The sequence below is a fragment of the Triplophysa dalaica genome, chromosome 10, assembly GCF_015846415.1.
Source record: "Triplophysa dalaica isolate WHDGS20190420 chromosome 10, ASM1584641v1, whole genome shotgun sequence".
Lineage (NCBI taxonomy): Eukaryota > Metazoa > Chordata > Actinopteri > Cypriniformes > Nemacheilidae > Triplophysa > Triplophysa dalaica.
In genome coordinates this window covers 20,781,245-21,064,910 of record NC_079551.1, presented here as the reverse complement: position 1 = coordinate 21,064,910, position 283,666 = coordinate 20,781,245, and the positions used below count along the sequence as shown (strand labels likewise).

Here is a 283,666-nt window from a genome sequence, read left to right as displayed (position 1 = left end):
CGCTCCTGGAGTGATTTGGGCGGTCTCGTAAATCTAATTTTACTCGTTGGATATGGTAAGAGGCGTTTTCAGAGGAGCAGAAGTGCTCAAATCGCACTTTATACAAAGACTCAAAATTATGGCATGCGTTTTTTTATATTTAGGCTAGGCTAAATGTTTCCACCTGATGTCTGTGGCTTTGCTATGCTTGAGAAGGCTTGGGGGCTCAGTCCCCTGAAAATAACCATCAACCACATTTTTTGTAAAAAAAGTTTAAACAAATATGCACTGGAATATGCCATTAAATGGTACAACCTTTTTTATCATTGTATTGCACATCACCTTTTACCTATATATGACCCTGGATCACAAAACCAGTCTTAAGTAGCGCGGGAACATTTTTAGTAAAAGAGAATGGACGCTGTAGTCCATTCAAACCCAAGTGGACAAACTTTTAAACAATCGTGATATGCAACAATTTGTTATGTTATGTTATAAGAGCTCATTTTGGTCAAAAAATGTATAAAACCTTTTCACTCATTTTATTAAGCTTGAGCTAAATTAAGCTCCACCAATACATCTCAATCATCTGGAGCAAAAATTCTGGGTAAAACAGATTATTCCATATAATTGGAGTTTGCTTTGAATCCGTTTGTTCACTTCTCTGTGACTCAATGTCCTATGAGAAACTTCCTGTGCTCACTTTTGCAGTTCTTATATTCGTTTTTTAACTTGAACATTTAATAACAGTATTTTTAAAAATCAGTTTTTGCAATCAATTCAAAACAAACAACATTATTTCAGGAGAAAGAACGTAATAAGAAACATTATAGCCTACTTAATAATACACATAATACAGTGCTATTTATTTATTTCCTATGTATGTTAATTCCATACAGTTTTAACAACCTTGACCGGCATTGCATGAATTTTTACCCACATTCGTTTCTTGCTTCTGCGCACACGGTTTCCAACATGAAATAACAGTGTTAATGTAAATACGACTGATAAACGAAGACACATACAAACGTAATGCAAAATGCTTTTGCTTACCAGATGCTAGAACACAGAGTCCAAACAAAATCTTTTCCATCATTCTAACCGAATCGATTCCTCAACCGAGGACTCACTCCGCGCACTCAGCGCTCACTGCTGAAGAGAAGCTGATAGGACGGTCAGGACTTACCTAACGCTTCTCGCCTAACTGTGTTTTTTTCCACAAACTGCTAGGAGTCTCTTGGGCAACCTCTAGAAGGAAGACGGACTAGTTACGTCACCGTACGTTTCTCTGTGGTGCACTGCCTCCGGAGACAGACTAAGGGGAGGAGACACGGACACTTCCAAAATCGCGCTGTCCAGTCGAGTGGAAACGTCAGCAATTGGAATAGATCGCGTTCGGGTTTTTAATCGTTTTTCTTAGGCCAACTGAGTTTAAAAGTGAGAAATGTTTTTAAAACTAATATAAGACAAACTCTCAACCATGTCAAGTCTGAATGACACAATTTAGATACATGAATATGAGAATATGATGTTTAAACATATTACAACCTCATATTTGAAGTTTCCAGTTTATTCCCGTAAAATCAAAGAAATTAATTTAAAAATGATCTGTCAAATTTATCCTTCTGGAGAGTTCCTATATTGTGTAAATGCTGTAACTAATTTCCAGAAAACACAAAGCATATCTTCTTTCGGGGCATATTCACCTCATTTGTAAGTCGCTTTGCATAAAATATGTAAATGTATTTTTTTCCTTTCAAAGTGCAATCCTTGGTTCAATTAATGAAATATTAGAATTTAAAATGTCGCAAAAAAACATGGAAGATATGAAAAAGGAGGTAAAATGCTTTTTATTAATAACTTACTTTCGTTAGAATTTGATTCCAAATTATTTTTTTAAATCTCCCTGAGTAGGCTATTTAAAACATATTTTGGACAATATTCAAAAACGATGTCAATAGCAAACAATAAAAAGCTGGAATTTCGTTAGAAATATTCGAGAATGTTAATTATATTTCTTGTTTATAAATTATACTTAATGTTATTAATATGGATGGATATCTTTTTTTGAAAAGTTCCAGTAATAAGTCGAGCAGTGTGTATTATTTTGTAATCTACATGTGGAAAAACACACCTAGGACTATGTGAAATATAGTGTCCTTACCACCTTCATGTATAAGCATTGGCAATCAAATTGCATGATTTCATCTGCGCAAAAAGCGCTTTTATCTTTATTAAAGTATAACAAAAAGATAACAAAACAAGATATTATGCAGTTCACATTCAAAATCATACATTTAAGAGGGGCTGAGACAAGATAACAATAGGCTTTATAATTTGGCTTTTATAATAATTTGGCTGTATTATTTGTGTCCATGGACAATTATTCTGTGTTAGCCGAACTATTTCTTCTTTTCAAGAAAACAAAACCTCGTTTGACCCACGGATAGCCTTTTATTTATTTGACCAAAAAAACAACAACACAAATACCACATAAAGTGTTAAATAGCCTTACACGATATCCTTTTAGAGAGTGAGTACATTTTCTTTCATGAGCTGTTAAAAATCCATACACAAATTACATGTAGCAACAATATAATCTTTAATGGAGTCATTCGCCGGAAGTACGTGTTTTTCTTTGTCTTTTGTGTGTTATTAGTTGCTCATGCATGTATAAGACAAGTGAAATTGCAGAAATCTAAGTGTCGGAACAAAATATGGATTTTATCTAGAAGCGAATGCTCTCCCAGACCTGCCTGAAAGAGAATGCTATTGGCCTGAAAACGCCTCGTGTAACCACAACCCCACAACTTGACATCCGCTCCTGGAGTGATTTGACTAAGGGCCAAAATCTAAACGCAAGTAATGTGGGTGGTCTTGTAAATCTCATTGTACAGTCGCAGCGCAGCCTGATGTTCCGAATATTTGAAGAGGCGTTACATTTCCGTGCAGGATTCGACCAATCACTACGCTCTTGTGACCTGGCCATTCAGAGCACACCTCGCTTTTCAGAGTGATGATTTTTTTTATATTTAGGCTATGCTAAATGTTTCCACCTGATGTCAGGGGCTTTGCTATATGCTTTAGAAGGCTGGGGGCTCAGTCCCCTGAAAATCACCATGCAACCACAAAATAACAAAGATACATCGTAAACAGTGAAACGGTATTAATCTTATAAAATAAATGATTCATTTAGCAGACTAGCTGAGCTGTAGTATTATAAGCTGAGTTCTTCCAGTGACTGGATGACGTTTGTTGAAACAGTTTCACCTGCAGGCCGTATCTGGTAGGCAACTCTTGTTTAACAGTGCGACACCGCTTCATATGCAGTGCCGATATAGTTTGTTGCATGGGGCCTCCGTGGCAACTAGGGGGCCCCTGCCGTCCGTGAAAATTTAATTTACTTGTTCGTTGTGTCAGTGTCAATCATCATGTGCGTTAGCTTTAAACTGTGCAAAGATTAAAGAAAAGGCGGCACTGTCAGTCTGGTGCAGAGAAGAGGAAGAAGAGGAAAGAAGATGACAAAAGATAGGATCAAGAAAAGGGTAAGTGTTCAATTAAACATTTAATCAATTTAAACAAGACACTGTATATAAAACATTGTTGAAAATAAGCTCTGTGTACTTCTAAAGGTTCTGTACAAGGACTATCCGCTCAGTAAACATACTAAATGGAGTTTTAAATAAAATATGCTTAATGTGTATTGTGATGGTTAGTGTGGAAGGGGACAGAATAATTTGACCAGTGTGTGTGCGTCGTGTGTTTGTCTCCGTGCGTGCGTGCGTGCGTGCGTGCGTGTGTGTGTGTGTGTGTGTGTGTGTGTGCGTGTGTTTTGCACCTTAGGGGCACTTATGAAGTATTTTCAAAATAATTAACTTACAGCTGGTGAAAATGCAGGTCAGTTAAATAACTTTCTTATAGATCTCACTTAACTGAAATCCAATAAAATAGCCTTTTTATATTAATAATACTACATGTACAAAGGTTTATTAGTAAAACATATTATAAAACATATTAAAATTAACACAAAAATACTAAATTATCATTATGAGCGATCAAATTTACTTCTGTTTTTCCATATATTTTGTGCTGCAGCTGCCTCCGCCTCACATGACAGTCTTTGCCCTGTCTCAGCCTACATCGGCCTTGCTTCCAGCTTATCTGTTGCCTCCACCACATCCTCCAGTGTCCTTAGAATTTTATTTGAAAGATTAATTTACTAATTCACAAATACAGTAAAACTGACTGTAGTGTATGTTATTACTTTTGATGTTCTGCTTGTAACCTCTTTCTTTTGAATAAACTGATTGCAAACTTTAAGCTTTATAAATTATGTTGTGTGTATTTAAAAATCAGAATTTAGATTTATGCATTTGGTAGATGCTTTTTCTAAAGCGACTTACATTAATTGCATTATACTATACATTCTATTTATGTGTAATCCCTGGGATCAAACCCATGATCTCGGAGTTGCTAGAAACATGCTCTAACCAATGAGCTACAAGAAAGCTGTAAAGGGATAATATTGTGTTGTTAATTTGACATTGTCAGATTGTCAGTGTGATATAGTCTGTGTAAATTTAGTATGTTGTGTACATTAGATGATGGGGGGGCCTCATTTTGTAATCAGTTTAGGGCCCCCAAAATGCTAGGGCCGGCCCTGTTCATATGCATGAAAAAATGAAATAATGGCTGCACTCCTTTCGGCTTGAGGAGAAACAAATACTTTGGCCATTTTTATTTTAAACATTTTGCTCTGGCTGAAACGGAGTAACTTTCCTCCAGCAATCCAGCAACAACCATTGGCCTACAGTCCATCCTTTGTTGGAACCAATAATTTTATTCTTTCCTTTTTATTGTATGTTATAGGCCCTTTAATTTGTATTTTAAGCCTACTGTATTTATTAATTTGTTATTAATGTAGTTTATTTATGCGAGTAATTTAAATAAAATCCAGGGAAGAATATATTAAGGAACAAATTCATTTAAAATAGCCTATAAAGTCACGCAATTCTCCTGTTGTCCTGCAGGTGACCTCATAACTCCATTTTCGTACGATTTAAGATTACTCCAGACCATTCGTAAATTAACGACGATTTTCAAGTGCTACATAAATTACGAGGATTTTGGGAAATGCAGCCCCACTCTAGACTGATTTACTGTACGATCACTAGGTCACTCTCAGTCTATTAGTCTTATATCCATGTCATTCTATTCCAAATATTCCTTCTTTATGTGTAAATATTTATGTATTTCAATTTTATTTTTAATCAACTTACAGTTTTTATAATAAAAAAAATTGTGACGATTTGTTATGATGTCTTATATTTCCTGTGACAAGTGTGGTAAGAACAGATACATTGGCTTTTAATCAATACTATAGAACAGTTTTATTTAGATCAACAGATTTTTGAGGCCTTACGATTTACGCACATCTACTTATGGTATGTGTATGTTAGTACAGGCATAGATTAGTTTGCATACACCTACGATGTGAGGTCATAAAAAAACAAGATAGGTCATAAAAACACGTTTTCCACACGAAAAAACACCAACCGGATTGGTGTTCAATGTGTTCAAATAAGATGGATAATATATATTCATATTCAAAAGTTAATTCTTTAGTTCAAGTCTTTGAGGGATACTTCACCCAAAAATTAAAATTCATGGTTTACCCACCTACATTGTCATTGCTCCCCCTCAGGTTTTCCAAATCTGCCCATATATTGCTTTGTTTTGCTGAACGCAAAGGAAGATTTGTGGAAGAATGTCAGTGAGCAAAGAGATCTCATCCTCCATTTACTGCCATAGGGAAAAATACTATGGGAGTCAAGGGGGGATGAGATCTGTTTGGTTACTGACATATTCCAAATATCTTCTTTTGTGTTTAGCAGAACAAAGAAATGTAAACAGGTTTGGAACAATCTGAGGGCGATTAAATGATGACAGAACTATCTCTTTAAGGATAAAAACCATATCTAAACATATAGCCACTGTAGAAGAGCTCAAAGTTAGCTGAATATGCTGGGAGCCCCAAATATTTTTATGAGCTATCAGAAAACCACACATTGGTCAACTTTCGAAGAGTTATTTTGCTTTACACTTTTTGAATAAACAGTATTCATCTATGTGTTGGGTTAAAACTGCTTATTCAGGATAAAACATAGTAAAACAATTAAGCAAGTTTGAGTTAGCTTGTCACCTGTACATCATGGTTTGCGTCTTCACCCCTTCAACAGTCCAGGGAAATATAAAGAATCCATGTAGAGTGGAGTTTTCTATCCATTTGTTCAACTCAATGTTAAAATCACTGCTCTTGCATGGAAAGCTAAACCAAAAGTGTAAGTGAGTCAAATCGGTCACAATTTGCATTCTGAATTGTGGTTCGCATGGGTTATTCAAATGTGACATCAACATTACAATGAATTCACAAAAGACCTCGCCTCGCTTTGTCGCTGAGGGTCTGAACAGGGGCTTAAGGTACTGTTGGAGTAACTAAAATGGTTTAATAACCTGTTATCATGCTATAATTTTGAGTTGGTTTAAGAAAACCAAACCTTGATGTACATTGATGATACAATGAAGCAGGTCATCAAGTTTCTCTGTCAACTCAGGTTGTGATCTTAAAGGGATAATTCTGTCAAAATTGTGTCATCCTTTACTCACCCCCAGATAGTTCCAAACGGAATAGTTTTTTTTGTTCTGCATAACTCAAAAGAAAATAATTGGAAGAATGTCGCTTACCACGTAGCCTACTTCATTTGAAATCATCTTGTGGTATCTTAAATAGATATGCAAATGCTTTCCTGTAGCTCAGTGGATGCTAGAGACTGCCTAGTCAAGTGCATGGGTGCGATCCCAGGGATTGAAACAAGTGTATAGTATGATGCAATGTAAGTAGCTTTGAATAACTTTGTCTGCTCCACTTTAAATATCCATATAAATGTTTGCTTTGGTTTCATGAAGAAAATGTGGTTTTGTGTTGGAAGAGAAAACATAAAAAGAGCAGGGTGAGGAGGGTAAAACAATGTTAAAGCTGTAGAAAAAAAAAATTATGGAGCTTTTTTATAAAAAAAACACCACACCTGTATTATTGCTTTTTTACACTGCACGTGTTCGTGATGTGATTGTGGGAGACGTGATGATCCACTGAAATAACGACAAAATATCCCCATGAAGCCTTTGACAACAGTGATGGGAATCTCTGTGAGCTCCGCTGCTTTACACCTATTAGTAGTCACTCCCAAAAGTCGTTCATCATTTGCATGAAGTTGAGCAAATCTCAACTTTGTCAAGTCGCTAGACCAGGCAACTTCCTGTGGCCAATGGTCACTATCGCTCGTGTCGCTAGGCTACCATTGAAATGAATGACATCGCCTCGCTTTATCGCTGGGGGTCTGAACAGGGGCTTAAGGTACTGTTCAAGTCACTAAAATGGTTTAAGTCTACAAGCTCTTGAGATGAAATGTCGTTTTGACTCTTTGGTAGCTGTTTGAAGATTTACAATTAATGATTTACATTTTGCAGACACTTTTATTCAAAAGTCGTAACCTGCTAAATGCAGGTCTTGTTGTGCATGTTCCCTGGCATTGAATCAACAACGTTTGTAATGAAGAAAGGCATGAATTAAAATTACAATTTTAACCCGAGCTTTTGTTATATAAGAGGGAGTCGTATTCACGCGAACATCATGTCACCAGGCCCAGTGAACGCCAGGTTCTGGAATGCACCTATCTATGACGACATTGATAAGTTGAACACCACCTCCACCTAAAGGAATGGTAAAAACCACGCAAACGTCATAAATAGACCTCATATAATAGTAAAAAACAATAAACAAGCCCTGTTCATCACACCTTTAATATTGAACTACCAACTGAGATTTAAACAGACTATTTGTTTTACATAACAAAGTAAGTCAAACAAATTTAATCAGATGTTTCATATAGGGAGATCTAAAACATGCTGAGAGGAGGAGGCACAAGGACTGTCTGGAATTGAGAAACACTGCTGTTTCAATTCTTACAGGCCTAGTTTTTTTCACAACAACTCATGGGGACAAAAATTGAGGTCCCCACATTTTCTTCGACCTTTATGTTTAACATTGTTATGCCTATGGACTGTCCCGAAAGATATAATAAACCAGACAGCGTGTGATAGAACTCACACGCTGTCCACATTTGAGCTCTTTAAAGATTCAAATCCAATTTTCCAATTTTTTTTACTGTGAATATTTTTTGTTGAACTGCAAAATAGCTTTTACATAAAAATCTGTTGAGGTGGATTTATCTCCTTTCAGGATCTAAAGTCATAAACCAGTATAGCAACAGTAGCCACAGATACCAGAGCAGAGATGACTAACCGGATAACAGCTTCAGTGAAATTACATGAGTGAACGAGATCTGAAGAGAGAAATATAATTTAAACATTGACATTAAACAAATATGAATACATTACAAAACACATTCATACTATATAAATATAACGCCGTGTAAAGACGAATTTCCTCTGTACTCCACAATGTTACAATGTTAGTGCACATTGTCACCTCTTTCCATTATGGTTTCAACATGTACACTACCAATTATAACTCCTTTTATCCAAAACCCCATTGAATTGTTTATTTTTTCACTAAATTAACTATATATGTATTGTCTGAATTAGCTAAAAAGCTTAAATGTTCTTTTTAAACAGAAAAAGAGTAAAACTAACCAGTATGTTGTTGACATTGTTCCTGAAAGTTGAGTTGTGTTGTCAGGTTGTTGACCGGATTAGCAGCCACACAGTAATACGTGTTATTTCTCTCTTTAATCTCCAGTGAGAGTGAGAGAGAGATGTTGAGGTCAGGACTGCTGGTCTGGTTCAATCTCTCATTGTTCTTAAACCATGACAGAGAAACATCTGCTCCATTGTCAGCTGAACACATCACTGCACAAACCTCACAGGGTAAACTTTTATCTGGATCGATACAAGAAGCTGTGGATTTCTGACAGTCTAGTGGAAGAAAACATTCATCAGCAAACAAACATTTAGTAAATGCATTCAGATTGTCATTTTAGTCCCACTACTGGCACCAAGAGAAACTTGTTTCTCCAACAATCCATCAGATTTTATTGGTCTTCGCACTGGAGAAATATTTTTCGGGTAACAGAAGTTTTTGGAGACACTGCAGGACTTAAGAATGATTATTCTTCAGGAATGGGAAAGTAAGTCATAGGTGCAAAGCAGGGTCTAGCCCAGCACAATACCACTGGCACAAATCTAATGTATGTTGACTGGCTGAATGCTTGTCACAAAACAGTTTTTTAAAGTGTCACAAGTCATAATCATACAGCATACAGCTTTCCTGTAGGTAAGTGGTAAGAGCATTGCGTTATCAACACAAGGTTGTGGGTTCGATCCCAGGGGATTGCAAATACCTATGTAAAATGTGTAGGATAAAGCAAAGTAAGTCGCTTTGGATAAAAGCGTCTGCCAAATGCCTAAATGTAAAATACAGCAAGTGACATTTCTTTGTTGCCTATGTGTGTTGTGTTCTTTCTTCCCCTCTATTGTCGTGGGAGGTCTGCCTCTTAGTCCTCCTCTTCTCTTTTTCAAACGCAACTTCTATGTCTACATTATATGTCAGTTATCACAATTTTATATTTATTTTTATCTTGGTCACTTAACTTATATCAGGTCATTATGTCATTTACTAGCATTGGAATGTGTAAACAATATAATTTGTTTTGTTTATTGCTAACAGCAGGGGCCTGTACCATGAAGCTCGTTTAGATGACTAGCCACGTAAGTTTAGGATTAGTTTGCGCAAACCCTGGGTTTAAGGAACCGTGAAATTTACTCTGCTTTAATAAGTGTTCATCGCCATGGTAACTTACACTGCACAGCTAACCTTATCTGGAGCAGGTTATGATCTAGATAAGATATCACACTGAAACTGAACCAATCAGCAGAGAGCAAATGTACACATAAGCGTGTGCAACTAGCTCACAGTGCGTGTAACAATGGCTAGTCATTTTTAATAATGTTTAATAAAATAAAAATACTAATATAAAAACATATATTGCACATATAAAATCAAATAATGGTTACTATATAGGTCAAATCTGATTTTAAAGATAACATTTGCTGGCTTTCCCTTACATTGACAGGTGATGACATATCTTTTAACACTGTGATTTGAATCTTTTTTTTAATCAACTTAGAATTCACCTAAATAATGTATCAAACAAAAACCCTTTCAATGAATTAAATTTGTGACCAATACACAATTTCAAAGTTCAATACAATCTACTCTTCTTTGTTCTATGACAGGACTGTTTGATAGCCTGTTGGTGGGAGACAGTGGTTCCTATGCATGCCAGAGGTTTTTGCTACTCTGACCACAGAACCACTTCAACATGGCCATCTGTCTTTTAAATGAACAACTGACTACTAAGTTCACATACTGGCATTTTTATATTAGCCTTCTTTATTTAGAATTAGCTTCTCTAGTGTATTTTGTTCACATTTCTTCTGTGACCTATGGAGGTAGACACTTCAGTTTCTGGGAGAGTTGTGGAATGTCCTGCACTAACAGACACTAGTAACATAAAATATAAATCCTCACATTCACACGTGTGCCATATTGAATATAAGCCTACGTTGATCACTTCAACACTATCAGCAGACAGATTGTTTCTCATTATCATGTGCTCCATTTTTAATAATAAATGTCAACTAATTGATATCTAATATCAGGGAGGATATTTTCATCCAGTGTGGGGGCACACGCACACATTATACAAATACCATCATATTTTACTCTACAGTGATATTTACCTTACTATAGTATACTACAGTAAATGTGTGTACTAGTCATTTAACTTGCGCATTAACTCAATCAGCAGTGTTTCTGATGCACTTCTCTCTTGCGTAGAAAGCAGAAATAGTATTACTCCGTGGCTAAATACTTTTTGTGTTCCTAATATTTGTGCATAATTATTCCTAAGAAACATATGGAACTCCCTCTATCCATGTTAAACGCGTTGCCGACGTCACTCGTTCATGTGCACACAAACTAATCTTAGCTTCTGGATCAACGCTTGAGTTGACGAAGAAACTCGATGAGCTGCTTCATGGTACCAACAAACCTTGATCACGTTGGTTTAGTTTAGACAACCCAAAACCAATCCTGTAACCCTGAGTTTGTGCCGCAACATTCATGGCACAGGCCCCTGGTTTGGAACGATGCGAGGGTGAATAATGATGTCCAATACAAAATACTCTTTCCTTGTTGTTTACTGTAATGGAATATTCTTCTGTTTATGTTGGGGATTGCCCAAGTGAATGCCAGTTTTGGATGTTATTGACTGCCACAGAACTCCAGTCAGAGAGATCATTACCAGACATCTATCTATCTAAAGCCTAAAACACAAATGTGCACACACACTAAGGTACTATCAATTAGGTAACACTGAATGGCATGTAAACAAAGACACCCAATAAACATAAACATGTACAGTATGTATAGAATTCACATCAGCTAAAGAAGTTAAACTCTGTAGGAAGAGGACAGAGACTTACCAGACGTTTGACACACACTGACCACAGAGCTGCTCTCAATGACCGGTAATGAAACACGTGCTTCATAATAACACAAAAGAAATGTGATGAAAATATTTCTCAGCTAGTGATGATAGCAATTATAATTTTATAACAAAGAGTTTCCTTTTTATGCATCACTAACAATAAAAAAGTCAGGATCTCCCGCCATACGCCAACGGCGCCCCCATTTCAGTCCATTCAATAAACATTTACATTTATGCATTTGGCATATAAAAAACAAAATGTTAATCTAAACATTGGTTTTGGTTTAGATACAATGATAGGATATCCTGTCAAGCGATGCATTTGCATATATTATTGCTCACCCTGTTGTCACGTTCCTGTGTTTTAGAGATGGTGTGGCTTTGGAGACGTTAAGGTTAGGGTTTAGTCTAGATTTATATTTTGTCTCTGGTAAAAGCACCAACCTTCTGACAATTTGGCTATACCTGATAATGTCCATTAACTTTGAATGTGTAATATTTAAGCAAAAATTTAATATTTTGAATTTAATCAAGCAAATGAATAACTAAAATAAATAAAACGGTTGTGTTAAATTTACTCTTCATGTTTGTCTATTTAACCAGTAAAAAGTATTTAAAAGACTATACAGTATTAAATTAAAAAATTTTCTCTCCATTTCCTGAAATGTGGTTTGGGAGGTTTTTGTCTAACAGTGACAGTATTTTTATATAAGGCTAAGTTACTATAAAAGTAAAAAAATAATTTGTCCGAGTAACTCACCATAAACTGTAAGATTGAATCTTCTGTATTTGGTTGTTGTGTTGATAATTTGTACTTTATATAGTCCAGATAGAACGCTGCTGATGTTTCTGATGATGAGAGATCCAGTCTGACTCTCCATCTGTAGTTTACCTTTCATGACACTCGCATGACTGTCAAATATATAGATCTTCAGCTTATAGATTTCAGCAATGAGAGTGTCTGAATTCTCTCTTCCAAACATCCACAGTATCTGAACATCATCTTTCATGACAGACACACCAGCATGTAGAGTCACATCATCTCCTTCTGTCACCACGACTGTCTTCATTACATCTGTCTTCACACCAAACACACCTGAAAAACATGAGACCATTTCTTACCAGACACATCAAAGCACAAACAATTTACATCAGAAAACCAGTAGAATGACTTGCCACACAGAATAAGAAAAACTGAAGTAAACATTTTCTCTGGCACAGTTAGGTAAGGGATGTTCTAACATTATGTGTGTGTCTGTCTGAAAAGCTTTTCACACATACACCACTATATATAGCTTTCTCGTGCACCAGCAGAAACCACATTTCCTTGTGCAGGTTTCGAATGCACTGACCTAACTAAATAAAAACCATTACTTTAGACTGACACTCACTATTTGTAGTAAATGAAAAATCTCGCTGTTTTTCTTAAACCAAGGTTAACTTGGTGAATAGTGCAGCACATGTTGTATTAAACTCTTGCTTAAATACAAATTAATACAAAATGAACAAAGTTAACACTTTAAACCCATTAAGCTAAATCGACAGTCATTAAAATAATTCTCATCTTCTGGGTAGGCCAACATACATACTGTACTTAGCAACCTTAATGGAAACTTTATGGAAACTCTTTTTGAGCACAAAACAATTCACAGTAGCCAGGATGTTTCACGGCTCTCTGAGGTTGATACCAGAAGTGAGAATTGTCATACACAATAAAAATGTTGCGGTAATAAACAACACCTATGTTAAAGGTTAAACCACTAAGCTGTGTGTTTCACTCTTTATCAAGTGACCAATACAGAGAAACACACATGTTTCTTCTTCAAAACCGTTATTTCAAGAGTTCGCCTGCCCATTCAGTCAATTTATGTTAAATAAACTTTGCTGCTGTACTCGAAAGGGGCTCAAACCCGAGGCTCGGGTGCACAGATAAAGAATTGGAGCAAAGTAGGAGGGATGTTTGTGTGTAAAGCGTGTAGAGTAATGGTAAAGCATACATCCTATAGGGGGGCTCTAGTGTTGATAACTAAATTGGATGAAATCTGCCCACCATCTCTCACACACTGCGAGTGTCTGGTTAAGAAGTCCAAAATCAAGTTGAATAGCGAAGCTTTTGTGCTCTTAGTGTTGAAGCAGGGTTTGGAGCTCAATAGAAATGACATCTTCTGTTGACCATTTCCAGTGTGGGTGGTGTGGCGTTTTTCATGGGCTTGATTACTCATCTTTTCAGACATTAAGCCGGTATGGGGGTAAGTGCCATAGGTCTGGTATCAATTAGCCATGTTATCTTGGACATACTTGGGGCTGGAACTTTTGAAAAAATGCTGGAACCCAAGTTGTTGACAGTGAGATGTAGATTGTGATGAAGACCACTGCTAGTTGTACTGGACAGTACCTCGGCACCCTTGCCAGCCCAGGGTATATACAGAAATCACAGAGCTAAATGTAATGCTTTTTAAGACTCTTTCCATCATTTTAAGAGCTCATCCCCACTTCAAGTTTGTATAGTACATTGACGACACTTGAACTTACATTTACTACATACTTATTGTAAGACAGCACAATTTAACAGTCTGAGTTTATGATAACTCCTTATTAATGCAACATAGTTCAAAAGGTTGGGAACGAAGTCCCAGGGAATTAATTGAGTGACTTATCCAATGCAAGGTTTATTAGAAAGAGAAGCAAGACTACAATCATCGCTCTCCGACACACAGAGCAATACGCCTCACGGATATTCCCAGAGACGGCCATGGTTCCAGCTCTTTATCCTCCAACCATTTGCATGACAAACTTGCATTTCTGCATTACTCAACGATGCTGTATGGTAACCGCATGCAAATTGATCTCCCACTATTCAGCTACAAAATGATTCAATTCCAGCAAACTTTAACATATGACCACCTTGGGCAAATATGAAAGATTATACAAAATGTTAAACCTTGGAAAATTGCATTTAAGACGTTTTAATACGTTTTTACGGCCTTAATTTTCTCTAAATTTATTCATCAACACTTAATACTTTTTGAGATCCCAGTGGACACACTGCCAGCCTTCCGACTGAGCTTGCCGCCTTCATGGGGGTGATGTTGTGCAGATAGAGTCTCACCTTGTGTGCACTCAGGATTGGGATGGTCTCACTGCAGGGGATTTGCGGCTGTAGGATGGCCGCAATAGGCCATGTTCTTACTGTCCTGACCATAAGCTTTTTTTTTTTTTGCCTATATTGGGGATGTAACAAGAGTGAGAGATGATCTGTCAGGCCTAGGTGTGGGTCATTTGCTCAACCAGGAGACCATAGCAAACACATATAAAGAATTTCTACAGGAAACTAAAATTAAGCATATATAAGAGACCCATGTCAACAGCTGTTCATTGTGGGGGTTTTATTTGATGATCTAAATATTTAGTCCAAATCTAGTGGAGAGAGTGAGCTAAAGTGATTTGAATCCATTTTGAAAGCCATTAAATCAAAAATGCATTAGGACCAACATGTTTTTGAGAGGTGAATCACCATTTCTCTGATGAAGAGGTAATTTTTCACTAACATAAGTTTCGCTTCTGTAAAGAGTGTATAGACTTCCTTCTGTAAGTTTTTCTTTTACCACTTCCTGTCTGTCCCGCAACACCCACATTGTATCAAGTTTTCATCCCCTATGTCCATGTATCAAGCTTTAGTAAAAATAGCCACAATTCATTGACATATTTAGCACAAAAACAGGACATTTTTGGCTTAGAAGAACAGCAAAACTTGAGTTAGGATGACACAAGGGTGAGTAAATAAATAAATAAATGTCATTTTTTTTGTAAACTATCCATTTAAATTACAGATCAGAGTTCTCTTTCGGGCTTTCTATCACACCATGACAGTGTTCAGCTCCTCAGTATGCATTTCACGTTATTGACACATAATCCCACACATGGCCTCTGTACGTGGTCAATAACTGCAGGCATCTGCTGATCTCCAAAGTGCCACATATGCCACATCACCACCTAGTGGACCATACAAGTATTCCAAAAACAATATGATGATTATATAATTGGACATTTGGGTATTTGTAAAGTTTTACAAATATATACATATTTAAGTATTGAATTATAAGGCAACATAAATTGATGCCTTACCATAGATCAATCTTATCATCATTCAATACAGAAACTATGACATTAACCTTTGTGCTTATTAAATCATAATCATGATATTGTCATATTATGATAAGCAAGTTCTTTACTTTTCAATGTCCATTTTACTTTTTTTAATGGTTACACCTTTTTCCCCAGATTATGACTAAAATTTTGACATTTTGTAGAGAGTTTGTGTTAATTATTGAATTTAGACTTGTCATTTACTATTAGCTAAGCCTAAAACAGTGATGGGAGTGATGTAAAACAACTGGAGTTGCATTTGTTTCATGATGTACCACAATCACATTCACACCCTTTATTAAGTTGTGTGATTTTGCTATAGCATCACATTGTTTAATAATACAAAATTCCTTAAACAAATACAAACAACAGTAATGCCCCACTGATCTTTTATTTATTAGTTTTATGAGTAAAAAACATCTATTTTTAAATAAATAAAATATATATTAACAATACTAACAATATTTTTGAATGCTGAAAAACCCTTTCCTTCATTTACTTAGTTTTTATAGAATGACCTTTCTGTAAAAATATACATCTCTGTGTATACGTTATCCAAGAAATGTTGAAAGTGTTCTGGTATAGTAAAAATAGTGCCATTAGATATTGTCCCACATTTACACAAAATTCCAAAAGTTTACATTAAAAACCAAAGACCCCATGATCACTGTTTAATGTCTGACTAAACATTTCCATCTTTTTATTACATGAGTAATTACAGTCTTAGCACAATAGCACACTGAGTGATGATTGGTCATCAGATCCCAGTATTGAGATCTGAACCTCCTCTGTTCTGTATAAATAAGAGGAATGACATCTTAGATCATGATTGAACTGGATCTTCACGCAGATATGAGATTTCTGGTTTTCCTTGTTCTCATCAGAGCTGCATGTGAGTTAGATAACCAGAGGGTTTTTATCTCACGCTGTATTTATGGATGTAATGTGTCATAACAGCAGGTGATAGGTAACAGATGATATTTGATGTTTGTAGCTGCTGAGCCGTTCCTGATTGTCAATGGATATGAGTGCAAACCGCATTCTCAGCACGCGCAAGTGAAAACTGACAATCACCTATGCGGTGGATCTCTGATCAATGACATCTGGGTTGTGTCCGCTGCCCAGTGCAACAGCTTATAAGTGACCGCTTTACCAGGTTATTTACATTTTAAGAAAAAAACGTTTGATAAAAGGTAACAATGACAATTTGTTTTCTTTGTAATAATGAGGAATCAAGTCCAAATATTTTCTTTTAGCTTGTCTATGATTCAAAACTAATCACAAAATTTCTTTTTAGAGAGTGATGAAGAGCAGTCCATTCGTTCTGAACGTATCATCACTCACCCTCGGTATGATTGGGCTACCCTTGACAATGACATCATGCTCCTCAAACTGAGCTAACCTGCTGTCCTCAATGAGTATGTGAAGCCTGTGAACCTGCCCAAAAGTTGAGTTGCTCCTGGTACCAAGTGCAATGTTTCTGGCTGGGGATACACCATGAACCAATGTAAGTACCCCCTTAATCTGCTTTAATTTTTCAGTCTTTGCCAGCTCTCCACTGCAAAAACGTACATGAAATCCTTTTCCAGATCTCACAAAGCTGACAAAATTATAATGTTTATAATGGTTGTTGTAATCCCATCCCTGACAGCACACATACGTCTGGGAGACCTCTATTTAATGCAGGGTGTCCGCGGGTCCTTAAAAAGTCTTAAAAAGTCTTAAATTCCATAATGTGAAAATAACGCCTTAAATAGCATTAAAATGTCTTAAATCCGCGTTTCAAAGGTCTTAAAAATCCGCGTTTCAAAGGTCTTAAAAATCCAATCATACCTACACCATAAAAAATTGTATTTTCGTTTTAAAATCATGTCATTATTAGGCTACGTCTATTTCTAGAAAAAAATAGGCGGAGCCGCAACTAACACATTAGTTCGCGGGGTTATTTGCTAGGCGCGTGGACTGGATATTAGCAATTTAGCAATCACCAGTCCTATAACGCTAACGATGCTGTCGGGGACATTTTTCGAACTATGTTTCCCGATTCTGAAATCGCTTGTACATTTGCGTGCGGTAAAGACAAAACTGCATAAATTGCCAGATTTGGACTGGCTCCTTACATAACCAAGCTCCTCGTTGCAGATGTTAACAAGGAAATGTTTGTTTTAATGTTTGACGAGAGCCTTAATGAAACGTCCAAATATAAGCAATTGGACTCGCACGTCCGATATTGGGGACAAGATCGCGTCCAGTCAAGATACCTTGGTTCGCAATTCATGGGACATGGGACAGCTCAAGATTTGCTTCACCATTTCAAAGTAAGTACCAACCCATCACTAACCATTTATGCATTCTAGCTTGCAGTAATTATTATTTTCTGATATGAAGTGTGTGTATGTGTATGTAGCTTGTACCGCCGGTGAAAAGTTTAGACGCATTAATATTTGAAATGTTTTAAAAATAAGTTTCTAATGCTCATCAAGGCAAAAAAAAACATGATTAAATTATTATATAGTAGTAATTACTATAGTAGTAAAATTAGTATAGTAGTAGTATAGTCAAAGCTGCAATTTCAGCATCATTACTCTAGTCATAAAAAGTAAAAAAGGAACAGTGTTTATTTAAAATAAAAATCTTTTGTAACAATATTCACTACTTAGTAATAGTCTGTATTATTATTTTTAAAGAGAAATTAATTCCTTATTTAGCAAGGATGTGTTAAATTGATATATTTTTAAAAGGGATAGTACTAATTTATATTGTTTGAAAAGATTTCTATTTTGAAAAAAAAATGCTGTTCTTTTTATTTATCAATGAATCATGAAAAAAGTATCACAGGTTCCAGAAAATATTAAGTACCACAACTGTTTCCAACATTATAACATATTATCAAATCAGCATATTAGAATGATTTCTGAAGGATCGTGATAGACTGGAATAATGATGCTGAAAATTCAGCTTTGCCATCACATAAATAAATTATATTTTAAAGTGTAATAAAATAGAAAAACATAAATTGTAATAATATTTCATAATATTACTGTTTTTTTTCTATTTTTTATCATGCTGCCTTGGAATATTGGCATACCAATATGCCAAACTTTCCTCTCATTCTTTTTTTAAACTTTTGTTTTTAGGAATGTGCACTGCAGCTAGACTTCCAAAAGCTGTTATCTATTTCTATGGATGGACCAAATGTTAATTGGAAGTTCTTAGAGCTGCTCCAATAAGAGCACCGTGAGCAGTTTGGTGGCATACAAATAATTGTGGTGGGGAGCTGTGGCCTCCACACGCTACATAATGCCTGCAAACATGGCTTCTCCATGTGGAAGCTGGAGAAGGTTCTGAGGGCCTTGCACATACTCTTCCACAATACACCAGCTAGGAGGGAGGATTTCACTGCTCTAAACAAATGCACAAAATTCCGTTCTGTGGACACAGGTGGCTCGAAAATCTACCAGTTGTGGAGAGAGCTCTGGAATTCTGGCCATCAGTGACCATGTACATCGATGCAGTCAGGAAAAAGAAGCTACCAAATCCTTTCAATATGTCAATAAACAATGTGTGTTAATGATCGTAATTGGTGGTATTGTTTGCTGTTTACAAATTTGTTGGTATGTGTAATCAGGTAAGATGTTATGGGAAGGAGGCGGGAACCGGCGAACATTCAACAATTAAAAAAAAATAAACAAACCAATACAAAAATGAAAGTATAAGCCAGCAGCCACTCGCGGACGACTGCTGACCTAACAAAACAGAAACAGCGTCATCGCTCCACCTTTTATGCTTCCGCTCCTCTGTGAGCTGAACTGGTCTCGCGCCGTTCTCTCATGTCCCTCGACCTCAGTATGAAATTGGTCTTAAATTTCATTCTGCATGGTATTAAAAAGGTCTTAAAAAGTCTTAAATCTAACTCTCAGAAACCTGCAGATACCCTGTAATGTCTGCATTTACATTATGCAGGACATCCCAGCTAGCACAGGTCCGTATGCAAGACAGCTGCTAAAGCTCTGGAGATCTGGAAAACATCTGGGTGTAAAAACATCTTCTAAGCATCTTAGAAATAGCAGTTTTACATCCGTTTTAAATCAAAAACATCTTATAGACATCTTCTAGATGTCTTTATGACATCATACAGCAGACGTGTGGATTCCACATAAACATCTGCCAGACGTCTATTTGATGTCTGCATTTATATCTGCAAGATATAGTTCGCTCATTTGCAATATGTCTCAGAGATGTCTGCTGACAGATGTCCTTTAGACATATTTCCCATAGACATGTAGATAATGTCTGTAAGATGTTTATTATTTAGAACGCGTAAGGGGCCCTTTCAAAGACGTTAATCAGATGTTTTTACACAGCAGATATTTTCCAGACCTCCAGCAGAAATCTTACAGACCTACTCTATTCATGCTTTTAATATACACACACTTAAGACTACATATTGGGCATGCTCATTTCACACCTACAAGTGAACATTTGCATAGTTAAAAGTACAGCAGCAAAACATTTCTGAAAGCCTGAGAGCCTGATTTCTTCTTCTCCTGTCTTGTCTCACTCAGGGTGACTCTGGTGGTCCACTGGTGTGTAAAGATGAACTGCAAGGTATTGTCTCAGCGGGTAAACGTTGTGCTGCTGAAAATCAGCCTGGTATCCATACAAAAGTAAGATTTATAGTAGAAGTTATTAATAGAAAGTTTTCTGGCTTTACAACATAACACAATCCATTATACACTGTGTTTTCAACACTTGGCTAACTGACACTATGAGTAGATACTAAAACTGATCTGATTTACACTTTAAACAACGTCATACAGTTTAACATCCTATAGAGTAAAAACAGATTATACTGTATGCACGGCCAGTGGATTTTATGTGCACAATAAAATATCAGAAGCATGATGTTGATCATTTTCCTCTTTCGAGGTTCTCAATCTCTCATGCCTGTTTCACACATACTTCATTTTTATCCAAAGCATTCCCACTGCACAAGAATGTTGTGCCGTGGTCATTTTCATCTTTTTTTGCGGGACTGCACACAAATTGAATGGAAGTTCAAGCACAAGTTTTGAGGTAAAATTAGGACTGATATAATAATGTAGTGATTGTAATTTAATTTTACCACTCATGCATGTAAAGTAAAGAGTCACTGTACCTTTCCCAGGATAAAACATAAAAAGCTAAATAAATTTGTACATTTAAAGTCTGAGCAAACCAATATTAAATATGTATTGTAAGTTTGTTACGCCACAGAAAATATGCTATTAACCAACCATCAAATTAAAATGATTAAAAAAATTGCAGCGTAATAGAGGTTTTGGTAATAAAATAATTTTACATGCGGATGCCCTGAATGTGAAAAAGGGCAAAACAGAAAATGCAATTCCAAAATCTGCATCACATTTAAGATATTTACTTTTATCTTCATTTAAACACGTCCATCTCCTGGACTGTCAAATTGACAGATAACAGTTTATTAAAGGCTATTTTAAGACATCCAATGATCTGATTCTCGAATTTAATTGGTCAAACAAAGTGATGATTATAGTTCATCTTGAGAAATGTTATATTAGTATTATATGATCGGTGTATACGATAAAGTTTGAGCAGAAATATATAAATATTTGCATTTAGATATGTTTTACTTGGACATTTTAAACACTTTAGTTCAACTAATTCGATCATAAATAAAAGCAGGAAATAAAAGTTTGCCTCGTTTGTGCCCAATGTAAATACTTTTACTGTGTTTGTGAGTGAACACTGACATCTACTGGATTAATTCAGTTTTGCTCGTCTGTAATATGAGGCGATCAAGCACGAGCAACCAATCACAGTCCTTTGATATCATGACGATAGACGTGATTTCGACATTCCGTGGAGCTGCGCAGACCGAGAATCGTGTAACATCAAAATACCGCGAGAGGATTACAAAGCATACTGAGCAGTCTTTTTTTCGCGGTACTTTGATGTCATACATCTATCAGTGTGCGCAGCCCCGCCCATGAAGTCGTATAAACTATAATATTTGATTCTCCTCATAGTCGTATAAACCGAAACCAGTTTTGATTGGTGCTTGACAAAAGGCGCCATTTAAGACTTTGAATCTAGGTAGAAGGTAAGTCCACTAAAGCCTTTCTCATAACTTTTATCATTTGGATATTGTTGCATAAATGTCACGACATTGTGTCAGAGATGTACATTAATAAAAGTCCACAGAGTTTAATGCCAAGTTTGGGGTCAAGCACAGAAATTACGTTCTTTAAGAATATATTACATTTGAATAAGTAAATGTACACTACAATTGCACAATGTATACAGTTGTGAGAAATATGATTCCGTATGGGTAACGTTATTAAATACTTTTTCTCGACGCTCAAAATCAGCATTCCTAATATTCAGAGACCAAACGTCATCAACAAATGATCAATGGGCCGCTGGATCCTTAAGGGAACTTAACTCTGTTTTGAGAATTTGCGGTGCACCAGTAAAGTTACAGTATGACTTGTCCCTGATAATATTTCTGTACCTCTGTTTCAGTTTTTGTATAATTTATCATGTGTGTGTGAGTCATCAATCGGTTCGCGGTTCAGTCTGAGTCATAGTGGTATATTGAAAGTGACTTTACAGCAGTTTCTCCCACCAGACGTCAATCAAATAACGTTACTAGAAGACAGAGAACAGATCGCCGAATAAAGTGAAACATTAAAACGCAAATATGTATCGCAAAGACGATTACATCAACTTTCCCAGGTTACAGATGTGTGTCTGTAAGCTGCTACAGATCTGGGAAACAGCTGCTGCGTAAAAACATCCGCAAAATATTAATCATAGACATCTTACAGACATCTCCGAAATGTGTAGACGTCTCATAGACATATTGCAGATAAACAAACTAATGTATTGCAGTTGTAAATGCTGACATCATGCTTGTGTGCTATCAGGGTTAACACCTGCAGCCTGCAAATTAATGTGCATATCTATAAAAATCGTGAATGTGAAACATGTTCTTTATTTCACTTAAAAAATCTTGGGTTATTTTCAACCCAGCATTGTGTCAAAATATGGACAATCCCAACTGTTGAGTTAAATTGACCCATGTTTATAAACGTTTATATTTACATTTATCCAAGTGACTTACAAGTTGGGTAAACAACGGAAGCAATTGGGTCACACATTAGGACAACAAAAAGCATAAGAGCAATAAAAACAGAGCATAAGGATCTGGCGGGTACATAAGTCTGCGTAAGTGAATGATATTTGACCCAACAAAGGTTTAAAACAACCCAGCATAGGATAATTTAGAACTGTTAGGGTTTGTCCATTTTTGACCCAATGCTTGGTTGAAATGATGACCCAAAGCAGCCTTTACCAGTGTAAATATAAATAACAAAATGATTGTAGTTTATTAAATTATCAGCTGGAGTGAGAAAGAGATGGCCACATCCCCAGAACCCAGTTGTGTGTCTATGAAGAGTAACAACTCCATGAAGCAGCCGATCCGTTTCAGTGATGGAGGAGTGACCTCTGAACCCAGGTGATCTCTCATTCATGCACACACACACTTTTACTGTCGTGATTCTTTCGTTCTGTTTATTTAGAATATCTTGGTTTTCTTGCTGTTTGTTTGCCTTTAGTTGAACTGGAGTGTTATTGCAATTCATAAAAATAAAAGAAATGTTTTAAATAGCACAAACAGTCATTCTGTGCTGCAGTAAGGTTTTATGATTCTTTTATAATATCGTGTCTACACCGGATGCGACAGGAGACAATAGAACGCATTATAAATCATTAGAATTAAAAATTTTGACGTGGTGCGATGCATTGGTGTAGACACTGTGTACTGTGTAAGTCACAAACAAAACATTTTCACATTTTAGTGAATTTCATTCATTGTCTAATCACATGAGAAACATGTACCTTGTTTATCTTTTTATTTTCTCTCTTTGATTATTTTTTTCAGTGTGGATAACTCCGTTTTGCTCCTGCCTCAGTGTAAATGTAAACTGTGTGAGCTAGTTTTGAAAGATCCAGTCACTATCAACTGTGGACACAGTTTTTGTAGTCAGTGCATCAGCGGCTATTGGGACAAGTCAAGTCAGTCAGAAAACTTCAGCTGTCCTCAGTGCAGAAAGAGATTTAAAACCCGTCCTGTTCCCCAGCCACACACGGTCATGGCAGGACACGGTTCTACTGGATTGGCAGCGAATGATGTCTTGCAGAGAGTCAAGACAACACAAAACCACCATGAAGAACAAGTATGAGAGTCTGTTTGAGGGAATCAAACAACGAGAGAATCAAACCCTCCTGAACAGGATTTACACACAGCTGTACATCATAGAGGGAGAGAGTGATGGAGTGAATGAAGAACATGAGGTTTTACACATGGAGAAGAAAAACAGAACACAGGACACACAGATTTTCTGTAATGACATATTTAAACTGCAACTAGAATGTGAGGAAAACATAAAAGAGAGGACGGATAAAATCAAGAGCGCTCTTACAAAAGGAATCGCTGGAATCGGAAAAACAGTCTCTGTGCAGAAGTTCATTCTGGATTGGGTCGAGGGAACAGCCAATCAGGATGTAGATTTCATGTTCGTTCTTCCGTTTCGAGAGCTGAACTTGATTAAAGATGACCGGTACAGTCTTCACAAACTTCTGCTGGACTTTTATCCTGAACTTCAAGATCTGGACTCAAAGATTTATGACGAGTGTAAAGTTGTGTTCATCTTTGATGGTCTGGATGAAAGCAGAATTGAGCTGAAGTTTGCAGACAGTGAGAAAGTTTTAGATGCGACTGAGACTTCATCATTGAGTGTGTTGATGTCAAATCTGATCAGAGGAGATCTGCTTCCCTCTGCTCTAATCTGGGTCACCTCAAGACCTGCAGCAGTCAATCAGAACCCCTCCGAATACATCACGCGTGTTACAGAAATCCAGGGATTCAATGACGCTCAGAAGGAGGAATATTTTAGGAAGAGAATCAGCGATGAGCATCAAGCCGACAGAATCATCTCGCACGTTAAAAATGCGAGAAGCCTTCACATCATGTGTCACATACCAGTCTTCTGTTGGATCTCATCCACGGTGCTTCAAAACATCCTGAAACAAGATCACAGTGCGGAAATCCCCAAAACTCTGACTGAAATGTACATCCACTTCCTGCTGATTCAGATCAACATTAGGAATCAGAAGTATGAGGATAAAGATGAGAGAGATCCAGATGTTCTACTGATGTCACACAGAGAATTGCTTATGAAACTCTCTGAACTGGCTTTCAAACAGCTGATGAAGGGTAACGTGATGTTTTATGAGGAAGACCTAAAAGAGTGCGGCATAGACCTCACTGAGGCCTCTGTGTATTCTGGGATCTGCACAGAGATCTTTAAGGAGGAATCTGTGATTCATCAGAGGAGTGTTTACTGCTTCGTACATCTGAGCTTTCAGGAGTTCTTCGCTGCTTGCTTTGTGTTTTTATCTTATTTACAAAAAAACTGTGACGTTCTGAAAATGTTTCTCAGAGGAACGCACAAAAGCAGGTGTAAGAACGTTCCTCTGAATGTGTTTCTGAATGGAGCGGTAAATAAAGCTTCCAACTGTAAAAACGGATACTTGGATCTTTTCCTACGTTTCCTCTTGGGCATCTCGCTGGAGTCCAATCAGAGACTTTTACAGGGTTTCTTGAGACGCACGGAAGAAAGCTCAAAGAGTCTTGAGAACGTGATCCAGAACCTTAAACGGGTTCAAAAAAACAACGTCAGCCCGGAGAGATGGATGAATCTCTCGCAATGCTTGCTTGAAATGAAGGACAATTCGGTTTCGGAAGATATTCAGATTTTTTTACAATCTGACAGAAATAAAAACCTGACTCTTACACAGTGTTCAACTTTGGGGAATATGATCCAGTTGTCAGAGAAGGGGCTGGAGGAGTTGGACCTTACAAAGTTTATCATTAAATCAAGGGATGGTCGCGAGAGGCTGGTGCCAGCGGTGTGGAACTGCAAAAAAGCTGTGTGAGTGCTGAATTACAATCATGAAGTTCCTTTTAATTTGACTGATTCTTGATGGACTTCAATACAGATATGAGAGAAATATGTTGTAGTCTGATTCTTCTATCTTTTTAGATGTTCTATAAGTATGCACCAATGTGTAAAATTTGGCCTGTTAAGGATAACTGATAATTCTTTAATATTGGAAGCTGATTATCAATATTTTGGCCGATATACAGTATCTAAATATTAATGTACATTTTTTTAAACCTTAAAAGAGGACAACTGCTTATATTTTAAAATATTGACTACAGAAAACAAGCTAAAACATGTACCCAGGCTAATTTACACTAGTTAAATATTCTTTCTAGTATTAGGTTTATTTAGTTATAGATGTTCTTCCAGTGCAACCCAAAAAAGTGTTCTCAATAACCACAAGTGGTCACAGGACAGAAATAATTCAGACCTTTGGAATTTATCGGCTCTAATATATCTGCTTGATTTTAATATCGGGTTGATAGCGATAACAATAAAAAGAACCGCTAATAGGCTGATACCGATATGGTCGATAGTATATGGTGCATCCCTAATGTTACTGATTTATGCTTTCTTTCATCTCATATTGATGAATTTCTGTCATGAATGTGACTAAAACAGGTGAAATTATTTTCCAAATCACTGTATTAGGATTTTTGTCAATTTGCTAGAAAATGTCATAAGCATGGTGGCACTAATATCTGGGTCTGATTTAAACTTTATTTTGTGTTTTGTTCAGTTTGGCGAGCTGTAACCTCACTTACAAGAGTTGTGAAATGTTGACATCAGCTCTACAATCCTCAAACTCTCCTCTGAGAGAGCTGGACCTGAGTGACAATGATCTGCAGGATTCAGGAGTGAAGCTCATCTCTGATGGACTGAAGAGCTCAAACTGCCAACTAGAGATACTGAGGTATTCATTTCTGTCAATAAACTGATCTTTGTTTATAGAGATTTGATCATATAGAGATGTGTGTTTAAGAAGTATGTTGATGTGGCACTGAACTTGTGTCTGAAATGCACTGCATGACTAGAACACGTGATACACTTGACTTAAATACTACAACTGCCATCTATATGTTAAGAATATAATGCATCTCAAACAAGTTTACTATGATAATGAATGTTAAACTGTACGTGTTTTTGTAGATTATCTGGCTGTATGGTGACAGAGGAAGGCTGTGGTTATTTGGCTTCAGCTCTGACTTCAAACCCGTCCCATCTGAGAGAGTTGGACCTGAGCTACAATCACCCAGGACGCTCTGGAGTTCAGCTGCTGTCTGAGAAACTAACGATCCGAAGTGCAAACTGGACGACCTCAAGTATGAATTCTGAATCACGGCATTTAGTAATAATGTCCTATGTGTTTGTGTACTTCTTATTATGTTCCCTCATCATTATTTTAAAAATTAAATATATATATCAGTGTTTAATGTTTAACATTCATGAAAACACATCGCGGTTTAAGGATGAGACCAAATAACATAATGCTCATTAGGTTTTATATATATATATATACTGTATGTGTTTTATATATTTATCTATACCAAAGATGGTCTACACAACAGTTTGAAAAACTTTTCATGTTTTTTGGTTGTGCATTCAAATTGTAGGGGGTCTAATAATACAAACCTTTTGTAACGGTTTACAAAATACTAGTTTTTTTAATTTAACAGTATCTGTTAACAAAATGGAAATGTATGTAAAAGCCGATGTCATACATATGCATATGTTCAGTCTATAAACATGTGCGATAATATGTACAGTATGGCATGTGATATTTCTTCACAAACTGGCATTGCCAATTACTGACCTGGCTTTTGTTAAACACGTTTTAGTAATTTCTTGGATCTTTGTGAATGATGATTGTTTGGACAGCATTCTTATCTGTATGTTAAGCTTTTCAGAAAAGCAAAGGTGAAACTTATCATTTTGGTGTCGTGTTAACGTAACATACAATTCTCGAAGGGTTTAGGAACAGGGCAATTCAGGACAACGCTTATAATAGAGATAATGGCATTCAAAAAGGGTTAATGCTGTTTTTTACTTTTAATTTTGGGGGAAAAGGGGCATCTCCTGTTAACCTTTGTTAAATCTAATGGATGTCAATCAGCTTTTTGAGCTCTACAGGTGTATGCCATGTAGAATGTGTTCTACTTTGAATTTTTTTCTGTTTTTTTAGTGTGGATCATAGGGGAAAGATCAGGATTACACCAGGACCACAAAAATGTAGGTATATGCAAAAACAAGAGCTGAGTGTTATGTCTCTGTATCGTGTGATGGTCAGAAATTAGATCAAAATGAAAGCTTTTTCCTTTTATTAAAAATATATTAGCTTTAAAGGTTCAGCGTGTAGTTTTTTGGAAGATCTATTGACAGAAATGCAATATAATATACATAACTTCAGAGGTGTATAAAGAGCTTACATAATGAAGTATGTTTTTATTACCTTAGAATGAGCTATTTCTATCTGCATACACTGCGGGTCCCAGTGCATGGAATTCACCATGTTGTTTCTACAGAAGCCCTAAACGGACAAACTACTCTACAGAGCGCATTTTGCAAATATGTTATCTCCTTCAGCAAAAAATTCTCTAAGGAATTAAGTGATATGCCAAAGCGCTGACAAAAATTGCATTTAGAAGATATAAGGATTCAAAATGGACAGTTTTGCACGTGCACGCAAAAAAATCTTGAAATTTTACGACATCATTCTATACTTTAACTTCTCGTAAAAATCTTGTCCAATCAAATGCCCTTTAGAATGTGAAGTGTTCTGCCCCCTTGGAAGTCAACAACAAAGTTATTCATAAAAATAACAGTAAAACTCTCCCTCCATGATTCTATTGTAACTCATTTGAACAGTGTTCACTTACTTTTTCCTACAAATGTATAAACCATTTTTTTTCTTGAAGTTTAAGCAAATATGTTATAACTCACTAGTGTGTTGTAGAGTAATATTTTGGTAATACTACCTACTCCTATAATACAGTTTTATAGTGAATGTTTTCTCTTGTGTTCAGATGTCTGTAAACTCACACTGGATCCAAACACAGCTCACACGCATCTCGTAGTGTCTGAGGACAAAAGATCAGTAAAATATGTGAGAGAGGATCAGCAGTACCCTGATAATCCAGAGAGATTTGATATAAACGCTCAAGTGCTGTGTAGTGAGAGTCTGTCTGGACGCTGTTTCTGGGAGGTTGAGTGGAACGGAGAAGCCGATATATCAGTCACTTACAAGGGGATCCAACGGAAAGGAAAGACTGACAGTGTGTTTGGTGTTGGTGTTTGGTGCAGCCTCGTGGAGTCTAACCTGTTCTTCTGACGGATATACTGTCAATCACAATGAAGAGAGAACAACTGTTCGTTCAGACTCCAGCAACAGAGTAGGAGTGTATCTGAACTGGCCCACTGGTACTCTGTCCTTTTACAGCGTCTCTGACATGCACACACTGAAACACTTACACACATTTAACACAACATTCACTGAACCTCTCTATGCTGGAATTGGTCTTTATTTTCTTACCTCAGCATCACTCTGTTAAACGTTTGTCCTTCCAAATATGTACAGTTACAGATCTAGAGTACAGCAAGTTAAATGGAATTGTTTAAATGTGCGATGAAATGGTGTTGTTTATTGTTTTATACGGTTATATGAGGTCTACTTATGACGCTCATGTGGTTTTTACATCCAAAAACATCAAAATCAATAAGTAATAGGCTATTTTCTACCCAGGTTTTGAGGCCTGCTCAGCAAACTCTAGACTAGAGAAGTCGTATATATTTTTGTATGGAGGTGGTGTTCAACTTATCAATGTCGTCATAGATAAATGCATTCCAGAACCTGCCGTTCTCTGGGCCTGGTGTCAATAACAGATGTAATCTCAGTAACAAGGGCGTTTTCAGTTCTAACAATTAACGTGATGTTCGCGTGAATACGATTCCGTCTTATATAACAAAAGCTCGGGTTTAAATTGTGATTTTACTTCATCGCACCTTTAACACATACTGTATCAACACTTATGTAAATATGTAATTGTTATACAGTTAAAGTGATTTTAAGATAAACAACATGAATTGTTTCACATGCAATCAACCAATCAAATGTATAATTGAATATGATGTATATTTCACACAAACTGTCAGTGGCTGTCTGTTAATTGTTAATAATTAAATACATTGGTACAGTACATCATTGACTGAAACCAATTCTTTCCACGTTCGATTTTTTTTTAATTAAAAATAGCGGAAAACTTTCAGGCGGATGTCAGTTTTCAAATGTAAACAGCGATAAATTAATTTCTTGTGACTAAAAAAATATGCTTTTGTCATTGCCCATGTACAGGTTGTTGTAAATAGCTTAAAGAGAACTTGGGTCACATGACAATAAAAAAAAAACGGACACAGCTCAGGTCTTATTTTACCATCTATTCAACTGGCCTCAGAATGACTTAAAGTATGGCACAATTCCTCCAACATGTCGTCCGCGGGCCCTCAAAATCTTCTCCCATGCGTATGTATAAGTCAGGGGGATTTTTCGCATTTGGAGGATGTTCTTCGTCAACATTCACGGGGTGTTCTGAAATGATACTAGCTGAAAATCCAAAGAACCATCCAAAGAAGCTGCCTGAACAGATCTCTGAAACATCTCCAAATTCTTTCTCCTGATGTTGATGAGCAGGCCTTTGGAAATCCGGAAAGTGGCATCTGGATCATAGTTTGAATTGTCTATGTGCTGAGTTACATAAACTCTTTCAATGTACTCGTCATCGTCCACGCTGATAATGATCCGGTCTGTATTGCTGTCGTCATCGTCGTCATTATAGGGAGAATAGTCTTCTGAGACATATGAAGGAAGTTGATCAGCTCCTGGTGAATTTAGATTGCCAACCACGTAGTATGTGATATCTACATCTGGTAGAAGTCTTTCACCATACTGATCATATCTGTTTTCAAAATGGTGAAAACCAAAATATCCCTCGTCTGGGTCATATTTAGAGCGCATTTCATTATTGTTTTCAAAATAAATGCACTCATTAGCAAACCAGTACAAGAGTTTAAGACCATGTCTGGGCCAAGGTTGACCAAACCCAGAGCGTCTCAGATGTGCAATTTCATTAATTGTTTCCATTATCTTTTTCCTGAGGGGGAGAGATGAAAATCAATATTATAAATAAGGATGCGAGATAGCCTGGTTAACCTGTTTATGTTTTAGACTTTGTGAAAATGTGACCGTATTTATATATCCATGTTGTGTTCTCTGTCTCCAAATGTAACTTAAACTGTAAACACTACAGCCTGCTAGACTGCGTTCATTCAACATCATATAAATAAGATTTCCTCCAGAATGATCTGAATCTATTGAATCTATTGTGAATTGGCTGTTCAGACATGAATCAAATTCTGAATCTCAAACCACTTATGTTAGTAAAGACACAGCCAACAGTAGGAAATAGAGTAAACAAAGAGAAAGCATCTCAATGTCACCGTATTTTGTTATTGGAAAAAGGACTGGGAAACTAAATCACTCAGGTGAAAGTTGTTTTCTGTTTTTAACACTAACTTTACTTTAGATGATAATATTTATTATGGTTCAAACAGTGTTTTCACATCACTGGTTTGCATTAGTTGCTTTGTGTACAATTTGTGTACTCATTCATGTGGCCTCATCTTTTTTGTTAGTGAAATCTTGTTTCTGTTTCGTTTGATTTATTTATCAGTTCACAAATAGATATTTTTAAAGCAAAGTAATTAATGTGATTAGAAAAGGGAGCAAAGGAGATCATACCTTTGTATGGCAGCCATCAAATAAATGTGTGAGTTTCTTGGACGTTGCTCTTCGGTTCTAGCTGTAGACAAGAAAACTTTACGATCAACTTCTGCTGAAACAGAAACTTAACCAGCAAATATTCCGGATGTGAATGGTGTAAGGTTACAAGAGTCAGGGCTAAAAGTTTTCCTGCACCGTGCCAGATCTCCGTCTTGCGGCGCTTGACCTTGAAAAAAAATATTTACTTAAAAAAATATTACATTCAATAAGCTTTTTGAAATCAGTTCACGTTCACAAGTTCGCCTACCAGTGGTATGAGAGCAACACGGCTATCACTCTCATTACCAGCCAATCAGAATTCAAATGGGGCGGGTCTGGGTTGCCGGAGTGGAGAGTACTTTATCAAGCGAACACCGGCAGGATCGAGAGTCAGTTTATAAAGCCGCTTTTAAGTCCATTATGACAAATATGACATGAACAAATTGGAGACTGTGACAAAAAGATCGATAACTTTGTGTTGTTCCGGCAAATCATGTAATAAGACCTGCGCTTCCACTTCTGCGCGTCACACAGATGCGCTCATGCTCATGATGTCAATAGATTAGTGACCGCATCATATTATTCCTGCTATTCTATGTGGTTGATATGACTCAAACAAACGACAAGGGAAGCACTCACTGCTGACTCCGTAACCTTTGTAGCTTTAATAGGAATTGCTATTGTTTTCGTTTCACAGGTTGTAGTGCAAAATTTGCCAGTACGAGTTTAAAAATGGAAAATAAATCTTTCCCTACACTAATCATTATTAAGAATTAACGAGCTAAAATATGTGATCACTTTTGCTTTTTTTTAGGGCTATTTTATGCTATCCTGCTTTGACCAACTGTGATCTCATTACTTTGTGTTGTGGATGTGAATTGTGCCATTTCATCACCGTTAGGTACTAAACCAATGAATCAATTGCTAGAGCACAAAATAGTTTAGTAGAGTGCACAATTATTCATAGATCTGGTCAATTTATTTTGCTCTCAAAATACAACTCAATGCGGACAAAAATGTGAGTCTTATTTGTTTTCTTTTTAAAAAGTAGGATTTTTATTGTGATGAATTTGGTGTTATTTGGTATGTTAAGTTTTGTTTTTATGTACCATAATTACATAAAACTATGGTTTTGTGGGTTATAATTATGGCCCCACTTCTTTTGAGTCATTCTGTGATCCATACACATACCATCAAAGTTTAAGAAAGGTCTGTCTGAGAAGCTTGTCTGTCTGAAAACGGCATGTTACTAGTTCGTTTCAAGGGAAATAATATTCTTTTTAGTTTGACAAATAACCCTTTGTATATGACTACTCTCGCAACCCCGCAAAAAGAAAGGTCAGGCTCATGATTTAATTTTTGCTTTAACCCCTGAAGAGTGCAAAACTAATGTCATCAGGGTAAAGTAAGTCTTTTTGACAGGTCTAGTTTAATGCTACACATAGATTAAATATATGACTTTCAGTTTGTGTGTTTTGGATGATTCTGTGATTTCGCCCTGTTTATTTAATAAAATACTTTTGGAATTCTACCCTTTCGTCGTGCACTTTATATACACGGTCATACAATGACTGTTGGTTATAGAGTAGTAATAAAAAAACATGAAACAGAAAATGTCAAATTAATATAGTCTACCAATTAAAAAAAAGGATTTGAATGGCTGTGTGCTTTACTGTATTTGAACATTAACATGACACGCATACCCAATTGTAGAAGCATGAATTGAACTCTCCATAGAAACACCACACCCACAATGAGATCTGTTTCTGTTTTGTTGGTTAAGTTTGTTCAGGCGGTTTTGTGTTTCTGCAGCTAGAAATAGACATCTCACAAGAACGGTAACTGCAACTTTAACATTGTTGTCAAAAAAAGTTTTTTATTTCCTTTATAATTTGTTGATTCAATGTCTCTTTTTATTGTATTGCAACAGATGGTGAAATTCGTAGATTATATTATACAAATAAGCAAAATTAATATGTTTAAATGAGAGGTTGTGAAATGGATTCAGGAATATTATACACAAAGCAACAAAAAAGTAACTTCCGACAAAAAGTGAAAATAAATCTAAATGAGTAAATCTTTATTATTGAAGCTGTAGTTGTTCTTTATCTTTTGTTTTTATCCCTGTGATTTTATTAGTATTTTTATTGTTGTTTTAATGAAACTACTATGTTTGTTTAGATGTTTTATGTATGTCACTGCACCATGTACTATAGGGACAATTTAACAAGAAATACTGTGCTTTATATATACCTGTGTGCATGTGTGTACTTCGGAGATGTTATGCAAAAATACTTTACATCTACTTTGTTTAAGAGCATTGTAAGGCTGGTGTTGTGTAAGAGGATTTAGTTTCGCTTTACCAGCTTATGTGCTGTCTTTTAATCACAAAAAATAGAAACAGTTGTATATTGTTTATATTTATTAATGTCACACACCTTCACTAAAATACAATTCATTTCTCATAATTATTTTAAAAGTAGATGCTTTATCTATTTTTCTACTGAATTAAATATTTAAAACCCTAAAGGAAGCTGTGTATGACCTTTTTTAAAGATGTAACAACACTGTTTCAATTACAGCAATAAGCCCCAAGAAGCAGGGCTTATTGCTTTTATAAAATATATATTACATATGCGTAGCAAGGTTTCATAAAATAAAGTAAATAAAATGATATTTAGGCTATAATGCAGTCAGCTGTTTATAACTTAGAACTCCTCTGTGTGTTTGACCTCTTAGTAAAATCAAGTTTTGAAAATCAAGTCAGTTTGAAATGAAAAAAGGATCATTGTAATTTTCTTACACGGTCGGAGTATTTGTTATAAATGATTTATCCATGCACATTTTCTAATTCATTTGCACTTGTTATGTTTCACCAAAAACAATAAACTCCCCTTAAAGACATCTCTTCATAATGTATTACTCATGAAAAAAAGTAGAACTATACTGGCGGTCAAATGGCTACAGGTAGTGTATCAGGCCAACTTGCGACGAACCAATCAATAAGGGGAGGGCAAAATGAAGCCCAATTTTTTCTAATTTCAAAAGATAAGCTAATATTTCAACAGCACACACGACACTACATGTTACACATGTTACACATTACATATTACATAATAATACTTCAAGGGGCATTTGGGGAAAGGGTCTGTTTTGCCCACCTGCCTTAATCCTACCCCCCTCAAACTTATGCATTGATTTATATATAGTAAAAATATATATTTTCACAAGGTGTAACAGAGGCTATCTAGTGTCAGAGCTGTGCAGGTAGAGATGCTTAACATAGAGATGATAAAATTTTAAAGCCACGCACACTACATGCTACACATGATTGGATAATATTTCAAGGCGGGGGTAATTTTGAGGCAGGATCTATTTTCCCCACCTTCCTTGATTCTACCCCCCCTCAAACTTATGCATGAATGCACATATGGTCAAAACAATTAGTTTGATGTATGCATAAGCAACACTGTATGTCTCCTTAGGCCATAGACTGTGTAATGATTCATAGGCACAGACACTTCATGACAAAGTAATACTTCAAGGGGATAATAGGGGGTCAGTATCTGATTTGCCCAGGGAAAGCACCCCTCACATCTCCAGCTAGAAACGTATCACATCAATGTAACTCACCAACCTTAACTACAATAGACATAAAACTATTCTCTCAAATTGTGTGACGCTGGACAGACAGAGGCAAATTTAAGAGGGGGTCCTTTTAACAGTTTTCTCAAAATTGTGTAATGCCAAAGACCAACAAAGGAAAAAAATTTGGAGTCAGTGCTTTTTTGGCAACCGGTCTGCCAGGAAAACAACCCCTTCAAATCTCCCACTAGAAATTCACCAGATAGTTCACCCCAAAAATGTAATTATGTCATGAATAACACACTCTCTAGTTGTTCCAAACCTGTATAATTTTATGTTTGGTTAAACAAGGAGAAAGATATTTGGATGAATGATTGTAACAAAACAGTTCTTGGACGCCACTGACCACCATAGTCGGAAAAATTATAAGGTGGTTAAAATTCTTTGGAACAACTCGAAGATGAGTAGATGATGAGGGTAAACTATGCCTTAAACCATTACTAAAATAACTATACTCTCAAAATGATGTGAAGATTGGACAAACAAAGGCAAATTTTGGGCGGGTGTACATTTAATGGCAATCACTTTCTCAAAGGTAACCCCATGTAAACACTGGATATACAGTACACTACACATCCCAAAAAAGACACACACTAATGTTTCTTTGGACCACCTTTAAATGTCACAAAGGTTATTCCCGTCCAGAGTTGCATACATTTTTCGCCAAGATCTTGTTTTGATGATGGTAGAGTTGGACCGCTGCGCAAAGTCTTCTCCAGCACATCCCAAAGATTCTCAATGGGGTTAAGATGCAGACTCTGTGTGTGTGTGAATATTATGTCTCATGCTCCCTGAACCACTCTTTTACCATTTGAGCCTGATGTTTCCTGGCATTGTCATCTTGGAATATGCCGTGCCATCAGGGAAGAAAAAAAACATTCATGGAATAACATGGTCATTCAGTATATTCAGGTGGTCAGCTGACCTCCTTCTTTGGGTACGTAACGTTCCTGAACCTAGACCTCTAGTGAACCCTTGTTGATAGAGTTTAAACACCAAAAAATGTCAGTCTATGAAAAAATAAATATTTGAAAAGAGGGAAATAAACATGCGTTATGGAAGTGACAAAAAAAGGATACAGTTTTTGGGAGACAATAAACTTTGTAGGATTTCTGTTAAATAAAATGTACAATCCTGAAGCAATAACACCCAACGGATGGAGAAGGGATTCCTCTTTATAGAGAATAAAATAGTTAATTTTTATAAATTTTCTTTTAATGGAATTTAGGAATATGTAGCGTTATGGATGTGACAATCCTTAAAATGGCACTTACCTGACTATGAAAAATCATGTACTAAAAATAAAACAAATGCTTTACAAATTTGAAGAGAGATCTCACATGGGTATTTGAACCACCAAATGTTCAAATCTGTGCTGTTACCATAGTAAAAACCGCTGGTAGAAACACATTTTTTCATGATAAGGTTGACATTTTCACGGAATTGCCCAGGTGATTTTTGCCTGAAACAGAAGTTAAATTGACCTGACTGTGTCTATTGAGAGCCTCCTTGGTAGGTCACATGACTACAGATAGCTTATCTAATAACGTCATCTCATAAGTACACTAATGCACAGCACACAGGGATTTAAAGGTCCCACTTTTTTTGTTAAATTGTCCCTATAGTACATGGTGCACTGACAAACTTAAAACATCTGAACAAACATAGTAGTTTCATAAAAAAAAACTATTAATGTTATTATTATTCCAACAACATCAACAATAGTAATAATACTAATAATAAAATCACAAAGCATTAGATAAAGTACAACAACAGCATTGAAAACTAAAGATTTACTCATATAGATTTACTTTAACTTTTTGCCAGAAGTTACTTTATTTTCGCGCTAAAAGGCGGTCACTTCCAAAATACCAACGATACCAATATGGTCGATAATATATGGTGCATCCCTAACGTTACTGATTTATGCTTTCTTTCATCTCATATTGATGAATTTCTGTCATGAATGTGACTAAAACAGGTGAAATTATTTTCCAAATCACTGTATTAGGATTTTTGTCAATTTGCTATAAAATGTCATTAGCATGGTGGCACTAATATCTGGGTCTGATTTAAACTATTTTGTGTTTTGTTCAGTTTGGCGAGCTGTAACCTCACTTACAAGAGTTGTGAAATGTTGACATCAGCTCTACAATCCTCAAACTCTCCTCTGAGAGAGCTGGACCTGAGTGACAATGATCTGCAGGATTCAGGAGTGAAGCTCATCTCTGATGGACTGAAGAGCTCAAACTGCCAACTAGAGATACTGAGGTATTCATTTCTGTCAACAAACTGATCTTTGTTTATAGAGATTTGATCATATAGAGATGTGTGTTTAAGAAGTATGTTGATGTGGCACTGAACTTGTGTATGAAATGCACTGAATGACTAGAACATGTGATGCACTTGACTTAAATACTACAACTGCCATCTATATGTTAAGAATATAATGCATCTCAAACAAGTTTACTGTGAAAATAAATGTTTTACGTGTTTTTGTAGATTATCTGGCTGTATGGTGACAGAGGAAGGCTGTGGTTATTTGGCTTCAGCTCTGACTTCAAACCCGTCCCATCTGAGAGAGTTGGACCTGAGCTACAATCACCCGGGACGCTCTGGAGTTCAGCTGCTGTCTGAGAAACTAAACGATCCGAAGTGCAAACTGGACGACCTCAAGTATGAATTCTGAATCACGGCATTTAGTAATAATGTCCTGTGTGTTTGTGTGCTTCTTATGATATTCCCTCATCATTATTTTGAAAATGAAATATATATCTTTTTTTAGATTTAGATTAGATTAGATTCAACTTTATTGTCATTACACATATACAAGTACAGTGTAACGAAATGTAGTTTAGGTCTAACCAGAAGTGCAATTAGCAAGTGCAGGATATACAGTGTTAATAAATACAGAATACAATATTAGGAAAATACTTTACAATGGGCATGTACTATGAAAATATAACAGTCGGTATGTACTAGAACAATATAAACAGAAGGCTATATACTGTGAACATAATGTACAGGTGGTTATGAACAGATAACAATATAGACTATACAATAGTGCAAGTGACTTGAGTGTGCATTAGTTACAGAGATTAGCTATTAAAGTTACAGTGCAGTAGATGAGTTAATGCACTTATTAAAGTTACAGTGCAGTAGATGAGTTGATGCGGTTATTAAAGGTACGGTGCAGTATATGAGTTAATGCAGTTATTGAAGTAATAGTGCAATACATGAGTAGATACAGTTATACAGTTACAGTGCAGTAGATAAGTTAGTGCTGTTATTGAAGTTACAGTGCAGTAGATGAGTTAGTGCTGTTATTGAAGTTACAGTGCAGTAGATGCGTAATGCGGTTATTAAGGTTACAGTGCAGTAGATGAGTTAGTGCAGTTATTGAAGTTACAGTGCAGTAGATGCGTTAATGCGGTTATTAAGGTTACAGTGCAGTAGATGAGTTAATGCAGTTATTGAAGTTACAGTGCAGTAGATGCGTTAATGCGGTTATTAAGGTTACAGTGCAGTAGATGAGTTAGTGCAGTCATTGAAGTTACAGTGCAGTAGATGCGTTAATGCGGTAATTTAGGTTACAGTGCAGTAGATGCGTTAATGCGGTTATTAAGGTTACAGTGAAGTAGATGAGTTAGTGCAGTTATTGAAGTTACAGTGCAGTAGATGCGTTATGCGGTTTTTAAGGTTACAGTGCAGTAGATGAGTTAATGCAGTTATTGAAGTTACAGTGCAGTAGATGCGGTAATGCGATTATTAAGGTTACAGTGCAGTAGATGAGTTAATGCAGTTATTGAAGTTACAGTGCAGTAGATGCGTTAATGCGGTTATTAAGGTTACAGTGCAGTAGATGAGTTAGTGCAGTCATTGAAGTTACAGTGCAGTAGATGCGGTAATGCGATTATTAAGGTTACAGTGCAGTAGATGAGATAATGCAGTTATTGAAGTTATAGTGCAATAGATGAGTAGATGCAGTTAGTTATGCAATAGATGCTGTAATGCAATAGATGCGTTACAGTGCAGTAGAGAAGTTGGTGCAGTTATTGAAGTTACAGTGCAGTAGATGAGGTAATGCAGTTATGAAAGTTACAGTGCAGTAGATGAGGTAATGCAGTTATGAGATTAGTCCATTAGTGCAAATGAGCATTCAGTGTTATATTCCTGGTGTGCAAGTGAGCAGTATAGAGTGCAAATGATGCTATTTGTGTGTAAACAGTCATGTAGAGCAGATACATGAAGTACTGGTGTGTGAAGTTCAGTCATGCATGGCAGCCCTGTAGTGCAATGTAAACTATGTAATAGCAGCATTACAGTGTAAGTTATGAGGGGTAGTGGAATCAGTAATGTAATGTAAACATTCATGAATACACATCGGGGTGTAAGGATGAGACCAAATAACATAATGCTCATTAGGTTTTATATATATATATATATATATATATATATATACAGTTGAAAGAAAAAGTATGTGAACCCTTTGGGCTTACTTGGATTTCTTCATAAATTGGTCATAAAATCTGTTCTGATCTTCATCTAAGTCACAACAATAAAGAAACACAGTCTGCTTAAACTAATACCGCACAAACATTATACGTTTTCATGTTTTTATTGAACACAACATGTAAACATTCATAGTGCAGGGTGGAAAAAGTTTGTGAAACCCTAGGCTAATGACTTCTCCGAGAGCTAATTGGAGCCAGGAGTCAGCCAACCTGGGGTCCAATCAATGTGATGAGATTGGATGTGTTGATTAAAGCTGGCCTGTCCAATAAAAAACACTCACCAGTTTTGAGTTTGCTGTTCTGAAGAAGCATGGTCTGATGTGAACCATGCCTTGCACAAAAGAGCTCTCAGAAGACCTATGATCAAGAATTGTTGACTTACATAAAGCTGGAAAGGGCTACAAAAGTATATCTAAAAGCCTTGATGTCCATGTGTCCACGGTAAGACAGATTGTCTACAAATGGAGAAAGTTCAGCACTGTTGCTACACTCCCTAGGCGTGGTCGTCCTGTAAAGATGACTGCAAGAGCACAGCGCAGAATGCTCAATGAGGTGAAGAAGAATCCTAGAGTGTCAGCTAAACACTTACAGAAATCTCTGGCACATGCTAACATTTTTGTTGACAAATCTACAATAAGGAAAACATTAAACAAGAATGGACTTCATGGGAGGACACCACGGAGGAAGCCACTGCTGTCCAAAAAAAACATTGCAGCACGTTTGAAGTTTGCAAAAGAGCACCTGGATGTTTCACAGCACTACTGGCAAAACATTCTGTGGACAGATGAAACCAAAATTGAGTTGTTTGGAAAGAACACACAACGCTATGTGTGGAGAACAAAAGGCACAGCACACCAACATCAAAACCTCATCCCAACTGTGAAATATGGTGGAGGGGGCATCATGGTTTGGGGCTGCTTTGCTGCCTCAGGCCCTGGACGGATTACTGTCATCGATGGAAAAATGAATTCCAAAGTTTATCAAGACATTTTGCAGGAAAACTTAAGACCATCTGTCCGCCAACTGAAGCTTACCAGAGGATGGACGATGCAACAGAACAACGACCCAAAGCATAGAAGTAAATCAACAACAGAATGGCTTCAACAGAAGAAAATACGCCTTCTGGAGTGGCCCAGTCAGAGTCCTGACCTCAACCCGATTGAGATGCTGTGGCATGACCTCAAGAGAGCGATTCACACCAGACATCCCAAGAATATTGCTGAACTGAAACACTTTTGTAAAGAGGAATGGTCCAAAATTTCTCCTATAGGAGACTATAGGAAACGTTTGGTTGAGGTTATTGCTGCCAAAGGAGGGTCAACCAGTTATTAAACCCAAAGGTTCACATACTTTTTCCACCCTGCACTATGAATGTTTACATGTTGTGTTCAATAAAAACATGAAAACGTATAATGTTTGTGCGGTATTAGTTTAAGCAGACTGTGTTTCTCTATTGTTGTGACTTAGATGAAGATCAGAACACATTTTATGACCAATTTATGAAGAAATCCAAGTAAGCCCAAAGGGTTCACATACTTTTTCTTTCAACTGTATATATATATATATATATATGCACTGTATGTGTTTTATATAATGCCTGGAGTCCACAGTGTCTTATTTATCTATACTAAGGAATGTCTTTACAACAGTGTATTAAAGCTCATTAAAAGGAAAGAAGGAGATGGGAACCAGCAAACATTTGATAAAGTAGCAACAAAGTAAAAAGACAGCCGGCAGCCCCTCACGGACCACTGCCGGTGAATAACACAAACCACAACTAAAATCCAGGCCTGGTCCTCTCTCATTGACAGTCCGGTCGCTCGTCCTCTTATGCTCCCGATCTCCTCTGTGATATGAGACCGGTGCGCGTACAGCTGACGCTCATTATCACTCACTCACCGGCCTCGACTCACGGTCTCGTTCCGCCTACTTCACTACAATCAGTTTGAAAAACTTCATGTGTTTGGTTGAGCACTCAAATTGTAGCCGCGTTTCAGGGGTCTAATAACAAACCTTTTGTAACGGGTTATAAAATACTAGTTTTTTAATTTAACAGTATCTGGTAACAAAATGGAAATGTATGTATAAGCTGATGTCATACGCATGCATATGTTCAGTCTATAAACATGTGCCATAATATGTACAGTGTGTTTGCTGGCATGTGATGTTTCTTTACAAGGGTTTTCCCTATTTTATGTTGGCTTTATGAAACCAAATCGATTGATTTAACAAAATAAGCCTGGCTTATTTCGTAATCACCCACAGCACATCATTTTACCAGATAAAAAGACGGCCAGGGTCACAGCTAGGTCTTGGTTTGGGGGTGGAGGGGTTTGTGTGGGTAGGAATTCAAGGAGGGGGGCAGAGGATTCCTCCAACATAGCATGAACTTCATTTTCTATTTGACCATTTTACTGCATGCATCACACAGGCAAGTTTTTTTTAAACTTAAAACCTGACTTTAAAATATTATTTTATCGTATTTCATTTTGTATCTATTTTATTTCACATCAGTGCTTCTTGTTTCTTTAACTCATCTAGTATTGCTTCATTCACAGACATTACGGACACAGACCAAGCATTCTGAAACCACATCCTTATTTCTTCTACAAAGAATGGGTGTGTGAAACAACAAGGTCTGAAAATTACACCCAAAAAAACCTGAACAACAACAAGGGGTGTCATAAATGCACAAAGGATGCCACTGATTGCATGCAACACCTTTCAACACAGGCAAGTTATTTTTAAAGCTTAACTAAACCTTACCAAGTCATAAAAACACACCATTATAAACTTTGTTTGGGACATATTGATAAGAAAGACAGACCCCTAGTTTCATGTTGGGTTACGAGACAGACACCCGCTGTAAGTCGTGCAGGATGGGACCAACATTTTGCCAGGTGGTGTGGGGTAAGATAGGCGAGACATCACCCCAGGAACCAGAGCAAGACTTTTATAAACTTTTTAACTTGATCTTAGAAGAAACATCACACGCATTAACATTTAATTTCTCTCTCTCTCTAATAAACTAATCACCCACATCAGATAGACTTCACACAGGGGTTGGGAGACATGTCTGAAAGCATTGTCTTGGTCTGGGGATGGGGATGGGATGTCTTGTGTGTGTGGGAAGGAAGGGGGGACAGAGAATCCTCCAACATAGCTGGAACTTCATTGTTAACAACTGACTGCATGCATCACACTTCAACACAGGCAAGTTATTTTTAAACTTAACACCTGACTTCAAAATGTTTAATCTTATTTCAGTTAAACAATATTTATCTATCATCAGTGCTGCTTAATTCTTTAACTCATTTTGTGTCATTTCATCCATAGAGATTATGGTCAAAGACCAACCATTCTGAAAAAAGTTCATAATGTTTTAAGAAATGTCATTTGATCACTATATATCTATTTTATTAAACATCAGTGCTTCTTAATTTCTTTAACTCATCTTTTATAGCTCTCATTCACAGGAGGTCAGAGACCAAGCATTCTCAAACCAATTCCTTATGTCTTCTGCAAAGAAGGAGGGTGTGAGGCAGCGAGGTCTGGACATTATATATTTTTTTCCTGAACAACAACAAAGGGTTCATAAATGTACACAGGATGTACGGTCAAAGGTCATAATCATAAACCTAGCAGAGGGTCATAAATTATGGGTAATAAATCACGTTTTGACACACTGTGTATCATATTTTCTTCTACCATCAATTCAACTGGCCTCAGAATGACTTAAAGTATGGCACAATTTCTACAACATGTCCCCGGCGGGCCCTCAAAATCTTCTACCATGGGTATGTATGTGTTTGGAGGATGTTCTTTGTCAACATTATCATCGAGTTCTGAAGAGGGATTGGCTGAAAGATCCACAGTAACATTTGAAGTTGTAATGGTCTGAGGTGTGAGACTGCTTGGTGGAGTCAGAGGTTGATTGTAAACATTCACAGGGTGTTCTGGAAAGAGACTAGCTGAAAAATGCAAAGAAACATCCAAAAAATCTGCCTGAAACGTCTTAAAATTCATTTTCCTGATGATCATGAGCAGGCCTCTGGAAATCCGGAATGTGGCATCTGGATCATAGTTTGAAATGTCTTTGTGTTGAGTCACATAAACGTTTTCAATCCAGTCGTCGTCATCCAGACTGATAATAATGCGGTCCGTATTGCTGTCGTTCTTACAGCGAGAATAGTCTTCTGAGACATATGAAGGAAGTTGATCAGCTCCTTGTGAATTTAGATTTCCAACCACATAGTATGTGATATCTACATCTGGTAGAAGTCTTTCACCATACTGATCATATCTGTTTTCAAAATGGTGAAAACCAAAATATCCCTTGTCTGGGTCATATTTAGAGCGCATTTCATTATTGGTATCAAAATTAATGCACTCATTGGCAAACCAGTACAAGAGTTTAAGACCATGTCTGGGCCAAGGTCGACCAAACCCAGAGCGTCTCAGATGTGCAATTTCATTAATTGTTTCCATTATCTTTTTCCTGAGGGGGAGAGATGAAAATCAATATTATAAATAAGGATGCGAGATTACCTGGTTAACCTGTTTATGTTTTAGACTTTATGAAAATGTGACCGTATTTATATATCCATGTTGTGTTCTCTGTGTCCAAATGTAACTTAAACTGTAAACACTACAGCCTGCTAGATAGTGTTCATTTAACATCATATAAATATGATTTCCTCCAGAATGATCTGAATCTATTGAATCTATCTGTGAATTCGCTGTTCAGACTTGGATCAAGTTCGAATCTCAAACCACTTATGTTAGTAAAGACACAGCCAACATTAGGAAAAGCTAATTTACAACACCAACTTTAAGCATGTATCTAGTCTGTTCCTCCCCATTTCCTTGAATGAGTTAAACCAACTACATACAGTTTTAATTTGAAAACAGATAAAAAGATTCTAGTACTAACCTAGAAGTGCTAACACATATACTGTATGTGTTTAAATATACTATTTTAATGTTTCTATATAGAAAATAGAGTTAACAAAGAGAAAGCATCTCAATGTCACCGTATTTTGTAATTGGAAAAAGGACTGGGAAACTAAATCACTCAGGTGAAAGTTGTTTTCTGTTTTTAACACTAACTTTACTTTAGATGATAATATTTATTATGGTTCAAACAGTGTTTTCATATCACAGGTTTTCATCAGTTGCTTTGTGTAAAATTTGTGTACTCATTCATGTGGCCTCATCTTTTTTGTTAGTGAAATCTTGTTTCTGTTCGTTTGATTCATTTATCAGTTCACAAATAGATATTTTTAAAGCAAAGTAATTAATGTGATTAGAAAAGGGAGGAAATGAGATCATACCTTTGTATGGCAGCGGAATAAAAATGTTCTAGCTGTAGACAAGAATACTTTACGATCAACTTCTGCTGGAACAGAAACTTAACCACCAAATATTCTGGATGTGAATGGTCTAAGGTTAGAGTTATAATTCAGCTCCCCTAAGTATATCCACTGGTGTTCCACAAGGATCTATTCTGGGTCCTTTACTTTTTACATTGTACATCAATGATCTTCCATCCGTCTGTCCTAACACTAACATTCAAGTGTATGCAGATGACACTGTCATCTAAATAAACGGAAGTAGTGTGTCACAAGCTGCAAATGAACTAACAGAATCCTTGGTTCATGTTGTAACTTGGCTAGAACAATGCTGCTTACAGTTAAACACCTCTAAAACAGTGTGTTTGTTTTTAGGGTGACCTTTTAACATTCTGTCAAGGGTCAGCAGATGAAAAATAGTATTTTGGGCTAATTCTGGCACGTTTACAATTATGTTTATTTACGTGCATTGCCCCTGTAAATAAAATAAAAAATAAATAGAATTAAGGTTACAAGAGTCAGGGCTAAAAGTTTTCCTGCACCGTGCCAGATCTCAGGCTTGCGGCTCTTGACCTTGAAAAAAAAAAATTACTTATAAAAAATATTACATTTAATAAGCTTTTTGAAATCAGTTCACGTTCACAAGTTCGCCTACCAGTGGTATGACGCCAATCACTCTCAACCAAAAAACATTACCAGCCAATCAGAATTCAAATGGGGCGGGTCTGGGTTGCCGAGTGGAGAGAATGTTATCAAGCGAACAGTCGGCAGGATCGATAAGTTATAAGTTATAGACAAGGGGATCGAACGGAAAGGAAAGACTGACAGTGTGTTTGGTGACAATGCAGAGTCGTGGTGTCTAACCTGTTCTTCTGACGGATATACTGTCAATCACAATGAAGAGAGAACAACTGTTCGTTCAGACTCCAGCAACAGAGTAGGAGTGTATCTGAACTGGCCCACTGGAACTCTGTCCATTTACAGCATCTCTGACATGCACACACTGAGACACTTACACACATTTAACACAACATTCACTGAACCTCTTTATGCTGGAATTGGTCTTTATTTTCTTACATCAGCATCACTCTGTTAAAAGATCTAGAGTACAGCAAGTTAAATGGAATTGTTTAACACATATCAACACTAATGTTAATTTTTTATTGTTATTACAGTTAAAGTGATTTACAAACAAACAATGTTAATTGTTTCACATGCAATTAAATAAATTATATTTATATTGGATATAATGTATATTTCACATATACTGTCAGTGGCAGTCCGTCTATTGTAAATTAAATAAATAGGGACAGCATATCATCGCTATCGGACTGAAACCCCATACCCTCCACATTTCTTTTTTCGAATCTATTTCTATCCTCATTACTATTTAGTCACCCTTATCTGTGGGTTTAAGCCACCGGGGGGTTCAAATTTCTTAGGCTCCCCACATTCAGGATATGTGAGGCATGCTTGATTTTAACCAATAAAAAGCTACAGTTTTTAAGCCCTTAATCATTTTTAGCCTGTAAAACTATCCCTGTTTCCAAAATCACCGACTTTCATACTATATAGCAGGCGAATTTCGAAAGTAATTTGAATAAAAAATAGCGCAAACCTTTCAAGAAAACTAAATGTTGCAGGCAGATTTATGTTTTCAAACGTAAGCACCGATACAGGAATTTCTTTATACTAAATTATGTTTTTATCATTGCCATGTAGAGGTTGTGATTACTACGTCATAGGTCAAATTGGCTCCTGTATGAACTATCGCTTATTGCTCCTAAACTCTTTGTAAGTCGCTTTGGATAAAAGCGTCTGCTAAATGTCTAAATGTAAATGTAAATGTCAATAGAATACGGGTCACATGACAATAAAACGTGGCGGATAGTTAGGTAGTTATTTAAATTCAGTACGTGTTGTCACAGTATGCGATTTTAGACACAGCTTAGGTCTTATGTTAGCATCTATTCAACTAGCCTCAGAATAACTTAAAGTATGGCACAATATCTCCAACATTTCCAAGGCATAGGCAGGTCCTCAAGATCTTCTTCCATCAAGATAATAGTGTCAGGGATTTCTGCAATTGGAGGAGGTTCTTTGTCATCATTTTCAATGAGTTCTGAAGAGAGATTGGATGAAAGATCCACGGCAACATTTGAAATTGGGATGGTCTGAGGTGTTTGACTGCTTGGTGGAGTAGTCAGAGGTTGAAAGTGAACATTAACAGGGTGTTCTGGAAAGATACTAGATGAAAAATCCTCAGCAACACATGAAATAGAGATACATGGAGAAGGAGGTGTGTGATGGCTTATACGTATCGGGGAAGCTGCCTGAACAGATCTCTGAAACATCTCTAAAGTCTTTCTCCTGATGATCATGAGCAGGCCTCTGGAAATCCGGAAAGTGGCATCTGGATCATAGTTTGAATTGTCGATGTGTTTAGTCACAAAAACTCTTTTAATAAACCTGTCATCGTCCACGCTGACAATGATCCGGTCTGTATTGCTCTCGTCATCAGAGGTAGAATAGTCTTCTGAGACATATGAAGGAAGTTCATCAGCTCCTGTTGAATTAAGATTGCCAACCACGTAGTATGGGAATTTTACAGTCGGTAGAATTTTAACACCATTTTCATTGTATCTGTTCTCAAAATGGTGAAAACCAAAATCTCCATCGGCTGGGTCGCATTCAAACTCCATTTTATTCTTTTTGTCAAAAGAAATGAATTCTTTGGCCATCCAGTGCAGGAGTTTAAGACCATGTCTGGGCCAAGGTTGTCCAAACCTAGAGTCTCTCAAATGGGCTATTTCATTTAGTGTTTTCACCCTTTTCATTTTACCTGAGAAGGAGAGATTAATATTGATATTATAAATAAATATTCAAGAAAACTCAATGTCGTAGACTTTGTGAAAATATGACAGTATCTACATATTGTGTTCTTTGTCTCCAAATGTAACTTATACTGTAAAACACTACAGTCTGCGAGACAGTGGTAATTCAACGTCAAATAAATATGATGTCCTGAATGAATTTTGATTTGGCTGTTCAGACATGAATCAAATACAGAATCTCAAACCATTTATGTTAGTAAACACAGTCAACAGTAAGTACGCTAATTTACAACACCAACTTTAAGCACGTGACTAGTCTGTTCCTACCCATTTCCTTGAACAATTAAAAAATGTATTTAAAATTCTAAATAGAAAATAGAGTAGACAAAGAAAGAGTACCTTCATTGTCACTGCAAAGCATTTTGTAATTGGAAAAAAACCTGGGAAACTAAATCACTCACTATAATGTATAACTAAAATTATTTTGGATTAAGTTTTTACCAACATTTTTACCATGTTAACAGCACAGATTTGAACATTGGGTGGTTCAAATACCCATGTGAGATCTCTCTTCAAATTCTTTAAGCATTTGTTTTTAGTTTAAGTGCATGATTTTTGATAGTCAGGTAAGGGCCATTTTCAGGATTGTCACATCCATAACGCTACATATTCTTCATAAATGGACGCATGAAAATTATGTTCTATAAAGAGGCATCCCTCCGTTCATGGGGTATTATTGCTTCAGGATTGTGCATTTTATTTAACAGAAATCCTACAAAGTTTGTCTTCTCCCAAAAACAACTTCCTTTTTTTTGTCACATCCATAATGCATTGTAACACAGTTCAAAGTAGGGAAGGAAGGAGGCGGGAACCGGCGAACATTCAATAAAGTTTAATAAAATAAACGAACAAAAACACACAAGTAAAAGTCCGGCAGCCACCTCACGGTCACCTCATGTGCCGAAAACACACTCCCTGCCAGATAATGCAACCCCTCCCCACCATTGTTGATAGATTCTAAATATCAGAAAAATATTAGTCTATGCACAAGTTTTCTGTTTTAAAAAAGGGAAATAAACCTGCGTTATGGACGTGACAAAAAAGGAGACCGTTTTTGAGGATCAGCATACTTCAAAAGATTTCTGTGAATAAAAATGTACAAAGCAGAAGCTATAATACACAACAAATGAAGAAGGGATTCCTCTTTATAGAACAACACGTCTTCATTCGTGAGGAATGGATTTGATAATCCTCAAAATGGCACTTACCAGACTGGAAAATCATGCAATAAAACAATAGTTCAAAAACCTCAAGAGAGACCACACAAATGTATTTAAATCACCAAATTGTGACATCGGTTCTGTCAGTATAGTAAAAACCTTTGGTAAAAATTCAATTTCCTCATTTTAAGGTTTACATTTGCATGGAATTGCCCTAGTATAAAAGAGAGTAAATGAGATCATACCTTTGGCAACCATCATATGAATGTTGGTGTTTCTTGTAAGTGGCTTTTTTTCTATCTGAAGACAATGAAAATTTGATGATCAACTCACTCCTGAAACAAAAACTTAACCTTGAACCATACACACCCGAAATGTTTTCGTATTATTTGCATACAAAGAAATGAGTGCGTACATTAATGTATGTACTACACAGTGCTCCAAATTATATCACCATGTTGAGTCCTTTTGAGGTGCAGTTTCATTTAACACATAGAATACAAAAGGACTGAAATTGACTTCTATTTAAACCGAAAGCATACAGGTTTTCTCGGAAGGTCTGTATTCCAATGAGATATTTCAAATCAATGTTTAATGTTCAACAATGGGATAAGTAGCCATGTAATAGACGTGATAATATACAGCCAAAAAGGTTGTTATTGTAAAATAAACCTTCACAGTGTGATCAGGACCCAAGGCAAAGCTGACTTTTATCCCTTACTCATTTTAGTGTTAGATTACAAATAGGTTCAAATCCAGGTTGTTTGTCAGCATCTCTTGTTCTTTTGAGTATATATGAGCAGTGTGATGAGATCCATTGAGCTTTCCTCACAGCTGTGTGTGTACCATTAACATAGTGCCCTTAACTGAAATAAGATTAAATACTTTATATCAATTCTAATTCATTCAATATATATAAGAAAACACAGTTCAATGAAACATAAAGCTATAGTGTTGGGAATAGGGTAGTGATCTAATAAGATTAGATCAAATTAATTATAGGCTAGCATTGAAATAAATTGATTTGTATGGCTGTGTGCTTTACTGTTTGAACAAGAACATGACACTCATACCCAATTGTAAAAGCCTAAATTGAAAACTCCATAGAAACACCACACCCACACTGGTGTCTTGTTTTCATATCTTTAAAAGTCTGTTTTGTGACTCTACGGCTACGGATGGTTGTCAAAATAAGGTTTGATCTCCTTTACTATTTTCTGTGATTCAATGTTTCTTTTGTATTGAGACAGATTTTAGTAAAAATGTAGATGAAATCGCTGAAATTAGCAAAATAAATTATACAATTTTGATAAGAGGCTGTGTGAAAGAGTTCAGGAATATTACACACCAAGCAGTTGTTGCAAATTTCTAATGCAAAAAAAGCTGCACATGTACTTAAAGAGTATTATAAGGCTGGTAAGAGTTTCGCTTTTCCACCTAATATGCTGCACTATACTAATCAAAAATAAAAACGATGTTACGTATTTATTCATTAGAGACAAATTCGCAAAAATGATTATAAAAGTAGATGCTATCTCTGTTTCCCTATTTTGCATAATTATTCAAACATTAATGCTACTCATCTCTCCTCCTAAGGTTAAAGACAATGGTGAAAACAATAAATGAAATAGCCCATCTGAGAGATAGGTTTGGTCGACCTTAGCCCAGACAGGGTAGTAAACTCTTGTATTGGATGGCCAATGAATGCATTTCTTTTGATAACAATAATCAAATGCACTCTGAATGCAACCTAACCAAGGAAGATTTCATTTTTCCTCGTTTTAAAAACAGATATGATGAATACGATGATAAACTTCTACTAGATGTGAACCTCCCATACTACATGGTTGGCAATCTTAATTCACCAGGAGCTTTCTTCATATGTCTTAGAAGCTAATTCTAATTATGCTGACAACAGCAATACAGACCGGATCATTGTCAGCATGAAGAATTACAAGTGGATTGAACGTGTTAATGTGACTCTACAGATCGACAATTCAAACTATGATACAAACTCAGGTATCCAGATTTCAAGAAGATTTCTCATTATAATCAGAAGCATGAACTTGGTAGATGTTTTGTGGAAAAGAGGTAATTCTACCAGGCCGCCTGTTTGTGTGAAACCATTCAGCTATCACAGGCCTGTGACTCCAACTTCAAATGCTGCTGTGGTTTCTCCAGCCAGTCCTCCACCATTGCAGCAAGACGCTGAAAAAGAACCGCCTGCTATGGCACAGACTGATGACACCACCATCCAGATTGAGCAAGATATTTACACACTCAAAACACAAGTTTCAAAGAACCCACCCATCAAGGTGAAGGGATTTGAGATACGGGATAAGTGCGTCATACTTTAGGTTTTCTTTCAAAATTCCAATGGTATCATTTATAAAACTTTCCATAGAGTTTTTTCTGTAAAGTGTGCTTAAGTACCAAATGATAATTTTGCATATGCACAAAACCCTTCCGATTTATCCACCAGAACCTGCTTAAAATTGCCCTTCTAAGTCCCAGCAGGAAGAAAACGTGCACACATGTACTTTGTTCACTCAATCTCGTCCCCAATAAAACCATATACTGTAGAAAGCTTAGAATACTTAGTTTTACGATGCATAATGTCATCTGCATATCATTCCCATATGCTTATGGAAAATAATCCATGTGACAGTAAAAACTGGCTGTTGTTCTCCCTAGAAATATTTTCATATATATTTTTATATATATTTTCTCAGAACAAAAGTTTTTAGTTCAAGAAGAATGACTGTTTCATGCACATCACACTCCTGGCTCTCATTAAAAGATTCAAATATTGAAAATTAATAGTTACCTTCATTAGAATGTTTGTTAAAAGTATCATAGAAGGAATGAAATCTTTATTCATTTAATTTCCGAGATATTTAAATACTGAAAATGAATGTATGTTAAAAATATTATTTTTTCTAGGGCAAAAAGGGGGGTTTGTTTTGCATAAAAAAACAGTCCATACATAAATTTATTGAATTTATATCTGGGTTAGGATATATTCTATTCTCTACCCGAACACCTAAACCTAATAATCACACAAACATGTGCAAGACATAAGATTTGAAATGAAACAGTATTTGACCAAATTATGAGCCTTTTTATTTAGTGAGGCCAGTAAAATGTCATCAGAAATCGGTTGTAATGATAATTCACAGTCCTACTGAGGTCATTGGACCCTCAAAAATATATAGCAAAACAAATCACACACACCAAGGTCCCCTCTAGATAGGAAGACACGTACACACACACACACACACACACACACAAAGTGATTTAGTACTTTTTTTAATTCAATTGTGGCTAGTACCATATGAAGATACATTTCATTAAGTGGTAATAATAATAATGATTAACAATAATTCATAATCATAAATATTAATAATTCGCATAAATAGAAATAACAGGGAACAACAACAATAATCATGTAGATGTATCTTCATATACGTATAAATATCTGTATATTTACTTTCACTTTTCTGTCGGAAGTGACTTTTCCCGCTAAAAGGCTGGAACTTCATAAATTAAAGTCTCCGTCTAACTGCAGCGTACAGCTTTAAAGTAGACAAACGGTATAACAGGGACTCTTATTTTGAAAGATTGTTCCTTGGTTGTTTCCTATTCGTAAGATTTGTCATCATCGCTTCTCACTACTACACACGTCCTGCTGTTAGATGCGAAACATTACAGGTAGTTTATGCTCTTTTCAGTCTTATGTTGTTTTCTAACTAAGTCGTGTGCTTGTTTACACCCGACAGTTCATATAAACGTGTTTGTATTGACATATATCACCGTCGGTGTATAAAAAGAGCTTTGCAGTACACTCGAGTTAAATCCATAATGGTTGTGAAATTAGTATTTCACGTTAAATATATTTTATTAGTGAGGTGTAACTACGATGCTACGAATTGTATAAACATGTTTACCAGCTTTTTAAGAATCATATGTGAAATTTAGTGTATTGCAAGAAGAAACAATTTTTAAAAATGGGGACAACCAAATATCATATCATAAGATATTATCATATCAAGTTAGTTTAAAAAGGATTAATATGAAACGTGTTTTCCAGTATTCTTCATCCGATGAACATTTTGAAACTCAAGCTAAAATAATAAAATATTCAAAACATACATTTATGCATATTCAAAAAGGGATTGTGTATGAGTGCAACGATGGTATAGAAATACAATTGAAGTGATTATGAAAATAATGAACTTAATTTCTCTCCAGATATTTATAAACATGTCAAAGACTGTGAAGGAGGAGATCTCAGACGTGTCTCCAGTCTTATTTCTAGACACAAGTGGACAACAGATGCGGTTCTTTTTAAGACCTGGCCCCACCAAAGAACAAATTGCCCCGCTTGTTACCATAGGAGGTGGTAAAATGTGTCGCATTCAAGAGCATAGTGCCATTTTACTAGCCGACCCCAAGGATGCAAGTAGTGCAATGACAAGCACTGGACAAACCTATATCTCCATTCAATACATCAGAGATTGTGTAGAGCAGAACCAGCTGTTAGATATGGGTGGGTACGTCATTGATGGTGGGCCTTCGAAAAAGACAAGGAGTTCTACTCAAAATCAAGGAAACGGACGGTTGAGCTACTCAGCAGAAGATGACGCTGCTATATTGAGGTTTATAGAAAAGCGACAAAGTGAAGCGAAAGGCATCCTGGTTTGGAAAGAAATGCAGAACAAAAAGGTCACCAAACACTCCTGGCAGTCCATGAAAGACCGCTTTAAACGACACATTCAGTTTAAGCTTATAGAAAAAAACTTGGAGAAATGTTCTAGTGTGGCATCTAAAAGAAAAGCCCTTGCTTTCAAAGGCAGTTCGATGAATACAGAGAATGTCTCTCAAACCTCCTCGAGCGATGAATCTTCTCAAAAGTCACCTGAGAAGTCCGTTGTTGTCTCGGACTCCACACAAGTGGTTGGGGAGACCAGCTTGTGTCCAGCCGATGTCTCCAATCCTCAGCCTTCTCCTGATAGAGCTAGTTCACCTCCAGATGTTGCTGAAGCAGCTGAGGAACCTCAACATGGTTTGAGTGATGCTGGTCAGCAGGAGTCTTGCCTCCAGGTCCAAGAACAGGAAACAACAAATGAAGAACAACAAAGTCCACTTCAGCCAAGTCCTGAAACGTCCAAAAGACCAAGACTAGATGGTGATTGTGATGAACATGGTCCAGAAGGTAACATTCCTTTTAAAATGCATTATGATTTCTCTTAAAATAATTACTTTCACCAGTACAAAGTGACTTAAGCTTTTTGTGTGTATACAAGTTATTTTTCAATGTGACTGTCTAGTGCCAATGCCGTAATAATTAAAGACAATATTTAATGTTAAAAGTTTTGATGTTGAAAAACTTTCAAGCACAGTAATGTTTATTTTTTTAATGTTTGTGGTGATGTGGGTTTGTAAATTCAGAGTCATGTGTAAAAAAAAACCTGTACTTTTTTTAGACTTAGTTTGATTCTAATGTTTCTAATGTGTTTACCATATCGTCCCACTGGGAGGTGCTGTTGAACTCACCCAACAAGCTATTTACAGAAGACATTCTCTTTTTTCTTTAATCTGTTTTTTAGAATCAATCGGACATTGCTCATCTCTCACAGAAACCAGACTAACACCCTGCAAAACCTCCTCACAGGCCACCAAGACACTTGGCATTCTTGCAAGAGCAGCTAGAGAGTTTGAAGATTCTGACGGGGTAAGATGAAACAACTCCATGTAGCTGTTGTCTTAAATACATTACTTTTGTTGAAGAATAGCTTTTTATTATCTTAAGTCAAATCCATGCTGATGGAACCAACTATGACTGACAAAATGATAGATCCTAAGGATCCGGGGATAAGTATTTAGAATATCTGTTTTGTCTCATATAATACACAAACACGGGTTGTTTATAAAAAACTAAGATCTTAAGAACCTTTAACACAGTTTCAGCTGAAAACCATTGGTTATCGACCTTTACGTTTATTATGGAAAATGACCATGACATGCCATGACTGGTTCTGGGTGATCATGTGATAACGTTCATAACAGATTCAAACGAGTATTTGCTTTCATTCTGGCAATGCATTTGTGTGTAAAAGACATTTTGAAAGCTTGTGGATTGCTGTGCAATGTGACCTATAGTGATCGACCACAATGTTCTTTTTTACAACTTACTTGGATACTGAGTATTATTAGATGTCTGCAAACAATGTACTGAATTGTCTCTTCAACAAAATAACGAAAATGTTAGACATGAGTTGTGAATACGTCAAGGGTATTGAAACTGTTATTATGACACTTTATTTACGCTATATTTATACAGAGCTAAAAGGTCACACATTTGTGTTTATATTTGTATTAGGCTGTTTCTAAAAATTTTTTTGGGCAAACAGTTAAGAAATTTTTCTGCTGTTTGCTTTGCAACACACGTAATGCGTTGTTCAGTGCTACTCTTTAGAGAAGACAGTAATACCAGAAAGTGGCCAGATTGATTATAGGTCTTGCTATGTATGTTGACCCTCAATGGTTGTATTTCTACAGATAGATGATGAAAGCGAAGAAGAAGAGGGTCCGAGTGAAGCATCTTCAAAAAAGCCCTCTGACAAACATGAAAGTCCTACAGCACCTGCACGAGAACCAGAAAGTCAAGCTCAGAACGACACTGATGCCCGACAGGGTCCATCAGAAGCCATTTGCAATAGGGCACCACCACCCATACCTGATGATGAACGTCCTGGACCCAGTGGCACAGCTGTGACCTCCAAAATCCATGTATTGAACTCTGAATTACAGGAAGAAGACCACAGCCAGCCGACTCCTGTGGAAATGCTGTCAAGTAGCTTGACGGAAATCAAGCAGCACGTCACGAATTTGATGACAGAAACCAAGAAAGATCTGGTTGAGGTGACCAAGGCGCTGTTGAAGGCCAACGGTGACCTGGCCAGAGCTCAGGTTTATCTGCTTGAGGGATATGATCGTGAGACACATGGACCCCTCTGGACCCCTCTGGATGATGAGATACTCCTTCTAGCTGATCCGTTTGAACTTGTGCATCTTCAGTCAAAATATGGAGAGGAAGACGTGACCATGAGGAGAGCATTTCTTAAGGCTGATGTACACTGAGGGGCTTTGTGAACGAAAAAAAACCAATTAACATTACTAACTGTAGAAGATGTGTAATTTTTCATAAAATGTTCATAGCTTTAACTTACGTTTGTATAAAACAATTAAAGTATTTTTTTATATTTGAGTATGAGTCAGTTTGTTAAATGGGTAGACAAATACACTGTTCACGTGTCATATGGTTTGACAGCAAAAAACAAATGAACAAGGATGCTAAATCTCTCCTATGCTGAAATATAAATATTAACAATATCAAATAATATATTTTTAACAGTTAGTTTACAATTTTTTTGCTGTCACTGTATATGACATATGTACTGTATATAGTCGAGTCATTTAAGTAGAAATAACATAAAATTAGTGTAATGGAATGTGAATGGGGACGTGGAATGGGCGGGGCTTACATAGGCTACCTTGTTGTTTAGGTACTGCGTTTCTAAACAACAGAACTACTTTCTCATTTCTAAATAATACTTTATAAGTATATGGCTGTTAAAGTTTCGAAATGTCTTTGTTTAGGTGTTAGTTATTATCCTGGCAGCATTAAAAGTAACACAGTTCGGTATAAGCAATATCTGATGCTTTTTGCAGCGCTGTTTTGGACTGACCAATCACAGGCAGTTACTTGATACGTAAGTTACTTGTATACAATGCGCTGTGTCGATTTTTTATATTTCTTATACAAGGACATTTGAAATTAAAATCCGTTTATATATTACAGCACAGATAAATATACAATAAGACAAAACGTCCTGAGATTTTAATTCTACTTTCGAAGCCATTTAGAGGCCCCTGCAAAGTCAAATACGGACGTTTAGCCAGCAACAATTTGCTATTTAATAGATTAAATTATTCGCCTTAGACAATTTTGTCCCATACGACGTACCGTAGCGGCGAATTGCTCGGGTTAAATGCATTGGAAGAAAAGCGTTTCCTTACTATTAACTTCTCCTGTGACACAGACAATGTCTCCAGCAGGGGGAGCTTGACGGTCCATCATGTCAAACTACCTCATTCACGCCTATAACTTATTAGTGTTATTTGAGAGACTTGTAACTTAAAAGCACAATCGTTTATTACTAATGAATGTAATGAGCGGAAACTGACAAATACGCTTAAAATCGTTCGAGTATTTCTATGAGAAGAATGATCAAAATGTTTTTACACAAACAAATCTGATTGGTCCATTCTGACCAGCGCTGAGATAAGCCGCAGCTATCACGTGTTAACGCAGACGCTCTGCTTTTCAAACAAAGGTTAGAGAAATGATTAATACATAATGGACGGACACCACATACTTCAACACTAATAAATGCACAATATAACGAGTTTTTATAAATATCTTATTTTAACGTCTTGCCTGACCAATCGCAGATAACTTCCGCGCCACCGAGCCCCGCCCATTGGGAGATCACATTCAATGCTATTGTAGATCTACACCTTTATTGTATTTCTATGTTCAGAGGCAGTGACTGTAGACACATTTAAAGAGGAGAGTCCAATAACATAATCTGCTGATCACAAATAAACACAACACACCAAATCAGTGACGACAGCAGGACATTAAAGAAACAACCATCGGTAATGTCGCTTTATTTCCATACAGTGTATTTAAAATATGATCATAACTGTGCTGGCTGTCACATGCATTCAACACGGAGGGGGAAACACATGAAATATTGTTATTGATGCAGATATTTAGGGCACGTTAGAACATCGACATGTGTTATTAATAGAAGTTATACACGTATAAACGATATCATGTGACCATCATTAGTGTTGGCAGAGAAGTGACTGAAGACTGTATGTATTTATTTTGTGAATGTGTTTTTATGTTTGCCTGAACAGCAGCATGTAAACATTGAAACTACAGCTGCTTTGGGGGCTGGATTGTAGTTAAAAAGTGTTGTCAAAATAACCCTGTCTAGAGTCTGTGTTTTTGTTTATCGTAGGTTTGGATAGATGTGTGTTGTGTGTTGGACATTAAAGAGAACTTGAGCTTTGCTTGTTTTAAATAATAAATAACACACTTAAAGGAACACAACATTCTGTAGTATAACTATGAACTGTACTACGTTTTTAATGTTTTATATGGGTCAAAGGCGAAAAGGGGTTCAAGGATAAAAGCAATAAATGTAATACAGCTTTAATTTGTAAGTTTTCTGTGTAATTTCATTTTCATTTTTCTGAGCAAAAAATTTATAATATACCTTTTCCCCTGATTTACAGTCTTATGGGTCAATTTTTGGAAATTTATATTTTTACACAATATGAAAGCTGAATGAATAAGATTTCTATGGATGTATGAGTTGTAAGAATAGGACGATATGCGGCTGAGATACAACCGCTTAAAACTCTAGATTTCAAGAGTGCAATAAAAATGAAAATATTGAGAAAATTGCCTTTGAAGTTGTTAATCAGGGGCAATGTAGCAGGCCATCCACTCACAAAAACACAGTTTTTATATATTTAAGTTAGGAAATTTACAAAATATCTTCATGGAACATGATCTTTACTTAATATCCTTATGATTTTTGGCACAAAAGAAAAATCGATCTTTTTGACCCATAAAATGTATTTTTTTCTTTACCAAAAATGTTCCCATGCTACTTAAGACTGGTTTTGTGATCCAGGGTCACATATATTTTTTTATACGTTTGCATTTTATGTAAGAACTACAGATTTGTTGGGCAGGTAGCCTCATGCCGTTAAAATCTGTGTTTTTCAAAACAAAAAAGAAATTTGATCTTATGTATGATTGAAACTGAAATAGTAGACATTAATGATGATTTGATTTATTTACATAAACCGGCAAAGATAACAATGAATTCATGTCAAGCCAATATTTCTTTTGCTTTAAATACAGGCCTATAGTTTAGGTTCCAATTCTATAAAGCAAAAATTGAATAGACATTTAGATATTTAAAAAGAAGCACTTATTTGTATCTGTTTTGTGATAACTCTTGACAGTGGTGCTTGTGTGTGAAAAGCTCACCACCACCGTTCTGATGTTGCGTTAAGCAGGATAGTTTCAACCTGCTTTTTAACATAACTTTTGTTATGTGACACCTGCTCAGTACAGATGTTCCGTATCTTATATAATTTGTCTGTTTCTGTCAGATTGGTGATCTATCTATTAGCAGTATGAGCTCAAAGGGTGGCACTGCCCTGCCCCGACGCAACTACCGTCTGACATCTGAAACAGACAAACCTAAAGCTGCAGGTATGTTTATGTGCTAAATGTGCTATACACAAGTGACTTCCAAACAATTGTTATTCCATATGCTTAAGAGTTGTGTTTATGTACTGTGTATGTTTTTTCATATTTTTCAGGTATTGTCAATGAGAAGTTGTTGAGTGATTATTTGCATCATGTGTTTCCTGCGTCCGGTAAGATTGGACCAGCGTCAGCAGCGAACAGGTGGGTTCTGAACTTTCCATTAATCTTCCTGAATTCAGTATATCAGAAATTAAATTGAGTATTTCTTTATTGACTGTAAAATACAACACAGTACTATTAATATGTACCCTATATGTGTCATTCCTGAACATTTTGCACTGATATTGGAATACTATGTAGGGAAGTAATGTATCCGAGTTGTGATCGCAATAATTGACTAGCGACAACTTTTTTATTATGGATGGAATACACTACACAAATTTTTCTCAGACAGACAGATTCATATTTGTGAGGTTTAACAATAAGGTCTATTATGCGTCACGTTTCTCTGTTGAATTCAGCGAAATGTTGTAGAGAATTTTGCATCTGCATCATTCAAGCAAATACACTCCACTGCCTTCATTTCTGAAAAATAGGTGACTGGGGGCATCACCAAGATGGATGAATGAGCTGAATGAGCCAGGTCCTTTTGACATTAAACATTCTGCTTCCCGATTGGCTGGGATTCCTTTGCATCAGTGTGAACGGACAAATTATAGTGCAAATTAGTCTGACAGCTGTGAAACAGCCTTAAACGTGCTACAGTATTACAGAATCTCATGTTTGCATTATCACATCCACAGCAGTTAATTTAATGTGTAAGTAACTGTTTGACCAATGGTCATAAATGATGAATTCATGAAGAAATTAAGTTTGATCTGTTAGTGGGTTGTTCACAAGCTGGTTGAAAGTAGGTTGTGGGTGTCTTGTGTCATGATGGAGGGAACCAGTGGCCCCGTCCCGCTCATTCCCAGCCAGTGTCAGATTACTTCTGTGGATCTATACATAGAGCATGGTGTTAGAGGAGAGAAAGCTGACACTCAGCGTGTGAGCGCTTCAGTGTGTTTACATGTCATCGTGTTTGATCGCTGGCGTCCCCTCAGGTGCAAAGATGAGCATCTCTCAGCACATGACGCGGAGCTAAATCACTGCCTTCTGAGTTTGGATCGCTTAGAATATGAAATACAAAATAGAAGAGGTTTTGAATATACAGCCGTGGAAAAAAATTAAGTGACCATTTGAAAATTATTTTCAGTTTTTCAATGTTTCATTCTCTGAACTACTAACAGTATTTCTCCCAAATAAAAAAAAGTTTATATTTTGAAGAAGAGGATAACTGAAATTATGGGTGGAAAAAACTGAAAAGATGCTCATAATCACTTGAAAGCAATACAACATACATCCTTTTTTATGTGATAACCTGGATTTTTTGTTTTCATGCGACGTGTCATGCTGTCAGTCTTTCATGTTGCTGTTGGATGACTTTGTCACTCCTGCTGTTTGATTTTGTTGAAATTCAACAGACACTTGACAGGAATGGCCACAATACATCTAAAAATACTGGTTAAATGAAAATGTGCAAAAGTGCAATTTTTTTTTTCGTTGGCTGTACTGTATATCTCTATATAATTTGGACGAGCCAAATGAACTCATCTCATGTCATCATTGTTCCCTGTAGAAAAACTCTGACGTTCCAGAACCTTGGAGCCCATCTGGAGAAACTGCTGTCTGAGGATAATTCTTCCGAGGACGGCCATGCTCGGCCATCTTCACATACAGGCTCTCCTGCTGAGTGTAGATCAGATGAACAGAGTGCTCAGGTCACAGGTGCACTTGAGTAAAGATGAGAGGCTGTGTTATATTGTAAATGTTAACAAACGATTTTGAAGTAACCAGTCAGCATTCTGGACCACCGCAATCCTTATTATAATGAGATATGAATTACTTTTTATCATTTTAATTCACCCCAAAATGTCTTGATGATTGAATGCTGAATTACTGTGTTAGCAATTACCATTAGCCAAGCAACGGATTGTTTTTTCATTCATTTTCTGGGATTTGTAAAGTTGTGTTTAGTCATGTATTTGTGTTTGGTTCTGCGCAGATCAGGTGGAAGGCTGTCTCGGACCATCGAGTGTTGTTCTGGATCACAGCAGTGGGTTTGAGGGACTGTTATTTGTTGACGACGACCTCTTAGGGGTGAGAATTTGTATGATCATAATGGTTTAATAGCTTCATCAAGTTGTAAATAGACGTTGGTTGCATCCAAAACGTTTACTTTCTGAGTTAAAAAAAAAGGTAACAGAAATGGATTGGATCATAAAAATGCTTACTGTTAAACACTACGCACCTCCCAAAACTTTCCCAGTTCAATAGGAAAGATTGTTATTATTATGGCGAAAGATTACAAAATACTCTTTTGATGATGTACAATAATCAATTGTTCACAATGACACCAGTAACGTGTATGAATGATATTTTGTTATAACTTCTTTTTGTATTCAAGGTGATCGGCCACAGCAACTTCAGCTCCATCAGAGCCACCACATGTGTTTATAAAGGTAACATTTCACTAGCAACGTATAAATGTATTAACATTATGTTACCTGATACCAGAGATTGCAGTGTAAACAGCACAGCTTTTAAATGCACCAACATCATTTACACAGGACACACAAAAACACCTGAAGATGTCATTTTGAATGTGTAATTGTTTATTTTTATGATTTTTATACATTCAATTCAGTTTATTTATGTAACGTTTTATGATTCCAATGCAGCTGAAAAAAACATTTCAGGTTCTTCTTTTATGTCTGTAAGAAAATGATGTGCTAATGTATTTTTCTGTAAACACTCTTTTAGTTTTAATATTATTTCACATTAGCTTTTCTTTTGAGATTATTTGTTTTATTTACATTTTTAGCAGATTTGTTGTCATTTTTTGATAATTTTTTATTTCGCTATATACAATTTTTGTTCAGTTTTGTTTGTTATTGTAAATTTAGTGTCTTAAACTAACTTCAATTTATTTCTGAGGCAACATTTCGATTTTTGTTTAGTTTTTCCAATCATTTTTAGACCAATGTTTTAATTGATTTCAATAAATTAAAACGTTAACAAAGTTTTCATTTTGGAAAACTATAATAATCTTGGTCTGTAGTGTTGAGCATACAGTCATATCATATACCCCTAAAATGTGTAATGCAATGTATTTTTTATTTGTTTATTTGTTTTAGGGAAATGGGTCTATGAAGTCCTCATCTCATCTCAAGGACTTATGCAGATTGGCTGGTGCACATTTAACTGCAGGTTTAACCAGGAGGTAAAAGTGTTCGGTGTTAATAACAAAAAGTGATGTCATGTCAAACTCTGAGGACAGAGTTTTCGGTAAAGAGATGTTTGAATCATGCCATTTTTTAAGATGATTCGCAAAATACAGAAATGACAAAATAATCGGGATTATATTTTGATTATCGACTTTGGGTTCGGGTTTAATAGAAATTGTATGTTGTAGAAGTAGGTTTTATGATAAATTAGGTCTATGAAGACTGCTCTTATTATCTTCAGGAGGGAGTTGGAGACACACCAGACTCGTACGCCTATGATGGAAACAGAGTTCGAAAGTGGAACGTCACAACCACCAACTACGGCAAGGTAAAGACGCTCGGTTTCTCCCTGTGGATAGGTTTCAATCTGAAGTATTTGACGTTTATTTCTTTTGGTTTCTATATAGTCGTGGGCTGCTGGGGATATCGTCAGCTGTATGATAGATTTGGATGAAGGAACGATTACATTTTGTTTGTAGGTATATTTTTAAATGCGTTTTATTCGTTGGTACAATGGTTTACAATGAAATGGTGTTTAAGCTGTTATTAATTGTTTTTTGTTTGTTTATTTTAGAAACGGACAGTCGCTCGGTGTCGCGTTTAGTAACATTAAGACGGGACCCGGCATCGCTTACTTTCCTGCCATCAGTTTGTCATTTAAAGAGTCTGTAGCATTCAACTTTGGCAGCCGTCCTTTCAGATATCCTTATAAGTGTATTGATATAGAAAAATGCAATGTAATTTAATGTTAGTCATTTAAAGAGAGAATTCATCAAAATATGAAAATTCTCTAATAATCGAATGTATTCAATGTGTTTATTTATATTTATATATTATAGATTTTTGATTAATTGGTCATCGGCATTTCTAAGGATAGCTTTAAAGTCCCAGTGAAATAAAAAAATACAATGCCTATTTATTCATGAGATATTAGAGCATTTATAGTAAATAGTTTATCAATGTGGACCATTCTCTTTAAAAAATTCACGTACCCTCATAATCTTCACTTAAAATCTGAAAATGCTGTCCTATCCTGTAATCATCTTATATGACGTATGTTAGACGGTGTGGGCGGAGCATCCGTTAACTCATCCCCTTCAACTTTGTCTGCTGCCATTTCCATTTCAAAATACATCGGCTGTTTTTATATACATCCAATCCAATCGCAAACAAGGAAGAAAGCCAAGCCCACTTTTTCCCTCATTAGAAATTCCATTTCACTTTAAAATGCGTCAAAATATGGAAGTGAAAATGATCGCAACTTCCGGTTCACGGGGACTTTAAAAAAATGTAAAAAAGACGTGAAATATTCAAAACAAAGCTGTTTGTTCCTTAACCCGTCTGTTCTTCACGTACCCTGTGGAGGGTTACCTTCCTCTGCAAAGCCCACCGACCTCTGACCTCAACAAAGCCAATCGACTTCTGGGATACATCAAGACTCTTTTGTCCACCTCTATTGACAAACAGGTATCTGCTGTAAACAAGGCGATATTGTTCTTGAGGGATTATGATGTGTCCTAAAAACACTATTAAGTATGTATCATTTTTAAAAGGAGGAGAAAATTGTTGAGAAAGAAATTGGGGCCTTGCAGCTTCATGGCGATCCAACCATCCTGATGACCCTTGCACATGTATTTAACCATTTTGCACCTCTCATGGTAAACACATCACCTTTTACCTTTTTATAAGAGCGTTCTTATAACATGGGGTTCATAATTCTTCCATTTGCTGCTTTATCGGTGTTTGGTAGTGTAAAGTGTATCTGGTGGAGGACGTGTTGATGAACTTTCTGTTGAGTATACTGGAGGGCGGAGGATCTGTGGATGAACATCCGCTTATACATCAACTGCTGGATCTTTCCTGGCTGCTCATGGAGGTAAAGAGACACGCCACAAATTATAGAGTAGATATTTTGTGATTTTTAAGGTCCTACTTTGGTTTATAGAGTGTCCAACAAGTTTACGTACATACAAGGTGTAAAACACTTTCATTTTCTAATAATTACCTCACTTCTTGACTGACTCTTAAATGATTCATTTGGCGATTCATCTGTCTAATACCCTTCTTTTGGTCAGCCTACTCTGATCTGATTGGTCAGATGGGCTAGCCTGCTGCGATTGGTCTACCGCTTACTTTCTTCGCAAATTAAACGTAGGCGGGCCTTACACGGAGTGACGCAAATCTGACCCGGAACTGAAATTCGAACGACAGACGACTAGTTCGCGTGTTTCATTCACTTCATTACTGGGTCTGCTTTAGTTGCTAAATCATCTGCTGGTCTATAAATGTTAGAATGCGTCTGGGAATTCTGATGTAATTCATCTTCTCTATGATGGATGTTTGTGAAGGCAGTTTTTAATCAAATTTAGTTTGATTTAGTTTAATCAACTTAATAGTTAAAACTGTTTCGAACATCTGCCGTGATTGTCTTCAACATTTTTTCATCTCATGAGTCTACATCACTGACTGATAAAAGCTGTTGGTTCTCGCTTTTAATTCGTTTTTTGAGGGTTTCAACTAGTGTTTCTATCTGTCCGCAGGACTATGAGGTAAACGAGTGTTTAAAACAGCTGATGATGTCACTGCTGAGAGCCTATCGGTTTTCTCCCATCATTCCTGATTTGGGCTTCCAGGTGACAAACATTTCCTTCTTAAGCTTTTACACACACACATTTCTATACTGTTGTCTTTAAAACTGTTAACTGAAAGTCAGTTCTGTTAGGTTAAAATCCCACTAGGGTTGATCAGTCATTTGTTTGTGTTCTTGATCAAGACAGTTAATCCCAGAAGACCGACCCTATTAAATCAGCTGTAAAACCAAAATTAAACGGAGTGTCTATTTACACTGAGTACAAATAGCCCACCTTGTTGGTAGAAACTATTAACACCAACTCTGCCCACCAGTATCTGATTGGAATAAAGAAATTTGAGAACGACAACATTTTAATGAGCGACTTCAGTTTTGTAAAGTGTGTAGTTGTTAATTGCTGGAGAATTGCAAGGTTCGAATCCATATTTTACCGGACTCGCTTTTTAACATATTTCCATCATATATCAGATCACGAAGGCATTTGTTTTCAATAAAATTACGAATTATTTGAATATTGGCTGACAAGTGTTTAATCATAAAGTTTAGGTTTAGGTTAAGGTTGGGGTAGGTGGAGGGCTTTATGATCTTAATAAGTGACTATCCTTTAAATATTTAGATAAATATCATTTCCTGTAGCTCAGTGGTAAGACTTGTGGGTTCGATCCCTGGGGATTGTAAAGGGTGATGCAATGTAAGTCGTTTTGGATAAAAGTGTCTGCCAAATGCATCAATGTAAATGTAAATAATGATTTACAATTTACGCATTGTGTTTAATGCACAACAATACTGAGGTGCAAATAGTGTCTATTTATAAGAACCAATTGCATCTAACTACTATTTACCGTACACTTAATTAAAGAAAACACAGCTATTTTCATTTAGTTTGAATAGCTGTTGCTAAGAAATGCTGCTATGTTCAGCATCTGTCCTTATCCTCACCTAGTGCAAATAATATCTATTGCTATTTATACAAACAGCCGTGCCAAAATTGAATGTAGCTTAACTAAAAGAGCCCGATGCTAACAATGCTAAGGTAATGGGTTCAAAAAAGGGAAGAGTGCGCAAAAAAAAGTAGAGTTTGAATGTACTGTACTGTAACTGTTACTTTGGGTAAAAGCATCTGCCGAAAGTAAATGTAAAAAAAGAAACGAAACAAATAGAGAATTAGTATTGCAGTCGTTTTCTTTATTGATTATTTGAAAAAAAAATTAAGTCTTTAAAGGCAGGATGTGACAGACACATCCCAACCTCCATCTTTCGCTTTCGTCAGCACTCGACTCAGCTAATGTCGTCCTGTGCTCTGTGCACCTTTCTGCTGATTGGCTACAAGGATGTTTTGGTACTTGACCCGACTTTGTCTAAACAAGCTTAATTCGGAAATCGGATACTCCGCCTTTAATAACACTTTCTTAAACTTCTTTTATATGTAAAAATTTGAGACTTCACTGATAAGGTTAGTTGCAATAAAATCCTTGACCTGATGGTTTGAAAAACTCATTTTGTACAAATGTATTTCAGCAACTAAAGCACCACTTTGCACCACAATATGCACGTTGTTGTGATTGTTGTATTAGACCAAAATCAGAATTTTTTGGGAATACTAGGTGAGATGTTCTCTGTTGCATTTCATTTAAGCATCAACGAAAATTACTTAGACAAAAAAAGCAGAAAGAAATGAATTGTTCAAATATATGTAGAGTACGAGGGTGTAAATTGAATGTAGACTGTTGAGGTCATTTGGATCTGGATTGAGGTTCAATTAATTCATATTGAGATCTTTAATAATATTGAATTTTGATTGCAGACTTGACAAATTTGAGTTCAGTTTGTGACATTGTTAAGATCTCTTCTAAAACTTGTTTTCTCCAGTGAAATATGTTTTCGCTCTTTATTCAGGTGAAGCAATTGCGATTAAAAAGTGTTCAGCTGTCATTTTTCGTAGGATTTCATTTGATGGTAGCTCCGCCCACTGCACACTTTCGGGCGTGCCCCTCGTCTTACACTTATAATTCAAGACAACAAGACCTGAACTGGATGTGTTTAATATAAAAAAAACATCCAGGCGTGGAGTGCTTGATGCTGGATACTTGATTATGTATCTGATCAAAAGCAGAGTTGTTGAGGTCCGCTTGAAGTTTATGGGAATTATCGGTGAGGACTTGAGCTGTGCACCTCCCCACTTGTAAACTGTACTACGCATCTTGTGAAAATAAACAGTCTTAAACACTTCGATGAACCACTTAACCACCTTTGAAGGATGCTGTTATACAAATCATGTTTGTTTTTGATGTTTAAAAAGCACAACGACATGAGATCCAAATGAACATCACTGCTGGACATTTTCACTTTAAGGATGCCATTTTTCACATGCACTAAACGCCAAACATTTTGATATTTAGTTGTGTATTGTTAAGACATGTTATCTTTTTATTTGTCTAAAATCTGGTTACTTTTATATCTTGTGCAGATTCATTACCTCCGTCTGACCATAGCCATCCTCCGTCATGAGAAGTCAAGGAAGTACCTGCTCAGCAATGTTTTATATCCTCTTTATTGATTCTACATATACATATTTTCTTATTTTAAAATACTGTTTTTGGGTTATGAAGAAGGTCTCTAACGCTTCTTCTCGTGAAACACAAAGAAGATATTGTGAGAAATGCCTCAGTGGTTTTGTGTTTATTCAATGGAAGGCAATGGGGGTCAGTGTCAGATTATCAACATTCTTTAAGAAATCTTCTTTTGTGTTCTGCAGACATACAGCTTTGAAAAGACATGAGGGCGAATAAATAATGACATATTTTTCATTTCTGGGCAAACTATTACTTTTAAAAGAGTAAATTTTATATCCGGAACTGAACCGTAAATCTAACCATAGGCATAATACGAATGTGTGCATGATCACCTTAAAGTAGATGTGTAAATAATCACAGATTGGAGATTTTCACAAACGTTGGTCCTTAACATTGTCACATTCGATGTTCTGAGGTCTGTAGTCTTCTTTTACATCAAGACTCCTTTAAGGGTGAAGGAAGCGGGGCTGGAGGAACTCATCCCGACCACATGGTGGCCGACACGCTTTGACAAAGAGGTGAGAACGTCTGGGGACAGTAGGGTCTAAATCTTAAACAACTTAAACGCTGTACACAATATAAACTGATTAGATCAGATTTATGTATATAAACATAAAAGGAGTATTACGTTTATGTGTATAAAGCCTTTAAGGAGTATTATTATTATTATTTTAAGGTAGTGTTATGCTAAAAGAACATTAATATAATAATAATATCATTACTATTGTAACTGCAGTATATTTAGAGTTGCTTAGCAAAATAACTCATATTTATACATGCACTAAATGCTTTAATAATCTTGTCACACGAGTGACCTCATGTAAATTACACATGAATAATCCTCCCTTTTTTCTCTCAGGGTAAAGATGAAGAGATACACGTGAAGAGACGGCTGACGAGAGACTGAGACGACGGGCATATGAGAGAGGCTGTCACAGGCTCAAGAAAAGAATTGAGGGTATAACACACACATACATATATAAGATCAAATGTAACACTGTGACACTTAGCTGAACCTGTCTCTGTTTGTGTCTTGTGTTGTGTGCAGTTGTGGAGGAGTTGCAGGTCCAGATTCTCAGACTGATGTTAAACAACCACGACAAGGGAAAGGTATGTGGATTCCACTGTGTTGTCTGATCAAAAGAAAGTGCTTTGAGTGTCATTCTTCATCGTAATGAACGGTGTAAGAGTTTGATTATGTGTCTTATCCCGTTAACATGTTCGACGGAGAGCGTGTCATCCAGCCGATTGCTTTGTTTCAAGATCTTGCATGAATGTTGCACTAGGTTATTTGCTTAAGGTGATCTGATTGGCTCTTCGATGGTGCTTGAAAAGTCATGCTGATGCCCCTTGTGAATGTCGAATGTTGACTACAAAAAATAATTCAGTCATTATTTAAAGGGGTCATATCACACGGCTTAAACAAATATTATTAGGGATACACAGAAAAGAAAATTCTTGGCCGAAGCCGAATAAAAATGAAGCACTTGTCCGAATACCGATCATGCCAATTCGCATTTCATCTATTTATTTAGCCAATATTTTCACTATTGCATAAACTGAAGGGTCAAAATGTGTTTTTTTATATAAAAAAAAGGAAATTCAAAAAAAAAAAAGTCCCCTCTCCCTTCTTGAATAGCTTGAATTAGGACTGTAAATTACTAGTGTACCCCTACAAAAAAACTCAGAATTCAAAAAATACAGGTTAATATACTTTGACAAGTTATTTAGTACAGGGATTTGTGTGCATGGACCACTTATGATATAAAAGGATGTCACGAGTCTAAAGTACACAAGTTACCGACCGGAAAAGAGGCTTTCATTCAGAAATGTCCCTCAGCTCTGCAAGTTCTGTACTAAGCTGCTTTGTCACTTTAAAATGCTCCACACACAGTCGACATGTTTGCTGAATTAATAAAGCGTGTAATGTAACGCCTCTTACCATATTTGAAACATCAGGTTCCAAAGCAATTGGATATACGCCCACCTTACTTGCGTATACATTTGGGGATCTTGTCACAAACTGACGTGGATTTGTGGGGGTGTGGTTACTCAAGGCGTTTCAGGCAGATCAGGGTGAGCATTCCCTTTTAGATAGAATGCATCTTTTGTTCCCACACAATTGCAATTTTTCGTGTCGAATACATGCATGAGCAACCACACCAGAGACACAGAAAAACAAGTATTCGCGCCCATATGACCCCTCTAAAATGAAATCTTTGAAGCTTTAGGCATATCTGTAGAGAGTTCATTACCAGTAAGACTAGTAATGTGATAATACGCATCAATACTAGACATTAATACCAAGGACTACAGTATGTCCAATATAAAAATTTTTTTGGGACGGAGTTCCCCAAAATGTTAAGCTTGACTGTAAAATTGTGTAACTTTTGGTAGCGTCAGAGTTACATTCATCTGTTTGTTTCAGAATATCAGACATTTGGTATGTCAACATTTTGAACACTTTTTCTACGTTTTCTTTGCCATGAAAGTTGCTAATCGTAAAAAAGTTAAAAATAATTTATGCCAGGTATAGACAGTTTCATCGGATGCAAATGCCTGGCCTAACTTCCGGTCTGTGTTTGTTTATAATTTAATTTAATTTATTTTATATTCAGTTTACATTACGTTCATTTATATTAATATTTGATTTTATATTAATGGTATTAAATTAATTTAAGACTACCCAACAACAGTTATTGATACTTTTTGCAGGTCTTTCAGAAGTCTAGTTTGGGCCACTTAACATTAGTATATGCTGTTGCCGCTGAAATAGGCGAGACCTATTTGAGAAAGCAACAAAGTTTGAGCATATTTTCGGTCTTAGATTTGTTTGTGTGCTATCTTGTCTGGCATATTGGTCAGGCTCAAATGGATTTCTCTTTTTGCAGGGTGAAGCTTCCCGATACATTTTTCTGAACAAATTACGCAAGTTTCTACAAGAGAACGCCAGCAACAGAGGGGTATGAAAAGATTACTCATTCGTCAGTCTAGTCAAATCACTTTTAAGCAGCGGATCTTAATATTCTTAACGTCAATCTCCCGCAGGCATACGTCCCCCCTCACTCATAATTTTCAACTAAAATATTCTTGATGTTGGCATAACTAGAAAGATGTGTATTTGTTATAAAAACAACCAAACATTAAGAAATATAGCTTTTTATTGGTTTAGCTTTTTTATTTAATGCTTGTTCTGTCTTGAAAAAAAATCTTCTTGATGTCCCCTCAAACTTTATTGAGGCCCCCCAAGAGGACTCCAACCCACTGGTTGAAAAGAATATTCTGAAGTATCAGTCGAAACAGTCAGGGATTTGCATTTGATCAAGATGTCATGCAAACAGCTAGTAAAAGTTCGAACCGATAAAATTGACATGATTTACAAGGCCATCAAAATATGGTTTAGGCAGTTTCTTGTATCAAATGTATAAAATGTAAATCTATATAAATATTTGTCGTATGAACCAACATTGTTTTTATTATCATTTTTTTTATATTTGCTGGTTTGATATTTGCCTCCCGCTTGTGAATTGACGTCAGTCATGTTTGTGTGTTCGCATTTTCAGAACCCCACAGTTTTATGTCCTCCGGAATACATGGTGTGTTTTTTACATCGTTTGATCACAGCCATCAGGGGCTACTGGGATGAAGGGAGGAGAAAGAGTCCTGGATCCATCAGTAGTGAAGGTACACGTCTTATTACGAAATAGTGTCAATGAAGCAAAGATGCGTTTCATGCCTTCTAGACTTCCAAACTGAGACGTGTTATATCATCCACAAGTGCATTGAAACCGATTTTAACTTCCACTTTTATGTTTTAGCTGATTTATATTGACTGGTGGAATACACCGACCATTAATAAACATGAATAAAACCGCCAGAAAGCTTTTAGGAATGAGGTCACGTTTTCAAATGTTTACTATTTGGCCACAGATGTAGACTCGATTATCTTTGTGCCTATCGAAAGGGCTTTTGTCCTTCATAGTTTGACTTCATACAGTAGATATGGACAACAAATTTTGTAAATGTTCATTTTGTTTCTCCGTCAGATGCATACGTTCCCCCTCAGCTGTTCTACAACGGGAAGGTGGATTACTTTGACCTTCAGCGGCTTGGTGGCCTTCTCTCACATTTGAAGAAAACGCTTAAAGGTTGGTGAAAGAAGAAATAAATCTTTTTGGTTTTCAAAATCATAATGTGCGTTGTTCCGCTGGAGGCCACCAGAGGGAGCAGAAAGTCAATCGGTAAAATGACAACAGCATAAAATATCCAATCAACTTTTATAAACTTTATATATAAAAATAATTGTAAGAAATTATATATAAAAATATTTGATTTTTTTGTTTGTTTTCTATTATTTTGTTAAAATACTACAATTATTTTCAGAAATTATATATGAAACAGGTATTAATAATACATTAACATTAAGTCATTTGGCAGAAAATATACAGTATTTATAAAATATTTGTTTGCATTTTGTTTAGTTTATTATATGTTTGTTGTATTTTGTCTAAAAATATTTTTTTCCAGAACTTTTCTCAGATGTAATGCTTTATGTTTTATAATTTACACTGATATTCTCATATTGATGTGCTCATTATGTTTGTTTTGTTTTGAAACTTCAGTTATTGATTCTAGCAGAGCTGGCAGGCAATGTGTAAAGATTGATCTAAGCTACTTATTAATTTTGAATTGAGACCGAACACGCATTGTGTTTAACCTGCGGGGTGCTTTTTTAGTTGGGAATTTCCTTCCGACTTCGCAAGTAACCTCAAAAACAACCATCGGCCGTTACTTTGATTTGTAGCGTCATTAAAGTTTCTGATATGATGGGATAAGATAGATGCCTGGTACGTTTAGAAAGACTCTGATGCAGATGGCCATTGATTTCCCTCAGGGCAGAGTCACATCCCGTAAATATATTGATGGACGGTGGGGAGGAGAAATAGAGGCTAGGGATTTTTCTTTTTATATTTCTGTATTTTTAAGCGTATTGGCTGGATTACCCAGAATGCACTGAGGCAGGTCATTTCACAATTCATTTACCTCATAATGTCCTGATCAATAAAAGTGTCAAAAAGGAGCTAAAACCATAAAAAGAAATGCACCAGTAATGTCATGCTGTCTGGCCATCTCTGGACATAGGCTACTGTTTTAATGTATTATATGATTTGGGATGCACTCATCCCAACCTGGAATGCTGTATATATTCAAATTACATTTATGCATTTGATGCTTCTATCTAAAGTGGCTTACAGTGTATTCAAGCTATTTTTATCAGTATGTACCCTGGGAATCAAACCCATGCTCTTTGCTTAATCCTGGAACATGATTCTGAATATGCTAACTAAGAAACACGCTTTCTGTTTAATCACAATGTGACATCCAGGGTGTTTTCATTGGAGGTGAGGTACGTCTTGTCACGCGTCACTTTGTTTGAATTGGTTATATACCGTCATTTGTTTCCCCCAACAACAATTTTTTCTGCTTTTTCTTGCTCTGTTTTTTTTATTTGATGAAACACTGATGATTAAATTGTTCGCTTTCTAACGTCTCCTCACTGTTCATAGTTCTTTCAGAAGACTGATTGAACTCTTTCTGATTGTTTCCTCAAAGCCTTGTGGGTAAATATCGCATCGACACATGTGGTAGCTGTGTTTTGTCAACAGTGACCGTTTGTCGTTGGCAGGCATCGGTTTTGACAGTCGTATCTTGAAGAATCTGTGGGCTGAGGCTTATTTGCAATGCCAATTTTGGAGCTTGTCATTCGCACGTATCTCAACGATGTCAATTTATATTTAGCAGCATCAGTGAAAAGCAGTTCGTTCTTGACATTAATTGTGTTTTTACTATTGATTTTGGCATCAAACCGTGCTGTATTTTTTATTTGCTCAGCATGACATGTTTGAAACCACCATCTAGGTTTATTCCTAGATATTTTAAGATTTTGGTCTGTTTAATAAAGTTACTCTGCATGTGTTGAAACATTTTAGGATTTTGGATTAGATCGAACACTTTACCAAAATAATCGCCATATCAAACTTTTTATGCCACAAAGATGAACAGTAAAAAAATCCATTTATATATACATTTTTGGGACACATTTTTATTTATTACTCACATTTGTATTTATTACTCAGTATTGTTGTCTTTGTTTTTCTGTTCAAACATTCCTTTTTTCTAGCTTTTTTGTTGCTTAAAACAAGACAAAATATCTGCCAATGGTAATCTATCTTCTTTTTGAATTATGTTTTATTTTTCTTATCTCACTGGCTGATATTTACTTGTTTTAAGATTAAACTCTCAAGAGTTTAGTATTTAATATGGAGATGGAGGTCTAGTGGGTTAAACCACTGAATTGGTAAATCAAAAGGTTGCTGGTTTGATCCCAGCAGCCACCACCAGTGTGTCCTTGAGCAAGACACTTTACTCCATGTTGCTCCAGGGGGATTGTCCCTGTAATAAGTGCACTGTAAGTCGCTTTGGATAAAAGCGTCTGCCAAATGACTAAATGTAAATGTAAATGTAATGTAATAATGTTTAGATCATTGTAAAACAAGAAACTTACTGTGAGAATAATGGTGAGAAAATAAATATTTTTGCAGTTTTAAACCACCAAGAAGACCCTAACAACCACTTAGCATTGCCCTAGCTACACATTTACAGTAAAACTGCCGCATTAGCTTCCTCTAAATCAGATTCTACAAATCAATTACCATAATCGCATCATGAATCATTTTGAATGGAAACAGTCTAGATGTTTGTTTTGAAACCTCAGTTGTCAATCTTTCCTGAGCACTTTAGCAAACTTCACTACAGCATTTTCAGCATTTACCTTCGATTTCCATTTGAGGCTAAATGGATGGCCTTGGTGCTCTCACCAACCTACTTCCGTACCGAATCCATCTCATGGCTTCATCAAGGTCACGACAGTATGAGGAAAATATCAATATTTTATTTAGCAGTCCTTCGTCTTCAAAAATCTTGGGATGGCCTTATCCTAAACGGTTTATTTTTCCGTCACCTGATATTTTTAGCATGGTGATGAATATCAATAACGTTACAGATACTCTGTCATACTTACGTCATGTTTGAGACATTAGAATGTAAAAAACTAAAAGCATCACTTCTTACCAAACTATAGTTTTGTAAAATTATATCAAAAAAGTGAAACGTGTTAGAGCCGATGGTCCAGTGGTTCGTGCTCCGACATATGGCACCGGTGCGTCCCGGTTGACCATATTTCGAATCCCGGCCCGTGGTCCTTTCCCCGACCCCACCCCCCCTCTCTCATCCACTTTGCTTCCTGTCCTCTCTAAAATAACTGTCTGTCCAATAAAGGCAAAAAAACGTCCACCTGTCGACTCCTCTCGCGTACGTTCCCAGTTGTCAGGGTGTAATAACTGTCAGATTTATGGATGTGCTACTGGTGATGTTTATGGATACTGAAATTCATCAGCGATGATTTACTGATGCGCAGGAGTGACTCCCGCATGTCGAATGAAGCGCTAGATCAGCCTGACGCTAAACGAATGAAACTATATCTCTCAGGTCATCCATCCTGTCCGACTACGTGGTCCTAAATTATGAAACCATTTAAGTCGTATCATGCTTATGATAAATTATAAAACTCAATGTAGATTGTTCAGCATTTTGGATAATTGGACAGACGACTGTACTGTTTGAAGGTTAAATTCAGATCTTATCGTAAATATAATTGAAATATGCTAAAATGTGCATATACAGCACATTTTGCCTACTTAAATGAACTCTCAGTGCCATAAATGTCTTCACTTTGCTGAGGTTAAGCCTTCTTTTCATGTTTCTGAACTAGCTTTTTTTATCGCAAATCCACTTCTGTTGGACAGAAGTTAGATGGCTGGGGATATGTAGATGATTGGAAATGGAGAACATACGTCTTCTAAAGTCCTATGATGACTTGAAGCTGTGACTTTTATTGCTCTGCTGTCCAGAAGTAGAAAAATGGCCATTAATAAATAATGGACCGAAGAGTTCATGAGAAGTTAGGAGCTTGTCATCATTGATTTGCTACGCTTTGAAATTTCAGTCTCGGGGACTGATGGAGAGTTGCTTTTTAATTTGAGTTCCACATTGTTTATAGAAAGTTCTGTAGCTCAGGTAAGGTGGGATGAAGCAATGACGAATGACAACGTCTAGAACTTGGTTTGTGAGGACATTATCAGTCACAAAAGACAAAAATTATCAAACGTACACTTCTGAAGTTTTGGACGTCTTATTTTTTAGTAATTGGTTTATTAAACTGTTGTTTTGAGCTCAGTGTTATGCCATTATCGTGTAATTTCTGTGTACGAGTAATAATACCGAAATGTATGAATGTGTGAAAATATTGATTCGTTTTATTGTGAGTACCATCGATGGTTTTTGGTATTCAGCAGGTTAAACTTAAATAATAAATAAAAACAAATAATAAAACCATAAAAATAAATAAAAACAAATATGTGCACTTCAGATGTATTTTTTTTTTTTATGTTTTTATTTAATATTTTTTAGTGTTAAAAACATTTATTGTGTTTTTTCAGATGATCTGGCCTCAAAGGCCAACATCATCATAGACCCAGCGGAGATACAAGCTGCCTCCATGGATGACCTGGATGAAGATGATGAGACCGGAGCCGCACAGGTAAAAGCTACCAGGGATTTTACTGCATGACTTGGTTGACAAAGAACTTGCAAATTTGTTTTTTGACATCATGAGCCATGTGTCATATTCATGACACTGGTGATTTGCCGGTAATCTCACAACTCCTATTACTGGTAAATTGGGACTACTGATTTATCGGAAAGTTCTGTTCACACACAATCTGTTACTTGCAGTTTCTTGCAATTTCCCAGTAAAGACTGTATGTGTGAAGGGGACTTTACATCTTAGACAATAATGAATGACGTTGTGTGTGTTTGGGATCCACAGAGACCATCTGGTGCTGCTGCTATGGGTGGTGCCATGGCCCGGCCCAGCTGGTTAAGCTCCCCGACGCTGGGCAGAGCCAACCGCTTCCTTAGCACTGCCGCCGTCAGCCTCATGACCCCTCGACGACCTCTCGCCCCGCCCGAAAAGGTCAAAGTCCGGACGCTCGCTGTGGAGCAGAGAACAGAGGAGGACAGTGAGTCAAACCATTTACTTAAATTGACATCTAGGCTAATAGAAATAAAATTGCTGAATTTCTAAACAACATCTGCACTGGAATTAGAAAATAAGATTAATTATATAAAACCATAGAAATATGCTTTTATGAGAAATATAAGCACGAATATTAGAGAGAAATGTTCCATTGGGACGACTTGCCCCAAGTTGTTTAGTCCCATGGACTGCCGATGGTTCAATCCTTGACCATCTGGAAACCAATTTGCTTTTCTATTAGTCTCAAAAATCCTCAAAGGAATATGGCGTTTTAGCTCAAATCTCTCGTCTTTTATTTCTCCCCCTTAACCAATATCTCTCTCACCCCTCTCCCTTCTGCCATGTTCAGTTGAGGGAAGCCATGGTAACGACGGGCTGTTGCTGGGGCGACCGTTAGAAGAGCCCGACCAGCCAATCACGGAGAAGTCCCTTCTGGAGATCCTGGATGGGGTTATGATGATGTATAATCTAAGCGTTCATCAGCAGCTCGGAAAGGTAAGAGATGGAGATACAGATGTTTTTGGGTGTGTGCATACAGGATAAAGAGACTACAGGTGGAACTTTACTTGGCTAGTACAGTGCGACATAGAAACAGCTCAGACTGTACTCAAAGTTTGCTTTAATTTGGTGACCTGCTTCTTTATTACGTGAACTGTAGGAAATTATATTAATGCACAATGAAAGATTTCGTTTTAGAGTGTCATACTGGGACAAAAAGATGATGTATGATGACATATCAATAGATGATATTAGAGATGCACCGGTGCTAAATTTCTCCAGCAATAGCGATAGCCGATTACTCTGCCTTGCCGATACCAATTCTGAAAATTTAATGAATATTTCTTAACTTTCTGAATCTTATAAAATGTTTATTCTCACCCTCAAGGCATGTATATGACTTTGTTCTGTCAGACGAATACAGTCAGAGTTATAATAACATTTATCCTTGCCTTTTCAAGCTTTATAATGGGAGTGAATGGAGTATGAGTGCAACCATCGATAAAAAAACATCTCGACCCCCCATGGGGTTAATAAAGGCCTTCTTAAGCAAATCGATGCGTTTGTTTTAGAGAAATATCCATACAACTTTATAAACTGGATAACTTCCATTGTTTGAAAGTGTGAAAAGTTGCTTTTATCGACCAATGCTGATTACATCTGTGCATCTCTAGATTATATTATCGACACAGCTCTTATTCTGTTAATGAAAAACACAAAAAGTTGTAGACACTTTGTAATGCACATGAATCCTAAAGCTCAGCTCACAATTCGGTTCAATTCGATTCAATACGAATGATACTTGGATCATATGATATGTGGTACTACAATTAAAAAAAAAAGAAACTGAAATTATTTTTTTTTATTTTAAAGCATTGACAATAACGAATATATACTAATACTAGTATTTTTTGTTGAACACACCAATTGTAATAGAACATTTATGGATTCATTAAACTTTCTAATAAAAATTTAATAATGTATCACTGAAAAATAAATCAAAATGATAACATCAAATTTAAATGAAGAAACGTAGGGCTGTTCCACGATTAATTGTTATTAATCGCACCCATAATAAAATTTTGTATTTACATAACACATTTCTGTGCACTGTGTATGTTTATATGGTATTTTTAAACACATACACATATACATGTATATATTTATTAAATATTTGCATGCATTTATTAATATTTATATATAATTTTTATTATTATTTAGCAAAAAAGCCCATTTAAAAAAATAGAAATAGGCAGGTCATGTGTTTGCAGCTCAACCAATAGCCTTAGACAAATCACCATAGCTCTAATACATGTTCTATTATTTTATGATGTACTGTGCTACAATATATCATTACACCACCCCCCCCCCCTGGAAAAATAACATACACATTTTATTGTGCCCTAAGCTTCTTTGCACATTTTTTGGGAGGAAAAAAAGTCCACTCTGATTTACAGTCGGATTCTCATGCCAGCTCATTTTGACCGACCCGCTCCGCTGGTTGACGTGTGGTTTCTTTCAAGAGTGATTCACATCCCTGTCCCTGCCGGTAGCTGTTTGTGTTTTTCAAGTCTTTCAACAACGAGGAGAAAATGGTGCGGCACTCATGGCTGTAAATATGTATCATTCATTCTCTCTGTAAAGTGCTTCGCTCAGCAGTGAGCTTTGACCTCTGTCTCCTCTCTTGTGTCCTTAAACCCGAAGAAGAGGCGTTTCTATCACATAGCGATTGATTTTTTGTTCCCTTTTTACTCTAAATACTAAATACCTGTCCACATCGTTCAGTATTTGAATTTTCTTAGTTTATTCCTAAGAGGATGCTTATAAATATCCAGAAATGGTTCCGGTGTGCGATTGCTCATACAACTGCACAGGAACACTGGGTTCGTCTTACGTCTCTGTTTAACAAAAATGCTATAACTTAAGTGAAGAAGTGTAAAATATTACTAATCCACAATGAGAGTTCTGACGTATATTCTTTTATTGGTTAAACGTCTTTTTTCCATTTATTCCACTTTGATTTCTGATGTGATTGTAGTCAATTGAACGTGTTATTGAAACGGCTGAGAACTGACTGTCAGATTGCGAGCTGTGAGTAATTTATCAAACAAGCTGTCATTCATCAATAGAAACGAGTAGTGTCACTATGGAAACGGTGCAGGCTTTGGGATCTGTACTACATGATCCAGCATTTAGAAAATCCTCTGTTAGAATGAAGGCAGCATAATGATGGCATCTATGAACATTATTTGGGAAGCAACTCATTAGTTTGGAGATCATTCGGCCATCTGGCGAGTCACTTGTGTTTTATGTACTGACCCAAGTCAATTTTTCTCTTGTTTGGCGCTCGGGTGAATGTTCATTCTGAAACTGCTGAGTTGTCATTGAGTGGATAGCATTCATTCAGAGAGATGCTGACAGTACAGGGTCAATCCCTTGGGGAACACCTGAGGTTAGGTCTCATGTTTAAGAGTTCAATAGTGATTGATCATGTTATGTGGGATGTGAACCCACAAGCTTTAGTTTTTTACGCAAGTAATCGTGCCAATCCAACAATTACAGTATTTCCATTGTGACATACAGTATGATTCTCTAAAGCAGGGTTCCCAAACTTTTCAGCCCACGACCCCCAAAATAACAATACCAGTGACTCCAGACCCCCACTTTTCCTCGGAGGTGGTTACAATTTACAAACGTTGCGTGCAACTGCGCACATGCACTTATTAGGTCGATCAAAACATGAGCATAATGACAACACACAAGATCATCATGCGACCCCCCGTCTTTGGGAACCCCTTCTCTGAAGAAATAGTTCGCCTTCACAATGAAAATTCTGTCACCGTTTACTCACCCTGTTATCATTTAACCTGTATTTTTCTTTCTTCTGCAAAACACAAAAGAAGATATTTAGAAAAATGTTGGTGACCAAAACCGTTGGTCCCCATTGACTTCTATTGTATGGACACAAAACCACTGCAAGTCAGTGGGGACCAACAGTTTTCTGGGTAACACTTTAAATTATGGTGCCATTTGTTAACAATTAGTTAATGCATAAGCTAAGATGATCTAACAATGATCAATTAATGAAAAAATTATTAATAAATGCCGAAAAACGAAATTGCTCAATGTTAGTTCATGTTAGCTAATGCATTTACTACTGTTAATAAATAGTAAACACTTATTGTAAAGTGTTACCGTTTTCTGTTACCACTATTTTTCAAAATATCTACTGCAGAAGAAAGAAAGTCATACAGGTAAGTAAATTGTGACATTATTTTCATTTTGACGGTGAACTATCCCTTTAATGACATTTAATGAAGATATTTGTCAATTACAACTACCTATAATGCACTACATATAAAGTTTCTGGAACTACTTGTGCATTAGGCAGTTTTGTTGCACACTTTTGAGCCAATCAGAGCAAGTTATAATTGGAATTGAAATTGAAAGCATCAGCGCTGGTGTCAGGACAAAATGAACCTCTCGAGAAGACTGATTCCTCATTGATACATGCGAGTTAACTTGACTTTGTAAGTTAATTAAAAGTCTCTTGTTTCCTACTGAGATTTCTTCAGAACTCTGTTGATGAGGTTTACACAGGAGCCTGTCAAGCTTAACTGTCTGGTTTGACTAACAGACTTCATAAAAAAAATCTTAATTGGCTTGGCACGGTGCAGTCAGAAGTCTCGCCCTCATTATTGATATACGGCAGAATTCAGGCACACTGTGAAATATCACCATTGTACCTCGTAATTTCATCAAACACTAATGCGTTTTTATTCTGCTGAGATTGAGATGGCCGGCTCGCAATAGTCTCAATAAATAATCCAACAAGGCCTCACATTTTGGGAATGGCCTAAAGCGGTTGCTCAGATGAAAATGAGCTGAACAGTGATGTTTTTTTTAGAGGCATCAACTTTTCCCAAAAGGAAATGTACTTTCACTTGGGAAATGTTAGGGGTAAAACAAAAACATACAAGCAGGTAGACCCAAATGCTGTATTTTGAAATATACAAATGTTTGTGCATTGCATTCTCAAAACTTTCCACAAGGGGCGAAACAATTTTCAAAATGTGAGTTTTGGACAAATGGAAGGAAATGACACCCATTGGTGATTAAATGGTTTTATAAATATGCACATATATGTGTCTTAAGTGTACACATTTGTGTCTTGTCAAGAGAGTTATTTTGATTTCAGCTCTATTAGAAGGGTCTCTGCCTCATCTCTGTCCGCAGGACATGGTTACTAGGATGATAATTGTCCTTTTCCCCCTAAAATTGGTGGCTCTTTTGGACTCCAGCCGAATGGATAGCGATTATAATAGTGCTACTGAAAACAAGGACAATTGTCTGGTCCTCTTTGAGTTTGGATAGCCTAAACACTAATGTTGTTTGTGCCATTTTTTGTGTATGTTTTCTGCAGATGGTGGTCGTGTCCGATGATGTCCACGAATACGCGATTGCGCTAAAGGACACAGAGGAGAAGATCGCCCGATGCCCAAGCATAGTAAGATTATCACATCATCCATGTTACACAAACATAAACGTTATCCAAAAATGACTAAACACTATTAAGCATTTTTACATTCATAAGATGTTAGAACTATAAGTAGTGTTCATTACAGATGCACAGATACAAAATTTATCCAACTATAGCTGATTATTTAGAGTGATATCTGCCGATATCCAACATGATAACCACCCCAAACACACCTCCAAGACGACCACTGCCTCGCTAAAGAAGCTGCGGGTAAAGGTGATGGACTGGCCAAGCATTTCTCCAGACCTTTACCCTGTTGAGCATCTGTGGGACATCCTCAATCGGAAAGTGGAGGACCCGCAAGGTGTCTAATATCCACCAGCTCTGTGATGTTGTCATGGAGGATTGAAAGAGGACTCCAGTGGCAACCAGTAAAGCTCTGGTGAACTCCATGCCCAAGAGGGTTAAGGCAGTGCTGAAGAATAATGGTGGCCACACAAAATATTGACACTTTGGGCCCAATTTGGACATTTTCACTTAGGCGTGTACTCACTTTTGTTGCCAGCGATTTAGACATTAATGGCTGTGTGTTGAGTTATTTTGAGGGGACAGCAAATTGAGACTGTTATACGAGCTGTACACTCACTACATTACATTGTAACAAAGTGTCATTTCTTCAGTGTTGTCACATGAAAAGATATAGTAAGATATTTACTAAAATGTGAGGGGTGTACTCACTTATGTGAGATACTGTATATATATTCTGAAGATGAAATTAATATTTATTAACTTTTTAAATGTTATTCATTCATTTGATGATTATTACAAATTAACTTTTCTAAATTCTGAGCACAAATTCATTACATTTTCATGACCTCTTTAGATTTTTTTATTTGATACCGATTATTGACCGATATATCGGCGCATCTTTACTATTGATATTGCTTGAAATTAGAAAAAAATTAAAATAGTGACTTATATTGATGAAAACACTCAAATCTTATCTAGAGACCAGTACGAAAATCTACTGCATATCAATGCCCTGGCATCACTCCATAACACCCAAGCATCCTGTTTTGCAAGGTTATAAGCACCCCTTATATTTTCCTCAGAAAATTTTCTAATTTAATTATTTATGATGATCTGATTTTGTTTGGCAGAGGCCAGATATTCTAGAAGAGTTGCAAAAGAGCCAGAAAGTGTTTGCTGAAAAGCTGAACCACTTGAGTCGCAGGTTGGCCTGGATCAACGCCACCATCTACTCCAAGGTACGTCTGACGGCGACAAAAAGTTTTCGGATAAATTTGAGGTATTTCTTTGAATTTCAGAGGTTGGGACTGTGTCATGGGATGTAATGGCCCCTGAAACGACTCTTTAAAATGGCATTTAGAATAAAGAAAGAATTGTGTATATCACAGAACTTTCTGCAAGCAGAATGATAGCAATTGAGGTCATATTGGTAGGAAACAGGATTTTCCTTGCACTTTTTAAAGCTGGAATTCATATTATTTGGTTAAAAATAAATACAAATCAATGCTCGAAACTGCTTAGTTTACCTTGATTCACAACAATATACTTGTAGCAGGGACTGTCGGGGAACGATATTACAGTTAATATCATCCACTTTAAATCTACTTGAGTTATGTATTATATCCTGCAATTTATGTTTCAAACAGATGGTGATAGAGTGGCATTGTAGATTCAAAGGGATACTTCACCCAAAAATGAAAACTGTCATGAATTACTCACGTTTGGCACTTGTTGTTCCAATTCTGTGTAAATGTCCTTGTTTGGTTGAACACAGAGAAAGATATTTGGACGATTTCTTGTAACCAAACCCACATTTAGTAGGTAAACAACAGGTTATTTAGTAGGTAAATAACATATTAACATAAACATCTTTGTTCCAATCTTGCTCTGTGTTCATCAAAACAAAGACATTTGTACAGATTTGCAACAACTCGAAGGTGAGTAAATGATGACAGAATTTTTATTTTAAGGGTGAAGTATCCCTTTGAATCTACAATGCCACTCTATCACCATCTGTTTGAAACATAAATTGCAGGATATAACTATCCCTTTAAATAATGTATGAGCTTATCTCTCCATTTATACACTTCTATAGCTTCTGTGAATCTATTTAGTTTTAAAAAATGTGTTTGAATGCAGGAGAAGATGTCGGACGTGTACTGGCTCCTGAGGGTGTGTATCCGCACCATCGAGCACGCGGACAACACCGGCTCCTTGTTTGCATTCATGCCTGAATTCTACCTCAACGTGGCCATGAACAGCTACAGCGCCCTCAAGAACTACTTCAGCCCCTCCAACTGCATGGAAGAACTTCCAGGTCATTATCACTTCATACACTTAAAATTAACTTCAAGCGTACTGTTGTTTACAAACTCGCTTATTGTTATGCAAACTGTTTTTGCAATTTATTGTTTTGGGGAATCAAGATGAATAGTTTCATCATTTTGCATTGTTTTGTTGTGTGACACTCTTGATCATATATGCCTGGGTAATATATGACATGTCATATATGGCTATCATTGCATTTTTTGATTCCTGTTGTTATACATTAACAATAAATGAGGAGCATTTACTGTAACATTTAAACCTTGAGAGCAAAATTGTGCACCTCCTGAAGCAAGAAATTCTTCAAATCCATTTTTTATGACTATATCTTTTTTGTTATGTTGTGTTACTCAACATGTTTGTGTTTACTGTTGCTTGTATATCACCATTAGGTTACGAGGAAACGCTCACACAGCTTGCCACGATTCTCTCCAAGCACTTCGCAGATCCGCGTATCGTCGGGACAGGTGAGAGAAACCACCTTCGTATGGTTCTGAACCATGAACAGTCTAGATATTCCTTATTAGCACGATGTAAATATCTAAAGAGTGTGTTGCCATTGTGACTCAGTGGTTGCTAAGATGTTCAGGGTGGGTACTAGGGCATTACTAGGGTGAATGGGCGTATTGTTCAACACTAGAAAATGGGGGAAAATAACTCATCCACATCACAAAGAACTTGTGGTGAACCATTAGTCATAGCTAGCAACTTCAAATTTATATCGTCTGAGTAACAGTTACGAATTTTGCTATTACATTTCATTGGCCACACGTTTACACAACAAAGGACAAGTTTTTAAAAATGATACTGGTACAGTATATGTGTAAACTGTGACATTATGCGCATGTGTGTTACCTGTTTAATATTCACCAATCTTTAGAAAAATTAATATAGGCCGCTTTAACACGAAGCTGTGGGTGGGCCTGGGTGGACTTGGACCCACCCACTTGTCAGTCAGGCCCATTCAGTCAGTAGCCTCATAAGAGAATTCTCTGGCACTGAACACAAAACTTGACCTATGAAAATAAATTGTGTTGTTTCTTGATTCTTGTTTGCCATATAATCAAATCTATCGATCTATACTGAAATAGATGAGCAAGCTTGGCATGTATTCACGTTATGTTAGGAGCCTAATAAAACCGCAGGTCGAAGCAACCACAGTTCACGTTTTTTTTTTCCCACAAGGCTCTGTTTTAGAGGTTATGCATGCATCTAATAAAAGTTAAATTAATTGGTAATGAAAAGAGGATTTAAGAGAGTCATTTATTATTCTATCTAGTGCTGCACCCAAACTGAAACAAAAAGAGTGTGACGTCGTTTTGCCTCTAAATGCAGATGTTCAGTTGAAATTACTTGAGCATTAGTGGTTGCAATGGTATACGTGCCGTTTTTGTGTGTGTCCCTTTAAATGCAAATGAGCTTCTGCTCCCCTCCCCCTTTGCAAAATAGGAGGTAGAGCGCTTACATTTGTGCTTTGGATGACATCAAGACAAGCAATACGGCGGAAAGCGCAATTACGTTTGTAATGCCATATCCAAGCAAAACCATACCCTAACTGCAATAAAAATCACCTTAATGCCTTGTTTATAAAAACAAAAACATAGATAGAAGAACATATGCTGACCATTTGCTGTATGAACGGTTTGCCATTGATGATTAATCATGTGCATGCGTATCAATAACAGACATAAACATGGATAAATGCAAAAACATTCATTCAGAGTACTTGCATATGACAGACAGGTATGTAAAGATCAGCAACCAGGTGATGAGGAGCAATTTCTGCCTCACCTCATTGTCTTAGAAATGCGAACTCTGTTTCTATCCTGTCTAAGAATTGTCGCATTTAGGACATACGAAAAAACACTGTACTCACAGAGAAAGACACTGCTATAACTTTCTTTCGTTGTAATGAAAAAGCTTTACAGATATGATGTCTGTCACAAGTCTTCTAAACCGATGGGCGCAATGCGTTTTACCACCAACGTAATGACATAACACCTGATTGGACCAATGTAAAGTCTCAGGTTTAGCCGCGAAAAAGTAAACAACAGCCGCTAACATGCTAAACACATTATTTAAGAAAGGTGATCTAAAAACGTTGTGTAAAACTTAGTTCTTCCTGAGATGAAGCTTGATCGCGAACAGCTGGTACTGATCCACTCTTGAGAATATTTTTTTGTGCGAAACCCATACTATACCAGACCCTGGTCTTCGAGCCGAGTTGCAGCACCTCGAGCCATTGGGGCACCGGGTCCCGGAGCTTTGATTTGCCCCAGCGGATACCTTTCCAACGAGTGAAAGGAACAATGTGACATCGGATTGATAGGGGATCCCCAACAGCCAGTTTTGTGTCACTGTTGTGGTTTAAAGGACATTACAAAAAGAAGAATAGATGGATTTATATATTTTCAGGGTGTTTCTTCACACACCCTGGCGACTCAATTTCTGGTAGAAAAATATTTAAAAGTGTATTTTCTGGGATTGCGGCCTTTTAAAACAGGGCTGCAGGCCTATTACTTTACCCCCGCACCACAGAGGAATGCGTTTTGCAATTTCCGCAAAGACCTGACTTTTACTCAAACATTTATTGATTTTACTTGACAAACCTAAAATAGGATCATGTGCCGACTCAAGGGTTTATGTATGTTCCCTACATTATTATGGGCAGTCTGCTTTATTAACGGGTCTTTCGTGAGCTCAAAATGCTTTTTGTACTCACGCATGTACCGCATACTTTCGATTAAAAACTCTGTATATAATGCAAGGTTATTTATTATATTAGTATCACGCAGGCCTAATAGACCCAGCCACCTGATCTTCTCTGTGCCCACCTACATTGTGATTTCTGGCTAGCGACTGTGCTGGACACACCCACGTTGCATACACACGTGTTGTAATGTGAACAGATAAATAATGGACACGGTGTTCAACGAGAGGATTTTCTTCAGATGTGCACCTGCTGTAGATGTGGTGGTTCCTTCCCATGAGGAGCTGAATTGAATCACATTATCTTGTTCCAGACAGAGAAAAGCCCGAGCCATTATGATTTATGACAGAAATATTAAATTAACCATGCTCTGAATTCTCAAACTACAAGACATTTCCTGTGTTAATGCATGGACTCACTCTCTCTCCATCTCTCGGTCTGTCTATCCATTCGTCTCTCTGTCTGTCACACTCTTCTTTTCTGTTAATATATCATTACCTGCAGAATGTCGAACAGCTCAAAATATGTAAGGAATCAGTTTGTCAGCTGTTTTAATGGGAATAATTTAGCTTAATATAGCCAGTGGCATGTACCGTTTATCACTGTGCTCCATTTCTCACATGGAGGTGTAATTAAAAGCTTCCTACTTCAACCCCCAGGCAATGTGAAGTCGAGCTGAATTTTTTTGTTTTATTCTGTTGAAGATTTGGACTTTGAAATACATGCAATTCATGATTCACGAGAAGTGCAGTACTATGCAAATGAACAGATGTTATTAGACACGACCCATTTATTTAAATTGCATTTCATATGCAGGCTTTTTATTATGTCCACACTCCGTTATGCCGATGGAGTCCGTTTTTTTTAATATTTTTATTTTGAAACGTGGGTGTCTTGCACGCAGACAAAATGTCTGTTTTGAATATGACTGCGGTGTGCTCTGAACTACCTTTATAAGAGTAGCGCTCATTTTTTTATTGACCTTCATTCATTTGCAGTCACCAAAGCCTCGATTTTAGTCTTTAACAAAAGGATTTGGAGGTGTTAAATCGTTGACACATTCAAGTACAAGCAAATCTCTCTCTTTGATTTCATTATGGTCTTTAAACATTTTTACTTCTGTCTCCTTCTGTCAGTATGGTAGTTTACTTGTAGTTAGTGATAAAAAACTTTTACCATACACATTTGAAATATTTCAGTTCAATTTCTGGGAAAACTAAAAAAATCTACACTTTCTTACACCTAACACACATGCGGTCAATGTCTTGTTTCAATAGGACACACCGTATGTCAACATAGAATAGAATGTCTGTTTATGAGCCCAAAAAAATCTGCAAACATATTCATTTTCTGCATTCTTTTTTTAACCTTTTTTCCAACTTTAGATATTAAAGATTCTTTGATGCAGGCTTTGGCCAGTTATGTGTGTTACCCACAGTCCCTGCGAGCCGTCGAGAGGATTCCAGAGGAACAGTAAGTGCTTTTTTATTGTATCAAATAAAAATGTCTGGACTGTTTAACCGACTAAAGGTAATGGATCAGTTGATGGTTAACTAGTTTTGTAATGACGGTAGTTGATCCAAAAGAGAAACTGATGGTATACTAGATGCCGCTATAGCTCTAGCGGCAACAGTGAAAGTTGTGTTTTAAAATTCCTTTCGGACAAATTTCCTTTCATTTTTATTTTTGTCAACGATGTGAATCAATAAAGCGTTTATTCTTTTGGAGGCTATAAAACGAGTTTATCAACAGTTTTATCAAAGTTAACTTCCGCTCTGTGTTTGTTTATTGGTCTGGCTAGTGGCTTAAAATGTAACTATTTATACTTGATTTAATACATGTGCGTGAAATTGCAATGAAGCAACGTTCATTATTGTTGTCTAATCTATAGCGACTGGTGAATTGTAAACATGTATGAGATGATGATGAAAAAACAAAAGCCTGTGTTTTTGCGTAAAGCCGCCCAATCAGATTAGATCTTATATTAGAGTAAGAGTTCTCTTTATTCTGCTGCTTAGTGTGTTTCAATGGTTCCTATTGTCTGTCTCTTGTATGTATTTGTGTTTTAATGTTGTTATATATAATAAAGTTTTATATACGGTAATATCTCGCAGGCGGGTGGCTATGATGAGGAACTTACTGGCTCCATATGAGCAGAGACCCTGGGCTCAAACCAACTGGATTCTGGTTCGTCTTTGGAGGGTACGCAGCATATTTTCTGTTCTTCCCTCACTTCTTTCTTTTAACCTTCTCTTTCCCCCAACCTCTTTATAGATTCCAGCTCGGAATAGGTGCAATAAATCAAAGCCATTATGCGGGATATCTCCGCTGCCGTTTCCATTGAACATTTGTTCTGTTCTCCAATCAGTGGCTGCATTGTTCTGTAGCTCTCAGAGAAAGTCTACATGACTAAAATAAACTTTATGGGTGTAATTGAAGTGTCTTTTCATAAAGAAGTGGTGAATGTTAATATTTAAAGGGTCATTGGTTAAAGGCACAATAACAGGCTAAATCTGAGAAACGTTAATATGAAGTCTGATCTTTAATCGTCTTCGTCTTGTCTTTAGGGTTGTGGGTTTGGCTACAGGTACACTCGTCTTCCTCACTTACTGAAGACCAAACCTGAGGATGCCAACCTACCCAGCCTTCAGAGTAAGTCATTCAATTGTATTACTTTATTTACTTTATTTTACTAAAAATATTATTTACTTTCTGTCAGTTTTTTCTCTGTTATTTTTCAGTTATATGCTAATACATTTCTGTTGTCATTTACATGAAGCAATATTCAAAGAAACATTGTGGGAGATGAGTAAAGCATTGAATGTGTGAATTTTTTGTTTGTAATGTAGACTGTTTTATGATTTATTGTTAGCATTTTACAACAAGGTTTAATTCATTAACATTAATTAATTAAATTTAAATTTAATAGGATTGATTTTATTTATTTTGTATATATATATTTAAAAAATTATAACAACACAAAATAAACAAATTAAATTCACAGACTTTGTTTTTATATCTTATATAACAACCAAGTCTGCTATTTGGCCTGTTTTGTTTCACTTGAAGTATTTCATACTCATGCTTTCTCGTGTTTGTCATTTTTGTTTACATTTGTTAGTTTTTCCCCTTTGTTTAGATATATGTGTGTGTGTGTTTGGTCAATGGAACAGTATTTAATTAATGTCTCATGGTTAACAGTCAAAACAAAGCACTAAATCTTCATCACCCAAAGCACACCACATGCAGAGACTCATTTATATTTTCAATATCAAAACAAACAAACAGTCGAGTCATTTATAATCCGAAGCAGCCCCTTTGGACACAATTTCCAAAATATAATTGAACAAAAAGTTACATTTCCGCAAACTCCTCAAACAATGTTAGCATCTTAAAGGGACAGTTTACCCCAAAGTGAAAATTCTGTCATAATTTACTAGCCCTCGGGCTCTTCCAAACTTATATACATTTTGTTGTTCTGTTGGACATAAAGATATTTGGAAGAATGTCTGTAATCAAACAATTCTGGAGCACCATTGACAACCATATAGGAAAATCTACTACTATGGAAATCAGGGTTGCCCCAGAGCTATTTGTTTTCTTACATTCTTTAAAATATCTTCTTTTGTGTTCAATAAAATAAAGACATTTATACAGATTTGGAACAGCTTCAGGGTGTGTAAATGATGACAGAATTTTCATTTTTGGGTGAACTGTCCCTTTAAGAAATGGTTTGGTAGTTGAGTCTGTTATACTGGTTTAAAAAATCAATCAAAATAATTTGTTACTGTTCAAATACTATATTTACTACAGTAAATCTATATTAAAGTAATTGGAAATCTCTTTAAATTTGTTTAAATATTTTATTTGTGTTTATTAGTATAGTAACAACCCCTGCATGTGGTTTTCAGGGATTTGGAAACTGATGCCATCTACATTACACATGTGCATCTTTAAAAAGATAAACACACTCTTTTCTTAAGAAATGTCAAATTTTTCTTTATTTAATATAAGATGTTGTGTGGTCTTCGTCATGTTGAGATGGGGTTGCGGGTGTTCTGTCTGTTACTCCTGGCGTCTTCATCCTCCTCTGACATTTCTAGGATGTCCAGATCGATAATGTTTAACACTCACTACAGATGCTGGGGTTAAAAGGGCAGTTTTGACGTCATACCGTTGTAAAATCTCTCTTGGCATGAAACTCATTTAACTCAAACTCGGCTTACACATACACTGAGCAAGGATATGACAATTCACCTGTTGTCCCTTTTTTTCTTTCAACAGTCTGCCAGATCAATACTTTTAAAGAGACAATCATTTTGGGCAAAGGCTTTATTGCAATATTTATTGCAAAAAATCACTCTTGTTTTACTGCCATTGCTGTTTTTTGAGGTGTCGCTTTCTTGCATATAAATTGCGTATAAATCGTCTAATTCGTTGCCTGGATCTTTTGTAATATGATTCGAATTTCTGGAGGATAAAAGCAGGCAATTTTTACATTTTTAAATGTTGAGCCTGTCGTGACTTTGAGAAAAGTCACTTCTAAATGCAACACCATTTGCGATCCATTCAGCTAAATTGCAAATAAATTACCAATTAATTGGTGGAAAGTGGCTGTTACATAGCCGATTGGAGTTCGTGAAATCAATGGCTAACGTCTGTTTAATTAATTGGTAATGCTATCATTTGACTGCACCTAAAATGGAAAGAGGCTAAAGCTTGCTTCAAAGGTCCATAAATGTCTTCAGATGTCATGTGCTCATTAGCATATTCATTGCATTCTGTCTAGAGTCCATTTTATTTCCTACTCGTTTATCCCACCTCTTGGTTTTACATACAGGCAAATACCCAAATAAAGCATCTTCTTGTACAAATATTATTAGGTTTGGAACGAGTATAGTGAAATGTGCACTACCTTCTCCTAAAAGAAGTTGGGCAGTTGCAGTATAAGACATCGTCTTAAAAAGAAAACAATGTACATTTCTGAAGGAAAACACATGAATTATGAATGTGACAAAAACTAATATGTTTTTGAGAGATTACATACTTTGTAGAGTTTTGTGAATTAATATGTTCAAAGCAGAAGCATCTCAAATCATCTACAAATGAAGAAAGGATGACTGATTAAAAAAACTATGGAAAAAATGCTTTAAAAATAAAAATCTCTAGGTACTTTTGAAGGGGGGGTTGGAATGTGCTAAGGGGGTCTGAAGTCTTAACGTCAAAAATCAGTTTTGCTACACCGGGCGCAATAGTGAAGTACTATTTGTATCCTTAACTGGCGTAAAGGCTGATATTCTAACAACATTTGTTTTAATGTTATTAGTAATTTTTAAATTGAATAATTAACAGAGCAACACTCTCCGCTACACTTTTCATGTGTCTGTTGAGGCTAAGAGCTGTGGGAACTGTCAAATAAATCTCATTCATTTCATTTCATCCTCTGAAACACCACGAATCGAGAGTAACCTTATAGTGCACATTTGTGTGTTTCTCCGTTGTACATGTTTGAAGAGAAAGCTGCTGAGGTTTATTACTTCTCCATGACTTGCTGCTCTGGAAGAAGTCCTCAAACATTGACCCAATCATATATAATGCCAGCTTCCAGATCTCCTTCACCACAATAACAATTGTGACTTTTAATAATGACACTTAAACGAAAATTTCTGAAAATATTTACTTGGCTGTTATTTTTAAGACGAATACAAAGAATCTTAAGATTAGGGGCCGGTTGTATAAACTGCTTAGACTTGTCTTCAAGTTATCAAAATGTTTTCTTCAAGAATGGAAATAACTTCTTCAAGTCAGTTAGATAAAAATATAGATTGGTCTAAATGAAATCTGACCTGTAATAAAAATGTAAATGTCCACACCGGTTAGGGTGTGGCACGAAGCAGCATGACAATCCCATTAGAACAAGCCTAGTCGCGCCGCGTTCGGGGTAGATACGGTCTTAAAGTCCCCCTGTGGTCGATAACTTCATCCCTTAAAACTAATCGTTGACCATCAAAATGACATATTTAAATGTTTTTTTTCCTGTGAAAATATTTTTTAGAGCCCTAAAATAGCTTTAATGTAACTCTACACCTGAGCTTCATTAAGTATACGCAGATGCAATAATATGCAAATTAGCCCCGCATCCATGCATTTGCAACAGGCAGTTCATGACATCATTAACCAGAGCAGTTTTCGAACCGTATTGTTAAACTGCAGTAAACAATAATAATAGTAATAATATTACAATTTACAGGTCTAGTGCTTAACTTCACAATTTATTCTCTTTTTACATAACCAAAAGGACAATCTGGTATTGTCTTTACACTTTATGTGACGCATTAATTCTTTCCTGGTCTGATGAGTCTTGTCTCAACTCTAATGCCATCTCTCTTCACTCTCATTTGCATGATGTCCAGGGGATTTGTCAGTTGCTAGTTTTCAAAGTAAGTTTGGTCTTATTGCTTCTTGTTTTCACCTTCCGTTGATCCTGATCCTCGGTGTAACACTATCCTATGTGTACAGTTTGTTCTGCTGTAACCGTACAGACGGAGCCGCCTGACAGCAGACTGACTCACAGTTAGGATTGTGTTCATTTACCCTTGGACTAGTTTACCCTTCAAGTCTTGAACTAGTTTAGTGCTGACGTGTAGCTTTATGAAGATGTAGCATTTCAATTTTGTCTTGTTTGTTTCCTTAGTTCATTCCAATTGTGTCTCATTCCTGCCTGTAGTTTTGACTTTTCCTTTATAATTGTTCCTCATTACAATGTGATTTATTGTTTGACCTCAGTGTACTGTTGTAAAGTATTAGTCTATTACACAGCACTCAAAACAAAATATTTATTGGAATTTACATTTTAAACATGGCCTAAATAAATGTACTATAATAGCTTTCGTTGTCCTTACAAACATTATCTTGGTAGCATAGGTTTCCAACCAAAGTTAACTCGTAATCAATCCATTTTTTTTCAAATACTGCAAAAAGCATTAGATTGTGACTTATTTTGCTCGGACAAGATTTTCACTTCTTGGAAGTGACAATAAAAGTGAATTGAATTAAAGATGCATGAATTGCTTTAACGTAAAGAAATAGTTTTACTGTAGTATTTACAGTATTTTGACAGAAATTATTGCAATATTTTGACAAAGGATAAAGGAATTAAAATGTTTTAGAAAGTCATTCAAATCACTTAAATTCATTTACTACAAAGATTTTTAAATTATAATTTATTTTTAAAATAATAATGTATCAAATGTTGTACTGTGGTAATGATGGTATTCTGGCAGAAACTATTTTTTTGTAAATGTTAAAGTAATAAAAATAACGAACTTTATTTTTCTAAAGGTTAAAGTAATTGAAATGTTTTAGAAATCATTCAAAATACTAGAATTTATTTATATAATATAATAATAATGAAAATGTATTAGTTATACATAAGTTAAATTGCATCATATATTTCAGTGTATTTTACATTTAAGTAGGAATTGTATAAGCAGTTTTTTGGTTGAATAATGTACTTTACACTTTTTTAAAATATTTTACTTGTTACATTTTTAAATATTATTATGTAAAACCAAAAGCTTAATTGTTCAATTATGAAACAAAACATACTGATACAAATTCAATTTTCTTTATATTGTTTTACTGAAATACTCAAATTAGCATAAAGATGCACACTGCACTTGTGTTTTTTTTTTATATAAACTGTGGGCTGAATTAATGAGGAACTGTGGGAAATTTACCTCGGGATAGCGGCTTATACAAACAAATTTAGTAACCTTATCTGGGTTTTTATTAAAAAATCTCTGTTTGCATATTATTTATTTATTGTGATACAACTGAGAGTTTAAGCAGTTTGTATTCAGCAAGCGACATTCTGCTATCAAGTCGTCTCAAAAATTTACTGATGCATTATGGGATTGCCATCATCTTGCATTCATATGTAGCCAGTTGTAAGTATCCTAGAAAGCAACATCCAGCCCTCCCATCAGGTTAAACATTACCATGATGCCTCACAATATTGCCTACAGGGGCAGCTGGCAAAGTTTCAGAACAGAACAACAGTAAATGTGATTAGTGTCCCGTGTATCTCCTCGTGCTCAGAAATGTCCTATCCCATGCCATAAATGACGCAAACGTCCTCCACAATTACAGCCTTTGTCTATCTCCCATGCCTCGGTCATTGCCACCAAAGACTCTGTGTTTCATACCTTCCACTTAGCAATAAGCAAAGACGGACATTTAATTAAATATAAAGGTTGCGTCCGTATGCGCGAAGCCCGCTTCAGCATCTAATGAATGGCTTTATTTAGAGCTTTATTGCCATTGCTTGCTCTTGCTTTTAACACGGCACTCCCAGGCTCTTAGCGTGTTTGCCATTGCTGCGCTCTTCCAGATAAGCTATTAAATTACCCAGTGTTCTCTTTGTGTACGTGTAATGTGAGAGTGCCCTTCTGTGTTCGCCCTGATGTTGGCAGGTAGCCGTAATAAATGGGACAGGGGTGACGCTTTTCCATCAGCCTTCGGTTTTGTCATTTTCTTTGTTATACAATGTCGTCATTCTGTTTGAATGAGATGCACAGAACTGTCTGTTTCTCTTGTTACTCTGGTATTTGTATTATTTGAAATTATTGTATCATTAATATGCAAAAAGTTAAGATAATTATTTTTTCTTTAAAGATCTAGAGTGGGATTTAGAGCGGCTACTAGTGGTGAGTTTGAGAATTGCAGCCGATCACTCAATCCTCTGTTGACTCCTCCCTTTGGAAACACGACGGTGGCCACCACAGTACAAAAAGATGTCGTCGGCTCAGACAGTGTGTCTTCTATTTTGACACAGGGAAGAGATCATTTGGGCATTAGAAAGACTTTAGAAAGGGCTATGTCTTATTTATTACGTAAAATAAAGGGTCTGTGGATTTTAAGGATAAAAAGAAGGATAAAAGTCAGGTATTACGCTAATAATCTAAAGTCTGTCCAGCAACCTGTTCTCACTCCCGACTCGTCACATATTTACATGACTTTTGAACGCACGGTAAACCCCTTTGGTGTCGTTTTTTGTTGAACAGGGAACTGCGTTGCTGTTCGCTTAATGCTCCAGACCAAGATGGGTGCAATTCTTGTCATTTCATAATTATTTATGGTATTAATATTTTGTAGCACCCAACCCCAGCCTTAACCTAACCACTTCTCAGCCATATAAAACACAACACGTGAATAAAAGTACAGTCACAGGTATTTTTTGCACAAACTGACCAAAAGCATCACAAAGTATAACAAACAACTTGTGTCGCAGATCATTTTGCACCTAAGCCGTACAGTAACGTTCCAGAAAAGCGCTCGTTGCTTATCAGGAACCAGTGTACTGCTTGTATATACTCGTGTTGTCTTCAATTATTTTATCCATTTGCATTATTATTTCGGGCTTAAACTATGTTAAAGTCTTTTGGCATTTCATGATTACATTGCACAGCACGTTCGAGGGCAGAGCTAGCTAAGAGGTTAATAGCAACGCTAGTTAAGGCGTGTGATCTGACACCAAAATAGCAGTAAGAAGTAAGTTAGTAGACATTTTTCCCCCTTTGTAAAGTCAGGGAAAACCGGACTACATGTCGCAGGGTAGAGGGAGAGGAAATTCGATTTGTAGTTGTCCGTTTAGGGACATGCACAAAACATGTCGCCGCAAATTGACGAATTCAGTGTAGCCTATGTAGGTTCGCTCTGTAGATATAAACAGCTTATTCTAAGGTAATACAAACATAATGGTTCAGTACGTAAGGTCTTTATACACCTCTGAAGAAATAGTTTTGTATATTATATTGCATTTCTGTCGATAGATCCTCCTAATAATCCCACATTGCTCCTTTAAGTAGTGTGTTAACATAGAGCTTTTTATTTATTTTAAGTTTTCTTGTGTCATTTGCAGTTGTTAAGGCATTCTGTAGTGTTGATGCGCCTACATTTTTAGGAAGCAATTGCAATGGGAAAAGAAAAATTATCGCCCTGGCCACAGTTTGCATTGTAAACAAAGCCTTAATAGTTTAGTAAAGTTTAGTTTTGTTTAGTTTAGTTACAAAATTAGAAATGCCCTATGTTTTAAGTCTTCCTTTAAAAAAAAAAAAAAAAGGGATGCCTTCTACAGTACATTAAAGTAAATGTTGTGAGCATCTGAACAATTAATTTCACTAAATGTGACACGTTTATGACTAGTATATGATGTTTGTGAATAATATCTTCTTCTGTTTGTCTACAGAGCCCTGTCCTTCACTTCTGCTACAGAAACACATGGCTGAGCTTCTCAGTCAAGACAAAGACATGGCTGCTAGTTTCCTCAACAGCGTCCTCAACCAACTCAACTGGGCTTTCTCTGAGTTTATCGGCATGATACAGGAGGTTAGACAGAAGAAATATTTGTACAAATTCTAGACATCATTTTGATTTATTTTATAATTTTTAGTCATAACAAAATTCCCAAGTAACTTTTTTTTAGTGTTTATCGTTTGACGGATTTTTACTCATGTCCATTTTACTGTATTTAGTACATATGGTGCAGGATGGGTTATGCCTCACAGTTTAGGGTTGAAAAAACCCTTCACTTTTAATCAGTAGTAATGACAGCACTAATAAACATCTCCGTTCTGTGTAACTACTGCACTCTACATCATCAGCAACAAAGTACATAGATCTGTTCATTTTCACTGCATGTGTGCGTTTGTGACGCATCACCGAATAGCATTATCCACCTCAGCGATTAAACAAGGCTGTAAAGATCCTGAGATTGCAGAATTGCACACATGGACACACAATTTCATTAGTTACTGTTCCTGCAGGACATTGATATTCCTTAAACCTTGTGGTTAGCCTTCACTCTAAACCTCTATTATAAAGTAACAGAAAATAAAATTCAGCCTGAACTGCTTATTGTACATTTTACCGTATTTTTACTTACACCTGAGTTTATTTTGGTCTTTGGTGGTCTATATTTTTTATTATTTATGTATTATGAAGATAGTTGTTTTTAAAGTCTCTCGTTGACCTGTGCTATAAAAAATACCTTTAAAATACCATTTTTGTAAAATAAAATGACATGTTTTTGATGTTATTTTACACCCAACTTTTTTTGCTTACTAATTTTTTAACTAATTTGACAATTTGGTAACACATTACAATAAGGTGCAATTTTTTTAACAGTTGTGTAATGTATTAGATAACTTGAACTAACACTGGACAATCGGTCGACAGCATTTATTAATCATAGTTCATGTTAATTTCAGAATTTACTATTACATTCTAAAATCAAACGTTGTAACTTTTAACATTAGTTAATGCACAAAGATCTAACATGAATTACTGTATTGACATGAACTAACATTAGCAAGGATTAATAAATGCTGAAAAGCTATATTGTTCATTGTTAGCTCATGATAGCTAATTATTATTAAGCTTATTGTAAAGTGTTGCCGACTTTTTATTGTAAAATGTTGCCGATTTTTATACCACAATTTATAAATTCGTGAAAATTCAGTGAAATAAATGATAAAGTTGGTATACTTACAGTTTTTACCATGAAGATTATTATTTGAAAATATTCAACATTTCTGTTTATTGTAACCAAATAAAATGTACACCTAAATATTATTTGAAAAAAAACTTATTAGAGTTAAATGCTTAGGCAACATTTCTAATTTTCTAATTTTCATTGATTTTGAGACAGCAAAATTTACAAATAATTAAAAACATTGACACAACTTTAATATCATATGTCCATGATAAAGTATTAACTCTTGTTGAGGTTTAGCAATGTAGACGTCATCATAACAGTGCTAGCTGAATTCTAATGTATGTGTTTTATTACTTGTAGTTGCATGCTGGATTCTGATTGGTCTGTCTTTTCTTCATCAATTTAACATCGGTATCCGGCTTTGTCCTGTTTTAAATTCATAAACAAGATGCAGGCCTGTCTCACGACAAATAAAGTCCAATGACCTTATTTAATCTTCTAAGCCACCTCGAGCTTGTATTTCCTTTAGGAAATGCAAATCAGGTTTATCTCATGCTCCATTCACCTCCTTCAAAATATGTCCAGCTGCACACTAATTTAAAGAGTTTGGACAGCATGGAAACAACCTTTCGGAAAATGTGGAGCGCCATTAGTGGGTAAACGCAGGTTCTTAGCATCAGGGGGAGATCCAGAGGAAAGCAAACCCTCCCTGATCCGTAATGGCGGTGAAGAAAACCTCAGACGTCAAAGCACTTTCCCACCGAGCTTCCACCTCGACTTGTAAATCAATGCCTCTCAGGAGAGGTGAGGGAGAGAAATCCCGCTCGCAGCGTACTTTGATTCGCTTGCTCTTTCACGTGGAGGTTGGCCCGGATCTTAAGAGCGGCTTTCATCTGTTATAATCCCTGAATTAGTATCGTTCTCCAGGGACGTTTCTGATGTGTCGGCTTGCTCTCTGCTATCATGGAAGTGCTATATAAGAATCCGATTTGAATTTCTAAATATAAGGGCGTTCTGTTATGCACCAAATAGAAGTATCACCCCGAATGAAATGAACGTTATTTGATACAAATATGAACTAATGCTGGGGTGGGTTGCTGCATGGTTGGATGATCTCACTTACAGAACCCACCCGCAAGTCTCCATATTAATCTGTTCCCTATGGCTTTGAAATGTATGAGCTGGAATGGATAGTGAAGGGAAACATGGAGTACGTAGGAACTGAAAGCATCCCAGCATGCACACCTCTTGATTTACATGAGAGAATTAGGGACTTGATGCTTTATCTACTCCCAAGGTGTCAAAAACCATTCTAAACAAGTAAACCGATCCAGTAAAACACAATAATTTTATAACAGTTTTATTAATGATTTGTTTATCAACACCATTTTGAGTGACTTTGTTTCAATTGTTGTATTTTAGTTTTTTTCATTGTTTCAGATCCAGCAAGCAGCAGAGCGCCCTGAGAGGAATTTCGTGGACACGCGGCAGCTGAAAGTGTGCGCGACATGCTTCGACCTGTCTGTCAGTCTGCTGCGGGTTTTGGAAATGACCATCACTCTAGTACCGCAGATCTTCCTGGACTGGTCCCGCCCCTCCGCCGAGCTGCTGCTTCGACGATTGGCTCAGGTGAGGGATTGACAGAGTTTATCAGTTTAAGCTCGGAAATCATTTTCCATTCAATCGTTATGTGTTCACCTTACTGACATTACGTTTCCTGCAACACTTTTTTATGAGGAACTGTAAATTAATAATGTCTTCTGAAGCGATTGCACTTTATTACACATGATTAATATTTTTCTTTTGTCCAGAAGGAAGTGTGTTATATGTAACGTATGTTTGTGTGGTGCTTTAACAGAGGAAACTCAAAGGTTGATAGGCATTATTTAATGCCCACTTATTGCCCCAATAAAAAGTAAGTTGCAGTTTTTAGAGATGCACCTATATATTGGCCAAATATTGGTCTTTGGTTGTCTTTAAAAGCAACTTTTCACTCTTTCGGCTATCAACCACTCAATGATCAGCGGCGATATATCATGTCAATAAAAAGAGCACAAGAAATCCCAATGGATTTGTGCTCTGTATATAGAAAATGTTAAGAAACATCACCAGTTTGAAGTTCAATATTAGTAGTCATTATATGAATTAATAACATTCAGAAAGTTAAGAAATATTATTTGAATCGTCAGAATCGTTTTCAGCAGATATCACTCTGAATAATCGTGTAACATTCCTGTTTGTCCCCTGACTGTTTTCTACGTTTTTAACCATGGACTGTTAATCTGCCACGCCCCCTCACCTGTGTTCTTGTTCTCACTGACTTTTGCACCCTATTCCCTAGCAGTATATATATTTTACTTCTATTCATACTGTTTCAAAAAAAGCACTTAGATCTTCTCTTGAAGAATTTAATCTTAAATAGTACAAAAAAAAGTTTTAATATTAAGAACAAAATTAGCAGTGCACTTTAAGCTCATTTAAGTATATTATAGTGCACAATTATTTTAGACCTTTTTGTGCCCAATTGTCGCACTTTAGCGGCATACAAAATCTATATCGGTCTGAATCTTAAAGTCGAATTGAATTAATTAAACAAAATTGTTTTGTCAGAAAGTGTTGAGGCCAAACAACAGCATTGAAGGTCTTGTCAGTCATTTAATGCTTTTCACGTTTTGTTTGTCCTTGTTTTTGCTTTTGTGTCTTTGGACAATGTATGTACAGACTGTATGCAGATGAGATATCCTTGTTTGTGGTTTTGTGGCCTCATTTAAAAGCAAAGGCTTTGAAAATGATTTTTTTCACTGTGGTTGAGGAGCATTCGTTCCCAGTGGTCCATCTATACACCTGCGTCTTATAATTAGAGTTTAACTTTGAGCACAGCAGGCGTCCACATGTCCTTGAGAAGAACACATTCACATCCCACATCTATCTACTGCACACGTTTGCCTCACATTTATTATTTCTCCTTCCTTAGCAGCACTAAAGGAAGATAACAACAGTTCTGTAAGCATTTTGAGGATGGAAGACTAAAATAAAATTTCTTTATAATAACATTTACTGTATGGACACCAAGATCAGGATAGTTCTGGAATATTGTCATTGAGTTATCCTGGCGTCGGTTTATGTTATTAAACACTTTCATTGTTTACTCAACATCATTTTATTCCACAGCTGCATGACTTTCTGTCATGATTCTGCCTCTTTTGGTCATGTTTTTCTTAGTCTTGTGGCAGGATCATGAAAGACCCACTTGTTTGGTGTAGAGAGAGACATGGCATTGTTTTTTAGTTAGGCCTGCCACGCTTTCACTACAGTCTCGTATTTGACCCCGCCCCCTAATTTCCTCGTTTAGCTTCCCGCCGTTGTTTGATTCCCCACACCTGCCTATTGTTATCTTCCTTTGTTAGTTCCCCTATTTAATGCCCTTGTGTTTGCTGTCCTGTGCTGTTTTGTTTTGATTCGTTGCTCAGTACTTTTGCATGTTTGCAGAGTTACGTTATCTCCTGGTTCAAGTTATTCCCTGCCGTGTCAAGTTCATGTTTAATGCCTTTTTTAGTTAATTCTGGTCTTTCTTGTTTTTTGCCACCTTGTTGGAAGTAATTGAAGTTTGTATTGTTTAGTTTTTGTTTCACCCCATCGTGGGTCTTTTGTTTTTAATTAAAGTTTTGTGTTTTTTCAACCGCTGTCTGCGTTTGGGTTCCGCCTTCCCCGAGTGGACACTTTCGTTCTTCCACAGAACACAAATAGAGATATTTTGAAGAATGTCGGTGACAAAAACACTGACCCCCAACTTCAGTTAAATGGACACAAAACCATGGAGACATTTCTCAAAATATCATATACAGGAATGACATGAGGATGAATAAATGATGTTTTTTTTTTTTATTTGGGGTGAACTGTCCCTTTAAAATATCACATCCTAGTTAATATGGTCTGTTACACTATTTTAACCCCCAGATGTGTTTGGTTTACTCAAAGCTTCTTCATTGGAAAATGTTTCCCCCACAGGTAAACTGTTGATTAAGCAACATTTTCGATGTTTTTTTTTTTCTACAGCTCCTGAACCAAGTGTTAAATCGAGTCACAGCAGAAAGAAACCTGTTTGACCGAGTGGTCAACTTGCGCCTCCCAGGTAACGCTTCTCCTTTTGTTTTGCATAAAACCATACTTGAACATTCATAGAAAAATGCAAATCGTGTGAAGCATCACACACGAGAGTGCATGCTTCAGTACGCACTTGAACGCAATTATATTTCTCAAGTGCAAACCTGTCAGCGGCTTTGCTTTGTCTTTGATCATTTTCCCTGCGGGCTGAAACGTGGTTTGTTGTATTCTCACAGCTAAATCTTCAGTCGTCATCTTTTTCGGATCTTATTTTACGTCCCAGAACGCATCAAAACAATTCAGTACTCCTTTTGCAAAGTGGTTGATATCAGCTATGAAGTTTGAAAAGTCGGCCCGCCTAGTCAGGGAACGATATAGAGCGAATGCTGTAGGCCGAGAGATTAGACGGCGAGTTAGTGGGGAAACCATAATCCAATTGTGCTGAAGGATATCGAGAGCATCCTCGGTGCAGGAGGGCCAATTTTCCCTTGTGACACTGTACACTATTAAATCTATAATGTATGAGGTTGGGTCGCGCTGTTAGCCTGAACTTCACCCCCAGAGGGGCTTACAGAAGACCGGCGCTTAAGCGGGAGTCTAGCTGCTAGAGATGATGTTATTAGACCCATTATGGGTGCATTATGACTCATGTCACCGTGGTCTCGCATACAGTCACCGGGTAGGGAGCATACAATACTGTTTTAGTTTAAATGGATTTTAATTTGAGAAAATCTTGATGTTTTGCCTATTCTCTTTTTATGTGTGCCCACAGTCCCATTTTATAAAGAAATGACATTTTCCAGGGGTCCTTGGAATGCCACAAAAGGACATTAGTCAGACAGTGGCTTGTCTGTTCTTTTTCTTGACCTGCACTTTAGAAAAGTGCTTGCAGTTAGAAAAGTCTTCAATATAAGTCATGAAAAGTCATTTTCTTGGTAAACAACCTAATGATGTTGTGATTTAAAGGACAGTTATCTGAATGGTTTACAAAAATTTGTTTGCTTAAGCAATTAGGTATAAGGTATTTAAAAATGGCATAATATTTAATATAAATAGGTTTTGCTTGTTATATTATGCATAGTTGAGGTCTTTAGCATTTAGTGATCAGTTACCTAGAGCTGTTCTCCATAACGTTTTTGGTGTGAAATAAACAAAACTCAGTTCCACCTCAAGAATGGTAAATTTATAACAACGATTTATAATCTGAGATGTTGTGAACAATTTCACAGGAAATTTACAGAATGTACAAAACAAGCGTCTAAGATAACATTTTTTCAAGTAAAAAACACAGATGAGATTTCTTTAATGTCTCGATTATTTCTTAAACAGAGAGCTATTGCGTCTCAGATATTCCTCCTTCTTCCTGAGAGTTTCAGAAGCGATCTCAAAAATGTCTCAAACTGAGCTTAGATTGGTTAAATCTGCAATCAAAAGTCAATATTTTTGAAGATCTCAATATGAACTCAAACATTTCTCAACAAATTCACCCAAATCCAGATTATTTTACCTCTAAAATCGACATTCGTTTTACACCTCCATGTGTTTTTGTTTTTATTTCTCTCATAAGCAATTTTAGGAGAAACATCTAAGACTCAGATGATACTTAAACACAACTTAGAATTGACAAAAAACATCCTTTGAGCTGCACATTTTTTTATGTTGAAATACATAGGCAAAATGTATGAATTGCAGCTTAACTGTAAATAAAATAGGTTACATCATAAAAAGACAATTCATCTGTACTAAAGCATTATTTTACACATTCTAATAACATAAAAATGTAATTACCTGAATTATCTGTCATATTTCTGCTCAGGTCTGGAAAGTGTTGATCATTATCCTATCCTCGTGGCTGTTACAGGGATTCTGGTGCGCATTCTGGTGGACTCGGACAAACAAGGGTACGTTGATGGGTTTTTCATTTAAGATTATATTTAATGGTATTTGCAAGCCTTCCAGGATATAATTTACAGTGATGTCGGAAATGTCTGGATTAAAGCAGCACTCATGAATTTCAGACATTGCTTAATTGCTTTCTTGGTTACACTCGCATCCTATTTATTTGACATGTTGTTGCCTGAAGGTTTTTTAGAAGTAATTATCTTGAAGATTGTGGTCTATATAAAAAATGCAGCTGTCTACGTCTGAAAACTCTGGCCATCTGGAGACTCTGGAGATCAATTTCTGTCCTCGACATATTTTCAAAGTATATAACCTCTTACCAACAAAGTTGTATTTAAACTGAGCTTCTATTTTCATAGGTCTGTGTGGATTGTATCAAATAATGGATGTCTGTGACTTTGTCTGGCTTTGAAAGCCATTTTTGCTTTCTTTTTATAAGAGCCCATTTGTCCCTAGCAAACTGGCACATGGCAGAGGTTGCGCTTGTTGGCACGGGTGCCGGGTGACTTTGGTCTGATCTCCAGAAGTAATCGACAGTTAATTGCGTGTTCTGTTGCCTGGGGAAGTCTGACACCTACTCCTCCCTGTTGTGGGCATGTGGGGCTGAGAAGAGGGTCAGAGCAATAGGGTTTCAGGACAGAAGATGTCCTGTGGGAAGGTGACAGATAATAACCAAAGAAATTCGACTTCTGAGAGACCAAATAAAGGACAAACGGTGTCTACGGTTTTGAAATCATTTCTAAGGCTAGATTTGTCGTGTTGCTGGCACTTGAAAAGTAAATTCCAATGTGGCTTTAGGCTTTTGGTGAAATGTTATTCTTTCTTTGATATTATTGTTTTGCTAGACAGTATTAAACTGTGCAGCTTTGATAAAGTAGAAAGACTACTAACTGTAAATTTAATGATGTTGTGCAATTCTGTTTGTCAGCCGAGGCCATTTTTACTCCGGTGTTCTGCCACTTAAATGGAAGGTCCAGTGTATGAAATATAACAGCATCTAGACAAACAAATAACACACAGCACCTTTACCATTTGTTTTTTTATGTTTAGTGTGTTATTTGTTTATCACCTTTGGGTTAATTACTGGCATTTTTATTTTAAGCTGCAATCTGTAAGGTTTTAATCTATTTTGCCACCTCTGTTTGAAATATGAAATTGCGGGTGAATGTAGGTACTTTTCTTTATGTGTGTTAAAGTCAAATGATGTCAGACTGACATGTCTTTACCTGACAGCTCAAATTATAAAGCATTACCGTATGGGAAGGAGACAGATCATTCATGTTCATGATCTACTTTTTGTTTATTTAAAATTTTTTATAAGCTATTTTGTTTATTTGTGTGAAATAAAAATAATACGTTTTGGGGTTTGATTTTGGTCAAATAAAATTGAAAAATTAAATAAATAAAATATAAATAATTGACATTTTAATATAGACCACTTCGCAAGATTTAAAGACTGGTCCAGAATCACTTCCAGTTTCTTAAAATTTTAAATCCTACATATATAAATAGATCTTAAAGATCTTTTTTTTACATTTTGATTCAGTTATGGATGTTCTGTTGGTATTATTTTGTTCAAACATTTGTGTAGCGTTAACCCCCCCCCCCCCCGTAATTTTAGTGAATATTACTGTTCATGTTTACGTATTAATGAATTATCAAATAACAGAAAAAGACTGCAAGAAAAACACAAAAACATACAATTTTACATTGAAACATGTTGTTTTTTACAGTTTTTTATACTCATCTAGAAGAATTTTTTTAATGGGATTATTAACAGTTTGGTCTGATGTCTCTTGATGGGCTTGCTCTAAATTGAAGATTTTTTTCCAGGATCGGAAAGAAAAATGGTTTAATTTCTTCAATTATACTATAGGATTTATTGTTTGTAGTTCCAAAATCCCTGTGTGATAAAAAAATTGTAGTGCATTAAAGTTTATAAATGTGAAAATAATGAGCAGGTGAAATATTTGTTATCATATAATGAATTATGCAAAGACTAACCTTCCTGAGGGTATATTTTAGATACTTTTGCGTATCTCCTGAAGCACTCCCATCGTTTGCCTTGATGAAGTTGATGTCTTGAACTTTTCAAACTCTTGATCTGTTGCGTTCTTCATAATTGTTTGGAACATTGCTTTGAACATCTAAGATGCATGGATGAGTTTGGTAATGGTCTTTCTCTGAAAAGATAATGAATAATTTTGAACGTTTTTTTCCTGGAATATCCTGATAACGTCTCTCTGCTGTTGAATGCTTCCTAATTAGACATCTTTCACTCTACTGTGTTCAATTGTGTATCATTGAGCAGATGTTAAACGCTTCAGGCTGATGTTGAAACATTCTCTTTATCTGCACAGATCTAGAGGGATTAAGTGTTTAGCAAGGACAAGAGAAATCACAGCAGATAGATGGAAATGGCACATTAGTAGATATTGAAGAATTTCATGTGGTTTGAGAATTGCATCCTGTAAAAGCGTATCTGTTTACTATCATTATTTTAAAGTGAAGTCGTGCTGTTGAAATGCCTTCCTTTTGAGCTTGATCTCAGAAAGCTTGCATTCACTTTTCTTTATATCGCAGTAATTTAGAAGTACAATGTCCTGAGTTTTTTTTTTTTTCAAAGATGAGTTTTTTTAGGGATGTGTAAGATTGCACTTGAGGGAATTGTATATTGAATTTCTCACTACATTAAACATAATGTGCAATTTGCAATGTATTAGCATATAAAATGCACTGGCTAGCATTTGAGTTGATATATTTTGCATACACTGTATTATTTTATTGTGCATATATGTTAAATGGATAACTACGTTTTTTACATTTTGAAAAATCATGTTTTTTGCGCATTTCAAGTAATATCAATCAAACTGCAGTTTGTTTCTTTTGATTTAGTTATAGTAACAAAAAAAAAGGGCTAACTAACACAAGAAAACACAATTAAAACATGATGATAAGGACGTTTTACCTTTTTGATAAAGAAAAAACTTTTGCAAACGAAGTCTTCATATTTATAGCGTATGTCTTTTCCCTCAAGCTTGAATTTTGATGATAGGAAATACACTACGAGTAAATGATTAAATGACATTAATGCTTAAATATTATTTCATTGAATTAAGTTTTGTTTTCTTTTGTTTTCTTTATATTTCTTTTGTTATTATTTCTTTTATCTTTATCAATTTGACATGCTCTATTCGATACTTTTTATTGGTTATATATTTGCAAAACCCACAGACAAACATGAAGAGTGACCAATATGATTTATAAAAAAAAAAAGAGACACAATGTATTGATCCGACGGTGACATAATTATATTAAAGTTTTTTTTAAACAATTTAATAATACTCATGTATGACCTCATTTAAAATCGGCAAAAATTGTCATTATTTAAGTTCTTAACCAGAAGTTTATAATATCATCAAAATATAAATCATTAAGATGTGTCAAACCCCTTGACCGGTCTTGTATTTATTCCAGAACTGGTCACATATTCTTCTTCATTCATCATATGACAAGAACAGCACCGTATAAAATATTACACTTTTGATTGTGTCGCTGTAGCCGTATATACATGAGCTGTGGTTAATCTCAGGTGAATAACAGTCTTACTGATATACCACCGCTCCCACTCCTGTGTTATTGCTTTCATACGAATCTTGAGAAAAGATCTGAGAAATTGCGGTCTACTTTCCAGTTTACATCCTAGTATCGTCGACAGCTAGCCTACACCGCAGCTGAACTGTGGCGTTCTCTTATCTTTTCAGGATGACCAAGCATCTCTCTCTAGTGTGCTCAGATAAGACGTGCTCTTTCCATTTTAATGTCATCCGACTGCTTCTGTTTTATAATGTCTTTCATAAGGTCACTGTAAGCCTGTAAACACACATTGAGATGGCAGGTCACTTCTGTTTACATGTGAACACAACAGTTTCTCTCCTTACAAGATGACATTTACAAACTTGAGAAAACCGTCACCTCACACCTCGGGTAAATGCAGTTCTGGATTTTTTCAAGTCTGTATTTGAATCAAATTGCCAATGGTTTGTTTTGGCTTAAAAGCTGGAAAGCTTTTTCATAATCAAATTTGATTATAGTTATCGTATTATCATATATTTTCATTAAACAAAAATCTTTTCATTGAGAGAAAATGTTGAGGTCTAAAAATTGACAAGAAACACCTCTGCCATAATCAGACCAATCAAACTGATCTGATGCTAAATTTGGCGCATGATATCACGCACAAAACTGTTAATGAGGAAATAATTGGTGTGACACCTGCCACCTTCTCGTTTCCTGGATTCCTGTCAAAATCGATTCTAACTCAAGATGTCAGGCTGTTATTATTCTCTTTTTTATTCTCTCAGGAAACTCAGACCGTAGTAAAATGTACACCGGCTAATTCATTTGCATGCATGTCTCGTACGTTTTAATGTAACCATCCTAAGCTTTGTGGATGTTTTTGCTCACAAATTTGATTTCAAGCGTAGAAAATCAAGCTTGAAATTGAAAGGAACCTTTCCTGGAAAAGGAATGGCTTGAAGTTATGGGCCAAAGCGGTTTATTACAGTAGTGTCAAGCTTCCTGGCTACCGTGCTGTACAGTTTAATATACGCCTTGTGTGGTACATTGGGCTGCATTTGCAGTGCTTGTAGCAAACTAGAATTGTATTTGCTCTGCGTTAAGTTTTTGCTTGTTTGAAAAGTTATTTGTGGAAATTTCAGGGACAAGTATTACACGTGTCCTAACCAAACGCGCCACGACAAGTGATAAAATATATATTTTTTACATGTTAACCAAAGGTTATGTCCTAACCAAACGAGCAGAGGCCGTTTCTATTTTAGAAATGTTTTTTATTTCCGCTACATCGCGGCTGACAGCTCTGCCCACACAACGATCTCATTCGATGTAAGTTCTGCACCTCCATTTCTGCATCACCAAATGGATGGGCACAGGCTATATACGTTTGATTTCATATGTTTATATAAAAATTTTTTAGCATAGTGTTCGGTGAGGCATCGCAGAAATCATGAGAACAGAACGCATCATTCTTTGTGAACTCTTTAGCTGCAGCGTGCGAGGCTGCACGGACAGAGAAGAACTGTTCTGATTGGCTGTGTTTTGTGATAAACTGTCGCGTCCCGCCCCTTTTTCGCATTCGGTATGGACAAACTAATTGCTCATCGCGTTTGTTAAGGATGCGGTGCTATACTGCAAAAAATGACTTTCTTTCTTAGTATTTTTGTCTTGTTTTCCAGTTTAAATGTCTAAACATTCTTGAATCAAGATGCATTTTATAGATGAGCAAAATGACCTGTCTTGTTTTTCGACAAAAAATATGAAATTTCAGAGAATTTGTGCTTCAAACAAGCAACAAAATCTGCCAAAGGTTTACCTTTTTCTTAGTCAGTAAATTCAAGATTATTTTTTAACCCCATTAGTTTTAAACAAAAATTCTCGGAAATTTCATATTTTTGGTCTAAAAACAAGATTTATTTTCTCAGGTTATTTTGCTCATCATGCATCTTGATTCAATCATTCTAAGCCATTTATATTGGAAAACAAGACAAAAGTCCTATGTAAAAACGTCATTTTTTTGCAGTGTACATCTCACACTTTGCTTTACCATGACCAGTGTTTATTTTTGTTTGTTTGTTTTGTTTTGTTGTTAACAAAAACTACCAAACAGTTAATTGTTAAGGTTACACAAACTAAGAATGAACAATACTTTACAGCATTTATTAATAATAGTTCATCATTTATTAATATATTTTAAAATATGTTAACTTATAAAAAGTAAAATAGTAAAACTCAAGATTATTGTTAACAGTAGTTGATGCACACTAAACATGACATAAACAATTGTATTTGGTATTAACAAATACGTACAAAGATTAATGCTAAAAAACTGCTCATTGTTAGTGGATACATTTACTGATGCATTTACTAATGTCAACAGATACAACTTTATTGAAATGTGTTTCTTTTTTAATATTAGCATATTAATAAATATAGTTGACCTCTACCTGTACTGAGAGTGAATGCAAAGTACAGTAAGCACTACATCTAACAGAAACCTTCTCAATGAAGTCAGGAAAAGCTTCTGTTGCTTCGTTTTATCGATTAGGATTTGTCTGACATCAATAAATTAACATTTAAATTGACATCAATTACATTATTTGACATAGTCAAATAATGCTTGTCAATAATACATTAAGATCAAGCTCGATGCCTTTCAGAAACCTTCACTATGAGTTCTTTTATCTCGGCACTGGGATCTTTAAATTATCTCTTCACATCTCCTGTCATCTCCTTAAAGATTGCCTGTAATTTTCCACAAGAACCAAAAAGCTTTGTGGGACCCATGCCAAGTTCAGCCTTCCATCCGCTATTAGAAACCACACTGAGCACATCCGGACTTAAATGATGCTCAGATCATATGTGTGCTGATGCAGTTTGTCTGAGAAAAGCAACAAAAACAAACAAAACATTCAAACAAATGCCACTGACGTACACTGCCACTGCTAGGTGGTTCTGGGTGGTTGCTTGGGTGTTGCTATCGTGTTCCAAATGATTGTTAATGCATTGCTATGTGGTTTTAAGTGTGTCGCGCAGTTGCTTTGCCGTTGCTTGGTTGATTTTTAGATGGTTGCAAGTCAAAAGTATCAACCCTCAAGGCTCTGTTATATTCTGGTGTAGTTATTCCTCGCCTCCCACCTTCAGTCCAAGTCTTCTTTGTCCATTTTATGGATCGTCAGGTGAAAATAAGTCTCTGAAAAGTAATAGCACACCGCTCCACACCATGTCAGACGATTTGAGATGCTGTTTCAGTCATTTCTCAGGCTCAAATGGTGTAAGACCAGGCTCCTTTAAATCTCTAACCCAATATCTAGGGGTGAAGCTTTCACCACCAACCTATAGACGGTTTGCGGTTAAAGAAAGATAAGAGATGATGTTGTGATAAGAACAGCATTTTGTGATATGTATTTAAAAACAAATGTATGTAATAAGCTTCACATCGTGTCATGTCCTTCAGAGGTCACGGGAAACTGTGGGTGCGAGGACATAAAACATCTCAGAGATCTTTATTTAAAGATTTACTTTGGTTTCGACCTTGGTCTTTGAGAAGAAATCCCCCAGCGGCCCATTTACATGTCTTCTAATAATCTCTTCACACTAATGAATTTCTTACATGTCACTTTCCTTCCGCCCTAAATAGCTGGATGGTGATGGACGGCTTTAGTATTTTACAGATGTGGAGGTCATTGTAAGTTCACATGATTTTCTTATTAATCACATTTTGAGATTTTGTTTCTACCTGTATTGTAAAGGTACACATTGTACTTGGGTACGGCCAGTGTAATTTGATATATACGGTAATAACCATATTCATATAATGTAATAAGGTATATTTGCATGGTGGCTAAAATAGTAGTCTCTTTGAACAAAAGTGCCTAAATGTAAACATAAAATGCATTTATGAAATACATTCAGTTCATACATTTCTCGGGACTCAAACCCCTGGTTATGCCATTGTTAGTGCCTTTTTGTAATCTATGTGCTACAGGAATGCAAGTTAGGGTGAGAGTAATAATTTTTTGTCGATAACAGCCCTGCGATAGCTCATGTGTGACCTATGACTGTGCTAGTGATGTGAATATACATTACAGCAAAAGATTTCTAATCTATGAAGAAATTCATTATAATTACAAACAGTTAGCATTATTTCATTTAGCGTGGTTAGTCTATCTGTTTTGACAGCCTCATGGAGAACGCATTTGCATTAGCAAGTCATTTATGCATGGCGGCGGGGTTTTATAAAGGAGAGCCAAATGTGTGTCAGTTTGCCATGTTTTAATAAACCCATTTCTCTTTTACCCCGCTGACAAAAGATACGAGAGGACAATGCAAAGCAGCATTAGCACATCACCCTTCATTAGCCAAAAGTGTTCAACATGTGCTTCACTGCAGCTGCTGCTACAAAAAAATACTAAAGCCAGTGAGGTTTTTGGTTCTTTGGTTACCATTAGGTAAAATTCATTACGTTAAAAAAAGCTGTTAAGTTAAAGAAAGGTCTCAACGCTTTACAAGTAACTTCAATTTGCTTTAAATAAACTGACTGAAAAAATATCTAGTTGCATTTCCTGTAGCTCAGTGGTAAGAGTAATGCATCAACAACGCAAAGTTGTGGGTTCGATCTCAGTGGATTGCACATGCCTAAGTATAAATGTATACGTTAATGCAATGTGAGTCGCTTTGGATAAATGCGTCTGCCAAATGCATGAAGGTAAATGTAATGTATATTTCGTATAATTTGCAAAATGAAGAGCAAAGTTTGTTTACTCTAGTCGTGCCGCTCGGCGGCCATGTTTGCATCTGTTTCAGTCATAACAAGACCACAGTCCTGTCTATTTGATTGGGAAAGACATATTTCTGAAATCGCTGGCAAAATCAGAACACAGTTATTCGAAATTAATGGTTGTCGATTAACAATTGCCTCTTTTTTTGGAAGGCGAGAGTTCCTTCACTCGAGCCGCCCTATGGAGGGTTACATTCCCTCCTCATTTATAGTAATATCAGCGGTACAATTTGTTTATATCTATTATTTTTGGTTACAGTAATGGTGTAAACACCATTTTTGCACAGCCTTCCTCCAAGTAAAATCGACTCAAAAGGTTGTTTTTGAACGTAGCTTATTACGGCAATAGTTGACGTTTTAAGTGTAAGCCCCCCCCCTAGCGATTGTTATGAAAACCACCCCATGCTGTTTTATGCAGACAGATGAAGAGGCATTTCTTCTTGCGTTTCTAAAAGTATTAATGGTTTAATTAATGATCATGGATTTCAAGAGCACCTAACCCCCGGTCAACCATAAATCACAACACAAGTACAGTAACATGTATTTATTCCATAAAATGAACAAAACAGTATAAACGTAAAGTCACGTGGAAAACCTTCTGAATTAAAGCCATACGATAACTTTTTACGAGGAATTCCGGGAACGGACATCAACACATCTTTACACGAAGATTCTGATTTAATAAACGCTCATGTTTGTCGTATTTGAGGAAGGGGAAAACGACATACATATGTCGTATGGGTCGGAGGATATGATCTTATGTTTTCTAAGTTATGATTCTATTATAATGGCGCATAGTACAGTTTTTACCATCTCAATTGACCGCAAATTGGTAAGTTGGTTGCTTGACCATTTTTAATTTTCCTTTATTTCCTGAATTTTCCTTGGTTGGTTGGTTTAACAATGGATGCTGTCTCTTTGCTGTGCAAACAGTTGGCTGGTTTTACAGATGTTTAGAGCTTTTGATATCGTAGCTCTGGAAGGTTCTAGCTCCTTTGTCATTAGACTGTTGTGGTTTCGTACACCACCTTTTATAATTATATCTGTCAGATAGCGGTGATAGGAAAATAACAATAACGTTTAAAAAAAATCTAAATTTAGGAGAATGGTGGAGTCACAACTAATAATGTCTCAAAGGAACATTGCTTCTAAGTTCCAAAATAGCATTTTCCAGCTGGAGAAATATAAAACATTAACTGACTGTGAAACTGCAGCGCATTAGCTTCAAATAAACATAATGTTATCCTTGCTAGTGTAGACTCTAATATAGTTATCCGTTTCAAACAGTCTTCAAACGCAGTATCACTGAAATGGCGAGCTGCTCCGCCAGCGAGATATTTTCATTCTGATAACACAAGCACACGCCTCCCCAATCTCTGGTGCAAGAAAAAAATCTATTGAGATAATTTCCTTCCATTATTGTTGGCTAAAAGGCCTCAGATAGAGCTGGCAGTGCTGTACTAATTAGATTGTGACATAGTATAATTGGCTTTGGCAGCTTGAGGGGACGCAGTGGATGCAGTGAAGGGGCGGCACATATCACTCTCGGCGTCTTTTCAACACCCCTGAGCAGGACCTGCTGATAACCGTTTGACCGCACGTTCCCATGAACCACTGTTCTCGCTGTCTAATCAATCACACCCACAACAACAGAGAAAACCATTCTGTATTATAGGCAATGGTACCACGGTACTTATCTGTTGAATATGGCGATACCATGGGGAGTTTTGGACATTTACCATGGTCCTGCCTTTGGTTTGGGCTACCTATACCAGGGTAATACCACATTTCTTAGGTCATGATACAGTACCATAGTTATGCCATACAGTATTGTTCCTGTATTTAAGAATACAGGTTAAAACAAGTAGGACTATGTCTTGATATTTAATGTCTTCAGAAAATCTTTAAGGGTGATTTGTCAGAAGCCAGCATGTATTTCAAAGCTGCTTTCTCCATGAGATAATACAGTCATCTGACCTCATTGAGATCATGACTCGTCTCGCTTGATTTATTTGAAAAGCTTTTTATGTTGATGGTTTCATTCTAATACTTGAGCTCTGATTGCATTTCAAATGCACTTGGCTATTAGGCTTCATTTCAATAAATTTAAATCCTATGACTGTGTTTATGAATAAGCAACCTACCACGGTTAATAAATATGGGCAAATATTTTCCTTTAATATACACTATTTAAAAATAAGTTATATGAAAGGTTTTTCAAAGCGATGCAATAGAAGAACCATTTTCCCTAAAAGACAAATTTCTTTCTTTCTTTAATTTGTATAATCTATTCTGACAAAACTGGACAAAACTTCTTATTTCACTTCATATTTATTTATAATGTATTCTGTGTTATCGTAAATCATTGTGACAGGATGTAAAAGGCTACAGCTCACGATTCGATACAATCAACAACAATGGGTTTATGAAATCCTAAAATTGAAATAATAGATTTATTTCCCAAACATTTTAGTTTTGTTTACATACAACTTGTTAATTTTTTTTTACTGAAGGTTAAATTAAACCTCCTGTAATTAGTTAATTGAATTGTGAATTCCAATGAAGAAAACAAGAAAGGTAAATTTATCATTATTATTGTTATAGTTATAGTTGTTGTTATTATTATTATAGAAGAATAATTTATATATAGATATATATATATATGTTTAATATATATAATATATATATATATACGGGGCACATTTTGGCAGCTCATCCTGTAAAATTTGAAAACATCATATTGTTAAAAAATGCCATAGCTCTAAAATACATAATGTATTGTTAGTATCGCAATATATTGTGTCACGACATCTTACTACATCCGGACTAGCCAGCATTATGATACCTGGTGTTTTGGCGTATCTGGTTTAAGATACCTCATATACATTTGGCTGTATAGGGCAAAATCAAAGCTCATCCGTTGGATTGTTATATACATTATGCTTCTTAAAGGTATAGAAAAGTCAAGTACAACCTTCAATTGTGAGTCAAAGACACATACACATTTTAGATCATAAGGCATTTAAATGTATTATAATATATGAAGAGCAGACCTATATAAACAGTAAAAGTATAAGCATACAAAATGTTCTAAGACATATTTGAACAAATCGTGGTAAGATCTGTTGTTCCAGAAACTGTCATTGGTTCTTGTGCGTGAGCTTGAAATATCGACTCATGTGGAGTTAGGAGCCGTCACCCGTGAGAACACCAGTAAACAGATTGAAGAGAATAAACACCTTCAAGGGTTTCACTCATACCCAAACCAAATCAATCACAAACTCTTTTCTTCCGCTCTGCATGCTAATCCCATTCTTAGCCTTTCAGTGCATCAATTCAAGCTTTATCAACTTGAATGACTCAAGTGTAAAATCATTGTATTTTGTCTGCACTTTTGCTGTGTTACATCACATTGTAGCTCATGACAGAACCTGTGATGTTTTCGAGATGTTGGTTTTGTAGTTCTTGACTGCCGCAGTTGTTAATGCTCACCATGTTGGGCGGCATTTTTTTAGATTGATCCGTATTGCAGTGACAATTCATCACTGTCGATTCTTCTCACTGTCGCAAACACTTTCCTTCAGTGCTGGCTGACTGTGTGAATTGACACATCTGCAGCATCATCAACCCTTCTTGTGTCACACCAGGTATATGGATTCAGTTTCCTTTACTGCGGCAGTCAGCTTTAGTGTTTGTCCTAGAGTTACTTTTGCTGATTTTGTATATCTGTTTGCTCTTTTTTTACCCACAGTCCAAAAACGTTTAGATTGGAGTCAGTAAAATTGTTCTTGGGTGTGTTAGTTTATGGGTTTACCTTGCTTGTGGCCCAAATTGCTAGAAGAGGCTCTCATCATCCATCTGGAGAGGATAAGTGGGTTCAGAATATTGACTACCGGTCGAAGGTTTAAGATCATTTACACATTCTTTCTTTTTTTTCTCCACATTATTATGTTATGACTAAACTCTTTTATGTAGTCACCCTTTGTCAAATATGCCCAGAACTGTACACATGGCATTTCATCATCCGGGGTCTCAACATGGGAAGCTTTCCAAACAGTATTGAATGAATTTCTATCTTTGCTCGACATATTGGCTGTTTTTTGTTCGTCATTTGGTCCAAGTAGTCTATTTCAAAACTTTTTTATATAATAGTGGGTTGATCCATATTTTAAGTAAATATATTTTTAGCACTACATTTTATATTACATTTGGTATGTGTTCTTTTATGAGACCTTGCTACGTATATGGAATTACCGTTGAATAAAAGCAACAGGTTCTATGAAGCCAGTGATACTTCTCTGGGCTTTTTGCTTCGCAAAAGAAACATTTCGTTCAAGAAATGAATTGGTTGGCAAGATTACGTGTTTGTCTACAAAAGTAATTTCAAAGATTGAAACATACACCTTCAGATTAAAAGATTTTTAAGATCATTAGAAACATTTTTGTCAAATGATCCTAGAAACTTTTAACCCGTTGTGTACTGGTCAGGGTTTCACACCCAAGTTTTCTTTAACTGAAGCACTAAACTTTTTAACCATTTAATCTCTTTTCTTGACATATTTTGCTAACGCTAAACCTACTTTCGACAAGTCTTTCTGGCTTTTCACAGTTTTCAGTCATATACAGTAGGAGGCGCTGTTAGAAATCTTCTGAAATAGCACAGCATCTATTGATCCAAAAACAGTAAATATCTCTGTTATGATCATCGTTTTGAATCCAGTCTGGGTCAGATATTTGACAAAACACAATTTTCTTTGACAAAAATAAAATTCAGGATCTTTACTTTCACACGGACAATGGCATTTAATGAAATGGGGGCCTTTGCATTTTTGGTTTTATTTATTTTAAGGAACACTATTGAACATTATATCATAAAGTGACACTATTGATTCTCTCAGACACCTGAATTAAACTATTCTTTGATTTGTTTTTCATAGAGTCACATCTAACAAATCTTCTTATGTGTGCCAGTGTATTATAAATATAATTTCTAAACTTCATCTGATGAAACTATCAAATCATATTTCCGTTTATGGCTTATCAATTTTTTTCATTGTGGATCATTGAAAGTGGATCATTGTAAACGTATGTTGTTTCGTGTTATCCATGACTGCCTTTTGTATCCTGAGTAAGTTCAAAGTTGCTGTTCTGTATTGCGTCTCTCTATTGAAGTCAAAGTTGTTGAGTTTGTTTGTAACAAATAAAGCATACACAGCTGTAGTGCAGCAGTGAGTGAGTTGATTCTCTTTATTGCCTATAGTACATCATTTTTCACCTCCAAGTCACTGCCATGCTGTCCTGACATTCCCACAATGCAGCATTACACATTTATCCTCTAAATTTCCATTTAAAATACAAGCTCTCACGGATGGAGGGATTCATATTGTCATCTACTCTACATTTGTTTCATTCATTATTGCTTTAAACAGGTATTATAGAAAGATATATGTGGCATTCATAAACATTATTATTTGAACATTATCAGAACATCATCGTTGTTTAACGGAGCTGCCGGCTTATTTGTTTTTCTTGCCGATACACGCGTGGGCAGTATTTTCATGAACAGTTTTTTTTGTAAACACAGCGTTTGGAAAGAAAAGGTCTTGAGATTGGTAGCTGGTGACCTTTTTACAGCAGCCGTGCCGGAGGTTAAGGCCTGATATGTTTTCGAAGTTTTATCCGCAGAGATTATTGTGGCGATGTTTGAGTGGTCCATATGTCAGGAGCCCGCTGCTGGGCGACTGCTGATTTGGATTGAAAGATTTTCTGAGGAAAAAGAAAATGAGAAAGAAACAGAGAGAGAGAAAATTAGAATTGGGAAAATCCTTAATAGATTGCTTTGGCTTGATGTTGTACTGTTGGCATTTGATACATCCATAAGTTCAAATTAAATATTAGTCTTTAAACAGTTTTTCGGAGTCATTATTAAGAGGAAAATTGTCTGAAATGAAAAGTCTGGCATTTATTTGTCTTCATTTTGTTCCAAACAGGATGTTTTTTTTCAATGCAACACCAAATGATACATTTTAATGTGCATTTATATATATGCGGAAACCCAATCGTGCCAAAATTTTAAATAAATAAATACAAAAATAAATCCATGAAGAAATGTAAAAAAGCGAAAAATAAATAAATGAATACAGAAATTGAATTGAATGGAAAAAATATTTAAACGTATATTATTTATTTAAACATTTCTTAATTTTTTGTGTATTTATTTTATGCATTTATGCTAATATATATGAATTTCGAAATTTTTATATGTTCACTTTTATTTTTATTAAGTTTATTTATACATTTCTGTGTCCATATGGTAATGAGGGGGCGTGTCTTGCTTCAGACATTGCAGTCGAGCACAGAGTGGTGCTGTAGGCCACAGGTAAACTCTAAGGCCATAGTAACATATTTTGCTTTGACAAAATGACATGCAAGAGTTGAGTGTGACCATACTTAAGTTTAAATAAAAATTTTCATTAATTTTTGTTCTTTCTATAAAATTGATTTATCTTTGTATTTGTTTATTTTTAATTTTTGCAGGATTGGGCTTCCATAATATAACTCTATTTTCCAATCAATCTCAATGCCCCGAAAATGACAAAATGGCACCACAAATGTAGCCCACACTCCAAATATTCTACATAATATATAATAATAAATTATTTAAATACCTGGGCTGTCAAAGGATTGATCGCATCCAGTATTAAAGTTTGTGTTTACATAATATGTGTCTGCACTGTGAATATTAATTTTGTATTTTTAATTCATCGCGATTAACAAAACTGATATTTTATCATTGGCTGAGCTATTTCTTTAACATTAATGAAAGTGCCCACAAACCATAGGTGGCACATCTGAGCTTCATTACACTGGCATCTGTCTTACTAAGAACATTTCAACACAAAGAATCACAACCCTGTTGCTCTGTCATTCATTTGCATGTGTGTATTTGTGCCCATCTGACTCGCTTTGGGATGAAGTCCAAGCGACAGAGCCTTTCTTACTTGGCTGGAACGGCGACAAGATAACCGTCCTTTGAATCGTGTTGCCCAGCATGTGATTCGCAAAGGCTGAAACGAAATCTAAGGGCGAGACTGAGGCGGGAATGATTTGTTCATATTATTACAAAAAATATGAACACCCCAAATCTCAAACCAGTCATAAAACAGAGACAATAGATTCATTTTAAGAGGGAAATTAGACTGGAAATTAAAATCAGGGCTTCTCCATCACACAAATCTAAATGAGTTTATTTCGTTCAGTTCTGAGCAGACTGAGATCAATTCAGTTTACAGCCTTGTCAACGCTGTAACAACATCACCTTCTCTCGCATTAGCACATGCCACAATGCAAGTGCTAAAAAATGTACTTTTAGTTCACCTCGTAGTGCTTCAGAAAAATGTTTCTCTGTGTGGTTATAGGGATATGAAACGGGTGTTTTTGTACTTGACTGAGGTGCCAGCATTCTGGGATTATTCCCAGCTCTGTGAGAGTCGCGCTGCAGGTGGCTGACATTCCCCATCTGAAAGTACCGGTTAGGTGCAGCCAATTGGAGATGTGGAACTGCTCCACAGTTAAAGCATTCACTTGTGAATAAAATGATTTTTTTATGTTACTATATGAAGTGTAAGAAGGAATCACAGCAAATTTGAGGCACACTTAAAGGGTAGGAACACCCAAAAATAAGCAAATTATCATCATTTATTCACTCTCATGTCATTCATAACCTGTGTATTACTTTTTTCTCTGGAACATAAAAGAAGATATTTTGTGAAATGTCTCAGTTGTTTTGTGTCGATACAATGGAAGTCAATGGTTGTCTGGTTATTGACATTCATTAAAATATCTTCTTTTGTGTTGATTTTTGTGTAAACTTTAATAAACTGTACAGCTTAGATAACAATAACATATCTTTTTTTTATCTATTAAGTTGCATTTCAGTCACATGTTTTGATCATAGCACAAAATACAAATACATTGCTGGCTTTTTAAGAATAAGGTTATACACTGTAACCCGAATACTCAAAGTAATTAAACAGATTAAGTGATGTAAACTTAATTTTATAAAAAAAAGTTAAATTTACTTAAATGTGTTAAATTCCTAAACACATTCTTCCTTTTTGAGTTAATTATATTGATTATTTAATAACTGTGCTAATCTCAGTTCTGAGATCATAAATCAATGTGTTTAATCTATGCTTAAAATGAATAATAAGAGAAACTTAAAAATGATGTTTACCTTACTTAATAATAAATCTATGTGTAATTATTTTTTAAGTTCTGTCTACTTTATTTCAAGAGAAGGATAAATTAACATTTTAAGTCACGCTAACTAAAAGAATTGAGAACTTTAATTTAACAGTAATCAAAAACTGAAAGTTCTGCTTACTTATACGAGTTGCCTTTTTTTTGAGTATTGCAAACTTATCCAGGTTTATAGTGTAGATGTTTTGCTAAAAGCAAAATTTGTGATGGTTTGACCATCTGGTGCAATATTTAAAGCAATGTTTGATCCAATCATGCTCTAGCAGAACATCACTATGTTGGGTCAACATGTGTACATGTCCAACTCTAAACAAAGCAAACATCTATTGAGCTGAATGAGCCGTGTCCACCTGTTGTTGTCATACAGGGCAGGTGCCTGGGTTTTCCTTGTTTTGCATTATTGATCATTCATAGCAAATATTGCAGAGAACGAAGCTTAAATATATATAAATAACATGCTTGTGTGCTGTTGTTGACTACACTCAATTTGAGTTCTTCTCGCTTTTATTTTTGTAATGATCAGGGTTGCGTTTACCAAAAGCATCATAAGGCTAAGTGCATCGTAAAACAAAGCGTACGAATCATCTTAGACTTACGTACCATTTCCCAAAAGCTTTGTAACTAAAGTAGCAGTTGAAAATCGTCATAGATCTAAAAATTAAATGACTGAACATAAATTAGTAAAGTAAAGAAAAAAACGATATAGTATGGGCAAGTTATTGGTTCTAATAAATGATGCATGTTTGTAGCTGGATTGCCGTATTAAAGTTACCCTACATTTTATGGAAAGTAAAAATGTTTTTAAAATGGAAATGGTCAAAATGCTTACTTGGTGGTAGTCCTATCTACACAAAGATACAGTATTACGTTGCACAAAAAATGTCTTAAACAACATTAAACATTAAACAATATTCACCTACCACATGCACATCCAATGAAATACAAGCGTGTTTTACAAAAACGAGACGTTATATAAGCTGGCAACTGAAAAACGGATAGCGACTCATAAGTAGTACTTAAAGCACTGCTACCTGCAGTCGTGTTTAGTGCATTTTCGTGAAACGCACGTGAAACGATGTTGAATGTTCACAAAGTGATAGCGTCTTGTAAGTGCTAAGATCCATCGTTATCGGGAATCGCAGCCCAGGGGTGCGTTTCCCGAACAATAACAGAACTCGCTAGTTAACCATCATAGTACAATGCATCGTTGGGGAAATGAACGATGTAGTAACTCTGTCGGAGATCAATTGTTTGAACCAAGTTGGTTCAGCAATCTAGTTGATGACGTCACACAGCTGGAGGAGTAATGACGTCTACTAATAAATACGTTCAGATTGAATTAAAGCAAATAACGTACATTGCATTTATGGACTACTTTTATTATCCTATTTTTTATATTTGTTGTTTTATTCCATGATATTTAATTCAACCTTAGTTGTTTGTTTTTAGGTGAATGGCTGTGGTGTTTATACTGACTTTTCACCTTAAAGATGATGACGAATATAACTAAAAGTTAAAAAAGTATATATAATTAATTAATACATTGATGTATTATCAAAATAAATGAACTAATAAAAGTATTATTTTCTATTATGTTATATTTTTTGTTATATGAATTGTAGGAATTAAAACACTCGAAATTATAATTAAATATGATCAAATTAACTATTAATGATATGATATATTATTAAAATAAATAAACCTATAGTAATATTACTTTCTATTGTTTTATATTGTTTATTATATTAATTATAACAATTACAACACACATAGGGACAGTCCAAATTATAATTATATTTTATATATTTAATTATTAATAAAATTATGTATTATCAAAATAAATAAACTAATATTCATATTTTTATCTATTATCTTATATTGTTTCTTTTAATTTAAATCAATCTTTTTATTTATATAGTTAAAGTTCTTGATAGGAACAAACATTAATAAATAGTTTATTGTTTTACATTTATTTAATTTTATTATTATTTTGGAATAAGAGTGTCTATATTGCTTCCTTTAAACTTGAAGAGTGTTTGAATAGTCACACATAAACATTGGCAGCACGGATACTTAACTGTGTAATGCTTCACAGTTACATTTTCACATGCACGTCTTGTTTTATAAATCTATAAATCTTTCAGGATCATCTTGAAAAAAGCAGCAGTTATCTGGAGTTTAACCCTGCAAACATCTAAATCTTTTGTCTCTCATGTGATTTATTTGCAATCTGTTTGATAGCAGTACTAATATGGTAATGGCCTTTGAACGTTACTTCAGATTTAATTGGTTGCCTGCTCTTCGCAGCACATGTGCCAGTAAGTCATTGTAAGTTTGCCCTGGATGGCTTCATTAAATACCAGCGGAGTGGCTAAATGTCGGCTAAGAGTTCACATTAACATTGCCTGCTAATGAACTTGAGCGGACTTAAGGCTCTGGGTTCATGTCTAAACATCCTGATAACTTTAAAGAGTGATAAAGGATATGCTTTCAAATAAATGAGTATAACTAATGAAGGAAGTGCTATCAGCTGACGGTGTTTATTCAGAAAACGGACACGCATGTATACACGTTGTGTATAAAGGTGAAATAACGTTTCAGCATTGGAGTGTAAGTTGCAGCAATGTAACGCAAAAGTGGATTTCCCTTAAAATTTTGGTAAAGAAAATTAATTTGGGCAATAACTTGTAGTAATTTCAAAATAAATTTAATATACAAGTTTAAGATACTTCTGTGAACGTCACACAAAAGTTCCTGGTAAATTCCTTGTAAACAACTATACCCATAATCTTAAAGAGGCCGCTGTCACCATGGAACAGCGAATCATGCCAGTCTGCTTAACAAATTAATAATGTTACTTGATTTTTTTATATTATAGTTTTTTAATATTTAAATGTAAATCTTCATTTATACAATGGTTAAAGCTGCAATTTGTAACTTTGAAATTCCTTTAGTCTTAGTTTTGAGTATTGTTTTTAGTCATTTTTTTATATGTTAAGTTTTTCTATTTGTATTAAGTATCATCTTAGTTTGCCCTGATTCACAACACAAAGCTACAATAATAAGCTCAATGCTGTCCTTCTACAACCTCGTCTCTCCATATTTCGTGATTTAGATTTTTTTCCATAAATCATTATTATTGGTCACCCTTTATGTTTTTCACAGGGTTTTTGAAAATATCAAACAAATAAAGTTTTAAAAATGATGGTCAACCTGTTACAACACAGTATTTAACTATTTAAAGGGATAGTTCACCCACAATTTTAATTCTGTCATCATTTAATCCCCTTTGAGTTGTTTCAAAGCGGTAAACAGTTCTTTGTTCTAATTCTCATAACCAAACAGTTCTTGTACCCCATTGACTACCACAGTAGAAAAAATCACTTTATTTTTTTGTTTTGTTGAACCCAAAAGAAGATATTTTTAAGAATGTAGGACAGAAATGTTTTTGGCACTTTTGACTACCGTTGTCATTTTTCCTACTGTGGTAGTCAATGGGGTCCAAGAACTGTTTGGTTACTCAAAGTATCCTTTGTTGTGTTCAACCAAACAGATACGTTTATACAGGTTTCAAACAACTAGAGAGTGAGTAATTCATAAAATATTTTTTGATTGGGTGAACTATCCCTTTAACAAATAGGCTACCGTGTTTTTTTCAATTTTCTGAAAAACATCAAATTTGGACATCTGAGGTTTTGAAAGGACAGCGATGATTAATGTGTTGAGCTATCGGGTCTATAGGGATTTTGCTGGAAATGTCAGTTGTTCATCATCACTCGCAAAGATATGTATGTAAAGAGGAACTGCAGTTCTATGTTTCAAACAGTGATGGCGACAGAGAGTTAAAAGTTACACATTTCGGCTGTAATAACATGATTTTTATATTGTTTATAGTGTCATTTGGCAGTACACCATGGACCGAACAGTTCATTCTCTCATAAAAGAGCTGGATAAATTAGTTAATGGCCGAGAATTTTTACTGTAGCGTCTATGGAGAGAATACATGGGAATAATATTTCAGGAATAATTTCTGCAGTTTACTGTGGCTTTTAAAACTGTACCTAAATTATTCTGCCATTTTCTACTGCAGTGAAGTTATTTTATTGCTCTATTATCGATCTTGATAATGTTTCTCGTGGTGTGTGTGAATGTGAGTTAGTTCTTATAATAATTTGTATTCGAGAAGGTTGACCTGTGAGGATCTCTGTTACTTTAACCCAGTCTTTGTCACCTTTCATCTTTCCGCGTTCACCTCGTGTGGATTGATTACATTTCACATTGGAATGGATCTAGGTCACTTCTCTTATTGCAAATCATTGATATCCAAAAACAATTTTATAATTTAAAGGTTTATCAAGACGGTATCAGGATAGGCAGAGATTGGCTTTTAATGGAAGTGATGTATAGATTTTGAATGGTTGGATTTCTAAAGTGCTGAAGTCAGAGAGCTCATACATAGTTAATAAGGACTGCCAGACATTTAATGTAAAGCTGTACTTCAGAGGGTCCGTCCTCTTCGAGTACACTAGGCTTCTCTTCATGACATAAAAGCATTATAATGTTTAGAAAACAACCCATCATGCATACAGAGCTGCCTGCTGCCAAATAATGTTCATTTCAACGGCTTTCAATCAAACGAAAAATTGTCGTCTATTGTAATAACTTTAATGCTGCAGTCTATAACTTTTGCCTCTCTGTCGCCATCTCTGTTTGAAACAATTGCAAGTTACTTTATGTACTTATCTTTATTTTGGTTCGAGTCAAATTATGTTTTGCTGAAATTTCCCACGACAGCTTATATATTAAATCATACTTATCAGCTTATAGTGAATTTGTGTAGGGAAATTTGACTTTTTAATAACTGTTTTTTTGTTTATTTCAATCAAAGAAAAGTTTTGGATTGAGGCTTTAAATGGGATAATCTTCATTGCCAACCCTATTCCAATGACATCATAGTGATGTGTAGTATTATGTCACATAAACAGACGAAACCAAAAAGATCAAAAAAATTTCAAGGATAAATTCATCTCCTCCTCCAAAGTTCCTCCCGCCTGCACAACTCCAGTTATTACAGATCAAGCATCACCTTCAGAGGATTTATGTCAGATTACACATAAATCTTTCCTAACATTATTTGTATGGCTTCAGTCTGATCAAGAAGAGCTATAAATATTCTTGATCAAGTTATTTTGAATATCTTTGAAATGGGTGGACCAAAATACGATAAAAATGAATAAACTAAATACAGTCATGACTTATTTATACCATTTTCTTAACGTGAACAGTCTTGGCTACATTGATTTCTTGGCAGTTTTTCCAAGTTTAGTAAGCTTTTTGTGTTCATCAGAAATGGTTTTTAACGCAAGTGTTCATTACAGTTTTTCATGCGTTCAGGTCCCTTTTAACTGTTTGGAAATAGATTCACGCTAATGAATTACACGTTCCTCATTTACATCTTCACAGCCTGTTGGGCAAAACTGTTGGGTTTCTCCTGCTGTGCTTTAATGATAGAAATCTTGCAGAAAGGCGGAAAATGAAAGCCGATCTGATGTGAATGTGATTGCATTATGGGAGACTAAAACTGTGTGTCTCTTTATTTTCATGCTGGCACTGCTCAAGATCTTTCCACATTTAATCGTATATTGTCTGGAATATATTTACACAGAACAAATGTGGAAGTAGGTTCACACAGAATCCAATGTGATTAAATGAAACAGAAGTACGAAACATCCGCAAGTAGATTTTCGCATTAGTGCCAAATTATTGTCACCATAAATAATAAATGAAAATAGAGATCAATAAATAAATCCATAGGCTTCGAATCCTTTCTCCTCTTTTCTCCCACGCTACTCACTTTTTGTATTTGAACATTTAGAGATAATGCCTACAATTTTTTGTTTAAAGAACATATAGTCTGTTTTTAAGCATGCTGCCAACAAGCATTAATATTGTAATAATTTAAAAGTGGGAGTTACTGTACGTACTTTAACAGAATTGAGTCCGTTGGGAGTTTGATAAAACAATAACTAAACCTTCTGTAAACATTATCCAGTAGCCGCTGAGGCTGTGTGGGGCCAATGAAAAAGTTATCGCATTTTCATTAAAGATTACAAAAAGGGTCAGTTTTGACTTTGTTAACATTAAGCACCATCTGTTTCAGCCGTGGTTAAGAGAAGATATGTTGGAATCCTTTCCAGCGTGTGGCTTAAACAAATGCACATATTGATCTTCCTACACAGACGTCTGAAGCTCATTAAAGTGCCCAAAAAGAATCTTATAGACCAGCTGTAAAGCTTAACAGATGATTAAAGGATTTCAACTTTTTATTACATTTACATTTTACGCAAGCTGATGTTCTTGTCGGGTGTATTAAAAAACGACATTCTTCTGCTTGTTAAAATGTCGGATTGTGTATCCGCTGTGGAATGATTGAGATCCTATACAGTTTACTTGTGGTAAATATATTTCCATATTTTAAAGAGATAGTTCACCCAAAAATGAAAATTCTGTCATCATTTGCTTACCCCCTTGTCATTTTAAACCTGTATGACTTTCTTTTTGCTGTTGAACATAAAGAAGATATTTTGAAGAATGGCAGTAGGGAGAACCCATTCACTGCTTTACAAAACCAATACAAGACAATGTGTACCGCTGTTGTTCGGTTACCGACATTCTTCAAAATATCTTATTTTGTGTTCATTCAGGTCTAAAGTGATGAGAGCGGGTGAGTAAAAGATGACAGAATTAAAATTTTGGCGTGAACTATCCCTTAAATGTAAAAAACTGGTTTATGTTATTTACAAAAAATTGACAAGACATGTTAGGTAATGTGAAAAAACAGACGCAGGTTTCGATTCCAAACAGGAAGCATTAACTTCTTATTAAGGGTTTCATGTTTTGTGTCTTTTGGCTGGTGTACGTTCCAAATTAAAGTAGAAAATGCATCGACTACCAGATGGTTATTAAAAATCAATATCATTTTTGTTGGATATCTAGCAAAAGGAGTCATATTGTGATATATACTGTTGCCGTTATATATCACTCACACTGTAATATAAGATTTCGTCATAACGTCTACCCCTGGCCTTGAGTGTTTTTATCTGTTAGGGAGTAAATGAAATGTTGCCGTGTTTATTACATGCGCACACACACACATATTGCATGTGTCAAAAAGCCTCTTTAACACCCAAACCTTAGGTTAAAATAGAGCTCAGCTCAAATTATGTTTCTCTTTTTTTTGCGTTTTGACATATTGTTGTGTGACAGTATTGATCCTCAGTGATAAATAATAGAGTGATGTGTGGACCAAGCACAGCTCACAGGCAGCACCTGCACCCCACTCGACACAGTTCCCCTTTACACCGCATGAAAAGACACGTATACAGCAAAACATGCATTCAGAAAGGTGAAAACAATGAAATGTTATTTGAGCGAGATAAATATTGTCCTGCATTTGAGTGTTTGTTATAGACCCTGCTGCAAGACGTAAACAAGATCTGTCCAGCACTTTTTAAGTCTTAAAGATGTTTGATTAATATTTTAGATTTAGTGTATTTGTTTGCAAGTGTTGAATAAACTAAAACAGGAAGTGATTCTGGATTAGTGTTGTTTTCATATTGCAAATTGCTCAATAGTTCAGAGCCCGAGGCTTTGTGGGACCAGATAAATTGTATGAATTTGATGGTTAGATTTAGGTGATGGGGTTCCTTATTACTATTTACTAATAATTGTAATAATGATTCACATTCAATAATGATTCACATCTTAAATTTCACATTTATCTTAAATTCATACAAATTAGCGATCTTGTAAAATAGTTATGAATTGCTGTGAGATCATTATATGAAGTTTTGAGTCACAGATTCTCTTTGTCCTTTTCAAAACCAATTTTCAATCGGATTCAGTGGCAACAACATAAACTTTATGTGGCCCAAACTTAACTTCCGGTATCCGCAAAGAATCAATAACTGTTGAGTAGTTTTAATTTAATTGAATTGATTGATACAATGAATATTACAAACAATATTAATATAATTGAAATATAATATAAATTGTTATATTATAACCAAACACAGACCAGAAGTTAACTTTGGGTCAGGCACTTGCGTCCGATTAAAACGGTCTATATGACTTGTGTGTCAGCAAGTGAGACGTTTTATTAAATAATTGATAACTTTTTTATATGATGGGTAACAAATATCTTTAACAATCTTGTCCTATTGTAATTGTTTCATCAAACATTTGAGTAAACTTTAAAGTTCAGCACTTTGCTTCTCTTCAAAGTAAAACACTTCCAGCATTTGGGCTTGTGTATTACCATTTCTGTTCTGTGTGTAAATGAGACTGTCAGATCATGACATGATCAATCCCCACGTCAACGCTGCCAAACATGACAGAAGCTGGAAGCCATACGTCATGCAGTCTGACATTAAAGCCTGTTGCCTTGGATCTCAGCAGGCTCACAATGTACAAGCCGACAAAGAACATTCAGGACAGGAGAATATGCGCAGCGCATGCACGATTTTTAGGCTGAACGTGAGTCCATGCAGATTAGAAACAGTGTGATGATGATGATCTCGTGACGATGATGATAATAGTGGTTGTGGTTTTAATGACAGTAGTGCAGCTTTATTTCATAAAGCAGATGGTGCACAAGAATTAGTATGCAGTTATTCTGGGGGAGATGGGCTTCGGCTCAAGGGTAATGTACTATTGCAAAGTTCACCCTGTGACTCCATGTTTTAATTTCTGGGTCACAGTATATCACCGAATCATAAGTCTGTTTAATATGAATAACTCCCTTCACTGAGAGGACATTAGCATCTTTGGAATAAAAGAAAGAAAACAGCTGGTTTGATGGTCTTGTATACTTTGAACTGGTCTCCCAGCATCACCATGCTGGTGTCCCCCTATCTGGACAGGATAAACATTGCCAACTTTTGGACATCAACAAACAACTTCTTAGCTTTTTTCGAGTAGGATAGTGCCGTGAAATCATTGGTCAGTTATACTTTTGTATACCATTGCCAAGCTCATCAAGTCTTTTTGCACACCATTGCAAATACGAAGCCATGATATTTATGTCATGACTAATACGTGTGTCTGGTTGCCAGGAGCTTTCAACATTGATAACCTTGTTAGACTTCTCATGTTAGAATTCATTTGTGTGTTTGAACACAGTACTATGTGTATTTGCAAAGCAGAAACATTGGCACACTTGGAGTTTGGCCAAAGCATTAATATGACTTGACAATAAAAAGGCAGACATTTACCTCTGGGGTCGAAGCAGAAGGATTTATTAAGAAGGTGATAAAGAAGGAATTGTGAGAGTAGAGGGAGTGGTGGACAAAAGGGAAACATGGAATGCTTAGGAAAGGGGAAAAGTATTCCAGTATGTAAACAAAACTTTCACAGATTCTGTTTCACTCAAGTTATAATCCCATTAAGGTTGGGATTGGAAGTTTGTGTCATATCCGCATCTTTTTTAGAGCACAGTTTTTCAAACAACTTTCACTAGCTCAACATTTACGCTCTGGATCCATTTTCTTTGTGAATTTACAAGACAGACAAGGTCCCGAAACGGATTACAACTAACAACAAAATGGTAATGAGAAACACGGGTACAATGACTTAAATCTAAAAAAATCAACATTCTAAAAGTCTGTAAAAAACTAGAAAATCAGTATGCACTTGTCATTCTCCTTCATATCCGTCATGCTCTTTCTAAAGTAATAACATGGGTTTATGTGGTATTTAGTAAGATATAGGCTCTGGACAAGGCATTCATAGCTAAGGATCTATCAAGGCTCAAGCAGTGTTAAAGGGGAAGCATTTTACCCTTTTTAGCATTATCGTTCACCAATTCCTTCGTCTTTTACCATGATGGCTCAGTAAAGCCTTAAAGCTGATTTACGGTAACGCTCAGCTCCATCTTTTTGCCTTTTTGTTTATTATACCTTTCTGTTTGAATGTGCTTTTTTCCTACTGTGTATGGTTCCCTGCCTTGGGCTTTCCAAGCCTCTCCCTGATCTGTCCTGAGTAGCTGTGCAGTTGCGTACTGCCACGTAGTAAGAACCGCGCTCTCACTCGAGCAGGTCATCAAAATAACAGCAAGCAGCCTCTATGGCACAATTGTGATGTCTGAGAAGACAGAGGTGACCGAGTCGGCATCGCTCCGCGTTACCGTCAGCCTGGGGTGATCGGGGGCCAGTGCTGCCCGCGGCCTCCCATTCTGTGTCTCCTTGATGGGTTCCAGAAAGGCCACATGCTTGTTGTTACTGACCTTGCGGCCGGGGCCCTCCGTGGTGGCAGGTGGCGTGGGAGACATGATAGACGATTGGGCGCTGCATTCGTTTGCAGGACTTGGCGTCGATAGTGGGAGCTGCTTGCGGCACCAGCACCGGCAAGGCGTCAGGTAAAGGTACATAAGAACCAGAACCAGGCTGACCACGCAGCACAATAGGGTTGTGTAGCCGGTGTTGAAAGGCTCATCCTCATGATGCTTTTCAACCACCGTAACGTTCACTTCTCGAGTCTCGTTGCGTGACTCCTGATGGTTAAGAACCATGCAGAAGTACATCCCAGAGTCATTCGTTTGAGCTGCCAAGATTTCCAAGGTGCCATTTGCATACATTCGCAGCCTGGTGTTACCAGGGGGAGCAATGTACTCCTTTTGCGGGGACACCCACAAGAAGGTGAGATGCTTTCCCATTAATGATGTTTTACAATCCAAAAGCAACAAATCCCCAGCGTCTGCTGTCAGACTCTCTTTCTCCACGTACGGTTTTAAAGTGCAGTTCTCAAAGTATCGCATGTGTTGGAGAAACCTCACTGAAGCGCGCGGCTCGCCGTAAAGCAAGCAGGTGTGCTCCTCTCGGAAGTCTTTCACGGAATTGAAGCCTCGCTGCTCCCAGTGTTTGAACATGATGTACATGGAGCAGTCACAATGGAGAGAGTTGTTGTGCAGGAACAACCCTCGCTGTATTGATTCCTGTAGACCGAAAATGTACTCCACAGGAAGGTTGGGCAAACGGTTTGAGCTTAGGTCCAGGGTAATGAGGTTGGCATTTTCCTGGACTGAAAAGAAAGGGAAGTCTGTCAGCCTATTATGGCTCAGGTAAGCCTTACGGAGGTTTGTCAAACCCTTCAGGGCGTTGCTTTCCACCCTTACTATACGGTTGTTGTAAAGGAGCAACTCCCTGAGTCCTACTAATTCTTGAAAGTAGTGCTCCTCTATAACATTCAACTGATTAGATGAAAGGTCCAGGTGGCGTATGCTACTTGTATTCCTGAAGGTTCCTGGAGTGAGTTCGCTCAACCAATTGTGGGCTAGCCGTAAGGTGTCCAGATTGGGCAGTCCAGCGAAGCTGCCATCCTCAAGCTGTTTTAAGCAGTTGTGGTTGAAGTCCAACGTGGCCACCATTACAGGCAACTCTACAGGAACATGTTTGAGGCTGAGGTTGGTGCAGCTCAAGATATCGGATGCGATCAAACAACCAGAAGGGAGCTCGGCTCTGGCCAGCTGCAACAGGAAAGAGCTCAGCATCAGGGGTGCGGCCACACCCTGAGCACACATCATTGTGCCGGCAAGATGCTTCAGGTGTAAAACAGAGCAGCTAGAGGTTCACGGGTAGAGGTCCACACGGTGTTTGACTCAGAGCCTGCACCTGGGTTTAGTATTCCTATTATTTAAAATCTAACACATGGCAAGAAAAGAGAATGGAAAGACTTAAGTTTTTAAAAACAGTACTTATATTTCAAAATAGTCTTCTGTTAGCCTAAAGCATGAGAGTGCATGTATGAGAGAGGTGTATTATTATAATTCAATTAGCTCACTGTCAATTCAATCCACAGAGACATTATAGAGTGAAATTTTATACTTAGAAGTGCATAAAAGTTGCAGAGCGTAAATTGCTTTTACCTTAAGATTGCCAGCAGTTTCTCCTAATAGCTTATATCTCTTGTTTGTACGGCTCCCGCTCTCAACCATTACGGCTCTTGGATTTCCAGTGCTTCCCCAGATATCAGTTCATTCTTAAGTAGAGAGGAATGGAGAGCAAAAGTCATTGAAAGAAAAAACGCATTTGTTTTTGCCCCATCCCTGAGGCTGATCCCAACCTTCCGTGCAACATCCTTTTAACACTTGGTGTTGTTTTGCGGACGTGACATTTAGGAGGAGGTTTTTCTACCGAGTAAGCTTGCTTCAGCAGGCTGGAAGATGTTTTTTGAGAAAGTCAGCATCCTGTCCGGTTTAGTATCTATAATGTAACCCTCGGTTGAACAGCAGGCGCACGGCGTATCACATTGGCTCGGCTCCGCAGAAGCGCTCGCGAAGCAATCGATCTGTTGTTTGCTCAATTCAGAAGATAAGTTTGTTGCTCCAGAAAGTTAAAAAAATCCTTGATTTTTTTGTCGATTCAGGTCATTTTGTTTACTATCAAGTCACACACCATGCTTGGTGGGTAAGAGCTGCTACTTTCATCCAGTTGGCTTTGAAGCTTTCGGTGTCCACGTGGCATTTGGAAAAGCTAATAAAAGATGATTGCCAGATTGAACTATCATAAAAGATTCTTCTGCGTTCCTCTCGGGTCCTGGTTACACGTCAGTTTTTTCTTTCTCAGCATCCGACTCTCCTTTACGCTCTTGTGTTGTAAAGGTCTTTTCCTCTGTGTCTCTCTCACGCGGTGCTTGAGTGTGTACAACACTCCCTCTCTCTGTCTCTCTCTCTCTCTCTCTCTCTCTCTCGTTCTTTCTGCGCTCTATAAACACACTGGCATGGAGTTTTGGAGGAGGGGCATTATGGAGAGGAGTTCTACAGAGCACTGATTGGTTGAAGTCGGAGATCATGAAAGGCAAGTGTTTGCCAGAGCCTCCCATGATGGTGCTGTTTTTTTTCATTCTACCAATTATTAATTTCTTTTCGCAGGTAGCTCTTTGGCAGGTTGTGTTTGCTCTATTTTGCTTTTAATATTTCATTGACCCCTCTCCTTTAATGGTGATCTGAATAACCCCGTAATTGTTCGGATAAAATTTATCTTAATGCGAGAGAGTGGATTTAAAGGTGAATTTCTGCATATGTGCATATGACGTTAGTTATATCAAAAAGTAGAAGTGTACAGCTGTTAGATTAATGTTTATTTTTAGGGTGAATTGTGTAATTTCCATTAGCAGTACAGTCAGGTTCCAGAAGTAAAAATTTGATTCATTACTTTCACCACCGGGGAATACATTTTAACAGTGACTTATAACAGTTTAAATGCAGAATACTGTGAGCTCGGTGGGTGGTTATCACTTTTGTTGACTGTTTTCAAATGGAAAATGGAATCTGCTGAAGAATTATTAAAAAATAAAGTGCTTAAGAGAGTTTTGTGGCAATATCACAATAAATATTTTAGCTTCCTCAAGAAAGCCTTTCATCTGAGAATCTCAAATGAACAATTTGTTTATCGTTTTATAGTCTGAAATTGGCTATCGCAGTATAAGATTTTCACTGCTCGATTACAATTTCCCAATGCATTTATGATAACAATATTGTGATTTCTATTGATATAAAAAAATAATGAATAAGTCAAATTCCACTTTAATTTGGTTTATTTTGTGTTTTCTCTTTTGTGGCCAAATAAACAAAAAATAGTGTAGGGAGACGGAGAGAGTATTTGGAGAAAAGATATTTGGAAGAATGTTTGCAATCAAACAGTAATGATGCACTATTGACTACTATAGTAGTATAGCGCCCGAGAACTGTTTGTTTTATTCTTCCAAATATCTTTACGTGTGTTCATCTGAACAAAGAAAATGTGTAGATTAGCAACAACGTTAGGGTGAGTAAATGATGACATTTTGGATAAAATATTCCTTTGAAATCATTATTATTGTCAATACTGGTATATTGTTACACGACTCTGAAACCCTTTTTGAAAGCACCTTTCATACAATAGAAAGCTTCTGAAAGTTAAACAAAGTTAATAGTTCTTCATTGTACCATACGGGCCGACAAAACAATAAAGAAATATGAACCTTTATTTTATAGAGTGTGCTTATGAGGGTGCAGAGAAAAATCCTATCATGGAATCATGGGTAACCAAAAACGCCAAATAATCCAAGTGGCCATCGCCCTGTCTAACATAATCAAACTTTTCTCTCTCAACCTACTGTTATGTTTGTATTGTATTGAACAGGCATGGAAGATATTTTTCAAACACATGTCACCTTTAAGATCACAGTTCAGTCAGTGTTTGGAAAGAAGATTTAGTGTGTTTACAAAAAAGAAACATTTCTTTGAATATTGACTCGTACTCTGTTGCATCACACTAGATTTGACATAAAAGTAAATGCCCTTGGTCTTTGTGTCCTTGTTGGTCCTGTTGTTGTGTATTTGGTTCCCGAAAAACATATGCATGGTACAAGCGTGTATAGCTTGAATGCACTATATGTGTCACTTTGCCTTAAAGCGTCTGCCAAATGAATATAAATGTGGAGTACGCAGTTCATTGAGTATTCATTGTGTTAGTGTGCACACTATAAACCTGACAGTGCTCATACTCGTTCAAGCTCGTGGGTGTACGGCGTCCTTGAATGTGTTTGTCATGGCTGTGGAGAACCTTTATATTTAATAAATCTCTTTATATTTGTTGTAAGCCCATTGTATACAAGTGTATTAGCACCTGTGAGATTTTGACTGCGGTCATGATTCACTTTCCTTCGAATGCTACGCTGTGGGCCATCTCCAAAGGATTTGGGCACTGCTTCACCCACTGTCACACTTCCCTTTGATACACGACTCATTACTACTCATCATCTTCACCGGTTTACATCCATAACTAAATATCGAGGGCGGTTTCTGCAGGTTTCTCGCCTGAGGGGCACATATTTCACAGAGCGCTTAGCAAAGGCAGAGTCCAAGTTGTTCTCTGTCAACAGTCCCCTAAAATGACAATGTTCTGGAAAATTGGTTTCCTGGCCCTGAGCTTGCTCATTTCTCAAAAACAATCCTCTGAAAGTGAAGGAATCAGGCAGCGGGACAGGATGTGGAACCCTGAGGTTAATAGCTCAGCCTCTCTCGTAAAGGTTTCAAGACAGCATCAATTTGAGCCGGACGTTGCTTTGCACCTTTTCATAACTCTGACGCGAGAAGCAGTCAACCATCAAACTACTTATTATGATGTCCCTGCTGACGTGCGCGCCGCATTCTGACGGCATGACATATCCATCTGCTTTCAGAAACACCTTTGAAAGCACTTTCATAAAGTTTGAGACGGACGCAGTTATGGATGGTTAGCTTTCCTAAAACCATCTCGAAGATCACCCGGCCTTGATGTTGGAGATGGCTATATCATCTATCGCCTCATGACAGTTTGCTAATGCTTTTTAAAGATAATAGGTGATTCAAAGTCAATGGCGGGTCTTCTGACATGTTGTGTAATGGAAGCTGCTCTTAGCTGTTGATAAATGCTTTATAAGGTGTTGTAGAAGACCTTGGGGGTCTGTTGATGTATTCAAGGCATGCAGATACTGGATTCTCAATGGTTGCATAGAGGACAAACCGATGTGTCATGAACGTGCAGCGGAAACCATTCATTTGTGTTAGTTATAGAAAGGGAGCAGTGTTATGTGAGGTGGGTTACCTCATATTGCTTTGTACTCTGTGCATGGCTTAAAATAAATGAAAGTATGGATATCCTGTGACATCGTATACGATGATGCTCAGGAATTGTGTTGTAACAACTTTCTGGCAAACATTTTGGGATGGTCTTTCTCTCTTCTGACATTCTAAAAAGCCATGTGTGCAAATCAATGTCTTCGAAAAAATCTGAACTGGAACGGGTAGGTCTGGTAACTGAAAATGTGAGGATGGTTTGGAAAACTGAGGGTGGTTCTTACTCCGTCACCCAACATCAGTGCCTCACCTCATTGATGCCAGTGGTTTTAATATTAGATGCTTATTTGTAATTAAAAGCATATTTCACTTTCTGACAGAGACAAGAGCAATACTTCCGTAATCTTGTAAATATGGCATGAGCCTAACAGGAGCACTCATTAAATCAATTTAAAAGATCCACACAAAAATGAAAATGCGTCAAACTATATGTAATTTCAAACCGGTATAACTTATTTATTTCTTGTGCAGAACACAAAAGAAGATATTTTAAGGAAAGTTAATAACCAAACAACATTGAACCCCATTGACTTCCATTGTATGAACGCAAAACCACTGAGACATTTCTCAAAATATCTTCTATTGTGTTCCACATAAGAAAGAGTCAATAACAGGGTCGAATGATATGAGGGTGAATTAATATTGACAGAATTTTTGTTTTTCGAAGAACTGTCCCTTTAACCCTATTGAATAAAACTGCATATGGTGGTATGTTTTGATGCTGGTTTGTGCTGGTTTAAGCTGGTCCTTAGCCAGTCATGTGCTGGTCCATAGCTGGTTTAAGCTGTCAAACAAGCATCAAAACATACCTAACCCAGCATATGCTGGTTTGGTATGTTTTGATGGTGGTTTGTGCTGGTTTAAGATGGTCCTGTGCTGGTCCATAGCTGGTTTAAGCTGGTCATGTGCTGGTTAAAGCTTGTCCTTAGCTGGTCCATAACTGCTTACCGATGGTCAAACCAGCATCAAAACATACCTAACCCAGCATATGGTGGTTTGGTATGTTTTGATGCTGTGCTGGTTTAAGCAGGTCCTTAGCCGGTCATGTACTGGTCCATAGCTGGTTTAAGATGGTCATGTGCTGGTTTAAGCCAGTTAAACGAGCATCCAAAAATACCTAACCCAGCATATGCTGGTTTGGTATGTTTTGTGCTGGTTAAAGCTTGTCCTTAGCTGGTCCATAACTGGTTTACGACGGTCAAACCAGCATCAAAACATACCTAACCCAGCATATGTTGGTCTTGTATATAATACCAGCAAAAACGCTCATTGACTAGCCCATAGAACAAACTTTTCTAAGGAAACAGCTCAATCAATGCTCTTTTGCAATGGGTTGTTATAAACCACGAGACTATAAAACTCCTTTTATATCCTGCTACAATCTTTGAGGCTGAGAAAAGAACACAACACCAAAGACAAAGGCGACAGCTAAATGCCGCTTGCATAAGCTTCCTGTTAGTTTACATCCTATTAAATTTGAAAATATTGTTCTGTATCATGTGTCTGTTCAGTCAATCAACATATGAAGAGCTCTTTTCCAAAACGCTATAAATCCATTTTAATAGTTTTCATGAAAATTACATTTTTTTACCTAGACCCATACATTTTGTTAATATTCAATTTATCCTGTTAAAAAGGTCTGTTGGCTCAGTCTGAACATGTTAAACAATGATTGTTAAATGAAACAACAATATTGTCGATTATAAATTCAAATTTTATTTTTATTTTTTTCAAAACGCTACAAATCCATCCTCTTTTTCAAAAAGATGTTGGTTTATTTCTTTTTAAAAACAAACAAACAACAGAACATGAAACATATGACATCAGGGACTTGATATAAATCAAATAAATGCATGAAATAAATAACAGCCAAATAAAATAAATAGTATAACACTAAAAAGTAAAATAAAATAAATTTTATTCATGAAATTTTCAATTTCATGTTTCAATATTTTCCACCACATACAACAAATAATTTAAAAATAACACATACAAATACCACTAACGAGCAAATTCTGATTGGTCGAGACGACATATCGCATTTAGGCTAAAAACAGGTTTGGAACTTATAGCGTTTTGGTAAGAAACTGCATCTTGCACTACATTTTTAAACAAGGAAATTTAGCGATTTGGCGTGAAACATTGATGGAGCAGTGAATAGGTTTAGTACACAGCAAAATGGCATGAAGAACTCATTTTAAATTTGCCGTTTAATGCTTTACGGGAGAAGAGCTCTTCATATATTTTTTAGTTCTGGTAGATCCTACTCTGAAGATAATTAAGTCCTAAAGGAGTTCCTATACCTAAAACTGGGATTCCTAGTTCATCGCTGTTTGGTATGGATGTTGTTCTGCTGCGCTGAGGTATAACGTTGACACCGTAATGTATTTTAAGCACGCAGCACAATGACATTGATGGCATACAGTGAGACACAAACAGATTCACGAACCTTCAGCTCGGCAGTCATTGCCGCTTGTTCAAAAATCCAACTCTCTTTATACCGAGATCCAAAGTATTTTGCAGAATAGTTCTGTTATTGCTCACCGAGTCTGTCTTTGTGTCTTTTGATCTCTGACAATTAGATGAGCATTTATTGTCGAGATTCAGCATGAATTCAAGTTTCTGAAAGCGTCTCTTTATGATCCACAATCTGGGATGTTTATCGGTACATGTGAAAAAAACTGCATCCAGACAATTCATCAACATAAAAGTGAGAGAAAACAAAAGGAAAATTGAGGCAGACTGTTTGTGTTGTATTGTACAAATACTTGAGACAGACTTCATGCAGAGAGGAATAAAGAGAGAGATTTCAGACGTCGCTTCTAAATTGGCTCTTTTTGTTGGTCTCTTTCTCATTCCTGAGCGCAATAAAGTGCTGTGTTGAAGCCAGAATGTTACATCTCCGGGGTCAGAATAGAGTCAAGGCCATATACTTTTTGATAGTTGTTTTAATTTCAGTTTTGTACTGTGTCATATACAATAAAAGGGCCAAGCAAATCAAATACACGGGAAAAAGCTGCTGATATTGAAAATGTGAGATATTTATGGCTGTGCGTGGGTCTTGCATACCAACACAATCTTACGCAGTTCCTAACTTTATTAGGAGGTGGCGAATTTGTATGAATTTTTTGCGATCTCATGTATATGCTTTATTACGTATGCTTTATTAAGTGTGTTTCTTAAATACGTTATCTCATTCAGCAATGAAGCATAAACGCGACGGCAACTTAGTTCTGTGTCAGCCACCGTAGTGCTTCGAAAGGGAGGGGGGAATGAGCCTTTGGTTGCAGTTTGCCTCACCGCCAGATGCCATAAAATTTTATACCATGGACATTTAACATCCTACAAATTCATACAAATTAGGCACCTCGTCCAATAGTTACGAGTAGGTTGTGTATACTTTACAAAAAAGCATATACACCAACACAGGTAGCAGATGCTTCTTATTTTTCATTGTTTTATTTAAATCCGTATCTTAAACCTATTTCGATTGACAAAACAACTAGCGGCTAACAATAGATCACCTTCTGCTGTCCTTTGATCAATGTGTGCCGAAATAATCACAAAAACAGCTATTGAATCTTACTAGGTAATGTGTTTAAAAACGACAAAAATCCTTCGATGAAAACAGGTTGAGTAGAATCGTTAGAAATGTTGGTGTCCTGTTCACTTTATTGTCCGTAGATAGCTGTAGAAAAGCATAGGGCTCACACGTATTTCTGGTGTGTCCGTTTTTCTTTCATCATCACCCTTCATACACAGCTGTGCCTTTCGCCAAAGGGCCCGTAGCATGCAATGTGAGTTGGAGTAGATCTGTAGGCATATTTTTGAAGGATGTGAAGGAATCGTGAGCCGTGTGTCACACACACACACGCCTCACGATTCCCTCACATCTTTCATAAAAAAGGATATGATGATGGAAGCTGTTCCAATAATCCTCCCCCGTGCTCAGCTGTCAGTCCCGCTGTGCTCCGAGGGGCAGGACTGAAGTGGAAAATGGGGCCCGTGAGTCAGTGTCTGTCTGTTGGGGGCCACAGGCTCCACAAATAACCTCTCTTGTTTACAGGCTTATCTGGCTGAGAGACACCTGCTGTCATGCTGGGATGTTTTACTAACCTTTTTGACTGTGTTTTTCGTTTTTTTTTGGTCAATTTTAATGTGAAATTAGGATTGTCAGAAGTTGCTGACAGTCGCTGTGCAACACCCACGCTACTATATTTGTTTAAGATGTATGTCTTTGCGTCATCATTTTTGTGCCAAAGAAATAGGCGTCAGGTGTCAGGCACACTCCAAGACGTCTGTGGATGTGATATTTCAGCGGCCCTAGAGCACAGCAGGAGGGTTGCCAGGTGCAGGTTGTGCGGGCAATGATCTTGTGTATGCGTGGTTTGTTTACCAGACCTATCTTGTTTGATGGTTGTTGTCCGTCTAGGTCTTTCATTGAGCGTGTGTACTGTACTGCTAACATCACATGACAGACGGCCATGCCTTGTAAACACGGCAGCCTGTTGGGTGTGTTTGTGTGCGGTGCAAACATATTTGCTCAAGTGTTTGTATCTCTGCATTTCCTAAATCATTTGCCTTGCGGCATGATTTTTTACCTTAAACACGTACTTAGATTGTCAGAGAATGTTACTGTAACACATCTCCAAAAAAATGGAAGGAAGGAGGCGGGAACCGGCAAACATTTAAACATTTAATAAAGTAATATAACAGACGGCGGCCCCTCACGGACGACCGCCGGCGAACAAAACATAATATAAATACAAACATAACATAAGTTCGGGCCCGGTCCTCTCTCTTCGACGGTCCGGTCGCTCGTTCCTTTTATGCTCCCATCTCCTACGTGATTCGAGCCCGGTGTGCGCACAGCTGCCGCTAATTCACAATTACTCACCGGACTCGAACCACGGTCTCGCCCCGCCTACTCTACTACAGTTACATTTGTAGTGACGTATTGACAAATTAGTTTTAAACACATCTGTACCCTCTAGTCAGAGTGTTTAGTTATGTCTACATTAATCCAGATACGTTTTGCAATGCTCTTTCACAATGTACATTTGGTGAGAGACTTTGCATTTTAAAAGATTAATATAAAATATTGTTTTATTAAAATATAGCCCTTTTTATAGTCTGAAATAATGTTCATTATAACTAATAATATAATTTAGAAAAAAGTTAATGCATTATGGTAATAATAATGCATTAGAAGTATTTGTACTAAATCAATCTTAAAGCTGCAATTTGTTACGTTTGCCTCTCTGTCGCCACCTCTGTTTGAAACATGAAATTGCAGGTTAATATACATATTTTATGTGAATAATATATATTACATATATATATATATATTGTAAATTATATTTTGGTTGATTTCGAAAGAATAAAGGTACGGATTCTATCATTACCAAAACACCAGTTTGATGACAATAATGTATAGTACGAAGTCACTTTAACTTCAGTAAACTTTTATTTTGGCGAATTCCCATAAGCAGCAGCAGTTGTTTTTATTTTATTTTGAAACTCCAGTGTATTATTTAAAGATGACGGTTTCCTTTGCTTGCATCATGAAGAAATATATGTGAGTGGGTGAATGTTGTCCGACTGGGAAAAACACATGAAGGATTGATCAGTGAGGGTTTAGATGTACACAGCAGGTGTTCCGGGTGGCCGGAAGTATTGGTTTGGGTGTTAATGTGTGATGTCTACAATTGATGAATTATATGCATTATTTGAGAATCGGGTGATACAACAACATGAAAGAGAGCTTTGTTCATAAGGTTACTGTCAAATCAGATTTATATAGTTAATCAGCTAGGATCTATTGTGTATGTTTTTCTGATGTGTATTTATACCCTGGAGATGTTTGGATACCCTGGACCACTACATGCTGTAGTGGAGTTGGCGTTGACCCGTCACATGATTTGTGTTTGATAGGAAGGGCTCTGCTCTTACAATCTGACAGCTGTGTTCCCTTGGCTTTTCATTGGTCGCTTGGCTTGTATTTCTATTTTTGTCACATCAATGAAAATCTTGATTTCTACATTTTCTGAGACAATTGCTAGTACAGTTATCGTTGTCTGTGCAAACTTTGATGCCATGATGTATTCTGGTTGGTTACAGAGGCATTGCTATAGAGTTTATAGGGTGCTCTGAGTAGGATCTTCTAGGTAAATGGTAGATTTTCTTTCCAAAGTTACAGCATCAACTTAAGTATAAGTAATGTTTAGCAGGTAAACTCCTCCTATAACTTTGTTATAACGCTTTCCTGTGGCTCATTGGCTAGAGCATGACGCCAGCAATGCCAAGGTCATGGGTTTGATTCCATAAAAACTAATGTATAGTACAATGCAATTTAAGTCATGCCAAATGCATAAATGTAAATGAAAATGTTGATTTTTGTGTACATCATGCACTCAAAAACTATCATGCTTGAAACCTAAAATATGAATATGTGAAAATGAGTCGCTTCTCTTTCAGGACCTCACGGGCTGCAGCTGTGCTTCTGTCGGATCCTTGCTTTCAGCTTCGGTCCATCCAGTATCTTCTCGGGGAAGGAGAGGGCGGAGCTACGGCCGCAGACAGCAAACACTTCTCTCTACACACGTGTAAGTTTGAGCGGACGCAACATTCTCAAAATACTCAATTACACAGACTCATCCTCAAGTGATGTTATACGGTATCTTATTTTGGCGTACCGAGTAGGACATGAAATTGAGTTTGCTTTGCATTTATTGCACTTATTGCTTCGGTTTTAGATGTCAGATCCTTTGGAAGGCCACCAGGGTGAAGAGTTCAGTTTAAAAATGTCTACAATTTTGAAGTAATCCTAAATACCTTAATTATTTCCTTCAGCCGTATTTTTTATGTTTATGCAAGGAATGGTGGCCTTCCAGGGTTCGACACCCCGGGTATGGATACTCAGCATTTCGATTTTAAAAACACTTCCTCCTCCTCAGAATACCTCTTTATATCCACTGATCTGAAGTTATTGTGACTCTTTAAATAGCCTCAGCTGAGCCATAGCCCCAGCTCTTATTTCACTCGCTAAGAATAAATCCATGCAGTGATATAGATGAATCACAATTGTAATCAGATATAATTTGCCTCTTTAATTTTTGCTCAAATACTTACATGCCAGGTGGGATTGAGATGTGAATAAAAACATTTTCGCAAAGGTGTAGAATGAAAAGAAAACATTTGAATGGGCGTGGAAATGAATAAAATGCCATATTACTTAAGTCGTGCAGATTTTATTTACATGAGATGCACTTTTTGTTACATCCTGCCTTTCATAACCAGAAATTCTCGAGCGTGAATGGAAAAGCGTAGCAAGGCAAGATAAATTTGGATCATACCTACAGTGTAATGCACTATACGTCACTTTAAACCAATGTTGTTATACATTTTTGGTTGATTTTAATGTTGTCCTGAAAAATCAGGAAAGTCACAGCTATAGCCAGTAGTGAAGTAAATGATATTGTCCATAAATAATAGTTTGATGGTTGGTTACTGGTAGCATTGAGTGGCGTAATTTTGTTTTGAAAAGTAGTGGTTACAAAAACAATTAAAGCCTAGTAAATTGTTTCTGTAAAAACTTGTTGGGAATATTTATCATATAGGCTAGTGGGCGGTCCATCCATTGCCTACTCTGCTTTTGACTCCAGCTCTCACAGTATGTGGTTCCCAACCTGTCATATGCTGAAGGTCACTTGGCTGTTATGGTGCACAAAACTTAAAAAAACATATTATTCTTATGACTATATCACTTGTTCGTTGGTTTACGCATTTTTTTGCTTGGACACTTGATGCATGAGCAATCGTGCAAACGCGGATAATGAACGCATTTCATTCTGGCCACGTTTCTTAAGTTGTGGCTCTCTGTCTTCCACAGAAATGAATTGAGTGTGAGCAACGGGAGATAGTGAGAAAGAGCCTGGGTTTTCACGACTCTTAGATGTTAATGGCACGTAAACAATACACACATTCCGCAAGCTTTTTTAATTTCTTCCAAAAAGTCGTGGGGACATGTGCCACCTGTTCCACCCGCAAATAACAAGCAACATACGATATCAGTATATGTTCAGTACGAGTAATAATTAGAGAATCACCGATACTACATTTCTCCAGTGATACCGATAGCAGATTATTCGGAGAGATACCTTTTCTGAAGATTGAATTAATATTTCTTAACTTTTTGAATGTTATTAATTCATAATATTAAACATTAAACGGGTGGTGTTTCCAATCATTTTCTATATACACACAGCACAAATTCATTGCATTTTCCTGTCCTCTATCAGCCAATAACCGTTTTTATCGACTGATACCAATTATTGGCCCATATATCGGTCACATTAAAACTAGAGAAATCTTCTCCTTCCTGCACTGCAGTCTTAATCGATTCCTCCAGCAGGGAAGCTCAGATCTGCTCTATAACTATATATACCGTCCGCCTCAATCTACCGCCACCGCTGTACTGTAAGAAGCCTTAATGAATTATTTACTCTAAGTGGATGCATTTCTATCCACACGATGGCCACACTTCTAAACTGCTCCACTTAAAGCGAGAGCCACCCGTGACAGGAGGTCTTCAAGCGTGCAAGAACATCATTGAGAATTTGTTTGCGAGGAGAGTAAACTTTTACAGTTTACAGAGTTTTGTAATAGAATAAAGTCATTTTAATATTTGTACATTAGCTGTTTGGCCTAAGTTTGGTTGGTCTGAGCAGCATGAGGTCATTTTTGCCATGATGATTTCTTTGTGATTCATTGTGCAGTCTATTCTGACCCGCAAAAAAAAGTTTTTAAAATGTTTATTAAAGCTGCAATCTGTTACTTTTGCACATTAATATTGCAGGATACTTTACTTAATTTATACTTGGGTTAAAGTCAAATAAAATAATGATGTTTCTTACAAAATCCTATGTAAAAGCTCAATTTATAATAAATAACAGAGAATTTTGTAGATTTTTTATAATTGTACTAGAAAATAATTTAGATTTTTTTTATCTGTGATTTTTACTTAATTGTTTTCAACCAAAAATAATAGCTTTTATCCTCTATTATTCTTATTAAAAATCCTACACAAAATATTATTTCGCATTTGCAGCTGCACTTATACCTCAAAAAGTAAAATTAACAACGTGAGAAAAAAGTTTAAAACCAAGCACCTCCAACCGTTGCTGAAAATTTATTAAGAATGTTTTTCAAATCAAAATGTGACTCCCTGAATCAAAAGGTGCGTAACACCTGCACTCCTAGCGATTTACCGGTTGTGGGTGAGTAGAAATAAAACCTTCACATGCAGGTTTATCATGCAGAACTGAGGTGTTTATCTCCGTCAAACTCTTCATTCAAAACCAATTTGTTTTCACACCGTGAAGCTCATTCCACTCAGCTCTGAGGGACGGCATGGTGTGAATCTCCAGGCTTACAAGGAAGAAGCTGGTCTCTCTCGTAGTCATGGAGACCGAGGGTCGCCATGGACACCATGTCCAGTCTCAGTTCCTGTCTGTCTCTCAGATGCCCCCTCACCGTGCGTTGTTTTTCCACAACTAAACTGGGTCACTGGTATCAGGAGATGGGTTGGCGGTCGTCCTTGGGTCTTTTTCAACCTGTTGGTAAAAAACCCAAAGGACACATAACGGCAACATCTTCACCCAGATCAACATGACATTGTAACCCATGTAAACGGGGACACTTGTAGCCACAGGACTTGTTTTTTTTTTATGAAGCTGTTATTGGACATATTGGGGTTGTAATTTTTTAAGAAGCGATAGAGTGGCTGTGTTCTGTAAAGCATATAGCCCCTTGTTTACACTGCACAAATCGGTGGGACGTTACGGCTCCGGCGAGGTTTTGTTCCATCTCAAGTAGCGCCTTGAACGCGAAGTGGCTGAATTCCCAAAGACCACGTAATTTGCCTGTCCGTCGTTGTTTTTCTTCATTTTTCATGAATTTTTGGGGTTATACCATAACAAAGTTGGCTAAATGGTTATATTTGTGTGGTATATTGTTGTAATCATTGCTTGGACGCGGCATCCGTATCTTTAACATGCATGTGGGTATAAAAGTGGCCACGATCAGGTCCAGTGGCTGCGTCGGGGTGGACTGTCGCACACGCGTGCAGTAAAAATTAAGGGTAACCGTACTGTTCTTACAATTTTATCATAGTTTAAAATGAATACAGACTTAGATATGAAATGCTAAATCCAAAAATTCACAGTATACAACAAAGCATATCATTTGAGATACTTTATCACATAATGCATTGTGTTTCATCTGATCATCCATCCATGCCCAAAATCCCACAGATTTCTAACCTCAAGATTTAACAAATTAGAGTTAGGAAAAGTTTTTTATACTGCATGCACTGTAAAATAATTTGGGTTGGTTTCAACACATGGTTCTCTTAAAAATTGAAAAAATTGACCAATTCTAGATTGTTATAACTCATGATTGGGTCATAAATGATTTTTTTCTCGGTTAATTTAACCCAGTGGTTGGGTGGTCTTCCCTTTTTGATCCAACAATGGGTTGAAACAACCCAACATTTTTAAGAGTGTATCATTTTACATGTTTCCATATACAGTACACTATGCGCTTGCAAATGAATGACAGCCAATGAATAAACGCTAAATTATTTTTCCTAATTTTGCTTCCCTGTAATGCAATTTATTTCTTTAACTCCCTACAGAACCACAATGTAAAGGCAGGTATTGTCTGAGCAGTATTAATTAGCGTCTTGAAATATGTCCAATGCTTCATTATCTCTGGTCTCTGCCAATCTCAGAAGTCGTGTTATTAAATCAGAACTGCTAGCGGTGTCACATCTTAGAAGTGCCACTGTTTTTCTTTTATAGATTATTCTTGGTAATGTACTTGGCTGAGCTTCCTCTCGATAGCAAGTCTGAGCCTGCAGGGCAGTCCAAATGTGAAGAAAACCTGTTCTGTGCTCATAATATTATTTATTTATTTGGTGACATATTGTGTGCGAAGTACAATGTGAGAATTATTGAAGTAGAAGTTGGCGAGGTTGATGCTGGCATTATTTCCTGGGCCCTGCTGCTGATATTGTTATTGTGTTGCTCCCCTGGTCCTGAAAAGCAATTTCTTTAATAAAAAAGGATGAAGGGATTTTACAGTAACAAAATTCTGAATTTAATCAGAAGCCCATGAATTATACAGTGATTCTTGCGTTTCTTGATTACTTCCTCCCATCAGCAGATATTTCAGAGTAAAATAAATGTTTTAAGAATAACTGTTTTGAAATAAGTGTTTTAGGAATAAAGATCTTGAATTTAAGGCCTGTTTACACCAATACCGGTTGCTATAAAGACAACTATACCCAAAAGTACATTTATTACATTATTCTATATTATGATAATTTTCGCACACTCACGTTTCACATTTTTTCTTTTCTTTTTATCGTTTTTTTAGAATAATTTTAGATTGTCTTGTAATGTTTTTCATTCATCAGCTGAAAAAAATGTTCACCTCTTAAAATACGTACAAATTCCTTTGTGATTGTGTTGGTTTAGAATAATACAAAAATACAAGGATCAAACCCGTAGAAATGCCTTACCCCAACTTCTTGCTTTCTGTTTACGAAACACTTTAACACAGGAAAGACGCCTAAACTAATTTAGCGGTTTCATGTTTTCTTTTGAAGCACTCAAGCATTCTCATTACGCTTATTTCATAGACCCGGACCGGGCTTTAGAGTACACAAACACAGCCACGCAAGCTATATATAATGTACGACTCCTGGAGGCAGTTCAGATTCAGCGTGACTGTAGAACGAGTCAGAAGAAAAGATTAATGAGAGACGACGGACCGTAGGTGGTTCACATTAGCACTTCAAACGGTATGTCCTTCTTGAAATGTTCAGGCCAACCTGTACGGCTGTTATTGTGCAGGATCTAATGAAAAGTCAAATACCACCGGCCCTCTCTGCTTCTTTAACCCGGCGTGGTGACAGGCCCGTCTCATTATCCTAGTGCTTCTGAAGGAGGTTACACATAGATGCTAATGGATGTAATGACATTAGGCTATGTTCCTATCGCAAAGCCGGCAATTTAAAATAACGGAATTGATCTGGCTGCTGGGTTTTGACATGGATCTTCTCGGCTCGAAGGGCTAATTAATATCTAGATGCCGTGGGAATGATACCCGGCCCTCTTCAGAAGAGCTTCAGCGTGTAGGAGTCTTCTGGAGAAAACAGCGGTGGAGCTACTTGTGTTGGCCGGACTATTAATGAAACCTTAAAGAAACCATTGACGCAAAAATTCAATCATTTAAATAGACTACCGTTGTGAGATTTCAAATGATGATTTTTAGTGTGCTAATGTTGTTACCTTTAAATCTGAAAAAGTGTGTCTCCGTTGAAAAAGGCCAGAAGTTTCATTACCCTGCCTCATTTAAATCCACCTCATACATATTCCTTGTAAATATCACAGCGGCTTTATAACTCGCAGGTGTAATAAACACCCCATCTGCTTGTGTTCCTGCAACAGATGTGGCTTACATTTTTTTTTCTGTCTAATCATTGAGGAACTGATTGTGACATTCGGTTTTAAGAGCCCCCTGAGACCGCCAAGCCATGAACAAGTGTCAGCCATTCCCTACAGAAACACAACTACTACACATCTCAGAAGAGTGAAGTTACAGCAATCTGGTGTTGTTGGACGGTTGCCGGGAATTTACTGGCTAAATGTAAATTCTTGCCATCAAGTTTTTATAATTTTGTGCCCATATGTTGCATCAGTCGATAAATCAGTCGGGCATTATCAATGAGGCGTTCTGTATATATTTATGCCTTTGGTTGAAGCTTTTATCCAAAGCAATCTGCAATACATTTAAACTATACATTTTCTCTGTGTGATATGTTTATATGCTGTATGTACTGTATATATTGTACCAATGATTTTCCTGCTTCCAATGGAATGATATATGCATGCTACAGAAATGCACTTCTGAAGAATCATTCAATGACACAATGGAGAATTGAGCACTATTAAAATCTTATTAAGTAACACTTTACAGTAATGTTGTATATAAAGAGTTTATTTGCAAAAAACAGATGAAAAAACAGTTATCTGTTTTTGCAAATTAATTCTTGGATTAGCTGACAAAAGAGTGAGTAAATGATGACAGAATTTTGTTGGGGGGACCTATCTCTTAGACTAACATTTAGAAAAGATTAATAAATAATGTAAAACTATGTATATTGTTCATTTTGAGACAGGGCCCTATTCTCATGATCTTAGCACATGGTCTAAAGTGCAGGGTGCGAATGTGCACTCAGGGCATGTCTGTATCCACTTTTGCTAGTTTAACGATGGGGAAACGGTCAGGCCGCCTGAGTGCATGGTCTAAACGTGATGTCCCGATTCTCTTAATGACTAATTAAGACTAATGGATGTTTTTTGGGCGTAACGTGCAGTACACCAATCATAGTCTCATCTCTCATTCCCTTTAAGAGCCAGTTCGCTCGCGCTACGGAAGATTCTCTATTATCACTGTGGAATTTGCAAGAGCAAATGGACGATTCTCCAGAGAGGAAACGATCAGACCATCTACAGGACAAGCCAGATTTTTATCTTTATGTACATAATAATAATAATCTATTACATTGTAATCCATTTTTTTAAATATTTGACATGTTTGTGTCATGGGTCATTGTGTCCCTCACGGACGGCCGCCGGCGAACAAAACATTAATACAAAACACAAGAACATAAATATGCAGAAGTATGCAGCGACGAGACGAGACAACGGAGACGGGAGCCCTTGGAGCGACCGGAAAGAGAGAGGGGAGAGATGAAAAAAAAAAAATTATAGTCCGGTTCCCTGACATGCTGCCACTCGTTCCTCAACCAGCCGAAGTACTCTCTTTCGCGGTGCCTTGTGGTGGCCCTGGGGCTTCGGTGGACGGCTCGACCGTCCGCCCCCTGGCGGTCGGCGGTGGCTCCTCCTTTATCTGGGAGTCGGGGCGGGTTCTCCATCCCCATGCTCCTCCCCCTCGGGGGACGGACGCAGGCTCCGGCCTCTGGCAGGCGGCGGCAACCCCCCCCGCCCGCTCTGCGGCAACCCACCTCGACCCAGGGGCGCGGCAGCACAGGTCGCTGTTCCAGCGAAGTTTTGACGGTGGCCGCACTGTGCACTTCCGTTTCCCCGGAGCCACCGCGCTGCCCGAACTCTCCGGCACCGCAAGGCCACTCGGCGGCGAGGACTCTCCGACAGCATGTCTCTCCTTCCTCCCGGGTTTCGGCACCAATGTAATAATTATGTAATAAAAGGAAGGAAGGAGGCGGGAACCGGCAAACATTTAAACAAAGATTTAATACAAATAATAACAGCCGGCGGCCCCTCACGGACGACCGCCAGCGAACAAAACATAAATACAAAACACAAGAACATAAATATAAACTTAACATAAGTTCGGTGCCGGGTCCTCTCTCTTCGACGGTCCGGTCGCTCGTTCCTTTTATATGCTCCCAATCTCCTACGTGATTCGAGCCCGGTGTGCGCACAGCTGGCGCTAATTCACAATTACTCACCGGACTCGAACCACGGTCTCGCCCCGCCTACTCTACTACATAGGTAAGGCAGCAACAATGTAAACAGTGCAGCCAGATGCTATTAGCCATTAGCTAGCTTCAGTGTAGCCTAGCTTACTATAAAAAGAAAATGACGCTAAATTGTATTAATAATGCTGTCGCTTTTGCTCAACGAGTCAGTGAATCTATGTTCAAACAAGTTTATTTAAATAAAATGTTTAAGCAAATAAAAATGAATCAGTATGAATTGCAGTTTTTCTCTAGCTCAACTGGTGGAGCGTGCATTGTAAAAAAAAAAAATTATGCTTATGTAAATGCATGCATATGTAAAAAAAAACGCTACGAAAAAATAACTAAAGCAGTCAACTGAGCACCTTGTGATTCCTGAAAAGTGTAGGCTAGGTACCTTTGCTAGTTAATGACTCTCCATCATTGACTAAGCTTCAGATATAGCAAAGTTTAACATTGGATCTGTATCATTGATGAGAACATCCAGAAGGCCATGACATGGTCACTCTTCACTTTTTTCTCTCATAATTAGGACGTCGGCTGTCATTGCTGTTCAACCGTCCAAATCATTAGCTAGAACAGCAATGATTGACAACGTCAGGGCCAATTTTGGCACTTGCAAACTAGACAAGCATGAAATCGCTGTGGGGAAAGTGAAAGCTGCGGGAAAAAACGCGCCGAGCAGACCTCTGGCGCTCAGATGGAGACTAAAATTATCAAGCTGATCCCGAAGTCCCAGCGCATTCATAATGAATTTGTGTAAATGAGGTTGGGAGTGTGTTGAGGAGGCTTCTTTCACACAGTTCACATTAATAGCAAATAGACCCCGCAGGGCCTGGGCTAAACCTTATGTCTGATTCTTGAAATAGTGACGTAAATGTAGTTATTAAAGTCTGTTCTTTTCCACTGATCTTTTTAGTTTTGCCTGTCAAAGCTGTTGAAGAAGATTTGAGTGATGGTTGTAACTACGGTTTTCTTCGGCACTTGTGTAGTCTAGTAAAGTGCATCATTTCACTTTATTTTTATAATGAATCTTGTTTGTTTGATGCACCCGTGAGTAGTCATGTAAACAAGACGCTTTTTCAACAACAGAGTTACTGTTTTGTTTTCAGTTTTATTGTGGTATTATACTAATTTTGAATTATTTAAATGTTATTTTTACGTATTTATTTCGTGTTCATGCTCACTTCAGTAAAATGTTAGCTATTTTGTTGTTTATATTGCTATATAAGTTATAGTAGTTGCCATACAATTATTTTATATACATTTTTATTTGATTCATTTGTTTTTAGTTTATTTTAGTGGGTTCATTTGCTCTTGGTTAATCTCGACTAACCATACATCTTTGAAAAGGTTCCAAAGACTTATCTGTCATCTACAGCAGAAAATTCTTCACTTGTGTCACGACTTCACATCAGAGATCAGTTTCTACCAGGCAGCACAGATCAGTTTGTTAAGCCTGGACTGCTCACACGTCCATATTTTCGAAAGTGCTGACCGTAAGCAGTTCCTCACAATCTGTCAGTACCCCTCTCTGATGCTTATTTGTGTGTTCATTTGTTTGAATAGACACGGACTACATTAGCGCAGAAGAGGAACAGAAGGTAGAACAGATGCTGGCTTTCCTGAAGGTGGAGTCCAAGCAAGCGGCGGCCAGCACAGCGGTGAGTACACCTACCCACACAGGTCCCTAAAACAACAACCAGCACTTATTTGCACCATTGTTCCCTCATGTGCTATAACAGAAAGCAAAACCGTGCCTGTCTGCAATATATACATTTGAACTGTGAAATAGTTATTTTAAATAGAGGAATTCAAGGTGCGATTGCTACAGTACAAATAAGTGGAAGCTTGTTAAAGGGGTAGTTAACCAAAAAAGAATATTTTTCATAATTTTCTCGCCCTCATGTCACCTGTGTGACTTTCTATTTTTCTGCAGAACACAAAAGAAGATATTTTTTTAAATGTGAAAAAAGTAATTATACAGAATTTAACTTTTTTTAACAGATTTCTAAAAAAATGTCAAACTACAGAAAAAACACTCTAAATGTACAAGAAAAAAGTAAAAAAAATCATGCAATTTTATACCGCAAAACTGTTATTTTACATTAAATAGAAACATGAAAACTTTTATTTTACGCTGTTTAACTGGCACCCCAGCTTTAAAATACTTTAATGTTTTTTTTGTGTTCAACAGAAGTAACACTAGTTTACATTATGATATTAGACTAAACAAAGAAGACACTACATACGTGATTTCATAAGACTTCACCGATAACTTCACTTCGACACTGGTAAAATCTGTTCAGTGGGCATCTTTCAAAATTGCCTAAACAAAGTTTTATTTAGATTTTTTTTACGAGGGCCAATGTACCTGAATGTTGTAATGTTACACAACCATAAAGCTCTATTGTGTCAATTCCATTTGGTGACAATAGTGGAACAGATATAATATATAATACACCCTTCATTTCCCTGAAAGTACATCAAATCTCAGTTGAATTTTAATTGAATTTTAATCTATAATTCAGTCAACACCATCGCATCTTTAAGTAAATTGCAACGTGAGTCCTGCAGGCACCTTAAGCGATGCATCACGCTGTAGCTTTCAGAAAGCATTAGTGTGGGTGGCAATACAAGCCTATTAGTGATTTTCTGAAGTGGAATCACAATGTTCCCATGGGTTTCTGTGGTCCACAGTTAATGTAATGGCTGCCACATTCAAGTCTGTCCACAGCGGGCTCTCAGAGATAGCTGAGAGTCCACCGCAGCATTAGACAGCAGAAAGTGAGCTCCTCCCACGAGAGCTTTTCTCTTCTGCAGAGAGAAACATGATCGGCCATTCCCATCTCAACCCAACACCAACCATCAGCAGAGAACCAGGGAATTCCACTTGAAACAGATGATTTGCCTGTTTAATATCGAGTTGTGGAATCTGGTGTCGCAACAGCATTTGATATAAACGTATTTGCTTTCTATAATAAAGTATAAGCGGTGATTGGCGTGTTGAGACGGGATGTGTTGGTGTGATCATGGGCAGTTGATACATAGAGACCTTGCAGTTTTGCCTCATGTATTTCCATCCTTGCCTGGATACCAGATTTGGTTGATTTTAAATATATAAGTGTGGATAAAAAGAAACGGTGTAAAATATGAAAACAATGTGAGCAGAAACACATTTCAATGGAAGTCATTTTTGTGGGAATTTGCTAGTTCGGAATCAGCCACTAGAGGTCGCATTTTTGAATGTATTATATTACACTTCTCCTCCTTCTATTATAGAAGGAGCGTGGCATGATGGGAGTTGTTGTTTTTACTTACACTGCTGATTGAAATAGATCCGATGGGGTTTAAAAAACAAGCTTGAGGAACACATACCATTATATAATTGTGATAAGAAGTGCCTAAACCTTGAAGATTTATCTGGATTCCAACTTTTACGGTATAATGTAAGTAGGTAAGTAAACACAAATATATAACTCTGTGCTTGGGTTTTTTGGATATTTCAATGCAAAAATCTTACATACTGTATTGTACCTTTAAGCAAAAGAGGGATTGGATTTTAAAAAGTATTTTTCCAACTGTATTATGATTGTTATGCATTGGATACTTTAAAATTACATTTATCATTCCACAGACACAGTTAAAATAACATAATAAAGATAAAAGCTTACATAAATTGGTGAAAATACATGATTATCTTTACAAAAATAATGTATATGATAATATTACGTTTATTTCGAATTTCGTAATTGTCCATTGTCAACCACCTGCATGCTAAAATAGCCATGTTGAAAAATTTGGAAGCTCAATAAGGCAACATTGAACATTGGAGCATCCACATTTAATTTGCACTAGAAGGTGCAAATTTTCACGTTTTTACCTCAGAGAGTTGCGTGTCGATTTATTTCTTAAAGCGTCTTGTTATCCTGGAACAGATGTACTTGATCTCAACCTTCAGCAAAGAGATGCAGAATTGCTGCAGTAATTATTGACAGTTTTTATGTCATTACACTCTGGTTGATACTCAGCAGGATTGCGGCAGAAAACACAAGCAATCACAGGGTAGTTTTAGATCCAGGTAAAAAACAAATTCAATTTTATTAACCAGAGCTTTACAGGTATTCAAGCAATATACAGATTAGTGTACTTTTGTATAGCAAGACTTTGGAAAGTTTTTCTGTGAAACTATCCAACAACATGCCTAAAGCCAGTGTAGGCAATCCTATGCAGAAACGTTTTTTGTCATGCTGGTTGGAAGTCTCTTAACATCATAATAGGAATAAACAAGTAAAGCGATACATCTGTATTTTTATAATTAAACTGTATATCAGGTCACATGCGCGGGAGTATGCCTGGTAAAAAGTTGGAACCTTACTTTCCCCTTGTTAAATGTGTGCAAGTTTGCAAGTGGCACTTGCAAAGGACTTAAAAAAATAAAGACCATCTTTAGACACTTTAGAAGACTCGATGCAATGCAACCTATTCGTATTGTTTTTATATTGTTTTAGGGTAGCAGTGGGTTTAGAGTCCTCTAAAATATATATTATTTTATATACAAGTACAAATAATACGCATTTATAAAATTGTTTCAGTTTTACAACAGAGCGTGCCATTTTCACGCCTAGAGGAGGCAAAGGGTTTCTCTTACATGTTTTGGAATACAGAGTTGGAAATGGGTGTGTGTGCTTGAAAACGGCTGTCAAAAGTTACATAACATTAAAAAAATGTTGTGCACAATTATTTTTGGCAAATAAAAATACTTTATATATTTTATGTAGTGGCGCCAGGGTCAGTAGTAAAGAAGGGTTAAAAGAAGTTTAATAACAGAAAATGTCCTTTATTTGTAAATAAATTGTGACAGAAAAGTGAAAAATTATATTAGTGATAGACAGTACTTAAGTATTTTTAGTCTGCTTTTACTCTAGTACATTTAAAGTACTGTTCTGTACTTTATTACAGTGTTTTCACTTTTAGACTTCTTTATAAAGCATGTATATATCATATGTTTTACTCTGTTTCATAAATACATTTTCATAATCAAATCTTTTACACTTCAAATTCCCAATACTTTAAGTACATAAAAAAATCTAGTACTTTCTTACTTTTATTCAAGTATAATTTTGAGCAAAATAATTCAGTAAAAGTAAGAAAGAACAAGTGCCCAAGTATTACAGGTAGACATTTCAAAAGTATTAACAATGACATGTTTTTGAATTAAAGTAAAAAGTATGATTTTTAATTTATATTAGTGTGCATTATGACGTATGTATTAAAGTAAAATAAATCCAAAGGAAACTCACAGTATGAACTGATATTTTTAAATGTACTTGAGAGAAAAATACTTCAGGTGTTTTGTCTATATTTGACAAAATTAGCTTTCTTTCAGCGTTCATGAAACACAGATCTGTGATTTGTATTTGTAAATAAGAACAACTGCCGGTGGATGATTCAGAAATTACATTGTCAGCTTCAGTTTAAAACCTGAGGTGCAAAATAACAATGAATTGTCAATTTATAAGTGTTTCTCATCGGGAGCTAATAAGATCTGACATCTAGGATTGAGTGTAATGATGACTTCAGGTTGAGCTTCATTTCCTTATAACCAGCTTGACAAATGAATGCCATGTTTAGGCATTTCAAGTGTCATTAGTTGTTTCGAAATATTCGTGATTTCCTTAAATCGAATGTCATTTTAATTATGACACACTTCTCCTTTCCCAACTTCAAACTAAACAACTTCAAGCAAGCCATTTGTAGCCATACAAAAGTACACTAATCTGTAACTTGCTTGGATACCTGTAAAGCTCTGGTTACAAAATATAAAGAAATTGTCGCTTTTACCCGGATCTCAAACTATCCTCTGATTGCTTGTGTTTTCTGCCGCAATCCTGTTTAATATCATTCAGAGTGTAATGACAGAACTACTTTCAATAATTTCGGCAGCAATTCTGCATCTCATTCTGAAGGTTGAGATCAAGTACATCTGTTCCAGGATAAGAAATAACAAGATGCTTTTAGAAATAAACCACTCATATACACATGTACACTCAAGTTTAGTGTGTGATGTAGTCGGAGCAGGACAGCCAATGCTGTTTCATAGTTTCTGAAATTGTATTGTACACAACCGGTTCTGAGTGTTATGGCGGATGGAGAAGGGATCGCTTTTGGGTCCGTTCTTCGGGCTCGGAAAGCTTGGAATAATTTTTTGAATAAATAGTAGCCATATCTGCCTGTTATGTGTTTTGTTTATATTATATAATATACAAACTGTTGGGGTCAGGTCGTTGGGGTCAGGTCGCGTGCTAAAATATAAAATATGTGCACATAAATTAATAAACGTACACAAAATACCATGTTTGATTGAAAAAATTACGTAATGATGGCAAATTGTGTTAGGACATTACTTAAGAAAATCGCCCCCTGCTGGTAACGTTACTTCACCTTCATGCATGCGTGTCATATTCTCGGCTAGAAAAGGCGTATTTTACTGGGATGCACATTTTGAATAAGGGGAATTCCGTCAACAGATTTGTTTACGTTTGCGTGACATAAAAATAATGTAAATGATTAACGAATGTAATGCAGCCTGGCCACAAAGTGTCTTGAAAGGGCGAGCCAGACAGTCTTCTTTGCAGAGATGTGTTATTTGTTTGTATGTCATAATGCATAATGCTACATGACTAAATGTAGAAGTGCAATCAAACAGAAATATTATTGCCGCTGCTCGCCTCTGGGCCTTTAGTGATCTTGCTGATACATATTGTTATTGTTGATTGTATATGGTGTCATCTTTTATTTGCCTTTGCTGTTTATTGCTGCTATAATTCTGGATGCTTAAATACATCCAACCCTTGATGAAAAGATTATGGGTCTGCAGATCAGACTCACAATCATTTCTGCATAGATATTCAGTTCTTGTGACCTTGCTGTATGTCCGCATGGAATCAGACTGATACATTGCGTTGTTTGGTTGTAATAAGAAAAGATTAAACTCTTGAACTCGCCTAATACGTTTATAGTGGAAGATATGAAACAATAATTTAATGTTGCAGCTCTGTCGTTTAATTGACAGCATGTCTCTAAGCAGCAGTAAAATACATTTTCAATTATTAACACTAAATCTATCTTATGAAAAAATATTATTTCAAAGCGACTGTTGCTATAGAATACAGCTGCAATGTTGTAAATAAAAATCCAAAGGCACCGATTACATTACATTTATAAAATACAAATTACATTTTGCTGTTAATATTTTTGTAAAAGAAGATGAAAGAATGTACAGACTAATCATGCACAAAAAAAAGTTTTGAAGACAAAAATTGTATTTCACTGTATTGGCAGGAACAGCGCCCCCTGTGGTTAAACTGAGAATGCACTGTGAATATCATTCTGAATTGTATGGTATTATGAGTTGTGTTTTTAAATATTATAAAACGCAGAGGCGTGTGACAGGAAGCTTGTGTACCATTGGATTGCATTTCCAGCACATTTTTGCAAAACGCATCATTAACTCATTGGGCTTGAGCTTATGTGTTTCTTTCCACACCGGCTGACATTAGTTTACTCTTCTCTGCCAAGTCCACCTTGGCTCTGACGTCCGGGGTAACAAAGCGTGAGGTCTGGCTTTTGTTCCCCATTGATGGGATCGGTGTGTGTGTTTTTTACCAGCGGTTGGGCATCCGTAAAGTGGCAGTAATTTTTCCTCCTCTGAGTATAGCTGTTGGATGTTTAAGCAGACCTCTCAACCATGACTTTCCTCTCCATTTGTTTTGCTTCTTAATTCTTTCTATTCAAAGTTTCCAACTATGACGCCTCGTTGCAGCTATATTTGGCCTTATACAGGTTTGGATTTGACAGAAATGGGAGTATTTATTCATTTGACATGGCTTAAAGGTGTTTTGAGTGAGCTCCTGTGGTGAGGATTGATGCCTACCTGTGGGGTTAGTGTGGGCTGGGTGTGGTGGGTAACCTGGGTAAAGTGTGGGGTTGGCCACGGTGGTACTGCTTGCAGTTCTTGTTTTAATTAGATTTTTTCTTATTTCTTTGGAACGATTTTTGAAAGGTACTTTTTGAGAAGTATACCTAAAACAGTGCATTGCAGATTGACAGACCCATTTCTGATTAACTTTCATTATTTGGAAAAGGAATGAGCTGCGAATACGACGGTGTGAATACGAGTAAAATTCACATTATTCCATAAAAGAAAAAACTATACATGTTGAACTATTGGACTATTGAAATATTTCTTTAAGCGTCTGCATTTGTCATTTTATGTCAAAGACATTTTTGCAATGAATAAATTTGACTTTGTGAATCTGAAGCCACATCTTTATATTCTATGCAGCAAGAGGAAAAACTTTTCAAAGTTTAAACTCAGTATACTATACTGTATGTGTTCTGGTGTTACTATGGTTACTTTTGAAGTTTCGCTGAGCTGTGTCCTAGATTTCAGTCATTTTGGAAGACATAGTGTCAGCTTATACAATCTGTTCCCACCAATATACAAAACAACATACTGTTGCAATCAGTTGTTGAGAATAATCTGCAAAAGGTTTTGGTATCATACTCAAAAAGTCTGAAAAGTACTTAATTTTATTTGATAAATCAGTTTGTTTAGACAATTGATGACTATACATGTTTCACTAAATCAGTCCTTGCAAAGCCTTTTTGTTCCTTTTTCAAATGTTATTATTCAGTATCTATTTAATAAAATGCTGTAAATGATATCCATCCATCCATTTTCTACCGCTTATCCGAACTACCTCGGGTCACGGGGAGCCTGCGCCTATCTCAGGAGTCATCGGGCATCAAGGCAGGATACACCCTGGATGGAGTGCCAACCCATCGCAGGGCACACGCACGCACTCATTCATTCACGCACTCACACCCTACGGACAATTTTTCCAGAGATGCCAATCAACCTACCATGCATGTCTTTGGACCAGGGGAGGAAACCGGAGTACCCGGAGGAAACCCCCGAGGCACGGGGAGAACATGCAAACTCCACACACACAAGTCGGAAGCGGGAAACGAACCCCCAACCTTGGAGGTGTGAGGCGAACGTGCTAACCACTAAGCCACCGTGCCCCCCCCTGTAAATGATATAATTTAAAATAATCATAGTATAATAAAATAATATACAGTATATATATAATAGTTTATATTAATTATAATAGTGTTAGTATAGACCCCTTCAGAAGACATAAAAATGCTGGTCCAGAAGAACTTGTTTCAGATTTTTTAACATTACACAAACATTTGAACAAAATATAACAGAATATTTATAACCTGAATCAAAATGTTAAATAATTGATTAAAGATTTAATTATATTTAGTAATTATTTAAAACCCTGATAAAGTCATATTTTAGTCATAGATTTGCCATTTTCTGCATAAATTTCATTGTACATAATGTAAAGAAAATTCTGTGGAAATATAACCTTGATAGCTTTCATATTGACTGAGAAAGGCCATGTCACAGTGTAACAAGATTCAAGTATGGAAGGAAGGAGGCGGGAACCGGCAGACATTAAAACATTTAATAAAGTAATATAACAGACGGCGGCCCCTCACGGACGACCTCCGGCGAACAAAACATAATATAAATACAAACATAACATAAGTTCGGGCCCGGTCCTCTCTCTTCGACGGTCCGGTCGCTCGTTCCTTTTATGCTCCCATCTCCTACGTGATTCGAGCCCGGTGTGCGCACAGCTGCCGCTAATTCACAATTACTCACCGGACTCGAACCACGGTTTAATTTTCCAATTAAAATAATTAAACATCCTAACAAGATATCATTCATGCAGTAATTTTATACTAAGGTTGTGTTTTTAGTTAAAGCTTAAACTCAAGCTTGCATGAATTAACAAGGTGCACTATAGCTGTACAACATTTAGCATTTTTGACCTTTGTTACAGTTTTATTGACCTTTTTTAGTCCTTTGGATTTTAGCATAAATCTAACAAAACTATTTAATAATCAGGAAGTGATATAATCAACTTAATTCTGTTAATTATCTGACAAGAAAATATATTTACAAAATTATTCATTATTACTTTTGGAAATGTGCCTCATCTTATATTTTCCTAGCTTTAGAAATCTCTAATATTGCTTTTTACAACACTTTTCGGTGCGTCTATCAAGAGAATATCTGTGTTGACACAACTGTCTTTTCAATCTATTTTTAAGGGTCTGTTGACTGAAACAAAGGGTCATGTCTAATCCCAAAAATATGTTTTAGTTTTGGTTTTGTGCAATATCTAGAACAGCACCTCAGTTAAACCTGTTTCTGTAGCTCAACACTGTTTTTAATGGAACAAAGAACAATCTGTTTGGATATGAATAATTCAGCACTCTTTGTCTCGAAATGTGCTCTCATTTGAGCATTAAATCTTAAAGATGAGATCTTCGTGAAATATGGTGCGATATTGATGTAAAACATCTGTATAAAAACCTATAAATTACCGTGAATTTACTAGTCTGGTTGTCTCAGAGCTGTGTGTGGTGTACATTCAGATTCACACAATCTGTATTGCCGAATCTGAGGTTTCAGCGTTGTGTATCACCTAATATTTTTATATTAGTCTATTTGTTTTGCAAGGTTATTTAAATGACAGAATAAAAGGTTTATTTCTGTTCTTGCCTGCATTGACAAAGAGACTGTTTTCAAAACCCAAATAAATAAGGATAAAAGCATATAGCAAAGTTGCTAATATTAACATATAACTAAAAGTCCTAAAATCTTAAAATAAAAGCTAATTCAAAATATTAATAAATATTAAACACCGGACTAAACTGCATGAATCACAGACAGGATTATTATACTTGTTTAAAAAATGTTTGTTTATTGAATAAAATTGAGGGCTTATTCCATTTTAATTGTTTCAATTATATCAAAATTACAAGAATTGCCTTAGTAATAAATTGCAACATGTTGAGGTTATTAAAGTTATTAACTTGAAATAAAAACGAAACTGAAATAAAATAAGTAAATCTATTAGTGGTGGGCATAGATTTTTTTTTAATCTAGATTAATCTAGATTTATCTTGGAATTAATCTAGATGAATCTAGATTAAAATGGCTCATTTGAATTCTGCCGAAGGCATTCAGAATATGTGTGCTACCCAAATAATGACTAAAAGTAAGCCTTGAGAACGGGTTTCTCAAGCCAGGTGGCGCATTAGACCAGGGGCTCATCTCCTGTATCCAAAATGCATCACAAACTGCTTGAGAAAGCTGTTCTACTATGATAATTGGTGATGAAAATAAATTATGTTCAATAAGATGAACTTGTGTTTACTTCCGCATTAGCTGAGGGATGCTTTGCATTTAGGTGGTACTTGAGACTGGAAGAGCTCCTACAGTACATTTACATTTAGTCATTTAGCAGACGCTTTTATCCAACAAATTTGGGGGAGCTTGGAAATGAGGGAGCAACAAGCGATATGTCATACAGGAGCCATAATACATTAGATCTCAATACAAAGTTACTGGTTTCAACTAAAGCTAGACCACTACCTGTTGAGAGAAAGTTTTTTTTTAAACCTATTCCGCATTGCACAAGGTGCAAACCACCTTAGTCTTGTCGATGTTTCCATTGGGAAGCTTCTTAAAAATAAATTTTCCCTGAAGCAACCCGGCGGCTTCAAAGCTGCATCCATGTTAGCACGTCACGTTTGATGCGGTAATTTCACAGTAACATTATGTTGTGTTCAGACCAAACGCGAATGGCGCATCAAGCGCAAGTGATTTACATGTTAAGTCAATGCAAAGACGCGATAGACCTACTTACGGCGCGAATCGCGCGAATGAAGCCCTGGTCATGAGATGATGAGGCGGCGCGAATGATGCGAATTGCGCGAATCACGCAAGTTGAAAAATCTCGTTCTCGCCCGGTACAGTGCAAATAAGCTGGTATACATCCGAGCTAAAATATCAAGGTGAAAGTCATCATAGCTTGCGTAGTATAGACCCAGCTCCCAACCCAACTTTGAGAATAGATTAACGGCAACATTTTTTTTATCGCGCGATAAGAGTCTCACGATAACGCAGCACGTTAACGCCGTTAACGGCCGCCCACCAAAACCTATACATGATACAGTAAATGAACAAATAAATATTGGAATGCCAAAAGCTCATAACAAAATTACTATTAATTACAATACAATTAAAAATATACAATGCTCATTTAAATTGTTAATAAAGCTATGACAAATTCATAATTCTTTATTGGTCAATATATACAATTTATACGCGCACTGTAAAAACGATAATATTCCAGAACTATTGCTGTGGTCCCCCAAAAAAGTAAAGTAACATAAAATTTACATTTTACATATTTTATACCTGCCATGTAAATATGTAGTTTATTTCTGTAATTGTTTAGTCTCATTTCAATAAAACGTGAAAATTCTGTAAAATAATGCAATGCGATTCCATAAAATGACAGTTATTTTTGCAGTGCAGGCCTTTCAACATTAGACATTTTATGTAATTTCCCCCCTTAAAGCACAACTAACCCCAGCCACTTTTCAGCCATCTCAGAAATATCACCCCAGCACATGTCAATGCTGACCCATCACAGAAAGGTCAGTTGTCAAACCAACAGTATCCCACAGCGGGACCCCTGCCGTCAGGCGGTTAGCGGTGGCCTGAAATGGCTGCAGCGGCCTGCACAATGCTCAGATGTAAATATTGCTGATGCAGTCATGTTTCCGCATCTACGATTTGTTCAATCGAAACAACACAGCGCGTTTTTCCACATCCTAATGTGATGGAAAACTCATTTGTTTAGTGTGCATAGCAAATGGAAGTGATGAATTTTAAGATGTGTTTTAATGAAGATGAAGCAGCTTTCGGATTTGTTCACAGAAGTTTTATTCAACAATTTGCATTTTGCATGATGGGAACAGATTCTGAAAATTGCCAATCCTGTGTTTTTATTTAGATCTATTAACCTTGAGCCCATTTCTGAGAATAGAGTACACACAATAGATTGTGTGTTTCCCCCTGTGATTACCATAAGATCTATAAGGTCTTGAGTCAGTCATTCAGAGGGGTCCGGGCGGTACTGTACAGCGTTTTGTGCCTCTTCAGCACATTCGTCCTGACCGTACAGGAATATATGACTCGTGGCTCTGGATGGATGGAGCCATCATCTCGATTTCTGCTTCTGTGGCTCACAACTGTAGATTTCATTTAGCAGTAGTGCACTGTGGATACTATTCTTTTTTTTACAGAATGCTTAGAAATCTTGAACACAGTTAAATTTATGTTACAGAGCAGAATTACAAAAAACATGAAAAGATCCACAGGCTCTCCACGTCTGCAGTGTTTGAAGCAAGAAGTCATAAAACAATCAGTTAGCGTTGATCAATACAACTTTTTTCATGTTACTTCAAACCTGTGCGACTTTCTTTCATCTCCAGAACACAAAAGAAGATATTTTTGAAGAATGTTGAAGACCAAACAACACTGAACCCCATTGACTTCCATTGTATAAACACAAAACCACATTCTTCGAAATATCTTCTTTTGTGTTTCACATAAAGAAGCAATAATAGATGACTTCACTTTTTTTTATTTTGATGTGTTGCTTAGAAATAATGTTTATGTTTGAATACACCAAATTGAACAGAAATTGAAATATTTTTGTCAACTTTATAAGGCAAGATTTATCGACCCACTGCATTTGTGTTTAGTCTACCTCAGCTACCTTGAGTAAATATTTGTCTGCTGTCGACAAGCCTTCAGAACAGCGTCTTCTGTGATAGATGAGGTGTTTACCTGCACTGGCAGTCTGTTACCCTTCAGGGTTGTATCAGACCTGAAGTTTTGTTGCCGGACTGGATCGGCACTTGCACTTCTTCCATCAGCCTTACCTAAAAAACTTCAATTCCATACATTATGGATTTGGTTTGACAATAAGTGTCTGCTTTTTGTCGACTAACCTCAGACACAGAGCAGCACACAAACACACTCCTTACCGGCACAATCACAGGCTCGACATTGACCTATTTCTCCATTAGTTTGTGCTGACGGACTGGAATTGGAATTCAGCAGAATAATGAAATGAAACCTGTGAAGGACCTACTGTTTCATTGTAAACCAAAGTGATCCAGAGTAGTCAAGGTCACGGGCCGCTAGTGGAAATTACCTCAAGAAAGTGGATATCTTCCCCTATTTCTCCGACACAGGATCTGAAGTTAATAGAAGGACTTAGAAGAGAATGAATGAGATTTTGGAAGAAGCTTCGATTTCCTCCATCTCACCTCAGAGACTAAACAGAAACCCAATCGTTCCCTGTGGCAGAAAGTTCAGTTTTGAGAATGGAAGAGATCGGGGACGGCCAGATGCTAATACGAGGACCCCCGGTCACGTCACGCGAGCGGACAGAAAACTGATGAAGAACTCGATAGCCCTGCTTTGCTGCGTAACTGGGGTCGATCAATGACTTGCTCTCAGAAATCACTTAGGCGAGTGCAAAGATCTTCTTAACTTGCTGAAGCTCTGCTTTCCGTCACACTGTGTGTTTTTGATCAGTTTAGCAGAGGCGGACAGTTACACTACTCAGGGGAAAGGAATCCTGCTGGCCTTCATTTTTTTCAGGTGTTTGCGCCATACATTTTTTATTTATTTATACCTTATTATTACTATTATCTTTTTATTTATTTATTAATTATTACCATTATTTGTATTGTTATTATTTGTGGTTATTCCATTTATTTATTATTACCGTTATATTAATTTTTTTGATTGCCTTTTTAATAATGATCTATTTTACATTTATTTATTGTTTCTATTATCTTTGTTTGTTAATTTATTAATTATTTGGCAGTGTCGGCTTACTTAGTGCCGTCAATACCTGTCAACAGTATTTCTTTACTAATGGCAAGATTTGTTAAAGTTGTTACGTACACAAAAGTGTATTGATTGACTCTTTGGATAAAAGCCGATACATACATACCAAATGCACAACTATAAATCACGACAACGTCTTGTGGTGCCGTCCCACAAAAAGGAAAAAATCACTCTCTTTCTCCGGATGTGGTCCTTGACTCTGGAATAATCTGATCTAATTGCCACAAGATCAGCGGATTCTGTAGGTGTCTTTAAGAATCGGCTAAAAACACATCTCTTCCGTCAACATCTGACTCATTCGTACAGTCTAATACTTCTTTTCTACTTTACTATCCCCCCCAAAACAATTCAAAGCTTCATAAACTGTGGTAGGCTAACTGAAACCAGTTTCACCTTTGTTATTCTTTGGTTGCACAAAGTCCTTTTATTCTTTTCCCCTACTTTGTAAGTCGCTTTGGATAAAAGCGTCTTCTTAATGACTAAATATTAATAAATTGTAAAGCCTGCATTGTGTAACTTTATTGTTTTTTTAGAGATCTTTTTATGCATTTTGGAAGGGATGTAAAAACTGTCAAATTACAGAAAAAGAGTACAAATTTACAAGTAAACATGCAAAACATGTAATTTTATGTTTTTTACAGTAATTCAACCTGTTATTTTATTATATTAAGTTAAATCAGCTTTAACATGATAACTTAAAGCTGTTGTGTCCTATGCAATTGAAGCAACATGATACTAAGTAAATAATGACATCATTTTTTATTTAGGCCCAAAATACAGTCTGCAAACTGCTTGCTTTACTACATATTAAACAACCTACCTACTAATACAAGTTTTGTAAAACCTTAAAGTTTTAGATAAACTAGATAAACTATAAAAAGTACATACAACATACGACATGACATTTCCACAACTTTCAGACATTGTAAAGGCCTTATGCAATTGTAGGATTGAGGTCAGAGTAATAGGTGTACGTGTAATATTTTAAACTAAAGTATCTATATGAATCAATATGGTTTTTCATTACTTATGTCTGGAGAGAATCCTATTGTAATGGAGGTTTTTACATTTCTGAACCTGAACTGAGCGAACTGACGTGGATTAGTGGGGGTGTGGTTACACGAGGTGTTTCAGGCAGGTCTGGGTGATCATTCGCTTTCATATAGAATGCATCTTTTGTTACGACACCTTCATTTTTGTAATGTTACGTGTCTAATACATGCATTGGCAACTTATAACACACCAAAGACACAGAAAAACAAGTGTTCGCGCCATATGACCAAACTGAAAGAAGGCTGAATGAAAGGCTTGAGATTAAAAGTCTCATGTGACTCACAGCTAAAGGTCATTCATCTCTTCTTGGGTGGCTTATGGCTGTTTATGAAATTTTGACCATTGGGAGTGAAGATTGAGACTTACTGACAGCAAGAATTTCTTTAATTGCATAATTTCAGGGTTTTGCAAAAAACAAGTATCACCATTACTAATGCTCATATTGGGATTAGGTCTAAATCTCTAACCCCAGGTATTAAAAAGGAGTTAAACATGTACTCCATCCCCCATGAATGAAGCCCTTTCATTCTTTAGGCAAGAATCATTCCAGTAAGTTTGGACAAACACTGCTGTCAGATAAATTCAGTGTGAAAACAGTTTGTTCCTTGCTTCCATTTATGAGTCAATGAATCTTTGAGTGTATATGTACTAGTTTGTTGACATTTCTGAAGGCTCTGTTCTCTCTGTAATGGCTTTATAATTGTCTAGCGATTGACATCTCTTGGGTATGAATTCAGAATATTGTTTGCAGCCTTTTTAAAAACATCATGCTCATTGAATGTGAGGCATGCGAATTGCATACTTTAGATAAAATGGTGTCATCATTTAGCATTTAGAACTGTATAGAGCTGTCAAACCTGACATTGATTGACATAAATGTGAGATATTAACATGGATGATGAATCTTTGGGATCACTTGGCCACCTACAAATTACAAAACATCCATTCTGCAAGATTTCCTTCATTCAGCACAGTTAGACAAACGTGCCAAAAATCCAGAGTCGAGAACAGTTTGTAATCATGCCGAGTCAAACCAGCCTCACGTGGAAACATAACTGTAACCGTTCCACACTGTGCCTAGAACTGTCCGACGGCATGGTGGGAAATCGCTCTAGGTCTGCTTCGTGACACTTCCACCTCTGTAACGCAATAGCTTATAAGAGCCGATATTAGTCCAGAAAGCATCCATGATGCATGGGTCATAAAACAGAAAGCTCTCAGGGCATCTCGTCTCTTGTCAGACTGTCATTCTAAATCTGATTATTTAAGAATCTGATTGAAAAGATTGACTGTGTTTGGCAACTGGTCAGATCTGATTTGTTTGTCCCATGGTGCTTATTTTAGAATATCTATAGTTGGAAATGATGTTGCGTTGGTAGGTCAAAAACAACATGAAGGAGTTTACAATGTTGTCTTACGATAATGTGTAGGAACGAATGGACTACTACAACTGATGAAGCAATGGCAGAAATGGCTGGCACATGTTTTTTATTCTGTGCGGTCGTTTTAAACGGCACCTTACATTTATGCATTTGGCAGACGCTTTTATCCAAAGTGTACAGCTTGTATTAAAGTGTAAATTTGCTGTCCCCTTAAAATAACTCAACACACACCCATTATTGTGTAAACCGATGGCAACAAAAGTGAGTACACACCTAAGTGAGAATATCCTCATTGGGCCCAATTAGCCATTATCCCTCCCCAATGTCATCTGATTCTTTAGTGTTACAAGGTCCCAGGTATGAACAGGGAGCAGGTGTCTTAGATTTGGTGTTATCACTCTCTCATACTGGGTCACTGGTTGTTCAACATGGCAGATCATGGCAAAGAACTCTCTGAGGATCTGAAAAAAAAAATTGTTCTTCTACATAAAGACGGCCTAGGATATAAGACGATTGCCAAGACCCTGAAACTGAGCTGCAGCGAGGTGGCCAAGAGCATACAGCGGTTTAACAGGATAGGTTCCACTCAGAACAAGCCCCGGCATAGTCGACCAAAGAAGTGCATATGCTCAGAGGTTGTCTTTGGGTAATAGATGTATGCGTGCTGCCAGCATTGCTGCAGAGGCTGAAGGGGTGGGGGGTCAGCCTTTCAGTGCTCAGACCATACGCGGCACACTGCATCAAATTTGTTTGCATGTCTATCGTCCCATACGGAAGTCTCTTCTAAAGATGATGCGCAAGAGAGCCTGCAAACAGTTTCCTGAAGACAATCAGATTACTGGAACCGTGTCCTGTGGTCAACTTTTTGGCTCAGATGGTGTCAAGGGTGTGTGGCGGCAACCAGGAGTACAATGACAAGTGTGTCTTGCCTACAGTATAGCATATTGGTGGAAGTGTCTTGGGCTGCAGGAGTGCTGCCAGCACTGGGGAGCTACAGTTCATTAAGGGAACCATGAATGTTCAATTATTCTACTCATCAACTATTCCCGGTATTTCAGTTTCATTTTGCAGTGTTATATATACAGTACAGTATAATGATACCTTTTTACTGCTTTTTACTAATTTAATTTTAATCTTTCTCTTCCATAGCCGACCAGCGAGGACGATCTTTGCCCAATCTGCTATGCACACTCCATATCGGCCGTCTTCAAGCCCTGCTCCCACAAATCCTGCAAGTGAGTTCAACAAACTGCTGCCAATAGCCCGTCAATAGCACCATTCTTCTATTCATTCTTCCATTTAGGAGATTAACACCATGCATTTAAAGGCTTCTATGGCCATTACTTGCTATATAGAGTAGCATTAGAAATACTGCCTTGTGACATCATGTTTGCATTACTGTGATGGTTATTGGTAATTTGGTGGTCTCAGAACTACATACATTATGTAGTGGGATGTTGTTGGATTGCCAGTAACATCTAATGGCATACAAACATTACAGTATAGATGTTATGGGGCATCTGAGTGAAATGTTTCTAATACTCTTAACAATATATGTTGGTAAACAAAAAGATAGTTGTGCCAACCGTTTTTAATTCTTTAATTGCAAAACTAAAATCTAGTTTTAACCGAAATAAGTTTTGTTATTCAAAAATCTTTTACTTGTGTACAAAAACTATTAAATGTGTATAAACACATGAAACACATTTTATGAAATGTAGTGGAGTAAAGTTTTATATATGCTTTATAAAAAACACTGATAAAGATTGTGAAAATGCTCAAGAAGTAAATTACGAACTCCTTCAATATTTAAAAAGAAAAAAATTAAGAAACTGCTTGTTCCATTTTCTGCATTAATGCTAAAGCATAACAGTTTAGATTTGTTTTAGTTACAGCATAATTGTTCAAATGAATAGTTACATAAATAGTTACATTTTTTAATTACATATTTTACTATTATTCTACAAAGTAAAACAAGAATAAACCTTTGTGTATAGGTTGTTTCTTGTTTTACTTCACTGTTGTACGTCTGTGTTTATGTAGCACTGTGGTCTTGTGAAGCAGACATTTCGTTGCAATGTATTATTAAGAATTATTAAGCGAAACTAAACTTGATCAGTAATACACTACAATAATACATAAAACAAATATGATATTGAATATGGCAGATGTACAGAAGTATTTAAACAATTCAGCCACAGCGAAAACATATTGAAACTAAATAACAAATGTTTATAAAATCAAATATTAAAAGTGTAAGTTAATTTGAGTCGATTTATTATTTTATCTTATCCAGTGAAATTTATACTTGATGGCGAAAGCAATAATGTTAAAAAAAAAAATCATGATAATAAATACGTTTTTAAGTCAGTAATTAAAGTGAAAACAAGTAGCCTTCAGTTATCTCTTAATTAAAAAAGCACTTTTTATGTGCAGTAATTCACGTCCATGATATGACTCGACAGTCTTCAAATGATTCACTGCCAAAAAATAAATGTACTGTTTTTGCATTATTTTCCAATCACACATATCTAAACATCCAATTTAAGAAAAAGAAAAATGTATGAAGTCTGCTTATTTAAATTTAAATGAAGAAAAACACTTGCTAGTGGACAAAAAAAAATAAGCTTATGTCAAATGGATTATAATGAAAAATAAGAAAAAAATTGCCCCATTGGCCGATATCTTTCCTCTGAAGCACAAAAATACAAAACTTTATATTTAATTTTGTTTTCTTGTATTTTTGTATACAAGCAAACAAGACAAAAACACCAGTTCATAATAATCATTATTAATTGATATTGTTATCCTTTTTTTTGTTATTAAATTTTTTTCAATTTTCAGTGTCCCTGATCCGCGTGGCTTTTTGTCTCTTTTCCCCAGGGCCTGTATCAATCAGCACTTGATGAATAACAAGGACTGCTTCTTCTGCAAGGCCACTATCACAGGAGTAGATGATTACATCAAACCAACCAGCTCATAGCATGCCCTTCACAAACAACCACCACCTTACAAGAAATCATCATGACTTTCCCCCATGACTTCACTCATGAAAACACACACACTTGCAGACAGGACTCACATCCTTTCTGTGTTCAGTTACCCTCCCATCTGTTCGTCCTGGCAGTGAACCCCTCTTTGCCGATATATTTGTCCTCTGGCAAATGGACCGTGGCCCCGCAAGGCGACAATCCTTCCCAGGTGTCTTTGTGATGAATGTGATGAAAGCTGTCGTCTCGTGGCGGTTCTGCAGGAGCAGGAAAGTAGTTTGATGCTGAATCAGAAAAATCGGATGACAGTGACTGATCACCAGGACACCGGAGAAAAGGAAACGAGAAATCCGGCATCACACCTTTATCACAATCTCACCTCATCTCTTCTTGTCTTTCATTTCCTCTAGTGTTTTCTATTTTCACCGTTTGTTTTACTCACGTCTTATCTTGTGTCATCTCTAATCTTATATCCAGCATTTCATCTCTTTTCTTGCCTGGGCTCATTTCAGCATCTTGTCTCATTTCCTCTCCTGTCGTGTTTTGTGATCTCATCCATTTTACTATACTCTTTTTCCAAACTCTGGTTATAAAGCATATCAATCGGGAAACCAGATATAAACTTGGTACAAAAGACACTTTTACACCATTACCTGCATTTGGTAATGTTTTTTTATACTCTTAACCGACAGCCATATTTGACACACCGTATATACAGTCAAAATATGTAGTATCACACTAAGCAGAACCTACAGTCTGTTGTCTGACATGGTCAAAGAAGAACATACCATAGTCAGACTATATGTAATACATTTTTTTATTAAGGGTTTATAAAGCACTATACGGGATAAGAACGTCATTGTGTATGTTTTGACATTGGGACTGTTTACATTTGATCATCAATGCAATTTCATTTGTGGGACAGTCAGAATGGTTAAAACCATCAGGACTGATGGACGTATAAATGTTTCAGCCACGATTTAGCGTTGACTGTCGAAAAACAGTAGACGAGTGTTACAACAGTTTGGTTTCGCTTTTTAACCCGCGCACATACTGTTTCATGCCCATCCTGAACGCTCTCGTCACTTAAGTTCGAAACACTGTATAAAAATATATACTGTATAGGAATTATCAAAAACCAAAAAAGTTGGGTTACTACTTCTATGATTTGGACTGTTCAAGGATTTCTTATGATGTGGTGTAATATTGTTTTAACCGGGGATGCATGATATGATTTTAGGACCCCCAACCACCCTCCATAGCTCTTCACTTAAAGTGTGTGTGTGTGAAGATGTGCCAGTTTGTTTTATTTTTGCGGTTGAGTGTGTGCAGACAGATTTCATTTAACAAAGGGTTTCAACTCTCAGGCATCTGATTCAGTTGTCAAAGGGAATTTTAGATTAGTTATGCAATATTTAAAGAACGGTTGATGAAACGGGAGACACCAACTTCTTGTTCTTTCACGTTTGTGGGAGTGTATATGTATTGATGTGATATTAGCATTAAATTATTTATCCTAGAAGTCTGTCTGGTGTGGTTACTTGGGGCACATGGTAGTGTCCCAGTACTCTTAGTAAAGAATACGTTCACAGCCAGTTGAAATTATTTAACGCAAAAAAATTGAATATTTTTTATTATTTTGATACTCAACAGGTGACTTCAATTTTGACAGGGTCTACAGGATGGATATAAGTAAAAACTTTTTTTATTGTGTTTTCAGTTTTCATCACATTTTGACATTAGACATTATCTATTCAACACAGCTGAGTTTATTCAAACCAAATCTTCAACCCTGTTGACCATTTTTCCATTTCTGTTTAGCCTGGAGTTGGTGTTTTGCTACATTTGTTTTAGGTCTGGTGGACCCAGTTTAGTTTTGAAATCAATACAGCGAAAAAAAAACTTTGGAGATGTTTGCTTAAACACCATACAGTGGCTTGTGAAAGTATTCAAAACGTATTATTTTATTCACATTTTGTTATGTTGCTGCCTTATGTTAAACTACTTCAAGTTACCTTTTTGCACATCAATTTGCATTCCATACATCGTAATTATTAAGCCGAAAAACAGAACATTGCAAATAAAAAAATAAAAAAAATATTGTAATATACCTTTTATGAAATAGCATTTATAATGTGTAATTTGTGGTCAACTGTTCAAGTTTTTTAGTAAACTGTGCTAAAAATGTTATGATATGGGAGAACACATTAATGTTAAAGTCGCATTGAAAATATTTATTCCAAATTGTGATGTACTGTCTAGTTTTCGGATTAGGAAAAATGTAAGGCTGGGCTTGATTTCGATTGTTTAAAACCTGGCTATCGGACAAAATTTATTCATATGAATAAAAAAATAACAGGCACAGATTTATTAGTTATAACAAACAATTCAGTATTACATTAAATAATTTTCAATTAATGGTGACTTTGAAATGATAACGTTGAATAATGGTGACAAAAATAAATGTTGTTGCAAAACACCAGAGAAGTGTTAAATTGGAAGTATAATCTAAAGCACCATCAATCATTTAACTTTTTACTTTAGATGGCATATACTGAAATATGAAGTTTAAACAGAAGATTGTTTCAACAAGACAATTCAGTTATACAGTTTATCGTAATAATTGATTGGTACCATATTATTATCATTAACATTTTAAATACTGTGAATAACATACTAGCATTATTGTTTTATTTTCTCACTTTCAGTCATTAATGCTCATGTCAAACGTTGCTGGATTGTAAACAGGTAAACAAATCCTCAGAAGAGAATGTAATGATGTAGGGCACTTCCACCACGCAGTCTATTGTAATCGAAATGCACAATAGCCGTAGGCAATGGCAAAAAATCCTGCCAGTGCAATGCTTTAAATAAAATATGTTTGTATCCACCTTTCTTCCCAGTCCAGCTCCCAGAATCCTTCACTCTAATTTCCTCTCTCTGGCATCAGGTTGGTACAGAATAGTATATTGGGTGAAAGTCTGTGCCAAGCTGCATGATAGAATGATTTGGCTGTAAAAGAGTCTCTGGTAGTAAAAACGTCGATAATAAAACCTTGCTGTTATCTCAGCTTCATTGGGCCGCATATTTCCTCAATGGACTTGAAAATTCTTTCAACATTTACTTGTCCTAATGTTCTGTGTGATTTTCTTTCTTTTACAGAACACAAAACAAGAGTTTTTGAAGAATGTCGATAACCAAATAACATTAAACCCCATTGACTTCCATTGTATGGACACAAAACCAGACGTTTCTCAAAATATCTTCTTTTGTGTTCCACTGACGTCACATACAGGTTTTAAATGACCTGAGGGTGAATAATATATATGACATAATTTTATTTTTGGTTGAAATAAGTGTTCACCATTTTAAAGAGGCACAATGCATTTCTATTTCTTAAGATGTTCAATCGGTCAATAATGTGCAATTCCAAATGTGGGGCGTTTAGATATTTGTGTACAGATGCCTGTGAGTTCATTAACCTGGAGCATCAATGTCTCTTTTTTTCTTGAAGAAAACAAGAAGGGTTCTCCAAACACTCAAGAATCTGTCTGTAGTCCCTCCCTAGCGTCTTTCCCACCCAACCCCCAAAACATCTCTACCTGTTCTTCAGTTCTTCATTGATCTATATGAACCCCAGGCAGGCTGCGTGCTGGGGCATTATAGATCGCCTTCAGAAATAGCTTCTCCAGAGAAGAGAAAAGCAGGCGATGAGAGAATCTTCCCTCCTTGGGGCGGCCACCGATAGCACACCATGTATATTTATAGATGAAAAACAGCAAACCAGCACCTCAATCAATACATGCTGGGACGAGAACTGACCTGCCCGGAGCTGGTGGCAACATTTCTGAGAACATGACCCTGGGTAAACAGAAGGAGAAACCTTGTTCTTTTCCACCTGTTCACCTTTGCCATCCTTCCACAGCAAATGCGGTACAAACCACATCTAAAGTAATTTTTTCAGAATGCAGCTGCCAGAGTTCTTACAAGGTCAAGAATATACGATCACATAACCCCAGTTTTATCATCGCTTCACTGGCTACCCATTAAGTATCGTATTGATTTAAAATTCTTTTGATTACTTACAAAGCTTTAAATGGTTTAGCCCCTTCTTACTTAACAGAGCTTTTATCACATTACAACCCATCATCTAAGATCTCAAAACTTAGGACTTTTGATAACACCTAGAATAACTAAATCCACCAAAGGGCGTCAAGCTTTCTCATACGAAGCACCTTAACTCTGGAATAGCCTTCCTGATACTATTCGAGGGTCAGACACACTCTCCCAATTTAAATCTAGATTAAAGACACATCTTTTCAGCCAAGCTTTCACTTAATGCATAGTTAATGATCGACATATGCCCATCCCCACCTAGCGGTTACGCCAGCTACAGTTGCAGACTGACTGACCATCCCAGCTCCATCTAAGGCAATTCCACCACCACCCAAGAGAAATACGACCATCGGACCATCCCAACTCAGACCACTACATCCCCAACCAAGAGCAAAGACGGACTACTTGTCTTATTAATGCTGAAGTTACACTTGGTATTTAATGCTAAACTTACATCACATGTCAGCAGTTTGAAGTTATAGCTGCATTCAGTGGCCCTGATTAGAGGTTGTTGGGTGGGTTTTTGTGGGAAGTGGGGGGCTCGTTGGTTGTGGGGATTCATCTGCTGGGGCTGTGTGGGTCCGGTTTGGCCTTGTTTTGTGGTCGATGTCGGATAACATAGGAATAAAGTTACAACATGCCATTACTTTTTTCCCTGGTTGTTCCTCTGTTTTCTGGTGTCGATCGTGGAGTGGAACCGGGTTGAATCTGCACGGTTTTCGGTGAGTGTGACTTTCTGGGATGCAGATGGTGGGCTCTCCCTCTTCCTCGTGGATATTTGCTCGGTGGCTTTTGGTCGGGGTCACTGAGTGCAGCTATGACACGTCAGAGGGGATCTGGCCCTCCCGGTTGAGCCTGGTTTCTCCCGAGATTTTTTTCTCCATTAATCAATCATTGGAGTTTGGGTTCCTCACCACGGGCAGTGTTGGCTTGCTCACCGGGAGACTGCATTTATTTTTTAATTAGCTATTATTTATTAGATGACTGTGTTGTGTTTTACCTTTTCTGTGTTTCCTTTTTGCCCCTTTAAAGCTGCTTGGAACAGTGCACATGGTGAAAAGCGCTATATAAATAAACTCGAATTGAATTAATTCTAAGTGGGTGAAGTATCCCTTTAAGGGGTTTCTTGAAACTAGGTCCTGTCCTGCATGTATCGTGGAAATGGCTCTTGTTTGTTTTCTGGGTGATTTCCTGTTTCAGGTCTTGACCGCACTCCCTTGTTTTCTTATAAATCATTCAATTATTGTTTCATGCCCCACACCTGCCCTACTACTATTATCTTTTAATGTACTTGTTTCTTATTCTCTTTTATCGGTTTGTTGTCCATGTCTACAACATGTAATAGGTCTAGTGTATTTCTTATTTCATTGAGCATTATAACAAACATACTGTGTCTAACAAGTTTAATATATAACTAAAAGCAATTTCTCCTAGAAAATGAAATAAACAATAATAGCACAGTTTATCAGTACAAAGGTAATGCATGCATTTCATCAAATACTTTGAAATCTTCAGTTTGTGTAGGCCTATTTGTTCAGCATAGATGTAATCAAAGGACACCATTCTATGTTAAAAGTGGATGAGGGTTTCAAAATATATCACAACACAGATAATATAATACTGCACTTGTGCACCATCTAGTGGATTTTAAATAGCAATTTTTGATTTCTGATTCTGATTTGTTTTGCCAGATAAAGTTCAAGAACAAGAAATTCTCTTGAGATTAAATTAGTGTAATTATTGATTTCTCATTCATCTTCTTTAAAACAAAATGTGAGCATAAAAGCAATAATTATAAGTAATTTTTATTATTTGGGTGTAAGGGTCCTTTATTGCAACTGAACATTGTGTTGCCAGTGACTGCAACCAAAGTGCTATTCAAAACTGTCTCTCTGCTGCCCTCTACTGGAAACACATGGCCAAACAGGTCAAATATTACAACAAACAAACAAACACACAAAACAATATATAAAAAATAAATAAATATATTTAAAGGCTAATAAAAAGCGCATTGAGTGCCCAGAAAAGCGCTATATAAACGTAACAAATTATTTTGATCAATAATGCAGTAATGATTCTCACAGAAAATAGAAATAATACATATTGAACACAAATATAGGGTTTGTATGATGTACTTTAACAAAAGCCTTAGAAATGTGAAATCTACAATGATGCATTTTAGAGTCTAATCTCAATAAAATATAAATGAGTTGCCAATTTGTCTTGAATCATGATGTTGTAGTCTAGCACTGCATGAAGAGTCATGTTATCGGAGCTGTCCATGGTGCTGATGTTTCTTTTTTTGTAATTAATTGCATTCATCATTAATGAGAAAGCAAAGCAAATCTTCATGTTGGTATTATACACACAAAATTATATATTTCATGAGGATTACAGACACACAATTATATATTTCATGAAGCATCAAAGGTTAGAAAATGCCAGGATGTTGTGTTTGATCGTTTTCTAGGACATCATGTACATTCATTTTAAGGTATTTCGTCTTGTCATCTGGGCCAATTGCATAAATTTAGCAGAGAAATTAAGACTGATTAGCAATTATGTAGGAAGACTAAGTCTTACTTTTCCGATTTCAATTAGACCAATCTACCTTTTTTGTTACTGATTTAAAAAAGTTATGACCAGACTTGAAGAAAGAAATGAGATGACAAACTTTTAAGACTAGACTGGTTTATGCAACCGACCCCTGCTGGTGGCAAAATGTCAAATGAAGGCCTACATTTCTTTAGATGCCAAAACCTATATGGTCAACATCCTGTTTTAAATCCAATTTTTTGATTTCCTCGCCATTTGGTGGTTTTTAGCACGTGAGGCTTTGCTGACTGCATTCACTACTCTTTTAAGGGTTTATTTTTTCAGATGATGAAGACAAAAAGTCAGGATTTTATTTACTTATTTACTATTGTACTTTTTGTAAATTAGTTTATTACTTATGATGGTACAAAAAACAATACTGTGTTCCAGACACCTCAGATTTGGGATATTTGTCCCCTCAACCCGGAAATTTTTAAAGGCGCTCTTTAAAAAAAAAATACTTTTAATGTTGGATTATCTTTAATAACACCATTACTAAATAAATTAAATATTACAAAATCCAGACGTTACTTCCGGTTATTTTACATGATGGAACAAAAAATTAGATATGGCAGTGATGACAGTAAGCTAGTCATCTCAAACAAATCCACCAGAATTCTCCATATTATTATGTTTTATTTATCTACGTATGTATTATGTATTTATGTATGTTTTAACGTGTAACCTTATGTGTGCGCATCATGCTTGTATGGGACCAATGTGTAAATCATGACGTGAATAAGAGCTAAACAAACTAAATCGCCTAAAACAGACTGGTTAAATGCTGTTGTTTTATTTAAGGATGACAAATATTTTCTGAGATGGTTTGGTTTAGGATATGGTTAGATACTACAATTCATACGTAAACCACATAAGTGTGTGTGTGTGTGTGCGTGCGTGTGTGTTCTTTAGCAGGATTCTTTTGTGACGTCACGCACAGACCCGCGATAAGATCGCAACAGCAGCTACTGTTCGGCGGGTCTTCACAGACATGCAGTGACTTTCAGAGAGACTTTTCGAGTTATTTCACATATAGTTTAAGTCTATACAGACAGAAGTTTGTGAATTAGACCAAGTTAGAGAGTTTAACATCATATTTACATCAACAGTGTCAGTTGATCCTCAGCTGATGTTAAACGCTTTACAATCTGGTGTTTTTCCTCAAGTACACGATATGGAGATAAACACAGCAGGTCAGTCAAAGTATAACAATGAGATAACAATTACATCATCATTTTGATGTTTACAGTAAACAAAGATTTTCTAGAAAGTAATTGTTCAGACGATTCATGTTTGCATTGGTAAACATGGACTCTGTTCAACTCATCACAATTCTTGCCGTGATAATGAAAATACCTATCATATTTCATCGGTTGACAGAGATTGTATAATATTTTGCCTTAAAACACATAAATAAGCACACATTTAAGTGAACAATTGAATATCCACTTGAACATCAAGTTAAGTGAATTTACTCAGTCAGCTTATTAGGCTTTTCAGTGTACTTTGCCTATTGATAAAACTACTTAAGTCTGATGAATACAAAGCTCTGAAAAATGCATTTAATTCAAGACAGCATTCCTTTAATTGACAGCATCTTTTTTATATATTTTAGCAACATTAAAAAGCTTATGTTATGTTCTCGTGATGAGTTGTGTATTAAGATAATGACCCATTTAATAGATTTTCATATTTCATATGGCACCTTGCATTTTTGTCTTTATTTGTTTTGGTTGTTTAAAACAACAAACAAAAGAACGGAGTTCGTGCCTTCTTCAGGAGATCATGGAAGGCTATGAAGCATTCCTTCTGTTGCGTCCGACACAATGAAATTGATTCCCTCCTTTCACAATCTTACCTGGATCTTTCTGATCCTCATCCAGGTCCATCCGGTCAGACTGATCTACACGTCTTTCACCCCCCTGTCTTCCCTGAACCAGCCGATTTGCTTCTGGGTTCATTTAACTCGGAGCAAGCAGCTCTCGAAGATCAAGCAGATCTTCAGCCAGGTCTATCTGGACCAGCTCCAGAAGAACCAGCTGATTCCCAGTCTGACTTCCAAGAAGCAGATGATTTCACATTTGATGTCTCATTTGATCCAACATTGGACATTTCATTTGATTTCTCTTTCAACTGGGAGAAAATGACTCACCAAGATTCAGCCAATCCTCAACCAGGTCCACATGGACTTCAGCTAATAGCTTCAGAAGAAGCATCTGATTCCCAGTCTGGACCACGTGTCATGGATCATTGTGCGTTTCGACTGCTTCTTGAAGATCTGTTTGCTTCATGTAACCTGAATCAAACAGCTCCTGAAGAACAAGCTGACCACAGACCAGATCCATTTTACCTGGAGAAAATAGCTTTGGAAAATCCATCAGATTACCAAACAGATCCATCTGGACTCCAAGCAGCAATTTCTGAGAAACCCGCACATCCACGTCCATCCGACCTGGAGCCAAGTGCTCCTCAACATCCACCTGCTCCCCAATTAGGTCCATCAGAACTCAAGAAACTTGCTCTCCAAAGTCAATCCAGACCTAGACCGTGTCCGTCCACAGTCAACCTAAATCCTTCTGATGGTCTATCAAGACTCAAGCAAACTGCTCTTCAAAGTCAAGCCAATCCCAAACCACGTCCAACCAGATCAATCAATCAAAATCCATCAAAGGTACACAAATGTTCATCAAAACTTGTGCCACCGGCCCCACAAAATCCAGCTGATACAAGGCCAACGAGTGAGTATACTGTTAATATGTCCTGCAAAGAAAACTAGAGAGAAAGAAACAAGTATCTTATGTTTATTTTGTGTTTATTTTTTTCAGGACTAATGCTTTATGAAGTGGGAAAGCAGCTGGGAAGAGGCGGCTTTGCAAGTGTGCATGAGGGGATTCGCAGATCAGATGGCAAAAAGGTAAAAACTTTGATCAAATATTTTGCCCCTTGTGTCCTAACATACAGATTGGTGTTCAGTGTTTTGACCTCTGAATATGTTTAAATGAATGTAAAGAATGTAAAGTGTAACGTACAGCTATGCATGTGAATATTTATTTACATGTGATTATCTATTTTGTTTTCGCAGGTCGCCATGAAATTTATTTTCAAGGACCCCTCTGAGCATTATATTAAAATTGTGAGTTTGCAAGATTGAATTGATCCTTCACCTATTTAATATATATATATATATATATGTCCACATATCTGAACAATGTGATATTTTAACCTCTTTTTTTTTACCAGCCGGGGCATTCCAAGCCTCTGCTTGCAGAAGTGGCTTTAAATCTGCTACTCCGAACCCCTGAGAAATGCCCCTACATTGTCCAGTTGTTCGACTGGTTCCAAGAAAAGCATGGACACGTCCTCATAATGGAGTTTCCACATCCATGCATGACCTTACTTGACTTCATCGGACGCGGAAGAGGACATCTGTCTGAAACGCTGGCAAGGGATTTAATGCGTCAAGCGGTGATCGCATGCAAACACATCATTGACCACGGCGTCTATCATGGCGACCTGAAGATAGACAACGTCCTGGTCAACAAAGAGACACTGGAGCTAAAATTAATAGACTTCGGATGTGGCAAGCTCATCTCAACTTGCGGTCTACAAGGCAGCAAATACAACGGTGAGTTGAACATTCTGTCGATTTCTGTGATTTTTGTTAGTAAAATGTTTGCTCACTTCTTGCTTCTGTTTCAGGACGAAAGTTTGCGGTTGCTCAGATGGTCTATTCTTTAGGTGTTTTGCTGGTAAAAATGGTGTGTGGCCATGACGACTGGATGAACTATGACCAAGTTGTAAAAAATGACCCATTCATATACCGCCTCGGATTATCTAGAGGTAGGTACAAAACAACATTGGCGAAGGTAGACCAAGCTTGGTTAACCAAATCCAACTTCAAATAACTTGAAATTTGCTTTTTAAACTTTAAAATCTACTACATTTTCAGCAGCTATTGTTATATGACAGTGTTGTATATCTTATATATATCTTAGTGTGTTATAAGAAACATCACTGACTCATAAGTACTCTTGTCCATTTGATACAGAATTTCACAACGTGAAAAATCTGTGCCTGTCTTGCCCAGCTGACAGGCCGACATTAGATGAGCTCCTCGATCATGAATGGTTCAAGATGAGCGAAAGGTGAGAAGTGGAGTTCGTCTTATTACAGAAGAGCAAAGTTATCAGAATTTTTAATAAAAGGAGAAACCAAGACACAATACTGTATATCTATAAAATGTATTTCTAAGTATATTATAATGAGGGTCAAGATGACTCACAGAACATGGTGTTATGAGTTTTTGCCGGTTGTTACATGGTCCTCTGGAATGCAGTATTTGATTCTGATTGAACACCTACAACAACCTCTCAACTAATAACACATGATCATCCAGGTACTTCGAGTCACCTTGACCAGTGCAGATTTAATATTAAAAGTAAATCTGCATTCATAACAATTATTTTTATTTTTATTTAGTCATTTGGCAGATACTTTTATCCAAAGCGACTTAGAGTGCACTTATTACAGGGACAATCCCCCTGGAGCAACATGGAGTAAAGTGTCTTGCTCAAGGACACACTGGTGGTGGATGCTGGGATCAAACCAGCAACCTTTGATTTACCAGTTCAGTGGTTTAACCCACTAGACCACCATCTCACACAATTGGCTACTTAATTCCAATAAATATTTGATAACTAGCAGTACCACCTAAAACTTGCATAACATGCCTTACATTTACATTACATTTCTTATTTAAACAGGCAAATGCCTAACAGTTATGATTTCAGCTGTTTTTTGAAAGTTGTGAAGGATGCTGCACTTCAGGTGAAGGTTGGTAGTTCATAACACAACAGAGGAACCGAATGAGTAAAGGTTTTTGTAAGGGATTTGGTGCCTCGCTGTGACGGAACACTCATGTGAACGCTCATTTTCAGACCAAATATGCCGGGAGGGGATGTAGATCTGGAGCAGTGAGTTAAGGTAAATAGGCAAATTTGCCGTTATCGTTCTGAAGGCCATTGTCAGAGATTTAAACTTGATGAGGGTGGCCAATGGCAGCCAGTGAAGTGAAATCAGGAGGGGTGTTACATGGGTTCTTTAAGGCTGATTGAAAACTAGACATGCAGCTGCATTCTGGATCATTTGCAAGGTCTTGACTGCATTGCAGTCGTCCAGTCTTGATATGACCAGAGCTTGGACTAGCAGGTGAGAGGCATGCTCCGACAGGAACGGCCTGATCTTTCTGATGTCCTGCAAGTTCGAGTGGTTGCTGCGATGTGGGAGGTGAATTTCAGCTGGTCGTTGAACATCAATCACAGGTTCTCCGCAGACTTGTCGGGTGTTAAAGTTGAGGATCCCAGCTGAATTCTAAGAAGGTGTTAAATGGCCTTAGGGGTTATTCACACCGAATGCGTCTTTGCGTCTCAAAAAGCGTTCAGGAATGTTATTTTTAAAAAGCGCATTGGAGAACGCGACGGTTGCGATGCGTCTCCGCCATGTTGCCATATCATTCTAACTTGTTACTGTAAACGGAAGTTTCCAAAATCTTCTGAATGGTCCACTGCTTTGGAACTAACAAAAGATGAAAATACTTTTTTTTAACACGGCGTCTTAAAAATGCGGTGCTCATAGTGTTCATGCACGTCCATTAAAGACCTCCAGTGACACCGGGTGACAAAGCGATACGATGTAAATCATTATCACGGAGAGCCGGCGAATTCCGACCATACGAGCGACCGTTGGCGACAGGAAGCGGCTGTTTCTAGCGACGCAATAAAGTTGATGAGCAACTTTCGGGAGCAACTACCAATAGAAGTAAAGCAGCAGAACTCACGTCATCCGTCTCTCTTCACTTAAAGTTTTGTTGATAAATCTTGTAGAGCATTCAAAGCTAGAAACGACTTCCAACGACCTCGTTGCGAGAGACTAGAGACATACAACGACACACTCGCTGGCGATCTCAACCCACAGTTAGAATGTCATTGCCTGAACTTTGCACAATTTCAATAATTCTAGGCAGGGGCGGACTGGCCATCTGGCATTCTGGGAGTTTTCCCAGTGGGCCGTTAACGTATGGGGCAAGAAAATACGCTTGGGCCGCTCAGACCGACTTATTATAAATGCGAATACATGCAACGCAAATGCAGAAGACACGGATGCATGCCATCCCCCCTGGTTAACAGACTTAACCATGCAACCCCCCTCCCGGTCAACAGACCCAACCATACACCCCCCCAAACCAGAACTTGAATCTGGACAGAAATGTTGGAGGACTGATGTGGGCCAAATAAGCATGGGCCAATTTTTCTTCCCAGTCCAGCCCTGATTCCAGCCAATCGATACTTTATTTATTTTGCTCCCTTTAGTGTAATTATAGTAAAACAAAAATAAAAGTTTTACTGAAGTAAAAACATACAAAATGTATTTATTTTTTTACATTTTTTCCCATCTATTTTTAATCCTCTCACAAAAAAAGTGTTATTTGTGTGTTTTCCAGTTCAGAAGCTTTGGCTGCTTTGGTGTCACCGCCCACTTCTATAATTGACAGCTGCAGCTCTTTCTAACCACATTTTGTGTTTATTGATGTCACAGAAACTCAAACAATTATGTCATGTATATGATTACAGTTTTCACAAATAAAAGGAAGACATTAAATAATTCCGACAATCTACTCCTGGTAGTTACAAAATGGGTGTGACAACAGTGACCTACTGTATAAGGTTAGCCCATGTTTTAAAAAAAAAAAATTTGTACGTAAATGTATGTTTATTGATATTACATACTGTATTTCGTTACATACTGAAATGAGGGTTAATGTGTTTAATTTTGTCTATGATCAGTAACATACTGTAATCTAATTGAACAGAAGAGGTAACCAAGAAGTGTATGAACATTGTACCAAAAACAGGATTTGATACCTTTTGCTTGGCTCGCCTCTAAAAGAGACAATATTCTTTTAGTTTCTTTATGTATTGATTTAATTAATAAATATAAGCGTTGACTGAAAAAAGCCAAACTTTTGATTAAAAAAGAAATGAACACCTATTTATATGCATCTATATACATTGACCGTTGTGCAACATAAATGAACACAGCACCAAATGTTGCATAGTTTCTTAAAAGTCACATTTAACAGTCTTTTCCAAAAAGGCAAAGAGCAAAAACTTTATCACATAGCTTCAGCAAAAAGCAAAACCATTGAACTTATCACCCTGCAGATTTGTCTCAGAACCATTCATTGTATCAGTCTGGAGCAAGCCTATACCTCTGACCTACCAATGTTGTATAATGGGGTTGTAGACTCGCTCCGGTGTGGGCATTTCTGAAATTTATGGTTCTGATTGTCGCCTCCTTCAGTGGGGTTGGGAGCATGGATCATGGGCTGTTTGGTCTTGGTGTGATCTGCGGATTGGTTTTCGTCTTAGTGCACTTGAAAAGCAGATGAGGGACCTTCCACTGTTCCTTCATCTTTCATTAGGTCTTGGGACCAGGATTTGCCCTCTGAGGCACCCAGCCATATTAAATGGAAGAAAGAACTGAGTTATCACAGTAACTTGTGTTTTTCATTTTTTATTTATTTTGCTCCCTTTCTTTGTTTTGAAATCTGTGCTTGTGTATTTGTTTTTCAAACCATAAGAAAAACATTTAGACTATAATTTTGCTTAGAATTAAGCATCTAGCCAATTTTTTTGACATATATCTACCGTACATATTCAGTATCATATGTGATAATGCAAAACATAGACGTTTTTAACAAATGTCTTTTCCTCAATAGAGTCACATAACAACAAATTCTTCAAATCTTTCTGGATGTTGGATTTATCTCTGTGGTCGCATTTGTGATGCGTCATCGCCATCTAGTGGCTCATTCGGGACTAACATTTATTATATCTTTTCAGCATTGTCTATTACTGATACGACTGATGCAGATTCTAAATGTTTTTACTCATTTTGCTGGAGATTGTTTTTCACAAACGTTTATTTTATAATGCTATACCTAAATCCTTATTGGTCATTTTTTGGACACAACAAGGGGTTTTTAAATAAAGCTCCATGGACCCCTAGGACTCCGGAGAGTCTCAAAGAAAAAAGATAAAGGAAAAACTAAGAACTGTTTCATTTCTAAAGTTCATATTATTTATAATTGTTAATCCATCTATTTCTTGATATGAATACTTGCCGGAATGTTGTTTTTTGTATCTATTCGCACTCACTGGGTTTTGGGATGCAGTATGTTTTAATAGTTGTCAAAAACAAGATGTATTATCATCAGAGTTCAAATGCATTCGAATTGAAAATGTTTCTCCTCCGTTTCTTGTTGTCTGATTGTTCTGAGTGTGCAACTCAAGAATGGTGAACTGTTTCTACAGTAAACTATTTCCAGATAAATTCAAATGGGTTATTCATGTGATATAATATAATGTAAATCGATTGTAAACATACATACCTTGTATTAATCTTATTGGTTGTTTTAACTGCTGAGGCATTAATGAGTTCAGTGACAGTCTAACACCAAAAGTTTGTTTGTGTCTTTTATTTTGAAGTTATATTTTGTAGTCCTTGTGTCTGGTCTTTGTAGTCTTTTGTGCTACCCCACTCCAAGTGTGTCCAGGTGTGTCTAGTCTACTCTGACTGCAATGTGTATATATACTTTGTGTTTGTCGTTGACCTCGGATGTTTGAGTTTTGTTTTTAAAGGTTATGTCTTGAAGTTCACTTGTGGGTTTAGCAGAACTACACTCGTGTGTATCTAAATCAGCCATCAACATCCAGTCTTCTACGTTACAGGTTAGTTCTCATTGGATTTACTCATTTTTTTGATTCCTTATTTAAAACATATGCTTTGAATTGTCTGTACTAAAAATCCCTTAGAATGTATTTTCACGGATCCTTGAACCGTGTCCAGTACCTGTTTTTTTAACTTGGGTGTGTCATGGTAAAACATTGAAACGTTTTATGCAAGTTATAGGTAAGTGATAGTTCACGCAAAAAGGAAAATTCTCTCATCATTCATGTACCCACATGTCATTCAAAACCTGTATGACTTTCTTCTGCAGAACACAAAAGAAGGTGTTTTGACGCATGGTAGTGACCAAACACATTGACCCCCACTGACTTCCATTGTTTGAACACAAAAAAAATTCTGCAAAGTATATTTTGTTGATACAGGTTTTGATTGACATGCGATTGAATAGATGATGTTTTTTTTGTGAGAACCATCCCTTTAAAGAGGGATGGCTTTACATGAAAATGTCTCCATCCATCTGCACATTATGGTCCTGAGAAAGAACACGGCTGCTGTTGCCCGAACATGAGATGTTTCAGGATTCTGAGGTCAAGAAAACTGTGTTATTCATTTTGGCTTCAACATGCTTCTCATACAACGTTTTGCCTTGCTGGATAAATTAGTGTTTTCAGAGAATTTTTTTTTGTCTAATGTGCCCTTTTCACATTGTTAATTAAAATCTATACAGGTACTGTGTGCTATAATGATCTATTCTGATATGATCTGGATGTGTGTGTTTTACTATAAAGTACTCGTAGTAACTAATGTGTGACCCTGGACAACAAAACCAGTCTTATGGGTAAATTTTTAGAAATAAGTTTTTTTTCATAACTTGAAAGCTGAATAAATGAGGATTATATGAGAGGTATATCAGCAAGATAGTGTCCTATTCTAACAACCGTTTAAGCGCAGGGATCTGAGACTGCAAAAAATCTGAATATTGAGAAAATTGCCTTTGAACTTATTTATCAGGGGCACTATGGCAGGCCATCCACTCACGGAAGTAAAGTTTTAATGTATTTCAAGGCAGGGTGTCCTGCCGATTTCTCTTAGGCGTTGATGATGTTCGAATCACCAAAACAAACACACCCCTAACCCAATATTTCGCTTTCGTCAGCGCTCTGCTAGGCTAATGTCCGTCCTGTGCACTGTGCACCTTACTGCTGATTGGCTACAAGGTTGTTTTGGTACTCGGCCCGAATCCGTTGTCTAAAGCGTAATCTGGAAATCCGTTAACCCGCCTTTAAGGTAGGAAATTTACAAAATATATTAATGTAACATGATCTTTACTTAATATCCTACTAATTTTTGGCAGATAAGCAAAATCTATAATTTTGACCCAATGTATTTAAAAAAAAAACTATTGAATGTTTTACTAGATGTTCTCAAAATAGAAAATGTTGAAAGAATATTCATGTATAATAAAAATTAAGAAATGGAAAAAAGGGTTGCGGACTGATTATATCATCCTCTGTAATGTTTAAACGCACACACAGATATTTTCATTAAGTTGATTTTGTTTTTTGTTGTAAAGAAACCCATCTACTAATACCTTTTTAAATTGTTAACATATTACGTTATATTTTTTGTTATAAACAAAATATTCTCTTGTCACACTGTGTACATGACTTTTCCCCTTCTCATTACCAATACCACATTTAAAGAAATTTCACATGTATTAAATTCATACATATGTCTTATGTATGATTCATAAAAACTATCATCATCATGGTTTTGCTTGTTTTTAGTAAAAAATGCTAAGAGAGGGTCGGGGTCGGGGTTGGGGAAAATTGACGAGAAATCATTTCCTTTTCATTCTTTATGTGCTATCTATCTATCTAGTCACATACATTGATTGTCTGGGAGGGTAATGCTTTGTAAAATTTAAAAAATGTTACATATAAATATAAATAAATGTATTTAAATCTTTTTAAAATTGACTTTGGCAAATAATCTTTGTTAAATGTATAGAAGTATTTGTTAATATTAATGGGCCAGAGCTTAAAAAAGTAAAGAACTAAAAAAAGATTTATAAATCCTAACAAATATATTGCTCATTCATTGTTCGTTAATGTTAGTTAATACCTTTATATGATAAACCAATTTTAAATGGGATTTTTTTTGTGAGACGGTTTAATTTCTATGATGCATTTATTGGAGAATAATCCTGTCAGACGCGGACGCTGTTCTGAACGTCATCACGTGCGCTGTTCTGAACGTCATCACGTGACATTCCCATACAACACGGAGCCATCTGCATAGCGTATTAAATATCTCTTGTCTTATTTAAACAGCAGATTTACAATGTCCTGACTAAAAACATTTTAAACACACATATTTAAATAGTAAGCGGCATGTAATTCATTAATATACATTTTAACCGCCATCCGGTGATGAATGGACTTTTGATGCTTGTCAGGGGCAGGATGCGAAACACTTAGACTTGGAGCAGGAGAGCTACTACGGCTGCTACTCGCAGTGGAGTGAGTTTTGCCATCTTCAGTTCCCTGTGAGCGCTTAAAAAACGCAAATATTTTCATTTGGTTTTCATCTGATTGAAGCGACATATTTCCCGCCGCGCGCTCTCTGTCCGCTAATGTTTGTTTGTGTGTGAGTGAGCGCGTGTGCGCACTCATTGGGATAATTGTAAACGCGCAAACACAGACAGAAAAGACATGCCATCGTGGAAATAAGATAAATAACATATTACTTAAGGGTTATTTAGTTTGTTTAATAAAATAACAAATTGTAATCTGGCGCTATAAAGAAAATCAAATCAAATTTACTTGACGTCCAAGGGTGGCGGGGCGAGCCGTTAGGAGGGCGGGCGCCCCCCTTATATAATGGTAGGGGAAACACTGGTATTGTGCCAGAATCATAACTTCGACATTTACTTGCCAAAAGGAATATTTATATTGATATAGTAATGAAGCGGTCTAGCTCCTTTACGTGTTTTTTACATTTTATTCTGGGACAACGTGACTCGAAACGGAGAGGGTCACACAAATTATGCCGTAAGAACAGACCAAAAGTATTACAAGTATCATTTTTAACGCTTGCAAACATTTGCGCTAACAGGCAATAGCAATGCCGTTTAACTCATCACATGCTAATATAAGAATGTGAGGTGCTTGTAACACAAAAGTTTTATTATATAGATTGTAGATAAACCAGTTACACTTACCACACGTGCAAGCGTTGACAAAGCATATCATTTTATTCTTACGACAAAAATTGTTCTCAAGAAAATATTCGAGAACTTTTTATGAAATGCTTGAGAATGTACCTTACAAACATTCTCACAAACTTCCCATAATTGATCTTAAAAACAATCCCATATTTTGTCTTGGTTTCGTGAATCCGGCCCATGGTCACATGCTTGTCCTTAGCTGGTCATGTGTTGGTTTAAACTGGTCCTTAACCATCTTAAACCAGCACAAACCAGCTACCATGCTTCATGCTCATGTGAGACTTCATATCGATAGAAACTGCTTCATGGGTTCATTGTATCCATCCACCCATGAAGTATAACTAGTTTTAAGCTTTCCGGAACCGCATTCCACTGCCATTTCTCTCTCAGTTCTCCTTCCTATTCTCTCTTACTGTTTATCTCCATCTCTCGTCAATGCAAAGGGAGAATGGACTTACTGAATGCAGCCTGATGATTGATGGTTTAATAATGTTAACAAGCTTCATTGATCTCTGTCAGTTACGGGGAGATCATTAGCTGGAGAGAATATTGACAAGGTCCACATCGTTTCACCTGGCGAGCATGACGGGTATTCAATCCGCACGGCTTACGCAGCGCAGAGGCTAACTTTAGTGTTAATGCAATGTCTCCCACTTGACCGCATTGCTTCATTGGTTAAATGCAGAGAATACAATCCATGCTTTTCCAGTGTTGAAAAAGGCCTTTATTAAATATAGATGTAATGGGTCTTTTTGCTCCGTTAAAGGGTTAGTTCAACCAAAAATGAAAATTCTTCCATCGTTGGCTCACCCTCCTTCAATTTGTAATCTGTATGACTATCTTTCTTCTGCAGAACACAAAAGAAGATATTTTGAAGAATTTTAGTAACCAAACAACATTGGCCCCCTTTGACTTCCATAATATGGAAACCATCAGTAAAGTATCTCTGATAAGAAAAAGTGAAAATGTCGTCATCATTTATTTACCCTTGTGTCATTTAAATCTTGGGTTGGATGATGTATACCAAATTGGCATCGGACAATGCCTACAGTGAAACGATGGACGATGACATCGGAGGTGGGGTGAGGCAGGGGTTGGGGTATGTCAGTTTTCTAGATGGCCATCTGTCAGAACATTAAAAAAATAATATCAGTGTTCCAGACTGCAACCAAAACTCATTTTGTGACCAGCTTTAAGACCACATGATTTTTTTTCACAAGTACTCCTATAAATTTGGATTTGTTTTTCCCAGTTGTTATTTAATGTGGAAAGACGAATAGATCTACGTCCGTCTCCATCGTACGCAAACGTGTGTCGTACAGCTTCCAAAGCATACTCCACTTTGGATAAGCATGAATGGATGAGCTCCGCACATGCGCAGAATGTCATACTGTGGACTCGGGTGTAAACATTCGTCTCGGGAATGTGCTGTACGCGATATGCAGACAGAAAATTGCATCATGCAGGGGAATCATGATGCCAGCCCAACATCGTGATGGCTGTTAGCCACCGGCGATGGACGATGTCATCGTCAATAGGCCCAACTCCATTTAAAACTGTGCGCGTTTCTTTCCTCTGTGGAACACAATAGAAGTAATTTTGATAAAAGTGGTTTTGTGTTCCCATTAGACTAAATCTAAGTTTCACGTAATAGTGACACACAAGGTTCCTTCCCATCCCATTTTGTGGTCTAACCGCCGTTAAACGGTTTCACCCAGCCAGTCCCAGGCCGTCACGGTCCCAGTTCCAATGTTCTGCCCCACAGAGCAGGACAGCTTCTTTTTCCAAATGGATCTGAGCTTCAGGGAAAGAGTTGTAGTGGTGGCTTCCCTTCGTGAAATGTAATGGATAGTAAAGGCTGAAACACTTCACGCTCTCTGAGCGGAGGCCAGTAAAATGTGGGCCAAAGAGAGTCGATATCCAGCCTGTACACCTGGGCTGACCCTGTGACGGCTGGATGGAGGGGTTTCATGTGGGGGCTGATATCACAGTAAGCAGGTGGAAAAAGATTGAGGCTTTTGGAAAGGGGTCGACCACCCGTGTTCTGGATGCGTCAACGAGCCTTTTTGTGTTTGGAGAATGTGAATGTGTCAGTTTTGTATCTATATGAAATAAAAGCGAACAAAGGGACAGATTTACTAAACGGTCAAATTTGTGTTAGAGGGCAATTTCATAGAAGATAGGTTTTTTTCCTTTTCTCGGTGATATAGCCAGTTGAAAAGCAAGATTCAAGTTGGATGAGATGTGAAATGAATGGCAATATATGTTTTAAACAGCAGGGGCCGCTGTGAAAACTTATTTGTGGAAAGCATGATAGCTCCGCTTTAAATACTATCAGAATATGTTATGCATTCTGACTTCTTTGCACTGATAAACGTGCTGACGTATGACGTGGTATTTCTGTATTTGACACACTCCCCAGCACTCCAACTTGTTTCGGAAAGTATTTTAGAATTCTGGATCCCTGTTTCGTCACAAGGATCATATTCCTTTTATCGGCCATTCTCCTGGAAAAGCATGGCAATGTGTAGGCGAGAGAGCCCGCATATGAGCCAACTGACGAGTGAAGACCGGCTTTATCATCAAGATTATATGCGCTGCGTCAAGATGGGTTGCACTGCAGCTCGCTACTCTTGCGATAGTGAAGTTTAGATGTGTTTGTTTGTTCACTGCATTTCAGGCATGGATGTTATATAAGCGGTGGATATACTGTTGGGTTCAAAATTATTCAACCCCCACTGAAATTGATTGTTTTGGTCGGTTTGAAATTGATTATGATCATTCAGTCATCCTGCTTACAATTTAATCAAAGAGGCACGTGTAGGTCAGACAAATATAACATAACATTTATAATGAAATAACCACAAATGTCTTTTCTGAGCTCACATCATTATCAGTTTTATTCAACCCCCAAGTGACATTCAATCTTAGTACTTAGTACAACATCCTTTTACAGTTATAATAGCTTTTAAATGTGAAGCATAGCTTGACACAAGTGTCTTGCAGCGATCTACGGGTATCTTCGCCCATTCATCATGGGCAAAAGCCTCCAGTTCAGTCACATTCTTAGGCTTGCGCACTGCAACTGCTTTCTTTAAGTCCCACCAGAGGTTCTCAATCGGATTTAAGTCTGGTGACTGCGATGGCCACTTCAAAATGTTCCAGCCTTTAATCTGCAACCATGCTCTAGTTGACTTGGAGGTATGCTTGGGATCATTGTCCTGTTGAAAGGTCCAACGTCTTCCAAGCCTCAGGTTTGTGACGGACTGCATCACATTGTCATCCAATATCTCCTGGTACTGAAGAGAATTCGTGGTACCTTGCACACGCTGAAGCTTCCCAGTACCTGCAGAAGCAAAACAGCCCCAAAGCATGATTGACCCCCCGCCATGCTTCACAGTAGGCAAGGTGTTCTTTTCTTCATAGGCCTTGTTCTCCTCCTCCAAACATAGCGTTGATCCATGGGCCCAAACAGTTCTAATTTTGTTTCATCAGTCCACAGAACACTATCCCCAAACTTCTGTGGTTTGTCCACATGACTTTTGGCACACTGCAGTCGACTCTTCTTATTCTTTGGGGACAGCAAGGGGGTGCGCCTGGGAGTTCTGGCATGGAGGCCTTCATTACGCAGGGTGTGCCGTATTGTCTGAGCAGAAACTTCAGTACCCACATCTGACAAATCTTTTCTCAGTTCCTCAGCATTCACACTGGGACTTTTCTTCACTCTACGCTTCAGGTAGCGCACAGCAGTCGAAGTCAGAAGTCAGTCTTCTTTCTGCCACGACCTGGTAGCGTTTCAACAGTGCCCTTTGCCTTGAATTTGCGAATGATGCTTCCTATGGTGTCTCTTGGTATGTTTAACATCTTTGCAATCTTCTTATAGCCATTGCCCTTCCTGTGAAGAGTAATCACCTGTTCTCTTGTCTTCCTGGACCATTCTCTTGGCCTCACCATGTTTGTAACCACACCAGTAAATGTCTAGAAGGAGCTGAGTATCACAGTCATTTTAAAGCTGGCTAATTGGTGCTTATTAGGCTTTATTGCTGCTCCCTGATATCCATAGGTGTTTTCAATACCTGATTGAAAACACTTTATTGAACCTCTGTTCTTCAGAGTGGTAGTCTGAAGGGGTTGAATAATTATGTCAATGAAGAATTCACAAAAGAAACATTTACTACTGTATTACAAAACTAATTGATGTCATTTTAGTTGCATATGGTTCTTTAAGAAGTCCTTGTAGGATTTCATTCTGAATACAATTACAAATGTACACTAAATTCCCTAAAACCATTTACAGCATTGGGGGTTGAATAATTTTGAACACAACTGTAACACTGGTTTTAGAGATGGTTTGACACTGATAGATGGCGCGGTCCCGGTGCTAAAAGATGCACGTCATGAACTGCACGCGGTAAGTCAAACTAGGTGATAAGTCTGTGTTTTGTTTGCAATCGGCGTGTACGTGCATAATGTACAAAACACGAAGGGATTAATGTGATGATGTGTTGCTTGCTTATGTTGTAGTTCCATCCGAGTCTCCCCACTAGTCCCAGCTCTAGCAGCTTGTGTTTAGCCGGAAATAATCGTACAGCTGAGTCTCTCTTTATAATTTGATCAAACTAAATACTCTACGAAGATACGACATATGTAATGCTACTGTATAGGTACTCGGGATTAATATGTCTTCATTTTTTTATATTAAATAGACTTTTGTATTATTAATTGTATGTTTGACTAGATATATTTACTATTGTAAGGTTTAAATATACTACATTGCTCAAGAATTTTACCGCAGTCTAATTGAGTTAATGCTACAGTATACTACAGTATTTTTATGGCCAATGCATTTACTACTGCATAAAGCATTGAAAAGTCTGAACTCAGAAAAGCTGATTTGGGATATAAAAAAATTAAACCGGCCAAATGTATCCATTTGTATAACATTAATGTCCTTTTTCCCTGTTTCGTGGCTATTCACGTGATGACCTGCACTATTTAAAAACCTGCATTTTTTTAAAAGATGATAATAGACATATACTTGTGCTACAACTCTTTGGCCTGTCCTGCAAAACTTTAAACCTCTGTAGAACCAATGCTATGTGCAAAAAAAGTTAACGGACAGCCCTGAATAAATCGTTTTGTGAGATCAGTATGGTGGATCACATCACATCGTGAGCTGAGTGAATCATTACATCCGAACTTGGTGAACAATAAAACAGATGAGAAAAATCTTCACATTGTTCTAAAAGCAGCTATTCTGACTTTTATATTTTCTCATGTGCGTTTCAGTTTAAAAGCAAATAAAAATTTCAGAAAACCCACTCCTGTAGCATTTTATCTGCCTGGTTTCCCAGCATCCCATGAGCCTGATGCCTTACAGATGATGAAGCTGCCAAGAGACTTGACGTGACATCACATATATCAGCCAGTCTTCTCGCATGATCACGTAAGGCTTTTAACTCTCAGAGTCCCAAACTGCCCTGGCCTGCAAGTGAATTCTGAATGAATGGCACAGCAGATGGCAGCAGTGTACTTCACAATAAACATCAGATCTTCCCACGCTGATCCGCTGTGGAGAAAGTGTTACACAGATGATCCGCATTCATTCAGGTGGTGCTCAGGTTGAGCTGTCAGCGATGCTTTGATTGTGAACGTGAGTCGGGAAGCAATGGTTTCTTAAACCTCGGATGAATCTTATCCTGCTTATGCAAGCAGCCTGTGTGGGAGACCCCCCTGAGGAAGACTCGCAATGAGAGCGATTCGCAACGCAGGCCTGCGTGTTTTACGTTTGGCATCACAGAGAATGCAGGCTTGCGATCAATACTGCAGTAGTCTCTTTGCATCATCACGTGTGTGTGCATTGTTGAGTACACATCAAAGAAAAGTCATAGTTGTTTTTTCAATTTTATTTGCCAAGCAAACTAAAGGTCTGAGATCGAGATTTTATGAGTAATTTCGATAGCAAATAATTTAACAATCAAACAAATACAATACAATAAAATACAATACAATAAAACAATCAAACTATTAAACTAAACAAATAAAGTAGAAAAAGTAAAGGCTGCTAAACCTATATCGTATATATTATATAACTCCCTATATATGCATAGATTATTCAATGCTGTCCTTTGATTCTTTATTTTTCTGATCTTTATTTTCTATAAGATAAGGAACTGGGGATTAACCAAAGGCCTCTCTAAAGAAAAGACATCCACAGATGAAACCATTTCCATTTACTCTCTACGTTCTTTGAATGCTTTGTGATGTGGTTTTCTTACTTTGCTGTGCAAGGACACTTTCAAGTTGAAGACTTTTATTTAAGTTCTTTTAAACAATGTGACGATTGAGAAATATAAGTTCGTAAAAATCGTAAAAAGGTCTTAAAGGGATAGTTCACCCAAAAATTAAAATTCTGTCACCATTTACTCACCCTCAAATCGTTCTAAAACTGTAAAAAAAAATTCTGTAGAACACCAAAGAAAGATATTTGGAGGAATATGGAAAACTTAACAATTCTGGGGCACCATTGACTGACCATGGTAATATTTGTCCCTAGTACGGAAGTCTCTAGCGCCCCAGAAATGTTTGGATACAAACATTCCATGTCAATGATAACAAAATAATATTTTTGGGTGAAAATAATTAAGGCCTCTAAATATGACTTCTCCTTATTTTTGACCATTCAGAGTAGGTATGATATGGTAAGAATATTTCAAACAAGTAAAATATGACTTTCATACAATGTAAAAAAGGCATGAAAGTCAAATTCTGGCAGCTGGTGCACGAAAAAAACCTCCTAAAATATAAACTTTTTAGTGCTGTCAATCGATTAAAACATTACTCTAATGAATTGCACATTTCTTCTTTGATTAACCAAGATTAATTGCCCATGACATTAATGTTTTTAAATATACTTTTACATTGTAATATTAACATAGAAACAACAGATTTCTGAAGAACATCATTTTATGAATGAAAGCCAACATTCTGATATTATCCTGGTAACTATTCAATTTATACTTGTTTTATTTTAACATTCATTATAGCCATTCAACAGTATAATTGAGAGCTATCATGTCTTGCAGATGGGAAATATACAGAAATTGAATGATGTTCTCAAACAATTTATAGTCATTAATAGTAAATTCCAAATGAAATCCAAAAAAAATTCTCATTAAAGCTAAAAAACGCATTGAATTCCTTTTTAAATTTTTATTAAGTCAAATCAAATGCCTTTATTGTCACTCAACCATATACACAGGTGCAACAGTAGGTGAAAAACTTGATTAACATTAGTGACAGGAGTCACAGAAGCAGGTTTAAGAATGCGGCCTCTACTCAGATCTGACTCCACTCCCATTTTCACGACTCTTTGCATTCATTTAAGATTTTATTTAACTCGATGAAATCTGTGCTTACGAAACTGCAAGACAAAACGGGCTTTCTGCCATAATCTTGGGTGGTTTGTTCATTCAAGCACGAAAGTGAACTTAATACTGATGCGCTGTCTGACAGTGATTCACTGATGCAGCCTTTATCCTGTGACTGTATACACCAGACGGGACCGCTGCGACGTTTTTCCGTGTCCCACAAATAAAAGCTGTCTATCTACTAATACTGAAGTTTAATTTGTTTAAGCCTGCACATGAATAAGAGCGTGATTTTATATAAAGTTTCACTAGACAAAAGATGATAAAACATACGGCGCTGCATTAAGTGCGTTAAATATTTTTAACATGTTAATCTGATCATGTGTTAACGCTAACGACCCTAATATTCTAAGTAAAATGACATGTTTTGCAAATTTCTTCAGAAATATGAGAATTTTGTCAAATTCGTTTTTTTCTGCATAGGAGCATAAAAATAACTGTCATAAATATATTGGTAATTTTTTGTCATGATGATTCATTCAGTTGTCACTTATAACTTGATGTAATCGGTTTATATTCAGCAGATTGCACTCATCATGACACTACAGGGTGTCGAATGCATGCGGGCGTTATCTGAGCGGATGATGAATGGCTGGTCTCGGTCAGGTTGTCATATCCGCAGTGTGGCAGATGGGACCCCAGTCACTTGGCGGAAGATGCCACTGGACAGAGAGCACGTCCTTCCCCTTCCAGGTATAAATAACATCCAGCATATTTGCTGTCATTGTGCCGCCTCCTCTATAAGTTCTTTTCCTCTGTGGAGTCAAGTGAAACAAGTGAAATGTGACACACTGTGAACATCTGTTTGTAATAGCGTGTTTACTGATCTGAGATCTGCAGCGCAGACCTGCGTCCAGACATTTGTTTGAGCCACGGATTAATTTCCATCGTGTTCTCCCGAGAAGGTGCTCCAGCTGAGGTCCAGATGACTCACACACTTAACAGGTGCTCAGACACACAGCGGGCCGCAAGCTTTAGGGGATCAAAGCGTAGCCGCAAAACCGCAAGCCTCTGTAATTGCGTACAATGAGCTGGCGAGTCGGGCGTTCCAGGTGCTATTTGAACAGGTGCATTTGCATGACACAATACAGATGGCAAAGGCCTTCACGGCCTTGATCACAATTCTAACACGATTTACCTTCACCGTGCCCGCAACTGTTCTCTAGACCTGCAGCGTTTGCCAGAGTAAACAGAACCAACAATGCCAGACACATTTTTGCAGATCCAAGTGGTTTTTAAACAGGCGGCGCATATCTGAAGTTTTCCAGTCCTGGTTTGTTAAAAACTTGGCTTTTCAAATGCAGATGTGAAATCGCAGGTGGAAAAGGTAGCAGAGAGTTTTTAAGCTGTAACAAGGACATGTGGGGAAGCTGCGGTGTTTTGGATGGGACTACATTTTTACAAACCAGTTGGCCCGTTAAACTGAAAAGCTGAGAGACAGGATACTGAACCACTTTGTTAGTAGGTTTTTAACATATGTTTAGCATAATACCAATTGAAATGAATTTTAGCGAAGTAGTTATGAGATGTTATTAAAATGTGGCGCGACAACATAACTGATTCATTTTCGATTTGGTCAACAGGTAATTTACTGGCAAATAAATGAGCAAATCTCTGAATTGCGAGAAGGTTTATCCAAAAAGATGCAAGATTTGTCTCTAGATGATTGACAAAAGTCTCAAAGGGGTGGGAGGTCACTAAATTTAAGACAAAATCCCTAAATTGACAACATTGACGGGCGGTACTTTGATTCTGCGGCTCTACCCCGCACTCATGTACTTTCAACAACAACCTTGTCTCATTGGTAATACTCTGTACACTTTTTGCAACACAACAAATATGTAGCATCATGTGCATATTGCTGTAGTTTTGAGACACAGAAGTTCTCTGGGGGCGCTAAAGAGAAGAACTATAGTGGTCTGCTAGATATTGCGTGTCAGTGTCAAGATTTGCCCCTGAAACGATATAATAAATACTTATAATTAGTACTTCAATAGAAATTTTAGAGCACCTACGACACTCGTATTCCAAACCTGAAACTGCCCACTTCCCAACCACATAAAGACGCAACAAGGAAATAGAAGTCAGACATGGGTATTAATTGCAAACACTGACCAAAAACAGTATAAAAGAATTACGAACGGTTCACGTTGCGATTCGAGTCTTCCAAAGCTGTATGATATCATTTTGTGAGCACAGCAGGTTTTAATCGCTGACTATCACGCTCCAGGAATGCCCCAGTTATGTTTTATTCAAGTGCTACACTCAAGGTAAACGTGAGATACCATCAGAGCAGGACAGCCAATGCAGTTTCCTAACGTAAGCTAGCGTATTGATGCAACCAGTCCCAAACACACAAGAGCCAATGCCATTTCCCTGTCGACGCTGACGTAATGGTTCACTCACCTGTGGCAATTTATTTAATTTGTCACTGTGTGCAGGCAGCGCAGCCGGTCCGAATCTGAGTTTTATGGTGCGGGGAGAAGTGAATAGCTTTGGAGTCTGTTCTTCAGCCTTGGAATGCTTGGAATTATTGCACTTTTTGAGTAAACTGCATATGTAGCCGTGTCTTCCTGTTACGTGTGGTGTTTTTTATTGTATAATATACAGACTGTTAGGTTAAGGGGAGGGTTGCGTACTCAAATGTTATGTTACCAGTGAGCAGGAACAGTGCTAATGCCAGTTCTGAGATCAGTCTCTTCTTGCTCATTTTGTGTTTGATTTATGGATATTAAGACTAAGAAATATGTAGAATAAAAAAACTGAAAGAATTTAGTTTAGTTAACTTAAAAATGCAATTTTGGTATAGTTACTTAAGTTCTGTCATTTCATAAAAAAGGATCAATTAAATATTTATGTCGCACTTTTTGGTAAGTTCGCTAAGATTTGGTAAGAACTTTAACTTAACAGTACTCAAAATTTGAAGTTCTGCTTGCTTAAACCAAGGACCTCTAAAACTCTATTGTCTCTAAACAACTCTATAGACTAAACAACTTTTGAATATCATAATATACTGTATATCAGGATGACGTATTATACTCATGGAAGTACTTGAGTGAATTGGCACCTTCAATATATCTGAAATTTCAAATTATTTTTACCTTCTTCCAATTGAATCCTCCTACACGCATACATATACACTATCTCATACATTACATTTTTATTTAGTTCCTGTTATTATTATTATTGTAAACAAGCTATTTAGGACTTTTCTTTACTGAACTTTGTCAGCACAGCTCCTTATCTTTATTCAGAGACGAGCGTGATGAACGCAATGACAGCGCAGGCCACCAGCTGCAGGGGCATGGCTGTCATTTTAATATATTCTCCACAGCATCGAATAACCATAAAACATGTCTATATATGTAATTATGGTTAAACTGTGGCCAGTAATGCGCCTACTAAAATGGACCACATCGTTTGTGCAGTTCATTTGGCTGTGTTATAATGTTTATAATGTTCATAATCTTCATAATGTTCATAATAACAACAATACTCAGAAGAATGAAAATTGCACGTAGAGTTTTGCTTTTGTCATGTAAACATCTTGCAATGAAGTCCCATCTTTGATTGTTGTAAATCACTGGTGCACACACATTGGTCAGTCTGGTGGTGTAATTTTGCTAATGTTATTTCCTCCGATTCCTGGGGTCTTTCTTTCAGTTTCTGCCAACCCATCCTAGAATATTCATCAGAGAACAGTCATCTTGAGACCCGTGCTTGCCAAAAGTTGTCACAAGACCTGAAGTGTTTTTGTGTTACGCATTAAAGTTGAAGAATTTTAGACATTTGGCCAAATGGGAAATGAGCGTGTCAAAAATGAATCGGGTCGGCAAAGTTGAATCTCTCAAAGTTTGAAAACTTCAATATTCATATAGAATTTTCTTGTCTCATCTGCTAGATTACCTCCCAAATTGGAAAGTTCCTCTTGTTCTTTTGCCAAGGGCAAAATGTTAAAGTTTAATGCTCAACTTTAAGGAAATAGAATTCTGTTATTTATTTATGATCGGGTCAGTCGTCCTCTGCCATTACTTTCCTCCACTCTTACTTTCTGCAGGGAAAGCTGCTTGTGAGCATGCTCAGACAATTCCCACGAGAGGAGCCAAATATAAAAGACACCTTTCAGGTCAAAGTGACATCTTGAGTTCTCGACTAGAGGCCGTTCAGTTCAGTCTGGGAGTATAAGAAAACATGTGCTGTTTTCCCCTAGAATGACATGAATAAAAGAGAAGAGGTTGTCTGTGATACTTCGATTTACCTTAAAACTTCAAAGCTATTTCTTTGCAGTCTTCACTCTGAAAGCTGTTTTGCACACATCTACAATCAGCACCATCGGTGATGTTCTTATCAGGCCTGTGAAAGAATGTTGGCATTTTCATCAGAGTATAACCGCTCTCATGCAGCAAGCGAATGGCAAACCGATGTGTTCGGTTACATCAAAGTGCAAATTTCTCTCATGGATTCCTGGATAAGAAAGGTCTGGGGTGCAGAGGGCCGGCGATATGCCTGGAGAAACAGAGATAGATTGTTATTGAGTCTCCCTGCATTGATTTTACGTACGAGGTTTTTTTACCGGCAAGCAGAAAAATACAATAATTGTCTTGCGGGCAAAAGCAGTATTTCAGGCCTTTAAGTGGCTCTTTTTTAACTGATGCTGTGCCAGATATTGCATATCTACAGATACTGTAAGAGCAAGGTTTACTGCTCATGTTTGTTTGGTAATGTTTGGTGAACAGCATTTGCACACTTAAAATACTGCTTCCTAAATACTAATTATCTGGTTTTGAAGAAAGTACTGAATATAGCAAACGTTCCTTAAGAGAAGTCATCTCACATATTTGTTGCTTTTTTAGTTATACACTCTTAAAAAATGTTGGGTTCTGGGTTAAAACAAACCAGCATTTGGGTTTAGGCCATCCAGCAGGTTACTGTAATTTATAACCATAAAGACGGGTTTGGCCTTTTTTTACCCAACAATTGGTTGAAATAACTCAACTTTTTATTAGGGTAGGAAACCATGTTATTGCTTTACGTCATAATCAATCTTCAAAGTCCAGTTCCAATTTCCTGAACAGAAGTACAGATAAAACATGAAAGTACCAGGATGTATTCTTGATATCAAAGATGCCTCAAATGTAGATTACGCGTACCGAACCCGCTTGAAGTCCTAGAAGTCATTGTGGGGCTTCCATCCAACTTCGTTCTTCCAAGGTTGCTTGGCAAGACCGGTCTCCATGAGGATGCAAGTCTGTTCATCACATTCTTGGAATTGAGAAATCGCCATTGTTTTTCTATGATAAACGTTTCTAGGAGTAGCAATCTACACTGTTGTCATATGATCGTCATTTGGCATTTTTACTTCTTTATTTGTGTGTGAATGTCTTCTCTTGGCAATTCAAACACAAGCGATCAAACTTGTCACTTAATATTTTTAGTTTAATTGACACAATGAAGCAAGTGGAGTGGGATGCATTTTGGGAAATGATTCCATTATGATTTGTTGTGCACGGCTTATTTTGGCAAAGTAGTATTGAGTCATATCGAAATTATACATTTGGTACCCATTATACACAAAAAATAGTACAAGTAATTGTGTTAGTGTGCTATGGACACAACCCATGAGAATCGAATAAGTGCATTTGACGTAATAGTGCTATATACGGTTTCAATCGGATTTTTGAGCCATCTATGTTTGTGTGCTTTTCAGGCTAAAATTACCCACAATGCCATGCTCAAAAGATGATGAATTTTTGACAAAAGAGGAGTTTGTGAAAATGCCCTATCAACTTCTTCAGTGGAAATAAACAGTTGGGGAATGTAAGTTACAATGCTTACATACAAACAAGCTACAAAATTGGGGTTGGTATTCCCAAGGTGCAGTTTTGCAGCTGTACTGTTGCGTTATTTAATATTCATTAATGATAACATTAACATTTTCTTATGTCCAGATAACATTTAAGACAAAAGGTGTTGTTTCAACCATGTGATTGGGTGTAATTGGTGTGGAAGCTTTAATTAGCTTAAAATCACAATGGAAAGGTTATCTTGTTATTTATTTCAACAGAAGAAAACACAGTTAATAAGAGATTTAATTAGTATATTTGTCTCGGGAATGTTCATAAGATTCTTACTGTCAGACAATTTAATCAAATAAACTGCTTTTAAATTATGATGGGGAAAATAAACCGAGCAAGAATAAAGATAATCAGTTCATCTTGTGAAAAAAGGTTATATTTTTATAATATGTGGGGAGTCATGTCTGGCTTGGTGAACCCAATTATAAGCACACAGACCTGCACTGACCAACACAGAATACATTAACATACTGTTATGGTCCACAGCGCAATACCTAGTGATGACTTAGCCATAAGCATTGCAATTTATCTCAGTGGCATTTGCCCAGGGAGGTTTCCATACTACACACAACATCCTTGTTGCAGACACTCTAAAAACGCCTTCAGGAACTAGAAACATTCTGGAACATATAGAAAATGATGCTGATAACTCACCTCAAGAGTGTTTTGAGTCCCAAACCCCTTACAAGCAACTATCCTGAGGTGTGATGTAAAAAGATGACGGAAGAATAAAAACTTGACTTGTCCATGCAGTCCCTTGGCCAGGGGGGTTCGGGTGGTTGGAACGACCGAACCCTCACTATCAAACGTCCAGAATTTTTGTAATAAAATGTGTCCTTTAAAATAACTAGATATTAGGATCATGGGCGTTGGAACTGGAAGCACAAAAAAAATGTGAGCGCAAAAACGACACTACTTTATCAGCAGCTTCAGTGGTACAGTGAGTAAGATGTGTGACAAGTAACTTTAGTTTTGACGCCATCAACCAACTTCGAATCTGCACATATCAGAATCACATATTATATTGTTCAGGCATTTATTTGTCAACAAAATTAAGTAAATCTTTGAAGAATGGCTAACAGGTGTTTAATGATAAATGTATTGTAAAGTGATACCAAATTATTAAATGGATGCCAACTTATTGGGACAAAAGACCTTCTAAAGTTACCCCGAACTTACAATACGGGTCCATGAATAATCATGTACTAATATCTGAAAGAATACTTGCATTTATGATGAGCGAAGATATGGACTATAATCAAAAACTAACAAAGAGTTAATGGCCTTAACCTGATATGAGGTCACTTTTAATTTTCCATATTAAAAATAAAATGTTAAGCTTTGCATGAATATTTGGCCATTTTCTGAGTGTCTGCGTTACACGTTTATAATTCATTCTATACAGTTTGCAAAGTTGTTTACTGTCCGTGTTGTAAAAGGATTCATATTACTTGATGCGGGATGCTGGCGGTGTCAGCTGATTGAAAGAGTTGTGAGTGCTTGAGTGCATACCCGTAATGATACACTCACACATCCGTTTTCACGTAATGACACACTTAAAGTTAATAGTGGGGAGTTGCGTATGGGAACACTTGCGTTTTTTGGGCAGGTTTTTCGATGCATGATCTCGCAGCATGCCATTGTCAACTTTTGTCACAAAATCCTGGCTACGGCCATGAAAGGGCTAACCTTGGCTCATACTGGAGTCATGAGGATTCACAATAAAACACAATAGTAGGTTAACCAGAAGTTTTGTTAGTAAATGTACTAATGAAAACACCTTAAAGTAAAACTTGCCAAAGGACCCTTAATAAAGAACAAAGAGTATTTGTAATGAGCAGTTGGATTCATAGTGGTCCTCCGATTACCGTTTGAATGGAGAGTGGGGCACTCACATCAACAGTGGAGGTGGAGCATATAAGTATTTGAACCTCATAATTAAATGACAGAACCATCCCTTCCACAAGGCTATGGTCCTGCCATGTCCTGTATTTAAGAGGTATTCAAATACATAGTAGTCACTTTATGGACACAAGTATTTGGACGCCCCTTAATCTGAACTGTGTCTAATCTTAAAGAATTGTCTTGAATCCATAAAAGTATATGTGCCAAAACTTTTAGTATGAAGAATACATAACGTTTAAAAGACTGTCAATGAAAAAGGAAGCTATGTTTTTGCAGAATGGTGTGGATGTTCAGTGGTACAGTGAATCTACCAGCGGGGGCTCACTAGCCCGTGCGAACCAGATAAATCTTGATGCTTGTTGTAGGATATACTATTAGAAACAATCACGGAAATCCAGGGAATCGTTTGGCAGCTGGGACACCAGTAAGATACTGTAATAAACAGTTTTGTCACATAAAATTCCATGTCTGATCGGGTTTGTTTAACCTTGTTTAAAAAATACACAAAAATCCTGTTCATTTGTTACCGGGGTGCGAGTAAAATACCATACGGGAACCATTTGGTCACGTCGCTTAAATGTATTTCTTGTAAATTTGACGATTTTAAAGAAAAAATCTGTAAAATGACAGTGTTTTGTAATAAGCGTTCTGTCTTATTCAAACTAATATTCATCTTGGGCCCCCCTTAAAAATGTGTTAAGGCCCTATAGTGGACATAGTAGATGAAAGTGTTTCTCGACCAGAGATCTCATCAATGAGTCCGATTTTGAGTCTTGTCTACATGTGGTTTAAGATATTGCAATGATTAAATGTTTTGCATGATATACAATATCAAAATGTTTCAAAATTAAGATAACTTGAAAACATAAAGAATAGGTGCCCAACCCAAACGGATTGTTCTGGCATTCTTAGGAAAGCTAAAAATGGACCTCAAAAAGTGAACAAGGGAGATAAAACTTTGGAAGGCTTGATTCCCAGAGTCCTCTTCACCAATCAGATGAGAGATGATTGGGTCTGATTAGCCACAATCAAAGCTGGCGCTCATCTCTGACTGTCTTCTGACTTTGTAATCGATGTCTGTCTGGCTCAACCAGCAAATTTGGGCCTGAACACCACTGAGATGCTATCACCCCCCTACCGCCATAAACTATAATCCCTCCGTTAGAAGACCATGCCGTTTCCAGACTCGCTCGAGAACCCTGAGGATCTTCAGCTGGATGCATCCCAGCAGTGAGTGCAAATTGATCTAAAGAGAGATCATTTTGAATTGGCTTCTCTCATGGATTTTTACTGCCGCTGCTATACGAATCCCAACTATTTATCAACGACTTGCGTTAAAATGATAACGGGATTAAAGGACCGGAGCGCAGTATGTCGGAGTGCTGCTACGAACTGTGAAGGAAATTTTAGATGTCAAAATGTACAGGTCATGTGCTTGAGTGCAATGAATCATGTCAGTGTTTCGTGTCATCCACATTTTTATGATACAAAATCAGGTAACAGGGACAGCTTGATAAAAAGTTGAGAATAATTCTGCCTCGTGTAAATGAGCAGCGATGCGAAATTTAAAACACAAAGTAGCATCCACAGATGAAGAGCTATCCATCCTTGTATTTAATAACATCCATGTAATGTAATCTTGTAATACACGGCAGAAAGCACTCAACTAATGAAAACAGATTTTTTACAATACAAAGTGATCTGCCGGTTAGCTACATTCATTTGAAACACGCTAGCTGCGAGATATTAACATTGTAAGACAAAATGAAGCGGATGAGCCCTAGATATGAAGCTCTCTGTCTCCTTGGCATGCGAATCATAAAGATAATGGAGGTAAAAATCAACTCCTTCACTTAAATGTTTAACTCATGAGCCAGATGGATGATCCTAATTTAAATTATTACCCCAGACGACTCTGAATCAGAACGAGAGCACAAGCAATAGACCAAAAGAAAAAAGAGAGGGCAAATATTTGAATGTGCTCATGCATCTTTTGATACGTTAAGGGATATTTCTTAATTTACTCACCCTCGGGTTTTTTCTATTCTGTATCAATTTCTGGTTACACTTTCCTTGAAGCGTGTATGTATAATGCATTATAAAGAGTTATTAAAGGGTAAAATGCATTATAATTCTTCCTAATGTGTGTTGCAATGCATTATATGTAGTGGTAAAGACTTATAACCAATTTAAAATGTGTAGTGTAACAATAATGTATTAACTGTAATAACAGTTATTTATTAGACATTACAATGCATTAAAAGGTACATTACTATGCTTTAATACTTTTGTAATGCATTATACGTACATGCTTCAAGGCAAGTGTTACCCATTGTCTTTTTTCTGATGAACACATAGAAATATATAAACAGATACACTATGAAACTGTCATGTAACTTCACTAATCTAATGTTTTATTTAGAATAGTTCTTTGCTTAAACGCACTTGATGTTATTTGGTACATATGATATTCCAAAAGGCATAAGAGCACTTTGCATACCGACATACTTCTAATGACACTGAGCTACGATTTCTGTATATTTTGGCAGTGAATATGAGTTTATGTCACAGGGCTCCTTCGCCAAATGATGCATTGCATTCTGGGACTGCCACACTAGCGATGGACGATGCAGCGCTGTATCAGAACTTGGTTAAATGAGGTATCTATGGGAGCAGCTGACGAAGTTCCGGAATGTAACAGGTATGGTTTTTTTTTGTTTGTTTCTCTGACCAATCAAAGGCCAGCATTTAACGGTTCCATGGAAATGGATTTGAAACTTTTGCCACTTGCTGTCAAAACACAAACACACGCACACAAAATGTTTAGATGTTGGCTTCTTTCTTAAGGTTTTAGATATGCAATGAAAGATGGTAACCTCTCAGAAAGGTAAGAGAGCGCTTCAATTGTCTATGAGTCACAGAAAATGACTCATGTGCTATAATAGGAGCACCTAAAATAAGCCAGCGTGACACCGGCTGCCCATCGTGGCCCTGTTTTGAACTGACGCCAAATGACAATATCCTCTTTGTAAGAGAAACATTTACACTTGTAAAAAGTATCATCCCTGACTGTGCCACCTTAAGGGTGCGGATAATCATTCCAAGCAAATCATAATGCTGTTCTTGACGTGGACCAGCATTTAAAATGAAATACTCTTCCGATGAAGTTTATTTGGGCTCTGAGCTTATGAATGCTATGAAAGCGTTATGTTAGAAACCACTTACACAAGCGAGACTGTATAAATCTATGATTTACTCCGGTGGAGGGTGTTGATGTGGAACAGATGTTATTTGTTTCGAAGCTTGATGCTTTAATTGATAGTTATGGTGTATCTATTTCTGCTCGCACTTTCTTTTTTATTGAGAAAAGAATATTTATGCATAATGTGGCAGGAGGAAAATTACACAAAATCATGAACTCGGAGCAAATATGATGTTCTACAAATTAGGATGTGAAGAGAGCTGATATGAACCCTCAGGAAACATTTGCTCTGTCAGAAATCCTAAAGATCCTTTTTCTGTTAGTAAACGTCATGTTTTTATGGACGGAACCTAGGTGAAGGCAGATAGATTCAATGCCGACCACATTAGTAACACTGGCTGGCGCATTTTGTTAGCTTGCTTTATGACGATGGCAAAAATTTAATTTGATTTCATTTGAAAGTGTCCATGATTAATCATGATTATCTCTATATCCTGCTGAAATCGATCATATTTTTATACGTAGCTTATCCGTAGCGACCTCTGACTTTCGGATGTGGTGGCATATATTTTCGGTTAATCGTGCGGAAACATGACTGCTGTTGAAAGCGTTAACTTTAACGTAAGGAACCAGATTGGCCACTACACGCTCACTCAGTGGATGGACGACCTGGCAGGATTACCTCCAGTTAAGTCAGCTGACATATACACCACCAGATAGAGAAAGCAAGTGTGTAAAGCAAAGAGAATATGTTGTTTACGTCTTTGGATACATATATGTACTAACAGTGCTAACAAATGTTAGCAAATGCAACTACTTGAACACACAACTGACACATAACATGAGCCTTCTAACTGCTTCCTCTACCTTTATATTATAATGCACTTATAGCAACTGTAGAAAAAAGACGCTAAAACGTTTCCTTTGTTTAGTCTCTGGTTGTTAGCTAACTGCTAGTTAAACAAGATACACTTTTTGTGCGCAATAAATACAAAATATCTGCGTCAGTCTCCAATGTGCCAAGTGACGTTGTAAACGCCAGGTCTTAGCATGTTCTCTTGGATGTGCATTGGATATTGACTCAGAAGTCAGGAAATTGTAGAACAAAGTCGTTATTTTTGTATGTTTGCGCCAAAAACAATCATCGTTTCTTTCGTAAGGTTGAACCACTGGAGTCACATGGACTTTCAACGATGTCTTTACTCACTTGCAGCGCTTTGAATTATGGTTACGTTGCTGTCTATGGGGGGGTCAGAAAGCTTTCTATCTTAATTTGTGTTCTGAAGATGAAGACAGGTAATAAAGTTTTGGAGCAATTAAAGCGGCCCTAACACACGCGGATTCTGACTATCTCATATTATTCTTGAGTACCTATACAGTAGTATTGCATACTTTGTATCGTCGAAGAGCATTTAGTTTGATCACATTTATAAAAAACAGATACAGCTATACAATTATTTTTGAAATCGCACAACTTTGCGAACGTATGCTCTTTCTCCTTGCTCTCCTTGCTGCCGCGTGGGCATGCTGCATGCTTTTCCGGGAGAATTGTCCAATAAGGGACTAAGAAAAATTAAGAAACGGTTTTATACGTTCGAAAAATACTTTCCGAAACCTGTACGAGCGCTGGGGGAGTGTATCAAATACAGAAAAACTACGTAATGCACCCAACTCGTTTTTTGACAAGTTAAGCATGAGAAGACTGCATGTTTAACATTGTAAAGAAGTCAGAATGCATGACACATCGTTGCAGCACCCCTTTAAGAGTCCGTAATTAATGACTATTATTTTTCTGGTGGAGGTTCCCTTTAAGGGAACCCCAGTTACGGTAAAAGGTACCGTTTAGGGTACGACCCCAATTATGACTGTTGTACCATAAAATATAATTGTAAGAGTTTGTTTTGGATTTTTTTGTTATAAACGTAACAGAGTCCTTATTTTAAAATCGTTGTGGCTTATTTATTGTGTTGTAAAACGGGCATGTTCATTTTCTTAATTTTTGTCATATTTTATCACATAAAAGCTATATATTAAAATAAATCTGGTCTTTGATTTAAAATAGTCATATGTCAAATTGTTTAACCAAATTATGGCAAATAGCAGTAAAAACGATGTATGGCTTAATAGTTTCCAACAATGGCTGTGTAAAAAATATAAAGCTATTTCTTGCTTTTATATTTGGCACAAAAGAGCAGTGTTGCACATTTGTCCTATTACGGACACCATATTAAGAGACAATTTATGTTCTATAATTTATATTTCCCTATTTCCAAAATCTTTAGAATTCATCATTGACTGTAAAACAAGTGACTGTGAAGTGTTTTTTTTTATTTTAAGCCTTCAGCTGAGTTTACTTCCCTTTAGAAAAGTAGCTTCTTCTCTAGAAGAAACCATCACCTGTCCTATCAAGACTTCGGTGGACTTCTCCGGCAAATGAAAATGTAACTCAACAGGCAGCTCAATTTCGTTGCTAGTCTCCTGTGGATGCCATCCACTCCAGTGGGTTTCACAGTCCAGTGAACGGAGTGCAGGAGTGGCAGATGCTGGAGATCAGTGATGGCCAGTGTATTGTCAGTGACGCCTCCTTTCACCTTCTAATGGTTTATCGAATAGGTGCGTTGCTGTGAAAGAAGACCTTTCTTCACCTATATTCGGTCTTACCACCGAAATAGGTTGCGAGTGCTCTCAAATGACTACCAATTCAAACCGACCCAAAAATTGCTTTATATAGTTGTTTAAAAACATCTATGACAAAGACTCTCGAGACCCTGTGTTCAAGTTAGAATGAAAAAGTGTTCATAAAATAAACATCTGATTTAAATAGTCACTTCTTTCGTCAAACACCAAGGATTTGGTAAAGCCAGCATCACCATGACTGCTGTATAATCCTAAGAATTGGAAAAATTTCATTCATTTCCATCGGTTTCATTCGAGTCCACAGCATAATGCTTGATATCTGTTTTTGTTATTTATTAACTCTTTTTAAATGCAAATCGAACAGAAAATGTGTTAATAGTAAACAATAAAAGGTGCTGTTAAATCCCCTAACCAGAATTGAATGAAGATTAAAGAAACATATTTGGGACCAAAATACCATAAAGACTTAAGAGGACTGTATGTATGGTAACCACATAGAAAACGCATAGGCTGTTTCTAACCCTAGTTGATGAAACACTTTCCCAGACACCCGATGCTTCGTGGCAGGTGGTTTTTGCATAAGCAAACAGCTCTCATATTTTCTTCTTAAGATGTAAAAGTCTAGTTGAAATTCTGCTGTTTTAGCAAAAGAACTGATATGGGCAATAGTACTTCAGTTTTTGTTTTACATAATTCAGCGTATTTTCATTCAGGTTTCCAGATAATTTAACTAGTCACTCTAGTTTTCCTTCAAGGGTAAAACAGATTAAAGTATTCTTAATCTGTCACATCGGTCTCCGTTTTATAAACTCAGAGTTGTGTTGAAAGTCTGAACTTTGTCCATATAAGAAGCTTTGATCAAACTAAAGTAAACCCGCCTAAATTCAACCCTTCATTCAACCATTTCCCTTAATTTGGCAATGTACAATATACATTCAAAATGTTCAGAATAATAGCAAATGACATACTTTTATTTTTCAGCATCTTAAGACATGGTTTACAATCAATATTTCATTGTGAATTTTAGTCAAATGAGATTGATAATCATTTAGGCATGTCAAGTAAATTATGATCTTGTTTTAGGTTAAGCTGACAAAAAACTTGACGGAAAACTTGAACCAAGAGATGGGACACTCATACTCAAGAGACCCATTTATTATTAACAAGTATTTTTCCTTCGTAAAACACCCACATGCACCCGAAACCTCCCTAAAACCACCAAACTAGATCAATAGGCTGTGAGACCAGCTAAAGTCAATAATCCACATTGGTTTAAACTGTTTATTCACCAGGGAATGGCAGTCAATACGAGAATTTGATGTCAAGAATAATGGTTTATAGATGATGCATCGGACAAAAACTAAAAATGGCAGCAGCGACTATTAGAAAACATGTTCAGGCCTTTAGCATCAGGTTGCTGGGGCATTTCTTCTGTGCAGTCATACCAACAGTTCCCAGACTAAATCAATTCTTTTTAGGCATTTGGGTAAAGTGTGATCGATAGTTTTTTTTACCTCTGCAATGATGCGTTGAGCATCCAGTCTCAGATAATCCCCCTCTAACTGCTGCAATAAGTCTCGGTTCCATTCCACACATGTACGCAATGCCATTGATTTTTCTTACCTTGTACTTTGCCCTGCCTGTCAAAGTGTTTGCTCATGCCATGTAAAGCCTGCTGTCCTTGTGTCCTCCATGACAGGGTTGAAATCGTGAGACTTTTGTGTTTGAGCCTAAAAACCTCAAACCATCTTAACCTGATGCTTTCTGTACTGCTGCTCTTTGCATATTTAAATGAAACACTTTTGATGCATTTCAGTGTAAATATAATGGCGCATTACCAGACGTTATCATGGGCCTCTGTATATGGATTGTACGCCATATTGGAACAGTCAAAACCGGTTTGTGATCACCAGATCTGACTGTGCAGCTGTAACCAGGTATACTTGTGTAGAGATATTAAGTTATATGCGTTTGTTCAGAGCACAACATTTATAATTGCTAAACCAACACAGTTAAACAACACGAAGAGGGCACATAAAAAAGAGTTGATGCTTTCCTATAGATAGCTTAGTGGGTAGAGCATGGCGCTAGCAACCCCAAAGTTGCTTTGGATAAAACCGTCTGCCAAATACATATAAAAACACAAACCAACATATTCTCACCTTTGAAAGGTTATCCCACTTCTTCTGGAATGTCAATCTTGCCGATTTTTACAACCAGCGGCTTCAAGCATATATATCTATAAATACTGCACTACTATATGGTAAAAATACAGTACTCTTTTCTTTGTGACTCTGCAACACAATTTCTGAATTTGTAACTATTTGACAAGGTAGTTTATATGTATGTCTTTGCTCTACGGGTGGGATTAGGGGAGGGGCTTCAGTATGACTTTTTTATTGTATGTTTTGGACGATTCACATCATATGAATTCGCCACATTACGGTATCTTATGGGAATAGTTACCGATTCATGTAAGATTAGGATGGGCTCTGATGTGACAAATATATACTATAGACGGTTTTATCTTAACAACATAAACAAACGTTAATGCGTATACGCACTTTAATTACCCCAACTGAACTTCCGGTACACATTCACAAACAAAAGAGTGCCTGTAGATTATTTCTGATAGCAAGCACCGTGACTTGGCTAAACTTATCTCTCCAATATTTTGAATTTAGACTGCGATGCCAAGCTCGACCTGCTAGATGTCAACGTACCATACGGTTTCTTTAAATGCACCCAACCCGAAGGACCCATTAAACAAATTTTATAAAATAAACATACAACAAAGTTCAACAAATTGTTTATTAAATTTAAATTTCCGTACAGTTAAATAATCATACTAATTAATATGAACGTAAGTAAAATAAAATCTGAATAGTTATATTATTAGACACTATCCAAACACAAACCAGAAGTTAACTGGGTGTTAGGCCCATGCGTGTCCGATGAAACTGTCTATAGCTGTACCTAAGAGTTTGCGTTGTTTCTTTAACTTAGTGTTGTACTTATTACTTATGAAAAAAAACAGTGTGCCATTTGTTTTCTTGAGAGGTTTGTGCTCAAGTTATCAAGATAGTAATTATCATGTAATGGACAAAAGCTTTATAATCAGGTATATATAGATGTGGGGCAAATGTAGCCGTGGGGCAAATGTAGCCTTTCAAAAGCTGAAATAGGTAACTAGACATCATAAGTGGTCCAATGCTACAGTCCTAAGGAAATAATATAACAGTAGCCTGCATGATGGGAATTGGACCAAGCTTATCACATTTAACGCTAAATCCATTTAACATTTTTTGGTGCTTTAGTGCTCTTACCCCATTTGGGTTATTACTAATGAATCTAGTGCACGACACAGAGTAGGGTTTATTTTCATTCAAGGTCTAAGTGGACATAGTCTCTGTGAATTCCCCTCTGGTCTTTCTCGCTCCACTGCACGGTGTCTCCGTCATCGCTGTTTGTCGTTCACTAGAATCCAAACACGTATGAAGTGAAACCTCTTTGTGCCCTCACATGGGTTTTTGATGCTTTCTCACTCAACTGCTTTCCTCTGGGTACTGATTGCATCTCCAAACTTAGACCCTTTCAGATAAGAGGGTGTTTATTGTATACTAAAAAACGAAATACATGATGTTGGGGGAAATGTAGATGGAGCCAAGAAAGTATTTTCTGGATTTCGGCTGAGAGTAAGGTCACTTTATGAATGGACTTTTTAAAAAGAATTCAAGCTTGTTACCAGTGTTTTAGACCCTGATTTATGTTATGTTATGTTATGTTCTTTAGCAATAAAGATGCAAATACAATGAATTATAATAAAATATGTAATCGGGGAAAAATTATTAATTCTTATTTGCATATCAACCCTACTTTGGAATAAAATATCAGATATTCATCGCGACATTTCCCATAAATAAGTTTTAACTTTTTTTATATAACTAAATAGTACATTATTGAATAGTTGAATGTAGGACTACAATTTGCATAAACTGGGAGATTTATGTACTTTCCACTGCAGTTGTATTTCTCATATGTTGCAATAAAGAATTTAGTCTTTAGTCAGTAGCGCAACCTTATCATTTTAATTGTTGTACCGTGAAGAAACTAGAGATTTTTCACACCCTTTAGTAAAGCTGTCTATCTCAAGTTAAGAAATTTTTCCCTAAACGTTTACTGTAAAACGAATAGCACCGCCTTCCACCTTTTATTTCCCACACTGTTACTTAAGAATGAGTGGTTGGGGTCTTACATTTTTAACTCCTTATCAGTTGCCAAACACATCATTCTCCCAAGTGACACTATCTGAAACCATATGCTTCCTTTCATTTTACAGAGCTTCTTGTGGGTGCGCTAACGCTGTTGATTTGTTATAAACCTGATTTGGTTTAATTGGCTAATTAGCTGGGATTTAACAGAGGAAACAAGAGGGCTTTGCCTCACCAGATTAGTGGTTATTACCGTCAGGCAGTTTAGGGACAGCTTGTAGTCCTGCGAGGCCCCCTCCCTTCACTATGTCTTAATACGTTGTCCCAGTCATTGATAGCTTCTCTCATTCACCCTGTAATTGTTCAGAGGCCAGAGTAGAGATAAGTTTGGAAATCTAATTAAACATGACCTTTTCCCAATGCAGACTCCCCAGAATTGAAGACCATATTGTGCAAAAATGTAAATAATGAAAGAGATAATGGGACTTAAATGAATCTGATAATCACCAGTTGGGGTGAATTTGTTCGCCTCTTTGCAGTTTTTGGACTTCTTCCAGATGGTTGTCGTAATCCCAGACCAGTTTTGGCATTCTGAAATTAACTGCAGAAGATATTTTTGACACAACACAAATGTTAGAAAATGCAACCAACTGAACATTTAAAACCATATAACGTTGCTATTGTATATATACATAATACATGTATCATTTTATCTATGATTTATCTTTTTTCATTATTTTCGGTCCTGTCAAACAAACCTGCAACGCATTTATCAGTCCACCAATTTTAAAGCACCCCTGGCACAAATGATGCTAAAATGCAATGGTTTGACTTTTCATAAGCTTGAATGATCCTGAAAATGGCATCATCACCTTTTTCATCGTCATGCTGGAGATGACAGGTTTCAGCTGACGGAAGAAATCATTTGGCGTCGACGGCAGGATGAAATGCATCAGCTGTTCATCACCGCCAGGAAGTTTGGGCTGGGAAGCATTTGATCTGACTCCTGTGCTTGGACAATTTGCTCAAAGGGAGAAAAACACTAAGAAAAGAGACAGAAAAATAAAGAGGATGAAAGTTTTCAGAAAGAGATAGCATAGTTGGCCCCAGGTGCACCACTGTTTCATTCCCCGGCAGAGAGCAGCAGGAAGGAGACGGTACAATGATTGCGGCCTAGTAGACGGGTGCTATTACGACTGCTGAAAGAGAAGGGGGGAAATTACATGATCAGGCTTTCAATGAATAGACGAGCCGTCAATTTGCAGAGGCGGGTGCAAGAAGGAGAGGGAGAATGAAGAGAAGGAAAGGGTGTCGTTTGGAATATACTGTCGAAATGGGCAGCTATGACAATCTGTAAACATTTCTATTATTGCTCAAATCCCCAAACAAATCATAAAGCCCCCAGCTAGCGATCGGAATGACGACTTCACCCGTCTAGCTGGTGCAAGGGGTCGGCTACTTTAATTGCAACTCGCTCTGTTGCTTTGAGTTATTACTCAATTACTATGGGAGGGTGTTGACGCTTGCCCTCAGTCAAGGCTGCTCAGGGACTTCGCCGTTTCCACACAAGCAACATTTACATGTTGGATGATAATGTCTGCCTGAAATGGGATCGGTTTTGAAGATGAGGTGGGAAAATCACTGTAGGGAACTCCTTCACTTTGAATTTACATCAGAGAGCTACCATATAAACATGTATTTCCATCTCTTTGCCACCCTAAGGCCAGCGCTGAAGAATATCAAATTTACATAACAGTAGACTTACCTCAGAGGCAACAGTGTGTAAAAAATCCCCAAAAATGCGAATAAATACTTAATATTTTTGTTTGTGTTTGAGGAGAACCTCTTTGTGTTCCGTCACGGAGAATGTATTTACATTGCAATTTGCATCCATTCCCTGAAGGAGATGAAATGCCTCAGCACCTCCCCTAAGAGTAACGTTTGACATTTAGTTTGTATATTTGTTTTTGGTCTGCTATGTGTTTAAGAAAGGCTGAAGATTCACTGTGAACCATTGGCTTTCAAAAAGGGCCAGTGCAATATGCCCCAACAAGGACAACTGGTCTTTATTCTCTCGCTTTTTCATGTCCCCTCCTCACTGGTGAGCAAATGTGGAGGAGGAAAAGTGTGGTATGGTCTGAAGCCAAAGAAGGTCAAGTAAGAAGTTCTTTCCTCCATCTTCTTGCGACCCATGCCGAGCCGCCCACCACATGATTCAACCCACAGAGGACAGACTTTAAAGCCACGGATCAATAATGTCACTTTTAAGTGGGCAGAATCTGAAAGGTGCTCTGAAAGAAACTGAAATCTCAACTTAAATGCTGCAAGCTTATCTTGCGTCACTCAACATTAGACAACCATTGGGAGCCGGGATGGCGGGGGGCGCGATGGAAGAAGGGCAGACGGAAATATCCCAGGGTTCCAGTGAAGAGCAGACAACAGATATCTTTGAGATATGTAGGTCAAGATCTGCAGACAAAAACTGGTTCGAAATGACTGTGAAACTGTAAAATGTGCTGCCTGCTGAATTATGAAGTTTCCTCATCAGATGACCCACCCAGTTTTAGGCTCTTTAAAGCCTCTTCAAAGACTAATTATGTCTGTTAGTGCGAAACAGTCAATGCAATATTGCGTGAAAGTATGATAATCCTTTATTTTGGATGACAAAAATTGAGTTATGGATAATTGTGTGGCTAGACTGTAAATGGGAATGTGCTGATTAAATGCAGAGAATGGGAAACAATTACACAAAGTGCAACACTTTTAAAGTTGTAAATGTTAGAAAGTGACATGAATATTGAACTGCAAAAATTTGTGCAAAGTGAACTATTGTTATTTACCCTGCATGCAAATGCTGTAAATTGTTTCATTATGAAAGCTACAATCTAAAAGTGCTTTTTCCTCAGGCATTATATTATAAATTTAGATTCTAGTTTTAAATCATATTGTGCCAGTTTAATATGGATCAATTTGCGTTGGGACTTTCACATTGCCTATTTTGAGAATTTAGAATTGGAAATGTATGATCTCATGGAACAGCTTGACGGATTCAGTTTGATTTCTTGTGTATATAAAGCCGTGGGTAGGGCCAGGTCACATTTTTTTAATAGACAGTAACTTTACATCACATCCTCACAAAAACATAACTCGCTCTTTCCTACTGTTGGTTTTGCTAGATCCGAGAGGGCATTTCATAGGAAGAAGGGTGTGAGAGAGCTTTCAAAAAGCTAACAGAATGGAATCAAAGCTAACAGACGAAGACTTAATGCCGAAAAACTACAAATTATCAAATTCTGTACGTTACTTTGGGTATATGCGTCTTTTGAACTGTTGAACCCTTAACTGTCTGGTGGATCCACTTATTTGAAACTTCGCCCCAAAGGGACCTTTCTTATATCTGTAGATCAACCCTTAAACTCTGTTTATACTCGTGTCTAGGACCTACACAGTAGCCTCTACATATCGATTATCATTTATACTTCTGGGTTATTGTCCGCGTCAACAGGCAATGACCACTAGGCGTCTGTGTCCATGCAGGTGTTGCTTGTGTTACCAAGACAAGAGCCGAATAAGAAGCAGCTCGTTTGAGAAGCATTAACAGTGATAGCGGCAAGTAAACAGTCACTTTTGTTGCAGCTTGAAATGTTAAATACAGAAGAACAAATAATTTACTTGGTGTGACGGGTTAAGCAACGACACGTACTCGTGGAGAGGTTATAACTCCCCGAAGGGATTTCTTTAATTCAACAAATGACAAAAGTATTCTGAAGTCCAACATAAATACACCACGCGTGTGTGGTCCACAGGCGTGGGGGAGAAGAACGTCCTTCCTGTCTTCCTCCACAGGGTGGATAGCCGTCTTGCTACACACTGTTGCTTCCCTTACTTCCGGGTTATGGGTGCGCGGTCCTGCCAGTCGTTACTCGTCCGAGCCTGAGGAGAGGTAAGAGAACGGCCTTTAAGATAAGCATGTCTGAAGGAGATCTTGCTCACCTTGCGATCTGAGGCAGACTCTCTTATAGCCGCCGAGTTGGTCTTGACTCGTAACGACCGGCAGGTGTGCCTCGCTGATCCGCTTAGTCTCCATGGCGACACTCATTGCGCAAGGGGTGACTCGTCACACTTGGATAATTCATTAAGAAATGAGTTTTAAAACATTTGAGCTGTATCTTTCTTTTTTTCATATAGGATCTTTTCAGATAGGACAAGGACCTTCACTCTTACTCAAAAAAATGTAATGAATCGAAATCAGACATAGCTACCACTGATGTCCACACTGAGAAATGGCAAGTTTTGCATGGAAATGATCGCTGCCCCCGTTTTGTCTTGCAGTATTTCTGTTATATTAATTTTGCCGTGCCGCGCAAATAAATCCTCCCCACCACAACTGCAGTGATGCTGTGTTTTCTATTCATTCCTATTTTGTCAGGCCATTGTTACCAAGTTCGCAGTTCTTTGGACCCCTTTAGCGACTTGTTCAGAAGACATGCATAACGACAAACCTAGCGTCTATATGGATCAACCTTAGTTTCCATTCAGTGGGGTCTCGCTTTCCTCATGCAGGGATCGGCCCTTCCAGACTTAACATTTTGGTTATTTAGTCGCTTTGTTAAAGTCATTGTGGGATATTATTAGTGAAAAAAGCAAGCATGCGGTGCTTTGAAAGACATTAGCAAGACATTCAGCATCAAGTAAAGGTCCGGAATCTTGAATAGATTGTTGTGCAGGATAAAGATGCAGTCTTGTGCTTTGAAGCAAACATTGATTCTTTTCTTTGATGTGTATAAGTGAATCGAATGGCTTTGTCCTTAGAAAGTTCTACTGAAAGTAAAGTGATTTCTTTGAGAAACAAGCAATAAGACAAAGGTTACTACCTGAGCAGTACATCTATCAACTTCTCTTTAAAGATGTAATGAATTATTTCAACATTAAAACGTTATACCTATAAAGAAATGAATAGTACCTTTGACAAATATATGTATAAAATGATATATACTCGCATGAGACTGCAGTCATATCAGTAGCCTAGTAACACAATTAAAGCCTAGCGAGGTGTCTACTCGTAATAATACTACTACATCTACATTGCATAAAGGCATTTGGCAGGAGCTTTTATCTAAAGCAATTTACAGTGCCCTCAAAATGTTTTTTATCAGTATGTGCATTCCTGTGAGAATCAATGGCACAACCTTGATGTTGGTGCTCCTTAAACATGAATATGTTAAAACTACTCATTCCCTGAGTTCAATTGAGTAATGATTGACTCGATTGAATTAATTTTACCTAATGTGGTTTTTCTATCAGAATCAGAATCAGAATCAGAAAGAGCTTTATTGCAAAGTATGTTTGCACATACAAGGAATTTGTTTTGGTGACGGGAGCATCCAGTACACAGAATCATCAACAACACACAGAGACCATCACACAATGCAAAACAGTTACACAGATGATTTAAATAAGGGCCTATGGGTATAAAAAATTAAGAAATACAATACAATAAATAGAGTAAAGCTATAGAGAGTAAAATTATGTGTGTATGTAAATATGTACAAGTAAAAAATAAGAATAGACTGTTGTAGTAAAAGGTATGTGTTATATTCAGCAAGATGAAATATAATTTACAGAAAAAGTTGTATAACAATAGATACAACATCTAATTGACCGGAACTTAAACTTTCCACTTTATATATTACTTAATTTATATTTTTTGCTTGAAAAACAGTTCACCCCCAAAAAATTAAATATTTTACTCACCCTCAAGCCATTCCAGGTCAATATGACTATCTTTTTTTTAGCGCGTCACCTTTTGCAGCAGTTGTATTTTCAACATCATTGGGAGAATCACATACATAACTGACATTGTATCACAACAAGCCTGGGTGTCAAACCGAATCAAGAACTCTTAATATTCCAATTTGGGACGAAGTAGTTTTGCCAATAAACTTAAATGTGTTTAAAACATGTGAGATTTACATTTACATTTCTGCATTTGGCAGACACTTTTATCCAAAGCGACTCGCATTGCATTGTACTACACATTTTGCAATCCCCTGGGATCGAATTCATGACCTTGGCGTTGTTAGCACCATGCTCTATCCACTAAGCCACAGGAAAACTGAGCCACATGTAATAGATATAGTTTATGACATCTGAACCCAGTTGCACAAACTTAGAAGCTGTGTTAAGACAAGTCTCACTGCCTAGCTATCAGTAAGGGTTAATCAGTCTTACTAGCCCAGTTTACCTTTTTTATATTATTGATTTAAAGACATTATGACCGAATGAAAAAAAATAGATGACTTCTAAGACTAGTCTAAGCAGTTTTTGCAACCGGCCCCTGGGAACATAGCTGTAAAGGATCTAAAGGACCTCCGGCATTGTGAGTTACAAAACTTAAACCAGCAAACTCTTACAACTATGTTTGTAATCAAGACGTGTTCAATTATTCGGCGTCCCGATAAATTGATTATGGACTCTTGTGGCTTGAGCATGCTGTGCCTGAAGTATTTGTAGATTTAATGCGCAATAGGACATTATTTTGTCAGATCCAGGGCTTTGCGTTAGAACAATTACCCCCTAATTTACTCATAGCTCCAGCTGTTTTTTTTGTCACCCGTTTTGTGTATCAAGAAACTCTTCTGACGGTTATGACACCGAAAACTAAAAATGTAATATAACTTTGTGAAGTTATTGCATTTTAATGGGACGTGTGTAATTTTGAGGCCTTAATCATTTGGTACATCTCAGAACTCATCCTAGAGCCACGGAGGTAAGATGGATGAATCCCACCAGTTCATTATGCCTTCATAAATATACGACTTTCCAAAATGACTAGCCAAAGTACAGTGAGTTTAATCTGAAATTGGAGTCTCGTGGCTCTCAATAATGATGTCTTTAATGGCCACTAAAATATGAATCGCTCACGTTGACATGTAACTCTCGGCTTTGTGTCCCAAGTGAGCCATTGACTCACTTCACTGAAGTGAACAGAGAGAATAAGTTACAGTATGAGCATTTCTCACTCCTTTTGTGTAGAAAGATTCCTGTAGACAAAATCACTTTCTGATTTGAAAACTGTCAGTACAGGCAAATAATTGTTAGCGTTGGCTGCTGGTATGGTTCTTAAAATGAATCATAAATAATGTCATACATTATTTCTACATTAGATATAGATCTTAACCCAGTGGGAAACCCAGTGTTTCCCACAAAACGCCATTTACTTGGATGGGACGCCCAGATATATTAATGGCAGTATGTTTGACGTCACATTTTGTCATTTTTATCCATCCGTGATCAAAGAAGCGCACCTGAGACAGGAACACATTGACGAGAAAGAGATACCGCATATAGCCACTCTTTAATTTAGATTTTTTGTGATTATTTTTTTTGCGTTTATAAATATTGATTTTGGAAATTCCGGTAACCTATGATAAAAGAGTAAAAGTAAAGTCGTGGTTCACTTTGGTTATGCTTTACTGATTGATGCAATCTTATTTTTATTCAATTTTATGATTTCAAAGCCTCTTCTACTACTTACTGTATTAAAGTACCCGTATCAGGGCTTTCTGTGCAAAATGTCAGAGAATGAACGGCATTAAAGTCATCGAACAGCTCCTCTTAAAGACTGATAGGGTTTTAAGAGTAGGCTACGCTTGCGTTGGGGGTTCATTGACCTCATAAATTACGATAGGGCTCTCCAGCAATATTTGTTTATGCTGTATTCTGCTTGGAAATGCCGTGTCAGAATGCAGCAATTATATGATATTGGCCACATTATTCCTTAGATACTATTGTGATAAATGGATAAAATGTCATCTCATAACTTTTTCATGGTAGTTCCTCAAAGATGATCATTCTCATTGTTTTGTTTTGTGTGGTCTAATCTTTGAGGACCAGGGGCCAGTCAATCAAAATTTCCCAGTAATAGTTTATCCCCTCCCATCATGTGGTCGAGTAAACCACCCTAGAACACACATTTTTCACAAATGTCGGCTGCACGATCTTTATTTCTCTCCTTGCTTTTCTTGTTTACCCTCTTGGCACTATCCAGGGCTTACCATACATCTCTCTAACAGATAATACCTGCCAAAATCCAATTTCGTGGTTTTTCCCTTCAATCTCAAACCTTGTAGGCAGATGGCTTTGGTCTTAAGATAATAATGATCGCATCTCTCTTGCTGTCGGGCTGGATTATGATGTTTGGAAGAGTCTATGGGGGTGCTTAACGACAGCTCTTGATACGTCTCTGGAGGCACGATCTCCATCTATGTTGAGGGCACTTTGATAGTTCAATAATATAGTACGCATTCATCTCATATTTATTATACCTGCAGCCCTCAGCAGCTGGTCAAAACGTAGGCACTTTTTTTGGTTGGTTGGGTTGATCATCTGTGTGGGTTCTGTCTGTCATGAACATGTCGTATCTGTCTTTGCAGAGATCAGAGAAACTGAATAAAAGGTTGAACCTCTCATGCACCAGCTGTTTGTCAGACCAGGCTCTTAATAATTTAATAGAACTCTGTTTGTTGCGCGATGCAGCTAGTCATTCAAAGAGAGGGTCAAATCAGATCATTAGCAACAGATTGTATTAGTCATTACTTGCGTAATATTGTGCACGAGAATTCATTGACCCATAAAATAGGCGTTGCAATAAAAACATGTGTTTTTACTAAAACAGTATTTCATACTGTCGGGTAGTCGATAGGGGGCGCTGGGATGCCGCCTAATGAGGTTATCATTTTTATAGTAAATGTTTTATTTAACTATTTTGTTGTGCTATCTATGTTACATTTGTTAGCAAAAATATTTTAGAGAAGTTTCTGTTTAAATACATGCATATAGGCTATGTGCAGATAGCCAGATAAATGAGTGTATATGTACCATCCTTATGTATGTAAACCTTTGGCAAGCTGGTTGACCTGCTGTGCATATACTAACATTTCAGATGTTTAAAACAACGTTTATGCCATGAACCTCGCATACCTTTAAGAAATCAGCGTTTAGTTGATCGTGATTAATGTTCGTTGTCACCGATATAAACATGACAGCTTTCTTCATAGATCAGATGGCTTTGTTTTGTTTCCAGGCGTATTGTTTTAAAGATGTGAAACACACGTCGCTGAGGCTGCCTTAACTCAAAGCCATATGGAAAGCCTGCAACCTTTAGCCAAAAAGACGTAATGACTTATGCTAACGCCTTGACTGCAGGGAAGGAGACCAAAGGCTGTTTTTTAATGGATGTCAATGGATGTTGTCAGCCATTACGCTTTCTCAAATCGTAAGTTGTACAGATCCTTCTGTTTCCCTATAATAAATGTCTCTGCTTGACTCCAGTAGTAAATTTTGCCAGATTGTGATGACATCAGATGGTACATCTTCGGCAAAAATTATTTCGAAAATCTACAGAAATTGTTTGATTATGCTTTAAACTCTGCAATAGCAAAATTGTGCAGTGACTGAATATAACAACACCACCAAGCAGAATTGCAGATGTCCTGATTTTTTGGGGGGGGGTGATTATGCTGTTATGTCCAACCTACAATGAAGGTCTCAGAACTTTGATCCCTTTCTTTGGTAAAGGCCCGCCCAAGAGGGCATATGACTGACAGGTAAAGAAACCAATCTTGTTTCGTTTTCTGCCGTGTCATGTTTAGAGGCGTAGAAATGTCCCCGCAGTAACAGACCGTATACATTTACAAACTTGTCAGAAGTTGACAGCAACATCGTTCCTGAGTTCATGCCGTGAAATTCAGATGCTTTTATGAATTTAGCATTTAGTCGATCGTGATGAATTCTTATTGCAACCGATGTCACACAACATCTTACTACTTTGATCGAACGGCTTCGTGTTGTTTCTAGGTTGGCCGTTAAAGAATGCGACACGCACGTCTCCCGGAAATCCTGTAGACTTCAACAAATAAGTTGACGAAAAGAGTGCCTTATGCATCAGACGTTCAGCCAATGGTCTGTGGATCTGAGGCTGAAACTATGTCCAACCCCACACAGAATGAAGTTCCTTTAGGTACCGAAAGTGCTGAAAAATGTCAGAGTTCAGAAAAGAAATAAAAACATTTTGTTTTAAGTCAATTATGCAAACAAGTTATTAAGTTTCCATTGTAGCCTGGCTATAACCTTTGGAGATTTATGTAATAAGCAGCTATTAAGATGAAGATCTGTTTGGAGACTGGCCAGATGACTCTTTGTCTGGCTCAACTCTTGGCTCAGTACTTAATGGCTATTGATAAACAGTGGAACTTCATCGTACCTGTAAATCCCATTTTAATTGACCCTGTCAATCGAGCAAGTACTCGCAGTGTCTTACAAAATTTGACTAGCCCATGCCTTGACTCAAAATTATGATGTTTCAATGCAAAAAGGATAAAAACACCCTTTCCATGGCGAAACAAACCAGGATAGAGGTTTGCATCCAGCGGCTGGTGCACTCTTGATTCACAATCACACAAGAGCCGTTGGGAAACTCTGCCGCTGGCATGACACGTCTTCAGGCCACTGTTAAGTTTTTATGTTGGGTTGTCCACAGAATGTTCAATGAGCATTTTAGCAGGTTGCCTGGTAACTGAACATACCCCATACTCTCTGTGTGGCTCTACCCACTTATTTATAAGCCCCAAACACAATCAGCAGATGGTTGATTTCATCCAGTGTTGTCTGACGCATTTCTTTTTACCAAATGACGTGTTTGCGCAGCTGTGCTGATTCATCATGTGTCAGGTTGGCTCGGGGATTATGAAAATGTTAGCTTCACGCTGTTCCTAATCTGTATACTTAGTTTTGTTGGAAAACACAATCTTTCATGCAATGACAATTCATAGTCACAACCCTTGTTAAGCTCTTCAAGTCCATATGCTTTCTGAAGCTGTGCTAGATTTCTTTGTGAAGAACTGACTGAAATTACAAAGTCATGATTTACAAAAAATCTCCACCATCCTGCAATCAAATGAAATATGCTGCCTTGAAATATATTGCGTCAGGTTGGATGTTTGTACATCAAAGATCATGGTGGTTCTCTCACACATGACCGAACGTGATTGACATCCTGGCGCTGGATGACGCTTCTCAAAAATAAATTGAGATTCTGTTTGAACTATTTTGGTAATGTTTTTATGTAAATTGTATGTTATATATATATCCATGCTACTGTAAATTCTGAAGTCTGGTTAAGGCTATTGTCACTCACAGGATTTTCAGCTGAAAATCTCATTTTAGTGGGATCATTAGTAACTAGTGGATCATGCAGGTACTCTTCAGCTGCATGCGAAATCGCATACTGTGACAGTACATATGGAATTTGAACCTACCTATCAACATCTGAAACAATATGTTCTATATGGTATTAGTTGGTGTAGTATGAATACATTTCGGTCATGCTGCGTCCGCCATGACTTATGGTCATGTGATCCGTATGCTCTTTGACCTATGATGTATTAATAACAACCAATACATAAGTGCTGATAAAGACATAGTTTAGTGACACGAAATATTCATTTATTGGTACTCAGATTAAAAGTTTTTTTATTTGATTTACCTATGAAATTTGACTGTTACTCGACTCCTGCGGCATCATGGGATAAAGATGTGTCTATACTAGTAGACCATCCGGGTATTTCTCACCTACTGTTTTGGACATACTGAGGTTTCCGACATACTGTTCATAATACTTATTTTCGCTTACAATATAGTATGAACGCCCCAAAAAAGGATTTGTGAGGCCGTGATATCCAAGGAGAACAGATGTATTGAATTTGCGGCCTTCGACGAAACAACACTGTGTTGACTCACAAACTAGAATATGTATAGCAAAGTTTTCTACACAGCTGGGTTGGCCGTACATGGGCAACATGATTGTGCATATTGTGTCTGGAGCGTTTGTATGTGGTTATGTCTGTCATCTGTGTTTTCACCTTTTTCTTGTTTCACAGGTGTGTAACTTTAATTGATTAGCTTACAGTCAATATGTCTCATGTACAGCTGCTTTGTAACAATAAAATTTTAAAAAGCGCTGTATATATAAAGTTGAGTTGATTAAATGAACATATGCTGGGGTGTTTCAACTCATGAATTAGTATGGCTTTCCTGTAGCTCAGTGGTAAGAGCATTGTGTTAACAAAGCAAGGTTGTGGGTTCCATCCCAGGGGATTGCAAATACCTATGTATAAATGTATAGGATCATGAAATGTAAGTCGCTTTGGATAAAAGCGTCTGCTAAATGTAAATGTAAAGTATGGATTTTTTAGGATAGTTTAAAGAGTTTGTATATATTTCACCCAACAATGAGTTGAAAACGTGTCATTTTTTTTATTTGTTTATTGTCTGACTGTTATGGTAGGTCCTACTGCATTTTGTCAGCTGTCTCAAGCTAGATAATATAAACTGTCACTTTGCAATAAAAAAGTGAAGTTTATTGCAAAATGTCATTGAATCTTTCAGCATCACAGTCTTTATTATTTAAGTGTTGAGTGTATCTTCACGGGCTAGAATATGTATTGATATTTGTGCCAAAGATGAGTTGGATGACCCGTCCCCTCCGAAATGTCTTCTTGTCAGTCACTGTTCTGAAGCTTTGCATGCTTCAATCTCACCTGCCTAAACTCGGCCCTGTAATTGCCTACCGGCACATCGCTCCACCTCAGATCCGGCGCTCAAATTGGACCACGCCACAAAATGGGATTGTGAGGAAGCGGCTGGAGGGACAATGCCGATTTCAGCATGAAATATCAACGTCCGGGAAGGTCACAGCAGTCGCCGCCTCATCTGTCAGCCAGGTTTCAGCTTCACTGTAATGCTTGCCCTTCATCGCAATCCTGAAGCCGGCAAATGAACCTCCATCAATCATGCTCACTGAAGCTTTTTCCATTCCTGTCGCACTCAAGTTATGAAAGAGGTACGAATCAGGAAGCGCCATCCCCTCCACCTGTGGCTGGGACCCCATTCGCAAGAATTACAGGAGAAATGAAACCAGTTTTGGACCATATTGCTAATAAAGAGGCATATCAAATATTTATGCCATAAAGGGCCACATTTAACCGTTGATCAAAGCGGGTCACGATACCTTTCGAAGCAATAGACGTGCTGCGTCACGGAATGTGCTGTGTGTGTTATTTAGTGCTTGGGAAATGAAAAACATAGCTTGGGGAGGTAGAAACAGCCGGGGCAATAAAGTTTTTTATTAGCACAATTTATCAGAAACGTCACATGACTCCTTAATGCTCTTCCATTCGATACATAAAATCTAGACTCTTGAAACCTTAAAAACATGTAAGAATGCAAAATGCATTTTTCTCAAATCCCTGAGTCAATTCTAAAGGATGGTTAAACGAAAAATGACACTATTAGGCAGTTTTTGCCTGCTGATTAGAGACTCGGACTTTGCAGGTTCGAGCTTAAGCACCAGCAGGGTTTGTAGGTGGGGGGAGTAAATGATTATGAAATGCTCTCCTCCATCTTCAATACCATGAGCAAGGCACCGGTCCCCTGTTCACAGTGTGTGGGTGATGCTCACTGTAGTGTGTGTGTGCACTTGGATGGGTTAAATTCAGAGCACAGATTCAGAGTATGGAACACCATACTTGGCCACACGTCACATCATCACTATTTTCAAACCTGGTGGCTTTGCAGTCATAGCTCATTTAGGAAGGATTGCATGTTATTAGCTGTCAAAAACATTGCTGTAAGTGTCATTAATGAAGTTACTATTTCACTCAGCACATCATGGTTAGTTTTGATACCTGCAAGAATGAATGCCATTATGGGGTTAGGTATAAATATTTTGTATGTTAGGTTCAGGGAACAGTGTAAGTGATGCATGTTTTATCATCAGTATGTGACAACCAAGTCTGTGTCACTTGTCTGTATTCGTAAGACCTGCTTACCTGTTCCTTAGTTATTGGTATTGCAGGTATTGGTATTTCCGGCTTTGCTACTGATCGGACGCATTTACTAGCGCTCCGTGCTTTGCGTGTCTGCTTTTATGCTTTATCGTATTTAAACACCAGCAGTTCAGTACAGTGCTCAGACTAATCAATTAGGCACTAAAACCAAATACTGGGAAAGACTGGGAAATACTTCAAAACTTTCGCTAAGTAACCAGAATTTCTTTAAGGATAGTGGTCTACCAACTTGCTGCGGACAATTGAAACTCTTCAGAATAACTCCATTGCCCACTCTCAAACTGGTGTGAAAATGCCTTCTTTTGGATCAACAACCACCTGCTGCTCAAACTGACACAAACTTCTACAAAAGATTGCAGTTCTCGAAACAAAGCTACTCACAATATTGCCGTCCCTGCAAGAACACACAGCCGATACTCCCCGTGGACCCCCTCAGCATATAGCCGGTGAGTTCTGTGAACCCAGCACTTCTCATCAGATTATAGTTAGCTCAGACAAACCTGTACAGATGCAAACAAAGGTAGCTGAGGACACAAACCGTTGGCAGAAAAAGGGCGAAAGACCTAAAGATGCTCGTAATATCAGACTGTCAAGAGGTTCACAAATTGCTGCATTAGCTTCATCTACCCCAGATATGACTTAGACTCGACTAGATAATGTTGGTACTCTGCCACCCCCTGTACATCTTAAAAATAGATTTGAGGCACTAATGAATATGGGTGAAGAATACCCAAATGTGGTCAGGCAAAAATCAAAAGTGGACACTGCAGTTGGCAGACGCTCTGTGTCAAACACGCAATGGCACTCTGGTCAGACAGCAGCCGAGCCAAATACTCTGATAGTGGGGACCTCTATTATCAGAAACCTACGTAGCAGGGTTACACGTACATACTATTTCCCTTAAGCAATGATTGCTGATGTAAGCAAGGAACTCTCAAACATCCTGAAAACATAAGTCTGTAAATCGGATTGTCGTACATGTGGGGAAAAATGATACTCGAAAAGAGCAGTCAGAGCTCCTAAATAGGGATTTTAATGAACTCTTTGAAATGCTTGGAAAGCTAAAAGTACAGGCATCCATCAGTGGACCTCTCCCAGCTCGTGGAACGAATATGTTATCTCGGCTACTCAGCCTGAACATATGCCTGCAAACCAATGAGAGGACTGGACTTCATTGACAACTTTAATCTCGTTTGGAGTCAAAGTCAACTTTTTACAACAGATGGCCTCCACCCAAACAAACTTGGTTCAAGAGTGCTCAAGGACAATGTCCTCTTCTTCCTCCTTCACCCATCAGTAGAGTGTGCCACTCCACTCCTAAATGGCACAAATACACCTGGCCATAGTGACCCACCTCAGCAGTTGGATGGACATTTGGATAACACCACTCAAGCTGTACCCTGCCCAGTGACATTACATCAGGGACACCAAGGACGTTTCTGTGGATAACAACCGGGAGAGCCAAAACAACATACTTCAGTCTTCAGAAACACCAGACTCGCAGCCCCTCTCACTACACAATCTCTCCCTCTCTACTACATCATCTCTTTTAAACTTCTCCGAGAAAACCAACCTGTTCCCTCTGAAAGAGCTCTCCAGCCTCTGCCACAATGCCAGGGATCACACTGGAGATGGACTAAACAAGACTGCAAAGAGCACTGGTAACTGATATGAATTGGGTCCCTACTATGATAACGGCAACAATCTCAAATATTTACAGAACAAGTGGGAACCCAGTGTTCCTTTAGTTTTCCCCTATATCTGTCCTGATAAGTGAACGAACTAATCTAATACCTTTTAGAAGTCACCCTGAGAATGACAGGGGTAAATAACTAAAAACAGTTACTATTCAATAAGCACTTTTAAACATCCGTTCACTAAAAAACAAATCCTTTTTGGTTAATGACCTCATCACCAGTAACAAACTGGACTTCATGTTTCTAAATTAAACTTGGTTAGATGACGGTTGTAGTGCTACAATCCTCAATGAATCTGCCCCCCCAAAATTTACTTTTCTAAATGTTTTCAGAGCTGTAAGGAGAGGTGGAGGAATAGCTGCTCTATCTAAAGATCACTTTGACTGCAAAAAAAGTTTTACTTTGTGACTACCTGTCCTTTGAATACTTGAGTATTGCTTTAAAAGGTGCATTACGCGTTCTGTTTACAATTATTTACAGAACTCCCAAATACTCCCCAGTCTTTGATGATGATTTTTCAGAACTGCTATCAGCTATTTCCTCAGAATTTGACTGCTTTGTTATTGCTGGAAATTTTAATATTCATGTAGACAAGACGGAAAACAACACTGCAAATTGACCTTTAAATGTTTTAAACACTTTTGATCTGATCCAGCATGTGCACGGTCCCACACACAATCGTGGACACACTCTGGATCTGCTCATTAGCAAAGGTCTTAACATTTCATCCACTATTATTAGAGATGTGGCACTGTCTGATCATTTCTGTATTTTCTTTGATATATCAATCAGTCCTGCCACTGAAAATAGACCCGTCTCTACAAAAAAGAGATTCGTAAATGAAAACACCAGTGAGCTACTTATGAATGCTATGTCTTTGTCACAGAGTATATCTGCAGACTCTATGGATGTTCTCCTATATAGCTTTAATGCAAAAGTTTAAAATGCTATCGATGCCATTGCTCCAGTAAAGGTCAAGGCGATAACTGGCAGGTGTAAAGCACCCTGGAGAAACATACCAGCAGTACAAAGCATGAAAAGAACATGCAGAAAATCTGAGCTTATTTGGCGAAAAAACAAACTTGAAGTTCACTATAACATCTATAAAGACAGTCTGCATGCATTCAATGTTGACTTGGGCAAAGCTAGACAGAATTTTTCTCTAACATTATAAACATTATATCAGGTCAGTCTGACTTCAGTACATCAGAAATTAGTAACTTTGTCTGAATTTCAGACAATTGATCTCAAAGTCAACTTTGCAGCCTTGACACACTTCCCACATCCTTTTTCAAAAGAGTGTTTAACTGTTTGGAAGCAGATCTCCTAAAAATAGTTAAAACCTCACTGCTCTCAGGAACTTTCCCAGAGTCCCTTAAAAATGCAGTTGTCAAACCTCTTCTAAAACAGGGCAATCTAGACAAAACCTTACTGTCTAACTACAGACCAATATCAAATCTTCCTTTTATAGGCAAGATTATTGAAAAGCTTGTCTTCAATCAGCTGACCGAATTCTTGAACTCAAACGGCTACCTGGACAATTATCAGTTTGGTTTCAGTCAGCATCATAGCACAGAGACCGTGCTCGTAAAGATAATTAATGATATTCGATTGAATTCTGATACAGGCAAAATATCAGTTCTGGTTTTACTAGATCTCGGTGCTGCTTTTGACACGGAAGATCACACCATTCTCCTACATAGGCTGGAAAACTGGGAAGGGGCTTTCTGGGTTGGTACTTAAATGGTTTGGGTCATACCATAAAGGGAGAGGTTACTATGTGAACATAGGCAACCATAAATCTGACTGGACACCCATGACTTGTGGTGTTCCACAGGGCTCAATTCTTGCTCCGCTCCTCTTCAATTTGTATATGCTCCCACTTGGACAAATAATGAAAAAGTACCAAATTGCCTACCACAGCTATGCAGATGACACTCAAATCTACCTATCCCTCTCACCCAATGACTACAGGCCAATTGACTCTCTTTGCCAATGCATTGGTGAAATTAACAGCTGGATGTGTCAAAACTTCCTTCAGTCAAATAAAAACAAAACTGAAGTCATTGTTTTTGGTAACAAGGATGAAACTAACAAGGTAAACACATACCTTGACTTAAGAGGTCTAAAGACACAATACAAGGTAAAAAATCTTGAGGTCATTTTGGAGTCTGATCTTAGTTTTAGCAGTCATGTTAAAGCAATAAGCAAATCAGCCTACTAACATCTCAGAAACATAGCCAGAATCAGATGTTTTGCCTCAAGCCAAGGTTTTGAGAAACTAGTCCATGCTTTCATCACAAGCAGGGTCAATTACTGTAATGGACTCCTTGTAGGTCTTCCCAAAAAGATCATCAGACAGCTGCAGCTCATACAGCTCAGGTCCTTACACTGGTTACCAGTTACTTTTAGAATCAACTTCAAAGTATTATTAATTGTCTATAAATCACTTAATGGTCTAGGACCTAAATACATCTCAGATATGCTCATTGAATATAAACCAAACAGACTTCTCAGATCATCAGGATCAAGTCAGCTAGAGATAACAAGGGTTCACACAAAACAGGGCGAGTCAGAGTATAGCCATTATGCCACCCGTAGCTGGAATCTGCTTCCAGAAGACATCAGACGTTCACCAAAAGTAGCTACTTTTCGTCCAGATTAAAAACACTTGTTTAGCTGTGCATTCACAACCTGAGCACTGTGCTGGTTTACATCAACTGCACTTCTATTTCCATTTTATTTTTATATATACACTCACATTTTTAAGCAATTTTATTGCTGTTTTGTTAGTTTCTTAAAATCTAAAGTATGTGTGATCTTAAATCATTAGCATTTTAGATATGTCTTATTTCTTTTGCCCTTGTGTATGAAATGTGCTATATAAATGAACTTGCCTTGCCTTGCCTTGCCTTTATCACAATACGCATGTTTTGAATGTCTGTGTATGCGCAGCATGCAACGTTTGTTGCTTCTAACATCTTTCTTGACCTATACGATTATCTCTTACATGCGTCTTATTGAAGTAAATACATCGTAATCAGCTAAAATGACAGTGTCTGTGTTGCTTTCATATTCCCTCCAACCGCACCTACTCCTATAGGAAGTCTCTGGTTCGGTGCCCTACTGCTCATATAAAAATACATAAAAAGCTTATAAAACTTTGATGGCGTTGTCATTCTTTTTGACTAAGAAACCTGCTTTTTGTAGAAAAATTTAAATAAAATAAATATGAAATATCGTTTCTATATAAAATCAAATCAAACACTAAAATGTAAAAGTGTAAGAGTTTGGAATAGCATGTAGGTATAGTAAATAATGTTTAGTGAACAGCCTTTTTTATCTCACAGCCCACAAAACCGCTGCCCACTGCAATATTTTATGAACCCGCTATTTGTGTCGTGTTGGTAACTGAGTATTCAGAAGCATGAATAAGTAACTGTCTGTGTTGAATAAACATAAATGTACATAACGGCGCTCCAAGTCCCGAGAGACACAAAGAAACGGAAAACCAAATCCAGGCAGAGGTTGGCAGCGGGTAGACCGTCAGCGGAGCAATCAGTCATAGGGAACAGGCAGAGCTGGGTTGAGATGTCACGAGCAGTCAAGACCGGCAGAAAAGAGAACTGGAGCACTGGACAAAGCAAGATTAGAGTCAGGCGGGAGTGACAAGCGCAAATCGAAAGCATGTACAGAGTGAACAATCAAGAAAGCTATACACATCACATGCAGATAACAAATCAGTCAAACATTTTTGAGAAAATGTTAATTTTAAAGCGCTGCCAGAAGATAAGTCAATGAAGCTGTCATGCACCTAAACTTGTGACGATCCCTCACACAAGTGTGCAAAAGGATTTTCCATCCAGGCTACCTGGTCATCTGGAATGAAAAGTAGTCATGCAACTGGCTCTTCAATCCTTGGAGATGCTCTTCAATCAGCATTTTTAGCGAAGCACGTAGGCTCGTTGCTTCTCAAACTATTCGGAGTGTGATTTGCAAATTCGCCTTGCCCAAATGTCCAGTTTCTTTATTGTGGCTTGATTTTATTTTGGACTTGAAACGCTGTCACCGATGTGCCTTGAAGACTCAAGTTTACTCCATTTAGGTGATTGAAATTTCAGAAAGGTAGGACAATTTTGCAAGCCACTCAGTCACCAAGGGAAGTGGAAATTCGGAGTCTTAGCTTTGTTGCGTATTTTCAAAGAGACGAGTAAGAATCCTACCTCTTGAAAGCCATCTTACCTCTGTGTGTAAAAGAAGCTAGATATGGGCACTTCCCTGTTCTTCAATGAGAAGTCGATACAAACATGACTGAAGGGGCTTAGTCTTTAGGAAACTGACTATTTTTACAGCCTCATCCAAGACACATTTGAGATCTGTGGGCATCTTCCTAGTCGCTAGTGCTTCTCGATGTAAACTGCTGTGTGGAGGCGCAACCCTTGCTCAGTCTGAGCTCAGCCCCACGCATTAAGACCAATCTATTCCATTTGAAACAATAAATGTGTTTCAAATATCAAATATTGGCAGTTGGTTAAGCCGGCAGCTGCTTACAGAAAAATCCTCTTGTAGTTGTCCATTATCTACCAAGCGTACAAAGGCAAGAAGGTTTGCTAAATATCAGATGATTCATCCAACTGTAAGGCATAAAAGGGATTCTCTCTAATGTTTTTAACCACCTTCTGAGTTATATCTTCTGCCATTTCATTTATTCTTCTGTCAACTGTATTATCTGAAAGTGAAATCAGATTTAACCGCTTTTGACTCCACACATCACACTAACCATTTCTTTTCTGGCAGGTACCACCAAATTTTTACCCATTGTGTGAGGTTTTCCAGCCTTTGCGATGAGTTTTGCAAAACGATAAGATGCCTCCACTGCTTGTTTTTGCCAGAGAAAGCAGTTTCAGGAGTTTATTTTCTGCTCTGCTACTCCTTAGGTTTGTTCTTATAAAACTCAATGGGCTTGGACACATTTTCGCTATGTTTTGTCTCCAAGTGTCGTCGTTTGTTGGGTTTCAAAGATTCATTCGACAAGACTTCTGTGCATACAACACAGAGCTGTAGCTGCTCGTTCTCCGTCCCACACATGTGAAACCTAGGTAGTCACTACTGTATTTTCTTTGTTTAGTCTCTTCAGTGTCAAGTTTACTTTTCAGCGATCCCGTTGACAACCATTTATCCATGTTTGTAGAATGTATGCAGCAAAAATATTTAATAAATTGGCGGGTTGTTATCAGACCAATCAGTGAGCTTGAATAGTTGCAAAGTAACAGTATATTATTTATTTAATTTAATTATTGTTATTTCGTTATTTTATATATATTCTTTAATTATATATATCAAATTATGATATTTAATTATGACTAGATATTTTTAGATATTAACAATATTATTTCTATTAATAATTGTCGGCCCCCTGCAATACTTTTGCGGCCCACTGGTTTACTATTGTTTTTGATTTTTCATTTAATGTTTAATGTGTAAAAGTCATTTTCTCAGGCTTTAAATTCATATGAAAAACATGTAAACAAAATTTACGTGAGAGCTGTTTTTCATGTATTTTTTATTGGAGCTTTTAGAAAATTACATTTTTCTTACAGTTTAGGTTAAAAGGCATAGAAATCCCACACAAAGTACTATACTATCAGGAGCATACGAGCAGTTGAGAAATACCCAAACAACAGGCCCTTATCAAGTATCAGAATATTTTACGACAACGCTAGCCTGGCACAATCGCATTTTCTAAAGCAGGTGTGACACTATGTGTTTAAATGTCAGGTCCTGTGACAATGGGGTGCAAGTAATGAATAGTCATTTTGTTAAATGTATTTGTCGACCTGAAATATGATTGTACTTCTATATTTTCTTGGAAAACGATAACAATTTAAATACTGTGCATGCATTAGATGTAAATGAACAGGCGGAAAAACTTTCATTGCTCAGTTATTTGAGTTTATTTCAGGGATGCAATAATTAACATAAATACATATTCATGATCTCTGTGGTTTTGCTGATTAACCGCAAGAGTATGAAACAAAAATTCCTCCTAGCTGAATGGGGGATCTGACTTCATTTAGGCCACAAATGTATGCGGAAACGTGTTCCAGAAGTGAAGCATTTACATAACAAAATGTTAAAAATTATATTTGATTCCAAGGACTTCTGAATCAGTCATTTATCACAGTTTTTGTAACTACATTTAAAAAAAGAGCCAAGTGGTTGATTTTGTTTTCAAGGAATAAAATATTCAGGGTTGGCTGTTTTAATCTGGTTTTGTTTCACACTACTTGCCCGTCTATATATCTCCTCTGTACCCATCAGGAAACTGTATTGGTATGAAGAGAAACTCTTCAAGACTTTAACATTATGTTTGAAAAACCTCTCAAGCAGGTCCAACTTTATGCTTGATGTGCTGTGGGTTTAAATCTTAAAGCCTTATAAATAAGAATATATCCATATTTCTGCTTTTTAGCTGTCAGGATAAAAACTGCTTTTAATACGAAAAAGAATAAACTATTGTTACCCGTCATTTTAATGTTCACAATTTAATGATAATAAAACATCTAATATCTTTTAAGTCACATTTTCATGAGAGACGTGGTAAGCAGCAAAAACCCCGGCGGTTTCGATCACAGAGTAGGGGTTTCAAACCTCTTTCCTTGCATTTTATTATAGGATTATTACAGGGTTGAGCTGGTCTGTAGTGTCAGGAGTCCATAAGCCTTGTTGATTCACCACAGATGGCGTCATGTGGAATCTGCTGAGCTGTGAGAACTTGTGATAACACCAGACCTCATTCACTCTTCTCAGGCCTATGGTTGTTTGAGTTTGAGTCACAAGACTGCTGCTCTACATGTAAGAGATGCGCGGATAAGCTAAATATCACCCGCATCCACTACTTCAAATAAATTATCCACCGCCTGCACGTATAATTTTCTCTGATATAGATATCCACACCCGACCCGGACCCGATCGTCATTTAAATTACGAAGTAAATTTTCCAGCACTGTCTTTGTCTGTAAATACTTAAATCTAATATTTCGATTTAGCACACACATGATGTACCATATTAGAGGTACCAGTCTTATGGCTTTCATATTGTGAATGGCATTGTATGTATATTACATACCCAGTACTTGATTCATCCTTGTTAAACCACTTCGCTAAAACGCTCCCACACGATACTTTTCTTTCCTACCTTTTTTTATTAATTCTCCCTTTTTAAATTTCTATCCGATCTGTTTTTCCTCCATTTCTGCTTTAAGAAATAGACCGTCCTCTACCGCCTATGCGCACGCATTTCTTTTAAATTACTGCAAATTAGCGCTTGATGAAAAATGCATTGAAAACGCATTCGTATTTTTAGAGAAATGTTTTTAATATTGTATATGATATCATCCACCTGCATCCCAGCCTCAATTAAACTGAATGTATTTTTTTATTACCCGACCCGCGGATCATCCGCAGCGCCTACGGATTTAACCGCCATCAGCGCATTACTAGTACATATACATATAACATATAGGAAATACCCCCTTAGGATACATGATACCTCATAGCAGATCTATACAGGTGGAGCTGGGGAAGGTGGAGGGTTTCTGAAGCATGCTGCAGACATGCTACGACAAGCACTATCCAAGTATTTGAATGTTATGGAGCAAGGATATTGGCTGCTTACAAACCAAACACAAAAAAGTCATTGTGAGGTACAGTTGGACTTATTGGACTGCACCATCTAGAGTTTTATGACAGAACTTTGGATTTATGCTGAGTATTTAATACGTTTTGGTTTCGGACAGAATTTGCATTTCAGTGCATGTAATAACAATAATACTAATACATCTTGCAGAAAATGACAATTTTGTAAATCAAAGAAACATTCACACTGCCACAAATCCGATATGACAGTGTGATCAGGACAAACCAGAAGGAACCCAATCTTTTTTAATCTGATCTGAGCCACTTCCATATGTGGTCCTATATCAGATACAGGTCTGATGTTTCGCAATGCGACATTAGTCTGAACGGTCATATCGGAATTCATGTGACTTTTACGTCATTATAGATCGACTTGCATCATACTTCTGTGCTAATGTAAAGCTTCACGCGCTATTCTGTTGACGGAAGTGCACTTTACTGCTCGGTTGCCAAACATTAAGCATCAGATTATAAACATAAGCCCTTGCACTGTCTAGCGCATGTGAGCCGCACGATGCGATGCAACAAATGACTATAGAATCCATTATTATAACAAATTTTGCCACTGATATGGCGAGATGCAACGTGCAAACCGGCATGCGCAAAGCCCGAGAGTGGACTGCTTTGGGAATGCTCTAAAATCGCACCGCGAGAACAATCCACTCAACACTGCTTAAAGTCAAACACACCCGCTGATTTGACCCTTTTTTAATTCTGTATGTAAAGTGCTGCCTGTCACGTGTTGTTGTTTAGCGCATGCGATTGGTTTATAACCATCACCAGTTCCCACTGGAATCTGATATTGGCCACATTTTAAAAACAGTGTGAACAACCAAACAAAAATTCTGATCTGAAATTTCAGTAGAAAACCAGAAACACTAGTCATACTTTATCCCAAACCAGATGGAAAATGATAGGTGAATAACCTGTCAAACGAGAAAGGCTGGTAAACGTATCCCTCAGATTTGATTGGTTGTTTGGATGATGTCACAGGGGCATCAGTGAAGTTGACCAAGAACATCTCTCACTTGGCAAAATCTGCAAGGCCATAAAGTAACACCGTACATTTGGTTTCCAGTATTTTTTCTACAGTATATCTGTTGTGTGGGTGGGGTGTCAGTCTCGTCTTCCCCCTTACTAAAATGTCATTCTATGCCCATGTGTACTTCATTGTGAAGTTGACATTTTTGTACCTCCTAATCGTTTTTATGTTTGAAAGGTAACGGAGGGGGCCATTTGTTTCTTGTTATATTCCTCAGGCAGTGCACAGAGGAATATTAAAAAAGAAACTTGTCACCAAACACATGGTTCAACATTCTGGCACACTCAATTTTCATATCTTGTACAGGTCTAGTAAATTGGCATGACATACTCAGTTCTTCACTCCATACAGAAGCTTTTCACATCACGTTCCATCCCTAGTATGCTAATATGGTTCTCTACTGTCTAATCTTTAATCATATTAGAGAGATTATCTTTCTAATATTAGCCCGAACAGTGTGAAAGCCGCTTGTGTACCTTATTCTCTCAGTTCTGGATGCGGTCATTTGCAAAGAGACTGGCTTAGTGCAAGACAAGCGAGATAACAGCATAGAGCAAAAATGGCCCATCTGCCACTTGATGGCATACAAGTACAGTGCAAAGATTCAGATCGCTGTATTGCTTTAAATGTAAGATGTCATGTATAGCCAAGAACATATTCACACAACAGTGACCTGCATTGATTTCCATTGAATCAACAACAAAGCACTGAAACTTTTCTCAAGATATCTTGTTTTGTGTTCCACAGAGTCATGAAGGTGAATAAATGACATAAATTGAATTTTTGCAGGAACTTTCCCTTTAAGTCCATTGTGAGGCCTTTCAGGTGCCTCTGTGAAACAGTTTCATTATTCTGAAGGCCATAGACTGTAACTCAATACATTCATTTATGGCTTAATGTAGTGGACGTTCTGACCAGTAGGTCTGTTAGCATATCCAGGCTCCACTTAATTGAAAGATTTACTATTATGATGTCTTTTGTAATTGGTCATATTACAATAATGGTGTAAAAGTCCATCCATTGCTCTTACATCAAGACGCCAATAACTATATACCTCTCAAGATCATATCGGCTTTCCTCCAGCCGGGGATGAATAAGCCTGAAAGCTTCACAGCAATGGTATCTGTGTGAAATGATCTTCTGAGAACAATATCTCACTTCTCTCAAAGGGGAGGAGCTCTTCCACATCCATGGGGCGGATTTGGCAACCTTGTGCACTTCTTTTGAGGGTGTTTTTGCGCGTTTGTTGGGAAGAGAGATGATGATTTCACTAGTTCTTTGCTTTTGTCTTCGAAAAACAGGGATATCAAATTTACATTTACATTAATGCATTTGGCAGATGCTTTTATCCAAAGCGATTGCATTGTCCTATATATTTATACATAGGTATTTGCAATCCCCTGTGATCAAACCCACAACCTTAGGTTGTTAACACAATGCTCTTACCACTGAGCTACAGGAAAGGTGAAATGAGGAGGCTCATATATTTATTTGTGTGAGAGAAAGAGTGACAGAAACCAAAAGATAAAAATGGGATTTGGCATGCGAGCATGGAATGTGGGAAGCAACAGTGGATGTGCGCATGCATAAATATGAAGGCGCGTCAGGTTTAATTAGAATATCACAATGCCGAAGAAAAGGAGAAAGGAGCATCGGAAAGCGAGTGTGGTGAGTGCTAGCCCGGCACGCTTCCCGTGGTGATAATGCAGGGGATGGTGTGGAAGACAGGAGACGAGAGAGTGAGAGAGAGAGAGCGCGAGTCAAGAGAGAGAGAGAGAGAGAGAGTGAGGTTACCTGTGGCCGAGGAATGATAGGTTTTTGTGAGGTCTGCAGTAATGTATTATGGGAAATAATGGAATGAGGGGGCTGTAATGTTTTGTCAGTGAAACAAAGCAATAAAAACAGATCATAAAATGGATAAATAAAACAGCGGTGTAAACGTTTATGAGGGGCAGGGTAGCAACTATTATAACTTGGGGGGTCATGTACTTCTCACTTTCAGTAAAAATAAATTGTTTAAAAATACTGCTTATTTTATAATGCTGAGCTTATTACAAGTTTTATTAATTTATCAATGTCAGTTTGACTTAAATGATGAAGATAAGTATTATCAGAAAACCTACATTTTATGATTCAAACAGAGAGGGGGATATAATGTAGAGGCAAAAGTTACGGATTGCAGCTTTATAATGACAAATCAGTATTAACGGACAGAATTCATTTCATGAGTGTTTTAAATACCAAATTTAAATGTATAATAAATGCACATTTAATAAAAATAAATTAAAATGGGGAACAAATAAAAATGTATAAGAATATTGTAAATATTTGTAACAGGAATATTGTAAAGGAATATAGCAAAAGCAAACACATAGGAGATTGGTGGGTTTCAACCTCTAACACAATTATAGTTTTTTGCAAAACTTGTTTGGAAGCAAGTGACATCAGAAAGTATTTGCAAAAGGGGCTCACAAAAACAGTTCTGCAAAACAATTTAGCAGCATTTGTTAAGCAGATGCTGCTAATTTTTATTCTAAAGTAATGAAATTCATACATTCATAACCGTATCCAAATATTTTCGGTGGGGTGAGCAAAATGATCTTTTGCATTATTTCATGATTCAAAAAGCCTTCTTATTAAATGTTATCAAAACATCTGTATTAAGATAACTAAAGAGCAAATAATTAAGAATACAACCAACAAAAATATAAATGAATACACCTAGTACAAAGAACAGTCTGTTTTGGCTTGTTATTATTTTCTCATGAATAATGTTGTTTTCAAATATTTTCTATCACAGCAGTGATCAATTTAAATATCACAAGAAGGAATTCAAATGAGGAGAGACTAATAACTGATTAAATAAAAACTTATTTTACAACAGTTGGCTCCTAGAAAATAACTGTATTTTTGGGCACAGATATTATGTTATGTTTGCAAAATGAGCGAGATTTCACTTTTTCTCTAAATTGTTAACCGCAAATTACATGGGCTGTTTTGGAGATGCCTGGGTTGTTAAAGCCTTTTAAAAATGTACTTCTACTCATAACACTGACACTTGTCATCATTTTATAGTCCCAAAATTAATATGATATGAGAATAAAATCTGAATTTGAATGTGAACAGAATCTGAATTTAAATGCGAATCAGAGATGTCAAGCTGAGACCAGCCAGTTGCATTCAGACAACTCCAACATATCTGATGACAAATCTGTGTAAGCAAGTCAGAAAATGCGTCCTAGTTTTTGTCGCTCATAAAGTAAAAGCAATATAAATCAGAAGAATTTTACACTAAATTGTAAACACTGTACACTGTAAAATGAATTGAATTTAAGGTTTACAATTACTGTATATGCAGTGCTCCTACACTGTTCATATAAAGTACCTATCTTTTAAGGACACGTCTCTTTACTGTCAGAGTATACCGAGTAGAGTTAACAGTCAATTTAAGAACAAGAAATATATTTTATGCCGTTGGCCATTAATCCCATCATGCTCGCTGCTCGCTCTGAAAACTGTGACCAACCTTTAAAAGAATATTTCTATAAACATCATCATTACATCACAAGTCGAACTGCATTTCTAACCGGCGTGCGTCTGGCAGTGATGATTGGTTATCTTAAGCCTGGAGTCAAACGGGGGAATCTATGCATCAATTGTCGCAACTCGTTACTTAGCAACAGTAATGTTGTGGTGTGCAGTTAGTAAGAAACACAATCTTAAAAGCAAGCCTGTTTACGTCTTTTGAGACCTTAAAGGCATGCAGTCTTAAGTGCAAGTTTCTATTCGTGATGTGACGGCCACGGGGTGAATAAAAGTGCCGTGTAATTACGTGAAAAAACAGAGTTGAAAAATCAAGCGAAGCGCACATTACCGAAATCACTTTTATTAATATGCGAGCAGTTCTAAAACGATGGGAATTAAAAGCCTCCTCTAAGTGCCAGTTGAGGAAAATTAAGAATACATCCACACGAAATGGCTTATAAAAAATACAGAAGCCAGGGAAGTAATTGGAGAATGGTACAAATGGGAAGAAATATGATGAATAGCGGCTTGAAGAGTAGGAAGTTCACTTGTGTAATTGAACTTGATCTACAGATGCTTCGGCTATTGTGGAGATGGACTTTTCTATTATTCTGCAGGTGGACAGAGAGTGAACGTGGACTGGGGCAATGAAAGAAGATGCGTAGAGATTTTCTGTCAGCTCATGATGAAGTTCATGGTTGATAATGAGGCTCTAGCAGTTGCGGTCTCCATCAAAGGATAGGCCCTGGACGAAAAGGCCATTTGAGTCATTCGGGTTGGACCGCAGCTCCGGGAAAGTTCGGACTGATGGATCGTGGTGGTCATGCCGTGCACAGATGGATCTTCAATTTGAAGACATCACGTACAGGGGTTCTAGATATTTTGTCCCCCTCAAGGATGAAGTTCGTTTCCAATAAGGGTGAAATGATTTACATGCGCAAGAGTTAGACCCGCGTTAGAAAATCATTTCACACAAGCGGCACAAAATGTAATTGCAAACGTATGTATTTATTGGTAATATTACAAGTTATTTATCTGAAAATATAATGTAAAAAGATATTTTAAACTCTTGTGATGACCTTGTCTGAACGACAACAAATCTCCTGATCAATACAGTTTTGACAGGCAATGTTTTGGACAGTCCTCTCATGAACGAGAGGGTAAAGTCACACTCAAATAAAGTAATACGTAATATTTCGAATAATGGAAGTTCTGAAATTGTGTGATCCAGAACGTGGAGCCCCACCACGACTCAACCCGTCACGAATTCCTCCTTCATGTCAGAGATTTTGTGTTGCTTGTTACATAAGCCCCCAAACTGTTACCTCCAGCTACCAGCAGTCATGTCCTCAAATAAACTAATCCTAAAATATCTTACAGCAATGACTCCTCACAGACTCAAAAACTTATTGTTTGCTATTTATGAGTCAGCTGCTACACTGTATGGAAACTTTTATCGTTGTTTACACAAAGCCAATTGTTCTTTATCGATTGCCATAGCATATTGGGTTGGAATTAAATGATCAGGATTTTGTTTTCCAGCAGAAGTGCAAACAAACAAGCCTTCAAGAAGCAGAAAGTATTGTTTGATTTAGTCTGCATGAAATGTTTTTTCTGTATCCTGACATGAAACTTATGAGGCAATCCATTCCTGGGGAGAAAGGAGTCTTGAATAGCCCCACCCCCAAGCCATGACAGTTTGAGCAGAGCGTTTAAGAGTCGCGACAATGGAAGTTAAAAATGTTTGCGTTTCCAGAATTCATGGAGCTTTCAGATAGTTCCAGAAAGATATGTTTTTTATTTAAATGCTTTATTTCATTCATTATTTATTTATTTATTTAGTGACTTTTAATTGGTTAAAAGTGTACCTCAATTAGTCTGTATAGCCGCAGCTCCATGCATTATTACTTACTTCTGGAAACTATTGAGAGGCTCCATGAACCATCGTTGCTGTGAATTTTTCTCTCTCTTTTGGAGTCAACGGAGTCTCAATGGCTCTGGTGTTCGGGGGGAGGAGATGAACTTTAAATGAAAGATTATGAGGGCATGTGATTTAAAAAAAATATTGAGGCGCACAGATAAGTCAAAGCCAGTTCAATAAAAACTGAGAGTTGTCCATTGCGGTTTCACGGTGACTTTAAAGGGATAAATCACCCAAAAATGCCATTCACTCACCTTCGAGTTAAATACAGAAATATATTTCGAAGAATGCCTGTAACTAAACATATCCTGGCCCCCATTAACTACCATATAATGTAAAATTTGTTCTGTTGAACATAAAATAAGATATTTTGATGGATGACGGACAGCAAACAGTTCTGGGGCACTTTTGACTACCCTTGTATTTTTTCCTACTATGGTAGTCAATGGGTGGCAAAGTCTGTCTGGTTATAAGCATTCATCCAAATAAGTCGAAGGCGAGTAAATAATGACAGTAGTATCCCTTTTAGCAATCCGTAACTTTCGACATCTGTTTAAAACAAAAAATGCAGATAACTTCCTTTTTTTACAAGGGTTAAAGTCAAGAGGTTTTACATAAATTGGATTTTATAGATCAGCTTATGAATCATTATCATAAAATCATTGTTTAAAACGTTTCCTAAAATTTACAACGAATAAGCGTATGTACTTTACAATTAACTATATATAATATTGAATACAAAAATGTTTTATTTCAATTTGGAAAAGTTGTCATGGCAACACAACTCCCACATTGTCACATGACCTTACCCAGATGTTCATTCTGGGACTTTATGAGACAAGGACAATCCTTTTCAAGGACCTTTCCAGAACGTCAACAGTGTCAGTGACACCAATGTCACCAAGAGTTCTTACGTGTTCAAACAAACAATATGGGTGAACGTCTCCAGAAATGGGAATCGAAAAGCTCACATGTAGGCGTTGGATGATCTTCAAGTAAACAGTGTACATATTACAAGACATAGTGGTACTCCCAACATTCGTGTATTCTTGCGTCTCTTAATATCAGTCGCAGTTCAACATGGTGAATGATATGAAAAATGCATTGTTGATTCATTTTCTTTCTTTGATGAGAAAATCAACCTTATAAGTTCAACAGCAGTTGCTCAAACAAAGATGAATTGCACAGGAAGCTGTCCGTCAAAATATCCTCACCCTCAAAAGCATAACACTCATCCATTTTTAAAGCTCCTCTGGTATCGATCGCAGGTCATACCAAAATCTGTTTGTGCGTTTACAGAGAATTTTAACCTCCGTTTGAGAAAGTCACCTTGAGTAACCTAAATATTACTTTGGCTGTAGATGAAGGAGGCTGTGTCTTTGGTTCGGAGATCTTAAACGTTTAGAGTACAGAATAGCAATGCTTCTTTGAAGCTAGTTTCTCAAGGTACAGGCTCATTTACATCTGTTTACAAAATGTAGTTAGTTTCAACCTTGGATAGACGTATATATTAAAATGCATGTGTTAAAAAATGAACAGAAAGCCCTAACTGAGCACTTTATATAAGCAAGTTGAAAACTCTCTGGAGTAGCACGCTGAGGCATTAAGGCGATGAAAAGCTGCAAACTCTCTGGAGTCGAGATCTCTTGTTTTATCTTATCACGTGTTGTGCTAGTTGCTATCAGCTGTTTCCCTTCTTAACGTTCCATTTATCATGTGGAACTGTAAAGCCATTCAGATTATGCATCTATGGTGGCAAAGCCTTTGAAACTGCCGTGATGGGACGACGATGTGACAGAGCAGAACACCCCACAAACACCTACAGCGCTAAAATTAAATCACTTTTCTGGGCTGGAACTATTGAAACCGCACACAACGCTACAGGAAAATATAGCGTTCCGTTATGTCACATGTTGTTAATGAGAACTTGCTAATAAGCTTAAAAGCAGCTAGAGACGCCATATTAAAGTCTAATTTTAAATGAGATGAAGCTTAATGAGAAACTGTTGGTTTTCCTCTACGTGACCCAATAACGACGTTGATGGACACAATGTTATTCAAGTAATTGCATTTATTTATTTTGATAACTTTAGTTGCGATTTTGATCGGACATTAAGTGACATAAGTGTAGGGGATTAAATTGAATTAAGCCTTAAATTCAAGACTTAAAGGGATAGTTCAACTCAAATTTGTCGTTTATTTACTCACCCTCAGGCCATCCTAGATGTAGGTGACATTTTTTCTTGAGCAGAACCACAAAGAAGATTGTTTGTAAATCCACAGCCCTGTCTGCTTTATATAAGGGGAGTCTATGGGGTCAACCTTTTAAGAGCTCCTAAAGCACATCATTCCAAAAAGCGGCTCCTAGCGACATGTTGATGTTTTGTGAAGCGAATCGTTTGGTATTTTTATATAACTGAACGTCATTTTTAATAAATTTAGACATAATGTGCAGCCTCTGCGCACAAACGCAATCTTCTTTTAGTATTTGGTGGCAAATGGCATGCAAGCACCTGGTACGTTTAGCGCCACCTGCAGAAAGGGAGTGTTGATGCTGTACACTATGGCTAATATTATTAAAAATGTTCAAATTTACTAAAATATCGAAACTTTTGAAATATACTTTTTAGAGTTATGTGCTTTAGGAACTCTTAGAACAGCGGACAAAATAGACTCCCATTATATGATGAACAGAGTGCTGCGGGTTTACCAAACAATCTTCTTTAAGGTTCTACCTTCATCTAGGATGGCCTGAGGGTGAGTAAATAAACGGCAAATTTTAGTTTTTGGGTGAACTATCCATTTAACCTGATCTCACAGGAATTCTTTTTTACGAGGTGGCTAAATCGTAAACACTTGTACAATGTGAAACATACAAAAAAGTACAAAAGAAGAAGAGAAATAAGGCCGTTTTAAAGCCACTCCCCTAATACAAATGTAACTGGCACAAAAGTGACTCGTACTAAAACGTACAAATATAAGATTGTACAAATTCTTACGAATTGGCCACCTCTTAAGTAGTTACAAGACAAAGAGCACAAAAATTTTCTACATCTCCTCTGAAAGTCAATGTCCCTGTTGACATTGAACGTGTCCACAAGGAGCTACATAAATACATGCGTGTTTGAAAGCGAAATGAGGGGGAGATCGTACCTGGGAAGTTGATCATTATATCAGTCTGTGGCACTAATAGGATTAATTTAATCTTAACACTCAAGTTGCCTCCGGCCCAGACAACAGTTCATTACTCAAGCAGTCTCCTAGCAACCTTTGATCTGTCATTTAAAAATGACCCGAATGAATCAGGATGGAGAGAAAGAGGATGTGCCATCATTTCTTTCCACATCATGATGGTGTTACGCACATTATACTGGAAGCAGGTTTTAACGCTGTTGATAGAAAGGTCAAAATTTCTCCGAAAGCTTGATTTTTAGTTTGTAATAAAGACTCAAAAACAACTTAACTTCTGATCAAGGTGGACTGTGACACACAATCTCCTTTTCGAGTACTATCCATATTCCTAGAGCTAAGCAAAATGATGGGCCTTGTTTTATAAAACGTGAGCTGTCTACTGTCTAGTACAGCGGTTCCCAATCCTTGTCCTCGCGACCCCCTGCTCTGCATATTTTGTATGCTTCTCCTACCGCTTCGGAGGTTTGTTTAATACGCCCATAAGAGCCCTGCGAAGTACACATCACTAGAAATTCTGCCATAAATCCCGTTCGAAATGTGGATAATGTTGCGCAAATCTCAAAATTACGGTTAAATTACCCTTCAATCTTCCGTAGTAAGTTTTGTTCTTCGTGTTCTTAAATTAACGTCAGCCGATTTCATGTGTGCAGGGAGTAGAGAGCAATGAACACAGTTCAGGGAACACGTCAATCGGAACGCGGTTCATTCATTAAGCTCTCTTCTAATGAGCTAGAGATTTAAATCAGGTGTGTTAAACAAGAGAGATACACAAAAAATGCAGAGCGGTGGGTCGCGAGGACCAGGATTGAGAACCGCTGGTCTAGTCGGTTGTCTTCTAAGGCAGTCAATGATGGTTAGGGGTGGGACTATGTTTAAGATCTCTAACGCTTTTTCTGTTTGAAACATAAATTGCAGGTTATGTTACATCTTAAGTTAATGAACAGTAGCGGTAAACTGACTTGTCCTGTAAAATCCTAACTTACAGCTCAACTTATAAATTGATGGAAAGAAAATGTTCACACACATTTTTATGAGGAATATGGACCCTTATGAATATGACAATTCACTGACTAAGTCATGCATTAAAAATAAGCAAAATGCTTAAAAACCTTTGAGCCCTCACAAGGGGGTTTGAACCACCAAATGTTGACATCTGAGCTATCAGTATTTTTTACAAACCTTGATTTTTTTTCCATGAAATTGCCCACAATAGCTCACTTAACTGTTTTCGATTTTGGCTAAAATTTGCCAAAACGTACTCTGTTACTAACATAACCTCGGTTCCCTGAGATACGAGAATGAGTACTACGAGCAGGACGCTATGGGGAAAACTCTTTTTCTTCGATGACTGAAGCTTTGAATAACGCAGTGAATACAGTACAGCCATTGGTGAGTGCAAAATAAAACTTTGAACCAATGGACCTATGATGATGGAGTAATGGAGTACGTTCCCTATCGATACATCACTCGTACTGCGTAGCATGACACTATGCGGAACAAATATAATCCCGCCGTGCTACAAGAGGAAAGTTAACGCCAGTTTACCAAAACCTCGTATCACTACAAGTTTATTTTCGTAACATTTCGACTTTATCAGTGTCGGGTAAGCTACTCTGAAAAAGTAATTAATTACTAGTTACTCATTACATATTCAATAGTGTAATTAGATTACTGTCCAAATTACTCTGTCCAAAAAGTATTTAGGTACTCATTACTTATTACTTTCTATATCCTACATCAACCTTGATAGTTAAGTGATTCAAGAATATACATGAAACGGCTTATTTAATTCATTCAAATAATATTATTAACTGACCAAAGTATAACAAATGTGAGAATTATACATTAAAGCACAGATTTTAAAGTAAGACTTTGAATTTTGATGTCAATTACACTATTGCACACGATATATTTCACAAAGTCTTTAGTTTAAGTACATCAAAACTAACTAATTAAATTACAGAAAACATATGAGTAATCCCTTACTTACTTTTTCAAGGGGAAAGTAATTAAAATACAGTAACTAATTACTTAGTAACTAGTTACACCCAACACTGGACTTTATTCTCGTAACATTTCGAATTCATTCTCGAAATCTTGGATTTTTTTTATTTTTAACGTGGCACTAAGACGCCGTCGTAGCCTCCATTCCAGCTTTAAGAAACAGACACGCGTGCATTTCTTTTAAATTAATGCAAATTAGCGCCGGATTAAAAATGCGTTTAAAATATATTCGTATTTTTTGAGAAATTTTGTTAATATTGTATATGATATTATTGACCCGCGACCCACCCACAATTAATCAGAATCTATTTTTTTATTACCCGACACACCCGACCCGCGGATCATCTGCAGCGCCCGCGGATTTAACCGCCATCCGCGCATCACTACCGTGCAGTATTCACTGTGTATAAAGCTTCAGTCTTCAGAGAAAAGGGAGTTTTCCCCATAGCGTCCTGCTATGCAGTCCGAGTGAAGCATCGATACGGAACAGGTGCTGTAACAAGTTGAAATTTATTAACTTATTTTGATGAATTAGTCTTAATATATAGGCTACTCTACAGTATGTTGCCAGGACTTATTGTTCACACCTTTCTTTATAGTGTATAAAGGTATATGAAAAGGCAATGTAATGTTTTATTGGCTATAGACTCTCATTTGCTACAGTTTAATGGATGCTGTGGCACATTTTTTGAAGTTGTGCTACTTTTTTCCTAACTTACCTGTCTTAGAAATATGGCAAGACAAGAAAGTCGGGCAGTCATTGTTAATGAATTTGGCATTAAAATATCCAAGGCAATTTATGAGACTGGAATATGCAATGTCTTGCTCATAAGCTTTCCTGTAGTTCAAGGTTGTGGCTTCGATCCCAGGGGATTGCAAATACTTATGTAAAATGTACAGGATAAAGCAATGTAAGTTGCTTTGGATAAAAGTGTCTGCCAAATGCCTAAATGTAAATGTGAATAACTGTCACAAATAAGTGGTTTATATATTGATTCTTTATAATAAATTTGTTCCAGTGGCATCACAAACTAAAAAAAAAAAAATCCACCACCCTTACTGAAAATGATCAGCATCATCTGACATAATTGTCAATCACAGCCAGTGTTGGGTGTAACTAGTTACTAAGTAGTTAGTTACTGTATTTTAATTACTTTTCCCTTGAAAAAGTAAAGTAAGGGATTACTCATATGTTTTCTGTAATTTAATTACAGTTACTTTTGATGTAATTAAACTAAATACTTTGATAAATATATATAACTGTGCAATAGCGTAATTGACTTCAAAATTCAAAGTCTTACTTTAAAATCTGTGCTTTAATGTCTAATTCTCACATTTGTAATACTTTTGTCAGTTAATAATATTATTTGAATGAATTCAATAAGCCGTTTCATGTATATTCTTGAATCACTTAACTAATCAAGGTTGATGTAGGATATAGAAAGTAATTAGTAATGAGTAACTTAATACTTTTTGGACAGAGTTATTTGGACAGTAATCTAATTACACTATTGAATATGTAATGAGTAACTAGTAATTAATTACTTTTTCAGATTAACTTACCCAACACTGATCACAGCCTTTAACACTCTGAATGGAAGTAATATTCCTTTCATATTTGGATGGACCGAGACAAAAAACATATTTAATAAAGGCAGTTTGAGGATAATTACATGTTTACTTTTTAATTATACATTTTATTAATATGAGTCATGTTTCTCACCACCTGGGGGCACTCTGTGTACCATTTACAGTAAAAGATAGAGCGGTCCTCAAGCCTGTGGCACTTCATTTCTCAGTAAATGTTGAGCAAACGTCTTTCTCTTCAACTCCATGTAAACTGAACAGAATCAAACAGACAGTAATTCGTTTTCAGTTTTCAAATTGCGCAATTATTAAAAGAGGCCAAAAATGTATTCAGTGGATTTCATTGGTATTTGTTTTGGTGGGTTTAGGATGAAATCTATGGAATGCTTTGAAACAGCAATTGAACCTAGCAAAGAGGTGCAGATGTTTTCTTCCTTTGATGGTCTGCATTCTCTTTTACGTAATATACCACAAAGTCCTTTTTAAGACGGAGGGCGTGTCCTTGACTTGCATCATTAAAAGTTTTTTTATTTTAGTTCAGAGTGTGCTTTGAGACAGTGAGGACACAACTCTGCATTTCAATGCTGGTTTAATTCCAGAGCTGTAGCGGTAATCAATCAGAAACTGAAAGCTACCAATGAGTCTCTTCCAAGGCCACTCTTTACTTCATTGATAAATATTTTGCACAGGCCGATGTTTAAAATACTGGTGTGAAGAAACGGATCAACAGAAGTGAAAAGATGCTTTCAGTGTGGAAACAATGCCAGGGTTTTAAAAATTCAAACTAGTCAGGTTATGATGTTGTTTTAGTTACACAGCTGACTTGCAAATGTCTTAAAGGTTGCACTGTCTTGCTCGGAATATTATGAAACATGTCATAAAATGGTCAAAGATGCTCCAGTTATCCTAAATTCTTCTAAATATATTCTTTTGTATTTTAAAGAACAAATAAAATTACAATATTTGAAAATTTTGGGTCCAAATCATACTCCGTTTTAAAAAGTTTTCAAAAATCATGTTTTTTTTATTGTGCATTTTAGTTAATATCAATCAAACTACAGTTGGTTTGTTTTAATTTAAGCCATAATAACAAACAAAAATGCAGCTAATTTACTCAATAAAACACAATAAAAACACGATAACATAATAAAAAATATGATTTTTGAACATTTTTAAATCTCATTTTGGAACAAGATTTTTTTCTACTTTGGTAATGGTGCCCAATATTTTTTTTCAAATATCTTTCTTTGTGTTCAATAAAACAAAGAGATGTTTACATGTTTGGAACAATGAGAGAGTGAGTAATTCATGACTTAATTATCTTTTTGGGTGACCTATCCCTTCAAAGATGGGACACAAAAGTGTACATACCAGTGACGTTCCTTTGTTGTTGCTTTGAAACCATCTATTGTATAAGCTTATTTATTGTATAAACTTTGCTCCGCAAATCGTGTTAGGAGTTTCGAACATTGATTTTTATATACTTGCTAAAAACTAATCGCTCCTTTGAAGCAGAAAACAGTTAAATATTAGAATTTAAGCTCCTTATCGTCAGCTATTTTTGCACCCAAACTTTAACTTTAGGGCTATATGTGCAACATACAACAAAGTTTATATGCTATTATTGAAAACATTGCACTGAGAGTATACGTTTGATTTGTGTGTTCTGTAGGGATCAAAGCCATGATCTTGGCATTTCTCAACGTCATGCACTATTTACTGAGGTACTGGGCCATAATTAGCTTCATAATAATTAGAATCATTTCACCAGATGCATGATTACATTTGCATAAAAATGATCTTTAAGTGACAAAGGCATTTGTCAGTAAGTTTAACGTGATGGTGGTGGATGTTACACACACACAGAGGTTTTACTTTATTATAATAATTCAGTGCTTGTGATAAAATTACAGATGTGTCCGTAGCTTATTTATGTTAAGGGCTTTATTTATTTTTCTCTCTCAGAAAACCAGATATTGGTAAAATCAGGCAAATTTTCCTTATTTGATATTTTGAAGAGCACTCAAGTCAATGATTTCTTAGATGTTACATCCATTTATTTATTTATCTCTTATTCTTATCAGATATTTAAGCTAATAAAAACTGCCGCGACTGCATGGTACGCTGGAACGTTTTTTAACATTAACATATTACATCATCTTTTACAACAACAGATGGAGCTAAAGATAAATCCAAGTTATGGCAACAATATCATCTATCGCACATTTATTGCCTTCTATTATTTGCTTTGAGACCATCTGCCGCAATATAAATGTTATTTACCTCCGCAAAAAATCCACCAATCAAACCATCCGCAGATTCATACACAAACTGACATTATTTCATGCTCAATTGTCCTTATTTGCAACCGAAAGAGAAGCAATTTTATCGTCATTTGCACATTTCATCAGAACAAGCGTTTGTTTGGATTCACATTATCTGCCGTTCTAGTTATTGCTGACAAACCCTTCTAAAGCTCTCGGCCATGGCTCAGATCTGTTTTGTTTGTCACGGGCTTGCGGTTTGCTGCCGCCTTCGTTCTCTGTAGAAAGTCACTGATGCAGTGTTTTTTTGACGCTCGGTATACATCACTGTCATTGCGAGGGTCTGGTGTAAGGCCAAAGGAGTATTTTGTTCCAGTGATCAGACAGATTCGGCATTGGGGTTAAGCGCTAATGTGGCAGCTTTTATGACTCATTTCCCTGGCTCCTTCGGTGTGGAAACATACAGGGGCCTCAAAGTATTTGTGCACTTAATGGGACAGTACAGAGTTTATATAACCATTGGATAATGTTAGCACCTGTTGCCTTTGTCTGATCCTTTTAGTGTTTTTTCTTAGCCACCGTGATATGTAGCACTGCATGTCGTTTCAGCAGGTTTCGTCTCTTAGCCATTCTTCATACATCTTTGAATCAGATTTGAATTGTCCATGTTCCATCAAACAACAATGACGTCATTGGGAGTTCCACTGGGGCGAGTGCAACCAGGAAAGTGGCCCAAAGAAAAAAATAGCTCTGCTGGGATCGCCCGAGTACTACCCAGTGTGATAGCCCTTATTTATCACCCTTGTATCATTTCTAAAGTATGGTGAAATGAGACTAAAAATAAAATAGTCTTCGACATACTTCTTAGAAAGCAATAATGAAGCCTCATTACTTGACATCAATGTTAAACGGCTACACATTGCTATGAGTTTGTGTTGGCTAAGCCTGGTACTTTGAAAAACATTTTGATTTACACTGCAGAAAGATCAGATGATCTATGTGATCTTACAAATGTATATGAAATTATACATTCATTTCAAATGTATAATACAATGCAATAGAAGTGGCTTTGGATAAAAGCTTCTCCCAAATGCGTAAATGTAAATATACTGCAAATATTATAGGAAACACCATAGAGTATGCTAAAAGTATACTACACTATTTTGTTCTTGTGGATGTTTCATAATTTAAGTACTTAACAAATTATGTACATAATTAGTTACAAAAAATCATGATGAGTATACTGCAAAACATTTATGGACTTAATAATAATTTATTTTATTTCAAATGATATTTATTTTTCACTAGGGTGGTGTTCAGAAAAAAAAAACGATAGTAGAAAGAACTATTTAGAGATATTTTAATGGCTTAGTTAAAGCATATGTATCAATAAACTTGGAAAAACTCAATTGTGTTGACTCTTTTTAATAAAAAAAAATAGATGACCAGACATTTGAATACGTTTTGTGTAGATTTGTAGATAAATAGATTTGTTCCTGTCCTCAAACTTGTTTTATGATGCTTATTCCGGGACACCTCATGGGTTGCGATCACAGGAGATTTTTTTATCTGATTCGTACTGAGTGTCCCGAATGTTAAAGCCAATCCTCATTTTCCTCGAACACAGTGAGAATTCCCCGCGAGGCCGTTTTAGCCATCACAAAAAGGTCATTTTGAACTTTATGTTCCCATAAAATCCTTGTTCTAAAAGATTGATGAAATTTTTTATCCCCCGTTTAAAGGAGTATGCAGTGCATTGTTTCTGCATTGTTAGCGTCTGCGAATCTATTCAGTCTGAACTCGGTGAAGAATTCTTTCAGGATGTTTTTTTTACTTTATTCGCTCAAAATTGAGATCTGTGTCATAGCATTCAAATATCATTTGTCAATGACAGTCGTAAACGTGATCGCTTCTTGCATGTTCTATTGTCCACAAACACCCCACAATTTGAGAGTGCAACTTTCAATCTTGGAGTATTGAAGAACTATACACATTTGAACTCTTCCTGGCTTGTTAGCTGTTTTTGTGTCTTATTGATTGATTTTTTCTTTAGAGTTGGTCTGGGTCATTTCACGTTATTCTTCAAAGGCACCTGAAGCGTTTGCGGGTTGCACAGAGGTGTTGTCAGGCTTTTATTATTTCCAAGGTATAGCCTGTGCATGGTTCACTGTGGTCCCGACCCCTGTTAACACAGAATCCATACTCCCTTACAGACTACAGTAGCATCTATTCATCATGTTAATCATTCATCAGGTGTTAATGAGTGGGGGCGTGGCTTGTGTCGTTTTAACTACATCACTAATCAATGAACTGTACACTGCTGTCAGGCAGACCGGGCTGCAGATTGTTGGCCAAGGCTACACGTCTCTGGCGTTCAGGAGTGCTGGCCAGGTTCCGTTGACCTTGTAAGAGGTATTGGCACCTTGGAGACCCCAGCTGTCAATGTTGGCTCCCGCAGACCCAGTCCTCTATGCCCTTTAAATGACACAAATGCTGAAACCTTCAAAAGAGGCGGCATCACCGCAAGTGCTCGGTTATCTCCCTGTGCTGACATAAGGGCACTTATGTTCTCTTTTATGGTCACCGAGTCTTTATGATTGATTCGGTTTGAAGATAAAATCACTGAAGTCTGAAGAACTTCTCAGTTCTTAGAATTTCGGTCTTTTATTTTAGCTTCAGTCACTCAGACGTTTTGCTGGTGTTTCTTCTATCAGAATGCTCGGACTCTTTCTTGCAAACTTGTGGATGCGAATAATCTGTCAAGTTTTGAAAATGTGGGTCTTATTTTGCTTCCTTGACCCCAGCTTTGCGAATAAACCTCAATGCACCGCTCACCGCAAGGTTTGCCTTTGGGTGCCTTCTGATGAACTCCAGAAGGAAAATTCTTTATTATTTCTAAGCAAAAGTCACTTCATGCCCTGACTTCAACACCTCATCTCTGTTTGGGAGGCCCTGCGCGATATGTTTGGAATGCATAAACGAAAGAGGTGTTGACTTATCCACAAGAAAATATCTAAAGTGACCCAGACTTTAATTCTTTGCAATATGTGGAGGCAAACACACCAGTTCATGAGTTCTTTGAGGTTGAGAGGTACAGAAATGGGTTTAGCTGGGTTCTTGGAGTCTAATAAGCATATGTCAATAACCTTGACTCTGTTTTTTCTAGACTACTGAGAAAAGCAATGTTTCAATCCAACAAGCAGGAAAAGCACATGAGTCATAATTTACTGACAAATACCGGTTTTCTTGTTCGTTTGAATAAAATATATTCATGCCTGATTCATACGTTTATATGACTGCTTTTGGCTCGCTTCAGAGATTGACTGTAGCACGAACGGCAACATTATGCAAACTGTAAATTGGACAAGCTTTTTGAAGGAATACACCTGTCACTAAAAAAAACGTGTTCCATGTTGAATGACTCACGGAGTGAACTGGGATGTGTGTTTGTGAATAGTCTGAAATGAAACAAGGCATCTCGGTTCTGCTGACCGACAAAAGCCAGATGGAAGGGCGACCGTGATGAGAGAACAAGGCAGGTAGGAAGTATCTTTGAATAGTTATGTGGAACCCGCATGTGGAAATGCCATGCACAATTTAAATGTTAATTGCAAGTAACTTATTGGAAATGACTTTGGTTGGACACAATGTAATTAACAATCCGCTGGTTAAAGGCAAGGTTAGTATTTTTTCAAAGTGGGGCCGAGTACTAATACAAACAGGGAAAGGGGGAAGAGAGCAAGAGGGCAAAGAGTGATACCTTATTTATTACATAAAAGTAAAGGATCTGTGGATTTTAAGTATAAAAAGATGGACAAAGGTCAGGCAGGAGCTAGGACCTGCCTTATTATAAAGACTTTCCAGCAGACCCTTGCACCCGCGGAAGGGCGAAGGCTTTTCAAGCAGAGAGACGTTGGAGAGCAAGATTGTCTAATAATTACCCCTGAGGAGGTTGCTTTGATTCGTATGTGACGAAGATTGGTTTTGCTGTTTGTCAGAACCAAGATATGTTGTTGTTGTATAAGTGGTGTATCAGAGCGGTTTTGAGCATCACTGTTTATCTGGAACCAGTGTGCTGCTTGTATAAACTTGTGTCGTCTTCGCTTATTTTACTAATTTGCATAATTTTTTTGCGAAGCCAGAGGTGGGCAAACTTTTAGACCAAAGCGCAACATTAAGTTTTGCTAACCAATTGAAGGTCCACATATGAAATCCTTGATAATAGAACTTTAATTTACACTGGAGGTATACATGGAAAATATATTATGTGACAGAAACATTTGTCACATTAACACATCAAACAACAATTCCTATTTTTAGGAGCCAGTCTTTGGCTGTTTTAGAGGCTTTGATTTTTTTGGGGGGTGTTAAACATTGGATGTTCATGTTTCTGATTTCAAAAAACGCTTTATATTTTACATATTTTAAGTCTATTGTTCATCGCTGTCCCACTTCTAACAAAACGACTGGATTTATTTTGGTATATATAAAGTCCAGCCTTCCGAAATGCTCTGTTTGGTAAAGCTGATCAGGTCTTTCTTGATTAGCTTCTACTTCTCAGGCTGTTGTGTTTGACATGTATTCATAAACTTTGGCTTTTAGCGACAGTTATAATGACATCAATTTCAGTTTATTAGTTAAAAACATGCGGGTCGATCGAAGTGTAACGGAGGACTATTAGTGCATGAGCAAACGTCAATTTTTGTTTCAGATCCCCCCCCAATATCTATGGTGAGGGGAATGACAGCTGACCGAATGGTCTTAGACCTGTTATTTTATCACTAATAGCAGAAGTATTAGTTTTGCCTTTTTATATTGCACCCGAGTTGGATAATAAAACAAGCAGATTGACCAGGAGACATTGCAAGCAGGACTTTAATGGATGTTTCATAGAAGTATTTTAGAGGTATGCGCACACAGACACAATATCAGTGTATTACACAGAACAGCTTTCACAGCCGATGTTAAAGTCATGGAAGCTGTTATTTGACAGTTGTTTATCTCAGAATGTGTCTTCGAACAGGAAGTAGATGGCTGTAGTCCTATCAAGCCGTTCTCCTATCAAGCCGTTCTCTCCTTGAAAACCGCATTCTGTTAAAGACAATATCTTGCTTGGCACTAAACTTTGAGCTTTATCATTTTTGCGGGTATTATTTATGCTCTAATAGCAACATTACACACTAACTAAGGTTGAAAAATGGGATCGCGGGCAACGTGCTCTTTAATGTCTATTATTGAGTCAAATTTTCAACAGATATAATTGCATGTGCAATGCTATTACTATGTACATATCAGTCATCACAAATCTATGCCTGATAAATACTGAGGGAGAACCTTTTTCATAGCCATGGCTTGGAAAGACAATTAGAGCGCAAATGTGAGCAATGAACCTGGTCCCCTCTCCTTACAAGAGTGTCAAAGTCTGGAGTGATCTGTGATGTTGAGATCCTCCGGATAGCTGACACATGGCTGTTTGTTAAAGTTCATCTGCGGTGGGATCTGTTGTAGTTCATGACTGAGTATGTTTGTTCACACACATATGTGGATCCAAATAAAACAAGCATTTATTTGGGCAAGTTTTTTGATGTTTGGGATTTTTTTCATACAGTGAAGCAAAAAAATGGTCAATTGGTGCTGTCTGAAACTTCTCCATCAAAGTATTGTCACACTGGATGTCTATGAGTTCCAGTTGTGTGTCTGGTGGTGCATTCTCACTGTCAAAAGGGGCGTGAGACATGTTCAAGCTCAATCTCAATTTTTGCAAAGTTTGTGAAGTCTCAGTTTTGGAAAGTCTGTGAAACGTCAGTGTGTCGACACCGAACGCCAGGTCGGCCAGCCAGTCGGTGTATTGTAATTTGGGAAAGTCGTCAATTTTACCAACCAAACTAAGGAACGTCGATATCTCACCTTTTAGGTCCACAGACACGGTGAAACACATTGTCAAGACTTGGCCAGCGCACTTTTCTCCTCGTTTCGTTAAGCAGCCAATGGTTAGCGCTCTTGCCCGTATAAAGTTGACAAGCTTCACTACCACTTTGACAACATTTTCTAGCTTCTTGATGTATGATGTACGCTTCTTGATGTATGATGCAACATACTTTTTTCAGTTTTAAATTGTTTATAGAATTGCAAAGTTTTTTTGTTTTTGTTTTGTCATTATTGTGCATGGAGTGTAGATTCATTTGATGTATTTAATTCAAAGTAGTTTAAGAAAAGGCAGCAAAATAACAAAATGTGAATAAAATGAAGGGGGGAATACTTTTTCAAGGCACTGTGCTTTAATATTTACCGTGGTAAAGTAAAAAAAGGTGCAGGTATTTCACATAATAAATACTACACTTCTGTTTTTTGTGAGATTGTCATAAAAATCAAAGTAGTTTCATGTATTTGTTGTGAAGCTAACAAATTTTTCAGATGGGTAGTTTAACTTTCACTTCATGTTAGGGTGACCACCTGCTAATAAGCCAAAGGGGGGACAAGGGGTATGTTTCTGAGGGACAATCTGGGACACTGCCTGGCGCGGCGGTGTCCCCATTTCCCAGACAGACTCACAGATAGTGGTTTACCCATTTCTAGCACATACCACCGTACATGGTATATTAATAATGCTCTATTCCCCTAAACATGTGTAATTGCTGATGTATGCTCATGAATAGGCCACCCAATAAATATTTTTTTACATAAAGATTCACAATATTTTGAACATTCAATGAATTGACAAATGCACTTCCACTTACGATTTACTTTAGCTATTTTATTTTCCAAGTCTTTCTTGTACCCACACCTTCTCTTTTTAATTAATGGCTCAGACCAGTGGCCTTGTTAGGCCCTATTTAGGGGAGCTAAAGCCCCCCTAAAGTTCTAGCTCAGCCCCCCCTAAAATATTGTGTGTAATGTAATCTGTAGAAGAATTCGAGATCGCTTTATAGCCCCCTTTAAAACTCTTATTATGAAAACGGCGTTAGGCTGCGTTATTTAGCGCATTCTTCAGTTCACATAGTAGCACATTGGAGTTAACGTCATTAGCAGAGTAACTTTACAAGGTGTGTTCATTAACATGACATCTGCATTTTTGCCATTCTTTGTTATAAATGCATCTTAATATGATGTGGAAGCGATACAAGACCCTTTCCCATCCACTGTTTAAAAGTTTTATGTGCGTTCACCCCTCGTTAACTATTTGCTAACTTTACCTCAAGCCAAATGAAAGCACCAAACACCAATGATGGCATACTTCCACGATCAAGATGATATTGTAGCGCACAGAAAGTGTCATTAATGATGATGTGCCATAGTTATAGAGAGTTGACGGTAGTTTTGACAGCTCTGTAAAGAGGACGGACAGAGTTACTGTAGTTCAGCCCGGTGCGGCAGTGTTATTCATTGTTCTGAGTTCTGAGGAAATAAGTGTACAGACGCTCTATGTCGTTTTTCAGACGCTTCAGTATTTTTATCATTAATTGAAAACATATTGTGGAGGTAATAGATGAACACACAGTCATGCAGAGAGAGTGACAGCGCTAGTGCTAAACAGAATGAATGGCAGAGAAACATAAGTTATTTTTACTAAATAATGATTCAGCAGTTGATTGTGACATTTTATTTTATGGATTTGTGACTGTTGTTGTCACTTTGAAATATAAATGTTGCAGATTAACCGATTAATGTGATATTCATTTGAATAACAATAACTTGTATTTATGCTTTTCTGCATATTCTTTCTTAATTCTTTATTTTAGTAACGTATACAATATGTGGTGATTAGAGTGTGGCTCTCTCTCTATATATATATCCTCATTGGAGGCTGAGCCCCCCCTAATGTTGAAAACCTAGAATCGGCCCTGGCTCAGACTCCGTGTCTTTCTCCATTTTTCAAATTGGAGCGCGCATCTAAAAGTTCCTTCTTACTGTGTGCACGTGTGCGCGCTGTCATGACGACAACAACGGAACAACCTAGTCAGCAGTTCAACTGAGGGGTGGGTGTGGCAACAGTAGCGTGCTGAACTGTCAAGTAATGTTCGTTTGGTTGTCTGGGGCTCGAGGATATAGAGCGACCAACTTTTTTTTGAGCAAGTATTGATTATGCGTTACACGGTCTCAATTTGCGGGACGCATGAATTGGGCTTCAAACGCTGTGCGCGCACGCGCTACGCGGGACGGGTGGTCACCCTACTTCATGTTGGTACAGAATAAACCTAGATGAGAATAAAAGGAAAAGATGTTTTTACGAAGTGTGCAGCAACCCTGAAATCCACGGCCTGGTCGTTCCCATCATTGATTCCATCCCGAGGAGTTCCTCTGTCATTTCAACATTTTTCGTTTATTCCTCTGACAAAAATCAACAGAGCAGTGCGTGTGATGTCAGAACTTTCATCAAGTGCGATAGAAAAAAGACAGAAACTGTACGCTTTTTTTGTTCGGAGACAAGGTCCTCTGCAATAACTTCCACTTGTCTGGTGATTTTTCTCATATAAGCATATAAGCTATATAAGATAAGAGTTTTCACGACAAAGTATGTCACCAGTCTCCCACCACCGAGTCATTTCTTTTATACTGTATGTTAATCATCTTGACTGGAAGCTGAACTAGCGACAAGCTCAGGCCGGTTTTAGCAAGACTGCTTTCATAACTGTAGCACAATGATAAGACTTGTTATTGTTTTCTCATTGCTTTTTTCTTTTCATCCACTGCGACGCTGTGGCAATGGCGCCAGCACAGGACTTGCTCAATCCATTTCACAGTCCATGCCTCATTGGATCCACTTAGAGCAAACGGGAGTGAATTTCTCTCAGACCCTCTTATTTATCTCAGACGCATGGCTGAATCTCACCCTCAGGCCTGAGCAATGAAATCTTGCACATCTGCAGATCTGTTAAGAGTAAAGAACGCAGTATGCAAAATAAAAATCCTTTACAAATCGAGTTCAGTCTGTGACTGTACCTGAACTTAAAAAGATATTGCAGACGTTGCTTTTTTATGTTAAAAAATGATTTTTTGTTCTTAGAAATTTCTCCGAAAATTCTTTGCAAGAACGAAAGTTTCATTCTCTACTGCTAATTCCATCTCTCTCATTGAGAAATGATTGAGAAGTCAAAGAGATCTTGTTTGTGTTTGTTCTCTCTTCATTCAAGTATAAAAATGACCAAAGAATAAATCATTTGTAAATAAATAATAATTGTGGAGATCTTTCCTATTGATGTAGACAATTGTATTTAGTCAAATATATTAAAAGACTTGTTTTGATTCATAATCCAGTAAAATGCTGACTTCTGAGGGCCACAGTCTGAGTGTAGTTAGCACATATTTCTACACTGATTTTTGGTAATCTCTGTCTGAACTTCTGTTCATATCTCATTCCTTCATTCATATTTAAGCTTCCACTTCTTATAGCGTGATGTTCACAGCGGGTGACTCTCGGAATCATAATCTCTCCTTTTCCATCCGGTTGCCATGGAGATCTGCAGCACTTTGATGTTTAAGTAATGCTGTTATATTTAAGGGAGTATAATGTGGATTAATGCTTTTATAAATTTACATTTAGTCATTTAGAAGATGCTTTTATCCAAAGCGACTTACAAAGAGTTTAGGGAGCAATAATTGAGCAATACAAGAGCAATAATACAATAGATGCCAATACAAAGTTACTTCAGCAAAAGCTAGACCACTACCTGTTGAGAGAAAGAGAGGGTTAGGGGCTTTTTCTTCTTTTTTTCTCATTTGTCTGTCAAGTATTAACAGAAGAGATGGGTTTTAAGTAACTTTGAATGTTCTGAGTAGTGGTGGGCATAGATTAATTTTTTTAATCTAGATTAATCTAGATTAATTCCAAGATTAATCTAGATTAAAATGGCTCAATTGAATTCTGCCGAAGGCATTCAGAATGTGTGCTACCCAAATAATGACTAAAAGTAAGTCTTTGAGAACGGGTGTCTAAAGCCAGGTGGCGCATTAGACCAGGGGCTCATCTCCTGTTTCCAAAATGCATCACAAACTGCTTGAGAAAGCTGTTCTACTATGATAATTGGTGATGAAAATTAAATTATGTTCAATAAAATGAACTTGTGACTCCTGAGATAGGCGCAGGCTCCCCGTGACCCGAGGTAGTTCGGATGAGCGGTAGAAAATGGATGGATGGAAAATGAACTTGTGTTTACTTCCGCATTAGCTAAGGGATTCTTTGCGTTTAGGTGGTACTTGAGACTGGAAGAGCTCCTACAGTACATTTACATTTAGTCATTTAGCTGACGCTTTTATCCAAAGCGACTTACAAAGAGTGAGGGAGCAACAAGCGATATGTCATACAGGAGCCATAATACATTAGATCTCAATACAAAGTTACTGATTTTAACTAAAGCTAGACCACTACCTGTTGAGAGAAAGTGTTTTTTTTAAACCAATTCCGCATTGCACAAGGTGCAAACAACCTTAGTCTTGTCAATGTTTCTATTGGGAAGCTTCTTAAAAATTAATATTCCCTGAAGCAAACCCGGCAGCTTCACAGCTGCATCCATGTTAGCACGTCACGTTTGATGCGGTAATTTCACAGTAACGTTATGTTGTGTTCAGACTAAACGCGAATGGCGTGTCAAGCGCGAGTGATTTATATGTTAATGCAAAGAGCCAATAGACCTACTTGCTGCGCGAATCGCGCGAATGAAGCCCTGGTTATGAGATGATGAGGCGGCTTCTGCTTCCGCTTCCGCGAATGATGCGAATCACGCGAGTTGAAAAATCTCGTTCTCGCCCCGTACAGTGCAGTTAAGCTGGTATACATCCGCGCTAAAATATCAAGGTGAAAATCATCATAGCTTGCGTAGTATAGACCCAGCTCCCAACCCAACTTTGAGAATAGATTAACGGCGACAATTTTTTTAACGCGCGATAATAATTTCACTGCGTTAACGCAGTTAACGCCGTTAACGGCCCACCACTAGTTCTGAGATATGAGGTTGACCGGACTGAGATGGGAAGAATGTTCCACCAGGAAGGAGTTGTGAAGAAGTTTATAAACAGCCAAAATACACTGTGCATTTTTCATTATATTATCAGATGGAACACAGGCCTGTGCTGTTGAACGAACTGCAGCTTACACTGTTTCATTTTAATTGTGTTGCGTAAAACCACTGAAGTTGAAAAACTGCTTGTCAGAGTTTGGCAGTAATTAACACCGGGTTACGTATTGCTTTATGAGCCTGCCACATCTCAACAGTCGAGGACCTACTTTTAAAGCTCGTGGCACCTTTAATGGAACAGCCCCCCCCCAAAAAAAAATAATGAAGGTGAATTTTGGCAGCTCTTATTTCATATACTGTAAAAACGGGGACTGGAGAGATTCAGATGTTAAATAAAAAGTTTCATTTCGGAGGTTATGGTCGTGAAGAACTGTTTGGTTGCACTTTTAAAAATTAAGGTGCTTCAATATGCCATAGAATAACCATTTTTTGGTCTAAATGGTTCCATAAAGAACCTGTAACATCTGAATAATCGTTCTGTTCCATAATAGGTTACTTGTAGAGAAAAAAAGTTCTTCAGGTTATAAAAAGGTAAGAAAGAGATGGTAGTTTAAAGAACCTTTGACTGAATTGGTTCTTTGTGGAACCATAAAGGGTTCTTAAATAACATCTTTCTATTGAACGTTTTAGGCAACTTGTGTACAAGCATTCTTCCAAATTTCGTTTTCGGTGTTCATCAGAAGAATGAAATGCATACAGATTTAAAACAACACTGAGTAAACGAAGACAGAATTTTCATTTTTGGGTGAACTGTCCCTTTAAGACCAAATCTACAGTATAGCTCCATGATAAACTGGTTAAGGTAGGCAACAGACTACAAACTAGTTGACCTGAAGGATCTTAGCTGGAGGACTAAGTGGAGCAAGTTTGCAAAGTTCTGGAGCATACTTTTGTCTGTTCGATCATCTTGTCCAAGATTACATTTTCAGCACGGATGCACTTTAAAAAAAGATATTATCCGTCTATAAAAAATGAGGCTGCATTTTTAATTTGAACATTTTCTCTTAACTGAGAATAAGTCGAGTCGAGATATTGCCGCTATCTTTGAGATTGGATCAGAGTTGCTTAGATAACTTTTGATTTGCCTCAAGTTAGCTACTTGTCTGCTGGCATTTGCAGAATGTGTCCGCTGTGAAGTGTTTGCCAGATCCTATCCGTCACCTCTGATCTGAAAACATGTTATTTTTAGACATGTGAACTCATAAGTAAAGGACACTTTCATCAACACTCGGGGGCGATCGCTCTGGCTAATTATTGATGGCTCTTGGAATGTTTTCAATTCATTTTTAAAACTGTACATAAATCTGTCACCCTTAGATACCATTTTAAGTCCATGTATCATATTAATTTCCTTTCCCTGTGTATTAGATTACAAGAATGACTTTCTGGCAACCAGCATAGCCTGAGACCTAAGATGACTGAGTCCACTTTAATTCAGTACGAATTTGTCTAATGCTCAATCCAATGCGATTTACAGCGTATACATATATTTTATGTCTTCCCTGTGAATCGAACTCACGAGTTTTGGGCTGCTAACACAATGCCCTACCAACTGAGCTAAGGCAACCTAAAATGAGCCATGTGTAGCGTTGGTGTGTATAAAACATTCATTTAAGGCTGTAAGGGAAGCCGTATGACTGTAAATTGTCTTTAATCTGTAATAAATCTTGCAACATGAGGTACACTTGTTACCGGCATGAAGTATTTTAGTTCAATATAACCCGCCTTAAGCAACACATCATCATCTGTCTACTTTATATTTCATTTTAATCAGCACAGCCTTCGATCCGCTGCGCATGTGAATCAATAAAAAGTTGAACCTGTAATATTTAGCTGTCTGCGATTCTGTGTTATCGTCTCTTGAACCTCCAAAGCGAAAATACAGCATGTTTGTGATACTGCATATTTTCTGTATAGAAATATGGGATTTGATAATGTGTTTTATAAAATAAAAATAAAAATAGACTTATGCTTCATTTGTTGATCTGTGTGCATTTTCTACTGTGTTGGCTCGCCACTTGATGTTCAGTGTAAAGTTTGAGTCCCATATATCAAAAGCTGACCTCATGGATTCGCCTGTTATGCCATTGTGGTCCCTCTGTGAGTTCTGAACCCTCATCTTACGTAAGACCGGCCAGCGTGTTCTTAAACCTACAGGGGAATTTACTGGGATAAAAGCGGCTTCGGTCAGTTGAGTTAAATCCCCAGCGACAATAGCAGTGCCAATCTCATCCCGTGGCCGGAGAGATAAGTCCCATCTTCTACAAAACGACTCTGTTCCCATCTTGGTATTAGTCACCTTGTCTTCCTTCCGACACACACTTGATTGACCATCCTTCTCCCCGGGTTTATTTCAAAGGAGGTTGGAGGGTTTGTGCTCCAGCTGTGAAGCGTGTAATAAGAGATGGAGAAGTTCAATGGCTCGATACTTGGTCTCATTCCTGTTTTTTGGTATGATTACGTTGGCTGGATAGCCAAACCATTGATGGGATCGTTTTGTAAATATCCTTCGAATTCCTGTTATTGCTCGTATTACTGTTATCCATTTGAGGGCAGAAGCGCAGGGAGATTGCAGCTGCCCCATTGTTGACCATTGCAATGGACTTGGTGTGAAAATGAATCTAATGTGTTTCAAGTAATTTACTTAGCAAGGTTTTTCTAAACCTGTTCTTTAGCCACAATTGTAGTTTACCTGAAGGAACATAATCATTGCTAGCCCAAAAATACTAATTTGCGCAATAGCGCCTCTCGTGGAAGCCCTGAGAATGACGCCCACAATGCACAAAACACGATTCGCATACACGATGCAAAATTTAAACTTGCACATGTTTGGAAGTCTAATATCTGTATACATGGGAATCGCACACTGAATGAATAAATACATGCATGTTATGGAATAACTAATGTAGGTTTTATATAATACTTGAGAAATTTTATCCTCTAAGGATATTCTTTTCTGCCTATCTTTTACAACTTGATTTGTTTTTCAGAGAAACCAGATATTGCATTATGGAATAAAAAGCTGTGACCAATCCAAGCAAAGTTGTTAGATTATGCAAATTTGTCTCTGAATAGGAGACTGCGACATGAGATGCTTGGCGTGAAGCAGTGAGTCTATTTGATTTGCTGTGATGATAAGCCAGTAGCTTTGGCGAGTGCTTTGTTAAATCAATGTGTTTTTGATATCTTTAAAAAAAATGTCGTCTCGATACTTGGTTGTGCTTTCCACAGCAAGTTTATTTTCATGTGGTGACTCTCCACCCAAACTAGAGCATTCTTCACAACTTTCAAAAAAGAGCTGAAAACATACGTGTTCCGCATTTATTACATTACATTTACATTTAGTCATTTTGCAGACGCTTTTATCCAAAGCGACTTACAGTGCACTTATTACAGCGACAATCCCCCTGGAGCAACATAGAGTAAAGTGTCTTGCTCAAGGACACTCTGGTGGTGGATGCCGGGATCGAACCAGCAACCTTTGATTTACCAGTTCAGTGGTTTAACCCACTAGACCACCATCTCCTGCATGCTTTATTTGACTAACCAAAAATGTACTGTCTGTCTGTACGTCCAAAATAAATAAATAAATATATATATATACTGCATATTGTTGTTCATTCCTTTGCTTACGCCAGCTTTACTCCTCTAGTAGCATGGCCTTGTAAACTAACGGTGCTGTTTAGCGTGTTGACAAAATGTTGATATGCTCTCCTTCTTGTAAGTCGCCTTGGATGAAAGCGTTTGCCAAATTAATAAATGTAATGTAAATGTAAAGTAACTTATTATTCACTTTTCAACCACATATGAATATAAACACATTAAATGATATCTCTTAACGTTGCTTAAAAAAGCATGAACATATTTTTTGGGGGATATTCTACTTTGCATTCAAAGCATGTGCTAATATCATTCCAGTAGGTGCAGTAATATTTATTTGCATCCCCAATTTAATGCCTGCACTTGTCAGATCAATGGTTTAAAGCTAATAAGCGTCCTTATGATTGCTAGAGGCGGTTACTGCTTTGTGTTTTTGCGTGGCTGTGGTATTTGGATGGTACTCCGGGGTTTGGTTTAAAAGCTAAAAGCATGCAATGGGTCATTAGTGTTTTTATGACTTCAAAGTGCAGTGTCCTGATATCCGCTCATTTAGGTGCTTCAAACGAGCTTGTCAAACCTGGCCACCACAGGACAGGCTGTGCCTTTTGATGTGCTGGTTTTCCTCAAAAATTACAAAAACAACGGAGCATTGGACCAGAAAGAAAGCCACAGGACGTGAAAATCTACCTACAAAATAACATTTTACGTTATGAGTTTATTTCCATAATCTCACACCGCGAGTAAAATCAAAAGCTTTGGAAAAGGTAAAACAAAAATGTTAGTTATGTATAATATTTCTGGGTTCTCATAAAATTGATAACATTAATAAAATATTTGGTAACACTTTCCTTGAAGCATGTGTGTATAATGCATTATAAAAGTAGTTTTAAAGCATTGTAATGAACATTTTACATTATAACACTGCATTGTTACACTACACATTTTAAATGAGTACTAATTCTTTACAACTGCATATAATGCCTTACATCACACATTATGAAGAATTATAATGCATTTTATCCTTTAATAACTCTTTATAATGCATTATACATACATGCTTCAAGGAAAGTGTAACCAAATATTGTTCTGTTTGTTAGTTCATGTAAAAAAACAACAATAATAATAAATATTATTATTATTGCCGTACACTAAAAATAGCTAATAATAAACTAATATAGCTGATGGTATGGAAACAAATGTAACCTTATAATAAGGTTTATTAATAGTAATGATAATTATAATAATGAAGTTCTTAAAATATGTAACCATGATTATATTAATATTTAATATTAATATGAATATAAAAAATGAAGGAATGTCCCTTCTAACTTGCACTTGTACTATTACATTAAAATCCACAATCCAGATCTTGTCATCCATAAATCAATATTATTCAAACAACAAGCCTTTATTATTAATGCAACTGCACGTCCCATGTTTATAAAGATGGAAAGTACATCCATAATGTGAAGTGTTCTCTCTGCTGTGAAGATTTCTTACGTCCGACCGTAAACATGTCAATACCATGACTTTAATGGACTTCAAACAGCCACTTTAGCCAAAGCGCATTTGTTTGTTCACAGTTTGACTGTCCCCTCGAATTTACGATGGCCATAACGCAACCATAAATCTTCGCAAATGCGTGGAGGCAATGTCAAATAGTTTTGTCGTATTTTTCTCCGTTCAGCCCCCATAACCTTTTGATCCATCAAAAAAAATCACGCTCTCCCTTCATTTTTCATTATGATCAACAGCTCTGTTATAAAAGGTTTTTTGAGGGTCTGTAGATGTGTAGATGTTAGATGTGTATGTGGGTTGTTTTCATAGTCTCTATAAAACACACATTCGTTAAAACCCAGTGTTTTGTTTTCTCAGACTATAAGAAAGTTATCTTAGATGTTGTGTGATTTCTGGCTTTATGCTTGCCGGATATTTGTTTTAAACCATGTCTGCTTTGGTGTTGGACTATGCTGTTAGTGTATTTCAGATAGATCACTAAACGTGTTTCTACCATTGGCAAGTATAAACGACTGAAGAATCATACAGAGGCAGAACAGGTTCTTCTATACATCTTCTATATAGCAGAAAAATCATCCCAATAAACCACAAAGAACCAATTTTTGTGGTAAGCCCGGCCCCAAAGTCACATTTTTGGTTAATATAAGTGCTATGTCGAGCTAACTGGGATGCTTGACCAAATATTTTGATGGCACCATCTCTGGTAACATTCACCATTGTAATTGTCTATACATGTTCAAGTGGAGTATGAGAAAGAATATCAGAAAAAACGGCACATTTGGCCTGACAAGACAGTTTTTGCAGACGGATCTACAGGTTGATGACTTGATCGATAGATTGTTGTTTTATTCTTGTGTAAATGTATTTTTAAGAAGAGAGATGGTTTAAGGGTCGGGAAAAAAAGCGAGATAGTAACACCACTGGAAATGTAGGATGGAGATTGGTGGACGTTCTTCATGGGATCTTTATATCCCTGGCGATTACCCATAACAGAAAGCCATGAAACTTTAATGGAATAGATCTCGCACTTCCAGCTGAAGAGTTTTACGACGGCCGTGTTAAGTATCCAATGTAGCATTCATTCCTAACCTGCAGTCGAAATCAAACTTTTTCCTTTTAACATCAACAACAGAGCATTTTATCATACGCTGCCTTATATGAAATTACATCGTAGATCAAACCAGCGTGGATCGTGCGTTATTCAAACGTCATTGACATTTGACAAACATAGATTGTAATACGGTTCAATAATGCCGCTAATGATAAGTCTGATCGCGCAACGTTTGATGGATGATGCTTTTCTGAAACCCTGATTGATTTTTATAAGAGCCTGAGAGCGCCAGCCTGGCACGATCGCAGCAGCTATTCAGAGATAACTGTCTCGACACCTCCAAATATCAAATCACTCATGGTTTCAATCGCAAACGCCAATTCCCACGAGAGCCAGAAAAGTGGCATAACGGGATTTGCTGCTCTGTTAAAGAATCGAATAACATCGGCTGCGTCTTGCATGTTCTCTCATCGTGTAGCTCATCGAATGCTGATTCAATCAAGCGTGATTGGCGATTCTGGGTTTCACGCGCACCGCAGGGGAGGATTGGCAAGGGAAGGGTATGCTGTGGCACTGACACGATGGCACGCTGAAATTCTTTGTTCCAACCGTAGCTACGCTCAATCTTAGTGAGGCTGGCAGCTGTTATGATCAAACTCTTTTGGTGAAGAACTTATAAAGGGACATTTTACTCAAAAACTAAATTGTGAAATCATTTACACAACCCCATGTCATTCAAAGCCTGTATGTGACTCGTTCTTCTGTGGAACACCAAAGAAGATATTTAGAAAAATGTCAATGGGGTTCAATGTTGTTTGGTTTTATACATACGGGTTTGAAATGAAGTGACATTAAACAAATAATTACAGACTTTTCATTTCTTTTAATAATTAAGATGGACCGTATTCAGTAGCGTTGGTAACCACCACACAAACCATGCAAATGCGTAGGGCCCCGCAAGCTTGGGGCCCCCTAGTGGCTACAAGCATTAAAATCATTTGACCCTTGATTTAGACACTCAGATATACGCAATGAAGCACACACATCATAGCTGTGCTCGAAAATTAAATGAAGCAAAAGAAAAGAACTCCACTACTAATTTTACTAATATAGCGAAACAATGCTATGAAACAATGCATGAAAAGAAAAATCTTGCACCTCTTACATCGCTTAAAGCATTCTGTATTATTCTGAATAAAACAACGGACACTTTTTCATCCCAAATCCAAGAAGGTTTATTCTAATAACAAACTGTAGAGGATTTTATGCTGTTATGACGTTCAACGTAAAATAAATCCAGTTTATCTTTGTATGTATATATGTCTCATTAATTACATGTCATCAATACTGCTGTGCAATTCAAAAATGTTAGGCAATGTGTGGGGCGCCCCGGCTGTATTATAAATACAAATTGACTAACTTAAAAATACAAATACAATGTGAAAATGAAAAATGTGAGTAGAGAACAATATTGATGCACTGCAGACGTAGTGCCATTTGTCTCTCTAAGAACCAACACGAGGCGATGAAGCGGGAAATGTTAATAGGCCTATTGACCCGACTGTGTGTGCCAGGCAAATTTACAGATCTACAGAGAGGAGCAACCATCTGAAGTGGCTGATAAAAATTTCAAAGATCCGTGTTTTATTCTTAAATGAGACAAAGTTTCGTAAATGAGACATTCCTTGATATGGATCTATGTGGGAGCTTGCTAAGAAAATCAATAGGGTATGCCAACAGTACCAATTGTTTGACTCTTTTAGAAACAAAAGCTCTAAATTATGTTAGCAAGTTTCACGTAAAGTTTAGAATAGCAATAACTCCCCACACTTTAAAAATGAGGTTGTCATAAGGACGCCAAACTAGTAGTGTTTCTCATGGGTACCGCACAGGAGACTTGACTCGCTGTTGTTTTTTGTTTTGCATAAGCATGTTGCTTAGCTAAAGAATTAAGTATTCTATCTCGCACAAATCTGGTGTAAAAGAATCAATTTTAAGTTCAACTGGGCTATTTGTTATAAATAATTTTGTGAAATCTACAATCTGTAACTTTTGCTGTTATTTTAAAGCTGCTTTGGGTAAATATTGAGTAGGATATATAGACATAAATACAATATAATTTACATAACTATGTCTTCAGGGTGTATGAAGACCTTAAATGTTGAAGCGTTATGTTTTTATTACCTTAGAATGAGCTAATTCTATCTACATCTATCTACCTCGGGTCTGCTTGCATTCACCATGTTGTTTTACAGAAGCCCTAAAGGGTCAAACTGCTCTACAGTGTAAATATTAGTAAATATTTTATCTCCTTCAGCAGAGAAGCGAAAATGCAACGCAACGTAGTTCTGTGTCAGCCATCAGAGTGCTTCGAAAGGGAGGGGTGTGGTGAGCCCTTGGTTTCAATTCGCAACCTCACCACTAGATGCCGCTTAAATCTCCACGTTGCTCCTTTAAAGTCACAGTGAACCGGAAATTGCGATCGTTTCTTATATCCGTATTTTGACACATTTCCGAGTGAAATGGAATTACTAATGTGAGAAATAGTGGCGAAGCCTTTGTCTTTCTCTGCTATTTGATTGGATATAAAAAAATGTTTTCAATTTTGAGATGGATCTGGCAGCAAAGTGATGGTTGAAGGAGAGGAGTTAACGGATGCTATGTCCAAGCTGTCTCACATACTTCTTTTAAGATGGATGGTCATTACAGGAAGAGAGTGCATTTTCAGAATTTACTTAAAGATTATGAGGACACACGGAATTTATGACCCACATTTATAAACTATTTACGCTGCAATATCTCATGAAAAAATAGGCATTGTCTTTTCTTATTTCACTGGGACTTACTTTCAAGTTTACATGTGTTAAAGTCAAATTATGTCAAAATGACATTAAGCATCACACCAGACCACTCAAAGGACATATCCCTATTTCAAGTTCACCATTGTGAATCTGGGTGAGGAAGAGGTTTGTCCAACATTTTAGGATGGATTTTTTCACTCCGCTTATTGCATTATGCAATAGAACCTGTTCTTCCCGTGACCCTAAATCGAAATGACTAGATTTGTTGGATGGCTCTGCGGTTTCAGAGCTCTCAGATGTTGTGCGCCAGTCATTGGACCTCACTAATAGGCTTCCTGATCGGGAGCACCTTTGATGTGCGCAGGTATGATAAAGACGCTAACCGCAAATGGCATCCCGAAACTGCAGCGTTCCTTTATGCGGGCGAACCTTTGTACTCGACACCTGCTGTGACTATCCAGACGGTCATCTTTAAATCAAAATCAAATGGAAGAGCCACAGAAAAACTGAGCAAATTTGGTTGTACACTGTAAAGTAGACTGACATTATCATAATAATTAATGTAATTAGACCAAGGGCTGTCGCGCACAGTGTTACACGGACATGTCATTGTGTTTTTTAGCCTGTGGGTAACAAAAAAGGAAATTTAAAAGATACCAAAGAAAACGCAAGCTGCAGACTGAAATACATGTGCTCTGAGAGCTGAAATAGCATTAAATTGCTACATTAGACTGTACTGTTAAACCCAGAGCTACTATGCTGTGTATTAAAAAATGAATAGTTCAGGGCCTGGATGCTGATTGGTCCATACATAAATAGGCAAAGGCCTATTCAGCTAGCAAAGGAGTATAACACAACTATAAGAAATAAAAGGACAATTTTCATTTCGAATGAACTAAGAATTATATTATCATGATTTAAGTTCTTATAGAAATTGTTCTCTTACCAACACTCTGAAATCTCATTTGGCTTCATGTTCAGATTCAAATATGGCACAATGATGCATCCTTGGACCTTTGTAATAATTCTTTCATTGATAAAATAACAGCATAGGCGTATTGAAACGCAGTACATAAATTGTAAGGACCAAGAAGGCACAAAAATCACAGATGAGAGCTCTTTAATATTTCATCAGTGAGATTAAATAGAGACACAAAATGTCTCAGACATGTCTTCTGATGAAAAGAGACAGACATCTCACGAATGTCTTCATTAGAGTTTGAGAAGAGATATCAATAACTAATGGCTGGAATACACTACAAGACTTTTAAAATCTGAACTTTTTTTTAAACTAGACATCATACAGACTTTTTGAAAGTTTCAGATAGAAACACACTAACTGATCAAATCTGCAGACTGGCACAGACTTTCTGCAACAAGTCCAGACTGAAAATCTAGGCAAAATCTGAGAAAATGTGTTGTAGTTTATTCTAGTCTTAAGAAGATTTGTCAAGTCTGCAATGAAAACTCCATATTATTGAAGATCTTAATATGAATTAAATATTTCTCATCAAATTTAGCCAAATCCAGATTATTTTACCTCTACAATCATTTTACACCAATAGTCTCATTAAGTACTAAGAAATTTTAGGAGAAACATCTGAAGGGAAGTTGATACTTAAATAAAACTCATCTATAAAATCATTATGAAAAAAGCTTACTTTTTAGATTATAATCGTAGGACTACTGTTGGACTTATGCAATGCATACCATCTCACACAAAGGTTCTCAACTCTATGTAGGTGAGAGATTTCTATATACAATAATTTGTTAAAGTATTTTTTTCTAACTCCGTTTTATAGCTGCAGGCTACAGGTACATTATATATAAAACATGCAGCTGCCCCTGTGCACGAAATATGACTTAAATGTAAAGTACAACATGACCCAGACGCTAAGGTGATTTCCACTGTGAACATGCTACTGAGCAGCCTAAAGCTAAGGCTTGCAAGCATTTTTTTGTGCAAAACAGAATGCAGAATTCAGCACCGTTGTTTGCTTCAAGACCAAATACAGATCCTTCTTGTATATACGGGTGTAAATGAGATTTCATCTGCAGTGCCGAGCTTTGACAAGCTGCAGCGTGACACACAAGACCATGCTTCTCATTACACATTCGAAGTTGCTGTGAAGGTTCCAGATTTGTTTATAGATTTTCTTACAACGTCAATCATTGTAAAAATGAACTAAAAATAAAATGTGTTATTCTTTAATGTAAATTCTGTCAGGTACACTACCGTAAAAAAAAGATTGACAATTATAACAACTGTTCTAGTGGTATGATACCCCTAAATCAATTTTCTCACCAATACTACAATTATTAGTCCTAAAATATTTTATTAATTTAATAACTGAAAAAACTGATTGTTTTGCTGAATGGAAAAAGATTGCAGCCGATTGTAACTGTTAAGGTGCCTCAGAAACCTAAACTCTAAAAATGCTGGGTTATTCCCCCCTAATGTTGATCACAAATGGACGAACCCCACTGTTGGGTAATTTTACCCCAAAATCTTAACAACTACCCATAATTAAGTTTTCAGCTGCAAAGGCTATAAGTCAAGATTTTTTTTGCATGTATTCATATTCATGTTTAATCATCACAAATCATTTTTTCGTGTATTTAAGGAGAGCTGAGACATTATTATCTTATTGAAATGCTCGGTTTTAAATCGTCACAACTTTTAAAAGAAGAAAGAGATGGAAAATACATCAATACAAATATATAGTACTAGAGAAGATTCACACAGTTGTTGTGATTTTGGAAGATGTTACGTCATGTCCATTTCTGTGAACACATGTTAAAACACTACTTTGTGAATCTTTCTCAGTGCGAGCTATTATTCTGTTCAGACAAAGCCTATAAAAGTTTTAAGCTGTCATATTTATGATGCCATGGATGCCCACAATTCAGGCAGTCGGTTAGGACTTGTGCCAATGCCTTGTCATGTAATTAATATACATAAGACAAGCTGATAAGTTTTATATTGTATCCTCCCCCTTCTTTAGATCCTAACTGTGAAGACAAATCAGACGTTCAGCTTCACTTTGGGTATTAAAGTCTTTTTGTCTCATTGCTCCGTGTTCTCACCTATCCTCATCTATCACCATTACAAGCTTTGTGTGATGAGGATAATTGAGAACACGGAGCAATGAGACAGTAAAAGAAAAGATGTTGGGGGACACAAGGTGTTTTATATAGGCAGGGCTCTCGTATGAGTCTTCAGAGGGGAACTTTACATATGCATCTGTAGCAGTCTTCTGATGCCAGAGCACAGAGAGTTCAGAGTGACGCAGAAAGAAGTATTTTTAGATTGGGAATGAATATCAAATAGGTCCATCTGGAGTTTGATCAGACTTTTAAGTCAATTGATGTTTCAGCAAGCTGCATGAGGAATGTGGTGGTGTAACTTTGGGAAAGAAGAAGCAACAGATGTAAGCAAGGCATACTCGTACGCACATGGGTTTGTACTGTATGTTTTAGAGACATGGTGCATTCATGAGGAACACATTGATGTGTTGAATATGTATGAAGGGTACAAAATGATTCTCCAGGTCAAAAGTGACAAACTCCTAAAATCGAACTTTTACTCTCAGTGAAAGCAATGTACATTTTTTCAACAATATTTAAGACTTTTAGGGATTTTGATTTAATATAATATTATTTAATATATTTTTTTCCATATCCATTCATTTCCTCTGGCAGTCGGGAGTAAAAATGTGGCTTTTCTATGCTGTTTTCAAATCACATCTATTATAGATTTTTGTGTTCACACATAGCAAGTGCCACAAGAGTCACCGAGCTGCGTACCATCTAGTAAAAATCTATCAGATTTTTAAATATTTTTTCCTATTTCTTATTTGGGTGAATCTCGTGAAATGTTGGTTTTAAGATGCCAAACATGATTTTCTTGCATCCACACATTTCCCTTTAAATAATTAAAAACCTTAATTTCAAAACCCTTACTAGTTTAACATAATTTTAACTTTTCTTGCTTTTAACAAAAAAGGCCTTTAAAGTGCTCATTACCGTAACCATTTAAAACTGTCAATGCCATAGCATGTTTTACAAAAAAAGCAAAGCCATGGTGCCTTAGAAAGTTTTTATTAATCAAACGTAATAAGACATCAATGAATTGCATTTCAAAAGAAAATGTCATGTTTTTTTAAGCGGAAGACTACCTGTATCAGTAAAGAAAAAATGAAAAAAATTGTGTATACAGCTTGACAAGAGAACGTTACGTTTTTAAATAGAAAAATTTAAAGTAATCTGTTAACCTATTAGCCGTTTGAAAGTTACTGGCAGATGGGTTACTTCACATTATTTTTGAGTGTGCGAACAGTCCTTTAAAAATGTTTTGGAGGATTAGAATTTTAGTCATGGACCAGTCACAAAAGACTAGTTCAGCATGACCAATCAGAGCATTTCAGAAGGAGTGACATCATAGAATCAGAAACTCAACAGCTTAGTATATGAAAAATAAGACTCCTTTAAGAAAGATCTTCTACACTCCACTGAAAAATAGTCCAAGAGTTTTTTTCCCTACAGTGAATCTGTAAAATAATAATTTTGGGTTCTTCAGAAACAATTATATCAAAGAATTGTACAATATGATTCTTATAGAATCTTATAGTCTAACATTTGTGCAATAGAAAACGTCTGTGTATGTCCAATTTGCAGAACTTCCTGTGTTGGAGACTTTTCAATGTGACTACAACCCAAAGCTATCGAATTTGATATATTTGTTTTACAGAAATCAATCTTAATCTTTTCAATGACATCATGATGGACTGAATTTGTTTTTTTATAGGCTTCTTATTGACTTCATTATATCACTGCTTGTCTACAAAAGCAACCGTCATGGTGAACCTGCGTTATAAAGTTGTTCAAACTCTAAAGTTCCTAAAGTGTTTTAAAAAATGTAATTTTATAACCTTGAAGTGCTGCGACAAAAGCATTTGTGTAGTTTGGGACCAGAGCTGTCAAGAAAAAACGTGGCCAACCCTCAACCAACCTTTAAAAACCTTTCACTTCAGTGCTTTGGTGAATGGGGTCTTAATGGGCAGATTGCGAGATTACCCTCTTATTTATGTCACGGTTCTGGGTTTGAGTACCCAGAAGTTCTTTCCGATGTACGATTCAGTCACTGTGAATACATGACATCATTAACATGACAGCTTTAAATTGCTCGATCCTTTTACAGCCGTTCTACCCATGTCTCGTCCTTCTTCTGAGCCGAACAGATTACAGCCATCCTTATAAACAGGTTGTCCATTTCACTGCTGAACCATTTAGTCTTGACAAAGTTTCATGCTAATCCCTGCCATTTATCCCATTGAATTCACTTTCTTAAAGAAAAGGGACTAAAAGAATTCAGGACTTGAGAGAAATGTTGTAAATTGAAAGGAAATAAAAAAACTTTTTGGCGTCACTGTTGGGATGAGGTTATCATCATCTCCCCAATTAAAATTCAGGCCTGCAAACAAGGAATCTTTGAGAGACTTCGAACAGATGTAATAGGAAATATATTTAAAGTTATGAAAGTGAATACTTCTTACAGGCAACATGTATCAACTTGCAGTAGTAAATCCCATTTTAATTAGTTTCATATTGGGTTTCATCAGATTCTACGTTTGGCCTGTTTGCTCATGACTGGGATGTTTATGCTGCATTTCTTCTTCCCTAATGCTGTTTTTGCTGTCCTTGGATATAAAGATCCTTATAACTCACAGACTATTCCACTCTCGTGCTCTAAACGTTTATTTTTTGAAGTTTCTGTGGATAAGTTTTTTAATGCTGTAAACTTAGTTTGCCGCATTGAGGAACAACCTCACGCTATAATTAAGTCTACATAAAGCATATGTTCATGTACGACAGATTGTCACAACATGTGGTCTGATAATACTTTTAGATAATGGCTATATGTTAAAGCAATAGTGTGAATCTTGAAAAAAAAATACTTGAAATATGTCTGAATGATGTTTTACCCCAAAATCAGGCTACTTTTTCATTATTGTTGTTCTTGACAATTGAACTTTTTTTTTTTAATTCTCTTTGCCAAAGTACACAGAAATAGCTTCAATACTAAAGACAATGTGAAAATCAGTATGCGAAATGAGCCGGTACGCAAAAATCTTGCATGGTCTTCTACTTCCGCTGGTATATCTCGGTATGCATCGAATGTACAATTTTCTTTCCCAGGTGGCCTTTAAAGTTGAGGAGCCACCAAATTCAAACCTTGTGCTAAAAAAACTGAAAGAAATGTCCTTTTTAAGTGTAAGTGATATAGGAACCAATAAATGCATACCGCATGGTTTAATACTTGTTTAAAGACACCCAAGTTCATCCTTTTTCACAGTTGTTATTAGTCATAAGTGAACAATCAAACAGGTCACATGATATTGAAAAAATGGCGACAACACATGCCATGAATAACATACTCTTTGTAACAGTAAAGAATAAGATACTTCATTTAGTTACAATACGCCATTTCACACACAGAGTGGATCTCTAGGAAGAATTTGAGTTGTGTCATTCTCCTTAGTATCAATTTTTCAATTTATATATATTTTTTTAATGTTTATATCTTTTTCTTTATGATACTGAGACGTTTTCTAGTAAGACTGCCTCCTGAGATGAGGAGGCAAAGATCCCTCTCATCAGGGTTTATTTAATCCATTATAAATTGATTTCCAGGTGCATGTGGACATTTTTATTAATGCAAAACACTCCAGAAATTTTCAGATATTGTTTGTGTAACATGATTGAACACTGATACTATTAAATTGGTCATATTACGCAAATACGTGTTTGTCTGTGTCTTTGATGCGTTATAAGTTGCCCATGCATGTATTAGACACATAAAATTGTAAGTATCGGAACCAAAGATGAATTCTCAAAAGCGAAATCTCACCCAGACCTGCCTGAAACTACTCGTGTAACCACACCCACACAAATCTACATCAGTTTGTGGTATGATTTGACTAAGACCGCCCAAATGAATACGCAAGTAAGATGGGTGTGCCTGTCCGTAAAACTGCTTAGGAACCTGATGTTCCAAATATGGTGCCGTTGCATTTCCATCACACGCTTGCAGTATTCGACCAATCACTACGCACTAGTTAACTGGCGGATCATAGCACACCTCGCTTTTTCGGAGCGATTGAGGTTTGTAAAAAATCGGCGCGTTTTGTAGAGGCGGTTAAAAAGACGAATAAGCTTGCACGGTAAGTGGAAACTACAGCGTTTTTTAACCTTAAATCGTGTATACACATTGCATTACATCTTAAATGAGCAATAATATTCCTTCTAGCCGTGTTAGCTGTTACTACTCGAGACAAAATGTTGAAGTTGCAGTCTAGCTGTGTGTGAAACTGCTGACCGGCTTACTGTTACTTACTGTTCCCATAGTTACCCGTAAGGTGGGCGAAACAGAAAATGCTGTTTCTAATACAGAAATGCTGTTATTTACAGATAGGTCACAGCAGCACATTGCAGATAATGGCTACATGAAAAATGTGCAGCAAAATTGGGAGTCTGATACTAAGTGTAAATGTTACAACCGTTACTTACAAGAGCTGGCATACTTGTGTCCTAAATAATATTATATAATGCAGGTCAACTCACCCCACTAGAGTACAAAGCTTATGAACAACACATAGTGAATTGATGTCGCATATACTGTATATCATGCACACAGAAAACAAGCCATGAGTCTTTTGGATAGATACCAAAGCATTTGTAATTTGTAATTGGTAAATTCAGAGTGTTTTGCTCGAGTGTTGCGGGTGTTGCATGGTGACTATCTACAAGTCAAAGTAGTTTAACATCCCAACTCTACATCCAATCATTTTTAAGTAATCGTGGTGATTTCAGTAGGTTAAGAACTTCCATCATATTTATCCAATGAATTTGACTTGACCAACCAGACAAAATATATTTTCGAAACCCCTCGAAACCCCCTTTTTAAGAGTTTTACACAAGTGTTTTTAAGTCAAACACATAGGGGGGAGACTTGGAGTGCTGTAACGGGCTCACTGTCAGAAATATCATACACTAACATCTTTTTGTGTGTCGGTCCGCATAATTGTGAATATAGTGACAAAAAACTGATTTTTTTTCCTACTAAATTTATTGCTTAATCAAGATGATTTTTATCTAGTGTTTATTGTATTGCAGACCATTTTATTTGACTTACATAACCTGTATATGTGTCTCTTGTTTAATTTGGTTCATTGCATTTATCTTACCCTTAAATCCACATGCTAAAACATTTAGCTATGTAATGGCTGCTTGGGTGGGGGTAGTTGTAAAAGTTTATTTAAAACAATTATTATGATTGTTTTATGTACTTCTCTCCATTTCTTCTTTTTACGTGCCTAAGCAGTTGAAGCAGATAATAAGACAGACAGCGATGTCCTTGAAGAAATGTTGGGGAAAATGATTTAACCCTTTCAGAGACAGGAATACAGTACTCACACACACGCGCGCACACACACACACTTAAGTACTTATAATTATATAATAAATGCTTGTTTTTTATATTTTAAATCGTTTACTTTATTCAAAACTTTTTATTCTTTGTTCTTCAATACATTTCTTAAATAAATTGGATAGTGTGTATCAGCAAATTTCCCCTGTTACATCTACACCCCAGTTCGCCCCAATAGTGGGGCATTCTTTGTATTTGCCTTTAACTTACATGATCTATTACTGAGTATAACGCATCCACGTCATGCATGTTTGATTTACGGCAGATAAATGTGGATAACTTGTTTGAGAGATCTAGCACAAACAGCCACTGAGTTACTGATGCTCAAACAAAAAGTGTTACTCTGGATGCTGCCCAAATCTACATAGTTTTACATAAAATTACATGATATATGCTAAATCATTGAAAATAAACACCCTAGTCAATTTATCAAAATTGATATTTAAACATCATCTGAATAAATAATCATTCCATTGATGTATAGAATGTTAGGATAGGACTATTATTGGACGAGTTTCTGTACAACTAGAAAATCTGGAAATTGAGGCTGTGCAAAAATCTAACTGTTGAGAAAATCAAGTTGTCTAGCAGATGTGCTGCAGTAGGCCGTTGCTAAGAAGTGACAGAGTTGTTTTATACCTCTA

General features: G+C 37.0%; 6 protein-coding genes and 1 pseudogene across 8 annotated transcripts; 5 read left to right on the top strand and 2 right to left on the bottom strand.

Annotated features, from left to right (window-relative positions):
- Nucleotides 1–7,838: 7,838 nt before the first annotated feature.
- Nucleotides 7,839–16,682, bottom strand: si:ch1073-214b20.2 (hepatocyte cell adhesion molecule-like). Of its 2 annotated transcripts, none has more exons than XM_056758253.1 (4): nucleotides 12,310–16,682; nucleotides 11,545–11,604; nucleotides 8,692–8,973; nucleotides 7,839–8,381 (listed from the first exon to the last, which is right to left on the bottom strand). In XM_056758253.1, the coding sequence occupies exons 1-4, from the start codon at nucleotides 12,662–12,664 to the stop codon at nucleotides 8,275–8,277; spliced, it is 804 nt and encodes a 267-aa protein (XP_056614231.1). In that variant the 5' UTR covers nucleotides 12,665–16,682; the 3' UTR covers nucleotides 7,839–8,274. The 2 variants fall into 2 exon arrangements, with proteins under 2 accessions (XP_056614231.1, XP_056614232.1); XM_056758254.1 differs by having other exon boundaries at nucleotides 8,692–8,907.
- Nucleotides 16,683–16,875: 193 nt separating this feature from the next.
- On the top strand, nucleotides 16,876–29,280 carry LOC130429597 (NACHT, LRR and PYD domains-containing protein 3-like; annotated as a pseudogene).
- Nucleotides 29,281–33,327: 4,047 nt separating this feature from the next.
- Nucleotides 33,328–37,869, top strand: LOC130430687 (ribonuclease inhibitor-like). The gene is made up of 3 exons (XM_056759829.1): nucleotides 33,328–33,373; nucleotides 37,278–37,451; nucleotides 37,683–37,869. The coding sequence occupies exons 2-3, from the start codon at nucleotides 37,315–37,317 to the stop codon at nucleotides 37,867–37,869; spliced, it is 324 nt and encodes a 107-aa protein (XP_056615807.1). The 5' UTR covers nucleotides 33,328–33,373; nucleotides 37,278–37,314.
- A 14,881-nt stretch (nucleotides 37,870–52,750) lies between these two features.
- Nucleotides 52,751–56,362, top strand: terf2ip (telomeric repeat binding factor 2, interacting protein). Its single transcript, XM_056759151.1, has 4 exons — nucleotides 52,751–52,810; nucleotides 53,351–54,314; nucleotides 54,709–54,833; nucleotides 55,661–56,362. The coding sequence occupies exons 2-4, from the start codon at nucleotides 53,363–53,365 to the stop codon at nucleotides 56,240–56,242; spliced, it is 1,659 nt and encodes a 552-aa protein (XP_056615129.1). The 5' UTR covers nucleotides 52,751–52,810; nucleotides 53,351–53,362; the 3' UTR covers nucleotides 56,243–56,362.
- Nucleotides 56,363–57,700: 1,338 nt separating this feature from the next.
- Nucleotides 57,701–173,309, top strand: LOC130429807 (E3 ubiquitin-protein ligase RNF123). Its single transcript, XM_056758599.1, is given in 39 exon segments — nucleotides 57,701–57,823; nucleotides 59,363–59,465; nucleotides 59,576–59,663; nucleotides 61,141–61,289; nucleotides 61,567–61,661; nucleotides 61,969–62,023; nucleotides 62,699–62,784; nucleotides 63,030–63,116; nucleotides 63,196–63,263; nucleotides 63,363–63,488; nucleotides 64,141–64,255; nucleotides 64,342–64,446; nucleotides 64,539–64,664; nucleotides 65,329–65,421; nucleotides 67,846–67,921; nucleotides 68,354–68,477; nucleotides 68,818–68,909; nucleotides 69,000–69,061; nucleotides 70,843–70,914; nucleotides 71,515–71,635; nucleotides 71,998–72,099; nucleotides 76,510–76,610; nucleotides 76,899–77,091; nucleotides 77,458–77,603; nucleotides 82,030–82,113; nucleotides 83,247–83,354; nucleotides 84,256–84,433; nucleotides 84,834–84,908; nucleotides 88,537–88,624; nucleotides 89,266–89,353; nucleotides 89,719–89,803; nucleotides 97,401–97,540; nucleotides 100,089–100,277; nucleotides 102,705–102,780; nucleotides 104,569–104,653; nucleotides 143,405–143,532; nucleotides 153,066–153,160; nucleotides 169,947–170,032; nucleotides 171,681–173,309. Coding segments are annotated over 38 exon segments (3,966 nt in total). The 5' UTR covers nucleotides 57,701–57,823; nucleotides 59,363–59,386; the 3' UTR covers nucleotides 171,781–173,309.
- Nucleotides 118,243–133,963, bottom strand: amigo3 (adhesion molecule with Ig-like domain 3). Of its 2 annotated transcripts, XM_056758598.1 has the most exons (3): nucleotides 133,193–133,963; nucleotides 131,555–132,967; nucleotides 118,243–118,776 (listed from the first exon to the last, which is right to left on the bottom strand). In XM_056758598.1, exons 2-3 carry the CDS (start codon nucleotides 132,848–132,850, stop codon nucleotides 118,699–118,701), a joined length of 1,374 nt encoding a protein of 457 aa, XP_056614576.1. In that variant the 5' UTR covers nucleotides 132,851–132,967; nucleotides 133,193–133,963; the 3' UTR covers nucleotides 118,243–118,698. The 2 variants fall into 2 exon arrangements, with proteins under 2 accessions (XP_056614576.1, XP_056614575.1); XM_056758597.1 differs by lacking the exon at nucleotides 118,243–118,776 and having other exon boundaries at nucleotides 130,570–132,967.
- A 6,363-nt stretch (nucleotides 173,310–179,672) lies between the features above and the next one.
- Nucleotides 179,673–185,064, top strand: LOC130430686 (serine/threonine-protein kinase PLK2-like). The gene is made up of 8 exons (XM_056759828.1): nucleotides 179,673–179,691; nucleotides 180,382–181,236; nucleotides 181,324–181,412; nucleotides 181,581–181,631; nucleotides 181,739–182,123; nucleotides 182,198–182,338; nucleotides 182,547–182,643; nucleotides 184,998–185,064. Exons 1-8 carry the CDS (start codon nucleotides 179,673–179,675, stop codon nucleotides 185,062–185,064), a joined length of 1,704 nt encoding a protein of 567 aa, XP_056615806.1.
- Nucleotides 185,065–283,666: the final 98,602 nt, after the last annotated feature.

Coding starts and splice junctions, on each gene's coding strand:
- LOC130430686 (XM_056759828.1), top strand. Junction 182,124..182,197: donor ACAAGGCAGCAAATACAACG/GTGAGTTGAACA, acceptor CTTCTGTTTCAG/GACGAAAGTTTGCGGTTGCT. Junction 182,339..182,546: donor CCGCCTCGGATTATCTAGAG/GTAGGTACAAAA, acceptor CATTTGATACAG/AATTTCACAACGTGAAAAAT.
- LOC130430687 (XM_056759829.1), top strand. CDS start 37,315: ATGTTGACATCAGCTCTACAATCCTCAAACTCTCCTCTGAGAGAGCTG. Junction 37,452..37,682: donor TGCCAACTAGAGATACTGAG/GTATTCATTTCT, acceptor GTGTTTTTGTAG/ATTATCTGGCTGTATGGTGA.
- amigo3 (XM_056758597.1), bottom strand. CDS start 132,850: ATGATGTGTGCTCAGGGTGTGGCCGCACCCCTGATGCTGAGCTCTTTC.
- si:ch1073-214b20.2 (XM_056758253.1), bottom strand. CDS start 12,664: ATGGTCTCATGTTTTTCAGGTGTGTTTGGTGTGAAGACAGATGTAATG. Junction 11,605..12,309: donor ATTCAATCTTACAGTTTATG/GTGAGTTACTCG, acceptor GTTATTATGAAG/CACGTGTTTCATTACCGGTC. Junction 8,974..11,544: donor CAGTGTGTGTCAAACGTCTG/GTAAGTCTCTGT, acceptor TTCTTCCACTAG/ACTGTCAGAAATCCACAGCT.
- terf2ip (XM_056759151.1), top strand. CDS start 53,363: ATGTCAAAGACTGTGAAGGAGGAGATCTCAGACGTGTCTCCAGTCTTA. Junction 54,315..54,708: donor TGATGAACATGGTCCAGAAG/GTAACATTCCTT, acceptor TCTGTTTTTTAG/AATCAATCGGACATTGCTCA. Junction 54,834..55,660: donor AGTTTGAAGATTCTGACGGG/GTAAGATGAAAC, acceptor GTATTTCTACAG/ATAGATGATGAAAGCGAAGA.